At 49.5% G+C, this 288,358-nt stretch overlaps 2 protein-coding genes across 2 annotated transcripts; both read left to right on the top strand.

The window, feature by feature from the left end:
• Positions 1–8,855: 8,855 nt before the first annotated feature.
• Positions 8,856–27,682, top strand: NDUFA13 (NADH:ubiquinone oxidoreductase subunit A13). Its single transcript, XM_069217011.1, has 5 exons — positions 8,856–9,005; positions 13,143–13,221; positions 17,430–17,501; positions 19,315–19,384; positions 27,476–27,682. The coding sequence occupies exons 1-5, from the start codon at positions 8,906–8,908 to the stop codon at positions 27,593–27,595; spliced, it is 441 nt and encodes a 146-aa protein (XP_069073112.1). The 5' UTR covers positions 8,856–8,905; the 3' UTR covers positions 27,596–27,682.
• A 53,034-nt stretch (positions 27,683–80,716) lies between these two features.
• Positions 80,717–274,200, top strand: YJEFN3 (YjeF N-terminal domain containing 3). The gene is made up of 6 exons (XM_069216356.1): positions 80,717–81,600; positions 229,161–229,269; positions 240,620–240,730; positions 241,384–241,497; positions 250,013–250,163; positions 271,800–274,200. The coding sequence occupies exons 1-6, from the start codon at positions 81,545–81,547 to the stop codon at positions 271,997–271,999; spliced, it is 741 nt and encodes a 246-aa protein (XP_069072457.1). The 5' UTR covers positions 80,717–81,544; the 3' UTR covers positions 272,000–274,200.
• The last annotated feature ends 14,158 nt before the right edge of the window (positions 274,201–288,358 follow it).

Below are 288,358 nucleotides of genomic sequence, written 5' to 3'. Positions count from 1 at the left end.
CCAGTATCGCTCCTTCTCTGATTCACAGTTCAGATTAGTTGGATAGACCTCAAACTCCCCAGGTATTGTCCTACTGTGTATGCTGTTGGACATCTGAAGCTGTTTTAAACTACTGGGACCCTTCTGTAACCAGCATTAATACCCAGAGATTAAACTATAGGCACAAAGGATGACATCCTGTTGCGTTTGGCACAGATCATCTAGCGCCTACCAATATCTTGCTGACTGACTGTGAGACTGATAGACTTACAATGGTATCCTAGTGTTTGCTTTTGGTGTTAACTTTTACATGCAAGTGCATTGTATATTTAATGGTTCCTTAGTGAAGACCCTTAATAAACCCATCTTTTGATGCTCTCTACTTTGTCTCTTCTGACTCAGTCCAGCTCTGGTGTTTATTGAGACATCGTCTGGATTCCCTGAGCGAGATGTGCTCAAAATCTGAATCCAGCAAGTTGATGAGGAGTGAGTTCAGCTGTCGCATGTGTCCCCGTGGACAACTCAGTGCCTTACAATGTGCCCCTACACCATAGATTGCAAACACTGTATAAAGTAAGACGCATGCTCATATAGCGCCACTAGCCATTACTAATATGGATTGTTTGTTCTTTGCAATCTCCACATGGCGAAGTACCCCCCTTCTAGTATTGTTTGAACATCCTCTAAGGAAAGAACACAAACCAGGGAAATTACTCACAAAGAACTAATTGTATTCATTAAAGTTACAGATGTGATTTTAAAGTGGTAGACACCCTTTGGCTTTGATCAAATATTTTACATTCCACATAAATTCATACTAATATTTAAATACAAACTTTCACAACAGTTTATACATACTGGTACATAGATAAGTGTCCACACAATAAGTGTCAGTGTCCATTCGTTTTCAGCATGAAAAATCACGCTTTCACAGAAATATGTGCTTGTTCAACATAAGCGTCCAGAACAATAAGTGACCATCACATACTCATTTACATCAGTGTTCAACTGTTTAGATTACGTGCGGGGGATTTTTAGTGTCTCCACATGCTCATTCCTTTATATGTAATACAGCCCTAAGCGGATGGGGCGTAAACCTTCAGTCATTTGTCAGGCTGTTTAAGTAAAATGTCATCCAACTCATAGTCTACAGAGATAGTATTTTATTTAAATTTATTGGCCCCTATGACACATCACTGGAAAAGTTGACTTGGCACTGCTCCACTGAATGGTACTAGATTTGGAAGGAATTAGAAGAATTCTTTGGAAACTCTATCAACCCTTTTTCCAAATCCTTTGAAAATAGTCTTCGGAAGTCATGCATTACAAAGAAAGTCAACTCCAGTATCGCTCCTTCTCTGATTCACAGTTCAGATTAGTTAGACAGCGACCTCAAACTCTCCAGGTATTGTCCTACTGTGTATGCTGTTGGACGCCTGAAGCTATTTTAAACAACTGGGACCCTTCTGTAACCAGCATTCATACCCAGAGATTAAACTATAAGCACAAAGGATGACATTCTGTTGCATCTGGCACAGATCATCTAGCGCCTACCAATGTCCTGCTGACTGACTCTGAAATTGATAGATTTACAGGGGTATCCTAGTGTTTGTTTTTGGTGTTAACTTTTACATGCAAGTGCATTGTATATTTAATGGTTCTTTGACGAAGCCCCTTAAAAAAACCATCTTTTGATGCTTTCTACGTTGTCTCTTCTGACTCAGTCCAGCTCTGGTGTTTCTTGAGACTTCGTCTGGATTCCCCCTGTGAGATGTGCTCAAAATCTGAATCCAGCAAGTTGATGAGTGAGTTCAGCAGTTGCAAGTGTCTCCGTGGACTACAACACAGTGCCTTACAATGTGCCCCCTACACCATAGATTAGAAACACTGTTTAAAGTAAGACGCATGCTTACACAGTGCCACTAGCCATTATTAATATGGATAGTTTGTTCTTCGCAATCTCTACATGGCGATGTACCCCACTTCTAGCATTGTTTGAACACCCCCTAAGGAAAGGACACAAACCAGTAAAGTTAATCACAAATAACTAATTGTATTAATTAAAGTTACAGATGTGATTTTATAGTGGAAGACGCCCTTTGGGTTTGATAAAATATTTTACATACCACATAAATTCTTACTAATATTTAAATACAAACTTTCACAACAATGTATTCATACTGGTACATAGATAAGTGTCCACACAATAAGTGTCCATTAGTTTTCAACATCTTTCACAGAAATATATACTTGTACAACATAAGGGTCCACAAAATTAAGTGTCCAACACATACACATTTACATAGGTGTTCAACTGTTTAGGTTCTGTGTGAGGGATTTTAAGTGTCTCCACATGCTCATTCCTTTATTTGTAATAGGGCCCTAAGCATATGGGGCGTGAACCTTCAGTCGTTTGTCAGGCTATTTAAGTAAAACGTTATCCAACTCATAGTCCACAGAGATAGTATTGTATTTAAATTTACTGGCCCCTATAACGTATTGTAAATTACGCTGATGCGTTTCGACCTTCAGAATAGTCCTACAACTTAACAGAAGGTCTACTTCAGGGCAACACAGATGCTGGGCTGGGGAGAGCCTGCTCAGGCTCCCAGTCTGCCCAGGAGCACCCTGGCTGGGCGCTCCCAGCCAATCCTGACACTGCTCTGAGCAGCGTCAGGATTGGCCGCAGGGCAGGCTGGGAGCCTGTGCCTTCCTGCAGCCAGCAGAGGAGTGGGGCATGGCTTTCAGGGAAGTTTATGTTAGGTTTTTTTAATTTTATTAATATTTTCTCCACCCCCACTGCTTCCCCCTCATGTGCACAACCCAGCACACTTTGATACCGCGAGGCGCAATTGGGCTGTAGTATCCTAATTCACCTTTCGTTCTGTGTGAAAGCTAAAATTATTATATATAAAATTATTCCCACTCTTTCTGAGAGTCAACTGCTGATCTATTAGATGTGAGCCCTCAAATCCATGGAAGAAAATGAAGTACTGTGCCCTACTACTTTCTGGTTATAATTTATTTGATAGTCCATGTAAGTGCTACAACTTTTGCTGATGGCTGAACAAAGGAAATGCTTTGAGGAACCCGGAGATTCCTGTGTTAGATACAATTTACAAAGGTAAAACATTATTTTTTCGCACACGTTGTTGCTCTGAGATTGAATTGTAACTAAATGGCATATGATACTTTACTTAAACAAAAATGCTGCTGCAGCTTTCGTGGTAAGCTAATGTGTTTTTAAATTCCACCATGTAATCTACTTACCAAATGAAAAGGCAAATAACGACAACAACATGGAATTCAATAACTACCAGCCTCAGCAGTGGGATAAGAAGCAACGAGGAATCTGTTGGGAACTCTATATCAATGAGAAAGAAGAAAAGCAAAAGGCGTGTGATAATTCTTTAGTTACAAATTTCATGCATGCAAAATTTAGGATAATCTTTTACTGCAGGAGAATTGTTCGAGTAGAAAATGTCCTGCAGGATAAATCTTTCCTTTAAACCAGTTCTTTCTCTGGTGTCTAGTGTGCCTTTTAAACCTGAGGTAAGTCAGTCATCTTTCCGTTTTCACACGAGGTACTTAAAAATAATTATCACCAAATTTCATGAACTTTCTCCATGCACAATTTTGAAACTTTGAAATTTTACATGACTAAAAAGGAAATTATTCCTCCAGTGGATTTTTAGTCCCACTGTTTTTTCATACAAGCTACTTCAAAGCAGCATCACAGAGTAGGAGGTCTAGCCCCTTCTTGTGTGACTGTGCCTGCTCCTCTGAAATCTTATCACTGGATGCGGGAGTGTGCTAGAAACAGAAGTTCCATGGGCCTGAGAATCAGCCTGTCATGGAACACAGAAAAAACAAACTTAGCAAACCCAATAAAGGAGATCAGAAATAAAGCAAGCCTTGAAAAGGCATAAACTGTTACTAGACCTGCAGATCGAGTAACTTGAATAATCTACTCAACCTAACTATAATGTGCTTGCCCCGTAAAACAGGTCTCAAATTGTGTGATCCTAGGCAAACATTTTATTTTACAGAGTCGCCTTATTCTTCATTCTCATATATGAGTGCACCTTCAAATATGTGAGTTCAGCATTTCTGCTGTACAAAAAATACTTTTGTTTGGTTAAACAGACTAAACGTTTCCTCCATGTATAAAAAGAATCTAGCCCACATATAGGATATACATGATCCGTGACTTGCCATAGTTTACTAATAGCATCACCTTCAGAGCAGAAGTATTTCCCAGTTTATGTTTAGACACTCACTTTCGTTAAATATTTTACTAAAGCATGATGTGGTAGCACACTGTCATTTACAGACAGTAAATTTCCCAGAAATGACCACAAACCTTCCCACTAACGTGCAGCATAACTGATAAAACGATGTGGTTTACTAATAATCTGTGAAAACTGGGTTTCAGGAAATATATTTATCAATTGCGCATCACCAAGTAAAGTGTTTGTATTTGTGTTCATCCTATTAAAATATTTTTTTCATCACACTGAGGAGCAAAAAATGGTCTTTCACAGCTACTGACGTGTATTTTGAAATGTTTGTACAGCTGACTTAGTTATTTAAATGCTGTGTGTTGGTAAAACCCTGCATAGCCTTTCATTTCACAGTTTTTCCAGCAGGTCAGACAGGTCCCTTTAGAAAATCCTGGAACTATGCATTCAGAATGGAAAATGACAAACTGACTTTTGACCTGTCTCTGAACACAGAGCAAATGTAACAAGAACATGATTTAAAGGCATATTTTTCACTTTCTGACTAAACAGAACATCTGTTCTTTGTCAACTCACCAGAAGGGGCGAGTAGGTCCTAAAAATAGCTCATCTTGATAAAAAATGACTCACCATAGCGAGTGACCGAGTAGATTTTTCGAGCCCTGTAGAGAGATAGCATGGATTATTGGGCAGAAAGGCACCAGAGGGCGAGCACTAGAGAAACAGGTGGACAACCGTGAAACCAATCACAGTGGAACAGCAAAGGGCTTCTCCAATCAGTTTAGGTCACCTGGGAAGTTTGAGCCCAGAAAAGCAGTGAACACTTGCTAAACTAGGGGATGCATTTATTTTTCACTTCCTCGTCGCCTGTAAATTACAGTGGACAAAGCGGTGCTCAGTTGCCTGCTTTGCAGGTATTTGTATGCTTTGTTAAAATTCACATGACGCATGCCTTCACTTTGCTAGAAGCGTGTAAGACACACTTAAAACCAGAGTTTAACATTACCATACGTGATAATACTTTATCAATCAGGCTTGGATAGTCAGTAGTAATTTTCATTCAACACCCTGGTTAAGACACAACTACTCACAGAATCAGCTGCCTTATTTGGATCCCAAATGCTAAGGTCAAAATCAACATTTTAGAACATTCTAGAAAGTTGAAGATTCTGTAACAGAAAAATGTGAACTCATTGTGAACATTGGTAATAGGTAAGCTTCAAGTTTATATTTCATGCCTGTATTACGTGCACATAACATATTTACAAGAAGGTACAGACAACTATACAAGAGCCCAAATTTCTATTTAGTCTCAATTTTCTAAAATCTATTGCTATTAGATAGTGCTCAGAGCTTCTGTGTCATTGATTTCAAATAAGTATGTGAATATCTGGAATAGGTAAAAATGGTGAAAGTGTACAAATTCCTTGCATATTGTACTGGTTGTAAAGCAAAGTTGGCAGGCAAGCATACAATATGTGGAATTATTACCACAAAATGTTGCCAGCACAAACATATTGAAGCTCAGAACTCAAATATTCTAAACCAAAATATGTTACCAGACAATGGCAATAATGATTGAAGAAAATAAGTTTATGAATGTTTTAAAAGTAAAGTGTTAGCTACTTTCATTTAAATGTGCCTGTAAAATGATTAACTTCTAGTTGAAGATTACAGAATTACAACTGTATCGCGTGCCACGCACTCGGAGGGTAGCCTGCGCTTGAAGCTACCTAAGTGAGATGTCACCAAATCATGCTTATTGCACACTCAAAAGGTAGTCTACACCTAACCCTGCCTGTGATTTCTCCAAATCAAGTGCAGCCACACACACATGTATTGTCTGCACATTAAAAATAAAAACCTTGCATATCTATGCCTAGTGTAGGCTGTGTCTGCATCCATCTTCACAGCAAGTGCCTCCAATTAAAAAATATGGTTCCTGGAATGATCGATTCTTGACAACACAGTCTCACAAGAGCATGCAACACTGCAATGTTCCAAATACTGAGAGCCTGTGTGAAGCTGCAGAATATTCCTTGTGTATGAGAAAATTAGCTTGTTGATCATTGCCGAATGTGAACAGTGGATCTAGCAGTTGAGTAGAGGTAGCGAGCAAACCAATGAACAGGGACAGCTGAGGCAAGGATCAGCTCTAGCTCGAAGTGCCCGTGCACAAGCTGAACCCTAAATATATTTAGCATGTAAATCACGAGATGTGACAAACATGTTAGAATATGATAAGATGTCTTCAAAATTGCAAAAGTGAATTTCTTGTACATGCAGAAGGGTTTCACTTTAGTTATCAGATTATCTCTGCATTAGGAAGCATTTATTAAAAGAATGTTTAAACATGCTCTGAGAAACTTTGTTGCCCCCACCCTGATGACAATGCTATTACTGAATTAACAGGCAAATTAGTTGCAGTGTGTGCTCTGTATGTGGCTTTGATTCGTATTCAAGATGGAGACACAATATAGACAAACACAAGCCAGGTTTTTATACAGCACACATCCTGAACTTGTGTATTTGAAGATCCTCCCATCCACAATAATGAATAAAAAAAGAGACTGTGGAATAAAGTATTTTCCTAGGATTGTACAATTTGGTCAAACAGGGCAGCCAGGAGTGATCCCAGGATTTCTAGTTTTACACTCTGCAATTCAGACACTGGATTGGTATCTTGTAAACACTATGCAGTTCAGACACTAGATGGGTATGTTTTTCTGACAGCAAAGATTAATGCTTTGTCCATAATTCATAGATAATGAGATCAGTGTGTTAGGCATAATTGACGTTACATTTTTGGCAGTTTTGCTTTAAGGACATTAGAGCACTTCACAACAGATAGAGAGACTATTACGCATTTTTGCCTGGGATTCATAGGATGCTGATCAGACCTGAATCTGGTTCCCCGTGATGCATGGTTGGCAGCTGTATCCATGAGGCCACATTTCCTCCTGTGAAAGCTCTGCTCGTTTAGGGCTTGCGGTTGCCAGAGGACGTTTAGCTGAGCCACAGCCAAGAGTGTGGTATAAAAGTTTCTTTCTTCTTCCTGGTAGAAAACACCAGCTATCATTGCAACATACATCACTGAAATGCTTGTCTCTCCAAATTGCATCATCCTCAAATTCAGTTTGTGCATTCTAATGCCATATATGCCAACATTTTCGAAAAGAAAAGTGGGAGATTTTGAAAAAAAAGGAATTTGTATTTTACTCAAAAATGCCGAACCAATTTTATGCGGGAGATAGCAAGCATTAAGCCATTTCTGGCATCGAAATTGTGAGTTTTCTGTCTGAGTCATGCCTGTTGGTACGTATGTAATGCCTCTAGCACACTTTATGGTCATGGAATGTGACTAGGGTTGCCCCCGGTCGGTTTCCTACTGGCGCCATCAGTATTTACTGTCCTGGCCAGACCAAAAAAAAAAGCAACATCACCTACAGCCAGTATTTTTAGACCTTGTATGTACATAATTCAAGGAACGAATATACACAAAACGTTTTCAAATGTGGTGTAGGGCTCTATTAGCGATCCCTGACAGGCAATAAAAGTAAACAAAGGCAGAAAAAGTCATGTTACACGTGAATACATTGGATTTTGTTTAAAGTCCTATTTAGAGTCATGTCCAGGCCTCTGCAAACTCTTATAACAACAAAAGGCTGATATTTTTTTCTTGGGCAGGTAGCAACCCTAAATGTAACAAAAGAAAATACAGAGGTACCTAGGCCTACCTTGTGGTTCCAATTAAGAGATCGAAAGAAAGTGTATTTTTACCTCAGGGCAGCGGTCCTGTTAAAGTGACTTTGGAACAGCGCGTGGTGCGCGCCCAAAAGGCGTCATTTCTAGACACCAGATTTTGTTGACTAAAATAGAAATGTTTAGAGAGAGCTGTGTGTGTAAACGACCTCGTGAGACTCGCCCGGTCGCACGTGTGGCGGGAAGGCGCCCTGGGAGCGGACATGCGCAGCGCGGCCTCCCCTCAGGGAGTCACCTCAGGGACTGCGCTGCCCTCAGCCCGGAGGCGCCAAAAGCGGCGGTGAGGGGGACGTTGGGCCGTACCACCCGGTGCCAAAATTGGTGTGTTAACGAGGGGTCTTCCGTGTCACGCTTTCCTTATTTTGTACTCTGTAGCAGGTACGACAAGGACCTGTTGTCTCAAATTAACAATATAACTTGAATCGAGGTTAAGTGCGGAACATAAACACTTTTCTGACTCCCCCGCGCCAGAGAGAGTGAGTGGTATGCTCGACTGTGGACTTCCGTGCGTAAGTGCACTAGAGCCTATTCCAAGCTTAAGCTGTTGGACGTTTCTTGTATACTGGTATTACAGGGACAACGGCGGTACCCCTGGAGCTCAGAAATTCAGACAGTAAAATTATATTTTTAGAAACAAAACTCAGTTCTGCGCATTTACATTGTAAAAGTGAAGATCAATAAACAAATGTTATTTCACAGAGTAGGTCAGGTTTATTCGTATGCATTTGGAAAAAAATACGCTTCATCCAAGTACTAATACGATGACGGGGCGCTGCGTTAGTGTTGAACATTCTTTGTCGAGGTTACTGTGGAGAGCGCACTAGTCCAACATGGCCGCTGCCGGCTTCTCTCCTCCAGGTCTGTTGTCGTCTTAGCAGCTGGTAGCGTGTGACGTCACACAGCGGCTGCCTGGCAGAGCCAAGATGGCGGCGGCGGTTGCGAAGGTGAAGCAGGACATGCCGCCCCCCGGGGGCTACGGCCCCATCGACTACAAGAGGCACCTGCCGCGGAGGGGGCTCTCCGGTACGTGAGGGAGACATAGAGCGTTTTATTATACAGGAGAAGTGCAGGCTCAGGTGACCTCATCTCCTCATGTCAGGATGCTCGTTATGTCCAGTCCTGGACTTCTGTGTGAACACCTCATTTATTGTGGCTGTTATTTTTTGGGGATTGCCTCAGTTAACCTATCACACCTGTCTGCTTTTATCTGAAGGTGCAAAACCCATGTGTAACTAATGACACGGGGTGAATAACTCACTCTTGGGTCGGTGTGCGGCTAGCAGCTGTAGTCCACTTTACCTATTACATTCTCGGACTTGAGACTACAAGTCCCAGAATGCAAAGGAAAGCAATCTGGAAGGGACAGCTACTTTTTGGCCTGGTAGGCTTGGCAGAGCTGCAGCAAAATCATTCTTGTGTTATGGATGGTGGACATGGACTCCACTAATGTTATCTTTTTAAGCCACTGAAGACATGTATGTCTTGTCACAGAGTGAGGGAATGTTATTGTGCCACTTAGGTGCATTAGAGGTTTGGAAGTTTAAGCAAGAGAAAGCTAGGGTAGGTTCACTTTTTTACCATAAAAAAATAAAGAGAATATTATCTAGAGCAGTGGTCTTCAAACTGGGGGGGGCGGGCACTCCTGTGGGGCCTCAAGTGATGGAGGGGGCGCCAGGCTCTGGCCAAAAGAAGCATTACACAGATAGTGTTTTGTTCAAAACAGAAACATGTTATTGCATTTTTAAAAAGGTAACAATACTTAACTGCAATGTTTAAATACAGGGAGTGCAGAATTATTAGGCAAGTTGTATTTTTGAGGATTAATTTTATTATTGAACAACAACCATGTTCTCAATGAACCCAAAAAACTCATTAATATCAAAGCTGAATATTTTTGGAAGTAGTTTTTAGTTTGTTTTTAGTTTTAGCTATGTTAGGGGGATATCTGTGTGTGCAGGTGACTATTACTGTGCATAATTATTAGGCAACTTAACAAAAAAATATATATACCCATTTCAATTATTTATTATTACCAGTGAAACCAATATAACATCTCAACATTCACAAATATACATTTCTGACATTCAAAAACAAAACAAAAACAAATCAGTGACCAATATAGCCACCTTTCTTTGCAAGGACACTCAAAAGCCTGCCATCCATGGATTCTGTCAGTGTTTTGATCTGTTCACCATCAACATTGCGTGCAGCAGCAACCACAGCCTCCCAGACACTGTTCAGAGAGGTGTACTGTTTTCCCTCCTTGTAAATCTCACATTTGATGATGGACCCCAGGTTCTCAATGGGGTTCAGATCAGGTGAACAAGGAGGCCATGTCATTAGATTTCCTTCTTTTATACCCTTTCTTGCCAGCCACGCTGTGGAGTACTTGGACGCGTGTGATGGAGCATTGTCCTGCATGAGAATCATGTTTTTCTTGAAGGATGCAGACTTCTTCCTGTACCACTGCTTGAAGAAGGTGTCTTCCAGGAACTGGCAGTAGGACTGGGAGTTGAGCTTGACTCCATCCTCAACCCGAAAAGGCCCCACAAGCTCATCTTTGATGATACCAGCCCAAACCAGTACTCCAACTCCACCTTGCTGGCGTCTGAGTCGGACTGGAGCTCTCTGCCCTTTACCAATCCAGCCACGGGCCCATCCATCTGGCCCATCAAGACTCACTCTCATTTCATCAGTCCATAAAACCTTAGAAAAATCAGTCTTGAGATATTTCTTGGCCCAGTCTTGACGTTTCAGCTTGTGTGTCTTGTTCAGTGGTGGTCGTCTTTCAGCCTTTCTTACCTTGGCCATGTCTCTGAGTATTGCACTCCTTGTGCTTTTGGGCACTCCAGTGATGTTGCAGCTCTGAAATATGGCCAAACTGGTGGCAAGTGGCATCGTGGCAGCTGCACGCTTGACTTTTCTCAGTTCATGGGCAGTTATTTTGCGCCTTGGTTTTTCCACACGCTTCTTGCGACCCTGTTGACTATTTTGAATGAAACGCTTGATTGTTCGATGATCACGCTTCAGAAGCTTTGCAATTTTAAGAGTGCTGCATCCCTCTGCAAGATATCTCACTATTTTTGACTTTTCTGAGCCTGTCAAGTCCTTCTTTTGACCCATTTTGCCAAAGGAAAGGAAGTTGCCTAATAATTATGCACACCTGATATAGGGTGTTGATGTCATTAGACCACACCCCTTCTCATTACAGAGATGCACATCACCTAATATGCTTAATTGGTAGTAGGCTTTCGAGCCTATACAGCTTGGAGTAAGACAACATGCATAAAGAGGATGATGTGGTCAAAATACTCATTTGCCTAATAATTCTGCACTCCCTGTACATCTAGACATATTTACACATTGCCATCTTTATTAAATATTTGTGAAAAATTCTGAAGAGGGGGTCAATTATTTTTATTTTTCAACTTGTGGGGCGTGGCATTAAAACGTTTGGAGACCACTGATGTAGAGGGTTCGCCAGGAAGACGGATTGTCAGAGTAAAACAAAACTATATATATATATATATATATATATATATATATATACACAAACACAAACAAGAATGATCAGTTTTTTTTTCTGACACTGTACTCTTGGTTCTGTCTCAAAATATTTTGACTAGCCCAAGGAGGTGATAATGATCGCAAAATGCCATATGTATTATTAGCTAGTTATGTCTAATTTTTCATGACTTAGAACTTATAAAAAAAAATGTATAGTGCTAAAAACAAGACAAAGACTGCCTAAATTGCTATGTCCCTATAAGGGAAAAGTGGCAGGGCAATACGTATAAATACTAAATGGAAGTATTTGAATTCCTTACGTATGGACTAAAAAAGCTTATAGAGTCCCGTTTTTAGACTATTAGAAATGTGCAAAGAACTGTTATAAGCTATTAAGAGAACTGGAGATTGTCTAATTTAATAACATCGTTTCATTCCCCATGCTTTGATGAATCACTGGTTAGGTTCTGTTTTGACTGAGGGTCTTGTCAGACACTGATTCGCCACACTTTGAGATCGGACAATGCATTACTTGGATTAACTTTGTGAAGTGCCGGGACTCTATTTAAAAAACTATGTTGTCCGGCAAAACTATGACGTCTGGTTACCCCAGGATTGGTAAGAGTGGACCCAAGCACTGCTCACGAGTTTTGCGACTTCTTTGCCTGAATAACTCATTCATTATGTGTGTTTCTCATCTGGTGCTAGTGGCTTTATTTTTGTAATACATTTTTGCAAATTGACTACTAATGTAATTGCGTTTATATAGCATTCCATTTTGCTGACGAGATGCCAGTTTATCCCCCCCCCCCCCCCCCCCCCCCACACAGCACACGATGTGTTGCTTTGCATTGATGGAGAGGTAGCTCACAAGTATGGGAGTGTCTGGTGTTGAAGCGTGCGTTGACTTGTGATTGTGACATTAGATGAAGTGTTGTATAGGGGAAGGGATGCAGTGACTTCCATGACCAGCTGAGTGTCTTGCAGGATAAAAGTAGACTGAAGCCTCATGGGTAGTGCAGATGTTATGTAGGAGAGGCTGAGAAATGTCGATATTTTGGGTACTGCCAAAAAAGGTATTTCACAGGAGGAGGAATAACAGGAGCAGTCTAGACAAAAAGCTGTTCTTCAAGTGGAGGGCAATTGAGACTTCAGGAACGAGTGTGGGCTTTAATGAACGCCCAAGTGGTGTTTTAGACTGTTAGGATCCTGAGACATCTAAGAAAGTGCAGCAGTGTTACACATGGAGGCTGGGAAGACAACGACAGGGCAATCTATTTTCAGCTCTGTTATTTAGGAAAAACATGGGTTTTACTTCAGAGGGAAGGGAGGCTGATTCCTCGAAAACAGTCGGAGGCGCTGTACTGGAGTTGCTGGTGGGAGTAGTAGAAACTTTGTCAGACCAGAGCTACTAATCTATGCATAGTACAGAATGCTGGCTTGATGCGAATGGATACTTAGAAGATAGTGGTTAGAGGTTCATGACTGATGTAGACAGATGAATAGAATTCCTAGGCCTCCTCTTTAACTTCTGTGTTTTTTTTATTTATTTTTTTATTTTTTAGGAAGGGGTCTCTCTTGAACTTATGCTTGTTGTTTGGACTCCCTCTTAGTGATCTTTACAGAGCTTGTTTTTTTTTCCCCTTTGTGCAGGTTACTCTATGTTTGCTATTGGGATTGGCGTGAGCATTTTTGGATACTGGACTATATTCAAGTGGAACAGGGAGAGAAGGTAACCTTGTCTGGATTGATGTCTAAAGTTGCAAGACCGCTTGTGTGATGGGTTGGTGTGGTAAATTGTCTTCTAGCATTTTGTCTTTTACCACATTGTTTGGGGCGTCCAAATACTTCTTGTTCATCCGTTATTGTGTTATAAATTGAGCAGCAAAATTGCAAATGCAAAAGTATAATTTTTTCATTAAAAAAAATATTGTCCTTGTATGTAAAAAACCGTTTTCTTTATCAAATGCAAAAGCATGAGGAACTTTGCTCCGCCTTCAAACCCCTGTATGGCATCCCCTCCGTGACGATTTTCAATTTTAAAATGGGATTTGTGATCCCTTTCCCTGACTTTAGACCAGAGGTCTCCAAACTTTTAAATGCCGCGCCCCCCCAGTTGAAAAATAAAAATCAATGGGCCCCCCTCAGAATTTATCACAATTATTTTATAAACATGGCAATGTTTAAATATGTCTAAACCTATTTAAACATTGCAGTTAAGTACTGTTACCTTTTTAAAACTGCAATAACATGCTTCTGCTTAAAACAAAGGCCTGTTATCTGTATAATATTTATTTTGGCCAGAGTCTGGGGCCCCCCTGGGATCACTTCAGGCCCCCCTAGGGGGGCCCGCCCCCCAGTTTGAAGACCTCTGCTTTAGACGCAGCCCCCTCACCCAGACTTCGAACCCTTTGCCATTTTTGGGAGAAACGTTTCCAGGACAAGGGTTCAATTTCTCAATGTTTTCCCCTTTCTGGGAACCAAACATTGACAGTGCTTTCCTGTTTCTAATCATAAACCGAATTTAACAGTCAATAGTTTGTGGTAGCAAAGTTGGTTCCAGGCATTGGAGTGTTTCTGGCGGAGCGGCCCGTTGTTAGTTGTCCGACTCTAAAGTCTTCTAAAGGTGCGAACTGCAGAGGGAAAGGTAAATATGCCTTGGTTTTACGCTAAAGCTGATTAGTAATCCTTTCCGGAGATTTTCAGAGGAGAGTAGACCTCTTTACAGCCGTTGTGTTGGTGCATGCAATATGTTCTAAAGGCATAGTCCTTCCCAGGACCCCACCGACTTTGATGCCTTACTCAAGCACGGCCCTCAAAAGAGTAGTAGCTGAAGGTAGACTCCATCTTCTGCACCTCATGACAAGTTCTTACAATTTTATTAAATTGTTTAGGAATGGACGACTTAATATGCAAAAAACAGTAGTCCAACCTTTCTTGTGTTCATCTCAGATACCTTCAGGATCATCAGTGCAAAGCTGAACATAGCCAACTCGGACGGTGCAGTGTTCACACTTACCATGGAACCCGGTGGTGATCACACTCATTAACCAACATTTTGGAAGTTTAGAGCACAGTCTTTCTTCATTTCGTACCCTGTCAAATCTAGAATTTGTGTAATGGGCACTACCTGGTCCTAAACACCCATAAAGACAAGCGTAGCCCCTTCATGGGACAGTTTACCAGCAGAGCTAAAAATCTAATGGAATCTAGGTCCAGGTCTGAAGTTCTTTTCACCTGAGAGGGTTAAGCAAGCATTCAGTTTTCCTCATCCTACACAGCTTTTGACTGACTAAGAGAATGCATGAATTGTGTTGGGCCTGTGCCCCTTTCTGTGAATCTGAATGGCTGTCTTTGGAGAAAAAAATCAAATGACCCACTACTTGAATTCTGTGGGTAATTCTCACCCAACACTGGGACTGCCAGACATAACTAGGTGGTGCAGAGAAAAATCCGAGGTGGCCTATGAAGGGGATATTAAGGTTCTGCTATAAGCAGGGTTGAGGAATAGGTTACACCTATGGCTTTGGGGTCCCTAGTTTCCAAGACCAAGCTTTGCGGCCGAGATACCCTCCCGCAGACTTGTTACCCCCGGCTCACGTAACAGGTGCACCAGTGGATTCAAATGAGTAAACAAGGCAGTGGGAGCTTTAGTCAAGATGCCTACCATATACAGTTAAACAGAAGCGAGTACTTCAGCATGGAGCTTTGCAAAACCACTACTGAAAGAGGGAGCTGGGGTTGGCAGAAGAGAGGCAGCTTACCTGTGTGCAGGTTCAGTGGATGATGAGCAGGAAATGATGCAACAATATGTCTTGTAGACTGGCTCTTACAATTTTTGAACTCACTCAGTTAATCCTTACAATATATATAAGCAAATCGTCGCCCTGGCATAATGTTCTTTTTAGAATATACAAGGGAAAAAAACCTAATATTTTCTCTTGAACTTCTTTTCTATACAAACATGCATTTATGAAGAGTAAACTTCAGGCGGAAAGTGCTCAGCAAAAAAGGAATCTTGGTAAATTCGTGGTCAGATGCAATCCATATGAGATCATGAGGTGTAGGAGATCACCGCGGGAATAAGAATTCTTCATGGAGACCAGAAAGACAGTCACCCACGCACTCATCAGCAGCAGGCTTGACTACGGCAACGCCCTCTACGCCGGCACCACACTAAAACTCAAGCGCAAACTACAGCGAGTCCAGATCTCGGCAGCACGACTCATCCTCGACCTCCCCCGACATGAACACATCTCACCACACCTCAAATCCCTCCACTGGCTCCCCATAGACAAAAGGATCACCTTTAAGATCCTCCTCCACGCACACAAATCCCTCCACAACACCGGCCCAACCTACCTTAACGAAAGTGACCTTCCACACTCCGACACGCCACCTCAGCTCCGCCGACCTCTCTCACCACAGTTCCTCGCATCAAACACACCACCACTGGAGGCAGATCTTTCTCCTGTCTGGCCCCCAGATCTGGTCCCCACTCACCTCCGCAAGACCCAGGACCTCCTACTCTTCAGGAAGAGCCTTAAGACCTGGCTTTTCGAACAGTGATCTCTCTCCCAAGCACCCCCCCCCGCGCCTTGATACCATCACGGGTGAGTAGCGCGCTCTATAAGTCTCTTTGATTGATTGATTGGTTACTTACGTTGATTGACAGGGAAAACAGAGAATTGCGTTTGTCCAGCTCTCACACTCCACTGTCACTTGATGAACTATTAGCACAGAACCCCCTAACGCACCTCTTTTTAACCTGGGTTCTTCTACTCCAGCATTGTCTGCACTCACATGCCCTCATATTGGTAAAAGGGACTTTGAACAGCTAGTCCAGAACAGCAGATAACACTGCTCTTCGTTGGATGTTCTTTAGACCAAGCTACATATAAACGTGCTGTTACATGGTGCCTTCCAAGTTAGACATACGACCTATCTCTTTGACATTGGGAGCCCTCTTAGAAATTTAAATATGCTCTTTTAATTCTGCTTCTTAAAAACCAAGTCTTCAGATCCAGACCTTCTAACGAATTTTCGCATTTCGCAGCTCCCGTACATGGCAAAACTGCTGGAGAAAACTATTTGATCAAGTATTAGGTCATCTGAAGAAAAATGATCTCTTACACCGTTTGCAGATGGGTTTACCTGCTGAAAGGCGCTCCAAGAACATAGTGGCTGTAGTCAGTGTTTCTTCGCGTTCCATCTGTCTCCTCTTAAATCTTCATTTTATGCTGCTGGCCCACCTTATTCAGTCTTTTCAGACTTGTTGCTGTATGCATATGATCCAGAAATTCTTCTAAAATGTCAGCTCTCGTAGGTAATTGGACTAAAATCTGATTGCACGATTTAAAAAGTTGAACATTGGGTGTGTCACAAGCTCAAATTAAACAGATCTTTTTGTCCCTTAAACCTTATCAATCCTAGGATCTGGTGCTAATCTTCAGACTCCAAACCAGTTCCTGCATTAAGAATCTGGACAGTCCAGCTGAATCTGGTGTACTTTGTTTTTAGTAGTTCAAATGAATAAAACACGTGGTTGTAGGTAGAAAAGGGCTCCTGAGCTTGTTTGCCAGTGGCCCCTGAGCTTAAAACACAACCTCAGAGAGCCTCTCACATTTATACCCAAAGCAGGTGCACCTGGCACCCTTGCCTTCAGTACCCTTGAGTGCGGTTTTCCTTCTGAGATGGCAGCACTGTGCTCATGCATGCTACAAATAATAACTTAGCATGTTTTATTTAATGTTTACTGACAACAGACAGTGCGAAGGAGGACTTGCTGTGTGTGAATTTGTGCAAGAACCATTGTTTCAGGTATGTAAGCTTTTTTTATTTTTCTAGGATTTTAAGGTCACGACTGAGTGTGTTGTGGCAGAACCAGAGAAATGTGACTTCGAAATAATCCACTGACCCAACCATCTCTTTTGTCTTCAGGCGCCTCCTGATTGAAGATCTAGAGACGCGTGTTGCACTGCTCCCCCTCTTGCTAGCAGAAACTGACAGAAGGTGGGTTTCTCATTACTGTGGCTGGAATTCCGTTTGTTGATATACTTCTTGGTTGCATAATGCTGATTGGGTACATACAGGAACAGTCTGTCACTTTGCAAAGACTTTGTCTCGCTGTAACTACATCACTATTAAAGGTATCAATAGCACACAATGAATACCAGTACTACTGGGTGCATTATTTACCTGGTCTGGTATTACCTCGTGGGATGATTTACTAATACTGCACGCTATCCGCGATCCAAGGCTGAAACATAATCAGCTGGTTTTTCCCCATAAGATTTATGACAGATTTTTCTGTAATCTATACAGATCTTGCTAGCCCGCTTCAGAAACAAACTTGTGTTTACAGCAGAATGGGAAAAGATCGAGAGACCAAGGCTGTTAGTGAAATGCAAGGAGCTTTTAGCTGTAGTTTCATAAGAGCCTCCTTTACGTGAGGTACTGAATATGCAATCTTTTGCCCTTGGTCATCTGTTAATCTTTTTTCACAAGTGCTGCGTGGAGGTGATTTTTGGGCCACAGTGTTCCGCTAAAGATGGCCTTTTCCTCATGACCTATTTTAGTGTTCTAGGCAGAGTACAAACTGGGGCTGGGAATCTTGGCAAGGCTGTTTAAAGCCTCTACATGGACAAATAAGGAATTTAATGTAATAACTTCAGACTGCTTCCACTCTAAGTCCCATTCTGTGCAGATCCATGCAAAGCTGGCCTTTCCCTTTCAGGGGTGGTTGTTTTGTCTGAAAATATGCTGCCTTGTTAATGTAACTAAAGAAAGTGTGAGGAAGTACATGTCTCTTAACACCCAAGATTTGGACAACCTGCCATGAGATGACCTGGTGGAGTATTCTGTTCATTTGTAATAGTGAAGTTAAATAAGGCTTACAATATAGTAGTCAGATTTTGTTTGATTAGTAGGTGCTAAAGTACTTGTGATTTGATTCCTACCTCACTACGTGTTTTCTTGGGCAAATCCCTATACTCGCCTGAGCTGTCCATTTAAAGTGCTGGATGTGTTTTAAAGATGCCTTTTCTCTGGGCTCGCTGTAATGAAGTTCCCTTTCCCTGAAAAGAAGTACACTGAGAATGCCCAAATCAAAGAGGACGCAACAATAGTGTTTACTATTTTCAAGCATGTAAGGGAGAAGCTCACTGATGAGACGCAGTAAGACTGAATCCAGCCTGGGCTTGTTATTTACCTGTTTGGAAGGGGCGCGACCGGGCGCTTACGGGTGTACGGTTCCTTTTGGATCAGGACCGTGACTCCTTGCTTATCCTTTGTCCTTGTCTACAGGGGGGAATCGTTTAAAAAAAAAAAAAAAACTGCATTGGGGCCTAGAGTAATAATCAGTAAGTGAGATTAATTAAAGCACTCCACTATCACTTCTTCGCTCCTCTCTGGTCCCACAATGTTGTGAAACCTGTACGTCTGATTAAAATACATGTTTTCTATCTCTGCACCTGCTAATTTGTCATGCTTCTTTCCGAGATGCCGCTAGTAAGGAAAGTGGATCCCTTTTTCAGCAGGAAGTTATCATTTGTGCGTTTACTTACTAATTTCACTTTGGAAAAAGCTCAGTTGATTAAGACTTCTAATAAGCAAGGTGATTTCTGTCTTGCTTCGTATTGCATAGCTTTTTTTAATTGACTTGTAATTACAAATGAACCCCTTATTGGTTTTGTGTAGGAAGTGCTGTCTCTATGATCCGTTGCATGGTAGAAAGCGTTTTTGGTCATGTGGTGGAATAACCGGTGTGGCTTTGCTCTACAGATGTTCTGCTTTCGATTTACATTTCTTTTGGATTTTTTTCCAGCACTTTGCGGCAGATGCGGGAGAATCTTGAAGAGGAAGCCAAAATTATGAAAGATGTTCCTGGCTGGAAGGTTTGTGGTTTTCTTCCTTCGTACTTCTTGAGAGTGGTCATACAGATCATAGCGGTCACATAATCCTTTCTTATAGTCTAGTTGAAGTGGTGCGGGCCTGGAAATCTTCTTGCCCACTTGCTATGACGAGTCAGATTTTATCAGGACGAGCTATGTTTAGAGTCTACTGGCCAGTTCCGGTGAGTTGAATTAAAAAAAACACAAAAAAAAACAGGTGTTCTATTCACTCGGAAAGTGAATGAGGAAGAAATGTGCCTTCTTTTATTATTTTCTTTTAAAATCTTGTCACGTTTGCTGTGGGTTCAAAGACAGAGGTCAAATGTCAGCTTATGTCTTCTTACTATTTGCTGCTTATCTTAACCTGGGGGTTAGTGTTTACTTTTCTATCTCTGACTGCAAAGTCTGGCAATTGTGCTGTATTAGTCTGAAATGAAAGGCTGTGTGGTGCCAGTTTTTTTTCTTACACACATTTAAATAGCTTGTAAATGAACCGTACAAATATTTCAAAATCTATATTTGGTAGTTAGGCAAGCACATTTTGGTAGTGGGGTGGAGAATGCAAGGATCTTATTAGAGTGAAAACAAATCAGAACACTTTACTGAGTGATGTGAAAATGATTAATGTTTATGCGGAAACCCAATTTCCACACATTGTTTTACGCTATAGAGTTTTAGCAGTAAAACTGCATGTTAGTGGGAAAGTTTGTGACCATTTCAATAGAAAATGTGCTGTGTGTAAATGACAGTGAACTACCAAATCATGCTTTAGTAATATATTCACTCAGATTTTAAACATGAACTGAGAAACGTTCCTGACCCCGCCCTGATGACCGTGCAGTTAGTGAAAGGTCGTCTGTACCCTATATGTTGGCTAGGTTTTTAATATACATGGAGCAAAAGTTTAGTCTATTAAATCAAACAAGACTTTTTTGTACAGCAGAAATGCTGAACTCACATATTTGAAGGTGCTATCGTGATAATGAAGAAAAAAAAACACTAAAATAAATATCTGCCATGGATCACACAGTTGGAGAGCAGTTTATTGGTCATGAGGATTATAGTTATGTCAAGTAGACTAGACCTCTGCAGGTCTGGTAACATTGATTTTTAGCGCCTGTGGTGGTTTGTTGAAGTCCACCCCTTAAAGGTCCTGGGGAGTACGAGAAACAGCACCAGTCTCATTGGTTGAGCCCTCCCACATCAGCCATTTGAGGGGGTTTGATGCCTCCGAGTGCTCGTCGTAAGGTCCTGCTTGGCTTAGTCGATGGCTGCACATCTAAGATGTGTTGCAGTTTGTTGCCTCCCATGGGCCTCAACAGCCCCCCTAGTCATGACTATAGCATATCCGCATAAGAACGATGCACTGATGCTGCTTGGGAGGTGTCTTGACACGTAATGCCTCCTTCTGTTATGGTACTGGCAAAAGTGTTTTTTTTTTGTTTTAAAGTAAGTTATTGGTGCTTCACACAGCACCATAACTATTTTTTATGTACTATAAACGAGATGTACTAGTTTTGTTCAATTTAGTGGAACTTTATGCTGACCCCAGAAGTAGGGGAAGGCTTATTTGTCCTTGCTGAAATTTGAACGTGAGCGCTTTGAACTCACAAGGCCATCTTGTCGGATCATACACCTCTAAATCTCGAAACCTGGTGCTCTTCACACCATAACCATAACTAGCTTGTCATGCACACAGCACTCGAACGCACCTCTTTGTTCTTGGTAATTGCTGAGTAGCATTAAACCTAGAGTTCTGGTACGTCACGTGATCTCCACTCTTCAACATCTCCATGCCCTGTTGTCCATTCGCCTTTCCTTCACAAACACAGGTACACCCTGCCTCCGAGATGACCAACGAATTTACAGCAAGCGTTAGCAGTATTTTGAAGCCCTGGACGAGGATAGCGTAGTGAGTGCAGGCACCTTTTTTCTCTTTCCGGGAATGAACGTAAAAAGACTGACATTCTTAAAACTTAGGGCATTTTGATACCACAGCTTGAAGCTGGTGGTGAAAGGTGGCCCACAGAATGCAGCTCTGCAGGAAAAGGAGGCTCCAGCTAAGAGCTCTCTTGGTGCTGTTGACAAATAAAGCTTTTTTATTGTTGACCAACTTGATGATACTCCCTTTCTCGAACTTGGAAGAATGAAAGGCTGAGTGGACCTGCTGCGGTTTGAACCTGGGACCATGAGGGTGTAGCCTTTGTCACTGGAGTGGATGTATGAATCCACTGCAGTAGTAGACTTAGCTGTGAGATTGGAAAGCAGCTGAGTTATAGAAAGGTGAGAGCAGATGCTTGTGCTGATAAACTGATGAGGGTGGCATGAATAGGAGATCCTAGTAGGACCGCTTGAATTTGTGTACTCTCCACTACCACCCGGTGTGCCATCCTAGGCAAGGCAGTGCATCCCATCTTTGCACGGATCGAGGAGAGACCTTTCTTAATCACTCTAGGTAGCTATCATTATGGATGTGTGAAAACATCAGGGGCTGCGCCAGCAGTACTGAATACTAAAGGCTTTCACCTAACATGACTTATCATGCACTGCATTTAACACAATGCATCTGGGTGAACTGTGTGCTGGTATGCCAGGGAGTGTGCTCCCTTCCCTCTTATATGGCATGGAGGGGTGACAGGATGGACACTACAAGAAAACGGTAGATGCAAAGAGGCTTGTTGGTTTGTTTAGAGGTTCCTGGGTGGCCTGTCTACCCTATTGAGAGTGTATACATTGCAAAGCTTTCAGGAAGGTTTGGGGCTTCGTGTAAATGAGTGCAGTGGGAGGATTGGATGGAGAGCAGAAGGCAGCTCTGAATGCAGTGAGGATTGGGTGGAGAGCAGGAGGCATCTGGGAGTGCAGTGAAGGGATTGGTTGGAGAGCAGAAGGCGGCTCCGAGTGCAGTGAGAGGATTGGGTGGAGAGCAGAAGGCAGCTCTGGGTGCCGTGAGAGGATTGGGTGGAGAGCAGAAGGTGGCTCCGAGTGCAGTGAGAGGATTGGGTGGAGAGCAGAAGGTGGCTCCGAGTGCAGTGAGAGGATTGGGTGGAGAGCAGAAGGCGGCTCAGTGTAGTGAGTGGATTGGGTGAAGAGAAGGCGGCTGGGAGTGCAGTGAGAGGATTGACCCTGTCACCAGGCAGGTCGCTCCCCCCATCTGCCACGCAGCCCCCTGTGGGTTGATCCTCCGTTGCCGCTTTTGCCGCCTGACTACTCGCTCCCTTTTTTCTGTACCCCTGCACTTGGCTTCTGTGCCACTTCGTTTTTTCATTCTGTGCCCCTGTGTTTTGCTTTCTGTACCCCTGTGCTCTGTTGTCCCTATCCTGCTGTCTTTCCCCGGGTTTTTCCCTTGCTGCTGAGCCCCTGCTGCCCCGCCCCCTTCACTCCCATTGGCCGCCCGCTCCCACCTCCCAGCTGCTCCTCCCTCCCTCTGCCCTCATATGGAGGCCGCGAAGCGGTGGTAGAGAGCGACCTTTGACCCTGTCACCAGGCAGGTCGCTCCCCCCATCTGCCACGCAGCCCCCTGTGGGTTGAACCTCCGTTGGCGCTTTTGCTGCCTGACAACTCGCTCCCTTTTTTCTGTACCCCTGCGCTTTTCGGGGTACCCCGGGGGAAAACCCCGGGTTTTTCCCTTGCTGCTGAGCCCCTGCTGCCCCGCCCCCTTCACTCCCATTGGCCGCCCCGCTCCCACCTCCCAGCTGCTCCTCCCTCCCTCTGCCCTCAAGCGGTGGTAGAGAGCGAACTTTGACCCTGTCACCAGGCAGGTCGCTCCCCCCATCTTCGTTTTTTCATTCTGTGCCCCTGTGTTTTGTTTTCTGTACCCCTGTTGTCCCTCTCCCGCCGTCTTTTCCCGCTGTTTTTTCCCCGGGTTTTTCCCTTGCTGCTGAGCCCCTGCTGCCCCGCCCCCTTTACTCCCATTGGCCGCCCCGCTCCCACCTCCCAGCTGCTCCTCCCTCCCTAAGGCAAGCCCGTCCGCGCCTGGACTGCACCCAGCACCAGAACTCCTGGAACCCGCACCCCCCGCAATGCCAGACTGCAATACGACGCAAGCACCCTCCACGCACTCAACACCAGACGAGACCACCCCTGCTACTGGGCCACCCCGAAACGCACACAGGGGCCTTTCACCTGCCGGAACTGCAGATTCACCAGCATCCAACCCTGCACACCACCAGCCAGAGAACCCAACCACCTCCGCTGCATCCTCCTCAACACCCGCTCCGCTCGCAAGCACGCCATCGAACTTTGGGACCTCCTAGACTCCACCGCCCCGACGTCGCCTTCCTGACGGAGACCTGGCTGAACGCCACCTCAGCACCAGACATCGCCATAGCCATCCCACAGGGCTACAAGATCTCCCGCAGAGACCGCACCAACGGAGTGGGAGGAGGAATCGCCATCATCCACAAAGACTCCATCAAAATCTCAACGAACACCGATGACACCCTCACCACCGCCGAGCACATGCACTTCCAGATCCACACCGACCCCAACACCACCCTCGGAGGAACTCTCATCTACAGACCTCCCGGACCCCGCCCACAGTTCAGTGACACCATCGCCGACCTCATCAGCACCCATGCCCTCGCTTCCACGGACTACATCCTCCTCGGGGACCTGAACTTCCACCTCGAGAACAACAACGACGCCAACTCCACCGCCCTGATCGACAACCTCGCCAACCTCGGACTCAAACAGCTCGTAACGACACCCACTCACGCCGCTGGACACACGCTCGACCCCATCTTCTCCGCAAGCCCCCACGTCTCCTTCAACCACACCACCGAACCACACTGGACCGACCACAGATGCGTCCACTTCACCTTCAGAAAACCCACCACACACCACCGCACCCAACAGCTACCACGCCGCTGCTGGGGCAAGGTCACCGAGGACCAACTGACTACCGCCCTCGCCCTGAGACCACCCACTGACCCCACCGACCCAGACACCGCCGCGACCAACCTCACACAGTGGATCAACGACTGCGCCAACACCCTCGCCCCTCTCAAGACCTTTACAACCAACCATACCAACAAGAAAGCCGCCTGGTTCACCGAGGACCTCCGGATCTCCAAGCACACCTGTCGGAAGCTGGAGAAGAATTGGCTCCACGACCGAACACCAGACAACCACACAGCCCTCAAGAGCGCCACCCGCAGACATCACCAACTCATCAGGACCGCCAAGAAGACCGCCTTCAAGGACCGCCTAGACAACAATGCACACAACACCAAAGAGCTCTTCAGCATCGTGAAAGAACTCTCCAACCCCAGCTCCATCACCAACGACATCCCGCCATCTCAAGACCTGTGCGACTCCCTGGCCACCTTCTTCCACCGCAAGATCACCGACATCCACGACAGCTTCACCCCCGAACCCCCCCCGCACCCACCACCGAGTCCACCACCCCTGCGACTACCACTCGCACCAGTCGCCTGACCGTCTGGTCCAGCGTCAGCGACGAAGACACCATCAAAACCATGAACTCCATCCACTCCGGATCCCCATCGGACCCCTGCCCTCACCACGTCTTCAACAAAGCCAGCTCAGCCATCGCGCCCCACCTCCGGAAAACAATCAACTGTTCCTTCGAGACAGCAACCTTCCCAGAAAGCTGGAAGCACGCCGAGATCAACGCCCTTCTGAAGAAGCCCAAGGAGGACCCCAAGGACCTCAAGAACTTCCGGCCCATCTCCCTGCTCCCTTTCCCGGCAAAAGTGACCGAGAAGATTGTCAACAAACAGCTGACCCGCTACTTCGAAGTCAACAACATCCTGGACCCTTCCCAATCCGGTTTTCGCAGTAACCATAGCACCGAGACCGCCCTCATCGCCGCCACTGACGACATCCGGACCCTGATGGACAAAGGAGAAACAGCCGCCCTCATCCTCCTGGACCTATCAGCAGCCTTTGACACGGTCTGCCACCGCACCCTATCAGCACGCCTCCATGACGCCGGTATCCAAGAGAAGGCCCTGGCCTGGACCACATCCTTCCTCTCCGGCAGAACCCAGAGCATCCGCCTCCCACCCTTCTGCTCCAAAACCACCGAGATCATCTGCGGCGTCCCACAGGGATCCTCCCTCAGCCCGACACTGTTCAATATCTATATGGCCCCCCTTGCCCACGTCGCACGACAACACAACCTCAACATCATCTCCTACGCCGATGACACCCAGCTGATCATATCCCTCACCGAAGATCCCCACACCGCCAAAGCTAACCTCCACCGAGGAATGAAGGCCGTAGCCGACTGGATGAAGGACAGCAGACTGAAGCTGAACTCAGACAAGACGGAGGTCCTCATTCTCGGACCCGCCCCATCAGCCTGGGACGACTCTTGGTGGCCCACGTCACTAGGCACAGCCCACGCCTGCAACCTTTGGGGTCATCCTCGACTCCACTCTCTCCATGACCAGGCAAGTCAACGCCGTCTCCGCGTCCTGCTTCAACACCCTCCGTATGCTCCGCAGGATCTTCAAATGGATCCCCCTCGACACGAGAAAAACCGTTACCCAGGCCCTCATCACCAACAGACTCGACTACGGGAACGCCCTCTACTCAGGAACTACAAACAAGCTCCTGAGACGACTCCAACGCATCCAGAACGCCGCGGCCCGACTCATCCTCGATGTCCCCCGCCGCAGCCACATCACACTCCACCTGAGAGGCCTGCACTGGCTCCCCGTCAACAAAAGGATCACCTTCAAGCTCCTGATCCACGCACACAAAGCACTGCACAACACCGGACCCACCTACCTCAACAACCGACTCAGCTTCCACACCCCCACCCGAAGCCTCCGCTCAGCCAACCTTGCCCTCGTCACAGTCCCCCGCATCCGAAAAACCACCGCCGGCGGCAGATCCTTCTCCTACCTCGCCGCCAAGACCTGGAACACTCTCCCCACCATCCTACGACAGACCCAGGACCTGCTGGCCTTCAGAAGACTCCTCAAGACCTGGCTCTTCGACAAGTAGCACCCCTCCTCCCCAGCGCCTTGAGACCCTCGTGGGTATGTAGCGCGCTTTACAAATGCAGTGATTGATTGATTGGGTGGAGAGCAGAAGGCGGCTCTGAGTGGAGTGAGAGGATTGGGTGGAGAGCAGAAGGCAGCTCCGAGTGCCTTGAGAGGATTGGGTGGAGAGGGGAAGGTGGCTCCGAGTGCAGTGAGAGAATTGGGTGGAGAGCAGAAGGCGGCTCCGAGTGCAGTGAGAAGATTGGGTGGAGACCAGAAGGTGGCTCCGAAGTACAGTGAGGATTGGGTGGAGACCAGAAGGCGGCTCTGAGTGCAGTGAGAGGATTGGGTGGAGAGCAGAAGGCGGCTCAATGCAGTGAGAGGATTGGGTGGAGAGCAGAAGGTGGCTCCGAAGTACAGTGAAGATTGGGTGGAGACCAGAAGGCGGCTCCGAGTGCAGTGAGAGGATTGGGTGGAGAGCAGAAGGAGGCTCAATGCAGTGAGAGGATTGGGTGGAGACCAGAAGGCGGCTCTGAGTGCAGTGAGAGGATTGGGTGGAGAGCAGAAGGCGGCTCAATGCAGTGAGAGGATTGGGTGGAGAGCAGAAGGCGGCTCAATGCAGTGAGAGGATTGGGTGGAGAGCAGAAGGCGGCTCTGAGTGCAGTGTGAGGATTAGGTGGAGAGCAGAAGGTGGCTCCGAGTGCAGTGAGAGGATTGGGTGGAGAGCAGAATGCGGCTCAGAGAGCAGTGAGAGGATTGGGTGGAGAGGAGAAGGCGCCTCCGAGTACAGTGAGAGGATTGGGTGGAGAGCAGAAGGCGGCTCCGAGTGCGGTGAGAGGATTGGGTGGAGAGCAGAATGCGGCTCTGTGCAGTGAGAGGATTGGTTGGAGGGCAGAAGGTGGCTGGGAGTGCAGTGAAGGGATTGGTTGGAGGGCAGGTGGCGGCTCTGAGTGCATTGAGAGGAGAGCAGAAGGCGGCTCCGAGTGCTGTGAGGATTGGCTGGAGAGCAGAAGGCGGCTCAGTGCAGTGACAGGATTGGGTGGAGAGCAGAAGGCGGATCTGTGGGCGCCACTCGACTGTTACAATATTGTGTTACAGCTGCGTTCATGCGATGAGCTGGTCCCTCTTTGTTTTCCTGCAGGTTGGGGAGTCTGTCTTCCATACTGACCGCTGGGTCCCTCCGATCATCACCGAGATGTACAACCTCCGCCCCAGGGAAGAGCTTGTGCATAAACGCTTTGGTTTCCAGCGCTACGTGTAGAGCCGAAGCCCGGGGACGTCGTGGCAGGGGCATTCGCCAGATGTTGTATATGTGTAATATTATTAAAATAAACCGACTTTTCCTGTTCCTGATGTTCAACGTCTTTTCTTAATATTGGACTCAAATATCTTTTTTAAGTGAGAGTTCCTCATTCTTGGAAAAAATGCACACACAAAAAAAAAGTTACTTGAAAAACCTTGTCCCCTTAAACTTTTACTTCTCTTAATCCTGGCAGCGGACATCGTTTATTGACAACAATCAAAATACTTTTTCGGACCCCCGGGAATCCATCTTTGTCCAGTGTGCACACTTCTGGGATTGGGTTCCAGTAAATGGTGCGCAAAATGTTTTGCAGTTCGTCGTCTAGCGCCTACCGTGTCCTAGGTAGGGAAGGCATTCAGTCTTGGAAACTGAAATCGGGCATCCGATGGCAACCTGTCAAGAGTCATTAGAAGCGCCTGGCACGGTGTCTCATTGGATGAATTAAAGAATATACTGAGAAGATTCACAAGTCGAGCTATGGGTGGCCCGTTGTTGTAAGATTTGTAAAGAAAAAAAAAACCAGATAATGTCAGTGAAAAGGCCTTACAGTTGGCCTAATGGGGGGTATATGTCTTAAGACTTGGGCACGTGCGAACGACCCCAGCTGGACAATCTGTTCTTGCATTGCTGTTTCCGCTCGTGTTGTTGACACCTCCTTTGACCAGCAGAGGGCTCTCTGACTTCATAAACTCGCCGCTTTCTTTGGCACAAATAATTTCAACTTGGTGAATAAAGATGACCAAGGAAGGCGCTGGGCCGGGTACAAACACCTGAATTGGAGGTCAGATGGGAGTCGAGTACGAATTTAACCTCCTGGCAGTACAAGGGAAGGTTTCGGGGAGTTTCATACTCTTGTGAGGGGCAAAGCATTTCTGTCCGAGCTCCTGCGAAGGTTTTATTTTGAGGTTCTAGCGTCTTTCTTTACAGCCTCTTTGGTTTCTTAAACAAGTGTAAGAGTTTTGAATCGGCTAAGGAAAGTTCCCCAGCCCCAGTGCTTAATTTGTGCTTGTTGTTTCCGGTACTGAGCACCGGCACTTCTTTTTGAGGGCCGGGGCTTATTCTTCTGCCTCAAGCATTTGAGGCGAGCAAAAGACACACATGGGAAAGACGGAGGAAGGGAAAAACGAGAAAGCGTCAAAGTGGGCGAAAGCTGCAAGAGTGAGCTGAAGGGCAGGGAGTGGCTGTAAATGGATTAATGAGGCCCGAGTTGGCTTCAGGATTACGCTGCCTCAGTATTCCGTGTTCGCACATTTAATTGCAGCAGCCGCGTGTTTAAGAGGAGGGCTTTGGACACCGGCACCTTTTTATTTACAAATTAAGCACTGCCCAGCCCCCACCTACTAGAACACACATTTTTCACACAGCGTTTACATTGGTTAAACATCTTCGTGCATAATCCACATGAATCCTGTCACGCATTATCTATGCAGCATGAAATAAATGTCATATATCCCCTTACTGCCATGGGGGGGGGTGGGTAATCACCCTCTCTGCCACGCAGTTCACACCCGCCTGTCAGGGTGCTCTGTGACGATAGCGTCCAGTAATTTGGTCAACATCTCTGCCCTTCCGGTTACATTGATGTTCTGCTCGGCCGCCACAGCTCATGCCTCTGTCTTTTGTGCACTTCTGATACTCCGGGGGTCTCCGCGCCGCCCAGGGGCATTGATGTGCGTTGTTGCCAACACTGGCCCCAAAGCCTTCATTCCTATCCTCATGTAGGACCTCTCTTTGTAGGAAATGTGCCCAGTTGGCATCTCTGTACTGATGCATCTAGACAGCTCTGCTCATAAGTTTCAGGCGGCTGTCGCCAGCCGTGGGCAGCTCCAGGCCATTTGTACAAAGCCCGCTCCGTCTCCATACGTCCCACACGTGGCCTGTTTACTGGGATAAATCCAGGCCAGTCTTGAGGGGGTCGGGTATCTTTTATGTGGAACTGGATTAGTTTAAATCGGGCAAGAGTGGAATGTGCTTGCCCTGTTCACAAGCCCTTCTCCAGTCCACAACAGATGGGGGCTTAGGGGTGCCATCATCCATCTATTGTACGCCTTCTTACAGCTCCCTTGTAGTAGGATTTGTAGCACAATCGCATGCTCTGACGGGGCCACTGGGAACCGTACGCGCCACCCTGGCATGTTGTGTGCCCTGGGCCTTTTCCAAACAATTCCTGACCCTGAGCAAAGGCAGGTTTTCCCGTCCCTGCCTGGATGTTCAGCAAGCCCTGACCTTGCTTCTTGGGACGAATATATTCAGAGATCCGTTGTGTGTACATCGGATTAAAGATTGGAACTCTGCCAGCGAGCTCAACACAGCCCTTCATACATCTTTTGATGCAACAAGTTTCTACAGTTGGAATGTCACCCTGTGCAGTGTGTGCGGCCACCGGATTTGCTATTCTGGTCTTGTGACTTATCGGATCTTTTTTTTTTTTTTTTTTTCTATAGGTGCATAACATACCTTCTATCCCGCCAGTTCTACAGATGTAGGTCACTTTATAATGCCCAGGTGGCAGGAAATTACACACCTCACTTTCATAAATGTCACCCCTTTCAAACCCAGGTCAGCAAATGGCACCGAAGAGATTTTTTAGGGTTTAGCCTGCGTCGCATGCGCATGCGTTATGCTTGCGAGACGCTTCAGGAGTTAGAAAAGGGCTCAGAGCCCCGTTCACAACACGTCAGTGTCCTTCATTGGTTTGCGGGCTTGCCTTTTAAAATCTGCTTGCTTTCATTAGTGGAAGGCACGCATAGGTCATGCCTTTTCCGGTGGTTAGCCCTCCTCGAGAGCAGCGACCAAGTACTGGAAACATGTGAGGCCCGCTGTATTCCGTCCGGTTTGTGGACTACTTTTTATCTTTTGTTTGCAGCGCGATCTCGCTTGGCCGAAGTCGAGCGCTTTTCATAATATCGACCCTGTTACACAGTTAATTGCACTTTTGCCTGTTACACAGTTAATTGCACTTTTGCCGATAGGTTTCATTATAAGTGAACTGTAGCAGCGCGATCGCACTCCTTTTTTTTTTTTTTTCTTTCAATGTGGAAAGAAAAGTCCGGTTGGGAGTTTACAACTGCTAACAGCTGTAACTCGGAGGAATGCGAGACCCGTTGCATTGCAAATGCTTGTTACCACTGGGATGTATCACTGTAACCAGTAACATCTGGGCATCTCCTTTCAGCCTTCCTTGTCAGAGGGCAGGAGCCTGTACATTTACACCTACAGCAGCTCCTATGTGTCCAGTCTGCGAACCCTACTCCGTCGAGCCTTGTTCTCTGGGGCTGCTCCTTCCCTGCGTTGCCGGTGGCTCGTTAGTGAGAGCTGGGACACTGGGGTGTGCGAGGTGTCTGCAGCGTGACCCTGCTCCTGCCTGGCAGCACCAGGTGCTAAGGCCTTCGAGGCACTGCTGACGTCACTGCTGTCCCCGTCCCAGGACACGTGGAGGGGTGCTAAGCACAGGCTGTTGGGAGATGGCTGTGCTATTGACAAGAGTCAAAAGAACACGAGCATTCTGCTGTAAGAGTGGTTGACAGTTGTGTTTGGGGTGCACAGGCCGCATTAACCAGCTTGCTTACTAATGGTGGATGACAGAGAAGTCGGAGTGGAGCTGTGGTCTCTTCTCCGTCTGTGGCCACGGATATCGCTCGGGTAAGAGACTTTGGCGCTCTTCACCACGGCCTGGACCCTGCAGTACTGTCACGCACCCAGACGTGCAGGGGGGCCAGCCAATGAAAGCTTCGCTGCTCATCCTTGAGCTTTTCACGTGGGAGCTTCTTTCACTGAGATTGAGCGGGCGAGGTGGCTGAGATTTCGCGACCGTCACCACTGTGCACACATCTAAAAAACAAGCATTTGCAATGCAACGGGTCTCGCGTTTGCTCGTGTTAGAGCTAATCGCGTTGTAAACTCCTAACCCGACTTTTCACCTATTGGCAAAAGTGCATTTATGTACGTAACCCGAAAAAGTGCAATTAACTGTGTAAAGCGCTTGACTTCTGCCAAGTGAGATCGCGCTGGTAAAATAGAGAAAAAGAAGTCCACGAGCCGGACAGAAAACCGCGAGCCTCGCATGTTTTCTGTACTTGGTCGATGCGCTCGAGGAGGGCTAACCACCGGAAAAGGGATGACGTATGCGTGCCTTTGACTAATGAAAGCAAGCAGATTCTAACAGGCAAGGCCACAAGCCAATGACAGACAATGACGTGACGTGGGCAAGGCTCCGAGCCCTTTTTAATTACTAAAGCGTCTTGCTTAGCGAAACTCAAGTGCAAGTGCATGCGACGCAGGCTCGACCCTAAAAAAAAGTGTGGTGAGTGGGGGTGATTGGCGTCCTTGTTTTCAAAGGGTTGTTAGGGGGACGGATGCAATAATGCCAAAAGTGGAGGATATATTGGTGCCAGCTGAAGCAGCTCTAATTTGAGGCGCTGTACACAGAACTGTCTGCGCATGTGCAGTCTGGTTGGTGCCAGATCACACCAAGTAGGACATGACGTGGGGTACGTGTTTTCGAGTCAGTTTTGATATTGGGAGGTAGGATGCTGGCGCACTGGTGCCCGGTGGAATTAAGTGGTGGGGTGCATTCCCCAATACGGGTTGCTAATAAGGCACTCAAACCACCACAAGGAGCTGTGGAGGTGGCGTTCTCCCTGCCCACCGAAAATGTGAATAACAGTGACCCAGACCATGCACTTTAAAGAAGGGTACTTCAGAGTCCATTGCAGCTACGTGCAACTCTATGCAGAGGCATGCGTGACCCCGGTGCTGCTAGGCTGACCAGCCTCCACACAGTGCGACTCAGCACAAACTAAGCTGACTCCCAGCACAGACAATCCTTATTCCAAGTATCATTGCCCTGGAGCTCAGTACAGCCAATTTTCACACTTCTGACTCCAGCACAGCCGATACTCACTCCCAGCACAGACAGTCCTTATTCCAAGTATCATTGCCCTGGAGCTCAGTACAGCCAATTCTCACACTTCTGACTCCAGCACAGCCGATACTCACTCCCAGCACAGACGCTCCTTATTCCAAGTATCATTGCTCTGGAGCTCAGTACAGCCAATTCCAACACTTCTGACTCCAGCACAGCCGATACTCACTCCCAGCACAGACAGTCCTTATTCCAAGTATCATTGCCCTGGAGCTCAGTACAGCCAATTCTCACACTTCTGACTCCAGCACAGCAGATATTCACTCCCAGCACAGACGCTCCTTATTCCAAGTATCATTGCTCTGGAGCTCAGTACAGCCAATTCTCACACTTCTGACTCCAGCACAGCCGATACTCACTCCCAGCACAGACACTCTTGGCCCCAGAACAGCTAATCTTGCCTCCAAGCATGGACACCTAGGCCTCCAAGCGCAATCACGGCTGATTACAGTACAGATGGTTTGACCTGACTCCAAGCCCAACCACTCCTGGTTCCAAGCATCCGCACTCCTGACGCTAGTACAGCCAGGCGCTTCTGACTCCCGCACAGGTGATTGACACCCAAGCACAAGGCTTGGCACAGCTATTCCTGACTCCAAGCACAGTCGCCCTCTGGCTCCAGTACAGCTGACTCCCAAGCGTAGACACCAATGACTCCAAGTACAGTCGATCTTAATTCCTTTACAGATGGTTTGATCTGACTCCAAGCCCAATTTATTCCAAGCTCACCCTGACCCCAACTCTCTGGTGTAGGTATTCTGATGTGCATCCAGTAACGCCTAGTCCTGGCTCCCAGGATTTTCATTCCTGCGCTGGTACAGTTTATCCTTTTCTATAAGCAAAGGCCCACCTGACTGGTACAGCTGTTCTGGATTGCAGGCATGAGCCACCCTGACTTCCAGTTGGCCGGATGGATTTCAGTCCAACTGTGTAACAGGCTGAGATTGGGGAAGATCTGCAGAGTCTTCTCAGAGCTGAGCCCGATCGGCCCGAGCACCCCCAATCGAGAGGAGTGGCAGATGCAGTACTTGCATGGCGTGCACATCTGGACAACAGTTTTATATCCCTTGTGTGGTTTGGAGGATTCAGGGTCATACTGCTGGCCCTGATGGTGTTTCTTCCCCTCTATTAAAATGAGGGGGGAAGGCATATTTTGAGATAGTTTGTAAAGGGGCACGGAGGATGTAGCTCTTGGCCATGGAAAGAAAATTGAGTAGCAATAGCCCAACTTGATCCCCAAGAAAAAGCGAGTGGTAAAGATATGCATCCCAGAAGACCTGCAATGTCTTTTGGACACCCTGGGGCTCATTTGTAGCCCTTACTGAATTGGAGCCACAGTCTGGTTTTAGAGAACATGGGTATCTCCTGCACCACTTTGCAGGTGGAAGTCAAATCTAATTAAAGACCTGAAATCAAGATTTGATCAATCCTTGAGTCTTCACTTCTTGAAATACTGCGTACTTGGAAGTTGTATAATTTACGCATGCTCAATGTGCAAAAAGCTAACTTGCTTGTCACCACATCATCGGACTAAGTTTGACCTTTCAGAACCAGACCTTCTGAAGTAGTACGACTTCTCCGCTTTACTCCTCTAACATAGAATTTATAAACTTCACTCTAGATTCTGTTCTCATCCTACACCTCGCACACCAGCTGAATCTGCTAATTTCTACATCAACTCCCAGAATGAATCGCCTAATCTCCTCAAACCGGATGGAAAAGGCAGGTCAAGCTCTTGCCTGCAGTTGGTCGTTGGGAATGAGTTTCTAGGCAGATCTCCGCAGGCCTCACTCGTTGCGATTAAAGTAGTACAGAATTTTGGATTCAGGCTGGTCTCCACTCGAAGGAAGGTTGATCTCTTTACTCCCAAGCTCCACGACCGGCATTGCCTGCAGTGACACCAAAGTTATGGAGTCTTGCTTAGAAGCTGTTGCCTAGAACAGTCCCCCTTACCTGATCTACTCTCCCTGTCTCAGAGGCCTCACAAGACAAACTCTCCTTCAAATTGAGGTAGCAAGATTCAGAATATGTTGCCTAGAAACACCACATCATCCTTGAGTCTTCACTTCTTGAAATACTGCGTACTTGGAAGTTGTATAATTTACGCATGCTCAATGTGCAAAAAGCTAACTTGCTTGTCACCACATCATCGGACTAAGTTTGACCTTTCAGAACCAGACCTTCTGAAGTAGTACGACTTCTCCGCTTTACTCCTCTAACATAGAATTTATAAACTTCACTCTAGATTCTGTTCTCATCCTACACCTCGCACACCAGCTGAATCTGCTAATTTCTACATCAACTCCCAGAATGAATCGCCTAATCTCCTCAAACCGGATGGAAAAGGCAGGTCAAGCTCTTGCCTGCAGTTGGTCGTTGGGAATGAGTTTCTAGGCAGATCTCCGCAGGCCTCACTCGTTGCGATTAAAGTAGTACAGAATTTTGGATTCAGGCTGGTCTCCACTCGAAGGAAGGTTGATCTCTTTACTCCCAAGCTCCACGACCGGCATTGCCTGCAGTGACACCAAAGTTATGGAGTCTTGCTTAGAAGCTGTTGCCTAGAACAGTCCCCCTTACCTGATCTACTCTCCCTGTCTCAGAGGCCTCACAAGACAAACTCTCCTTCAAATTGAGGTAGCAAGATTCAGAATATGTTGCCTAGAAACACCACATCATCCATCACCTGGAATTCTGCCTCTTGTCATCCAATCAAAACCCAGCTATTTCCTATTCAGAAAACATCTAAAAAAGCTCAGCTTTTTTGTGTGATCTGTACAAATCACCCCTTTTCTTCTGCGGTATGCAGTACGCTCTGATGCTTCGTCTCCCTCTTATTGTAGGATAAACAATTTATCCGTACAATAAAGCTCTCTTTCTACAGAAGCACTGTGTACAAAATAATGTTTTTTTTTTTTTGTAAAACATTTTACAGTGTAAGGAGGGTATTCAATGAAATGTGCATATGAATAACCCCTGGGAGATGTGTTCAGACAGAACTGGAATTAGTCTTTTTTTTTTCTATAGTAGTTAGTGACTAAGCGGCATGCTTTAGATAAGAAGTCTATTCTTCCCAACGGTGCCAAAGTACATTAATTGGCACCTTTTGAGTTTCACCTCCACTAACCCAGTGCCCATGTGCCAAAAGCTTTATTCCTTCTGCTGCGTGTGAAACAATGTGACCCTCAGAGTTGGAAGTCTAAAACAAGTTTTTTTATTCAGCATAAAAAGCTCTGCATTTCAATTCCTGCTGCTAAAGTCAAGTGTTTCCCATGCTTCCTCCATTAGATATGGAATTCTAGTATCTGTGTCTTGCAATTAACCGATCAAGAGGTCTGAATCTTGATGGATGACCATGAAAACAGTAAGTCAGTACCCTGCAGTTCTACCATTTGTAGGAAAGTACCCTCTTTTTGGCATGGTTACCCCCACTTTTTGCCTGATGTCAGTGTGTTTTTGACTGTGTCCACTGGGATCCTGCTAACCAGGACCCGAGTGACTGTGATCTCTCTCTCCCTAAATGTAGTTATTCATGACTTACACCCCACAATTGGCATAGTGGTACCCCCATGTAAGTCCCTACTATAGGGTTCCCAGGGCATTGGGGCACCAGGAGTTCCCCATAGGCTGCAGCATCTATTATGCTACCCATGAGAGCCCATGCAAAACCTCTCTGCACGTCTGCCATTGCAGCTTGTGTGAAAGGGTGCATGTACCCTTTTCACTGCAGGTCACTGCACCAGGTCACTGTCACCCCTATGGCAGGCCCTCCTAGCCCAGAGGGCAGGGTACATGTACCTGTGCATGAGGGCATCCCTCCATGAGCAGAGATGCCCCCACAACCTCCAGCTCCATTTTCCTGGACAATGTGGGGAGGCCATTCCACCGTATACTGGACATAGGTTACTACCTATGTCCCGCTACATAATGGTAACTCCGAACCTTGGCATGTTTGGTATCGAACATGTTGGAATCATACCCCAGTACTGTTGCCAGTAATAGTTATATGATTCCATGCACTCAGGGGACTCCTTAGAGGACCCCCAGCTTTGCACCTACCAGTTTGCAGGTTTTTCCCAGGCAGCCAGCGCTGCTGCCACCCTCCAGACAGGTTTCTGCCCTCCTGCTGGTTGAGCAGCTCAAGCCCAGGAAGCCAAAACAGAGGATTTCCTTTGGGAGGACCCCCTCCCTTTGGAGGTGTTAAGTGGCTTTGGGGGGGGGAGGAGGGGGTGGGGTAGCCTCCCCAAGCCACCGGTATGCTTTGAAGGGCACATTTGGTCCCCTCCTTGCATAAACCGGTTTGCACCAGTCCAGGGAAGCCCCTGGGAGCATCTGAGTGGCCAGGTCAGGCAGGTGATGTCACAGCTCCCTCCTGATAGGTGGTCACCTTGCTAGGAGTTCAAACCCCCTTTTAGGGCTATTTACTGTCTCCCTCTTGGGTGGGTTCTCAGATTCGTTGTGCAAGATTCCAGCAGGACTCCTCTGCAATGTTTACTTTGAATTCTGGCCTTTGGAACTGCTACTGGACTCCACTGGAACCTACCTTCTGCAGCTCCAGCGACGACTTTGCCTCTGCAACATTTCTTCACTCCTTCCAGCAACTGGAACATTTTCCTGGCTGTGCATCCTCTGAGGGCGGCAAGTCTTCAGTCTGCACCAAAGAAGCAAGGAGGAATCTCCCTTGGAGTGAAGGAGTCTCACTCCTCTGCATCCGTAGGCACCAACTGCTTGATGACTGGCTGCAAGGATTCTCTCTCCTGCAACTCTGCGTGGATCCTGCAACATAGATGGTGGTCTGGAGTGGTCCCCTTGGTCCTTTCTACCAGCTGTCCAACTTTGGAGTGGGTGAGTCTTTGCCTGTCCTTGCAGGACAGTACCCCTGTTGTCCGTGAGTCTTGCAGCTACCAAGGCTTGTTGGCTCTTCACCCAAGGGATCTTTAGGCTCCGTGTAGCCCCAGCCTCCAGCACTCTTCCCTACGATGCACAGTCTTATGTCTGCTGCTCTGGCGATGTGGGACTTCATGCCAGATGTGCTGAGTGGGCCTCACTGAGACTCCTGTGCCTGTGGGGGGGCTACATCTTTGTCTCTGGACTCTTCTAGCTGCTGGGGGTTCGTTTGGGACTCTCCTTCTTTGGTTGAGTCCCCTCTGACTCTCCTGGTCTCCAGCAGCTCTGCGAACTACTCTTCAGGAACTCCTGCATTTGCCAAGACTTTGTGGGTCTTCCTCACCACTGACGAACTGCATCTCTCCTAGCGACGTGGGACATCGACTGCATCACCTCTGGAGCTCCTCTTCTGCTCCTGTGCTGCATAGCTGACTCTTGTCCTTCCTCATCGACCTGGTCCTGCATCTCCAGAAGGGTGGGTAGTGGCTCCTGCCCCAACCGGACACTCCAGCTGGAACTGGACTTGGTCCCCTTCTTTTGCAGGTCCTTTTCCTGGCAGAATCCATCTTCAGTTTCTTTCAGTCTTGCTTGCATTGTCCTTCTGCAAAGTTTCTCTGTGGGTTTGGGAAAAACTAGGTACTTCTCTTCTCCTGGTCGCTGGAGGGGGCACTCTGGTACTTAAACCGTTTGGGGTTCCTAGTTCCTCCAGCTTCCCTCTACAGATCTTACTTACGTGGGTGGGGTTCTGCCCTTCACATTCCACTTTTTTAGTATATGGTTTAGTCTTCCACTAGGGTTCCATTCCATACTGTTCTTTCACTGTTTCCTATTGCATTTGTATGCCATTTCCTAAGTACTAGTGTGTATATATAATTGTGTTTACTCACCTCCTAATAGGGTATTGCCTATGTAGTAATTTGGTAATTGTGTTGCCAAGTAAAGTACCTTTATTCTTGTAACACTAAGTGTTTTCTTTCATGTATGTAAGTGCTGTATGACTGCAGTGGTATTGCATAAGCTTTGCATGTCTCCTAGATAAGCCTTGGCTGCTCATCCACAGCTACCTCTAGAGAGCCTGACTTCTAGACACTCCCTACACCTCACGAAGAGGGGATACCTGGACCTGGTATAGGGTCTAAGTACCATAGGTACCCATCACACACCAGACCAGCTTCCTACACCATTCGCTTCATTTCCAAGGCTTTGATGGGAGTGGGTATTTTTGATATTGGCTGGTGGTTATCCGGGCTCGGCTCCCCAGGTTAGTGGGTGTTTTTTAACGAGAAGAGTCATGATCAACTTTGCGTTTTGGCGATTTATTATTACAGTCGTGATAGATGCTTTTAATGTAATGAAGGGGCAAGTTGTTTGACCCATGTATCAGAGGATCCAAGGGAATCCTGGGCCAGCCTTGGTAATACAAAGTTTTAAATTTGTGTCTCTCTTGATCCGCTTATCGCTGTCAAAATATTCCATGGTGAAGGTGCTCAAGAACGTGAGCCTGGATTAAAGTTGGGCTTTCAAATACTTTTGAAGGCAACAACATAGATCTAGGCTAAGGACCAACAGTGGGTCAAAGTCTTTCGGATCCCGTGGAGAAAATAAGATTAAAATATAGAAAAAGTTGCCTGCCCTTCTAGGGAAAGTTGCAAATCTGTTACAAACGTGGAAGGAACTCCCCCACTCCTAGAGTATATTTCGGAGACTTTGCCCCGTCCTTTGGGCCTCGGACTTGGGGTGTTTATGTGAAGGCCTGTGAGGCCCTGGGTGACTGGTGTGCTCGATCCAGACACTGTTTCCTTTACCCAGTGGCGACTGTTCGTGCAGCCCGTGAGCCAGCGGGCAGTTTCCAAGCAACAGGGCCTGGCGTGTACCCGGGCTCGTCCCTCCACCTCCTCCAGATAGAAGCTGCGCCAGACTGATGGAAATTTCCCACCGCCCTGGGAAGGAGCCGGACTCATCTCATAAGACACAGATCGCATCTCTGCCTAAAGCAATATATCTTATCTTCTGCTTCAAAGAGAGCAGCATGAAAGTAGATTCCTCTTCATAAAGAAACCTATTTAGACATATCTTTTTTTGATAACAGAAAATTATTATTTAAAAAAAAAAAAAAAAAAAAATCTAAAACTTTGTCGTCAGCTGAATATATTTCTGGAAGAGTCAATACCTTACCAAATTGACTTTCAAGGACTACGTGTACATTTTCTTTCTTAAAATTATGATGACGCAATGTAACTATTGAAGAATGTGATTTAATACTAGGTGTTAACTGTATCTATAGAAAAACAGAGGTCGAAAATGATGCTTAAAATATTAATATTACATTCATGAAACGGGTTTTGCAGGAAAATACAGTGTTGTCTCAAGTCAACTGGTTCCTAATTGTCTCATGAAAGAAGGAATATTTCAAGTCGCGCCATGTTCTCCGCCTCCATAGCCCCCGCGCTATGTGTGGTAGGGTCACCCCTTGCACGGGAGCATGTGTCCTTTCAGTGGGATGCAGGGATGGGAAAGTCATAAACTACATATAACACTTCCAATGATGCTCCCTGTTCCTAACCACATATTTTCCCTAAAATCTCTTGTCTGATCTCAGAAAGGCGGCTTCTCCCTGTTGGACGTCACATCCGCAGATGCTGTTTGTGTCCATATTACATGCATGCATCATGCGCATGGCGATAAACGCAAGGTATGTTGCATGGTGCCGTGGGTGGCGCGTTTTTGACGCTGTTGGACTCGGTGGCCTTTCGGAAGGGTGGGTGGACCACAGCCTGTGTTTATAGGAATTTTATAAAGTGCTTATGTGTCTCTCCGGCTACTTCAGACCAGTGTGGAAAGTAAAGGTGTAAGTAAAATAGAAGTAAAAAGGAGAGGAAAAGAATATAGACTGGGATGCTGTGAATATTCAGAGAGAAGAAATGGGGGACTTTGGAAGAGCTGTTGCTCAGATTATATACTAACTGGGTCTAAGAAGGGAAAATAGTGTGTGCATCTCCCAAAAGGAAGGTTTTAAAGAATTTTCTGAACTGGGCGCATTTACTTGGTTTCTTAAACTGGGGTTCAGGTTGTTCCGCGAGCGAGGGCCCAAGTAATTCAGGGTTCTTCCTTCATGTTTCAGAGCAAACCCCTGTCTTGTTCCTCACTTCGAACCAGTGTTATGCTGGTATTGTACTTGTGAAGTGCACATCCACGTGTCAAGGTCGAGCCTTTTTTAAAGGAATAGACACCAGCCCCAGTGCGCTTTAGGCCCCAGTTCTCAGCAAGGACGTGGTCCTGGTTTACGAGTTACAGAACCTAGATGAACAGCTGTTGAAGGTTTAAGTTCATAGTGCCAAGAAGTTGGAAGTGTCTATGTATAAATGACATTGTTTTGTCTGTAGAGTCAGTGTACTGTTCTTTGAGTCCTCAAAAATGTTGCTTTCCTCGAGGGAGTAGGTGATATCCTGGCCTTTTAAAACACTGTATTTTCCTCGCAGGTTGCCATCCTCGAGTATTTTTCTGCTGCCTTCCTTGTTCTTGGGGTGTATTTATTCAGCAGCAGGAACATCCTGGCTTTTAAAAATCTGCCTGGCAGCCGCTCGTCTCTCATTCTTCATCGTTTGGCAGCATCCCTGGCTGGCGCATCTTGCCATTTGGATCACTGGGCCTTCTCTCCACAGACACAGTCGGAACCCTTCTGCCCCTCTGGCTACGTTGGTGCTGTGAGCTGCCCTTATGTGTTATTCCTAATGACATTTACACTGTGTCTGTCTCTCACACCGCTAAGTGCTGCGCCCCAAGATAAGACCCACCACTCTGGTCACTCACATACAACACCAGCACTCTCCCACCCACACACTCTCCACTGTGTAGAACGATGCCCATAAGAAAAAGCGCATTGGTACTCCACAACGATGGTGTGGCAGCACTGTAATGTTTTTGTAGAAAAACACATGATTATTTTGATCATTTTCCAAAATTTCTTTTTATTGAATTTCAAACCCCCCAAAAATACAATAATAACAGGCTGTGCACCTAGCATGGACAGAAACATGCACCATCCCTGTCGCTATACAATTGCAGTTCGGGAGCTGGACACATAAGAAGCTCATACAAGAAGAAGTGGAACAAATAAAGGGCAGTAGCATATAGGTTATAGGAGGATGACATATATCATGCACTGTTTTCAATGTGAGGTCAGAGTGTCAAACATTGGTGATGTCTCTGTTCCAGATACCTGCACACCATGGGCTGCAGGGTGCTCGGGGGCAGGATCGCCCAGCATCGCCGCGTCATCCAGGGTTGACACATAGTCCCTGAAAGGCTGCCAGATGTCTTTTGGCGCGAGGTCGGAGGTTGCAGAGAGGCATATATCTTGCTGGTTGTGTCACAGTATACGAGGCTCCGGAGCCACGCCTGGACCATGGGCAGCGCCCCGAACCCCCATGAAGAGCTATCTTCCGCCTTCCAAGAGAATAACTATGGCTGTGAAGCATCGGAGAGGTTCAGCAATGTTCTAAATACATCCCATCAATGCCATCAGGGGCGAAAGCGGTACCCACCATAGATGACAATATATTATTTAAAAAAAAAATCTTCAATATTCCGCCACCCCGCCTCATGTCCATGTTGGATGAGCAAAATCTGCATTTTCTGTTTTACACTTCAGGCATGCTGAGGATCAGGAGGGGTCTATTTCCCGATGTGCTCTGCAAACGTCAGAGGACGAAATGATCCATATATGTGGCAGATTCAAGACGACTGTCCTTTTGCGAGAATATATGATCTTGCGGGAAGAGGTCACCGATAGTGGTAAGCTGGAGAGAGCAAAGAGTTTGCTGTACCAGTTTCTCCACCGTAAGGGGGGAGCCATGGATTGTTGCCTAGGGGGAGCGCCACTGAATATAGCAGTTACAGGACAAAAGGCGAGTCAAATCGATGTCCGCAGGCTCCAATGGATGGCCAAGTGGCAACAGCGATTGTGGTCGAATAGGAGAACACAGTCCTTTTCTGGTATTTTCTGGTATTGTGCATGGTTTCTAGGCATCCGGGTGGTACCCATAGTACGCGTGGTGGCATTGGGCAGCTAGATAGTGTAACTGACAATGGGGGCCCCAAAACTCCCCATCCCGCTCATACAGAAGTGTCAGTACCTCCTAACGCACACGGGCGCTTCCCAGCCCAGATCAATCGCTTCAATGAGGCCTGTAGTGTAGTGAATAATGTGTTGGTGGGGGAAACCGTATGTTAAGAAAGAGATTAAAAAAACGCAAGAGTACCACCATTTTAATAAATACAATGCAGCCGGCCATTGACAAGGGGAGGTGGATCCAGCGGTCTGTGTGTTTAGCCTTTCCATTTCTGGTCCATTGTTTAATCTGAGTATATGCTCCTTCTCCCGATGTATATGGATACCTGGATACTTAACCTGGTCCTCACGCCAGGAGAGAGGGAACTCGCAGTACACTGGAGTAGTCATCTCCGTGAGAGGGAACAGCTCAGACTTACGCCAGTTAATCCGCAAGCCGGCGAAATCACCAAACCGAGCAATCTCCGCCATCACGGAGCTCAGATTGGTAATGGGGTGGCAGAGAAACAAGAGGATATCATCCGCATACAAGGAGACCAGCAAAGGTCCGGTCTTGAACTCCAATCCTCTATGTAGGTATTTTTCCTGGAGGTGACGTACCAAAGGGTCCATCGCAATTATGAAAGGAGGGGCGAGAGAGGGCACCCCGCCAACTTCCTCTGGTGATGGGGAAGGCCTGTGACACTGTACCGTTTACCCGGATACAGGCAGTAGAAGAGGAATACAGCAGCATTATCAATGAAACGAAGCCCCGGGGCACACCGAGCTTTCGGAGAGTGGCCTCTAGAAAGGGCCACGCTAGAGAATCAAAAGCCTTCTCCGCGTCTACTAAGGCAACTGCAGCCGGTATCTTTGGGGGAAACTCTATGAAGGGACTCGAACACTGTACTCAAGTTCAACGACGTGGACCTGTGTGGCACGAATCCTGATTGAGCTGGTGAGATTATCTTGTCCAACAGTAGCGACAGCCAGTTAGCCACCATGTTTGCCAGAATTTTACTGTCAAAATTCAGGAGTGACTATGGGTGGTATGAGCCACAGAGGGAGGGGTTCTTGTCCTCCTCCATGGTCTCCTGGTACATGTCCAGAAGGTGGGGGGCCAGGATGTGCTTGTATGCCTTATAAAAGACATCTGTATATCCATCCGTGCCTGGCGCATTAAAGCCATTCAGCGAGCCAATTGCCAGTATAACCTCCTCGGACGTGAAGGGTTTGCTTAGATACTGCTGTTGTAGCTAACTCAGCCAACCATGGCCACCTCCTCCAGATACCGCTGCATCTCAAGGGAGTGATTCTGTACGCGGGTGGTGTAAAGTTGCTTATAGTAATCAAACAGTAGTGCCTGTACTTCAGAGGGCACTGAGGTCTTCGTGCCACATGGCCCCTGCAACTCAGGATACAAAAGAGTGACCTAGGGGGGTGCAGAAGGTATGCCAACGTGCGGCCAGGCTTCTCGCCCTACCGATGCACCCTAGCATATTTACCAAAGAAGTTGGCTTCGTGTTCTGACAGTTCATAAAATGTGTCTAGCAATTTAGCTCGGGTGACCAGATCCGCCACCCCACATTGCAAGGCGGCCCCGCTGTCCGCCTCTGCCAGTGCAGTTTTGATACAGCTAATAACCCGGTGGATAGTTCGCAGAATACCTGAGTGCTTGGCTATGGTGATCCCATTTATGTAGGCCTTGAACGCCTCCCATAGTGTAACTTTAGATGTGACTGAGGCCGCGTTAATGGCAAAGTATTCTATAATAGTGGTGCGGAGATCAGAATGGAACACCTCATTTAATAGGACCATAGCAGGGAAACGCTATAGTCCCTCAAAATAGTCCAGACAGGGAATGCATAGATAGAGTGAAATTGGGGAGCAGTCGGAAAGAGTCTGGAGAGATGGAAGACCGAGCAAATCCAGGACATGGTCTGTGGTGACAGAAGCCAGAAATCTATGCTGGACCAGTTGTCATGAGGTGCAGAGTAGAATGTAAAGGCTAGTGCGGCAGAGGGCGATATCTGCCAGGGGTCCCGCAAGGAGTGAGTATGGCATATATCGCGTAGCACTTTCAAAGATTGGGGCTTTTTTTGCTGGGTGCAAGAAAGTGGTGTCCAGACCTGTATCTTGGAGTAGATTAAAGTCACCTCCAAGTATCAGGTGGTCCGCAGGCTCCCTCTCTATGTGCATCTGGAGTGTGGAGGGGAAATCTGGGTTGTCTATATTGGGAGCATATATATATTAAGTAGGGCAAACCTGCGACCGGCCAGCACACCACGTACCAAAATGAATCTGCCCTGTGGGTCAGTAATACTGTGTTGATGATGGAATGGTAAAGTTTTATGGATCAATATGCAGACCCCTCGGTAGTAGGAGCTGTAGTTAGAGTTAAATCTGTTAGGGCCCCATTGTTTAGCAAATGTAGCGCTAGAAGTGGGCGCTAAATGGGTGTCTTGCAGAAATACCATCTGCGCGCCATGTCTGGTTAAATATTGTAAGACTTGCTTCCCTTTGTGCAAATTATTTAAACTCCTAATATTCCAGGACAGAAATGTGATATTTAAAATCGTCACCCTATAGACTGTGTAGGAGTCATTGATAAGAGGTAATTTGATGCACATATGTCCCTGTGGGTGCACACAGAAACACAAACTGTAGCCTAAAGGTAGCAACATTACCTATATCCCAACTGTCCCTCGTCCCCCCACCCACACCTGGCAGAAGTTGCCAAGTGTCCCCCCTTAGTGAAACACAAACAAAACAACCCCATTACAATGTAGTGAATCCTAGTTTGTTTTAATGGGATAACAGGAGTTAGCTTAGCCTCTGGCTTGCAGACTCGTGCCCCCGTCACCTAGTGACTTTTAACCTACTTAGCTTGTTCTGTCTTAGCCCATTTTATTATTTATTTCTTCTAAGATGGCTGCCTTGTTTATAGTTAGGCCACTTGTTATGGGTAACATTATCAGTGTCACCGTGCCAAGGCGTCAAGATCAAGCACCAAAGACAAACAAACAGTAGGTGTTCACACTTAGGGATTTTCCCTCTCTATACTTTCGAGGGATTGTTGATATTAATTGCCGTCCCAAGCATGCCTGTTATCTATTGTTTAGGAACACACCTACATCAGGGGACCTTGTAGATCTGTATAAATACATCACACTTTAGACAGATAATCAGAGGGATTCCGACCAGAGGGCATCACCACCACCGCTGATACCGATGCTGCAGTCATCTTGACGCTGACCCAGTCTTCGTGTCCCTGCGGAGTCTGAGATAGAGACCTCATTCCAAGGTAACGAGGGTTGGGGGCTCCTCTCATGGACACAGCATTGGCAGATTAGGTTTAACAAACCCAGCTCTCCTTTAGGTAGGAGGTTAGGCCTTTTCACATTAGGGTATTAGGGCATATTACATCTCATATATCTTTTCCATGTATTGCAAGATGGTGGGGGTCTTTGTAATAATGACTCTCGTCTTCACAATACTGTTTCTTGCTTTATTCATTATCCTAATCATTGCAGCCCATGCAACTTATCGCAAATTGCAGTTATGTTAAGTAAAAACTATTGTAACTTTACTGCATCTGTGTCATTGCCTGCGTTTGTATGAGACATAATATATCTGTGAGAAAAGGGTAATCTCCGTTTAACCACAACACTCCCTGAGATGTCCTACTCTCGAGTCCATGCGTAAACGGCTGCCACAAATCACCTTTTACTATTGTGTTTCTGGTGAGGTGCTGCTAGTGAGCCGGTAATGTTGGGACAACAGTTGCGACTTGTTGTAGGAAAGACGTAGTCGCCTACAAACAAAAGTACTGTCATCCCTAAACCAGCAGTCTTGCTCAGAGCAAGAGCCCAAACTACGACAACAACAAACAATGTGGTATCAACATGGAGGGGTGACAACACGTCCGAGGATGGACTCCCATCGCAAAGGTATGTTAAGCACTGTAAGCATTATTGAGGAGTACAAGGTTCCGGACGGTCTTCACGGCGCTCCCAGGAGGAGGGGGAGGTGGCGGTAGAGGAACTGGCATGCGCAAAGTCATAAGACACATCACATCAGCGGCCCCACCACTGTCCAAGCAGCAAAGCCTCCCAAGAGCAGACCACATTCATGTCTCGGAGAATAGGTCCTGACTGGACGCCCCAGGGTACGGTTTGAGGACCGCAGAGGCAACGAGTGAGCCGATCGTGGGTTCCTCTTGGGAGTATGTCTTACAGAATTCAAGTACCTCTGCCGGTTTATCATAGAAACGCGTCTTGCCCTGGACATCAACATGGAGTCTGGCCGGGCATAGCATCCTGTATTGGAGACCCAGACCACAAAGGGCGGTCTTACCATCATGAAACTTCTGTCTGGCCTCCTGCATCGCCATCGTGCAGTCTGGATAGATAGAAATTGTGGCTCCTTGATATTGCGGGAGAGACTTTTTGCAGGCTAAGCGGAGTGCTGTGTCACGATCTCTGTAGCTTAGAAGGCGTGCCACAGTCGGACGCAGGGGCTCCCGGCATGGGTCGCGCCAAGAGAGACCTGTGCGCCTGTTCTACCCCGAACATAGGGGTAAAGCTAGCATGATCAAACAATTCTGTAAGCAGAAGTTTGACAAACAGGCCCATGCGCCCTATATTGGTCGTTTCCACAACCCCCGAATGCGAAGATTATTGCGTCTTCCCCATGCCTCCACATCTTCATTTTTTTTATGGCGACTGTGCGTCAACGGGTCTCTAGTACTTCCAACCTCTTTGCCATTTTGGCGGTGGCATCCTCCGTCTTGGAGATTTGGTCCTCTGAATGTGCCATGCGCATGTTGTGTCGGTCAAGACGCTTCCCCTTCCGATCAAAGCGGCTGGCTATGGTGTCAAACCTAGCATCGATGGCCCTAAAGCCAGCGCGCAGCTCCATCAGTATTGCATTATTGCTGGGGGCGCATCAGAGTTCCCATCCGCGCACGCCCCCATCTCAGCCATTGTGGGCGCAGTGTGTTGAGGTGTCTGCTTTTGCTTGTCAAATGCATGCTTCTGTTGCTTGGGATCTCCTTTGCCCGTTGTCTATATAGGATTTTGGGGGACGCCAGCACTCCAGTGCCGGGCCCGTCGCCCCAGAGCCAAGTATCTCACCCCCTCTTTGCCAGTCGCAGATACAAATTTGCAGCGCCTGCAGGGCTTCCTCCTCATCAGGTCACCCCCATGGGGCCTCCAATGCACCAAATCCAGCCCAGCACTGCCCACCTCAGGCCCCATGTGTCAGCCCAAAGCAGGGAGAAAGGGCCAAACTTCCCCAGGGAGCCGCTCCAAGGGTGGGTGGTTAGGGGGTGGTGCACATCAATCGGTTCATCCCCAGGTGACCAGCGTTGGAGGGCAATGGTGGGGGGCCCAGTGATAGGTCTCAAGCCCATCCACAGCCCCTACCGCTGTGGGGCCTCCGGAGCGCAAGGCCGACGTGCAGAGCATCGCAGGCCCCGAGGTATTGTGGGCCCCAGCACTCACCTCAATGACATCCACGTCCCACAGCAGGATCCGTGGCCCAGTGGTGAGGACCAACCAGCCCCCAGTCAATCATTGCCATTGAAGAATTGGAGGGGGGTTGGCTGTTAGGCTATATTATTTGAGCCGCACCACGCAGCTCGGCTGACCTGCGCCTCAGGCCTGCCCGCAGCACCTGTTGCTGCGGGGCCTCTGAGACGCAAGGCCGGCGTGCAGTGTGTTTCAGGCACAGAGCACCGCGGGCCCCAGCACCTGCTCCAATAGTGCTGCTGTCCCCTCTGGTCCCCTCTGCTATTGCACCCGTCACACTACTGGCAGCCATCGGCTAGGAACCTCCGACTCTGCCGCTTGTGGGGTCCGGTCCATCAGAGCTCTAATACCGTGTGACCATCTTGGTCACCAGCGTAGCCACGCCCCCCATTATTTTAATCATTGATTCTAACACACAATGAACTTTAAAAACTGTCCCTTTGTGTATGAACATATGGAGTTGGCTTTTCTTCCTCTTCTTGGGTTTTGCCCCATCTCAGCACGGCTTCTTTACCAGTCTTTTGATTGGATGACTTGTATTGTTTCATGGTTTACATTCAGGTAACTACGTTTTTCTCTTTCGTTGTGCTTATCATGTTTTTTTCTTTCTGTCTCTCTCGCTCTTGTGCTACTTTTGCACACAAATCCCATGGCTCTCTCTCTGTTGCTTCCCCACCCTCCTCTCTCTCTTGCTCTCCCCTGTTGGTTTTGGCTTTTCATTTTATTTTATACACGTAACCCACCTCCCTCCATCGCTGCTCCTGCCTCTTGCCAGTTTTCTGTAAACCTTCACCCCCTTCTGCTCATCTTTTTTGTTTTCCCAAATAATTTTGGAGGGGCTGGCAGTTGCAGTTTACTACTCAGCCTCTCCTTTCCAAAACAAAGCGCGTTAGTGCATTTCATACATTTTTAGGTCTATGTAGACAACCCTTATGCTGTCTCTTCAAGACATGTTGTATATACTTTGTGGGCCTCAGCCAGCCAATAGGCTTCCCATTTACTGGCTCTATCGTCGCTCTCATATTGTTTCTCCCAATTTGTCCGCCGCATACATGCGTCATGCCTCTTCCTGTGTTTAGCCCTTCCCAAGAGTATGGACCAAGTACTATATCAATCCACTAGCCAAGTTTTAGTATCTGTTTCAGGAACTACTTTTTTCTTTGTCTAAGAGCAGTCCTCACAAGCGCTCTTATTTTCACTTGCTCCATTTCTGTAAAAATGCCTGTAAATCTTGTTCTTATCTTGTCACATTTGCTCTGCATTCAAAGACCGAGGTCAATTTTCAGACCCTGTTTTCCAAGGGTGCGTGTTTACTTTTCTTTCTTTGACTTCAGAGTTAGCCATGGAGAAGGGAACCTTGTGTCACGGGCTTACCAACCACAAGCGAAGGCCTCTGCTTCATTGCTAAGTTTGCTTCATTGCATGTGTGGAAAACTTTTTTTCATTGTTTAATTTAAGTGTGTGTTCATATTGGACTGTATGCCAGGATTGAAGTATTTTTTTAAAAATTTTTTCCCCATTTGGTTGTTGGCAAAAGCAGAAAATACAGATATAACTATAAGCAGTACATTCAAAGAGATGTTGGCCTAACGGCAGGTTAGTCAGTCTATCAATCAGGCTGGTGCCTCTGAAAGACCGTTAGGGTTCCTGTGTCAGACACATTACATATGACTGACTCTCTCTAGCCTGTTTTGCCTTTCAATAAATCGCAGATCAGTTTATGTGCCAATGTGGCCATGAGTACATCAGTGCAGACTCCTGCTGGGTTTAAGAAAGATGATGGAGCATACCACAGAAAGCTGTCTTAAAGTAATTCATCATAAAGTTTGTCGCGAGACAGTGATTTGATGGCTGTCCACAAAGAAGCCTTCATTCATCCATTTCCTTATAGCCTCCTTGTTTTAATTGTCTTCAAACACTCTACATGAGCGCTCCCAACTGCCCAGTGATGCACTTTTTTATTTTTCTTATTCTCCCTCTGGAGGAAAACAGATACAAATTGAAATTATTTTATTTATTTATTGATGACTCTGGTGTAAAAAAAAATATATATTTTTTTAAATAGGTCCGGTGTCTAAATGCAATCAATATTTTTTATGATTGTTTTGTAAATATTTTGCTTTTTTTGTTGTTGCTATTAATATAAGTTTGAAACTTAAAAAGACTTTCCTTTTCATTTTTCCAGCCTACCAAGCTCTGGGCAGAAGGAAATAAAATAATAACCAGCTTGTTTAGTCGCAGGGGCCCCATAAGAAGGCAGATCACATAAACACATGGCAGAACAAAAAACAGCTACTGACAGACACATATTTACAGAGATAAATCTGTTGCCTGATTTTTCACTTTGTTTTTATTTATAGGGATTGCCCCTACCCCCCAGACCTATAAGCCACACCCGAGTGGCAGGTATGTGGCTAGTCCACTTTTTTTAGGCCGAGCATAGCAGCACACAAGCGCTGCTTTCCAGACGTGTTGTTATGTATCTGGGCTTTTCCCTACGCCCACCACACGCCCATCACTATCTCTCGTTCGTGGGCTTGCCTTTCAAAAATCCTTTGTTTTTGTTGGTAACTGCTTTACGTTTGTCCCTCCTTGGGGCGGTTTTGTTACCGCCTTGGCCATCGACCCTGTTACATGGATAATTGCACTTTTACCAATAACTTTGACTGCAAGCAAACTTCTTTTTCCTTTTGTGTCTCTCCTTTGTGCTCAAGTTCGTGGCGCCCGTGGAGCTTTGACTCGGCTTGCTTATGCCAACTGTTTTACTTTTAATTTTCAGTTTGTGTGGCAAGAAAAGTCCAGTTAGGAATTTTCAACGCTCCTAGCTCTAACTAGAGCAAAGGTGAGACCCTTTGCATTGCAAATGCTTGTTTCTTTTTGCATAAGTCACGTCTGAACAGGGGAAACGTTTGCCTTCTAAGTGTGCGGAAGGCCCAGTGACAAACTTAACACTAGCTAGCCACGGTGGCGAGCAGAGAGCGGTCATGCGCTCTTGTGAGGGTTTACAGCTGGCCCGGAGTTAGAGGACTGTTCTGACCATCAGGTCTGCCCTGATTTTTCGATTTTTGACCTCCTGCTTTTTGACTGTTTACTGTGAGGAAGCCTCCTATGAGGTGACTCCGTCACAATAAACACATGGTAAAATGGACTGCGCGTGTTTACCGCTGGTGTCGCCGTGCTAAGGAAAGGCTGCTGTGGCGCAGCAAGGGCAGGAGGCCCCGGGCAGGTTACATGTGATCATGGGTGCGCCTGGATGTGCACCCATGTGAGGGCTGTGGGAGGAGGATTCCTAGTGTGCGCAGCCCAAGAACTGCGCTTAGGTAGTCCTGGTGCAGGAGGAACTATGCAGAGTGGGTGGTGACCTGGAGTAGGTCTCATGAGAGGGGTGTATACATGTGAGGGAGAGTCAGTGTGCTTACTGTCTTTTCACTGTAGGGACACCCAGTTCCATGCCAATGTCAGGGTGCTTGAGATATTTGCATTGGGGGGATACTCCATTGAATGTCAATGGGATAGGAGGGCCTAGGGTGCAACTCCAGTTCTCTGGGGTCCACCGAGACCAGAGTCACACCAAAGTACACTGTAACCTGTAAGAAAGGAATGAGGCAGTAGGTTACAGGAGCATAGTTGTATAACTTATGGGTCATCCAGGGATGTCATCTTTCTCTGCCTCAGCTCAGGATTAGGGCCAATTACTGCTCTGTCCAGTTGCAGAAGCAGGGCCTAGCATCAATCAGCCAGCTGTCATTCCGTGCCAGGAGCCGGCTGGAGAAGCCCTGCGAGGAATGTCAGGTAGGAGGGGCTGAGACTTTCAGAGCACATGTGGCAACTAACTCCTGGAGGATGCCATCTTGAGCTATCCCAGAAGACTGTGCAAGAATGAGGGGGCGGGAGCAAGGAAGTGATGTGGCACATCTGGATAGGCCAGAGGTGCAGACCTGCTGGACCCTTCCGCCCCCACTTAAAAGGTCCTGCACAGGGGAGAGCTCTCTCTCTTGGCTGTGCTTCACTGCTGGACACTGGGACTGCAGACGGGCATCATGGACAACTGGAAGGAAGAACCTCCTGACTGCCCTTGGGGCAGGGACTCTGCCCCTGAAGGATCCCAGGCCAGCAAGGCGAATGCCAGGGCCAGGCAAGCTGGACCCCTTCCCCCCCAGAGGACTAGTTGGGGGAAGGACTGGGCTAGCGCAAGGAGAGCGCGCTGCCCAGAAGGAAAAGAGGGAACCCAGAGGAAAGATTGGCACAGGAGTCAGTGGGACTGGCTCCCTGATGATCTGGGACCCTTCCAGGCCAGGAGGCCTAAGGAGAGTGCTCCTGGTGGCAAGGGCTTGTCACCAGGAGCGGAACGACACAAGAATGAAGAAAATCGGCCCTTGGGGGCCCGAGATATCACAGGACAAAGAATGGCGACCTTTGACCTTTAAGAAAGCAGCTGCTTGAGACTGTGCCCCCAAGGTGGGCCAGGGCCTGGGGGCTGCCCAGGAGAAAGAGGAGCAAGGGGGGTGCCGTCGCACTCCCCCTCGCAGAAGAGAATGGGACCCCCGCACCCCATCCCGGGGCCCCGTGAAGCCTGGTCCAGTGGAGGTTTAAGATGGGGGGGCTCCGTCGTGCACCCCCCCTGCCGCTGTGGAATGGGGACCCCGGACCCCATCCCGGGGCCCCCGGCGGCGAAGACAAGCCGGGGAGTGCTGTTGCGCTCCCCGTGAAGAAAGGAGTAATGGGGGGGGGGGGCGCCGTCGCGCACCCCCCAGCAGAAGGGAAGTCAGGGAGCGCCGTTGCGTTCCCCGTGAAGATGGCTCAAAGGGGGCCCCGGACCCCATCCCGGGGCCCCGAGAAGAGGAGGACTCTGGGGAGCGCCGTCGCGCTCCCCGTTGTAAGGAGGAGGGGCCCCGGACCCCATCCCAGGGCCCCGAAGATGCGAGGAGGAAGGGGGAGTGCCGCTGCACTCCCCCGCGCCGGCAGACTCCAATACAGCTGTCCGGCTCCCGTGGCAGCACCCGGAGGTGCTGGCCGTGCGGGGAGCCGGCGGGGGCGGCCAGGGGTGGGCTCCCTGGGCCGCCCTCCAACGAGGGAGCCTTGTTGTGGCGCGGGGGTGTCTGGGTGGGACCGGCACCCCCAAAAAGGAGAAACAGAAAGAACAGGGCACAGCGGCTCTCCTCAGCACAGCGGGAGAGCCGCTAATCATTTATGCAGCTGACCCAGCATGCTTTGTGGGACAAGGGCTGTTGTTTGAGTCCCTAAAACGCCTGTGGTGGTCCCAGGGAGATGGGGCCACCACCAACGGAGTATAAGGAGACAGGGGGAGCTGCAGGAGCAGCGCAGCCTCCCCCCAACATCTGTTGGTGTCCCCACCCTAGGTAGGGTGGGACACATGAGAGATAACCCCTCAAGGGTTGGATGGATGTTTTAAGCACAAGCTTCAGTGAACTTTTTGTTCCTGGTTGTGCAAGGGTGCCTACTATAGGTGTAGGTTGGTATGGCCCCGTGTATTCTACTGTTATTTCATGGTTAAGTAAGAGTAATCCAAAAGTACTCTAAAAGTAATCTAAATGTAATCCTGATAGTTATAATGCTAGAATTTGGTCTCTTATGTTCCCTGATTATGCTAATTTGAATAATGGTACTGACAGTCATGTCTTGGCAAGATGAAAGTATTTAATCACAAATGTAGGTGTCATCATTGCACTGTAGTGTTGAATACTGTCAAAATGTTCAAATGTTGCAAGGGGGGCACTGGGATAGTTTTGCCATGTGGTTTGCTGGATTATATTCTCCCTTGAGGAGACCTGAGAGATTACATAATGTTTGCTCAGAGTGATTCTATCACTTTGTATATATTTGTAGATTGTTGCATAGTATTGAGTAGTGTGTGTGAAAATAATAAATGTACTTTTACTTTATCAAAAGAAAAAGCACAGACTGGACATTGATTTATTGAGAGTCATGCTTGCGTGCTTGTGAATGGGGATTACTAGCCCACACCACCTCCCTTGAGTAAGCCTTGGACTGCTCTGCAACGTTACCCTATGAGAGTCAAGCGCTACAATGGGGTGTTTGGTTCCCAGTGGCGGTCGTGTGCGGACTCGTTACTTGTGCAGGCCACACAACTAATGACCCACCTTCCAAAACCCAGGCTGAATGAAGCGAGCAGCTATGATGAGTCTCACACACCAGGGTTTGCTCTCTGTGTCAAGAGAGTGATACAGGAGGCAGAAAGTTTGATGACCATGTTATTGAAACCGTGAAGGGACTTCTCTACAGTTTGATGCAGCTGGAGCTCTGAGCCTGTTTTTAGGTTCCCACTTTTCACGCACAAGGGACCGGAGCCGCGGGGCTTGAATGAGAGTGTCTCAGATCACACAGTTTATCCAAGTGGGGCAGCCAGGACTCTGCCTGGCAGTTTCAAAGCCCACAGTTTAGGGAGATTTAGTTCACACTAATATGCTTATATCCCTCCCCCGCCCCCCCCAAATTAAAACCCGTCCACATTGTTTCTGGTCTGTCGGACCAGGACCCGTTCGGCCACATTCATTGACCCAAGGGCCTCTGCCACTGTGGACTGTGACGGGAGCTGGACTTTCAGGCTCTCTTGAACCCTCACTGGAGACGTGGAAGGAACCAGTGAAAGTCAGATTTGGGGGTACAACCGAAGCAGGGCACCCCTCTGTAAAAGGTAGAAGATCTGTTGTTTTTGGACCGATAACTGTGGCTGGATGCAGCCCGGTTCTTTATAGCAAAGAGTTTGAAGGGACCCTTTGGTGTCCCTGTGTTAGCACAGATATTACAATTACGTGACATTGTGGACGTAACGTGCTGAGTTTGAAGTTAGCAACCGCTGTAAGCATCTTTATGTACGCACAGCACGCGTGTCTGTATGTCTGTACACCCATCTGTTTATCTGTCTGCATGTCTGCCTACCTATCTGTTTATCTGTCTGACTACCTATCTATGTATCTGTCTGTCTACCTATCTATTTACCTATCTGTTTATCTGTCTGTATGTCTGCCTACCTATCTGTTTATCTGTCTGTCTACCTATCTATGTATCTGTCTGTCTACCTATCTGTTTATCTGTCTGTATGTCTGCCTACCTATCTGTTTATCTGTCTGTCTACCTATCTATGTGTCTGTCTGTCTACCTATCTATTTACCTATCTGTTTATCTGTCTGTATGTCTGCCTACCTATCTGTTTATCTGTCTGTATGTCTGCCTACCTATCTGTATATCTGCCTACCTATCTGGTTATCGGTCTGTCTACCTATCTATGCATCTGTCGGTCTACCTATCTATTTACCTATCTGTCTGTCTAACTACCTATCTATCTGTCTGTCTACACACCCATCTGTTTATCTATCTGTATGTCTGTCTACCTACCTGTTTATCTATCTGCCTATCAATGTACCGTCTGTCTGTCCGCGCTTCTCTATCAGGCTTCAGACATGCACTGCTTGTTAACACATTTTGATTCTGCCGGCCTCGGTAGTTCACAGATCTTGCTCTTCGCGTCCCTAAAGGTGGAAACTTCTAACTTCTTCAGTACTTAGGAGAGACATTTGAAAATACCACACTGCAGACTCCCGGCGTCGGCTCAGCCTCCTGTGATTCTGGGCAAACCGTGTGATCTCCGAGCACCTGCTAAGAAATGAGCCTGTCCTTGTGCAGTGTGACTGGTGCTCGTGCAAAGCGCTCCAGTGCCTTCGGCCGAGGGCGCTTTATAAAACTGTTAAAACCTCATGAAGCCCGCCGCTGCCCCCGGTTTTCGGAGCTATGTTTATTGGTCTTCAAGCGCTCCACTGAGTGTCTGTTTCCACCCTCTCCACTCATTCGGGTTGCTTCTTCCCCTTCCCGCGCGCCCCCACGGCTCGGTGCTGATTATTGGAGTGTCATTTCTCCGCTGTGACTTGTAATCATTCCTTACTATTTTCTTTAGCACTGAATTCTGGTACGGGAATGCTGGAGCGTGCAGAACTGACTCCTGACTAGTTCTTCTATGACACCTTTTCATTCAGTGGAAGAGCGAGTCTGTTTTTTTTAAATTTTATTTGTGTATTTTTTGCAGTTTTATACAGCGCCTCCTCGCCTGGAGCGCTTTAGTTGAGCACCGGTTGCATCACACGAGGGCACGTTCATTTTTGGGTGGGCTCCGGGAGAGCCAGTGATTGGCCCAGAATCACAGGATATTGAGCCGACGCTGAGACTCGAACCCGGTTCACCAGTTCCAAAGCCGGGACCTCTGGCTGTTAGGCCACACCCCCCCCCCCAGTCTGGTGATGGCTATTCATTCAGTCTAGACTTCAGCTCCTTGCCGTCTCACTGAAAGACGAAGCATGTGGTGGGAACAGGAACGTGACGCTTTGGGACAGGCAGAGATGGCCGCTACGTGCAGTAATAGCTGTGGGCACTCCTGTCTGGTACCTGCCACATCGAAGCTTACCTTGCAAACCCCTATAGACTACTATAGAAGCCGATCTAAAGACATTCACATTGATAACGCCGATAGCTCTGGCATTGCCGACACCTACTGGCTTTGCTAATGCTTGTTTTAATTTATTGCTCCAGGATGGCACCACCATCTTGGAATGCTAAACGAAAACAAAAAACAAAATGGGTGCTACGTCATAATGCATGGCTTGCATGCATGGTGACGCTTGCGTGGTGGCACGTTCCCATTGTCATGTCATGAGGCTTGCATGCATGGTGATGCTTGCGCTCGCTTGCATGGTGGTACGTTCTCATTATTGTGTCATGAGGCTTGCATGCATGGTGACGCTTGCGCTCGCTTGCGTGGTGGCACGTTCCCATTGTCATGTCATGAGGCTTGCATGCATGGTGATGCTTGCGCTCGCTTGCGTGGTGGGACCTTCCCATTGTCATGTCATGAGGCTTGCATGCATGGTGATGTTTGCGCTCACATGCGTGGTGGCACGTTCCCATTGTCATGTCATGAGGCTTGCATGCATGGTGATGCTTGCGCTCGCTTGCGTGGTGGGACCTTCCCATTGTCATGTCATGAGGCTTGCATGCATGGTGATGCTTGCGCTCGCTTGCATGGTGGTACGTTCTCATTATTGTGTCATGAGGCTTGCATGCATGGTGATGCTTGCGCTCGCTTGCGTGGTGGCACGTTCCCATTGTCATGTCATGAGGCTTGCATGCATGGTGATGCTTGCGCTCGCTTGCATGGTGGGACCTTCCCATTGTCATGTCATGAGGCTTGCATGCATGGTGATGCTTGCGCTCGCTTGCGTGGTGGCACGTTCTCATTATTGTGTCATGAGGCTTGCATGCATGGTGACGCTTGCGCTCGCATGCGTGGTGGCACGTTGCCATTGTTATGTCATGAGGCTTGCATGCATGGTGATGCGTGCACTTGCATGTGCGGTGGCACGTTGCCATTGGTATGTCATGAGGCTTGCATGCATGGTGATGCTTGCGCTCGCTTGCGTGGTGGCACGTTGCCATTGTCATGTCATGAGGCTTGCATGCATGGTGACACTTGCGCTCGCTTGCGTGGTGGCACGTTCCCATTGTTGTGTCATGAGGCTTGCATGCATGGTGACACTTGCGCTCGCTTGCGTGGTGGCACGTTGCCATTGTTATGTCATGAGGCTTGCATGCATGGTGATGCGTGCACTTGCATGCGCGGTGGCACGTTCCCATTGTCATGTCATGAGGCTTGCATGCATGGTGATGCGTGCGCTCACATGCGTGGTGGCACGTTCCCATTGTCATGTCATGAGGCTTGCATGCATGGTGACGCTTGCGCTCGCTTGTGTGGTGGCACGTTGCCATTGGTATGTCATGAGGCTTGCATGCATGGTGATGCTTGCGCTCGCATGCGTGGTGGCATGTTCCCATTGTAATGTCATGAGGCTTGCATGTATGGTGATGTTTGCGCTCACATGCGTGGTGGCACGTTGCCATTGGTATGTCATGAGGCTTGCATGCATGGTGATGTTTGCGCTCACATGCGTGGTGGCATGTTGCCATTGGTATGTCATGAGGCTTGCATGCATGGTGATGCGTGGTGGCACGTTCCCATTGGTATGTCATGAGGCTTGCATGCATGGTGATGCGTGCACTCGCATGCGTGGTGGCACGTTCCCATTGTCATGAGGCTTGCATGCATGGTGATGCGTGCGCTCACATGCGTGGTGGCACGTTCCCATTGTCATGTCATGAGGCTTGCATGCACGGTGACGCTTGCGCTCGCTTGTGTGGTGGCACGTTGCCATTGGTATGTCATGAGGCTTGCATGCATGGTGATGCTTGCGCTCGCATGCGTGGTGGCATGTTCCCATTGTAATGTCATGAGGCTTGCATGTATGGTGATGTTTGCGCTCACATGCGTGGTGGCACGTTGCCATTGGTATGTCATGAGGCTTGCATGCATGGTGATGTTTGCGCTCACATGCGTGGTGGCATGTTGCCATTGGTATGTCATGAGGCTTGCATGCATGGTGATGCGTGCACTCGCATGCGTGGTGGCACGTTCCCATTGGTATGTCATGAGGCTTTCATGCATGGTGACGCTTGCGCTCGCATGCGTGGTGGCACGTTCCCATTGTCATGAGGCTTGCATGCATGGTGATGCGTGCGCTCACATGCGTGGTGGCACGTTCCCATTGTCATGTCATGAGGCTTGCATGCATGGTGACGCTTGCGCTCGCTTGTGTGGTGGCACGTTGCCATTGGTATGTCATGAGGCTTGCATGCATGGTGATGCTTGCGCTCGCATGCGTGGTAGCATGTTCCCATTGTAATGTCATGAGGCTTGCATGTATGGTGATGTTTGCGCTCACATGCATGGTGGCACGTTGCCATTGGTATGTCATGAGGCTTGCATGCATGGTGATGTTTGCGCTCACATGCGTGGTGGCATGTTGCCATTGGTATGTCATGAGGCTTGCATGCATGGTGATGCGTGCACTCGCATGCGTGGTGGCATGTTCCCATTGTAATGTCATGAGGCTTGCATGTTGGTGCGGGATGATGCATGCTCTTTAGCATGTTTTTGTGCTGATACTGCACAGCAGTGGCAAAGAGGATTTTTCTTCTTTCCACCGATGCTGACGAGCATTAGCACAATTATCAGCAAAGTCAACAGGTCTACAGTGGCAAAGCCAAAAGGCGAGACCTTTTGGCTTTACACGTGCTTGTTTTCAAATTACGCCGTGGACATAAAAGGATTCTGCAACAGCGCTCTCCAGAAACGAGCCAAAAAAAGAATGAATTAAGCATTTTTAGTACAAAGCTTCCAGCCCCACAGACACCATTTATTCAGTATGAGTCAGATTTAGAGGCCATAAATATTCGATTTATTTGTGCCACAGCCCGTAATCAGTTTAACACATCATCATTGACAACAAGGCGTAAATAAAACACAAAAATGTAACTCGCTGTTTCTTGGCAGGGTCTGTCCCAAGATTGCCCTTACCTTGCATGAGTGCACGTCATCGTGTCCCTCGTGTCTGAAGCTGAACCATCTGAGAGGCGAACCTTTGACCGCTCACTTGTTCACTCAATAGGTTTTAAGTGGAGAGCGACACTTAACCACAGTGGAGGGCTGCCCAGGGATGGTTATGCTTGTTTTACAGGAAAGAAGCTACAGACAATGATGCCCGCACGTAGAAATGAAAATGTGGGTATTTTCGTTGGTAAATGTTAATGCCCCACCTGAAACCTCATGCACAGCGCTCAGTTTTTCTCCTGCAAAGAACAACCTACAAACAACAAGCTTCCAATCTAGCACTCAAAGGTTGCCAAGGAAACCTTCGAAAGAGCGAGTACTTCCTTTCCCCATCAGAGCTACGAAGCGCTATGTAAATTGTATTGTTTTGCAATATTTATATAGCGCTTAATATCCCTATGTGGATATTAGAGCAGCTACTTAACCATCGAGAAAGAGCTAAAGGACCTCCAAGGGTTTAGGAAAGAGTCTGTAAATACCAGTGCAATACAGTTCAATAGCTGTGACATAGAGTGCAGCTGAAATGTGTATACTTTAGAGAGAAAAGTCCCTAAATTGATCTCTTAGTTCAGCTAATAATATATCGAAAAAGGACAACTTGAGGGTGTGGAAAAATATTATTCTTTATACAGTTCTCATATGAAATTGTCACAGGCAACTTCTTTACGCCTCTCAAAGAAGCTACACGCCTACACTGGTAGCCAACATGTTTCGCCACTTTCTGTTTTTTGGACATGTGACTTCATCAGGGCTATCAGCAGTTCTTAATTTTCAAGTATTCAGAATTTGCTTAGTAATGACGTTAAATGCATAAGGAGGTAACTGTTTTTCAAATGCATTTCATATCGGCATGGTACCCAGTGTGGAGAGTCCTGACCTTTAATGTAGATCATGTAAAGAAACTGTTCACAAAGCACAGCTGAGATTGTAACAAGGTGTAGGCAAACATTGAACTAATCACCATGCAACAGGTAGCAACTCCAGTGCCTTGAGACCCTCACGGGTGATTTGCTGTGCTTTACAAATGACTGATTGGTTGATTGAACGTCAGACTAGTGAAATCCAAAGCAAAAGGTGGCAACGCTGGCACTGTTGAACTTGCAGACAAAAAAGGAGAGCTGGGATCAGTCCAGCGAAGAATGAGACATGATAAGAATATTTTCCTTGCACCGGTATCAGTGGAGCCATCCCAGTCAATTTGTAAATGCCACTTGTGCACCCTATGCCTCCAAAATCTGTTAACGAACTGAGGCTCTCCGGATAGGATGCCCGCAGGACGTCTACTGATACAGGTAAATAACTTCTCTGTGCTCCAGACAGGGACGGCAAGGCCCAATATCACTTATGCCCTTGCAGAAGCACTACACCTGTGAGGATACAAATCTTAAGTGCAACACGTAATGTATGCAAAAGGGCAGTACTTAATTAAAGCTGGTGGTTGCAGGTGGGGCTGTCTGCACTCATTTTTGCGGGACCGGAATTTATTTCTAATCATTAAACATTGTCCAAAAACACCAGCAATAATGGCAGCAAATGGAAAGGGGCAGAAGAGAAAGAAGGAAAAAGTGCTAAAGGGGGACAGCCAGAATGGAAAGGAACCAACAAGTGAGGGATGGGAGCAGGGAGGTACCTTTGTGAATGAAAGAGGCATGAGGTGAAATAAAGACTAGAGAGCCTCGGTTTTCAGGAGCCCTGACATTCAGCAGCAGCGCTGGTGGGCTTCAAAGACAAACATGGGCACCTCACACTTTTCCTTTTACAAACCAAGCACTGACGATGGTTGCAAATGGTGGCCACTCATATGTGGAACTGAGGCCTTGTGGTACATCCTTAATTAGCCAAGGGCAAGTGAAAACAAAATCTACAAAGTGGGAAAGAAGAAGGAGGAAAAGAAAACAGTGACTAAGCGAGGAGGCAGGGATGAAAAAGAATCTGCTCAAGTAAGATAAGAGAGAGAGGCGTCCTGCCTCTTAACTTACTCGTGCAGTTCTTTTTCATCCCTGCTTTCCAGTGTAGGGAGGTGCAAGAGAGGCATGAGGTGGAATCAAGACCAGGCAGCCTCAGTATTCATGAGATAAAGAGACAGGAAGTGTAGGGGGTGGGAGAAAGAGGCATGAGGTGGAATCAAGGCCAGACAGCCTCGGTGTTCATGAGATTAAGAGACAGGGGGGTAGGGGGTGGATTAGCGGGGCATTGAAGGAATCAAGAGTAGGCAGCCTCAGTATTCATGAGATAAAGAACCAGGAAGTGTAGGTGAAGAAAGAGGCATGAAATGGAATCAAGACCAGGCAGCCTCAGTGTTCATGAGACAGAGAGACAGGAATTGTAGGGTGATTGATGAAAGAGGCATGAGATGTCATCAAGACCAGGCAGTCTTGGTATTCATGAGATAAAGAGACTGGAAGTGTAGGGGGTGGAAGAAAGAGGCATGAGATGGAATCAAGACTGGGCAGTCTCGGTATTCATGAGATAAAGAGACAGGGGTGTAGGGGGTGGAAGAAAGAGGCGTGAGATGGAATCAAGACCAGGCAGCCTCGGTGTTCATGAGATAAAGAGACAGGAAGTGTAGGGGGTGGGTGAAAGAGGCATGAGATGGAATCAAGACCAGGCAGCCTCAGTATTCATGAGATAAAGAGATAGGAAGTGTAGGGGGTGGGAGAAAGAGGCATGAGATGGAATCAAGGCCAGACCGCCTCGGTGTTCATGAGATAAAGAGACAGGGGTGTAGGGGGTGGATTAGCGGGGCATTGAAGGAATCAAGAGTAGGCAGCCTCAGTATTCATGAGATAAAGAACCAGGAAGTGTAGGTGAAGAAAGAGGCATGAAATGGAATCAAGACCAGGCAGCCTCAGTGTTCATGAGACAGAGAGACAGGAATTGTAGGGTGATTGATGAAAGAGGAATGAGATGTCATCAAGACCAGGCAGTCTTGGTATTCATGAGATAAAGAGACTGGAAGTGTAGGGGGTGGAAGAAAGAGGCATGAGATGGAATCAAGACTGAGCAGTCTCGGTATTCATGAGATAAAGAGACAGGGGTGTAGGGGGTGGAAGAAAGAGGCGTGAGATGGAATCAAGACCAGGCAGCCTCGGTGTTCATGAGATAAAGAGACAGGAGTGTAGGGGGTGGAAGAGCGAGGCATTGAAGGAATCAAGAGAAGGCAGCCTCGGTATTCATGAGATAAAGAGGCAGGGAGTTCATGGCAGTGGAAGAAAGAAGCACGGGGTGTTAGTTCCCTGACTGAATATAATGAAAGGCTTCAAGTCATTCAGTCAAAAGAATGGCAGCGAGGCTGTGCTCCAGGGTATGCGGTGACAACAGCAAGAAGAGACAGGAAAGCCATTGAATAGGAAGCACACAAATGAGATTGTCAAAAAACCCAACTAATGCTAAGCACTGGGCTGACTGTAAGTGCACTAGAAGTATTTGTATTGGTACTGTACACAACAGGTCTCAGACAACAGATAGCTAAAAGCTGCCTATAGGCAAGACCTAAAATGTACTCCCCATCTTAAAGCAGTGGCAGAGTAATTCCTCTGTGGGAAGAGCTCCGTGGGCTTATGCATTCAATCCCAACTTCATATCTCAAACTTATTGAACTAGCCTGGCATGAGATAATGTGTTTATTTGTGAAAAGCAACGTTCTCCCATTGCATCTAGGTACAGGAGGTTAGTTAGAAGCCAAAGCAGAAAAATCCCTCCCATATTGTTTTATCAGGATAATTTAAATGAAAGAAGGAATGACATTATTTATGTAGTTCTTTTTGAGCAAGGCAGGATGTTTTATAGGGGACATCTGGGGTGAAGAAAAAAATTGAATTGTCTTTCCCAAGCCCTGTATCCTGGCAATCACTGATAATAAAACATTCCACAATGTTCCTTCGTTTTATGTTGTCAGTGTGGGTTTTGAGACATATTGTGACATCATTCACTGGATGGCCCCTTTAAAATCAAATCCCTCATCGGGGTTTGAGGTACGTGGTAAACCTTATAACGTAAGTGATTTGATTAGCTGGACCCACAAGTTCCAACATACACAGAAGTCTAGTGTTATGGAAATAAGTTAATTAAGTAAGTTTGGGAATTAAATGGTGGATAATTAGAGTGACCCTACGGTTAGAGAGCTGGTCTGGGTGAACTCAAACAACCAGTGGTTTACCAGAGGTGTATGGCATCACATTATCATGGTCTGTTTCACTGGTGTTGAGTTTTTAAAAGTTCCTACCCAAACAGTGATAAATGGCCATCAAGCACCTTTGAAGACAATGGTTCTCTTGTGTCCCTCCAATCAGGTCCAAATAAAGAGATGTTGATCGTCTGGCGGGATGAATATAAAGGGGCTGGACACAGATATCGAACAGGAAGGTATCACTAAAGCAAAAAACAAAGCTTCCATCTCCCAAAGGCCCTTCTCAATGAAAGAGAGATTCAGAGCTGGCCCGATGTGAAGACACCACCTGTCAATGCTGTGGGGCGATTGCTGGTGCTACCCGTGTGTAACCTTGGTCCCATGTGTCTTTTTGCTCCCAGATCATCCCTTGGACTCCCATCACACATATGATGTCTCCTACAGCTTGCATCTGCTCCCCCATGGTCCCGGTCCATGTGACATTTCCTAGCAGAGGTCCGCTATGAGTCGAAAGACACCCCCTTTGAGGTCATTTCACCTCTTGCAGAGCTCCCTGGCCACAAGTGGACCTCCACTCACCTTGCCCTGGGTGCTACTGCGTGTGCTGAGCCCCAGAGGGCAAAAGAGACTATCTAATTGGCAGACCGCTTCATTTGCCAGTAGGTCACGTGCCCCTTTGAGTCAGAGTGATCCACCCAGTCCCCACTTAAGGTGATCTTATTTTAGGGTGCAGTCACTGGTCAGATGACTGGGGAGGCAGGGGAGGGAATCGTTTCATTTCATTGTTGGTATAAGGTGACAGGATGATTGTTGGAAACTGATATTTTTTGAAGGGTTATCCCCAAACATTTAGCTTGTGATCGCCTGTTTTTGATCCTGTGCTGAATTTTAAGACTTTAATACTCTGGGCACTTTACCACTGATGACCAGTTTTTAACTGCACGTGCTTTTTGTCTAAATAGTATTGGTGATTGGTTTAGCTATGATTGACATATTTGATTTACCAGTAAGTCCCTAGTATAGTGCACCAGGTGTGCAGAGGGCCTGTAAATCAAATGCTACTAGTGGGCCTGCAGCACCAATTGTGCCACCCACGAGTAGCCTTGTGAACATGTCTCAAACCTGCCACTGTGGTGTCTGTGTGTGCAATTTTAAATTGCCATTTCGACCTGGCAAATGCACCCATTTGCCAGGCCCAAACCTTCCCATTTACTACATGTAAGTCACCCCTAAGGTAGACTCAAGGCAGCCCCATGAAAAGGTGCAGTGTATTTAAAAAATAGGACATGTACTGGTGTGTTTTACAAGTCCTGATAGTGAAATACTGCTAAATTTGGTTTTCCCTAATGCAAGGACTATCTCTTCCATAGGGTAACATGGGGATTGTCTTGAAATATCTTTTAAGTGTAATTTCCCATTAGGGGCAGATATAGATTTGGAGTTGGGGGTCTCTGAACTCACCATTTACAAAATACATATTGTGGTGAAGTTGTTTTTTTTAATTGTAAGTTTCAAAATGCCACTTTTAGAAAGTGGGCATTTTCTTGCTTAACCATTCTCTGCCCTTCTGAGGTGTGCCCTGCATATCCTGATGGGTCTTCCTGAGCTAGAGGGGTGGGAGGAGTTGCGCCTGAATAGTGCTGTGACTGTCCTTACACAAAGCAGTCTCCAACACCCTGGATGTGCCTGGGGCCAGGGCAGGAAAGGCGGGGTCTTGTGCACTACAAAGACTTTCTTTTGAAGGTTGCCTCCTTTAAAGACAGAAATGGGTATAAGTACTGGAACTCTGACCACCCCAAATTAGAATCCTTGTGGACTGAGGACATTCTACCAGGAAGAAGAGCTGGATGCTGTAGGAGGGACTGCCACTCTGCCTGTTGCTTTGCTGTGCTGGCCTGCTTCTTCTGTCATGGGAGTGAAAGGATTGGACTTTGCTTTCTACAACCTGCTTCCAAAGGTTCTCCAAGGGCTTGGACTGAGCTTGCCTCCTGTTAAGAAGTCTCAGGGACAACAGAAATGTCATCTGCCAGCACCTGGGTTCTCTTGTTGAGAATCTCACTTGCCAGGTTCCCGGGCTCTTGGAGTGAGTTCTGGTGTAACCAAGAAGAAACAAGCACATCGACTCCAGAGCGACTTCAGAACCGGTGCTGTTGTCTGACAACATGCTGCTGCCCATACTCGAGCCGTGGTCACCGCTGAGTGAACGACTGCAACTGATGCTGCTGCCGCAGCGCCTCCGAAGTCCCGCCATAGCGTGAGTCCCAAGTGCTGTGTCACCGAGGTCCGTAACACAACTCTGCCGCAGCACCTGTGGCCCTGTGGCGTGATTGCGACACTGCGAAGTTGACGCCTCGTGTCTTGACCTGCTGGATTCATTGACCCCGCCCTGTCATAAGGAACTGATGACTAGCCACCAACAATGCATTACCTCCCCTGCAACCGTAAGGAACGATGCCTCACCTCCCCTGCCTAGCAGTAAGGAACCAATGCCTCACCTACCCAGTGGTAGAAAGGAACCAACGCTGCAGCAGCTGCAGCGACCCCTCACCTCTCCGATTCCATGCAACGTCTTTGTTTCCCCGTTTTCCAAGGTACTGTACCTGGGGTCCGTCCGACTCCGTCACCGGCCTGCATTCCCCCGCAAGTGGCATCGGAGAACGACTCCGTCAAGATGTCGCAATAGTCCCAGTCAGAGCTATTGTGTTTCTAAGCGCTATAGTAAGATGTAATGTTTCAAAATTTGTGTGTGTGTGTGAGAGAGAGAGAAAATGAACAAATACTTTACACATTGCCTCTGAGATAAGCCTGACTGCTCGTGCCAAGCTACCTAGTGAGTGAGCAGGGGTTATCTGAGTGGGTATTTCCTTATCCTGACTACAGTGAGGGTCCCTACTTGGACAGGGTGCAAACCGACTGCCAACTAAAGACCCCATTTCTAACAATGATGGGCAGGGTGTCAGAGAGAGACATTGTTCCATTTAGATCTGACATTTCAGTTACTTTGGAAAGACCTGTCTAACATAAGGTCTCAGTCCGCATTGATGATTCCATTTATATTTTTATTGTAATTTATCTAACTCGGATTGGACCCCACGTGAGTACAAATCTCTTTACATAGATTGGGTTTTATAAGAGCAATCAGAAAAACAGAACTAAGACTCTTACACAGGTTGAATATCAAACCTGAAAAAGGGCGAGTGATAACTTTTATTAATCAGAAGGGTAGAATAGCAAGGGAACCATGTTCATGGGTGCGCTCGCAGCAGTGGGCCCGGGGGGGGAGATTCAGTTCAGGACAATCTTTGACCCCCACTTAAGGGTAGAACAGCAAGGGAACCATGTTCATGGGTGCGCTCGCAGCAGTGGGCCCGGGGGGGGGGGGGGGGGAGATTCAGTTCAGGACAATCTTTGACCCCCACTTAAGGGTAGAACAGCAAGGGAACCATGTTCATGGGTGCGCTCGCAGCAGTGGGCCCGGGGGGGGGGGGGGAGATTCAGTTCAGGACAATCTTTGACCCCCACTTAAGGGTAGAACAGCAAGGGAACCATGTTCATGGGTGCGCTGGCAGCAGTGGGCACGGGGGGGGTGGGAGATTCAGTTCAGGACAATCTTTGACCCCCACTTAAGGGTAGAACAGCAAGGGAACCATGTTCATGGGTGCGCTCGCAGCAGTGGGCCCGGGGGGGGGGGGGGTGGGAGATTCAGTTCAGCACAATCTTTGACCCCCACTTAAGGGTAGAACAGCAAGGGAACCATGTTCATGGGTGCGCTCGCAGCAGTGGGCCCGGGGGGGGGGGGGGGGGGGGGGGGGAGATTCAGTTCAGGACAATCTTTGACCCCCACTTAAGGGTAGAACAGCAAGGGAACCATGTTCATGGGTGCGCTCGCAGCAGTGGGCCCGGGGGGGGGGGGGGGAGATTCAGTTCAGGACAATCTTTGACCCCCACTTAAGGGTAGAACAGCAAGGGAACCATGTTCATGGGTGCGCTGGCAGCAGTGGGCACGGGGGGGGGGTGGGAGATTCAGTTCAGGACAATCTTTGACCCCCACTTAAGGGTAGAACAGCAAGGGAACCATGTTCATGGGTGCGCTCGCAGCAGTGGGCCCGGGGGGGGGGGGTGGGAGATTCAGTTCAGCACAATCTTTGACCCCCACTTAAGGGTAGAACAGCAAGGGAACCATGTTCATGGGTGCGCTCGCAGCAGTGGGCACGGGGGGGGGGGAGATTCAGTTCAGGACAATCTTTGACCCCCACTTAAGGGTAGAACAGCAAGGGAACCATGTTCATGGGTGCGCTCGCAGCAGTGGGCACGGGGGGGGGGGGGAGAGATTCAGTTCAGGACAATCTTTGACCCCCACTTAAGGGTAGAACAGCAAGGGAACCATGTTCATGGGTGCGCTCGCAGCAGTGGGCACGGGGGGGGGGTGGGAGATTCAGTTCAGGACAATCTTTGACCCCCACTTAAGGGTAGAACAGCAAGGGAACCATGTTCATGGGTGCGCTCGCAGCAGTGGGCCCGGGGGGGGGGGGGGGAGATTCAGTTCAGGACAATCTTTGACCCCCACTTAAGGGTAGAACAGCAAGGGAACCATGTTCATGGGTGCGCTCGCAGCAGTGGGCACGGGGGGGGGGGAGATTCAGTTCAGGACAATCTTTGACCCCCACTTAAGGGCCGTTTATTGGAGTGAGGCCGTGACAGCAGGCCCTCCAGCTCGCCTCTGAAAGTTTCATAAATTGGGATTATTCCCACGGCAGTGCATGGGCTCCACACTCTGGGGTGCTCCTTGAGAAGGCTTGTTTTAGAATGCTTCTGATGAAGTGCGCCGTGTGTCTTAAAATATATATTTATGGACGGGTTGGGGGCTCCGCTGAGACAGTGGGCAGAGAGGGGCTTTCCTTTCTCCTTGATGCCCTGGAAGCTGGGCAGGCCTTGGGCACTCTCACGCTTTAAAGGGATTGGCAAATGAAAAGGCCGGACCCGGGGGTCCTCCTGGCGAGAGGGGTTCAAAGGCAGCGTAGGATGGCGCTGGATGGCTGTGAATGAGCCGCGGTGTAAGGAGGATGGAGCGGGCCAATGTGGCGCACCCAAGGGGACGTGGCTTATGTTCACGCGCGCCTCTGGATCGCCAGGAGAACTGGGGCCCTGGGCACCCACGTGCCGAGGGCTCCAAACATGACCCTATGGGGAGGCTCCCTGGATCAAGTATTTTCATCGTTCCCCAAAGGCGAAGCCACTGCCCTAGTGAGGGAAAGCCACGCACTGTGGCACCACAGGGGCCTTCTCCTTCCCCTGAGTGTGTAATAAATCCGGAAGTTCAGCTGGTCCACCACTTGGGGGCTCCACTGTGTGTGGCTCCCTCCAATGACCTCCCTTCTTAAATCCCCTCATGACCTTCTAAGGAGTTGTTTATCTCCGGCTGGAAGGCACAACACGTCCACCACAATTGCGCGGGAAGGATCTTAGACACGTTTTTGGAGTGGCCAGCGAGTGCCCTCCTTCAGACCACGCTTGTTGGGAATTGGAAGCTTGCCAGGGTCCGGTGCCCGAGCACAGTACAAAGCTGGGTCAGTGCACCTGGTTCTTAGAACCACCGATCCTTGGCATGCCCAGCTCGACTAGACTCAACCCACCAGCGGTGCTGGCCAGCGGGTACTCGGAAGGGGCTCAGTGGTTAACCAGCCCCGCCAGGCGCCCTTCTGGAATCAACCCCCCGAGAGTTCCTGCTCGTTTCACTAGTTCAAGAGCTCACGCTTGAGTGTCTGCAGAGGGCCTGGGGGTCTCCAGGGGGCAGCGTAGCTTGGCTGTGAACAGCCAGTTCATATACACAGCCTCGGACCTTAAACTAGCCAAAGATGTGGCTATCTCTGGGACCACCGAAAAATGCCCGCCGCGGCTGTTAAAAGCAGAGGTGGTCCCATTCCTTTGCCTGGGCCGCCAGGAGGGCGGAGGTGCCAGGCGCCCCTGCCTTTCCAGGGCTCCAGGAAAGCCCTAAAGCAAATTGTAGAAACATATGGGCGAGTTGTGCTGCCTAATGTCCCTTACCCAGGAGAACACGGTAGCCTGTTGGCTCATGGGCACAGGAAAATTCCTGCTTCATGGGGACCGGTTTTACAGTTTGGGGGGCTCTCAACGCCAACCCACCCACTGTGGTACCAAAATAAAACCTCAACATCGAATAGAAGAAATGAAGTATCAAGGGGTAACTATCTGTTCAGACACTGAGTGACCAGACTTTAAAATATGTACAGTGAGAACATTTGGGACTGTTAGGAAACTTGGCTCACGAGAGCCGTGAGGGTTGCGACCCTGTGAAAAATTATTTCCAGTTTTTATACAGAAGTTTCTACCCTACCTACGGGCCCCAGATTACACATTGGGCTCCCGCTTCGTGGTTTTTATTTATTTTACATTTCTGTCTGCATTTATCCATGTTTATTTTTTGCTATTTTTATCTATGTAAATCCATAGTTATTTTGAGTTTCGTGAAAAAATAAGCTGAAACTCGTATATTTTAAGATGTATTCATCTGATAAATACACGCTCGTGCTTGAATGCCTGGCAGATCTCAATGAAACGAGTACCCGGAAATGCTGTTCACGCGCCTGTGAAAACACACACAGTTTAGTATCAACTGTGCACACATCTGCAGCAGTTTAAGCCTCAATAGAATATGTCATCTTTTAATTCCCTTTCTTGTCACCCTGCAGAGGCATTGACCTTGCATCATGATGACAGATAGGAAGACAGATGGGTTTCTGTCTGCATTTATACAGGGAGTGCAGAATTATTAGGCAAATTAGTATTTTGACCACATCATCCTCTTTATGCATGTTGTCTGACTCCAAGCTGTATAGGCTCGAAAGCCTACTACCAATTAAGCATATTAGGTGATGTGCATCTCTGTAATGAGAAGGGGTGTGGTCTAATGACATCAACACCCTATATCAGGTGTGCATAATTATTAGGCAACTTCCTTTCCTTTGGCAAAATGGGTCAAAAGAAGGACTTGACAGGCTCAGAAAAGTCAAAAATAGTGAGATATCTTGCAGAGGGACGCAGCACTCTTAAAATTGCAAAGCTTCTGAAGCGTGATCATCGAACAATCAAGCGTTTCATTCAAAATAGTCAACAGGGTCGCAAGAAGCGTGTGGAAAAACCAAGGCGCAAAATAACTGCCCATGAACTGAGAAAAGTCAAGCGTGCAGCTGCCACGATGCCACTTGCCACCAGTTTGGCCATATTTCAGACCTGCAACATCACTGGAGTGCCCAAAAGCACAAGGTGTGCAATACTCAGAGACATGGCCAAGGTAAGAAAGGCTGAAAGACGACCACCACTGAACAAGACACACAAGCTGAAACGTCAAGACGGGGCCAAGAAATATCTCAAGACTGATTTTTCTAAGGTTTTATGGACTGATGAAATGAGAGTGAGTCTTGATGGGCCAGATGGATGGGCCCGTGGCTGGATTGGTAAAGGGCAGAGAGCTCCAGTCCGACTCAGACGCCAGCAAGGTGGAGGTGGAGTACTGGTTTGGGCTGGTATCATCAAAGATGAGCTTGTGGGGCCTTTTCGGGTTGAGGATGGAGTCAAGCTCAACTCCCAGTCCTACTGCCAGTTCCTGGAAGACACCTTCTTCAAGCAGTGGTACAGGAAGAAGTCTGCATCCTTCAAGAAAAACATGATTTTCATGCAGGACAATGCTCCATCACACGCGTCCAAGTACTCCACAGCGTGGCTGGCAAGAAAGGGTATAAAAGAAGGAAATCTAATGACATGGCCTCCTTGTTCACCTGATCTGAACCCCATTGAGAACCTGTGGTCCATCATCAAATGTGAGATTTACAAGGAGGGAAAACAGTACACCTCTCTGAACAGTGTCTGGGAGGCTGTGGTTGCTGCTGCACGCAATGCTGATGGTGAACAGATCAAAACACTGACAGAATCCATGGATGGCAGGCTTTTGAGTGTCCTTGCAAAGAAAGGTGGCTATATTGGTCACTGATTTGTTTTTGTTTTGTTTTTGAATGTCAGAAATGTATATTTGTGAATGTTGAGATGTTATATTGGTTTCACAGGTAATAATAAATAATTGAAATGGGTACATATTTTTTTTTGTTAAGTTGCCTAATAATTATGCACAGTAATAGTCACCTGCACACACAGATATCCCCCTAACATAGCTAAAACTAAAAACAAACTAAAAACTACTTCCAAAAATATTCAGCTTTGATATTAATGAGTTTTTTGGGTTCATTGAGAACATGGTTGTTGTTCAATAATAAAATTAATCCTCAAAAATACAACTTGCCTAATAATTCTGCACTCCCTGTATGTGAACATGAGTAAAACGCAAAACTGGGAGCCTTAGTTTAAATAACTTCATAGGAAGGTCAGCAGAGCTGTCCATGGTGCTGAACTTCCCATAGGCGATCATTGATTGCCCTTTAAAGTCCACGAGAACCTGGGGCCGAGGGGGGAGATAGGAATGAGAGAACCCTCCCGAGGCGCCCATCTTCTAAAATACAAGACCTTGGCCGTATTCGGGGTGACCTCTAGACAGCAAGTGACCCCGGGACAAGACCAGGACCTGCAAGGCTGGCAGTGTCGGGACCAGGACCTGCAAGGCTGGCAGTGTCGGGACCAGGACCTGCAAGGCTGGCAGGGTTGGGACCAGGACATGCAAGGCTGGCAGGGTTGGGAGAGGGTCAGTTACACGTGAAAGCCAGCCAGTCGTGTGGCCGACTCTGCCCCAGCCCGCTGGACACCTCCCTGTTTCCCTCCTACCGGATGCCAGCGCGGACCAGCGGACACCGCGACGCTATGTGGTCTTCAGCTCTACCCCAGCATTATCTCAGGGCGCATTTATGCACCTGGAAGCCTTTCTCCGCCCCAGCCCTTCAGCCTGACTTTTGATGTGATGTGATGGTCTCTATCCAGGCAGTGGGCATGCGTACCCCGGGCAGCCATGGAAGACTGCCCCCTCCCGTGCATTCAGTGCCACTGCAGGGGCCGAAGGCACTTCATCTCCTGCTTCTGCCTCTTGTCAGGACAGCAGTTTCATGTGTGAGCCTCGAGCTCTGCTAAGCTCGAGGCTCTGCTGAGCCCATGCATCAGCTGCCCCAGTCGTCTCACTCGTTACAGGCGCCTGTCTCTTCTCATCAGGAGACGTCTCAGAAGAGACAGTGACGCTTTGTGGCATCCTTCCAGCAGATCTAACCACACCGCATCAAAAAAGCTAATTTTAGACACAACATGATTCATTTTTGAGGTTATTCGGAGCTCTCCTGCCATTCTCATGTGCAGCACGCCGGTCATTCGAGCCTGGCACCCAGGCATAGTTCAGCCGATGTACCTCAGCCCTGGCCCGCAGCGCCCCCTGCTGCTCAAAGATGGGTACTCACACACAGTTCAGCCGATGTACCTTAGCCCTGGCCCGCAGCGCCCCCTGCTGCTCAAAGAAGGGTACTCCCACAGTTCAGCCAATGTACCTCAGCCCTGGCCCGCAGCGCCCCCTGCTGCTCAAAGAAGGGTACTCACACAGTTCAGCCGATGTACCTCAGCCCTGGCCCGCAGCGCCCCCTGCTGCTCAAAGATGGGTACTCACACACAGTTCAGCCAATGTACCTCAGCCCTGGCCCGCAGCGCCCCCTGCTGCTCAAAGAAGGGTACTCACACAGTTCAGCCAATGTACCTCAGCCCTGGCCCGCAGCGCCCCCTGCTGCTCAAAGATGGGTACTCACACACAGTTCAGCCGATGTACCTCAGCCCTGGCCCGCAGCGCCCCCTGCTGCTCAAAGATGGGTACTCACACAGTTCAGCCGATGTACCTCAGCCCTGGCCCGCAGCGCCCCCTGCTGCTCAAAGATGGGTACTCACACAGTTCAGCCAATGTACCTCAGCCCTGGCATGCAGCACCCCCTGCTGCTCAAGACAGGTACTCACACATAGTTCAGCCTATGTACCTTAGCCCTTGCCTACAGTGCCCCCTGCTGCTCAGAATGTTAAGCCAGTGTACCTCAGCCCTGACCTGCAGCATTCCCTGCAGCTCAAGACAGGTACTCACACATAGTTCAGCCAATGCACCTCAGCACTGGCCTGCAGCGCCCTCTGCTGCTCAGACGGGTACTCACACATGGCTTAACCGCTATACCTCATCCCTGACCTCCAGCACCACTCCTACTTGAAGAGGGCTGGCTGAAGGCCTTTATAAGCCAGAATATATACCTTCAGTAAAATCAAAAGGTCTTGGCTAATGACAGACATAAAAGACGTGACGGGTTGCCCGGTGTACTTTGTAAGCACCTGAAAGTTCTTCATCACCTACTCCAGTACCCACATTGTTATGTTTAAATATCTTATAAAGTAATTGTTCACCTTGGGGCGCCTTGGTACAGGAGAGAATTAGGAAACAAACACTCATTGTCAGCACACGCATGTAGGAATTATGACATAGGAAATGTTTCTGCTGTCTTCCAGGTGTCTGGGTGGGGGGAGTCTGACATGGGAAATGTTTCGGCTGTTCTCCAGGTGTCTAGGTGGGGAGAGCCTGACATGGGAAATGTTTCTGCTGTCCTCAAGGTGTCTGGGTGGGGCGAGTCTGACACAGGACATGTTTCCGCTGTCCTCCAGGTGTCTGGGTGGGGCGAGTCTGACATGGGACATATTTCTGCTGCCCTCCAGATGTCTGGGTGGGGAGAGTCTGAGTCCTCCAGGTGTCTGGGTGGGGAGAGTCTGACATGGGACATGTTTCTGCTGTCTTCAAGGTGCCTGGGTGGGGCGAGTCTGACATGGGAAATGTTTCCGCTGACCTCCAGGTATCTGGGTGGGGAGAGTGACATGGGAAATGTTTCTGCTGTCCTCCAGGGGAGTCTGACATGGGAAATGTTTGCCCTGTCCTCCAGGTGTCTGGGTGGGGAGAGTCTGACATGGGACTTGTTTCTGCTGTCCTCCAGGTGTCTGGGTGGGGAGAGTCTGAGTCCTCCAGGTATCTGGGTGGGGAGAGTGTGACATGGGACATGTTTCTGCTGTGCTCCAGGTGTCTGGGCGGGGAGAGTCTGACATGTTTCCGCTGTGCTCCAGGTGTCTGGGTGGGGAGAGTCTGACATGTTTCTGCTGTGCTCCAGGTGTCTGGGTGGGGAGAGTCTGACATGGGGCATGTTTCTGCTGTGCTCCAGGTGTCTGGGTGGGGGGAGTCTGAGTCCTCCAGGTGTCTGGGTGGGGAGAGTCTGACATGGGACATGTTTCTGCTGTGCTCCAGGTGTCTGGGTGGGGGGATTCTGAGTCCTCCAGGTGTCTGGGTGGGGAGAGTCTGAGTCCTCCAAGTCCTGGGTGGGGAGAGTCTGACATGGGACATGTTTCTGCTGTCCTCCAGGTGTCTGGGTGGGGAGAGTCTGACATGTTTCTGCTGTGCTCCAGGTGTCTGGGTGGGGAGAGTCTGACATGGGACATGTTTCTGCTGTGCTCCATGTGTCTGGGTGGGGGGGGGAGTCTGAGTCCTCCAGGTGTCTGGGTGGGGAGAGTGAGTCCTCCAGGTCCTGGGTGGGGAGAGTCTGACATGGGACATGTTTCTGCTGTACTCCAGGTGTCTGGGTGGGGAGAGTCTGACATGGGACATGTTTCTGATGTGCTCCAGGTGTCTGGGTGGGGGAGTCTGAGTCCTCCAGGTGTCTGGGTGGGGAGAGTCTGAGTCCTCCAGGTGTCTGGGTGGGGAGAGTCTGACTTGGGACATGTTTCTGCTATGCTCCAGGTGTCTGGGTGGGGAGAGCCTGACATGGGACATGTTTCTGCTGTGCTCCAGGTGTCTGGGTGGGGAGAGTCTGGCTGTGCTCCAGGTGTCTGGGTGGGGAGAGTCTGACATGGGACATGTTTCTGCTGTGCTCCAGGTGTCTGGGTGGGGAGAGTCTGACATGGGACATGTTTCTGCTGTGCTCCAGGTGTCTGGGTGGGGAGAGTCTGGTTGTGCTCCAGGTGTCTGGGTGAGGAGAGTCTGACATTGGAAATGTTTCTGCTGTGCTCCAGGTGTCTGGGTGGGGAGAGTCTGACATGGAACATGTTTCTGCTGTGCTCCAGGTGTCTGGGTGGGGAGAGTCTGACATGGGACAAGTTTCTGCTGTGCTCCAGGTGTCTGGGTGGGGAGGGTCTCCCACTCCCCAGCGGAAGTGACATCTGGAGGAGGACTCTGTGCTGAAGTAGAACTGTGCAGTGCCGGGAAGAGCTCTGTTTCTGACCCGGGGTCCACACAGGAAGTGTCCGGGGCTCCAGGGAACAACGCTTGGTGTGTAATGCACAGTCCTAGGGCCGGACCCTCAGCTGCAGCCTAAGGGGTGGCCGAGCAGACAGGGCATGCTTTGCCCATAGGGCGGTAATATTCTATAAATGTATACAGGGGTGCAGAGTCCATGCATGACCCACCAACCAGCACCCCCAAATGTCTAGGCATGAAGGGGTGAAGAACCCCCTGCATGGAACTGTTCTCATCGTACCCCTTGGTACAAAGGTGCGCTCAGCTCACTCTAGGGTGGCCACCCTCCTCTCACGTCTCCTAGGTGTGAAGGGGCCTGAGAGCTCTGGATTCCCCTACAGTCCTACTCCTAGGTATGAAAGGGTGCAGAGCCCATCTCATGGCCTCTCATCCTTAATCTTAGGCATGAAGGGTTGTGGAGCCCTCTGGAAGACACCTGCACGCTTACTCCTAGGTATGAAGGGGTGCAGAGCCTCATCCTTACTCCTGGTTATGAAGAGGCACAGATCCCATCTCATGGCCTCTCATCCTTACACCTAGGTATGAAGGGGCCAGAGTCCATCTCAGAAGCTCTCGCTTCCTTACTCATAGGTTACTGCTGAGAGATAAAGAGAGGCTGCATGGAGAGCAGTAACTGCTGAGAGAAGAAGAGAGGCTGCATGGAGAGCAGTAACTGCTGAGAGATGGAGAGGCTGCATTGAGAACATGAACTGCTGAGAGATGAAGAGAGGCTGCATGGAGAGCAGTAACTGCTGAGAGAAGAAGAGAGGCTGCATGGAGAGCAGTAACTGCTGAGAGACGGAGAGGCTGCATGGAGAACATGAACTGCTGAGAGATGGAGAGAAGCTGAATGGAGAGGAGTAACTGCTGAGAGAAGAAGAGAGGCTGCATGGAGAGCAGTAACTGCTGAGAGATGGAGAGGCTGCATTGAGAACATGAACTGCTGAGAGATGAAGAGAGGCTGCATGGGAGCAGGAACTGCTGAGAGATGGAGAGAAGCTGAATGGAGAGCAGTAACTGCTGAGAGATGGAGAGGCTGTATTGAGAACATGAACTGCTGAGAGATGGAGAGAAGCTGAATGGAGAGCAGTAACTGCTGAGAGATGGAGAGGCTGTATTGAGAACATGAACTGCTGAGAGATGGAGAGAAGCTGAATGGAGAGCAGTAACTGCTGAGAGAAGAAGAGAGGCTGCATGGAGAGCAGTAAGTGCTGAGAGATGGAGAGGCTGCATTGAGAACATGAACTGCTGAGAGATGAAGAGAGGCTGCATGGGGAGCAGGAAATGCTGAGAGATGGAGAGAAGCTGAATGGAGAGCAGTAACTGCTGAGAGATGAAGAGACGGTGCATGGCGAGGAGGAAACTGCTGAGAGATGAAGAGAAGCTGAATGGAGAGCAGGAACTGCTGGGAGATGGAGAGAAGCTGAATGGAGAGCAGGAACTGCTGGGAGATGGAGAGGCTGCATGGAGAGCAGGAACTGCTGAGAGATGGAGAGGCTGCATTGAGAGTATGAACTGCTGAGAGAAGAAGAGAAGCTGCATGGAGAGGAGGAAACTGCCGAGAGATTAAGAAAAGCTGAATGGAGAGCAGTAACTGCTGAGAGATGGAGAGAAGCTGAATGGAGAGCAGTAACTGCTGAGAGATGGGGAGGCTGCATTGAGAGTAGCAACTGCTGAGAGAAGAAGAGAAGCTGCATGGAGAGGAGGAAACTGCTGAGAGATGAAGAGAAGCTGAATGGAGAGCAGTAACTGCTGGGAGATGGAGAGAAGCTTAATGGAGAGTATGAACTGCTGAGAGATGGAGAGGCTGCATGGAGAGCAGGAACTGCTGGAAGATGGGGAGGCTGCATTGAGAGCAGTAACTGATGAGAGATGGAGAGAAGCTGCATGGAGAGGAGGAGACTGCTGAGAGATGGAGAGATGCTGCATGGAGAGCAGTAACTGCTGAGAGAAGAAGAGAGGCTGCATGGAGAGCAGTAACTGCTGAGAGATGAAGAGAGGCTGCATGGAGAGTATGAACTGCTGAGAGAAGGAGAGGCTGCATTGAGAGCAGTAATTGCTGAGAGATGGGGAGGCTGCATGGAGAGTATGAACTGCTGAGAGATGGAGAGGCTGCATTGAGAGCAGTAACTGCCAAGAGATGGGGAGGCTGCATGGAGAGTATGAACTGCTGAGAGATGGAGAGGCTGCATTGAGAGCAGTAACTGCCAAGAGATGGGGAGGCTGCATGGAGAGTATGAACTGCTGAGAGAAGGAGAGGCTGCATTGAGAGCAGTAACTGCTAAGAGATGGGGAGGCTGCATGGAGAGTATGAACTGCTGAGAGATGGAGAGGCTGCATTGATAGCAGTAACTGCTAAGAGATGGGGAGGCTGCATGGAGAGTATGAACTGCTGAGAGAAGGAGAGGCTGCATTGAGAGCAGTAACTGCTGAGAGATGAAGAGAGGCTGCATGGAGAGCAGTAACTGCTGAGAGATGAAGAGAGGCTGCATGGAGAGTATGAACTGCTGAGAGATGGAGAGGCTGCATTGAGAGCAGTAACTGCCAAGAGATGGGGAGGCTGCATGGAGAGTATGAACTGCTGAGAGATGGAGAGGCTGCATTGAGAGCAGTAACTGCCAAGAGATGGGGAGGCTGCATGGAGAGTATGAACTGCTGAGAGATGGAGAGGCTGCATTGAGAACATGAACTGCTGGGAGATGGGGGGCTGCATGGAGAGCAGAAACAGTAGAGGGGGTGATACAAAGAGAGGACGTGCAGACTGCTGTTGGGAGAAGGCGGCGACTTGGGGTGCAGGGTGAAAGAAGGAGGGTGTGTTATATGGGAAATACAGTGGAGAGGCAGGGAGAGCGCAGGGCGGCTGATGAGAGAGGGGAGTGTGGGAGTAGTGATTCGCGGGTCTACACGACTGGAAGGTCGGGGGTAGAGGGAGGGCGCGGACTGCAGAGACGTGAGAGCGGAACGGGACAAGCAGGAGCTATAGTGTAAGGGGGGAATGTAAACCGGGCAGCTATTGCCACAACAGGGCGACCCGAGTCTATGGTTACTGAAGGTGTATGAGGGATGATTGTCTGGCCCATGGACAGGGGCATCTTACGCTGAAGGATTTGGGGGGCCCGTTTGGAACCGCTTTGAATTTATGATCCAGTTTCAGCTTTGTATGTATAATTCGTGAAATATAAACAAAAAAATGTCCCTGTAAAATGTCTGTGATAGACTCTCACTCGCTTCAGTGAGCTCCACACCCCTTAAGCCCCTGCCTTGATTCTGGCCCGAAATTCCCCAGTCAAGTGTCCTTCCGCATGTTCGTGTCTGGGGCACCTTACTAGTTTCTTGTTACAGATGACGTCCGCGGCTGTGCACTCCACAACACTCCTTTCTTATTACAGGTGACGTCCGCGGCTGTGCACTCCACAACACTCCTTTCTTATTACAGGTGACGTCCGCGGCTGTGCACTCCACAACACTCCTTTCTTATTACAGGTGACGTCCGCGGCTGTGCACTCCACAACACTCCTTTCTTATTACAGGTGACGTCCACGGCTGTGCACTCCACTGGTTTCTTTTATTACAGGTGACGTCCATGGCTGTGCACTCCACTGGTTTCTTATTACAGGTGACGTCCACGGCTGTGCACTCCACAGCACCGGTTTCTTATATTACAGGTGACGTCCACGGCTGTGCACTCCACAGCACTGGTTTCTTATTACAGGTGACGTCCACGGCTGTGCACTCCACAACACTCCTTTCTTATTACAGGTGACGTCCGCGGCTGTGCACTCCACAACACTCCTTTCTTATTACAGGTGACGTCCGCGGCTGTGCACTCCACAACACTCCTTTCTTATTACAGGTGACGTCCGCGGCTGTGCACTCCACTGGTTTCTTTTATTACAGTTGACGTCCATGGCTGTGCACTCCACTGGTTTCTTATTACAGGTGACGTCCACGGCTGTGCACTCCACAGCACTGGTTTCTTATATTACAGGTGACGTCCACGGCTGTGCACTCCACAGCACTGGTTTCTTATTACAGGTGACGTCCACGGCTGTGCACTCCACAGCACTGTTTTCTTATTACAGGTGACTCCAGGTGTGCGGACAATCAAGTGTCCTTCCGCATGTTCGTGTCTGGGACATCTTTCTAGTTTCTTCTTACAGGTGACTTCCACGGCTGTGCACTCCACAGCACTGGTTTCTCATTACAGGGGACGTCCACGGCTGTACACACCACAACACTGGTTTCTTATTACTGGTGACCACGGCTGTACACACCACAACACTGGTTTCTTATTACAGGTGACGTCCACGTGTGTGGACAATCAAATGTCCTTCTGCATGTTCGTGTCTGGAGCATCTTTATTGTTTCTTATTACAGGTGATGTCCTGGGCTGTGCACTCCACAGCACTGGTTTCTTATTACAGGTGACGTCCATGGCTGTGCAAACCACAACACTGGTTTCTTATTACATTTGATGTTTACGGCTGTGCACAGCACTGGTTTCTTATTACAGGTGATGTCTAGGGATGTGCACACCACAGCACTGGTTTCCTATTACAGGTGACGTCCACGTGTGTGGACAATCAAGTGCCCTTCTGCATGTTCGTGCCTGGAGCATCTTTCTTGTTTCTTATTACAGGTGACGTCCACGGCTGTGCACACCACAACACTGGTTTCTTGTCACACTTGATGTCTACGGTTGTGCAAACCACAGCACTGGTTTCTTATTACAGGTGATGTACACAGCACAACATTGGTTTCTAATTACACTTGATGTTTATGGCTGTGCACGCCACAGCACTGTTTTTTTATTACGGCTCATATCCACCGCTGTACACAGCACTGGTTTCTTATTACAGCTGATGTGCAGGCGGTACAGATCCCTGTGTGGAGGGGGGCGCCCCCTCTCCCCGGGTCTCAGGTGGTTATTCCACGGCCCCCAGCCCTGTGAAGAATGATGCTTCTCTGCTCACCCCTCCTCTCCATCACTGAGCGCCAGAGCCGGCCCCGCCTCCTCGCTAGCTGCAGCTCCCCCTGCCATGGTGCCTGCACGGGAGAGAGGCACTCAGCGCCTCGTCTAGGCAGCGGGAGCATCCTCCGAGGGATCCGGGTCCTGGAGCGGGGGTTCTGGACTGCAGGGAGGGGACCGGCGGGCTCCATAGCACGGCTTTCAGCGCCTAGAAACACAGAGCGTGCTCCAGAGCGGAGATCAGGACCGCGGGTTCCAGTGCCCGGCTTCCAGCGCCTAGAAACACAGAGCGTGCTTCAGAGCGGAGATCAGGACCGCGGGTTCCAGTGCACGGCTTCCAGCGCCTAGAAACACAGAGCGTGCTCCAGGGCGGAGATCAGGACCGCGGGTTCCAGCGCCTAGAAACACAGTGCATGCTCCAGGGCGGAGATCAGGACCGCGGGTTCCAGTGCACGGCTTCCAGCGCCTAGAAACACAGTGCATGCTCTAGGGCGGAGATCAGGACCGTGGGTTCAAGAGCACGAGTTAAAACGCCTGGAAACAGCTGCATGCTCCAGGGCGGAGATCAGGACCGTGGATTCAAGAGCACGAATTAAAGTGCCTAGAAACAGCGTGCATGCTCCAGGGCGGAGATCCAGACTACGGGTTCTAGAGCCAGGGACCTGCAGGTTCGAGGGCAGGACACGGAGAAGCAGCGACCATGAGCTGCCCCTCGGCGTGGAACAAGGAGAGCGGCGAACCCATCACCTTCCTAAGGTAAGACCTGCGAGGCGCTATGTATCCTATGTGTGGGGGCTCGGAGTAGAAGCTTAGATGGTGCGGGCACCTGCTGTAGAGGTTTATGTGTAACCTGCACTTTTCAAGTGATGATTCTTGGGGGAGGGCACAGCAAGTTCGTCCCCTCTGACCCCTGCACATTGCCTTTTCAAATATTTTTGAATAGCTGCCAAGTTTTCTAGGTCCATGCGTGATGCGCTGCTCCAGTCCAGTTTTGTTTTTCCTTTGAATTCTGGGACTTGAAGTCCTGTTTATAATGGGATAAACAAGACCACAAGTCTCAGAATTCCGATAAAAATCCAGTTGACTAGAGCACAGATCCCGCAAGGACCTGGGAGACTTGACAGGGCTGATTTTACAAACACCTGGGGAGAAATAACCTCGTAAGTCGCTAATCACTCTCCAGAAGTTGGAACGTGATTAGCGCCGAAAGCCCTGAGCCGTGGACCCGGATGGCGCTACATAAAGCAGCTTAATGCTGACCTTCCAGAGTGAGGCACGACCCTGCTGCAGAAATCTACGTATGTCTTAAACCCAAACCTTTGATGGGGATCAGAGCAGCTAGGCTATCGCTTCCAGGCACTGCACCTCGTGGCGCTGTACCAAGAAGCGCCATCGCGTAACTGATCATTTTCTAAATATATAGGACCCTAGGAAATTGAAATTCAGTCTTTCAACATGTTTTTAAGACTGGTACATTATGTAACACTATTGCAACAAGTGGCTTTTCATTTAATAATTTCGAAATGTAAACTTAGTTGTAAAGACACGGGCCCTGATAACGTTGCCAGATGCAAAGCAAGATTTTTTTTTTCTTTATGCAGTAATATAATTAGCGTCTTACCTCTCTCGGAGTGGGAGCTGTTTTATGGCACACGCCGAATCTTAAATGTTTCCAAAATTGTCTGTTGAAAACGCAGTGAGATGAAGTGGCAGCCCAGGATCACACAATGGGTGTAAATGAGCGAGCCGGGATTCGAGCCTAGGTTTCCCAGTGACGCCGCCTGCAATGCAATAATGTAACCGCATGTTTTCTGTATTTTTGTTTACTTCAAAGGGCGTTGGTTATAGCATCGTGGCCAGGCCATGCACAAGCTGAATTGATTAATAAACAATGTTCGTGGAACCGGACCCCCCCTCCCCCCCCCGTACAGGTCACTAGTGTGGCCTCGACTAAGTCCATAGTCTTGGCTTCTTAATCGTGAAGATTTTCGGCATTTTGCTAGTAACGCCTTAGTTTGGGTCCACAGACTCTCTGCATCCGGTGCAGACTTCGTCTGGGGTCCGTGACCTTTCAACCCGACGAGAAGGGTGAGTTCAAGGCAAGCCATGTGCAAAACCTGGGTGAGTGAAAATCTGCTAAAATTAGGGCAGTTAACCGAACAAAAATGTAGACTGGAAAGGACTTTAATGAGGATCTTTTGACATGGCTGACTGCCGCATAACCAGGGCCAATGAAATACATGCACAGTAGATGACCGAATTATGTGGCAGGGTGGACTACATGATGTGGCGCTGTACTACAAATTATGCGGCACATTGCAGCACCTGTTGCGGCTGTGCTATTTCTACGTGTTGTTCTTTTTTTATTTATACGCAGTAATTCTATCCGGGTAAGTGATTTACTCCTTTGGTACCAGAGTAACATAGGAGTACAGCAATCGCCTACTGAAAGATGGCCAATGAATCTCTGCAGAGACCCTGCCACTGCGAGGTACCAAGTACAGTGCTTTTTATAACTTTTGATCCGTTTGAACTTTAGAGTAACATACACTTTTTAGTTTAAATCTGCAAGGTGTGCAACTATTGGTGGATTATGTGGTAAATCCATTATTATGCGGAAAATGCCAGGGACACAGAATCGCATAATTCCAGTGGTCTTGCCTGTAGGACAATTTCTCCTCCAGTGGGAGAAGGCCGGGTGTGTGTGTGGTGGGGGTGGGGAGGGGGGGGGGTGCTGTGCTGTACCAGGCTTCTGACACCCACCCACGTCACCCCTCACTCGGACCTGCTGTGACCCTTCACTAGCAGAAAAGACAGACGGTGTAGCGAGACCCCCCGCTGGGGGGCACACTCTTGCTGCCACCTCAGCAGAGAGGCCACGGACTGAATGGTGATCCGTGTGAGCACCCCAGCAGAATCCACAGCCGGTTCGAAGGTGAGAAAGGGTAGTGTGTGGAGCGGGCACCGGTGGGCAGTGTGGGAGTCTGGCACTGACTGGCAACACGTGTAGCCACACCAGATGGGCAGTGTGAGAACAAGACATGGTGGGCAGTAGGGCGAGTAGGCACTGGTGGGCAGTGTGGAGAGATGGCACGTGTGAGTAGTGAAGAATCATGCCCTGGTAGGCCGACTAGGAGCGCCCACTGTGGGCAGTGTAGTGCGGTGGCACAGATGGGCTGTGTGGGAAGCTGGCACTGGTGGGGAGCCGCTGCTGTAGGTAGTGTGAGGGGCTGGCACTGGTAGACGGTGAAGGGCTGGCACTGGTTGACATTAAAGGGTTGGTACTGATGACAGTGAGGGACTGGCACTGGTTGGCATTAAAGGGCTGGAAGTGGTTGGCAGTGAGGGTCTGGTGATGGTGAGTGGTGGGCGCTGGTTGGCAGTGTGGGGCTGGCCCTGGTTGACAATGTAGGGCTGGCACTGGCTGGTAGTGTGGAGCTGGCAGTGAGGAGCTGGGACTGGTTGGCATTGAATGACTGGCACTGATGACGGTGAGTGGCTGGCACTGGTTGGCAATGTGAGGCTGGCACGGGTTGGTGTTGAAGGGCTGGCGCGGGCTGGCAGTGGTTGGCATTAAAGGGCTGGTACTGGTTGGCTTATGGAACTGGTTGGCAGTGGGGGCTGGCACTGGTTGGCAGTGTGGGGCTGGTTGGCTATAAGGGGCTGCACTACCTGGCAGTGAGGGGCTGGCACTGGTTGGGAGTGTGGGGCTGGCAGTGTGGGCTGGCTCTGGTTGGCAGTATGGAGCTGGTTCCTATGAGGAGCTGGCACTGTCTGGCAGTGTATGGCTGGCACTGGTTGGCATTGAGGAGCTAGCAGTGATGGTGTTGCTCATACTGGTTTGCAGGCCGCTGGAACCGTGCCTCTATCCGCGCCTCTGTCCAGCTTCTAGGCACTTTTCTCTGGTGACCCCCGTCCCCACTTCCGTTGTAGGCAGATAGTAGCAGGCACACACACCCTTTTCCTGAAAGGTTACTGGTGCTTGAAGAACGCTAGAGTAGAGCTTGACCATTCAGTGTGCACACAACCGGCTCAATGCTCATGGGGCGTGCACAGTGCACAGAAGCAGAGTTACCCTTTTGCAGAGTCCGTCTATCTGGTAAGGTTTCACTTCCCGCCCTAGCGCCTTAGAATAAGAACGCTGAAACTTCGGCCTAGTGGCGCTAAGTACCTCAGGAGTACCCCGGCGCATTTCATGAGAGTACCCCGGCGCATTTCATGAGAGTACCCGCTGGGCCACAGAGGCAGGAAAGTGCTCCACAAAACAGTGGGGCCCAGTGGTCCCCTAGTCAAGCTTGTTTTGGGGGCACAGGCTCTGCAGCGGTGAACACCTGTTCTTGATGCCCTCATACATCGTCGTGTCAATACTCTGGGAGCAGGCGGCGGAGGTGCTTCGATGGAGCCGGCTACCTGCATGTTGTAGGCGCTACATGTTCAACCCTGGGCCCGAAGTCTGCGCTGGTACTGGGGTGTCTGCCGGCAGCCCCCCCGAGTCCAGCATCACCACAGCTGTGAGATCTGCCAGGATTTAGTTCTTACTCACAGAGTGATAACACCTTCCCTGCTCCCCCCTGAAGCGCCTCACCCGCCGGGCACAGGTTCAGATGCAGCCGATGGAGCCAGCAGCCTGTCCCGGGGGGCGCCTGCACCCCTGGAGCTGGAAGGGCCGCCTTCTGACCGGCATCACCATCATGAACCTTACTTCGGTTAAAAAACATACAATTCACACGTTTCTGAGTGCCTTATGATAGTGCCTGGATCCCAAATGCCTACAAGATGCCTTCCAATCCTCCCTCCACTTGACACAAACCGTGTGATCTGCAGCAACTGCGTCTCTTTCGTTCCTGTAAAATGAGGGCTCCAGAAACCGGCGAACCCGAGCACGCAGGCGGGGATGCTCCCTATATGTAAAGCTGAACGTCGCTGCGAGCTGCCTTTGTAGGCCTGTGCACTAGCGCCGAGAGGCAAGCGATAGTTGCACCGCTGTGCACGAGTTCGGAGCTATGTGACAAATAGCTGCGCCCACAGTATCACGGGCAGTCACCCCAGTTGTTGCCTTGGGGCAGCTGCCCACAGACAGTCGTGATTTAATTCAGCTCTTCGATTCAGTCCTCGTCAACCATCGTGCAATATGGTGCACTTTGCATTGTGTGCAGTGTATGAATGCCTAAGCTCGCTCAATAACTCATTCATTCACATCCCGAAACACCATTGTTTCCTAGTGTGTACCGTTACCTCAGCCATCTCCCTCTAGCAGTTTCTTAGTCGGTAAATGTATCTCTCCAGTTAAGGTTAGCGCCTGCTGCAGCCCACCTTGAGCTACAACAAGGCCGAAACATGTTAATTTGTGTTCCTGCTCCGAGGGGTTGTGACTCAGTTGTTAAAGGGCCAGGAGTGTTTCTTCTGTAAAGAATGTTGCAGAATGATCAGATGTGAGGCTCCTTTAAGGCTCTTCATAGTTGTTTTTACTTGAATTTTGTGTTCCAAGAGCAAAATACAAGTGAGTGATAATATCCAGGTTGACTCAAGTTAAGATTAAAACGTACAAGGCCAATAAATATAGATTTTGTAAGTGAAAGGACAACTTGGTGAGGTTCTGTTGAGAGAAGATTAACCACCTTTGGACAGAAGATAAGTAACTTCAAAGAGAGATCTAGATAAAACCTGAATATAGACACAAATCCTATTCTGTGGGAAAAGCAAGTTGGCTAAAGAGGAAATCCCAGACTTTCTGATTCTGACTGTGAGTACCTGGGCACCGTCAAAGAGTGTATATTGGCTCAATATAAACCGTGTGCTAATGTCTATTTCAATTTTCTGTTGCCCAGCCAAAGAAATCACATTTCTGGTGATATTCAGTTGCTTTTACTGCCTTGACTTAAAGAACACCAGTCCAGTACCTGCTAACTGGTACCCCTACAGAACCTTGCCCGCAGATCCCCAAGACGCTATCTCTTGACCTCCTTTACTGCTTCTTATACGGTTACCTTGACAATTACCATTACTCCATGTCATTATCTTCAGGGTTCTGGTAAAGGTAAGGGTGGGGCACAGGGGTATGGTAAAGTTTAGTATATCAGGTAGGTCTAAAGTTAGGGTTATGGTAAGAAAATGCCAATTAATTGGCAAGTAAATAAAAAAAAGCCAAGACACGTTTCGCGCCAATCTATTAAGTAGTAGCTTCTTCAGGTCATGGGAAATCTTCACAAATGTTCTTTAAAGTTTGAAAACTGTGATATAATCTTGGTGGACAATGCCCTTTAGTTTAATGATCTACTGTGGTGCTGTAAGCGTGATTTAGCAGAACATTGGGCTATTATCGTTATCAGATCTCTGCATGTCACGATAGGCATGATTATCCAAGGATCCGGCCAGCGTTCCCTTCAGCGCCCTAAACAAATATGGCTGCTCGCTCTTGATGCTAGCCCAGTGCTGCCGGAAGGGTTATCCGGCTGAGACGGTCTGATGTTGTCTCTGCAGTGGGCCAGACAAGTGATGGGTGTCGTACCCGGCTGCCTCCATGATCCATTAGGCGCCAGGATAAATAACCCTACCTGTCAAGAGGCTGCTGGCATAATTTGCGGTGTTGGCTATTTTTAGATGGCACTGAATTCATCAGGGGCGGTGGAGTGAGCCAGGCATCATCAATTGACAGTCGTGCGGTGCGTAAGGATAAATTGTAGTGCAGAATTTGTTAGTCGCTCTTGTCAATGACATAAGCCTACATTTGAACAAATGGGTCTCCTTTCAGGTGCAATCGGGGCGGATATTGAGGGTCTAATCTACGTTTCTAATTTCTGAATCATAATTGTATCCCTGTTCATTGGCAGTAGAGGATCAAAGTTTCTTGGGCGTCGTAGGTTTGTGTTGTGCGTGAGGTCAGGATGTGTTAAATGATGGATTCATTCTTTATGTCACCTTCGTTCCTTCCTCCTCATTCAGTCCATCGTCCTGCTTGTGCATGGGACCCACATCTGGACATACCCGTCCCACTGAGGGCAAGAAACTAAACTATACAAAAAGTGATGGATGGAATGCTTGAATTAATCTCAGCCACTGTTAATCACTCGACGCATCCCAATCCATTGTTATTTTGCACACCATGCCACCTCTGCCTGGACCCAATTAAACAGTGAATAGGAATGTGGCACAAGTGTGCCTGTGGCTCTCATTAATTATGGCAGTCCATCCATCACCATGTTGTTGATGCCCTAAGTACGACGGGTATGGCTAGACGTGGGTCCATTGCTCACTGTGCCACTGGAATCAGGCTATAACTGGTTGTAGAGCCCTCAATAAGGGTGAAACCAGTCCTGGGTTGCTTGCATTCTGGTAAAGGGTGGATCTGGATTGGCAGTTCGGGCTGGACTGCTCCCATGAAGGTCAAGAATGATTTGCATATGACTGGGTCCAAACTGGGGTGGCGTCGTGGGTGAAAACGATGCATTGGTGTGCAGCCCGAGCGATTGCCAGTGGCTGAGATTAATTTAAGCAATCCATCCATCACCTTGTTGACCGTCCGTCCAGGCATCTTCTGACATCCGTTGGTGTGAGATCGAAGGGAACAACATTGTAGGCATACTTTAAGTTTCTAAGAGAACACAGCCCTAGTTTTCGTGGGAAACCTGGTAGGTTGGTAACTGTTTTATAAAATTATGCGCACACAGCCAAAATGGAGTTCAGTAACAAATTTCCAAAGACCATGAGGAATTTCCAGGGCTACCGGCTTTCCCTTGAGTATGTCAACACTATCAAAAGTGGTCCAACAGGTACTGGTTCTTTCCCGAATCTTTCTAAGTGGGGTTGTACACCAGCCGTGGTGTCCAGGGTGGCGCAGGTGATTTCCAAGCCTGACTGTTCTCATGGTGCCATCGCTCAGTCACTTGCCCGACTCTGAAGGGCCACGAGGATGCTTTGGCAAAGATCTTTCCCGCCGAATCCAAGAGATATTCTTGATGATGGGTACTGGGGCCATGTCAGAGGCGCTTTTTTATACCAGGAAATATTAAACTCCCAACCCTCGATTTTAGTGCATAGGTCGATGTACGGAAGTGGTGGAACAGCGGGCGAGAACCATACCACATAGATCCGGACACTTTTTGGCCATGTTATAGGAATGTGGGGAGTACCAATGGGTCCAGGCATATCACAGCTGTGACTACGGTGCCTAGTCAAGGCAAGTGAGGAGCTCATCTTCAAATATTGTGTATGTGTGTATGTATATATATATATATATATATATCTCCAACATTCCAACGTCACTTCCATGTGGAAATAAAACACCACATAGACGACAGCCCGCGGCTCATATCCACGCAGCGTAATTTATTTCAATAGCAGCAGCATTGTGAACCCTACGCGTTTCACAGCCCTCAGTCTTTGATCATGGGTTCGGGTGGGCTGGGACATAGTGACGAGTTGTTGGTGTTTATTTATATATATATATATATATATATATTTTTTTTTTTTGCTTTTCCGCTGCATGGTTGCCTAGCAGCATATTTTTCACACCAGGGCTTCCTTCATGGTGACATTGACTTTTTGTATATTTGTGGATGTCAAACACAACGTAAAATCTGTAATGCCTTCAAACCTAGTGACAGGAATGATGTTGTTTCTCGGTAGGCATCTGCACAAATGCATTCAGTTCTCTTGACGGCTCTCTCCTCCTGAAACGTGTTCATTTCATCCCAGCAGTGCTCAGTGTCAGGCCTACATCTCCAGGTGAATAATCTTTCACCAGTGATCGCTTCAAACTAAAGATTTTTCAATCAGGGACGCGGCCAGAGTCGAAAGCCGTATAATCAATTGGGCACATAGGATTATTAGCAGATAAGACACGTTTTGTGGGTGAATCATATGATAATCGCCCAATCAATGCACAGATGTCGTTTTTCCTTACACTCGCCTTGAAGATATTAGCTCTTGTGTACGGGGCAAGGGTTGAAAATAGCCCCTGTAATGTCTGAGGGTAACCCCCTCTCCTCCTGCAGTTCGATTCCCCACCATTTTTCAATTAGTTTAGCATCAGAACCCCCTCCCGGCCCCCCGTGCAGGGACCGGGACATCTAGTGCCTCTCAGATCAGTTCCCCAGTTGAAGGCCAGGTGCTTGCATTGGACGGGGAATGCACGTGCAATTACCCCTCCACCAGCTTTTTTGTCCTTTGCATTTTTGCAAATTATTTTTTTCCTGGAGTTTGATACCTTACTAAGGTCCCGCCCCCTCCATGTAAGCTTCCAAGGCAAGCGCCTAGACATCCCTTGCGTCTCCCTCAAAGCGCACAGAACCCATGTGCGGCGGAAGCAGACCCGCGCGCGCTCCAGCGGGCCGGAAACCGCTGACAGATGTGATTGGCTGCCCGAGTCCCGCCCCAGCCCTGCCAGCGTCTGCGAAAATCTGTGACCTGGAAGGAAAAGCGCCAGGTGAGCCCCTTCTCACTGAACCCCTTCCATGCCACTGCCCCGAACACAGGGACAGGCAGAGTGCTTCGAATTATGTGGCACGGAGGGCTCAATTATGTGGCAAAAAAAACTGATTATGAGGTTTAAGACAGCAATATTACTTGACTTTATTGTCATTTTAACACACAATGTTTGGGTAAAAGTTTCACCTATTTAGAATCAGCATTACACCCGAATAGAGGATTCGGCAGTTAAGTGGCGATTTGTAAACCTTTGTAAACGGTCCTTCGCGAACGTCACCACTGGTGGTCTAAACTTAAGTAAGTTTTGGTCCATGTGAGCTAGAAACAAATCAATTTCTCTTTCAATCTGCAAATTCTGTAGTAGATGGCGGATCATGTAGCAAGTGAAGTAAAAACCTAAATATGTGGAAAATACAGAAGGCGCAGCTTAGTATAATTTCAGTTGCACTGCTTGTAGGGCTTTGTCTCCTCTCATAGAAGCCTCTTGGCATTTTTTAAACCAACTATTTTCGTTGAATATAGCTCTTCTGTCTAGAAAAGTAAGTCAGGAGTAACACAAAAAAACCTTTTATGTGGTAAAAGTGAGGGGTGATGTGTGGCACAACAAGGGACCGCCTGCTGTGGCTGGGCTACACGTGGGTCACAGCTGGCTTTGTGCACAGCTGACGTATGTACGCTTTCCACCACCAACTGCGTACCAAGGTTGTACAGTGTGTTAAAGCATAACCAGGGCCACTGGAATTATGTGGCCGGGCAGCGCCTACTTATACATCACGGCTGACTAAATTATGCGGCAAGAAAAGACAATTCATATTGCATAATACGGCACATTTTTTTGACAGTATCACATTATTTTGTCATTTATACGTTTGGTAATACTGCCTGGGCAAACATTTCCCCTCATTAGTGCAAGTTTAACAACCAAATCCATAAAACCAACTGAAAGATATTTACACTGTGCGCGAACATGTTGGCACTTTTTAGTAACTTGTGAATTGTTTGCAGATTTTATTAAAAAAAAATGTTTCCTACGCAGATTTTGCAGCAGATGATGAATTATGTGGCAAATTCAGCAAATCAATGATTATGCGATAAAAGCCCCAGCATCGTGCAATTCCAGTGGCCCTGAGAATACCTTGCTGCAAGCAAACGTTCTCCATCTCCCAAGGGCGAACCGCTCACTCCATACCACCCTTTACCAGCGAGTTCACACTGATTGGTCAACACGTGCGGTGACCCGGACATTATAAGTGCCAATTACCCGGGAACGACAGTCCAAGATAATGAATTTTCTTTTTGATGTATGGACAGTGTGTGAGGGGTCACTGCTGTGTCTGCTGAAAGCACGTGGGCGCTCACCACACTGTGATTGTCTGGGATGTGTGGAAATTGCTTGCACCAGATATCCTAGGCCTAACTTGTGGAACAGGGAGAGGCCTCCGCTGAACTGACACAGTAAAACGCACCGGATCCTTCCTAGACGTGGACTTAACTTGGCAAACCCCAATAGTGACCACATTGAAATATTTTTGCAATATGCTTAGATTCCTGGAATAGATTTCCCCGCACCTACGCTTTCATACCCTCTTGCCTAGATTATATGAAGACGCTTTGCGTAAAGAGCACCAGAGTTGTTCCTGGACAAGTTTCAATGAGTCCACAGAGTTTCCTGCTCCGTAAACCCTGAGATCACATTGCCCCAGCCCACCTGACAGTTCACTGGCTTCAGATGTCACTCCAGATTTCTCTGATTATGAGTTCGGCAGACGGTTTACACTGTCTGCCGAACTTCTGACGGGGAGGTTGCTGCCATACGGACTACCTCCCCGCCGGCCCTATTAAGAGTTTCTTGCTAGGTCAGGGGGTGGAAACCTGAGCTTACCCCTGCTGGCCTAGCGGGAAACAGCTTTCAGCATTGTCTCTAGCTCGTAATCGGTGAACATTGTGATGGTGCTGGTCAAGTGCATGGGCAGTGCCGGGGCCCCTCTTGGGCCCCCTGCACCCGTTCTCCACAAGCCTTTTCATGGCGGTGCTACCGCCATGAAATGGCTGGCGGAGAACGAGGTCGTAATCCCCAGGGCTGCACTGCTTGCAGCGTTGCTCTGGCAGATTAGGACCGCCACCTACCGCCAGACAGCTGGGATCCCTGATCATGGCGGTGCTGGTAGTCTGACCGCCAGAGGTGAAATATGGCGCTCAGACCACTTCATTGGCGGAACCAACCGCCATTCGCGAGTCTGGAGGACTAGTGACCGCCAGACTCGTAATAAGGGGCTTTGTGTTTAATGCGCCAACCATGCCAGGAATTGGGCCAAGATTGCTTCAGCAAAAAGTAAATACTCACCAACCTCGATGCATGCTCCCCTCCAATACTGTGCCACAAATCATAGCGCCACTCTTCAACCACTCGCTCTTAAGAGGCCTGTCCTTCTCTGTGCGAGGCAACACACTTTGGAAGTCCCTGCCATTCAAGACACAGAATGCCACAAATGCATGATGTCTGGAGCTTTACACCTTTGCCTCAGCCAAAGCCCTCTACGCAGCCAAAGCCCTCTATGCACCCACAACAATCAGTCGCTCAAAAACAGCAACCTACTTCCTAGTGAGTCACACCATGCAACTGTTTCCTTAAAAGAAGGACTGCTAGCGTATTCACCCAAATAGTCCCTAAGTATAATACTCAGCACCCAGGCCCTTACCTCCACAGACTACATTCTCCTCGGCGACTTGAATTTCCACCTTGAGAACGCCAACAACAGTAACTCCACCACCCTGATCGCCAACCTCTGTCTCACACAACTGGTCATGACGCCCTCCCACTCCGCCGGTCACATGCTAGACCCCGTCTTCTCCGCCAGCAGCCACGTCACTTTCAGCCATACCACTGAACTCCACTGGTACGACCACTGCTGCGTCCATTTCACCTTCCAGAAACCCACCGCTCACCACCACCCTCAACAGATCCCCTGCCACAGCTGGAACAAAATCTCAGAAGACCAACTGATCTCCACCCTCGCCCGGGCCCCGCCACCTAGCACCACCGACCCCAACACAGCCGCCCTCAACCTCAGACATTGGCTAGACGACTGCACCAACACCCTGGCTCCGCTCAGAAAATCCCCAAACAACCGCACCAGTGCCAAGGCCATCTGATTCACTGCCGACCTTCAGGCCTCCAAGCAAGAGTGCCGGAAAATCGAGAAGAAGTGGCACCACAAACCAACAGAGAGCAACCACACTGCCCTCAAGTCAGCCATCCGCAAGCACCACCAGCTCATTCGGACCACCAAAAGATCCTTCTACAAAGACCACATCGACAATAACGCCCACGGCAGAAAAGAGCTCTTCAGCATCGTCAAAGAACTCACCAACCCCAGGTCATGCTCCATCGACACCCCCGCCCCCTCCAGCGCAAGACCTCTGCAACTCCCTCACCACCTTTTTCCATCGCTTTTGGCACCGTCTGCCACCACACCCTCTGCACTCAAATCTATGACGCAGGGATCCGCCACAAAGCTCTGGACTGGATCACGTCCTTCCTCTCCGGCAGAACGCAGGGAGTCCGCCTTCCTGTCGGGGGCCACCAAAACCATCTGCGGCGTTCCCCAAGGATCTTCTCTCAGCCCAACTCTTTTTAACATCTACATGGCACCGCTCACCAACATCGTCCGATCCCTCAACATCGTCTCCTACGCTGACGATACCCAGCTGATCCTCTCACTTACCAAGGACCCCGCCACCGCCAAAACCAACCTCCACAGTGGACTACAGGCCATCGCCATCTGGATGGAGAAAAGCCGCCTAAAACTCAGCTCGGACAAGGCAGAGATCCCCATCCTCTGCTCCAAGCGCTCCGCGTGGGACGACTCCTGGTGGCCAGCCACCCTAGGAACTCTGCAACTCCCTCACCACCTTTTTCCATCACAAGATCACGGAAATCCACAACAGCTTCAACTCCTCACCCCCCATCACCACCAAGACCACCACCAACCCCGACACACCCAGCCACACCAACCTCTTGCTCTCCTGGACCCACATCAGCGACGAGGACACCATCAAAACCATGAGCTCCATCCACTCCGGCTCTCCCTCCGACCCCTGCCCCCACCAAGTCTTCAACAAAGCGAGCCCCATCATCGACCCACAACTCCGTATGATCATCAATAGCTCCTTCGAGACCGCCACCATCACAGAGACCTGGAAGCATGCCAAAGTCAACACCCTACTGAAGAAACCCAAAGCAGACCCCGAAGACCTCAAGAATTACCAACCCATTTCCCTCCTCCCCTTCCCGGCGAAGGTCATTGAGCAGATCGTCAACGGCCAACTGACCTGCTTCCTGGAAGACAACAACACGCTGGACATCTCCCAATCAGGATTCCGTAGGAACCACAGCACTGAAGCCGCCCTCATCGCTGCAACCGACAACATCAGGACCATGCTCGGCAAAGGCGAAACCGCAGCCCTCATCCTCCTGGACCTCTCGGCTGCTTTTGGCACCATCTGCCACCACACCCTCTGCACTCAAATCTATGACGCAGGGATCCGCCACAAAGCTCTGGACTGGATCACGTCCTTCCTCTCCGGCAGAACGCAGGGAGTCCGCCTTCCTGTCGTGGGCCTCCAAAACCATCTGCGGCGTTCCCCAAGGATCTTCTCTCAGCCCAACTCTTTTTAACATCTACATGGCACCGCTCACCAACATCGTACGATCCCTCAACATCGTCTCCTACGCCGACGATACCCAGCTGATCCTCTCACTTACCAAGGACCCCGCCACCACCAAAACCAACCTCCACGATGGACTACAGGCCATCGCCATCTGGATGGAGAAAAGCCGCCTAAAACTCAGCTCGGACAAGGCAGAGATCCTCATCCTCGGCTCCAAGCGCTCCGCGTGGGACGACTCCTGGTGGCCAGCCACCCTACGAACCGCACCAACACCCGCCACCCATGCATGCAACCTAGGCTTCATCCTAGACTCATCACTCACCATGACCCAGCAAGACAATGGCGTCTCCTCTTCCTGCTTCAACACCCTCTGCATGCTTTGCAAGATCTTCAGATGGATCCCCACCGAAACAAGAACAGTCACCCACGCCCTCGTCAACAGCAGATTGGACTACGGCAACGCACTCTACGCAGGAACCACAGCCAAGCTCCAGAAGAAACTACAACGTATACAGAACACCTCTGCATGCCTCATTTTTAACATCCCTCGCCGCGACCACATCTCAGCCCACCTTAAAGACCTGCACTGGCTTCCTGTCACCAAGAGGATCACCTTCAAACTCCTCATCCACACTCACAAAGCTCTTCACAACACGGGCCCTGCCTACCTCAACGAGCGACTGACCTTCCACACTCACACCCGCCAACTCCGCTCCACCAACCTCGCCCTCGCCGCTGTCCCCCGCATCCATCGAACTACAGCCAGCGGCAGATCCTTTTCCCACCTCGCCGCCAAGACCTGGAACACCCTCCCCGCCCACCTACGACAGACCCAGGACCTCCTGGCCTTCAGGAAACACCTCAAGACCTGGTTATTCGAGCAGTATCAGTCCTTCCCTCCCCCCACCCCCCTCCCCTCAGTGGCTTGAGACCCTAGCGGGTGAGTAGCACGCTTCACAAATGCTTGATTGATTGGTTGACTGAAAACAATAAATACACCCTCCATGCTTTGGTTTATCGACCAGCTACATAGAACGAATGCTGTGTGAAGTGTGCTCTGTCCCATCTCACAGACCTCTAGCACATGGACAATCCTGCTACACACAGTCAGTTTACAGCGACACTCTACATCATGGGCCGGGACAGGACCTCACATATCACCCCAACCTTCCTATATTCGACATGTTTCGAGGACACATTCTCACAACCAAACATGGAGGTCCGACTATGATCTCTCCGGAAAGTCTGCGTGCTCTGCTGCCACAATACCGCCAGTTGTGTGCTAGACAGATGGAAGGTAACTTAATTTACGATGTTAAGTTGGTACCTTCTGGCAACACCAACACAACCCTACTGCTTGAAGTAGATATATGATCCATTTTAAGAGCTGACAAGTCAAGGCTCAGGAATGCCCAGACTTGGCACTGCTATGAGCCACTTGCAGAAAGTAGTAACAAAAAGAGATTTTTGGAATCATTGAAAAAACCTCCAGTCCAATGTCATGTCTATAGCGGCCACTCAAAAGTATTCTACCTAAGTGAAGTTTTTTACTCTAAACTGACTTATCGAGGAAAATGGGTTCTTTCTGCTGATCAAGTTTTGCACACTCTAGTTCTGTTTGGACAGAATTTTAAAATCTATTGCTGAAGATCCAGTACAGTCTAATGTATTTGAAGTCCAAAGGACTCTGTATGTTTGCTATATTAGAACATTAAGGCCCTCATTACAACATTGGCGGTATGACCGCCTACCGCCACGGCGGCGGCAGCCAACATACCGCTGCCGTGGCTACCAGCCATCTACGTGTATCATGACCACCGACGGTATACCGCCAGAATGCTGGCTGAATACCGCCGACGGTCATGGCGACGGACGGCGGTAAGGCGGCGCTGCTGACAGCAGCACCGCCACGCCAGCAAAACACTGCCGACCGTATCATGAGCAATGATACGGCCTGGCGGTGTTTTGCTGGGGGACGCTGCTGCTGACAGCAGCGCCGCAGACTCTCTCCAGCTGGAGGACCCCCTGCAAGCAGGTAAGTCAGGTTCTCCGACCGGAGAGGGGGCTGGGGGGTGTTGTGTGTTTGTGGGGGGTGTGTGTGTATGTTTTGGAATGCGTGCATGCGGGTGTGAGTCGCGTAGGATGCATGTGTGAATTAGTGATTGTGAGTGTTGTGTGTTGTGAATGCATGTTTGTGACAAGGTATGTTGGTGTGTGTTGTGGTGTGTGGGTATGTATATGTGCATGCATGGGTGGTGGTGGGTATGCGTGTGTGCATGTGTGTATATGGGTGCGTGTGCGGGTGTGTATATGTGCGGGGGCAGGAGAGAGAGGTGGATGTTGGGGGAGGACTCAGGGAGGGGGGCAGGGGAGACCCCTATCAGTGCCAGGGAAGGGATTACCTGCCACTGACAGTGCCTACCGCCATGGTTTTCATGGCGGTAAATTTGGCATGAAAACCATGGCGATAGGCCGGGTCGTAATCCTGAGGGTGGGATTGTGACGGTCGCCCGGCTGGAGACCGAAGTCTCCAGCCCAGCGGCCGTTACCACCCTGGCGGTCGGTGTGTTAAAGGGGCGATCTTTGATGGCAGTTACCGCCAGGGACAAAATCCCATTTTTTTTACCGCCGGCCTGTTGGCAGTATTAACGCTGCTTTAACACCGACCACCAGGTTTGTAATGAGGGCCTAAGTATCAGTTTTCAATTATCAGATCTGTACTTTTTATTATTGAATCTTTGTCCTTCCCCCATGCTCTGTTGAAGAGGCCTCTACCTTATGTCACTGACCCAATTGCTAAAAAACCCTTTGGGTGACCCAGGAAACCTCAATTTTTTCACCCATCATAATCCTTCGGACAGTGATCAGAGTGACGGAATCGCATTTGCTGGTTCATTTAAAGTCATATTTGCGAGGCATGATCTGTTAGACGTTCTTTAATTATGGTAGTCAGTTTTTAGCACCAGTTCTTGACGTTGTGCATTTGATTCTAGGTGTCAGTGGTCTCAGGGCCCTGCCTTTACAACACTTACCAACTTCACATGACACAGCTAACCACTACATTCTGGTAGATGTCTGGTAAGAGGCATTCTCGCTGGGCCATCACTGTTCACCAGGGTATGATACCAGAACATTAAGGGGGTCATTACAACCCTGGCGGATGGCGGAGAACCGGCGGTAAGACCGCCAACAGGCTGGCGGTCTTACCTAGGTGAATTATGACCACCTAAGCGGCCGGCGGTATTTGGACCCGGCCTACTGCCGTGGATTTCCAGCAGTTTGAATCGCCATGAAATCCATGGCGGTAAGCACTATCAGTGCCAGGGAATTCCTTCCCTGGCACTGATAGGGGTCTCCCCCACCCCGACTCCCTCCCCTACACCCCCTACCACCCCTGCCAACCCCCAAAGGTGGCAGGGCCCCCCTCCCCACCCCGACCCCCAACATAACATTACGGACACACACCCGACATGCATGCAGGCACCACCAACACACACACGCACACACCCCGACATACATGCCCACAGCCACACACACAGTCAGGCACGCACACCCACATTCAAACATACACGCACACATCCATACAGACATACCCACAGCCATACACGCACTCATTCCCATACACACAACACCCCCGCAAGCATACACGCACTCACACACTCCCTCTACATACACACACGCACACCCCCATGCACGCACACAACACACAACACCCCCACACCCCCCTCCCCTAACGGACGATCGACTTACCTGGTCCGTCGATCCTCCGGGAGGGGACGGGAGCCATGGGGGCAGCTCCGCCGACACCGCCACGCCAACAGAACACCGCCACAGCGAATCACAGGACATGATTTGCTGGGCGGTGTTCTGTTGGCGTGGCGGTGGAGGTGGAGCAACCTCCAATTCCCCGCCGCCCGCAAGTATGGCTGTTGGCGGCTCTCCGTCGGAATAACGACGGAGAGCAGCCAACAGTCATAATACACCAAGCAGCAAACCGCCTGCACAGGTGGTCTTCCGCACGGCGGTCCCTCGGCGGTCTTGCAAAAAGACCGCTGAGGTCGTAATGACCCCCTAAATATTTAATGTTGTGACACCGTGATAATCTACAAAACATATTGTCGACCAAAACATGAACACGCATTTGCAATGCAGTGGGTGTTGCATTTGCTCGAGTTGGAGCTATTAGCGTTATAAACTCCTAACTGGACTTTTCTTGCCACATAAATTGAAAATGAAAAGTAAAACAGTTGACATAAGGGAGCCAATTCACAGCGCCACGGCCGCCATGACCATGAGTGCGAAGGAGAGACACAAAAGGAAAAAGAAGTTCGCTCGCAGTCAAACTTATCGGCAAAAGTGCAATTATCCATGTAACAGAGGCGGTGGCCAAGGCGTGACAAAACTGCCCCAAGGAGGGACCAATGTAAACCATTTACCAATGTCATCAAAGGATTTCTGAAGGGCAAGCCCACGAACGAGTCATAGTGATGGGCGTGCGGTGGGGATGTGGTTAAAATCCCAGATACATACCAACACGTCGGAAAAGCAGCGCTTGCACGCTGCTATGCTCGACCGAAAAAGGGAAGAATATGCAGGCTAATTCTAATTAACTCCTCAACTTGAACCTAGACAGTATGTATAACTTTAAGGTACATGGATGTGGAGTTAGGAATGGTAAATCTCTACACACCTACGTTTACGTACCTTCTCAACATGTTTGTCAGTATTTTTGCCACAAAATTGTGGTAGCATGGTATTAAAATCTTGACATTCAGAAATCTAATTGTTCATCAGTGTCTTCAGTATGTTTCATAAACCACTTGCACACATTATCTGGCGCCAAGATTCTACTATTACGCATGCACCGATGGCATTAATTTATCGGTTTGAGATGGATGGTAGCCTTACTGGGTTGGTGTCTAGATTTTTAAAATGTATTTATGGAAAGCAATCAGCTCAAGTCAGACTCAGAGAAAACTGAGTTGATTGTCGTGTGGTTGGAGAAGCGAAGAATTTCTGCAGCACAAGCTAGCTTTTCATAATCTCGGCTACAACGGGTGGACGTCTAAGGAGCCTTGGACTGAAGTTTGATCCCTCAGATCCTACTCCTCTAGTCTGCTAGTTTCTTCCCAAAGAAGAGTAACGGGAATCCTGCCATGCTTTACGCCTACACCTATAATGTCCATTCCCACCTTTGGACTAGGTTACGGCCACTCCTTATTTTTGTGGCTCACCAAAGATTCACTTTCTCCATGCAGATCAATCAAATAATTTCTTTTTTTTAAAAATATATTTATTGGTTTTATTTTTCAAAATATGATACAAATTGTTCAATTTGGAACCACAGGATAAACCAAAACATTGACTAATTATCTACGTCATGTAACAGTTACACCCCCCCCTAATATGCACTTCCCGGAATACTTCTAATCTTGCAGTATCATTTCTGGCTGTACCCTCCATGGGTTTATCCTTCATTTTTTATTTTACATAGGCATCCGCTTGAGACCAGTGTGGACCTTGCTTTGCGTGTATGGGTTCCCTAAATGTCTAAGGGAGGCCTCAACTAGATTGGTGTATGCGGGTGGCTCCCCTGGTTTTCTGCTCCCCACACATCGCTAAGGCTGTGGTGACATAGATTTAATGGGCGATTTATTATTAGACAAATGGGGGGAGGTGATGTGCCCATTCTGTGGTGCCTGGGTATCCTATGAATTTTGTTTCCGAGGTTGGGGGGTGCAAGGGAACTTGTGCTGTGTTTGTTGCGATTACGCGTGCCCCGATTCAAGGCGGCTTCTCATCGTTTTTGGCCTCCAGCTTTGTCACCATATCCTCCCATGTAGAGCATCCTGTGTGTTGTCGCCCTTCACGCACCATTCTTTTTAGTACCTGGTATTCAGTACGGGCCCAGTGTATTATTAGAGAGTGCCAGGATTTCAGATCAGGAGCCTTAGAGGCTTTCCAATGCATTGCTATTAACCTTTTGTACATTAAAAAGGCCAGATCTACGAATTTATGTAAATGTCTTTGTTTTTTTGGTCTCTTCCTTAGTCCCAGCAGACAGGACCCGGGGTCTGCAACCAGTACAAGTCCCGTTAGTCCAGATACCTCCTCTACCACCTGCGCCCAGGCCGTTTGTATATTCGGGCAATCCCATACCATATGATAGAAGGGTGCTGACGTTGATCTACATCTGGGGCATAGCGATACTGCATCAGGGAACATGCGCTTTATTCTGGCTGGGGAAAGATATGTTTGATGCGTGTAATTAAATTGGGTGTATCTAAATCTGGGATTACTTGACACACCTCTGATGTGGGATAGGGCCTTGGGCCAATCATCCAGTATGATCGGAGTGGGGAGTACTGCATTCCATCTGCCCCATGCTTTCCCCGTTTGCGTATCTGGGGTCCTGTTGAGGGTTTTATATAGATTGGAAATTATTTTTGTTTGGTCACTATATTGTAGGAGCTGGTGGAGCACAGGGGAGATCTCTGGTTCCGAGGTGCCCATTCCCCATATTTTCCTAATTTCGTGACATACGGCATGATATGTCAGGAACTGCCCCGTATTTATCTCCGTGAGGGCCTGGGGAGACTCGAACGTCATTAATTTCCCGTCTTCATAGCAATCCCCCACTGTCAGTATTCCTGCTTCATTCCACAGCTTCACAGCTTGCATCCCAGCTGCATTTCCCACCAATAGATAATTCAGCGGGACGTGTGGAGAGTATGGAAGCTTATCCGCTCTTTTTTGCACGTACCTGGCCCAGCACGCGTACGCGGCTGCGAGCAAGGGGTTGACCAATGCCCCTCTAACGGGCTTAGACGATAGCCAATTTAAAAGGGGGGTCCCGTTCCGCCGAGGCTCTAGGCTCATAGGTTCCGCTTGCTCTGGTCTGTGGATCCAATGTTGGACCCATTGAAGTTGTGCGGCTGCGTAGTATTTTTCAAAATTCGGAGTTCCTAGGCCACCATTATCCAGCGGATGTTGTAATGTGCATAGCGCCACTCGCGCTCTGCCACCACCCCAGATAAGCTGCAGCAACGCTGTGTTCAGATTACTAAAGAAGCTTTTGGGGATGATTATCGGCAGGGCCGCAAAGTAATATAATAGCCTAGGTAGAATCAACATATTAGCAATCGCCACCTTGCCGGGCGGCGAGAGGGGGAGCTTGTTCCAGAATTGCAAGGAGCCTTTTATGGAAGTTAGCGCCTTCCCCAGGTTGCCATCTCTTAAGTCTTCCGTGGCATGGTATATGTTTATCCCTAGGTATTTGAATGTTGTAGGGCACCACTTAAGGTGTCCTACCTCTGGAGGATCATGGTTGTTGGGAGCCCTTTTTACCAGGGGAAAGACACACGACTTCTCCCAGTTTACCACAAGTCCGGACAGGCCTCCAAATTCAGCCAATAAGGATATTACGGGTGGAATAGCTGCACAGCCGTTCCTGATATATATCAAAGCGTCGTCTGCATATAGTGAGATCGTGTGGTGTAACCCATGTCTGATTATTCCCCAATTGTGCTCCATGAGGCGAACTTTTGCCGCTAGCGGTTCCATTGCTATGGCAAACAATAGCGGGGATAAGGGACAACCCTGCCGTGTCCCCCTAGTGATCGGGAAACTATCAGAAATCACCCCACCTGACTTCACCCTCGCGCTCGGGCTAGAGTACAATGTCCGAACCCAGCGGATGTAATTTGGGCCTATTCCCAAGCGAGCCATCGTGGCCAGCAGGAAGTCCCACTCGAGCGTGTCGAAGGCCTTTTCTATGTCTAATGAGAGCACCATTTCCTCCTGTGCATTCTTGGGGGTATCTCCTATTATACTCAGCAACCTACGAATATTTAGGAAGGTGTTACGCTTAGGGATGAAGCCGCTTTGATCTGCATGTATCAATAAGTGCATGAGGGGGGCTAACCTGTTGGCCAGTATTTTGCCTAATATTTTGCAGTCTGTATTTAACAGCGATAGTGGTCTATAAGATTTCACATCCGTGTGGTCACGACCCTGTTTAGGGAGTACCACTATCACAGCTTCCATTTGAGATATGGGTAAGCTTTCTTTATTCCACGCCTCCTGGAACACTTCTAGCAGATGGGATTTCAGGCTGGGTAAATAGGCTTTGTAATATTCCGATGGGAGGCCATCCGCGCCAGGCGCTTTGTTCCTGGGCAGCTGTGCAAGGGCTAATTCTATTTCTGCTGCTGTTATAGGGGTTTCAATTCCATCTCTGTCTATTTGTGGTAGTTGGGGTAGGAAGGAGTCCGCCAGAAAGGCCTCTAGCTGTGTAGCTGTGCACGAAGTACGTTTAGTGTATAAGTTAGAGTAGTAATTCCTAAACGTCCCGTTTATTTCTGCTTGTGTGGTAGCCATCTCTTGCGCGCCCACCCGGATGGCCCCTATTGGAGCCTGCTGTCTATCCTCGCGGAGTAGCCACGCTAGCATTCTGCTCAACCTATCTCCTTCCGTTTGCAACCTGGTTAAGTAATATTTATAGTCGTGGCAGCGTAGCCTGCTATCTGCCTCATTGTATTTTAAGCGCTTGTCTTTAAGGACAGTGCTGGCAATTTCCCCCCGTGCTACCGCTACCTCCGCGATTCTCAGCTCCTTCTCAAGTTTGCTAATTTCCGTCTGTAAGGAGCGTCTCACCCCCCACGTAGTGGACATGCATGCTCCGCGAACCACTACCTTGTGGGCATCCCATTCTATCGCCCTGGTTGTTGCAGACATAGCGTTTATTTCCCAATATTGGTCTACAGATTTCCCCAGTGTTGCAGCGAATGCTTGATCTTGTAGAGCCTCCGTCTGGAATCTCCAAGTGGGGATTGCCTGCTGTGCCCTGCCCCAGTTCAGAGTCACCCGCAGAGGCGCATGGTCTGAGACTGTCTTTGCCAAGTATTCGGATTCGGTGGACAGCGCCCCTATTTCGCGGGTGCCCCATACTATGTCAATTCTAGTGTGAGTGTTATGTGGGACCGAGTAAAATGAATATTCTCTTTGCTCTGGATGGCCTAACCGCCAAACATCGTATAGGCCCATAACGTTTGCCCATTCTTGTAGGGGGCTTGTAAGCTTCCTGCTGGTTGATGCACTCCGGTGGGCGCTATTTCTGTCTAATGCTGCTACTGGGGTACTATTAAAATCACCTCCCCAGATGGCTAGGGGCATGGGGTGGGACAGCAGCGTTGGGGTGAGAGTGGTAAGAAAGCCTGTGATGTTACTGTTGGGGGCGTATACCCCGACCACCGCCAGTTGCCTGCCATCTAATCTGCCCTCCATTACTACGTACCTCCCTCCCTGGTCTATATTGTGTGTTGACATGAGGAATGGGATTCCCACTGCTATCCAAATCAGCACCCCTCTCGCAAAGGACGAATATGTTGTGCCTATTAGCTGGCCCCCCCATTTCACGCGCAGGTCTCGTAAATCCCCCTCTAGCATATGTGTCTCTTGCAAAATAGCAATATGCACTCCCAGTCTCTTAAGTCGAGCATGCACTCTAGCCCGTTTGCTCGGCGTCCCAAGGCCCCTGACATTCCATGTTAAAATAATATACTGGTTCCCCATATTGCTTCTAGAAGACACCATGTAGGGTGCCGGGGGGTATGTTGCTGTATTGTGGGCCTGGGTTTAATATTGGCCCACCTGGTCGCTGCCTTACTGCTGCTAATATTTAGATATAGCGAGTGCAGGTTCATCTTTTGTGCATTAAGTGATTCCGATCGCTGCATTTCTACTAAACTGTTTATCCCCACCCCCCTAGTTGATCCCCCTAAACTACTTACAATTATAGTGAAACTACAAAACTTAAAAATGTGTAACATAACTTTTATCCAGTTGGATTTGCATAGTGGGATTCTCATACCTTGCAGATGTGGCTCTTATAAGGGGCTCACATCATGCCGCAGACTGAGTCTGCCAATATCTACAGGCGCCCCCCCTTGGCATATTTCCGTTCCCTCTGGCCCCACCCACCCGTCACATGCCACCTATTCGTACCCCTGTTCACTTAGCTTAGTATTTATATCAAAGATGTATATTGGCGGAAGCACTTTATCCCCACATCTCGGCTGTGTCGTGGAGTCTCCATAAATTGTCCAGTAGCTATCGCCATCCCTAGTATACACTCCGGACCTGAGCAGATGCTTTATAGTTCATCAGCAGATCTTGGGGTGACCTTCGGCCCATCTAGTTCTCTTGTTACCGTGGATGCGGAACTGGCTGTGTCTGAGTCCGGTTCCAGCTCCACGAACCCGCCGGGAGTTATACTGCTGCTTTGCATGTGTAGCGGCGTCTCTTTAAGCACTTTTGCTCTTTCCTCTGCTGCTTGCCAGTCGTTGGGCTGACCTCTGGCACGCCGTTTGGATCGCTTCCCTGCAGTGGGTCTGCGCCATTTCTCGTCCCCTTCTGCGTCTTCCCGGGGGTGTGCAAGGCCCTTGGCATGGAGCCATGTCCAGGCATCCTCGGTGCTGGTGAATATATGGGTGCGGTCCTCCATCACTACCCTTAACTTGGCTGGGAAGAGTAGGGCATATTTTATGTTCTGTTCTCGCAAGCGTTGCTTGATTTTAACAAAAGAATTGCGCTGATTTTGCACTTCTTGCGTGAAGTCTGGGTAGGCATTAATGTTCGAGTCTTCATACTTGAACGGGCCCTTATTGCGGAATTGTTGCAGTATTGCGTCTCGATCTCTGTAATTCAAGAACCTGGCAATCAGTGGTCTGGGGGACTGGCCGGGGGCTGGAGGCCTACCCGGGACTCTATAAGCCCTTTCAATCGAGAAAAACTTGGATGGAGCCCCATTTAACACCTCCTTAATTAGCCACTGTTCTAGGGAAATTTCAGTTTCCGGTTGACGCATACTTTCCGGAAAACCCAGAAATATCACGTTGTTTCGGCGCGCCCTACTCTCCGTTTCCTCAGATCTTCTCCAGAGTATCTTCAGCTCTTCCTCCATGCGCTGGATTTGTTTTTGGTTCCCTTGCGCTATTGGAGTTAGTTCCGCTATTTCAGCTTCAGTTGTTTTTACTTTTTCGGCTAGGTTACGGTGATCCACTCGTAGAAGATTCAAGTCTTGTGCCACTGCATCAATTCTGCCCTCCAGGGACGACTTAGTGTCCAGTATTGCCTGCAATACTTTCTCGAACTGGGCAGAGTGCGCTAGAAGTGTGCTTTCCAAGGATTGTAGGGATGGGCCAGATTGTTGATCTGTAGGCGTTATCGCTTGAGTGGATCGATCTGGGTTCTTGGTTGACTTGACTCTACCGGCCATTCTGGCTGTTGTGCGATTGCCTCCCAATCTGCAAAGACTTCGCACTGGTGGGCTTGCAGTTAGGCCGCAGGGTATAGGTACAGTTAGTCTTAGTTTGGCTTGTTGTGGCCTGTATGTTCAGTGACTAATACTGCAGTCCTTGATGAATTCTTTGATCCGACTATACGTTCAAGTGGGGCTGCCCACCGAGCTCACTGAGGTGTGCAGAGGGTGCAATCGTTAGGGAAGAACACTTGTTTCTTCTTGTGCGGCGGCAGGGCTTGGTGCCAGGGGTTTCCCTCGGGTAGAGGGGAGAAGTGCTGGACGGTCGGGCGAGGCGCCGTGGCGCGGGAGAAATCACAGGCTGAGGCGCTCGCAAGGCGCCGCGGATATGACCTGCGCCGCCAACAACATTTGTGGCAGGGACCCACCTCCAGGGAGCCCGGGACAGGCCTCACATCCACAGTCCAGCCCAGCCATCCATTCTGCGTTTATTGAATATGCTGTGTTCCCAGGAGCATATGATCCGCTTCTAACTTGCCCAATTGCGAAGACGGAACTGTGGGGTGAAGAGGTGGGGCGTTTGCCTCTCCCAAGGTTTAGTTTTGGTGTTCCGCTCCACATAATCGCCCTCTTCACCTCATTCTTTAATTTTCTTTTCCTTTTTTTAAAATTTTTTTTATTTTTTATTTTTTTTAATTTTTTTATTCAAGGTCAAAATCTGTCTGCGCCTGGAATCTCCGCTGCCCGCTGGGCCGCCGCCGCTACACGCCTGCTCTACCGGGCCTTTTCACTGACCCTCTGCTGTTTTCCCCGTGCCGGTCGCCGAGATCCAAAATGGCGCCCCAGTCCTTCGATTCAGTGGGTCGGGGCGCCTCGCAGGATAAACCGCCCGATTCACAGCTGGCCGTGTCTCTCCTGTTCTCCCGGCCGCAGGCTGACGGGGAGGCAGGAGGCGGCCGGGGCCGGCGAGAGCGCGACCCGGAATGCGGCTGCAGCTCCCCTCGCTCCGCGATGCCCACGTCACAGACCGGTGAGTCCCAGCCTCGCTCCGTGCGCAGCCCTAGGAGCGCTCGCGGCGTCCGTCGGGCGCTCCGGTCCTCCCCGGCCAAGACGCCGTCCCGGCCGTCGCTGCCAGGCCGCTGGGGGGGCGCCTAACAGGATGTCTCGAAGTGGCCGGAGACGGAGCGCTCAAATCAAGCGACCGTCCCGGCCGCCATCTTGGCTCCTCCCCCCAATCAAATCATTTCTTAAGCGCACTACTCACCCGGTAGGGTCTCAAGGCACTTGGGGGGTGGTTTACTGCTCGAAAAGGCATGTTTTTAGGTGCTTTCTGAAGGTGCAGAACTTTACAGCTGGTTCTTGGTGGATCCATACCCATGTCCTCCAGCCGGCCCCAGCTGAGAGTTCACACTGGCTCCCTGACCCAGCATGCACTGTCCACTGGACCCCATGTGGCAAGGCGGACACTGCCCGGGTAGAAGGACTCGAGCTTTTCACTAATCTGCTGGAACCACTCGAGGACCCCGAAAATTAAAAGGAAACGCAGGGGTGGCCGGACCTTCTCCGTCCTGGCTCTACCTAAGTGGAATAGGTCAGTTCACCAGGGGACCACCTTAAGGCACCTGGTTCTAAAAATCTGAGTAACGTGCCCCTCCCCCACCCTTCTTCGACATGTCTCTGGCTTTTCTTTCCTACAGCAGGAGCGGATGACAAGGAACCTCTCGTGACCTATGCGCGCTGGACAGAGACAGAAATAAAACATGTTACCCAGTAGTGCAGGTGTTAAGAGCGCACAGCGCGTAATTTTAGTGTGGTTAAGAAAATCCTTTGAGCTTGGGTACAGCCTGACTGCCAAAATGCAGAGCACCTGCCAAAGTTTCAGGGTACCCCCTTACTGCCAACACCCCCTTCCCCCGTCATGCTAGGGCATTTTTGCACAGGAGCTGTTTTCGACAAAAATACCAATGCCAACATTTTCTCTGTGTCAAGGCAGAAAGACGGGCCAGTTAGCAATTTTTAATAAATTCAAATGCCTAAATCTGTTTTTTTTTGTGAGGAAACAAAAAGGCAATATCCCTGAAGCACATTGAGTCTTCATCTCCGTACGCCAGCGACATTTTTAATTTACTCCTGCCGAGCGCCATCCTGAGTGGCTCGTCAGTCGCAGACAGGAACGGGCAGCGCCCAGGGCCCATCCGGAACTGGGCCGGCACTCTTCAGCCCTAAAACCCCCGGGTCTCTGTTTCCCGCCTCAGATTTACGGAGTAGTTCTCATTACAGCCTCACACGAGTAAGACTTTGTGTTTCACATGAGGTGAATAGATGGGGCCACATTCATAGAGGTAAACTCGGTTGTAAAAATATAGCACTGAATTTACTTTATGTATGTCTGCAGGTATTCACAGAGAAATTCTTGGCAGATACACGCCCATTTCTGGTCTGGCGATCTCCACTGCTAGTGTGCCATTCTTTGCACCTGTACATTAGAGGTGCGCGAAGTTCGCGTAATTTTCTTTTGCGTAGTTAGGCAATATTTTTAGCAAATTGCGAAAAATTACATGTAATTATGCAAAATTGAAATGTCATTTTCTGCTGCATTTTAGTTTGAAATAGGTCCTTGTGTCAAAAATGACGTGGGATGCTTTTAAACAAAGCACTGTGAACAACAGCTGCTTCCTTTCTGTTTGCTGTAAATTTTTACTGTGAATCGTTCGTTTTGAAGTAAATCTTTACCTCGACCAGCACATAATTATGCAAAGTGGCGCAATGACATCATTTTTTAATTTTGTGTAAAAAGCGTAGCTCGAAATTCCTGAAATTATGTGAATAACACCAGTTTAATTTAAATTTTGACCAGCCCTCCTGTAAATCCCACTTCGCTGGTGGGCATTGCGGGGCGCGAAATCATTCGGAAGGCTTTGGGGACTCGCAAATTCCTCTCGGTCTCTCTTGTACCCTGCAAAGGGTGGGAGATTGACTTCAGCCAAACGCTAGCATAATTCCACTTCCAGGGAGGAAACTGCTCGCCCTCAGATTTTTTGGGGGTGCAAGGTTGGATTTCTTTGCAGGGGCAAATAATTTTACCATGGATCTTAAAAAGCCAAACAGAAAAAATTGCAGAACGTCCCCGGAACCTGCACCCGGTGCAGCCTTCGGTGTATATTCATGGCAAGGGGTGTGATTTCCAGTAAGTTGTAAATTTACCCTTAAATGTAGGTGTAAATCGGGGAGTGCAGTTTTACTCTTTTGTTAAGGTGTAGTAGTAGATTCAGCGGCACATTTTGGCTTCAGAACAACGAGGCGCACCGGCCTAATTCACAGGAACTGACCTTAACAATGCATATGTTTAAAATATCAGACATGGTATGGATAATGGTGTGGTGTTACCGCCGCCATGTCTTATGAATACCACCAGTGGTATTTCTCCACTTCTTGTGGTTCACATCCCCTGACCTGGTGCATCGCACAAACCCGCTAAATACTGCATGTCCATCATACGCTATTTATGGTCTGGTTTGACAGCGCAGCTGTCGCCAGACAATTATGTGAGCATCACTAGAAAGTCGCTTTGGCTCCGCCCACATGTTGAAAGCCAGGAGTACATGTTTTGATTGGGCAGACGTTGTGTGCTTCCACAAAGAAAGTGCTTGCCCTCCACCGCATGTGATCATTTTGTTTATCTCGCTGGCTGAACTTAAACTTTGAGGGGCACACACAGGACATTGCAATGTTGTAATAGTGTCTTAGATAACTAAATCATTTATTGTGTGTGTCTTTCTCTGGCAGCAGCACAGATGGGAGGAGGGCAGTCAATAACCTGCATGGATTTTTAGGTCTGGCTTGGCAGTGTAGCTGCCACATGACCTTTTAACCTACACCAATGTTATTCTACAGTTCTTTGCTTCCACACAAATACATTAACTATTTACTTGTAATTCTTCACATTACCAAACAACATTCCTTCAAAGCCAGACCTACCGGCATTGCCAATGCTTGTTTGTGAATGTTCGTTGGATCTGCGTGGAACACTGGTCTCTAACACTGATTCCTGGCTGTTACACCGGGACAACAGTAGCCACGATTTCAGAGGCTACCCAATTTTCACAAATTAACCACCTGATTTTCTTTTAGGTTCATATGGATTTACCACCATGACCTTTGCACTAGTTAAATACAAATACCACTGGGGCGGTATTTCCCTGGGTAAAACCCAGCAGAATTCCAGCTCGGTGTGTATGGAGTGTGCCATACCTCGCAGTGTTGGATTGTGCAGATTGCCGTATCTTCTCACTCTTTGAGCGATGTGGATTTCACTTTGTTCTTCTTAGCAAAATCTGCAAATGGAAAATTATCATCTGGGTGGTGCAACTGAGCAACTTGGAGTTTCGGTTCAGCTGCATACCCCCACATGCGCACAAACCGTAATTAACACTGTTATTTTGCGAAACAAGCATTTGCAATGCAACGGGTCTCGCGTGTGCTCGAGTTAGAGCTATTAGCGTTGTAAACTCCTAACCCGACTTTTCTTGCCACATTAAATAAAAAAAAAAAAAAAAATGAGTGCGATCATGCTACGTAAAACCCAGCGAGATCGCTCTGTGAAATAAAGAGAAAAAGTAGTCCAGAAACTATATGGAAAACATGGAGCCTCGTATGTTTTCAGTAGTTTACCGGTGCTCTCAAGGAGGGCTAAACACCGTAAAAGGCCTGACGTATGCATGCCTTTCACTAATGAAAACAAGCGGATTTTAAAAGGCAAGCCCACGAGCCAATGAAAGTGACTGGCGTGAAATGGGCGTGGTTAAAATCCCCCTAAAGAGAGATTAGAAGAGGGACGGAGCACTTTGCGCTCGCCCCTAAAAATAGCTGGTGGTTCGTGGAAGGGCAACCGTGAGTGAGCGCACTTTCTGTTCAGCCCTCAAGTGCTTCACACCTTGTTTTACTTTTCATTCCCCATTTAGAAACAGTCCAGACACTAGTTTTAAGCACTATGTTAAAAATAAGAACAATCAAAAGTTCTGCCTAGCCTGGAAGCAACGCACTGTGCAGAGCTCACTCATGTTTTCAAGATGGCGTGGTTTGTAAATCCTCAATTTTTTCTGATTTGTGTAAGTGCGGTGACATACATTTGTCAGAGGCTTGTACTTCCTTAGACTAATAAATAATGAGAGCATTCTACTAAGTGCCGCAGGATATTACTTTTTAAAATACACCCTTCCTTTTTTATATCATCTGCAAACTCCATCTGCACAAACCATGTCTTTCAGTATTGTCTTGGTTAGCATTGTGGAATTGGTTTCCTAAACTTGCACTGTCTCTGAAGGCGATGCCCTGTCGGTGCCCATTTAATCCGCAGCCTACCCGCTGAGACTGACATCAAGCAATGCCAATTAGTGCCCGTATTGTGCCATCGATGCCTGTCCTGCACTTTGCATCACACACAGCAATTACTGGAGATAGATGATTGGCTGTCACTGAGCCAACTCACCCCGAGCCCCAGTCTCCTTCGTGAAAGCTTCTTCCTTGTTTTCCCCACCCCCTGTGGTGAACACCCCGGATGACAAAATAGAACTGCCACCATCATTCTTGTCAGGCAAGAGAATGGGGAAATGTGGGTGCTGTCAATTACTGGTGAGCAGGGCATGCGAAAGCCAGCTGCGAATCTCGGGGAGAGAGCAGAGACAGCACCAATGGAAGAAATCAATCATCTTAACGAAGATCCCAAGAGACAGTGCCAGGAATGCTGAGTTCAACCAGGCAGTAGAGCATTCTGATTCAACAAACAACCCTGGCGAGCCTCCGAGAGATGCTGGACGCTGTACTCCAGCCGTAATTCTCCAAGAGACTGCAGAACCCTCAGTAGATGTTAGTATCACCCCAGCTGACAACATACATTCTGTAGCTGCTAGCATTACTCCAAGAAACACTCTGCTCCTCTGACCATTACCCCAAGGACTGACATCTCCCTGTACTCAGTGCCTGTGGAGCCCTCTCTAGCCAGCAGCTCAGACTGGAGATCCTCTGCTCCTATCGGTAGTAGTCCTAAACCTCACAGACCCCCTGATCCTACCTGCATCATCCCAAGAGACCACAGACCCTCTACTCGCAGTGCGTGAAGTGGCAGGTTACATTGTGATCTACTGTGGAAGTGATCTCCAAAATGCACTCTGTCCGGACACCCTGGCGCTGTACGTTGTGTGCCAGGGAGGGGACTGCTTTGCACCTGCCTGTCACAGAGGGAAATGATTCGCCTCCATGCAACTGTTCCTCACTCCATCTTTTCATGCCCTTTCTTTTAACCTCTTTCCTCCCTCTGTCTTCGTCTCTGCAATTTCGTTCTTTCGCTCCTTCCCGGCTTTGTCCATTCCTCTTTGTGTTCCCTGCAGTATCTGTCCCTCCTCATTTCCCTCCACCTTTCTCTCTGTTTCCCCTTGTGCAGCACAGAAGATGGTGAGAGGGGAAGCCGAGCAGATTGATAGTTGTAGACCCTTTGATTTTGATTTTGAAAAGCAGAGCACAGGGACACCAGCAGCAAGAGACAAGAAGCAAGAGCAGAGGCCCAAGGACAGAACTGGACTTTACACAGCCCACTTGTGCATGTTTTGTGAATTACCGCTCTGCTTTTTTACAAGCATCACCAGTTATGGGAAGGCACTCAGTGACATCATAAGCTTCTCCATGCACATTCTGCACAGCTTTCAGCAGGTGGAAAATGTGAGGTCAAACAGCCCAGAATTCAGGAATCGCATGCAGCGTCTTCTTTACGATTTGGCGCCCAGGGCAAGATATATTGTGGGCCCCTATTTAAAGCGAACCTGAATTTTATTGGCCATTTTGTGCTATTTCAAGCCCTCTGTTGGCTAACAATGTTGAAGGACTAGTTAAATGTTAAGATACAAAAATACACAGGAGTAAGATAGAAAGTTCACCGTTCCAGGGGGCTTCAGAGGGTGGGCGCCCTGTGCACTTGCCCACCTTGCCTTAAAACTCCTCTGATCACATATAGAAATGGGCCTGGAAATTCCAGAACTCACATATTCCTCATTCTCCACCGAAACTCTCAGAGGTTGGTTACTAGTTCGGTGATACCAGGCCGGTATTTCCTCTCCGTGAAATCAGCCACCTCCCAATGAGGGGCAATAGGACGGCTAATTAAAATGTCTGCCTGTTATTACCCATTGACTGCAAAACTTGGAAATCACACGTGCAGAAGTTATTTGCACTGAGGAGTTGGAGCACTTAAATCTTATTGGCCCTGGCGATGCCTTTCTTTGTCAACTATGTGCGCTGAGATACAATGCGCTTGAATTTTTTGCACCACTAGACGTATTTTGCGTTGTACTGATCTGTTGCAGCACAAAATGGATGTCAGGTCGCCAGTGCTTAATTTGTTAAAAAATAAGTGCCTGGGTCCTCGGCAGGAGGTTTCTGCAGCTTGCACCATCCACTTCCGGTGCCAGTTCTGCCCATGACACCACAAACACAACTACTAACCATCAAACTCCTGCAATTCAGACTATTCCAGGCCTCCAAAGCTGTTAGAATGGCTTGGGCAGCAAGTACTAGTCAGTTTTAATGTATATTGCAATAATAAACAACTGCTGTTGAGCTTGTCTCTAAATTAGACAACAGTGCCACCTTGTGGCAGACTCTGTAGGTACCTGTGTTGACAAATAAATACTGATGCTGAGCACCGGAAACCACTGGCTCAAATTAAGCACCACAGGTGGCATTCACAGAATCGCGTCCAATTTATGAGAATGGGCAAGGATTCTATTTGTAAATCCTACTGGATAAAGCCAGGAATGCAGGCACGGAGGCCTACAAGGGACAGCTGAAAAAATCCCTGCTTTCAAAATCACAACATGACATTTTTTAATACAGCCCGCTTAAAGGGACAGTTAGAAAACAATTGCCTCTCTGCAAAGGGGTTTTTGGGAGAAGGAGCTGTGCCCTGGACCACTGTACCCCCCCCCCCCCCAAAGCAGAATCTGCGCCTCACGGACAACTTCGCTTTCCAAGCTGATGTCACCCCTGACCGGTGACGAAAAGCCACCAGTGGCTTGCAGCAGAAATTGTGGTCTCAAAGGATCTTTTACATTCTACTGCAAATCAGAAGGCTGGTGAGATGAAGGAAGATGGGGTGCCCGTTTCATGCCCCGGTTTTCTACTGATTCATGATGGGGTTCAAGTCTGTGTCAAGAGTTATCAGGAAACAATAATGAGGAACTCCAAAATGAAGACTCTCTCTGACTGGTACCCTAGTTCTAACTTCAATGACTGCCCTTCAACTCAGGGTTGGCAGACACTAACCACCCGGCTAACCCTAAACCCCACCATAATCTTAAACCTGCATTTTCTTAATCTTCTTCCAGTAGCTCTAGCTGCTTCTTGGATCCCCTTTTTCCTGAATCCCCAGAACAGAGCTCCCTTCCCTGGATCCCCCGACAGATCTGCAGTCCCTGCATGCTCTAACAGACCCTTGTTCCATGGATCTCCCAAGAGATCTCCAGTCCTTGGATCCAGACAAAAGCTCTATGCTCACCAGATCCCCTAACGGAGCTCTAGTTCGCCGACCCAATGGATGATCCCTGCTCCCTGGATCTCCTAACAGATCTGAGCTCTAGTCCCTGATTGACTCTCCCAGTATATCTGTCTCCTGTGTTCCTCAAAAGATCCCTAATATCCGGATCCATCTACAGATTCATTGTCCCAGGACATGCAGTGATGTATAAACGCTGGATCCCAACAGCATAGCTTCGGTCCCTGAATCCCAACAACAGATCTTCAGTCCCTGGATCCCAGCAACAGATCTCTAGTCCCGGGATCCCAACATCATAGCTTCAGTCTCTGGATCCCAATAACAGATCTCTAGTCCCTGGCCCCCAACAAAAGATCTCTAGCCCCTGGATCCCAACAACAGATCTCCAGTCCCTGGACCCCAGCAACAGGTGTCTGTTCCCTGGATCCCAAAAACAAATCTCTTGTCCCTGGATCCCAACAACAGATATCTAGTCATGGGATCCCAAATAAATCTCTATCCCCTGAATGCAAACAACAGATCTCTAGCCCTAACACTGCCCCACAGATCTCTAGTGCTAGCATCCCTCCAAAGACCTCCAGTGTCTGGACCCCTCCCCCCATCTCTGGTTTGTGGATCCCACAACATGCCTCTGGATAATAACAAAAGCCTTCTGGTCCCTGGATCCAAACAACAGATCTTTAGCCGTGAGGCTCCCCACAAAGGATCTCTATTTGTTGATCCCAACAGCAGCTCTCTAGTCCCTGGATCCTAGCAACAAATGGCTAGGCATATGATTTTAAGAACAGCTCTCTTTCCAGCCAGATCCCCTTCCATTGGCCCATCTTCTTCGGTTCGTGACCCTTTGAAGAGAGGGCTCTCCGCGCCTCCATTGGCCAATGTTACTGTCCCCATAAGGAGCTTTGCTTCTCTGGTGGTAATATGAAATCTTCTCTACTGTCCGCCTCCCCTTCATTTTTAGTCCTTTTGTAGGATGCTGATGGGTTTCCATGGAAACAGGATGCTGTAGTTTGTCTCAGGTAAGTGCAACCCAGCTCTATTTGCAGCTGTGAATCCCTCCCGGCGCCACGTGTCCCACCAGGGACCCCAGGTCTGTGGTCTTCTTCCTTTTGTTCCCCTGTGGACAGCTATAACTGCAAATTCAGTACTGCTCCTTTGTGGAGACACCATGTAATCAACGGTTTGCAACCACAATTGCAGTCGCATTGACACACGTCACTGGGCCTCGTAAAGAGGGGGGTCACTTTCACGTTCCCTGGTCCTGCCGAATTCAGTGTTATGCAAAGTGCTCATTGATAGACGGAAAGACATTCCTAGCTCACGAGGTGCCTTTGGTACATTGTGAATTGTGATTTGCATCTGGAAAACCTGTGTTTGCAAATCACAGGCTGTGTGACTGCAAAACCTTTTAGTGGATCCGACTCCGAGACACGCACGTGCACAAGAGCGACCCTTCTGCGCCATCTTGTAGAGTTCAACGAGGACTGCCATACGCATGGCACCCACAAACCCCGAATCCTGCGGCACATAGCGCCTTGAAGCAGCTGTAAGGCAACATGTTTGCGCTACGTTTCCTCTCCCACTCGGACAGTGGGTTTGGGAAAGGGCGCACTTGACCGCTCAGAGTCCACAGTTCATTCCTTCAGCATCTGCATTAATCCCTTTATTTTATGCCTGAAAGTTACCTTTATTTTTTTATGACTTTTTAAAGTGGATCTCCAGGGCAGCAACCCTAGTGCTTTATCAGAGGACTAGGCTATTCCTGGGAAAAGGGGGCCAAAAACAATCTCTTGTGTAAATAGACTGCATTTCAGCCACCCCTTCTCTCACACAGGTCCGCAGGAATGAATAAATCCTCAATAGGGGGGGGGGGGGGGGGGTCTAGCACTGAAATGTTTGAATATTGTAAAGCATGTGACTGGTAGTTGGATACACCACCCGGCTAAGAGCATGGGAATATGAACCAGAGGGGTGAACTCCTCTGAGTAGCAGGGATTCCCGCCTCGTGGAATGTTCCCCTGCACCACAAACCGACCCTTCTTGTTAAAGTTGGGTCTTTCTTCTAAGGATTGTGTCTACTGAACGTGGTGCAGCTTTGACTCTTGCCATTTCTAGCCAGTGTGCCCCTGAGTCGCAGAAGTACCCCCCGACCCATAAGGCTGGACAGAAATCCAGCACCCCGCGGGTCACTGCACCCCTGAATCAGACTCATTGACTGGTACCAAGAGATGCACTCTGCTCAGTCCGGCTGTGATTAAATCGTGTTTGCCTGTGGTTGGAACCAGAATTGGATTGACCAATACGCAGGGCCACCATAATTATGTGGCAAGAGAGGGTCAAATATGTGGTAGGTTTGCGTAAATTACGCGGCATGAATAGGCAAATTATCTGGCATAATGCGGCACATTTTGTGATAATATTACTCCATTGTTTTGCAATTTGTACTGCCTGGGCATTCGTTTACCACTCAAGTATAGCAATAAGCAAGTGAAAGGTGACCACTCAACCTTTACAAAGGGCCTTTCAGTACGTGGCAACACGTCGCTGCGTTTTTGGTAACTTTTGAACCGATTGTGCTCCAATCAAATTTTTTTTTTTGTTAAAACCAACAGATTGCGCAGCAGATGATGGATTATGTGGCAAACGCGGCATATCTCTAATACTGCGCTGATCGCTGCGATGCACAATCAATCACCTGTGCATCTGTCTTTACAAGTTCAGAACCGCCCAGTTTGGGGCACTGGTTTATCTATGTGGTTCGCTGGTGGGGCCACTTGTGTTTTGGTGCCCGGGTCTATTTTCTGTCCCAGTCGGACCCTGCTTGGAACCTGTCCAAGCCCCAGTGTCCCCACAAAGACCCCTTGAGCTCGGGGCTATTGCCTGATATGAGTGGGATCCCTGAGGGTGGGGGGGCCGAGGTGCGTTTCCTAGTGGGGTGTGCTGAGAAGGTGCCGTATGGTGGGTGGAATAATTCCAGGAACATCACTTCACCAAAAGTGACATCACACCCCATTTGACCTGTACATACACTCACCCACAGATGCTTACAAATTAACACACACACACACACACTTACTTTCCCACATAAACACCTGCAAGAGCTGCCAGGGAGGGTTATATTCCAGCTAATTGTACTCCATTTTTTATTACTCTAATAGTGAATAATATAGCGCTGTTCGCTATTAGAACAATACAAAATGACAAACAGTGAGATTGGCGCACCAACCGATGTCCGCCATTTTACCACATCTGATTTTAGGGGTCGTAAATGCAGTGCCAGGGGTCGCAAGGGGCAAGCTAGGGGTCGCAGCTGCGACCCCCAAGTGACGCCCATGAGCAGGCACCCTCACCCCCTCTCTTTCACCAGTCTCTCTGCCCCCCCCTTGCCAGGCTCCAGCCCTTGTGCCCGAGGCCGTCGTGAGAGGGGAGACCTTGGCCATGTCCCACCCGCGCTCGTTACCCATCATCCATCTCGCGTCCTTCCCGCCCTCCACGTCACACTCGAGGCGCTATCATCACCGCGAGTTACAGAGGACCAGAGGGCAGAGGAGGAAGTGAAAGGGGACCTGGAGGGCCAGGAGCGGAGGGAGTCAGTGAGGTCAGGGGACAGTGGGAGGATAGAGAGGGGCCCTGGAGTGCCAGGAGTGGAGGGAGGTAGAGAGAGGAGGGACTCAGAGGGGACCCTGAGTGCCAGGAGTGGAGGGAGCCAGAGGGGACCCGAGGGCCAGGAGTGAGGGAGTCAGATGGGACCTGAGGGCCAGGCGTGGAGGGAGTCAGAGGGGACCTGGAGGACCAGGAGTGGAGGGAGTCCGAGGGGACCCTGAGGGCCAGGAGTGGAGAGAGAGGAGGGAGTCAGAGGTGACCTGAGGGCCAGGAGTGGAGGGAGCCAGAGGGGACCTGGAGGGCCAGGAGTAGAGGAGGCAGAGAGGAGGGAGTCAGAGGGGACCTGAGGGTCAGGAGAGGAGGGAGTAGAGTGGAGGGAGTCAGAGGGGACCCTGAGTACCAGGAGTGGAGGAAGTGAGAGGGGCCCTGGAGGGCCAGGAGTGGAGGGAGGGAGAGAGGAGGGAGTCAGAGAGGGCCCTGAGGGCCAGGAATGGAGGGAGTCAGAGGGGACCCTGAGGGCCAGGAGCGGAGGGAGCCAGAGGGGACCCTGAGGACCAGGCATGGAGGGAGTCAGAGGGGACCCTGAGGGCCAGGAGTGGAGGGAGCCAGAGGGGACCCTGAGGACCAGGCATGGAGGGAGTCAGAGGGGACCCTGAGGGCCAGGAGCGGAGGGAGTCAGAGGGGACCCTGAAGGCCAGGAGTGGAGGGAGTCAGAGAAGATCTGGAGGGCCTGGAGTGGAGGGAGTCAGAGGGGACCCTGAGGGCCAGGAGCGGAGGGAGCCAGAGGGACCTGGAGGGCCAGGAGTGGAGGGAGTCAGAGGGGACCTGGAGGGCCAGGAGTAGAGGGAGTCAGAGGGGACCTGGAGGGCCAGGAGTGAGGGAGTCAGAGGGGACCCTGAGGACCAGGAGTGGAGGGAGTCTGAGGGGAGGTGGAGGGCTAGAAGTGGAGGGAACCGAGGGGACCCGAGGGCCAGGAGTGAGGGAGTCAGAGAGGACCTAGAGGGCCAGGATTGGAAGAAGCCAGAGGGGACATGGAGGACCAGGAGCAGAGGGACTCTGAAAGGACCCTGAGGGCCGGGACTGGAGGGAGAAGAGGGAACCCTGAGGGCCAGGAGTGGAGGGTGCCAGAGGGGACCCTGAGGACCAGGCATGGAGGGAGTCAGAGGGGACCCTGAGGGCCAGGAGCGGAGGGAGTCAGAGGGGACCTGGAGGGCCAGGAGTAGAGGGGGCAGAGAGGAGGGAGTCCGAGGGGACCCTGAGGGCAGGGACTGGAGGGAGCAGAGGGAACCCTGAGGACCAGGCATGGAGGGAGCCAGAGGGGACCCTGAGGGCCAGGAGCGTAGGGAGTCAGAGGGGGCCTGGAGGGCCAGGAGTAGAGGGGGGCAGAGAGGAGCGAGTCAGAAGGGTCCCTGAGGGCCAGTAGTGGAGGGACTCAGGGGGGACCCTGAGGGCCGGGACTGGAGGGAGCAGAGGGGACCCTGAGGGCCAGGAGTGGAGGGAGCCAGAGGGGACCCTGAGGGCCAGGAGCGGAGGGAGTCAGAGGGGACCTGGAGGGCCAGGAGTAGAGGGGGCAGAGAGGAGGGAGTCAGAAGGGACCCTGAGGGCCAGTAGTGGAGGGACTCAGAGGGGACCCTGAGGGCCGGGACTGGCGGGAGCAGAGGGGACCCTGAGGGCCAGGAGTGGAGGGAGCCTGAGGGCCAGGAGTGGAGGGACTCAGAGGGGACCCTGAGGGCCAGGAGTGGAGGGACCCAGAGGGCACTCTGAGGACCGGGACTGGAGGGAGCAGAGGGGACCCTGAGGGCCAGAAGCGGAGGGAGCCAGAGGGGAACCTGAGGGCCAGGAGCGGAGGGACTCAGAGGGGACCCTGAGGGCCAGGAGCGGAGGGACTCAGAGGGGACCCTGAGGGCCAGGAGTGGAGGGACTCAGAGGGGACTCTGAGGACCGGGACTGGAGGGAGCAGAGGGGACCCTGAGGGCCAGAAGCGGAGGAAGCCAGAGGGGAACCTGAGGGCCAGGAGCGGAGGGACTCAGAGGGGACCCTGAGGGCCAGGAGTGGAGGGACTCAGAGGGGACTCTGAGGACCGGGACTGGAGGGAGCAGAGGGGACCCTGAGGGCCAGAAGCGGAGGGAGCCAGAGGGGAACCTGAGGGCCAGGAGCGGAGGGACTCAGAGGGGACTCTGAGGACCGGGACTGGAGGGAGACAGAGGGGACCCCGAGGAACAGGAGCGGAAGGACGCAGTGGGCCGGACAGTGGGCCACATGAGATGCCCTGGAGGGGCCCCGTGGCTATAGATTGTTCTTGTAGCCCTGCAGCACCAGGCCCACAGGCTGCGCGTCATCCCTGGAGGATGCGTTAAAGAGAGCCCTGGCGAGTCGCCTGTGAGGGTGATGCCTGCCTCCCCGTGCCAGGGGCCGCGCTCTGTAAGGAGGGACCTCCACCAGGTCTCTATAGGTGCCACCTCTACCGTGATACAACCTATTCTTTCTAGGCCCATTCCTCGGAGTGGAGCTGAATCCTTAGTTCCTACATCTGTAGGCATGGACGGCGGGGTCGATGGAAGCCTTTTACAGGTTACTTCTGGGCGCCACCTGTAGACTGCTTGCGCCGAGCCTCGCAGGCCCCCTGATATCCTGTAGGAGCAGTGACCCTGAATTGTAAGTGGACGCAGCACTGCTTTGCCGGAGGGCTGCGTGTGCCTCGACTCCAGAGCTAATGGCCAGATTTCAGCAGGCTGCAGAGAAGAGGAAATGCCTGCATCACAGGTGTAGCATTATGTGGGCGCTCCATCAGGTGCCAGTTGTGTGTCTAGATTTTGGTGTGAGGTGCCCACCGGTGGTGGACACAAAGTCCTGCACCAACCTTGCATTTCTCTTGTAAAGCTTCCCAGTGGCTCCCGCTCGGTGGCTTAGAGAATGCCAACCCCTCGCTTCAAAGGTGAGCCTTGCTTTGATGTCTCTGGGAGTGGATGACACCAGGACTTCAAAGGCACAAAGGAAATGTCTGTCTTGGGAGAGGCCAAGCCTGAATTTCAGAAGACGGGGACTGCTTTGATGCCCCTTGAGAAGAGCTGACAATGGACATAAGAGGGACAGGGAAAGGTCCTTCTGAAGCCCAGATGAAAGGAACTAACATTTAATTTCCTGTCATAAATACCTGACTTAGAAGTTGCCACTGATGATGCAAGGCATGCGTCTGTATATACAGATAATTACCTGCAGTCGTCCAGCCACCTGTCCTTTGCACCAAGTGAGTAATCTACATCAGTGCTCATCAGTTCTAGCTAAAGTGACAATTATCAACCCAAAATCCAACAATCCTTGCCCTACTTAAGGAGCCTTTCCAAGTAAACTACTCATGAGCCCTGCCCCTCCAAGCACCCACCAGTACAAGGTAACCTGGCTTCTAGCAGATAATGTAAAACAAACACACCTGACTCACAGCCATATGAGGGGAATCTGGTCCCGATCCAGTCCCAATAAAAACACCTACAGCATGTGTCAGGATTTATCCATCAAAGAGGTACTATCCTGAAGTATTTTCTGTTCTGTCATTAATGGCAGGGGCTCCTCTCCATCACACGTCAGACTTACCATGTGCTTAGCTTTCATTAACAGACAAGTGCAGCAGCCCATGGTCTTTCTTTGAGGCCTGGTGCTGCCTAGTGTCATGACTGCTGAATATCTAGGTTGTCTAGTCCTCTCTCCACCACATGCCCTTGCCAATCCCTACACTTCCTGTTTTTAGTCGCATGATTACCACAGCAGCCTAGTCTTGATTCCCCCTTATGCCTTTTAATCTCATGAATACCCAGGCTGCCGGGTCTTCATTCCATCTCATGCCCCTTTATTCCACCACCCCATACTTCCAAACTCTTTATCTCATGAATACTGAGGCTGCCTGGTCTTGATTCCACCTCATGCCTCTTTCGTACACCTCCTACACTTCCTGTCTCTTTATATCATGAATACCGAGGCTGCCTGGTCTTGATTCCACCTCATGCCTCTTTCTTTCACCTCCCTACACTTCCTGTCTCTTTATCTCATGAACACCAAGGCTGCCTGGTCTTGATTCCACCTCATGCCTCTTTCTTCCACCTCCCTGCACTTCCTGTCTCTTTATCTCATAAATACCAAGGTTGCTTGGTCTTGGCCACCTCATGCCTTTTTATCTCATGAATACCCAGGCTGTCGGGTCTTGATTCCTTCTCGTGCCTCTTTCTTCCACCTCCCTACACTTCCTGTCTCTGTATCCCATGAATACTGTAGCTGCTTGGTCTTCATTCCATCTCATGCCTCTTTCTTCCACCACCCTACACTTCCTTTCTCTTTATCTCATGAATACAGAGGCTGCTTGGTCTTGATTCCACCTCAGCCTCTTTATTTCATGAATCCAGAGGCTGCCTAGTCTTGATTCCACCTCATGCCACTTTATCTCATGAATACTGAGGCTGCCTGGTCTTGATCCCACCTCATGCCCCTTTCTTCCACCTCCTACACTTCCGGTCTCTTTATCTCATGAATACAGAGGCTGCCTGGTCCTGATTCCATCTCATGCCTCTTTCTTCCACCTCCTACACTTCCGGTCTCTTTATCTCATGAATACAGAGGCTGCCTGGTCCTGATTACATCTCATGCCTCTTTCATCCACCACCCCACGCTTCCTGCCTCTATCTCATGAATACCAATGCTGCATGGTCTTGATTCCATCTCATGGCTTTTTCTTCCACCTCCTACACTTCCTGTCTCTTTATCTCACTTTTGCAGGTTTTTTTCATCCATGTTTTCCTCTTTGTCACTGTTTTCCTCTCTTCCTCTGTGTTCCTCTTTTGCTCGGGTCAAAGCCCGATGAGTAAACATAAGCCACAGGCTCAAAGCAATGAGTGAAGGCTGACTCCTCAAGCTCACCTCACTTCCATTTTACGAGTTCGCCTGTTATTTTTCTGCCTCTTTAACCACAAATTCTATTATTGGGCTCAGTCACTCAGCTAATTGTATCCAATTTTAGTTAATAATTTGTGAAGAGAGTCAGTCAGCACCTTTGTGTCTGGTCTGCACTAAATGGACTCATTACTGAAGCAGAAAATCACTTTAAGTTCTGTTTTTTTGTGACTATGCATCTTTGTATCTGTAATTTACAAACATGGCACATGTATGCGGCTATGTACCTTTCGTAGGATGATAAGGTAGGGACATAATATGCCTTGTAGCTGAAGGGCACCCAACAACGCTCTTGAAAGCTAAAATGCCATCCTGGCGTAGGTAGGACTGTCTTTGAAGAGGGTGGCCTTTCATTACACCTTGACAGGTAATTTCTCGCCCCGGCGGCCAGCTCATTTTTTGTCATCAAAGCCTTTTTTCCTTTGATAACATATCTGTGGCGTGATAAGCAGACTTTTCTTGGTAAATTGGAAGGCGACTTCGGCGGGTGTGGGAAGCGGATATTGGATCCAATTTACAGTCTGTGAAAGAAGCTAATTTGTGTCGTGTGGCCAGGATCTCCGCACAGGCTGAGGCAGCCATTTTACTTGAAGTTCTTGCGGCATCGTTGCACTCACCTATTAGACCAACAATATTCACAGAAGGCCCTTCCCCCTCTGCGGCTTCTAAAAAAACACACGATAGCCAACTTTACACCAACTCAGCCATAGGGGGATACAAGTTATTTCCTTACACGCAAGTGCTTCTGAAAGTCATAGGGCGCCACCCTTTGGAGCTAAGGTGGGAAAATGTAAATTTAAGTTTGGCACAACCATTAAGACTTGCTTACATGGGTAAGAGTTGGATCTTCAGAGCACTACACTTTAGCAATTAATCAATTTTAAATTTAGTAGGGGGTGGTCCATAACATCTGTGACAGAATAGAGAATTCCAAGCCACCAGGATGCACTTTGTGGACTTAAGCTATGCCATTAAAGCCTAGACCATAAAACCAAGGTTTCTTTATGGCTGGTAACAAATTATTTCTGTTGAATAAAGGAGGAGCGGTCGAGTGGATGGCCTGATAGAGCACGTAAAGGGATGTTAGGTGGACCATGGCCATGTAGGGACAACCACTTGGGTGAACTAGCGACAGGTGGTTTCAAGACCTTAGATGCAACAGTAAATGCATTGCTGCATTGTGATGATGCCAAGGAGATACCTTAGGTTACAGGCAAAGCCTTGGTAGGGGCTTATTGCAGAATCACACCTTGATAATACCAATGTCATCCTATCATGGATCCCACAGGAAAAGCTGAGCATCACAAATATTTTTCCAGTTGTCCCTTAACGAAAAATATAAATTGTTTGGACCACAATTTTAATGAAAAATGTAAATTGTTTTGACCACAATCGAGATTGGCGGTACAACTTTGACGCTGGAATACTTTCAAAATCTGAAGTTCTTAACGTGGCCTGCTAGGGCCTAAGAATAAGTGGCCATTGTTAGAGAGCCAGAAGCCTCATGATGCTGCAGTCACCAATTTTAATTTTTGTATATTTTTTGTGACTGGTCCAACTAACCACTACGAGTAGACGGGGGAGATGGTTCAGTGGGCTGAGACAGAGTTGCTTGCTTGGCAAGCCTAGAGCTGACCTTTGGTCATGTTGGACTACGTGTGAGCTTACGTGCTGTGCTCGGAAGTGCTGGGCCTCGCTCTGCCACTGAGAAACCACCTGCATATGTGGTGGAGGGGGGCTAGCCATGTTTTTTTAAAAGGTAGCAATTCCTTTTGGGGACATGCCATCATTTTGTGGTGAGCCGTGCACAATTGCATAGGGAAACAAAGAAATCCAATATGTTGTATTTCCAAATGAGAAGTCTTTCTTGGAGACCTAAATGCCTCCCTGTGTCCTGAAAGGACCAGAAGGACGGAGTAGATGTCAGTCATGGAGCCATCAAGTGAAAAGTCTGGTATGTGGAACAAAATGGCTAATGTTGTATGTGCACATGCCCTCCTCAAACATCTCTTGCTCCAGCAGCCCACCGGCTACCAGGCGGTACCACGTGCCCCTTCTTCAGCTGGGCAGGAATGCCACAGTCTTGCTGTTTTTGGGGTGTAGGCCTAGCGCCTCGGTGAGAAGAGGTATTTAGCTGTATTTAGAAAATTAAAATGCAATCCGGAGGATCAATTTTTAAAGAGAACCTCTAAAATTGAACTAGAGGAGGGCCATTTATAGACTTGGCGTGGTCTGACACGGCTGTCGCGGGCTTGGTGAGGTGACGCATGTGATAATTCCGCACATGCGCTGATTCCAGCTCTAGAAGTGTGTTTCTTCTTGATTAGCAGCGTATTCTCTGAGGGGAAGAAATCCCCACTTGCATTGAGCAGCTGAGCGCTTTCTTGGCTGAGCACATGGCCAAAACTGCGGCCAGCTCATGGTCCGCCCCATGGTGACCGCTCATGGAGGACATGAGGGTGGGAGGCAGCAGAAAGGACCTTAGATGACCTCTGCAGAGGTAGACATGGTGTATTGAGGGGAGTGTCTTGGTTCCATCAGAGTTCACCCTGAATATCGACACCAGAATATCAATGGGACACAATATTTAGCACAGAATATAGTTAGAAAACTATATATATATATTGAGAATTAAGTAACTCTAGATTTTCTATACCTGGCTTCACATATATGGACCTACGGGGTACATATATCTTCAAAGTATGTAAATGTCGAGTTAGGGATAGTATATGCAGACTTCCCTATATTCACTTACCTTTTGATATTTTGTCCTTCGATAAGCTGTCCTCGATATTCTTGTGCCACGATATTCTTAGGATCGATGTTCATTAGTACAGTTGTTCAGTCTATACGTGGTCATGTGGGAGAGGCCTGATGTTTAAGGTGCTGTGTGTCGATGGAGGATCTCTGTGGTGTATGTAGTGTAACGAGGTAAAGCAGACCTCTGATAAATGTATAGGAGGTGAAGCAACTTGTTGAGGTGCTCCTGGAGGTGGGAGCAGGCGGATTCAATGTACAGATGTAGATGCCCATTGAAGATATCCGAGGTGCACACGGGCAGAGAGGTGATGGATCTCCCTGTTCCAATGTACAGATGTAGACTCCCTGTTCCAATGTACAGATGTAGATGCCCATTGAAGATATCCAAGGTGTACACGGGCAGAGAGGTGATGGATATCCCTGTTCCAATGTACAGAATGTAGATGACCATTGAAGATATCCGAGGTGTACACGGGCAGAGAGGTGATGGATCTCCCTGTTCCAATGTACAGATGTAGATGCCCATTGAAGATATCCGAGGTGCACACAAGCAGAGAGGTGATGGATCTCCCTGTTCCAATGTACAGATGTAGACTCCCTGTTCCAATGTACAGATGTAGATGCCCATTGAAGATATCCAAGGTGCACACGGGCAGAGAGGTGATGGATCTCCCTGTTCCAATGTACAGATGTAGATGCCCATTGAAGATATCCGAGGTGTACACGGGCAGAGAGGTGATGGATCTCCCTGTTCCAATGTACAGATGTAGATGCCCATTGAAGATATCCGAGGTGCACACAAGCAGAGAGGTGATGGATCTCCCTGTTCCAATGTACAGATGTAGACTCCCTGTTCCAATGTACAGATGTAGATGCCCATTGAAGATATCCGAGGTGCACACGGGCAGAGAGGTGATGGATATCCCTGTTCCAATGTACAGAATGTAGATGACCATTGAAGATATCCGAGGTGTACACGGGCAGAGAGGTGATGGATATCCCTGTTCCAATGTACAGATGTAGATGCCCATTGAAGATATCCGAGGTGTACACGGGCAGAGAGGTGATGGATCTCCCTGTTCCAATGTACAGATGTAGATGCCCATTGAAGATATCCGAGGTGCACACAAGCAGAGAGGTGATGGATCTCCCTGTTCCAATGTACAGATGTAGACTCCCTGTTCCAATGTACAGATGTAGATGCCCATTGAAGATATCCGAGGTGCACACGGGCAGAGAGGTGATGGATATCCCTGTTCCAATGTACAGAATGTAGATGACCATTGAAGATATCCGAGGTGTACACGGGCAGAGAGGTGATGGATATCCCTGTTCCAATGTACAGAATGTAGATGACCATTGAAGATATCCGAGGTGTACACGGGCAGAGAGGTACGAGAGATTTTGACTCTCTGTATATGGTGTGAGATGGCAGATATCTGAGGTATCCAAGGGGGAGACCAGTAAGGGAGATCTCCGGTTCTACGCACTTGACGTGAAATGACAGATCTCTGAGGTGTACACGGTGCAGGCAGGTGAGGGGTTCAATGTAAAGGTTGTGGTGAAAAAAGCAGATATCTGAAGCATACCCCATGGAGGGAGGTGAGGGAGATGCCGTATTCAGTATACAGGGGGCTCTGTGACAGAGGAGTGTGGACGACATGTGCTCCGCCTCCCTGGAGTCTCCTGGTGAGAGAGGAAGAGGAGGTGGACCTGGATGAGAAGCTGCGAGACGGGAATGATATGGGCAGGTTCTGCAGTTGTAATGTAATGCTCAGATTGTGGAGTGAGGGTGAGGGAACGCTGAGGGCTACAGTCGCGGAATGGTGATAGGAATGCACTCCGCGTTTGTTTCCTTCTTCCATGTATGTAGCATTTCGTAGCCCTGATGAAGATGTGAAGTGCTCTGATTCACATCGTGTTTCAGGGTGGACCTTATAAAGTGTGTGTTTGCAATGTTGTTAGTTGTAGTTTCGCCTGGCTGTGTGACGCTGGGCGAGATGGTTGAGGATTAGCGACCTGCACGGTGAGCTGGTAGCTGCGTATAAACACGAGGTGCAGAAGAGTAGGCGCCCTCGTGTGTGCAAACACGTACATATTATTCCCATGGTCTCTGGGTTGTGTGAGTGGGAAGATTCAGGCTTTTGGTGCTCCAAGGAACTTAAGCTGGTTGAGAGTGACTCTTCGTTCCAGAGTGTACCCATCTGAACTGAGGAGGATCTCCCGCTGACGCAAGTCTTTGTGAAGGAAGCGATGTTAACAAGCGAGTGAAGTGTTGTGGTTGGGCGGTGGGTATGGCGCTCTCTGATTGAATCCATTGGCATTGGAATGGGATGACAATCTTTGATTGGCTGTGCAATGTTCCAGGAGGTCATTTATATCTCTGGTTGGATTTTTAGGGTGTGGAGAAATGATAGCTGATTGGATGTCTAGAAGAGTGAGCGGGATATTGAGCCTCAATTGGCCGTATAGGGTGTCAGGAGGTTAGTTATGTCTCTGGATCCATAAGGTTATATGATTGAGATCTCTAGCTGGATCTGTGTACCCAGGGTATACAAGGTGTGGTGAGGTAATGGGGTTTCCTATGTGGACTTGTAATATCTGACATGTCTTGGAGGCCTCTGATTGAATGTTAGTAGCGGGAAAGTGATGGACGTCTCTCAAAAGCTTGTGTTGACTCTCTGTAGGAGATGGGTCTATTGAGGGTCTCGGTATAAGATGGAGGTCTCCGATTGGAAGTATATACTGTGGGTATTGAACCCTGATCGGTGAAAGTATGTGTAGGTGTTCGGTGAGAAGGAAGATCTGGCCTTAGAGATCAGGAGCTAAACAGGGTACGCCCCCCACACAAAAGGGCTAAGCCTCCAGCTCCATGGGGTGGCTGTCAGTGGGAGGAAGCAGATTGCAAAATGACCAGATCTAATTGAAGGCGGTTGTTGCCCTGCGGGTTAGGGCTGGTTGCAGACGGAGGAAGAGAAGGACAGAAGACTTGTAGAACCAGGGGATGCAGGAATTGCCTGCTTGTGGCAGCAGAGCCCTCAGTAGGAGGAGAGAGGGGGGATGAGAGGATCGCTCTAACCATTAATTGGTGGATCGAGTTACAAAGGGACATCTTTTGCCAAGACCTGCTTGATATCTGTAGAAGGTCTGCCCAGGCATGGTGTTGGTTTCTAAGGCAGCGATGCCCAGTTCCCACTCGCTGTACTGTGTCTGCTCTGGCCTCGATAGCCTTCTTTGTCCGACAAGGCCTCCTTACCACTGTCTGCACCCTGCTTCCAACTCTCGGCATCCATACGGTATATATGTGGTATCCAATTAAGTGGTTGAATAAACATTTTAAATGTTCCCTATACTTTACCTTGGGGAGATCTCTATCCTGACCCTACAGTCTCCCCTCATGGTAAAATATAGGAAAAAGTAAAACAGTTTATTTAACTAAAAAAAAAATTAAAAATACTTTTGTGATTAAATATTGATGTATATGGAAAAGTAAAACAGTTTATTTAACTAAAAAAAATTGTAAAAATACTTTTGTGGTTAAATATTGATGTATATATTTATTTTAAATGTATTAAAAAAAAATGCTACAGCACTGTTAATCCAATTTTGAATTAAATCGCCATTCCTTTTAACTATATTAATTTAAATAAACATTATTTTCTGAAGTTTAAATTAAAATATATATTCTCAACTAAAGTAAAAAATATTTTATTGTGCATTTATAATACTTAATAGTGATATACAAGGTTAATTAAAATTAGTTCAGTTCAATTTTCTTTTAATATTACTATAATTTTAGAAATTCTAAAAAGGTTTTTAAAATATCTTATAATTAAATACATGTAATTTTAGATATTTTAACATTAACTTTTATTTATTTAACTTTTAAATATTTTAATTTAATTTGACTTCATTTGCTATGAGATTTTATTTTAGGTTTTATACCTTTGTTATTTTCTATCAGAGGGTGATGTAGTACCAGTGGTTGGCCACGTGGGGTGCTGAACTTACTCCAGCTCTGTGCTAGACAGTATATTTCCTAATGTTTTGGGGATATTTTTGGCTGTGGTAACTTTAGAAGTACAGTGTGTGAATAGCAATGAGCTTACTCTTGTGGGTGGGTGAACGCCTGTTCCTAAACCCCTCCCTAGTCCCCCCTACCTACGCTGCAGTAGGAATGCCCCTTTCTATAGCGATCCCTCCTGGTCCCTCCCACTTCTCCTACTAAGCAGTAAAGGTACATGTGTGAGGATCTCTCCCTAGAAAAGATAGCAGAGGTGGCGATGGAAATTCACACTCGGGCTTGTGGATTGTATAGGTAAATACCTTAGTAGGGCCATTGTGGTACCACTTACCCTGATTTAAATGCAGTTTATGAATAGGCCTGCGGTGTTTCTAGTGCTTTCTTTATCCGATGAACTGTAGCCTCACAAGTTGGAAATTGAAGCCCCAATACAGCCGAAGGCCATCAACAACTTGATGTCACTGTGTAAAGCACTAATTACACAATAAACTGTGCTTTTTTTCGGTGAAGTAATTGGCCATAGCAAATACCCCATTTATTTTCCAAGCTTCGGCTACATCCCTCTTTAGGGCGTGTCTGGTTTCCAAAGATTAGCAAAGTTTGAAAGTTGAGCTCCATTACACTGGGTAATCGTAAAACTCGGTTATTTACAGAGCTTAGACTCGCAGAAGTGCCGCATTAAGCACTATACGAAAGACAAGGTGCTGGCTGGACACGTCTGATTGAACTAGGCCTCTGGTCTAGTGATGCTCACCTGAGGTCGGTGGCGATGACGCCATCAGGTGTGACGCTGATCGGTGTCCCTCCCACACTATGGGAATCCCCGTCTTCATAGCCCCGTTGCCTGGTGACGGGGCTTCCATGTATTCCTCCTGCGCGCCTGCTTCATGAGTCACGAGCCCCTCTCAGACTTCAGAAGTTGTCGAACTCATCCAAGGCAGTCGCCTTTTCGGGGAGGGAGGCTGCTGATCATCAGAGTGAGACATTTATTTTCTCCATCTTTTGCAGTGTAATTTAATGTAAATAAACCCAGGTTACCTCCTTCCCTGTTACACGTAGCGCCAAGGGGGCACCCATTTTAGCCATCACCACATGGCAGTGAGAAGAAAAGCGGTCCTTACCTTATGTGCAGCAGATGCCGTATAGTACAGCCCTCACCTGTAAGAAGATGCAACAGGGAGAGGAATTCAGCCCTCACCTGTAGGAAGATGCAACAAGGCAAGGATTCCAGCACTCACCTGCAAGAAGATGCAACAAGGCGAGGAATCCAGCCCTCACCTGTAAGAAGATGCAACATGGCAAGGATTCCAGCCCTCACCTGTACGAAGATGGAACAAAGCAAGGATTCCAGCCCTCACCTGTACGAAGATGCAACAGGGAGAGGAATTCAGCCCTCACCTGTAGGAAGATGCAACAAGGCAAGGATTCCAGCCCTCACCTGTAACAAGATGCAACATGGCAAGGATTCCAGCCCTCACCTGTACTAAGATGGAACAAAGCAAGGATTCCAGCCCTCACCTGTACGAAGATGGAACAAGGCAAGGATTCCAGCCTTCAAGTGTAAGAAGATGCAACAAGGCAAGGATTCCAGCCCTCAAGTGTAAGAAGATGCAACAAGGCAAGGATTCCAGCCTTCACCTGTAAGAAGATGAAAGGAGGCAAGGATTCCAGCCCTCACCTGTACGAAGATGCAACAAGGCAAGGATTCCAGCCCTCACCTGTACGAAGATGCAACAAGGCAAGGATTCCAGCTCTCACTTGTAAGAAGATGGAACAAAGCAAGGATTCCAGCCTTCACCTGTACGAAGATGCAACAAGGCAAGGATTCCAGCCCTCACCTGTAAGAAGATGAAACAAGGCATGTATTCCAGCCCCTCACCTGTAACAAGTTGCAACAAGACGAGGAATCCAGCCCTCACCTGTACAAAGATGCAACATGGCGAGGAATCCAGCCCTCACCTGCAGGAAGATGCAACAAGGCAAGGATTCCAGCCCTCACCTGTAAGAAGATACACCAAGGTGAGGAATCCAGCCATCACCTGTAAGAAGATGCAACAAGGTGAGGATTTCAGCCCTCACCTTAGAAAATGCAACAAGGCAAGAATTCCAGCTCTCACCTGTAAGAAGATGCAACAAGGCGAGGAATCCAGCCCTCACCTGTAAGAAGAAGCAACAAGAAGAGGAATCCAGCCCTCACCTGTACGAAGATGGAACAAGTCAAGGATTCCAGCCCTCACCTGTAAGAAGATAAAAGGAGGCATGGAATTCAACCCTCACCTGTACGAAGATGGAACAAGGCAAGGATTCCAGCCCTCACCTGTAAGCAGATGCAACAAGGTGAGGAATCCAGCCCTCACCTGTACGAAGATGGAACAAGGCAAGGATTCCAGCCCTCACCTGTAAGAAGATGGAACAAGGCAGCCCTCACCTGTACGGAGATGGAACAAGGCAAGGATTCCAGCCCTTACCTGTAAGAAGATGCAACAAGGTGAGGATTCCAGCCCTCTCCTGTAAGAAAATGCAACAAGGCAAGGATTCCAGCCCTCACATGTACAAAGATGGAACAAGGCAAGGTTTCCAGCCCTCACCTGTAAGAAGATGCAACAAGGCGAGGATTCCAGCCCTCACCTGTAAGAAGATGGAACAAGGCAAGGATTCCAGCCCTCACCTGTAAGAAGATGCATCAAGGCGAGGAATCCAGCCCTCACCTGTAAGAAGATGGAACAAGGCGAGGAATCCAGCCCTCACCTGTAAGAAGATGGAACAAGGCAAGGATTCCAGCCCTCACCTGTAAGAAGATGGAACAAGGCAAGGATTCCAGTCCTCACCTGTAAGAAGACAAAAAGGAGGCAAGGAATCCAGCCCTCACCTGTACAAAGATGGAAAAAGGCAAGGATTCCAGCCCTAACCTGTAAGAAGATGGAACAAAGCAAGGATTTCAGCCCTCACCAGTAAAAAGATGCAACGAGGCATGGAATCCAGCCCTCGCCTGTAAGAAGATACAACACAGCATGGAATCCAGCCCTCACCTGTAAGAAGATGGAACAAGGCATGGATTCCAGCCCTCATCTGTAAGAAGAGGCAACAAGACGAGGAATCCAGCCCTCACCTGTACAAAGATGCAAAAAGGCGAGGAATCCAGCCCTCACCTGTAAGAAGATGGAACAAGGCAAGGATTCCAGCCCTCACCTGTAAGAAGATGAAAGGAGGCAAGGAATCCAGCCCTCACCTGTACGAAGATGGAACAAGTCAAGGATTGTATCCCTCACCTGTAAGAAGATGGAACAAGGCAAGGATTCAAGCTGTCACCTGTAAGAAGATGCAACAATGCATACATTCCAGCCCTCACCTGTAGGAAGGTGCAACAAGGCATGGAATCCAGCCCTCCTCTGTAAGAAGATGCATCAAGGCATGGAATCCAGCCCTCGCCTGTAAGAAGATGCAACAAGGCAAGGATTCCAGCCCTCACCTGTAAGAAGATGAAACAAGGCATGGAACCCAGCCCTTACCCGTAAGAAGATGGAAGGAGGCATGGATTCCAGCCCTCACCTGTAAGAAGATGCACCAAGGCATGGAATCCAGCCCTCACCTGCACAAATATGCAAAAAGGGGAGGAATGCAGCCCTTACCTGTAAGAAGATGAAAGGAGGCAAGGATCCCCCTCACCTGTAAGAAGATGAAAGGAGGCAAGGATCCCCCCTCACCTGTAAGAAGATTAAAAAAGGCGAGAATTCCAGCCCTCACCTGTACAAAGAGGCAACAAGGGAAGGACTCAGCCCTCACCTGTAAGAAGATGGAACAAGGCATGGAATCCAGCCCTCACCTGTAAGAATATGGAACAAGGTATGGAATCCAGCCCTCACGTGCAAGAAGATGGAACAAGGCAAGGATTCCAGCCCTCACCTGTAAGAAGATGGAACAAAGCAAGGATTCCAGCCCTCACCAGTAAAAAGATGCAACAAGGCGAGAATTCCAGCCCTCACCTGTACAAAGATGCAACAAGGGAAGGACTCGGTCCTCACCTGTAAGAAGATGGAACAAGGCATGGAATCCAGCCCTCGCCTGTAAGAAGATGGAATAAGGAAAGGATTCCAGCCCTCACCTGTAAGAAGATAAAAAGGAGGCAAGGAATCCAGCCCTCACCTGTAAAAAGATAGAACAAGGCAAGGATTCCAGCCCTAACCTGTAAGAAGATGGAAAAAGGCATGAATTCTAGCCCTCACCAGTAAAAAGATACAACAAGGCATGAATTCTAGCCCTCAGGTGTAAGAAGATGGAACAAGGCATGGAATCCAGCCCTCACCTGTAAGAAGATGCAACAAGGCATGGAATCCAGCCCTCACCTGTACGAAGATGCAACAAAGCAAGGATTCCAGCCCTCACCTGTAAGAAGATGCAACAAGACGAGGAATCCAGCCCTCACCTGTACAAAGATGCAACAAGGCGAGGAATCCAGCCCTCACCTGTAAGAAAATGGAACAAGGCAAGGATTCCAGTCCTCATCTGTAAGAAGATGAAAGGAGGCAAGGAATCCAGCCCTCACCTGTACTAAGATGGAACAAGGCAAGGATTGTATCCCTCACCTGTAAGAAGATGGAACAAGGCAAGGATTGAATCCCTCACCTGTAAGAAGATGCATCAAGGCATGGAATCCAGCCCTCACCTGTAAGAAGATGCAAGAAGGCAAGGATTCCAGCCCTCACCTATAAGAAGATGAAACAAGGCATGGAACCCAGCCCTTACCTGTAAGAAGATGAAAGGAGACATGGATTCCAGCCTCACCTGTAAGAAGATGCAACAAGGCAAGGAGTCCAGCCCTCAGGTGTAAGAAGATGGAACAAGGCATAGAATCCAGCCCTCGCCTGTAAGAAGATGCAACAAGGCATGGAATCAAGCCCTCACCTGTAAGAAGATGCAACAAGGCATGGAATCCAGCCCTCATCTGCAGAAATATGCAAAAAGGGGAGGAATGCAGCCCTCACCTGTAAGAAGATGAAAGGAGGCAAGGATCCCCCCCTCACCTGTAAGAAGATGAAAGGAGGCAAGGATCCCCCCTCACCTGTAAGAAGATGAAAGGAGGCAAGGATCCCCCCTCACCTGTAAGAAGATGAAACAAGGCAAGAATTCCAGCCCTTACCTGTACGAAGATGCAACAAGGCAAGGATTCCAGCTGTCTCCTGTAAAAAGATAGAACAAAGTAAGGATTCCAGCCCTCACCTGTAAGAAGATGCAACAAGGGAATGACTCAGCCCTCACCTGTAAGATGGAACAAGGCATGGAATCCAGCCCTCACCTGTACGAAGTTGCAGCAGTGCATGGATTATAGCCCTCGCCTGTAAAAAGATTGAACAAGGCATGGATTCCAGTCCTCACCTGTACGAAGTTGCAGTAGGGCATGAATTATAGCCCTCACCTGTAAGAAGATGAAAGGAGGCAAGGATTCCCCCTCCCCTCATCTGTAAGAAGATGCAACAAGGCAAGGATTCCAGCCCTCACCTGTAAGAAGATGTAACAAGGCATGGAATCCAGCCCTCACCTGTACGAAGTTGCAACAAGGCAAGAATTCCAGCCCTCACTTGTAATAGGACCCAATACCCCCATTAGGCCCCGCCCCAAAAGTTCCACCAAACGCCAACTGACAGAGTACCAGTGTCTTTGCACTGGGAGAATTTTTATTAAGAATACACGCCTTTAGTACACACTGTGCAAGATTAGTTGAATCACATAAAAAACTCATAAACAATAGATCACCAAAAAAGCACACCCTGTAAATCAAAGTCATTACTCAAAATTGGAACCAAGGACCCCGTCGTGACTTGAACCACCGTTGGACCACACAGCTGAACCATACTTCACCTGTATCCCTGGGGGGGTGGCTCCAAAAACCTCACTGTACCTTGTCCTCGTTCTCCAGGTTCCGCCCCCCCCCCAAACACCAATCTACTGTGGGGGCGCAACAGGGTGTTCAGGAGCGGGAGCCCCATGCCCACCCCAACGACCTTGGCACCCTAGTCCCCAAGCTGGTGTGTACATCCGTCAGTTGGTTCAGACATGCAGGATCCTACCCTCGTTGTTATCTCTGTTGTTGTCCTAGGTACCCTGCTTTGAGTATCCCTCAGTTGTTTAAGGTGCATTTAGTATCTCCTGTCCCGCCAAACTACGCTCAGCCTACAGCCTATATCTAAAGGATGGGAGGGTGGGTGAATGCACCAGTCCGCACCCTATCGCCCCCGCCGCATCCACCAGAAAGGAGGAATCCAAATCCACTCTGGGGGGGGGGTACATAAATACCCCCCAGGAATGCGGCGCAGGCCAGAAGTGATGCGCTCCGTGTGCGCCAACCCCCGATACCTGGGACAACTGCTCCCACCCTGCCCGTCTCGCGAAATGGGTGGGTGGAAGTCACTCCACAGCAATGCCGGATGGGCGTATGAGGCTGGGTGCCACGGTGGCCCTGGGTCCTAAACGCCACGCCTCCCCAACTGGGGAGGCGCTCTGTCATAGAACCCGAATGTCCCCGGTAGGCCCGCCCCAAAAGTCCCACCAAACGCCAACAGACATAGTACGAGTGTCTTTGCATTGGGAGACTTTTTATTAAAAATACAGGCCTTTAGTACACACTGTGCAAGATTAGTTGAATCACATCAAAAATTCATAAACAATAGATCACCAAAAAAGCACCCCTTGTAAATCAAAGTCATTACTCAAAATTTTAACCAAGGACCTGGCCGCGACCTAAACCACCGTTGGACCACACAGGTGAACCATACTTCACCTGTATCCCGGGAAGGGGGCTCCAAAAACCTCACTTTACCTTGTCCTCGTGCTACAGGTTCTGCCCCCCCCAACCCCCAACACCAAATTCTCCTTGGAGGCGCAATGGGGTGGTCAGGAGTGGGAGCCCCATGCCCACCCCAACGACCTGGGCACCCTAGCCCCCAAGCTGGTGTGTACATCCGTCAGTTGGTTCAGGCCTGCAGGATCCTACCCTCGTTGTTATCTATGTTGTTATTCTAGGTACCCTGCTTTGAGTACCCCTCGGTTGTGTAAGGTGCATTTAGTATCTCCTGTCAAGCCACGAGGGTGATCAAGGGCCCAAAGGTCCTTCGCCCTCCCCACCCCTAAACAAACAGTGAGCAATGTCCTCGATGAATCGATCCGTGCCCACATCTGATAAATGCACCCCATCTTTGTGGAACATATCTGAGCCTCTAAGCAGTTTATGCAGGATATTCCACAAGTGCCCAGGTCCCGGGCACAATCTTGAGAGTTCTGAATTCAAACGTCTTACAGACACGTTGATAGTCCTCGATGTTATCCCATGTCCAGTTACACCGAGGTACCATGTGCGACAATGCGATGGCAGTTTGTGGAAATTCCTTGGACAGTTGAGATATTTCTTTTAAGATAGCTTCCCTGAGTGCCTTACGCCCAAGATGGACCAGGTCATTCCATCTAATATATAGCACGATGAGGTCTGGAAACTGCAGTCCTCGCACCCCTTCGCCATTCTTACAAGCTGTTGTAGTTGGTCGACTCTCAAACCCCAGATCCCACACCAGAAGGAGACTTTGTGAATCGATTTCAGCTTAGGTCTACGGAGCAGTTGCAACCTGAAGGCCGCTCGCCTGATAAAGGAGTGCCCGAGCACCCACACCACATGTGAGGCCATGCTACTAAAACAAGAAAAAACAGCGTGAGTAACAACAAGATATAATGATCAATCACAATGAATGTCATAGGTACTACTGCAAATCTGGCCAAATGTACCACTTCAAGCAGCTGGAGGACCATCGACCGATTGTTTTAACTTCTTCTGCAGACATGCCAGCCCCGGCCCCACTGTGGCCGCCCCTATGCGAAAGGAGTGTGGTGAGTAGCCTGAGGGGTCAAACCCAGCTGCCCCCAGAGCGGCAGTCATTACCACTGAAAATGTATATCTAGACAGGCATTCACCATTTTTCGTGAATGAACAGTGCTGGGGCACCCGTGCTTGGGCGAACCATTAACTAGGACCGTAAGCGATTGAATGGACATAAGGGGGAGCCCGGTGCGGCCTTTAGCTTAATGGTCGCCCTTTTTCCTTTCTGGTCGGTTTTGGATCTGCGCAACCAAATCATCAGGCATCCTGACTCAATGCGTACGTCAGCAAGCTGCAGCACTCTTGCGACGTCAGTCTTGGATGAAACCACCAACTCTCCCACCTGAAGTGCACCCTAGAAAGCTATTGTAAATGCTGCAGCAAATAGCAACCTCAAATGAGGAATTGCAGAATTTGTCAAGGTAGGACAAGAGGGTGCATAACATGGAGGGCGATAGGGGGCGTCTGCTGTCCTTCCGTGGGCCCTCCAATCAGGACCAACCTGCCAATGCTCTTTTAATGACATAGGAGTTTCATTGTGCATTCCTACCCTGTAATCTTGTGAAAAAAATGGATAGCAGGGAGGTGTGCCCTTGCACAGGATACCAGTTTGCCTAACTCCCTCAGCTTCTCCAAAAAGAGACAAATGGCCTCTGTTGATAACCAGGTGGGTACTTGCGTCGAGTGTAAGAATGCCCTATACTCATAAAAAGATTTCTCATATGCTCTCCTAGTCCGATTCGCTAACGATGCTGCCATTAGTTCTGCAAGTGCGGGACACCAATCTGCCACAGAAATGCAGGGAACTCCGTCGTCTTCTCTGCCGCCTGCTGATGGACCCTCCGAAAATCCTGCATCAATGAGCGAGACAAGGCATCAGCTGCATTGTTGTGAACACCGGGTACATGTCGTGCCCGGAATGTAATGTTGAACTTCAGGCACCCTAAGACCAAATGTTTTAACAACCTAAGGACAAACCTACAAGAAGCACTCTGCCTATTGATAGCCTCAACTACAGCCATATTGTCAGACCAGAGATTACTGTTCTGTTTCTGAAATCAAGAGCCCAAATCGTGATTGCAACAACAATGGGGAACAATTCTAGAAAAACCACATTCTGTGTGATGCCTTGGGCATGCCACTCCTTTGGCTAGTCACCCCTGCACCATTCGGTGCCAAGTATTGCCCCAAATCCCACACTTCCGGCAGCGTCGATGAACAGACCCAAAGCTTCACTGGATACGGCTGTGCGGGCCACATGACCGTGTCGTTAAAATGTGCCTGGAAAGAAGCCCATATGTGTAAATCTCCCTTTTCCTCAGCAGTCAGCCTAGTGAAGTGATGTTTTTCCTTCAACCCAGACATAACCCTAGCTATGGACCGAGAGAAAGAGGGCAAGCCATGGGGATGATTCTCAAGGCAAAATTGAGCTGACCCACCAAAATCTGAAGTTGATGAAGCGTGACTTTCTTCTGTGCTAGGACTGTGGCAATGGATTGTCTGAACACCTGAATCTTCTCTAATGGGAGGCGACACTCGCCCGCTACTGTGTCTATCTCAATGCCTAAAAAGGTGAGGCAGGTGGAAGGGCCAGCGTTTTTTTCGGGAGCAATGGGGACCCCCACTTCCTCAAAGAAAGTTGTCAAAGCTCGTAGGGCCAACTGGCACTTCCCAGAGTTAGGAGGACCCAAGACCAAAAAATCATCCAGGTAATGGATGATGTACTTGTGGCCTGTGCGCATAGTGAAACTCCACTGCAGCAACGAGCTAATTACAGGACACACTACAGCCCATGGGCATACACGTATCATAGTAATATGACCCGTCAAACTGGAATCCCAATAAATGATAATCGTCTGGGTGAACAGGCAAAAGGGGGGGAAGGCAGATTCTATGTCTGTTTTTGTTAAGAGTACCCCTTTGCCCAATCTGTGCAACCTATCCAGAGCATGATCAACTGTTGCACAACATACTGAACACAGTTGAGGGTGTAAAGAAATGGCTCCCTGTTGCAGTTACCCCCCACTTTTTGCCTGATACTGATGCTGACTTGACTGAGAAGAGTGCTGGGACCCTGCTAACCAGGCCCCAGCACCAGTGTTCCTTCACCTAAAATGTACTTTTGTATCCACAATTGGCAGACCCTGGCACCCAGATAAGTCCCTTGTAACTGGTACTTCTAGTACCAAGGGCCCTGATGCCAAGGAAGGTCTCTAAGGGCTGCAGCATGTCTTATGCCACCCTGGAGACCTCTCACTCAGCACAGACACACTGCTTGCCAGCTTGTGTGTGCTAGTGAGGACAAAACGAGTAAGTCGACATGGCACTCCCCTCAGGGTGCCATGCCAGCCTCTCACTGCCTATGCAGTATAGGTAAGACCCCCCTCTAGCAGGCCTTACAGCCCTAAGGCAGGGTGCACTATACCATAGGTGAGGGTACCAGTGCATGAGCATGGTACCCCTACAGTGTCTAAACAAAACCTTAGACATTGTAAGTACAGGGTAGCCATAAGAGTATATGGTCTGGGAGTCTGTCAAACACGAACTCCACAGCACCATAATGGCTATACTGAAAACTGGGAAGTTTGGTATCAAACTTCTCAGCACAATAAATGCACACTGATGCCAGTGTACATTTTATTGTAAAATACACCCCCGAGGGCACCTTAGAGGTGCCCCCTGAAACTTAACCGACTGTCTGTGTAGGCTGACTAGTTTTAGCAGCCTGCCACAAACCGAGACATGTTGCTGGCCCCATGGGGAGAGTGCCTTTGTCACTCTGAGGCCAGTAACAAAGCCTGCACTGGGTGGAGATGCTAACACCTCCCCCAGGCAGGAATTGTCACACCTGGCGGTGAGCCTCAAAGGCTCACCTCCTTTGTGCCAACCCAGCAGGACACTCCAGCTAGTGGAGTTGCCCGCCCCCTCCGGCCCGGCCCCCACTTTTGGCGGCAAGGCCGGAGAAAATAATGAGAATAACAAGGAGGAGTCACTGGCCAGTCAGGACAGCCCCTAAGGTGTCCTGAGCTGAGGTGACTCTAACTTTTAGAAATCCTCCATCTTGCAGATGGAGGATTCCCCCAATAGGGTTAGGATTGTGACCCCCTCCCCTTGGGAGGAGGCACAAAGAGGGTGTACCCACCCTCAGGGCTAGTAGCCATTGGCTACTAACCCCCCAGACCTAAACACGCCCTTAAATTTAGTATTTAAGGGCTACCCTGAACCCTAGAAAATTAGATTCCTGCAACTACAAGAAGAAGGACTGCCTAGCTGAAAACCCCTGCAGAGGAAGACCAGAAGACGACAACTGCCTTGGCTCCAGAAACTCACCGGCCTGTCTCCTGCCTTCCAAAGATCCTGCTCCAGCGACGCCTTCCAAAGGGACCAGCGACCTCGACATCCTCTGAGGACTGCCCCTGCTTCGAAAAGACAAGAAACTCCCGAGGACAGTGGACCTGCTCCAAGAAAAGCTGCAACTTTGTTTCCAGCAGCTTTAAAGAACCCTGCAAGCTCCCCGCAAGAAGCGTGAGACTTGCAACACTGCACCCGGCGACCCCGACTCGGCTGGTGGCGATCCAACACCTCAGGAGGGACCCCAGGACTACTCTGATACTGTGAGTACCAAAACCTGTCCCCCCTGAGCCCCCACAGCGCCGCCTGCAGAGGGAATCCCGAGGCTTCCCCTGACCGCGACTCTTTGAACCTAAAGTCCCGACGCCTGGGAGAGACCCTGCACCCGCAGCCCCCAGGACCTGAAGGACCGGACTTTCACTGGAGAAGTGACCCCCAGGAGTCCCTCTCCCTTGCCCAAGTGGAGGTTTCCCCGAGGAATCCCCCCCTTGCCTGCCTGCAGCGCTGAAGAGATCCCGAGATCTCTCATAGACTAACATTGCAAACCAGACGCTTGTTCCTACACTGCACCCGGCCGCCCCCGCGCTGCTGAGGGTGAAATTTCTGTGTGGACTTGTGTCCCCCCCCGGTGCCCTACAAAACCCCCCTGGTCTGCCCTCCGAAGACGCGGGTACTTACCTGCAAGCAGACCGGAACCGGGGCACCCCCTTCTCTCCATTCTAGCCTATGTGTTTTGGGCACCACTTTGAACTCTGCACCTGACCGGCCCTGAGCTGCTGGTGTGGTGACTTTGGGGTTGCTCTGAACCCCCAACGGTGGGCTACCTTGGACCAAGAACTAAGCCCTGTAAGTGTCTTACTTACCTGGTTAACCTAACAAATACTTACCTCCCCTAGGAACTGTGAAAATTGCACTAAGTGTCCACTTTCAAAACAGCTATTTGTCAATAACTTGAAAAGTATACATGCAATTTTGATGATTTGAAGTTCCTAAAGTACTTACCTGCAATACCTTTCGAATGGGATATTACATGTAGAATTTGAACCTGTGGTTCTTAAAATAAACTAAGAAAATATATTTTTCTATATAAAAACCTATTGGCTGGATTTGTCTCTGAGTGTGTGTACCTCATTTATTGTCTATGTGTATGTACAACAAATGCTTAACACTACTCCTTGGATAAGCCTACTGCTCGACCACACTACCACAAAATAGAGCATTAGTATTATCTCTTTTTACCACTATTTTACCTCTAAGGGGAACCCTTGGACTCTGTGCATGCTATTCCTTACTTTGAAATAGCACATACAGAGCCAACTTCCTACAGAGGGTCAATGGCTTTGTTGACAAAGGATCCCCGAGGAGCCGAGAGGTTATGAATGAGCCTGAACTGACATGGCTCTTTTTTGGGGACAACTCCCAAGAGGGAACATACGAAACTGCCAGGGGAGTTGTGGGGGGGAGGAATGGAAGGGTCCTGCTATGCGACCCCGCCTGTCTCGCGAGAAGGGCGGGCGGAAGTCACTCCACAGCAACACTGGATGGGCGTATGAGGCCAGGGGCCGCGGTGGCCCCGGGTCCTAAACGCTGCGCCTCAACTAGGGAGGTGCTCTGTCAGAAGAGGAAAGGAGGCATGGATTATAGCGCACACCTGTAAGAAGATGCACCATGGCATTGATTCTAACCTTCACCTGTAAAAGGTCACAATATGGCCTGCACAGCAGGAATCTGAGCCTGTCCATGACCGCAGGTCAGGAACTCAAACCTGTACGCGAATCACAGAGCAGGAACCCGTGCCAGTCTATGAACCACAGAGTAGGAACCCGAGCATGTCCATGAACCACAGAGCAGGAACCCGAGCCTGTCCATGAACCACAGAGCAGGAACCCGAGCCTGTCCATGAACCACAGAGCAGGAACCTGAGCCTGTCCATTAACCACAGAGCAGGAACCTGTGAATATCTATTAACCACAGAGCAGGAACCCCTGCCTGTCCATGAACCACAGAGCGGGAACCTGAGCCTGTCCATGAACCGCAGAGCGGGAACCTGAGCCTGTCCATGAACCACATAGCAGGAACCCAAGCCTGTCCACGAACAACAGAGCAGGACCCTGAGCCTGCCCATTAAACACAGAGCAGGATCCCATGCCTGTCCATGAACCGCAGAGCAGGAACCCGTGCCAGTCTATGAACCACAGAGCAGGAACCCGAGCCTGTCCATGAACCACAGAGCAGGAACCCGAGCCTGTCCATGAACCACAGAGCAGGAACCCGAGCCTGTCCATGAACCACAGAGCAGGAACCTGAGCCTGTCCATTAACCACAGAGCAGGAACCTGTGAATATCTATTAACCACAGAGCAGGAACCCCTGCCTGTCCATGAACCACAGAGCGGGAACCTGAGCCTGTCCATGAACCGCAGAGCGGGAACCTGAGCCTGTCCATGAACCACATAGCAGGAACCCAAGCCTGTCCACGAACAACAGAGCAGGACCCTGAGCCTGCCCATTAAACACAGAGCAGGATCCCATGCCTGTCTATGAACCACAGAGCAGGATCCCAAGCCTGTCCATGAACCATAGAGCAGGAACCCAGTGACTACCCATTAACCACAGAGCAGAAACCTGTGCCTGTCCATAAACCACAGAGCGGGACCCTGAGCCTGTCCATGAGCCACAGAGCGGGACCCTGAGCCTGTCCATGAACCACAGAGCAGAAACCTGTGCCTGTCCATGAACCACAGAGCGGGACCCTGAGCCTGTCCATGAACCACAGAGCAGGACCCTGAGCCTGTCCATTAACCACAGAGCAGGAATCCGAGCCTTTCCATGAACCACAGAGCAGGACCCTGAGCCTGTCCACGAACCACAGAGCAGGAACCCGAGCATGTCCGTGAAACATAGAGCAGGAACTTGAGCCTGTCCATGAACCACAGAGCGGGAACCCACGCCTGTCGAACCAAAGAACTGGAACCCGAGCCGGTCCACAAACCACAGAGCAGGACCCTGAGCATGTCCATGAACCACAGAGCAGGACCCTGAGCATGTCCACGAACCACAGAGCAGGACCCTGAGCCTGTCCGTGAACCACAGAGCAGGAACCTGTGCTTGTCCATGAACCACAGAGCGGGAACCCGAGCCTATCCACGAACCACCGAGCAGGACCTTGAGCCTGTCCATGATCCACAGAGCAGGACCCTGAGCCTGTCCACAAACCACAGAGCAGGAGCCGGTCCTTATCCATGAACCAGAGCTGGAACCCGAGCATGTGCATGAACAACAGAGCGGGAACCCGAGCCTATCCATGAACCACTGAGGGGGAATCTGAGCCTGTCCATGAACCACAAAGCAGGACCCTGAGCCTGTCCATGAACCACAGAGCAGGAACCCAAGCCTTTCCATGAACCACAGAGCAGGACCCTGTCCACGAACCACAGAGCAGGAACCCGAGCATGTCCGTGAACCATAGAGCAGGAACTTGAGCCTGTCCATGAACCACAGAGCGGGAACCCACGCCTGTTGAACCATAGAGCGGGAACCCGAGCCGGTCCACAAACCACAGAGCAGGACCCTGAGCCTGTCCATGAACCACAGAGCAGGACCCTGAGCCTGTCCGCGAACCACAGAGCAGGAACCTGTGCTTGTCCATGAACCACAGAGTGGGAACCCGAGCCTGTGTATGAACCACAGAGCGGGACCTTGAGCCTGTCCATGATCCACAGAGCATGACCTTGAGCCTGTCCACGAACCACAGAGCAGGAACCAGTGCTTATCCATGAACCAGAGCTGGAACCTGAGCATGTCCATGAACCACAGAGCAGAAACCTCAGCCTGTCCACGAGCCACAGAGCAGGACCCTGAGCCTGTCCACAAGCCACAGAGCAGGACCCCGAGCCTATCCACGAACCTCAGAGCAGGACTCCGATCCTGTCCACGAACCACAGAGCAGGACCCTAAGCCTGTCCACGAACCACAGAGTGGGAACCCGTGCCTGTCCATGAGCCACAGAACAGGACCCTGAGAATATCCATTAACCACAGAGCAGGACCCTGAGCCTGTCCACAAACCACAAAGCAGGACCATGAGCCTGTCCACGAACCACAGAACAGGACCCTGAGCCTGTCCACGATCCACAGGACAGGAATCCGAGCCTGCCCACGATCCACAGAGCTGGACTCTGAGCCTGTCCACGAACCACAGAGCAGGATCCTAAGCCTGTCCATGAACCACAGAGCAGGACCCTGAGAATATCCATTAACCACAGAGCGGGACCACGAACCACAGAGCAGGACCCTGAGCCTGTTTACGAACCACAGAGCAGGACCCTGAGCCTGTCCACGAACCACAGAGCAGGACCCTGAGCCTGTCCATGAACCACAGAGCAGGACCCTGAGCCTGTCCACGAACCACAGAGCAGGAATCTGAGCCTGTCCACGAACCACAGAGCAGGACCCTGAGCCTGTCCACGAACCACAGAGCAGGACCCTGAGCCTGTCTACGAACCACAGAGCAGGACCCTGAGCCTGTCCACGAACCACAGAGCAGGACCCTGAGCCTGTCCACGAACCACAGAGCAGGTCCCTGAGCCTGTCTACGAACCACAGAGCAGGAATCTGAGCCTGTCCACGAACCACAGAGCTGGTCCCTGAGCCTGTCCATGAACCACAGAGCTGGTCCCTGAGCCTGTCCACGAACCACAGAGCAGGAGCCTGATCCTGTTCATGAACCACAGAGCAGGAACCCGAGAATATCCGTTAACCACAGAGCAGAAACTCAGTCCCATCTATGAACAATGGAACATGTATTGAAACCTGTCCACGAACCACAGAAGAGTAACTTTAGCCTGTCCATTAACCCAGGAACAGACCCATATCTCCAAAGTCACCTTCGGCGCTGTCCGCTCAAGGGCCCGCGCGAGCCCCTCACCGCTGTGTTCGTGTGATCTGTGTGTAAATGCCACCCCGGCTACATGTTCATAGTGTGTGCCCTGAGCAAACACCTGTACGAGCAGGAACTGCGGTTACACACGATCCAGAGCTCATCACGCCTGGTAATCACAGGGTGCGAAGAAGTTCACTCCCTTCCTGCCATTTCAGCAGCTCAGACCTTCCGGAATTTAATGGGGAAAAGGTCTAACCTTTACTCGACACTAAGATTCTGTTATTCCCCATTCAAGGGCCACCACTTTGAACCAGTTCTATTTATCTCACCTGGCACATTCCGAAGCCGGGGCTGTTGCATTTTATCGGAAGAGTGAAGTACCACCTACCCCCTTGAAGGCACTCGTCATCAGATGCTCATTGTGTCATGTTGTATTGACAATCAACCTTCACACCACCTTCCATGAGCTAGGCCTCCAGTGCCCCTCCGAGATCCCCCAGTGTGTCCAGGGGTTACAAAGGACACTCTCTACATCACAGGCCAGCCTTCTGCAACCTGACGAGTGCTGAACACAATCAAGCCGTAAGCCGGGCCCTACATCTATGGGGTCTGGAAAGAAGGCTGACAAGTGGCCGTCAAAGGCACGGACTGGGAGTGCCCTCCACCACCGCCAGCCCCATTCACAGCCGCACACTTTCCTCGAGAAGGATACCCTCCCCTTTCAGTTCTTGATTTTCACGAGGCAGCTCTTAACATCCCATCCAGTGAACAAAGAACTTCTCGAGAAGGAAGCCTGCATCCCGTTGCCATGGAGACCGCATCCCTGTGCCAGGCAAAATGGATGGCTCTGCCCGCTGTTGATTCTATGCTTACCTTGAGAAATGGGCAGGAGTAGGGAGGGGGTAGGACAGAAGAAGAGACATATGCGTGAATGCGCAACCCCGACGGACCCAATTACTTGGTTACACGAAGAAGTAAAGAAACATTGCACCTGTGTGTGCGTGTGTATGTCTGCGAAGATCTTTGGGCATCACGTGGCAAGTTTTGTATGTATGGGTGACAATGTATGCTGTGTGTTTAGTGTCAATGTGTTTGGCTGAGTGTATAGGCACTGGTCTGTGTGTGTGGGAGTGCAGAGGTGAGTGCGCACTTCTGTGTGTTGTGCGCCTAACTGTTTGTGTGTGAGTCCAAGATTCGTAAAGTACGTCAAATCACCCGCGCGGTTCTCAAGGCGCTGAATTGCAGGCACGGGGAGATTAAATGATTTGCCCAGAGTCACAGGATGTTGAGCCGACGCCGAGACTCGAACCCGGTTCCCCCCAAGTCCTGACAGTTCTGGCTGTCAGGCCACATCCTCTGTGTGTGTGTGTGTGTGGTGTTTGTGTATATGGGGTTTATAGGTGGGCGTGGATGTGTTTCTGTGCACGTGTGTGAACGGAAGCATGTGTTTTTGAGTTTGTGCGTGTCTCTGTGTGGATACATGGCTGCACACACCTCTTTCTGTGCTATTTGCCGTGTCTGTTTCAGAGTGTGATGAGGCATTGATGCATATTTGCTTGCGTGTGTGCTCATGGTTGCATGTGTGTCAGCGTGGTTGTATTGCTGGTTTGTGTGTGTGAATGCATCTATGTGTATCGTGTGTTGTAGGAAAGTACCATCTTGCCTGGCATGTTACCCCCATATTTCACTGTATATATGTTGTTTTAGTGTATGTGTCACTGGGACCCTGCCAGCCAGGGCCCCAGTGCTCATAAGTGTGCCTTGTATGTGTTCCCTGTGTGATGACTAATTGTCTCACTGAGGCTCTGCTAACCAGAACCTCAGTGGTTATGCTCTCTCTGCTTTCTAAATTGTCACTAACAGGCTAGTGACCAATTTCACCAATTCACATTGGCATACTGGAACACCCTTATAATTCCCTAGTATATGGTACTGAGGTACCCAGGGTATTGGGGTTCCAGGAGATCCCTATGGGCTGCAGCATTTCTTTTGCCACCCATAGGGAGCTCTGACAATTCTTACACAGGCCTGCCACTGCAGCCTGAGTGAAATAACGTCCACGTTATTTCACAGCCATTTACCACTGCACTTTAGTAACTTATAAGTCACCTATATGTCTAACCTTCACCTGGTGAAGGTTGGGTGCTAAGTTACTTAGTGTGTGGGTACCCTGGCACTAGCCAAGGTGCCCCCACATCGTTCAGGGCAAATTCCCCAGACTTTGTGAGTGCGGGGACACCATTACACGCGTGCACTATACATAGGTAACTACCTATGTATAGCGTCACAATGGTAACTCCGAACATGGCCATGTAACATGTCTAAGATCATGGAATTGTCAGACAATTCCATGATCCCCCAAGTCTCTAGCACAGACCCGGGTACTGCCAAACTGCCTTTCCCGGGGTTTCACTGCAGCTGCTGCTGCCAACCCCTCAGACAGGTTTCTGCCCTCCTGGGGTCCAGCCAGGCCTGGCCCAGGAAGGCAGAACAAAGGACTTCCTCAGAGAGAGGATGTTACACCCTCTCCCTTTGGAAAAAGGTGTCAGGGCTGGGGAGGAGTAGCCTCCCCCAGCCTCTGGAAATGCTTTGATGGGCACAGATGGTGCCCATCTCTGCATAAGCCAGTCTACACCGGTTCAGGGATCCCCCAGCCCTGCTCTGGCTCGAAACTGGACAAAGGAAAGCGGAGTGCCCAGAGCTCCTCCAGTGTGCTCCAGACCTCTGCCATCTTGGAAACAGAGGTGCTGCTGGCACACCGGACTGCTCTGAGTGGCCAGTGCCAGCAGGTGACGTCAGAGACTCCTTCTGATAGGCTCTTACCTGTGTTACTAGCCTATCCTCCTTCCTAGGTAGCCAAACCTCCTTTTCTGGCTATTTAGGGTCTCTGCTTTGGGGAATTTTTTAGATAACGAATGCAAGTGCTCATCACTCTGCATCTCTCTCTTCACCTTCTGCCAAAGGATCGACCGCTGACTGCTCAGGACACCTGCAAAACCGCAGCAAAGTAGCAAAGACGACTACTGCAACCTTGTATCGCTGATCCTGCCGCCTTCTCGACTGTTTCCTGGTGGTGCATGCTCTGGGGGTAGCCTGCCTCCTCTCTGCACCAGGAGCTCTGAAGAATTCTCCCGTGGAATGACGGAATCCTCCCCCTGCAACCGCAGGCAACAAAAGACTGCATCACCGGTCCTCTGGGTCCCCTCTCAGCACAACGAGCGTGGTCCCTGGAACTCAGCAACTCTGTCCAAGTGACTCCCACAGTCCAGTGACTCTTCAGTCCAAGTTTGGTGGAGGTAAGTCTTTGCCTCCCCACGCTAGACTGCATTGCTGGGTACCGCGTGATTTGCAGCTGCTCCGGCTCCTGTGCACTCTTCCAGGATTTTCTTCGTGCACAGCCAAGCCTGGGTCCCCCACACTCTAACCTGCAGTGCACAACCTTCTGAGTTGTCCTTCGGCATCGTGGGACTCCCTTTTGTGTCTTCGGGTGAGCTCCGGTTCACTCCTCTTCCACGTGCCTGTTCCGGTACTTCTGCGGATGCTGCCTGCTTCTGTGAGAGCTCCCTGACTTGCTGGGCGCCCCCTCTGTCTCCTCATCCAAGTGGCGACATCCTGGTCCCTCCTGGGCCACAGCAGCATCCAAAAACCCTAACCACGACCCTTGCAGCTAGCAAGGCTTGTTTGCGGTCTTTCTGCATGGGAACACCTCTGCAAGCTTCTTCACGACGTGGGACATCCATCCTCCAAAGGGGAAGTTCCTAGTCCCCTTCGTTCTTGCAGAATCCACAGCTTCTACCATCCGGTGGCAGCTTCTTTGCACCCTCAGTTGGCATTTCCTGGGCATCTGCCCACTCTCGACTTTGTCGCGACTCTTGGACTTGGTCCCCTTGTTCCACAGGTACTCTCGTCCGGAAATCCACTTTGGTTGCATTGCTGGTGTTGGTCTTCCTTGCAGAATTCCCCTATCACGACTTCTGTGCTCTCTGGGGAATATAGGTGCACTTTAAACCTACTTTTCAGGGTCTTGGGGTGGGCTATTTTTCGAACCCTCACTGTTTTCTTACAGTCCCAGCGACCCTCTACAAGCTCACATAGGTTTGGGGTCCATTCGTGGTTCGCATTCCACTTTTGGAGTATATGGTTTGTGTTGGCCCTATACCTATGTGCTCCTATTGCAATCTACTGTAACTTTACATTGCTTGCATTACTTCCTTTTGCTATTACTGCATATTTCTGGTATTGTGTACATATATCTTGTGTATATTTGGCATCTTTATACTGAGGGTACTCACTGAGATACTTTTGGCATATTGTCGTAAAAATAAAGTACCTTTATTTTTAGTATATCTGTGTATTGTGTTTTATTATGATATTGTGCATATGACACCAGTGGTATAGTAGGAGCTTTGCATGTCTCCTAGTTCAGCCTAAGCTGCTCTGCTATAGCTACCTTCTATCAGCCTAAGCTGCTAGAAACACCTCTTCTACACTAATAAGGGATAACTGGACCTGGTACAGAGTGTAGGTGCCCCTTGGTACCCACTACAAGCCAGGCCAGCCTCCTACATGTGTGTTGTTGTGTTTCTGTATGTAGAGGCGTGCCCAAGCAAGCATACACGTGTGCATGTCTGCGCATGCTTGTCGACGTGTGCGTGCTTTCGCACCAAATCTCAGATCCCCAATAATTGGTCACTCTTTGCTTTAAAGTTATTTCGTTTTTCTGTTTCCTTTATGAGTCACTGGGACCGATTTACAAACCATTGGCCTGTGTTCGCCTGTCTTAGTAACTGGCTGCATTTAGAAGGGCACGTGCACTTTTTTATACTCGCTTTTTACGAATTTGCACTGGCAAATAGATTTAGTCATGCATAATATCAACAAATCTATGGTTTAAGGATCCACGAAAGGAAATCTCCTCCCAGGGTCCAGAGGTGGGCCTTAAAAGGGGTGAGGAGAAACCCCGCCACCACCCAGTCCACCCAAAGACCCAGCTGGGCATTTCCGCCTCTCAGTAGGAGTACATCTTTTTTAGGTTTGGATAGAAAGGAAACGCCCCCAGGAATCGCGGTGTGTTGAGGGAATTTAAAACAGTCTATTAAGTTAAAGTGCAGTTGCATTAAAGTGAAGGGATTTTCGCGCGCTCACTTACACACTAAGTGAAAAATACACTCTGCGGCAAAAGCTAGACTTTGCCCTATTGAGGTGTGTGGAGTCCGGGTGCCTTCCTGTTGTGGTGTCTGGGCGCTAGGTCTTAGCTCGCGCTCTCTGGTCCCTTATACTTTACCCTTCCTCACTGACGCCAGGCGAGTCCTCAGATGTCTACCACCTACTGCGCTCACCTCCCCGCAGCATCAGCGCCTACCAGCAAGGGCTGAGGGTGCATAGAGACCGGCCAGTGACAGGGTCCTTAGGTTCTGCTGTCAGATTACAGCAACAATCACTCTTCAGGAAGACTCCACTCTGCCTGTCACTAACATGGATGCCACGTAGGACTCCACAGATATAAGCTGTATGCCTGACCCCAATTGGAGGTCTTCAGGGGCTGTTCAATATCTTCCCTGTCTGCTCATGGGAAACGCAAAACAAACTTCGAAGCAGATTTTTAACCAGAAGTTTGTAATATTAATCTAAATCATAGGAGACAGGAGATGTCAGCAAATATTATTTTAAAATATCACTTACGGTCATTTTGAAATGGATTATTGTAGATCTGCAAATGTGGGCACATATTAACTGGTGAATCTTCCTAATATAATGCACACATTCTCTATTGTTCATCTCACAAATAGGAATGTCTGACAGCCTCTGGCCTGACTAGGTGCTGGACGTGCCAGAAGCAGAACACATTTCTCTTGAGTTGCTGTTCTGTGTATCAGAGTGAAGCTTTCACTGCTGCACATATTCTGTACCTGTGTGTGTGCTATGAAGCAACCACTGCTGCTACTTTACCTGTACCTACTCTGTGTGAGGGAAGCTTGCACTGCTGTGGTATATCCTGTATCTCTGTGTGCGAGGAAGCCTGCACTGCTGCTACTCTAGTTGTACCTACCCTGTGTGAGGGAAGCTAGCACTGCTATGGTATATTTTGTATGTGTGTGCAAGGAAGCATGATCTGCTGCTACTTTAGTTGTACCTACTCTGTGTGAGGGAAGCTTGCACTGCTGCACATATTCTGTACCTGTGTGTGCGAGGAAGCATGGACTGCTGCTACTTTAGTTGTATCTACTCTGTGTGAGGGAAGCTTGCACTGCTGTGGTATATTCTGTACGTGTGTGCTAGGGAGCATGATCTGCTGCTACTTTAGTTGTACCTACTCGGTGTGAGGGAAGCTTGCACTGCTGTGGTATATCCTGTATCTGTGTGTGTGAGGAAGCATGATCTGCTGCTACTTTAGTTGTACCTACTCTGTGTGAGGGAAGCTTGCACTGCTGCACATATTCTGTTCCTGTGTGTGCGAGGAAGCATGGACTGCTGCTACTTTAGTTGTACCTACTCTGTGTGAGAGAAGCTTGCTCTGCTATGGTAAATTCTGTACGTGTGTGAGAGAGGAAGCTTGCACTGCTGCTACTTCAGCTGTGCCTACTCTATGTGCAAGGAAGCTAGCACTGCTGTGGTATATTCTGTACCTGTGTATGCGAGGAAGCTTGCACAGCTGCTCTTTAGTTGTACCTACTCTGTGTGAGGGAAGCTTGCACTGCTGCATATATTCTGTACTTGTGTGTGTGCAAGGAAGCATGCACTGCTGCTACTTTAGTTGTACCTACTCTGTGTGAGGGAAGCTTGCACTGCTGCACATATGCTGTACCTGTGTGTGCAAGGAAGCATGCACTGCTGCTACTTTAGTTGTGCCTACTCTGTGCGAGGAAGCTAGCACTGCTGTGGTATATTCTGTACATGTGTGTGAGGAAGCATGGACTGCTTCTACTTTAGTTGTACCTACTCTGTGTGATGGAAGCTTGCATTGTCTGGTATATCCTGGACCTGTGTATGACAGGAAGCTCGTACATATTCTGTACCTGTGTGTGCAGGGAAGTGTGCACTGCTGCTACTTTACTTGTGCCTACTGTATGCGCGGGAAGCTTTCACTGCCTGGTATATTCTGTACCTGTGTGTGCAAGAAAGCAGGCTCTGATGCTACTTTAGTTGCACCTACTCTGTGTGAGGGAAGCTTGCACTGCTGCACATATTCTGTACCTGTGTGTGCAAGGAAGCATGGACTGCTGCTACTTTAGTTGTACCTACTCTGTGTGAGAGAAGCTTGCTCTGCTCTGGTAAATTCTGTACATGTGTGTGAGAGAGGAAGCTTGCACTGCTGCTACTTCAGCTGTGCCTACTCTCTGCGCAAGGAAGCTAGCACTGCTGTGGTATATTCTGTACCTGTGTATGCGAGGAAGCTTGCACTGCTGCTCTTTAGTTGTACCTACTCTGTGTGAGGGAAGCTTGCACTGCTGCATATATTCTGTACTTGTGTGTGTGCAAGGAAGCATGCACTGCTGCTCTTTAGTTGTACCTACTCTGTGTGAGGGAAGCTTGCACTGCTGCATATATTCTGTACTTGTGTGTGTGCAAGGAAGCATGCACTGCTGCTACTTTAGTTGTACCTACTCTGTGTGAGGGAAGCTTGCACTGCAGTGGTATATTCTGTACCTGGGTATGCGAGGAAGCTTGCACTGCTGCTCTTTAGTTGTACCTACTCCGTGTGAGGGAAGCTTGCACTGCTGCATATATTCTGTACTTGTGTGTGTGCAAGGAAGCATGCACTGCTGCTACTTTAGTTGTACCTACTCTGTGTGAGGGAAGCTTGCACTGCTGCACATATTCTGTACCTGTGTGTGCAAAGAAGCATGCACTGCTGCTACTTTAGTTGTATCTACTCTGTGTGAGGGAAGCTTACACTGCTGCACATATTCAGTATGTGTGTGTGTGCGAGGAAGCGACCACTGCAGCTACTTTAATTGTACCTACTCTGTGTGAGAGGAAGCTTGCACAGTCCGGTATATTCTGTACCTGTGTCTGTGTAGGAAGAAGCGTTCATTGCTACTTCTTTTGTGCCGACTCTGTGTGAGGGACGCTTCCACTGCTGCTGTCATCTGATTCAGACCTATTCTTGTGTTTGGGAAGCTTGAACTGCAGCTGCCCATGTTGTGTGTTTGTGAAGCTTAGTAAAAACCTTGGCACTATTCAAAAGGCACAACAATTGACAATGGCAATGTTAATTTGTATTGTGTCCACCACCTCAGATGTTCAAGAAGATGGGTCCTGAAGAGGGGAGGTTTAGACTCCTCTCCTCAGTAAATGAGGCGCATTAATAAACCTGCCCTCCTCACTGATGGCACCAGCGTTTCCTCCCTGCCTCTCAAGCACGTCTCTACAGAGCTCTCTTCCTCGCCAGGGTGGGTACAGAACAGCCCCCCAGGCTGCCCTCTCACAAGCTCCATTGTGCACATCCTGTGACATTTTGTTCACTGCCTCTGGAGACAAAGGCTCATTAACCTCACAGATTCTTGGAAGGGGGGTTCCTTGAATGCATTGTGCGGGCTGGATGCTGACAATGATGTAGCTGAGCATTAACCGCCCAGGAAGGCCCCCCCTGCTGCTCCTCCTCTCACCACCTGATAGAGAAGACTCTCTCTTGCCATTGTGTCCCCAGGCCAGGACATCCCTCCTCAGGTGGTGTGATGGGGGCGAGGTGTGCCCCCTGAGTTAGAGGCCTTGCTTCTGCATCCTCTGCTTTTGTGAACAGATGTTAATTTCACACCTTTACTCCAACCTCCCCCGCCTTTCCCCAGGCCCCCCCGCCTTCCCTTGGCAGGCCGAATGAAAAGGCTCTTTAAACATTTATGGCTGGCACAGTGGGTGACGTGCTCTGTGGAAAGGGCAGGGGACTGTTCTGAAAGATGTGGCACGCTGCCAATGTTGGCACCACAGGTATGTCCAAAGCTTCGCTGATGCTCTCTCTAACATAGTGGGGGGTGTATGAGTTTGGGTATTCTGAGGGTCTCATGGTGAAGATGGGGATGAAGAACTTTCCAGGTGCTAGAGCTTGTTGGCTGGGCTGAGACCAGCTGTCCTGTCCCTTGGAAAGTGGAGATCTGTTGGTGAAATATATTTGTTTTTTACCCAGTGGTGGTTGCCAGTAGGTAGTAATAGTTAGGACCATGTTTCCAAAAGCATTTTTTTTACTTGCCTGTGTCTTTGGAGCTGTTTGAGGAATCTTCACAAAATTTTCCACACAAAAAAACACACCCCGGTGATTCTTGTTGCGCACAGAACATTTTGGGGTGATCCATCAAGTGGGGGCCTAGAAAAAGGGGGAGTAAAAAAAGTTGTGTTTCCCATGTCAATTCCCATAGGACCTTTAGACACAACTACAACCCGAACCATAGGACAGAATTACACCAAATTTGGCAGAAAGCTAGCTTTCAGTATGCAGGTCACGCTTTCACTTATTTGGTTTAAATCCGTTCAGTAGTTTACAAGAAATTGAAGAAAATCCAAATTTGTACATCTAGGCTCGCAAATATTCACAAAATTTTGCAAATACGCGGGTGAAATTTAGATTTTTAATGACGTTATGGAACTTGTCATGAGTGCTGTGATATCTGTGGTAATTAGCAGTGCGTGGCAAGGGCGCGAGTTATAGTTACTTGAAAGAACTCTAACTGCTGAATTTCTATCATCTGCTTGCACATCCAGGATGGTGTCTGCCCCGGTGGAGCCATCATCTGTACTGACTTAACTTTCTTCACTTTCAAAGTGAACTGCTCCCTGCCATGCATTACTCCCAAGAAGATGGGTGCACGTTGTCCCAATATCTTGTAATTTGGAATCCAAAGATGTTTCCCACTTTTGACCCTTCGCCCAACTCTTTCCTATGTGGATTGCAAATCTGTGGTTAGGACTGTGTCCCTTAGACCCCTCTGCACTGATGACACCATACCCTGATGTGAACCTTCTTAGACTGGAGACATTGTGAGTCAAACTCGTGTCACATACCATAAGATGTCTGAAGGTTTTCTTTCAATACTGTGCTGTGAAAAACTGCTGAAGGTCTATTTGTCCCATCTTTGAAGAATCTGTGAAGGCCTCTTCGCGGAGGAAGCATTTACCAAGTCACTCCCAGAGGGTTCGAAAATGTAGAAACTGACTTTGGAAATGTTGGTAGGAAGGTGATCGTGGGGGGGATAGGGTAGCTTCGTTTAGGTTGGATATGAAGGTTTTCCATGTGTTTGTGTGTTATTTTGTTGGTTTCCTAGAGCAGTGGTTCCCAACCTTTTGATTTATGTGGACCCCCACTTTAACATTAATGGAACCCAGGGACCCCCACTGAATCATCATGGGAATCCGGGGAACCCCCGCCTGAGTCATTACTGGAAGCTGGGGACCTAATTTGTCAATATTTGTTAATATTTTTTAATTTTCTAGGCTCTTGCGGACCCCCTGAGAAGGCTTTGCGAACCCCCAGGTGTCCCCGGACCACAGGTTGGGAACCACTGTCCTAGAGAGTTTGGTTTGATTATTCTTTCAATGGAGGGTATTTTGCCACTCAAGAGTGCAGGAATTCCTCACATTTGAATTTGCAGGGAATAGCTAGGTTGTCTGAGCTGGGCAGGGTGCTGGCTTGGCTGCAAAGATTGTTTGTATTATTTCCTCTTCGTCTTTAGTTTGCTGAGCAAAGAGGGCGTTTTTTGCTGAACAACGAGGGAGGTTTTTACTTAACAATGAGGGAGGTTTTTGCTTAACAATGAGGGAGGTTTTTGCTTAGCAATGAGGGAGGTTTTTGCTTAGCAATGAGGGAGGTTTTTGCTTAGCAATGAGGGAGGTTTTTGCTTTTCCCCAGTTGTTTTCTGTGCTTCTCATCAAGCTCCTTTAGACAGAAGTTGATTTTGGGGGACCTAGCATGGCTAGGCTCTTTTTATTTTCCTTCATTTTGAGGGAGCATTTGGTCATTGGTTCCTGTCTGGATAAAGATGCTGTAATTGTTCACCAGGTGAGTGATACCAGCTTCACAAACCTGGGAGGAAGGTTGTCCTGAAGTATGACTGTTCTAAGATCCACAGCTGAGCTCTGCCTGGTTGAGATGTTCTGCTGTGTAGTAGAAGTGAAAATAATGTGAAAAGGGGCGTAAATGATGGCACCACTCAATGGAAATAGGCACCTGACAATGTTGGTCTGGCAAAAAATGAGATCCTGTATTTTGCTTTTGTGGTACCAGGCCTTTAGGGAGAATCCGAGTCGGCTGTGAAATAGGGTGAGGTTCCTAAGGATGGCGTACGCTCTGCTTTTGGGGTTCCTTCAGTTGATATTGAATTTTTCTAGGAAGATGTGCTTGGTGGGTGACATGAGGCTGGATCTCATTTAGTCACTGAAGTCAGCTTTCAGTCTAAGTGCGTGACAGGTTGCGAGAAAATGGAGGTGTTCGTGGGGACTAACGTAACGGCAAACGTGAGGAATTCGAAAGAGACGTAATCCGTGATAGGTAGAGCTTTGCACCCAAGTGTGGCTTTATAAATATCTGCAAAACCATCCCCTAATCTGTGTTGTCTGACAATACTAATTATGTTGTAGCCTTGAGAGATTGGCAGGTCCATGATGACTGTAAATGAGTGTAGCCGGGATTATGTGAGGCTGGCAGAGGGGTTCAAGCCTGTAATAAGATTGTGCACGTCAGGTGGCGGGTTGACAGGTCTAGCACTTACAGGCAAGCTCTAAAGACAGAAGTAGTGGGTTGGGGCTGTGAGCGGGAGAAGTTAGAACATGTGATGCTTAAAAGCTCATTATGGTCTTGCAGGTTACGCTGGGTGATTTGGGATGTGGCTAGGAAGGTAAGACGATAAGAACGGGTGAGTTGGTTGGATGAAGACATGTTTTGTAAGTGTTGGCTTGAGGAATCTACGGGGTGAGATATAGATACTCACAGGGGGAGTCGAGGCGCGTGTGTCCTGGCTGGTTGAATGAAGTGGGTACTGGTTCCCTCCTGCTTGTACTAGAAGTTCTAGGTGGATGTAAATGACCAGGAAGACTATAGAGAATGTTTGAGTGATCAATGTACGCTAGAAGTCTGGTTGTCCAAGTAAGAGGCCTAGGGACGCAGTCCTTATCCAGAGATGTGCTGTCTCCAGGGCCCATGGGCTACCTCCAGTAACCCGATGTACATATAACAGGTCGTCCGGAGTGCAGGTGGGTAGAGTTGAGTTCTATAAGAATTCTGCATATCGTCTGATATTTAGATTCAAGTCATTGAGCAGGCGGTTGTTAATCCTTGTGATTATGCCAGTTCCTTATATCTGAGTGCACAGGATCAAACAGCCTGTTACAATGCCTCATGGATTAAAAAATGGGACCCTTAAAGTTACCAGACAAGGAAATGGAAGTTCTCAAAAGTTAGAACAAAAGGAGGCAAGTGCCAGATTCGGACAATGTTGAGACTAATGCGTCCTGGATGAGATGAAAGAACATACCCATTCAGACAGATTAGAATTCGATAATGGCCACCGTAACAAGCGCGTCATAAGAAACAGAGAAAAGCAATGGTACTTCTGTTACAGGTTTTAAGCAAAATAGCATTTCCAATATGGTTGCCGCCTTGGCAGTGTAGCACTTCCTGGAGCTGTTGTAACAGAGACAAGCGATGTTACTTCTGTTACAAGTTTTAAGCAAAATAGCATTTCCAAGATGACTGCCGCCTTGGCGGTGTAGCCCTTCCTGGAGCTGTTGTAACAGAGACAAGCGATGTTACTTCTGTTACAAGTTTTAAGCAAAATAGCATTTCCAAGATCACTGCCGCCTTGGCGGTGTAGCCCTTCCTGGAGCTGTTGTAACAGAGACAAGCGATGTTACTTCTGTTACAAGTTTTAAGCAAAATAGCATTTCCAAGATGACTGCCGCCTTGGCGGTGTAGCCCTTCCTGGAGCTGTTGTAACAGAGACAAGCGATGTTACTTCTGTTACAAGTTTTAAGCAAAATAGCATTTCCAAGATGGCTGCCGCCTTGGCGGTGTAACACTTCCTGGAGCTCTTGCAGGTTTGGACTTCAGCTTGGTGTGAGAAGCAGTTGAAGATATTTGTATGCAGACTTTGAACCACTATCAAATGAACAATTAAAGATTGAGTAATAACACTTACATACTGTTCTTTGTGGTAGATAGCACTCTACGTAAGGCAACATTCTGCAATTACATGCTGTTTTATTTTTATACGAGACTCTTTAACAATAAAACACACTGTACTTTTCTAGTACTCTGAACTTATATAGCGCTGTTCTTATAGGACTCTTCTTTGAGAACACATATATAGTACTCTGTACTTACATAGTGCTTAATATTTATGCAACAATCTAATGGTATACTGCTCTGTACATAAAAAGAACAGAGTACTTATATAGCTTTCTGTACGTATAGGCCTCTACTTATGTACAGCTCAGTATTGAACAGTTCTCTGCTAACATAGTTCTCTGTACCGATAGAACACTGTGCACTTCTATAGTACTTGTGGCCTCATTACGACTTTGGTGGTCCAAGGACTGCCAATGCCGCGGTGGTGCTTGGACTGCCGCACTCCAGGCAGTCCGACTACCACATTACTATCCTGGCGGTTGGACTGCCAGTGGATTGCTGTCCCCACCAGGAACATGGTTCCTGACGGGCTGACAGTGCTGAGTTCAGCACCACCTTGCTGATCACGAGTCCAGTTTCTGCCTTCCTTTTCATGGCAGGGACCCCGCCATGAAAAGGCTTGCGGAAACACAGTGCAGGATGGGGCCACAGGACGGGCCCAGCACTTCCACGGCCACGTCGTGAGTAGTGCAGCGGCCCCCCACCCAGCACATTCAGAGGGTGCTGGTGTGATATTGTATTGGCCTTGGCTCCCTCAAGGGAGTTGAGGCCTATACTGTAGCACTGTTCCCACCGGGCTGACCGGGCGGAATGTCCAGCCCGGTGGGTACATCGTAATACGACGGGGGTGAGGCAGCAGGTTAACGCCTGCCTCATTCACGCAAGTTTGGTGGTCGCCTCGTCAGACTGCCAAACTCGTAATGAGCCCCTCTGTCCTAGTTATAATCTGTGCTTAGATAGTACTGTCCCAGGCGTCCCGGTCTTTCAGCAGCTGTTCCAGAAGATTGCAGCAAATTTAGTTCATGTCCTGGTTTTTAGAGAGGGTCAGCTGAAAACTGAGCAAGGCACACTTTTATATGTTTCAAATCAGGACTAGTTAGCCGTGGTTCTCAGAAAGCAATTTAATTAACCGGTGTGATAGTGGGTTTAAAAATTGCACTTTTATTTATTCCCTCAATGCTCGCTCTGCTCTTCTAGGTTGATGCGCGCTATCTTTCTGTGCCCTTTGGCTGATCAAAAATTGGAGTCCTTCTTCTATTTTAGTGAAATGTCCTGGTTTTTGTTTTTTATATGTGGTTACCCTAGTATTTAACCCTTCGCATGTATATGCTGCTCTGTGCCAGCAGGGCATGAGAAGGACTCCATCATGTGTGCTTTCTATACGTTAAAGCCTCCCGGAGTCACTTGTGGATGCTCAGTTTTGGTGTCCTCTATCTGTGTGGCACATGAAGAGTTCCCTCTGCGCCCAGGGACACCAGACAGGCACCTCTAACCGAGCTTCATGTGACCACAGCACCCACACGGGTTCACCCTAGGCATAAAGGGGATGGCCGCAAGCATGCTGCCCACTGCTGGAGATCCTGCACCCAGGAATGGACCTCGGATCAGTACAGGAAATGCATTTACCACCAACTCCAAATGTCTCCAAGTTGGAAGTTTGTTTTTGTAAAACAAAAATGTTTCTGAGCTGCTGCATGAATCATGGCACTGCGCAGCAAACATTCAGGCCCGTATTGATACTTTTATTGCGCCGCATTTGCGTCATTTTTTGATACAAAAGTGGTGCAAACTTACAAATTACAATTATTTTTTGTAAGTTTGTGCTGCTTGTGTGTCAAAAAATGACGCAAATGCGGTGCAAAAAATGTGTAAATATGGGCCTCAGGGCCTTCTGCAGAGCTGCCAGACAGTGAGTCCTATGAAGGCACAGAGGTCTCTGCCAGGCAGTGCGTCCTCTGAAGGCACAGAGGTCTCTGCCAGGCAGAGCGTCCTCTGAAGGCACAGAGGTCTCTGCCAGGCAGTGCGTCCTATGAAGGCACAGAGGTCTCTGCCAGGCAGTGCGTCCTATGAAGGCACAGAGGTCTCAGCCAGGCAGTGCGTCCTATGAAGGCACAGAGGTCTCAGCCAGGCAGTGCGTCCTATGAAGGCACAGAGATCTCTGCCAGGCAGTGGGTCTTCTGAAGGCACAGAGGTCTCTGCCAGGCAGTGCGTCCTATGAAGGCACAGAGGTCTCTGCCAGGCAGTGCGTCCTATGAAGGCACAGAGGTCTCAGCCAGGCAGTGCGTCCTATGAAGGCACAGAGGTCTCTGCCAGGCAGTGGGTTCTCTGAAGGCACAGAGGTCTCTGCCAGGCAGTGGGTCTTCTGAAGGCACAGAGGTCTCTGCCAGGCAGTGCGTCCTCTGAAGGCACAGAGGTCTCTGCCAGGCAGTGCGTCCTCTGAAGGCACAGAGGTCTCTGCCAGGCAGTGCGTCCTATGAAGGCACAGAGGTCTCTGCCAGGCAGTGCGTCCTCTGAAGGCACAGAGGTCTCTGCCAGGCAGTGGGATCTCTGAAGGCACAGAGGTCTCTGCCAGGCAGTGCGTCCTCTGATGGCACAGAGGTCTCTGCCAGGCAGTGAGTCCTCTGAAGGCACAGAGGTCTCTGCCAGGCAGTGCGTCCTCTGAAGGCACAGAGGTCTCGGCCAGGCAGTGCGTCCTCTGAAGGCACAGAGGTGTCTGCCAGGCAGTGCGTCCTATGAAGGCACAGAGGTCTCTGCCAGGCAGTGCGTCCTCTGAAGGCACAGAGGTCTCTGCCAGGCAGTGCGTCCTCTGAAGGCACAGAGGTCTCTGCCAGGCAGTGCGTCCTATGAAGGCACAGAGGTCTCTGCCAGGCAGTGAGTCCTCTGAAGGCACAGAGGACTCTGCCAGGCAGTGCGTCCTCTGAAGGCACAGAGGTCTCTGCCAGGCAGTGCGTCCTCTGAAGGCACAGAGGTCTCTGCCAGGCAGTGCGTCCTCTGAAGGCACAGAGGTCTCTGCCAGGCAGTGGGATCTCTGAAGGCACAGAGGTCTCTGCCAGGCAGTGGGATCTCTGAAGGCACAGAGGTCTCTGCCAGGCAGTGCGTCCTCTGAAGGCACAGAGGTCTCTGCCAGGCAGTGGGATCTCTGAAGGCACACAGGTCTGTGCCAGGCAGTGCGTCCTCTGAAGGCACGGAGGTCTCTGCCAGGCAGTGCGTCCTCTGAAGGCACAGAGGTCTCTGCCAGGCAGTGCGTCCTCTGAAGGCACAGAGGTCTCTGCCAGGCAGTGCGTCCTCTGAAGGCACAGAGGTCTCTGCCAAGCAGTGGGTTCTCTGAAGGCACAGAGGTCTCTGCCAGGCAGTGGGTTCTCTGAAGGCAGGGGGTCCTCTGAAGGCACAGAGGTCTCTGCCAGGCAGTGGGTTCTCTGAAGGCACAGAGGTCTCTGCCAAGCAGTGGGTTCTCTGAAGGCACAGAGGTCTCTGCCAGGCAGTGGGTCCTCTGAAGGCACAGAGGTCTCTGCCAGGCAGTGGGTCCTCTGAAGGCACAGAGGTCTCTGCCAGGCAGTGGGTCCTCTGAAGGCACAGAGGTCTCTGCCAGGCAGTGGGTCCTCTGAAGGCACAGAGGTCTCTGCCAAGCAGTGGGTTCTCTGAAGGCACAGAGGTCTCTGCCAGGCAGTGGGATCTCTGAAGGCACAGAGGTCTCTGCCAGGCAGTGGGTTCTCTGAAGGCAGGGGGTTCTCTGAAGGCACAGAGGTCTCTGCCAGGCAGTGGGTCTTCTGAAGGCACAGAGGTCTCTGCCAGGCAGGGGGTCCTCTGATGGCACAGAGGTCTCTGCCAGGCAGTGCGTCCTCTGAAGGCACAGAGGTCTCTGCCAGGCAGTGGGTTCTCTGAAGGCACAGAGGTCTCTGCCAGGCAGTGGGTTCTCTGAAGGCAGGGGGTCCTCTGAAGGCACAGAGGTCTCTGCCAGGCAGTGGGTTCTCTGAAGGCACGGAGGTCTCTGCCAGGCAGTGGGTTCTCTGAAGGCACAGAGGTCTCTGCCAGGCAGTGGGATCTCTGAAGGCACAGAGGTCTCTGCCAGGCAGTGCGTCCTCTGAAGGCACAGAGGTCTCTGCCAGGCAGTGGGTTCTCTGAAGGCACAGAGGTCTCTGCCAAGCAGTGGGTTCTCTGAAGGCACAGGGGTCTCTGCCAGGCAGTGGGTCCTCTGATGGCACAGAGGTCTCTGCCAGGCAGTGGGTTCTCTGAAGGCACAGAGGTCTCTGCCAGGCAGGGGGTCCTCTGAAGGCACAGAGGTCTCTGCCAGGCAGGGGGTCTTCTGAAGGCACAGAGGTCTCTGCCAGGCAGTGCGTCCTCTGAAGTCACAGAGGTCTCTGCCAGGCAGTGGGATCTCTGAAGGCACAGAGGTCTCTGCCAGGCAGTGCGTCCTCTGAAGGCACAGAGGTCTCTGCCAGGCAGTGGGATCTCTGATGGCACAGAGGTCTCTGCCAGGCAGTGCGTCCTCTGAAGGCACAGAGGTCTCTGCCAGGCAGTGGGATATCTGATGGCACAGAGGTCTCTGCCAGGCAGTGGGTTCTCTGAAGGCACAGAGGTCTCTGCCAGGCAGGGGGTCCTCTGAAGGCACAGAGGTCTCTGCCAGGCAGTGGGATCTCTGAAGGCACAGAGATCTCTGCCAGGCAGTGCGTCCTCTGAAGGCACAGAGGTCTCTGCCAGGCAGTGCGTCCTCTGAAGGCACAGAGGTCTCTGCCAGGCAGTGGGTTCTCTGAAGGCACAGAGGTCTCTGCCAGGCAGTGGGTCTTCTGAAGGCAGGGGGTCCTCTGATGGCACAGAGGTCTCTGCCAGACAGTGGGTTCTCTGAAGGCACAGAGGTCTCTGCCAGGCAGTGGGATCTCTGAAGGCACAGAGGTCTCTGCCAGGCAGTGGGATCTCTGAAGGCACAGAGGTCTCTGCCAAGCAGTGGGTCTTCTGAAGGCACAGAGGTCTCTACCAGGCAGGGGGTTCTCTGAAGGCACAGAGGTCTCTCCAAGGCAGTGGGTTCTCTGAAGGCAGGGGGTCCTCTGATGGCACAGAGGTCTCTGCCAGACAGTGGGTTCTCTGAAGGCACAGAGGTCTCTGCCAGGCAGTGGGTTCTCTGAAGGCAGGGGGTCCTCTGATGGCACAGAGGTCTCTGCCAGACAGTGGGTTCTCTGAAGGCACAGAGGTCTCTGCCAGGCAGTGAGTCCTCTGAAGGCACAGAGGACTCTGCCAGGCAGTGCGTCCTCTGAAGGCACAGAGGTCTCTGCCAGGCAGTGGGATCTCTGAAGGCACAGAGATCTCTGCCAGGCAGTGCGTCCTCTGAAGGCACAGAGGTCTCTGCCAGGCAGTGCGTCCTCTGAAGGCACAGAGGTCTCTGCCAGGCAGTGGGTTCTCTGAAGGCACAGAGGTCTCTGCCAGGCAGTGGGTCTTCTGAAGGCAGGGGGTCCTCTGATGGCACAGAGGTCTCTGCCAGACAGTGGGTTCTCTGAAGGCACAGAGGTCTCTGCCAGGCAGTGGGATCTCTGAAGGCACAGAGGTCTCTGCCAGGCAGTGGGATCTCTGAAGGCACAGAGGTCTCTGCCAAGCAGTGGGTCTTCTGAAGGCACAGAGGTCTCTACCAGGCAGGGGGTTCTCTGAAGGCACAGAGGTCTCTCCAAGGCAGTGGGTTCTCTGAAGGCAGGGGGTCCTCTGATGGCACAGAGGTCTCTGCCAGACAGTGGGTTCTCTGAAGGCACAGAGGTCTCTGCCAGGCAGTGGGTTCTCTGAAGGCAGGGGGTCCTCTGATGGCACAGAGGTCTCTGCCAGACAGTGGGTTCTCTGAAGGCACAGAGGTCTCTGCCAGGCAGTGAGTCCTCTGAAGGCACAGAGGACTCTGCCAGGCAGTGCGTCCTCTGAAGGCACAGAGGTCTCTGCCAGGCAGTGCGTCCTCTGAAGGCACAGAGGTCTCTGCCAGGCAGTGCGTCCTCTGAAGGCACAGAGGTCTCTGCCAGGCAGTGGGATCTCTGAAGGCACAGAGGTCTCTGCCAGGCAGTGGGATCTCTGAAGGCACAGAGATCTCTGCCAGGCAGTGCGTCCTCTGAAGGCACAGAGGTCTCTGCCAGGCAGTGCGTCCTCTGAAGGCACAGAGGTCTCTGCCAGGCAGTGGGTTCTCTGAAGGCACAGAGGTCTCTGCCAGGCAGTGGGTCTTCTGAAGGCAGGGGGTCCTCTGATGGCACAGAGGTCTCTGCCAGACAGTGGGTTCTCTGAAGGCACAGAGGTCTCTGCCAGGCAGTGGGATCTCTGAAGGCACAGAGGTCTCTGCCAGGCAGTGGGATATCTGAAGGCACAGAGGTCTCTGCCAAGCAGTGGGTCTTCTGAAGGCACAGAGGTCTCTACCAGGCAGGGGGTTCTCTGAAGGCACAGAGGTCTCTCCAAGGCAGTGGGTTCTCTGAAGGCAGGGGGTCCTCTGATGGCACAGAGGTCTCTGCCAGACAGTGGGTTCTCTGAAGGCACAGAGGTCTCTGCCAGGCAGTGGGTTCTCTGAAGGCAGGGGGTCCTCTGATGGCACAGAGGTCTCTGCCAGACAGTGGGTTCTCTGAAGGCACAGAGGTCTCTGCCAGGCAGTGGTTTCTCTGAAGGCACAGAGGTATCTGCCAGGCAGTGCGTCCTCTAAAGGCACAGAGGTCTCTGCCAGGCAGTGGGTTCTCTGAAGGCACAGAGGTCTCTGCCAGGCAGTGGTCTTCTGAAGGCACAGAGATCTCTGCCAGGCAGTGGGTCTTCTGAAGGCAGGGGGTCCTCTGAAGTCACAGAGGTCTCTGCCATGCAGTGGGTTCTCTGAAGGCACAGAGATCTCTGCCAGGCAGTGGGTCTTCTAAAGGCACAGAGATCTCTGCCAGGCAGTGCGTCCTCTGAAGGCACAGAGGTCTCTGCCAGGCAGTGGGTCTTCTGAAGGCACAGAGGTCTCTGCCAGGCAGTGCGTCCTCTGAAGGCACAGAGGTCTCTGCCAGGCAGTGGGTCTTCTGAAGGCAGGGGGTCATCTGAAGGCACAGAGATCTCTGCCAGGCAGTGCGTCCTCTGAAGGCACAGAGGTCTCTGCCAGGCAGTGCGTCCTCTGAAGGCACAGAGGTCTCTGCCAGGCAGTGCGTCCTCTGAAGGCACAGAGATCTCTGCCAGGCAGGCGGAGGCCTCTAAATATGATGGGCAGGAATTTGCAAGGGCATTGGATATCATTACCCCCGCCTGCCCTGGTGGGGGGCACATCCCCGCGAAAGCAGGCGTTAGTTGTGCCGCCACCCAGCACTACTCCGCCGCAGTATTAACCGCCCCCTGTCACACCCCAAGGCTCTCAACCCCTGACCAGCCCACCGGTGCGGACACTGTTAACTGCAGGGCGTTATTGTGTTCTTATCGCTTTCTGCAGACGCCCAGTGTGACCTGGGGCAGGTCAACGGCAGGCGCTTAGGATGGGTTTACAATGCCCATTACATCTGAGAGAGGCCGGGCGGAGCATGGAGATGACGGGCGCATCTGAGAAGAAAAACGCCTTTATTAGGGGTTTCTAAAGATAGCTGCAGCCCTTGGGAGATAATGATGGTGTGTGGGGTCGCCAGGTACAAGGGCCCGGGAGGGAGGGGTGTCTCTCCAGCTCCGATGATGCAAGCACCTCTGATTCATATATGGAGCCCAATGCTGACATTTAGCCAAGTTGAAGTGTTTCCAAGCAGCTGAGCGGACTCGAGCACCGGGTAAATGAACATTAACTCAGTCTCACTCATCCTCTGGGGACTCAGTGAGTGCCCTGTTACTCCCTTCGCCGGATGCCCACGGTGTGCGTGCAGATTTGTAGAGCGCGGCCCATCACCCACCAGGAGCTGGTGATGTGTCCAGAATCACAGGGCGCTGCGCTGAGGTCGAGGCGCGAGCCTGGGTCCCCAGCTCCCGAGTCGGGGTCTGGCCCCCGGGCTACATCCACCCCCCCTCCTGAGTGCAGCTGCAAGTTCAAAGTGACATGTTTGCAGCACCCCTGTGAACATGGGCATCAAAACTTTCCATGCCAGCTCTCCCTGGTCCATGTGTGATGTGCTGCTCCAGGCCTGTTTTGTACTTTGAATTCTGTACCTGTTGTCTTGTTCATTCCATCATAAAACAAGACCACAAGTCCCAGAATTCAACGGAAAAAGCACAGGAGAGGAGCAGCATCTCACACATGAACCTGGTACCTATGCAAAACCACAACCTGTATGGGGCCACTCTCTAAACCCACTCTCTTCCAACCAGAAAACACAGGCGGTAGTCCATTAGTCCTCCCAGAAGCCCCTCATCCACCACCACTGCTACGAGGCACTATACAAATGCTATAAGGAGACTTGAACAAGTACTTTTAAAAATGCACAGATTATTTCAACAAATTCACACCCAAACATCTCCTGGGAGAAGGACCGTGGGACACCCTAGGTGGTCGCCTAGGGTGTTTAATGTGACAGGAGTACGTAGGGCGACCACCCGTCTGTAATTTTCACACACTGCCCTAATTTCGCCCTACCTCCATTGTCCGTGATGAAAGGCTTAACAGACAGCATTTGCCCATAATGTTATCCTTTCAGCTAAAGGACAAATTAAATTAGGACAAGTCAGTTTTCCCAGCAGGACTGAAAGGCAGGGGGTCTCCTGCGCTCTGAGGTAGGGAGGGGCGGACAGATAAGAAACAGGCCTTCTTGCCAGGGTGTCTCCTTCCCTAAAGAAATGCAAATGTGCACAGCTGGTAAATCTGCAAATATAAAGGGGCTTGTATTAGCTTTACTCTAAGGAGTCACTTGAAGCTTTCTGATGGCAAAGATATTTACTTTTAGAAATGTACTCTAAGGGTGTTCCAGTGTGAGCAGTGCAGTTTTAATGGACTGTTATGAAAAATATTAGTACTAGGTATAATCTGTATATGATTGAAATCTGTATTTTAGAAGGGCTTTCTTTAATTTAACCTAAATGTATTTGCAAATTTTGTGGAAGCCTATATTATGCTGTGTGTAATGCATCTTTAAAATAAGGACTTGCACATCCCCAGTGCTTTCAGTGACCTCAGCACCTCACAGTACTAACAAACATTGCCAAAGCCAATAGATCTTGTCTGCGCAAGAGTTATTGGTTTTGTCACTCTGTTTTAGCCGTGGTATACACCAGAGTGGCCGCTGTTCAGCCTGGCTAAAAGTTAGTGCATAGAGGAGCGTGTCGCAGAGTGGAATGGCGAAGAGTCGAGAAGCAGAGAGTGTTGTGTTTCGGAGTGGCATGCTGTGGAGTTGTATAGAGTGGTATATAGTGGGGTGGTATGCTGTAGATTTGACTGGTGTAGCGTGCATTGGTGTAGCGTGTTGCAGAATACAGTGGTGTAGAGTGAAGTGGCACTGCATTCAGCAGCATAGAATTCAGCAGCGTACAGTGCAGTGTCATAGAATGCGGAGGCTTAGATTAGAGTGGTGATTAGTAAAGTGGTGCAGAGTGGAGTGGCGTACAACATAGTGTGCAGTTGTGTAGATTGGTGTATAGTGCAGTGGTGTAGATTGCAGAGTAGACTTGAGTGGCACAGAGTGCAGTGGTGCAGAGTAGCGTAGAGCGGTGCAGTGCAGAGTATAGTGCTGTGGAGTGCATTGGCGTAGAGTGGAGGGATGCAGAGTAGCGTGCCGTAGAGTGCAGTGGCATAAGAGTGCAGTGGAATAGAGTAGATTGTGTCAGAGTAGAGTTCAGTGGCACAGAGTGGAGGGGTGCACGGTAGAGTGCAGTGGCATAAAATGCAGTGGCACGGAGTGCAGTGGCGTAAAGTAGATTGTTTCGCAGTAGAGTGAAGTGGCCTAGAGTGGAGAGGTGCAGGGTAGAATGCAGTTGCATAGAGTGGCATAGAGTAAAGTGGTGTAGAGTGCCGTGGCATAGAGTGCAGAGGTGCAGAGTAGACTAGAGTGATGTACAGCGTATTGATGTAGAGTGCAGGGGCATAAAGTTGGGTGTTACAGAGTAAAGTGCACTAGCATAGAGTGTATTAGCATAGGGTGCAGTGGCGTACAGTGCAGTGTTGTAGAGTGGCATAGGGTGGAGTTGTGTGGACTAGATTAGTGTGGCCTAGACTGGAGTGGTGTAGTGCAGAGAGCAGTGGCGAACAGTGGTGTAGAGGAAAGAAGTGTAGCATGCAGTGGAGTGGAGTAGAGTGCCGTGTTCCAGAGTGCAGTGGCATGGAGTTGTGTGAGAGGTGCAGAGTAGGGTGCAGTGGTGTGGAGTGGTGCAGAGTAGAGTGCCGTGTTCCAGAGTGCAGTGGTGTGGACTGGTGCAGGGTAGGGTTCAGTGGTGTGGAGTGGTGCAGAGTAGAGTGCCATGTTTCAGAGTGCAGTGGCATGGAATGGTGTGGAGTGGGGCAGAGTAGGGTTTAGTGGTGTGGAGTGGTGCAGAGTAGAGTGCCGTATTGCAGAGTGCAGTGGAATGGAGTGGTCCAGAATAGGGTTCAGTGGTGTGGAGTGGTGCAGAGTAGAGTGCCGTGTCCCGCAGTGGTATGGAGTGGTGCAAAGTAGGGTTCAGTGGTGTGGAATGGTGCAGAGTAGAGTGCTGTGTTCCAGAGTGCAGTGGCAAGGAATAGTGTGGAGTGGTGCAGAGTAGGGTTCAGTGGTGTGGTGTGGAGTGGTGCAGAGTAGAGTGCCGTGTCCCAGAGTGCAGTGGCATGGAGTGGTGTGGAGTGGTGCAGAGTAGGGTTCAGTGGTGTGGAGTGGTGTAGAGTAGAGTGCTGTGTCCCACAGTGCAGTGGCATGGAGTGGTGTGGAGTGGTGCAGAGTAGGGTTCAGTAGTGTGGAGTGGTGCAGAGTAGAGTGCTGTGTCCCACAGTGCAGTGGCATGGAGTGGTGTGGAGTGGTGCAGAGTAGGGTTCAGTGGTGTGGAGTGGTGCAGAGTAGAGTGCCGTGTCCCACAGTGCAGTGGCATGGAGTGGAGCAGAGTAGGGTTCAGTGGTGTGGAGTGGTGCAGAGTAGAGTGCCGTATTGCAGAGTGCAGTGGAATGGAGTGGTCCAGAATAGGGTTCAGTGGTGTGGAGTGGTGCAGAGTAGAGTGCCTTGTCCCGCAGTGGTATGGAGTGGTGCAAAGTAGGGTTCAGTGGTGTGGAATGGTGCAGAGTAGAGTGCTGTGTTCCAGAGTGCAGTGGCAAGGAATAGTGTGGAGTGGTGCAGAGTAGGGTTCAGTGGTGTGGAGTGGTGCAGAGTAGAGTGCCGTGTCCCACAGTGCAGTGGCATGGAGTGGTGTGGAGTGGTGCAGAGTAGGGTTCAGTGGTGTGGAGTGGTGCAGAGTAGGGTTCAGTGGTGTGGAGTGGTGCAGAGTAGAGTGCTGTGTCCCACAGTGCAGTGGCATGGAGTGGAGCACAGTAGGGTTCAGTGGTGTGGAGTGGTGCAGAGTAGAGTGCCGTATTGCAGAGTGCAGTGGAATGGAGTGGTCCAGAATAGGGTTCAGTGGTGTGGAGTGGTGCAGAGTAGAGTGCCGTGTCCCGCAGTGGTATGGAGTGGTGCAAAGTAGGGTTCAGTGGTGTGGAATGGTGCAGAGTAGAGTGCTGTGTTCCAGAGTGCAGTGGCAAGGAATAGTGTGGAGTGGTGCAGAGTAGGGTTCAGTGGTGTGGAGTGGTGCAGAGTAGGGTGCCGTGTCCCACAGTGCAGTGGCATGGAGTGGTGTGGAGTGGTGCAGAGTAGGGTTCAGTGGTGTGGAGTGGTGCAGAGAAGAGTGCTGTGTCCCACAGTGCAGTGGCATGGAGTGGTGCAGAGTAGGGTTCAGTGGTGTGGAGTGGTGCAGAGTAGAGTGCCGTGTTCCAGAGTGCAGTGGCATGGAGTGGTGTGGAGTGGTGCAGAGTAGGGTTCAGTGGTGTGGAGTGGTGCAGAGTAGAGTGCCGTGTCCCACAGTGCAGTGGCATGGAGTGGTGTGGAGTGGTGCAGAGTAGGGTTCAGTGGTGTGGAATGGTGCAGAGTAGAGTGCCGTGTCCCACAGTGCAGTGGCATGGAATGGTGTGGAGTGGTGCAGAGTAGGGTTCAGTGGTGTGGAGTGGTGCAGAGTAGAGTGCCGTGTTCCAGAGTGCAGTGGTGTGGAGTGGTGCAGAGTAGGGTTCAGTGGTGTGGAGTGGTGCAGAGTAGAGTGCCGTGTCCCACAGTGCAGTGGCATGGAATGGTGTGGAGTGGTGCAGAGTAGGGTTCAGTGGTGTGGAGTGGTGCAGAGTAGAGTGCCGTGTTCCAGAGTGCAGTGGTGTGGAGTGGTGCAGGGTAGGGTTCAGTGGTGTGGAGTGGTGCAGAGTAGAGTGCTGTGTCCCACAGTGCAGTGGCATGGAATGGTGTGGAGTGGTGCAGAGTAGGGTTCAGTGGTGTGGAGTGGTGCAGAGTAGAGTGCCGTGTCCCACAGTGCAGTGGCATTGTGTGGTGTAAAGTGGAGTGGTGCAGAGTAGGGTTCAGTGGTGTGGAGTTGTGCAGTGCCGTGTCCCACAGTGCAGTGGCATGGAGTGGTGCCGAGTGGGGTTCAGTGGTGTGGACAGAATTATACGGAATAAGGTACACTCTGCTGCAAGTGGGCGATGTCGGCTTACACGACAGTCTGCCGGCACTTGTTCAGTGGTTACTGTGGGGGGTTTGGCCAGGACTCTACGTAATTATCCACTGAGCTGTTTTAACTCAATCGCCAGCTTAGATTATTCCAATTCTGCTTGAAATGACCACAACCCAATGAATCACTCAATGCTGCCGACCTCAGCGCATTCATGCCTACGGAATTTGGCAGCCGTAGAGGAGTACTCTCTTACATACACTCACATGCCTTTGTAAACTGGACCAGAAACATCCAACCCCCCCACTATTAAAAGTGCAAAAAGGGCACAGTCCCTTCTACTCAAACAGTTCATGAATATTCCTGAATATTCCCAATTTACTCACATTTTAGAGGCTGTGGAGCAAATTCTCACAGGCATGTCAGAGTACGTAAAAGAGTACTCCAAAATGCCTTTGTGAATTGGTTGGTATATGTAAGAGGCCTTGTGTGGTGCGTAGTTTGCTGTGGAGGGACCTGTTCCTCTTCCCACAGCCCTGTGAGCTCTGCAAGCCTTGTGAGTTCAGGAGATGACATCCCATCCTACTCATTCACAGCATGAAATCCTGAGATCTGTTTCAGTAATGTGGCCCTTCTGCTTGGAAACCCCCCAAATGCATTAAAGAGACCCTGGCCACCTGTGGCTGAGTCCACCTTATGGGCTGGAGGCTGTCTGAGGTGCAGGGAAAGAGCTCTAGGAACAGCGAGCAGCCTCAGAGACTGCAGAGGAGTTTCAGGGAATGTGGGTCTGATGTTTAAAGGGCTTTGGGGTTGTAAAGGATGCGATTCACCAACTCAGTCTTGGCAACTGCAAACGCCTGGGACTTGGGCCTAAGCAACTTCTATGATTTGAGTCTCAAAAAATGACACACAACTATAAAAATCAAACAAACACACACATTATTAAATATATATTTTTAATGTGCATACAAAACATAAAAGTAATTTTATTGAGAAGGTTGGAGCTTTTCAAAATGTGATTTATTTATAAAAGTAAAGAAACATGCTAGACTCCAGCACATAAATGTGTCTTTTGGGCTCCTATATATGGTCTCATACCAGTGATTGAACTGACGCACCAGTCACCCCTAGGAGAGTAGATTTACCAGACTCCCACTGCTCCCACCAATGAGGATAAGCCCATCAGTTTACTTTTTCATAAGAAATTCCTTCACCTTTACAACCTTTTATAATGTTCAGTTTTACATTTTGCTTTTTTATATGCATATACTTTACTAATCTAGTATCATAATTTAGTTTGCAAACGGTCGTGGAGCCCTGAAAGGGAGTCACGGACCACAGGTTAAGACCCACTGGTGAAGGGTCCACTGCATCACAGAGTGACGGGCCACTGAGTGGTCAGTTTGGAGAAGGGATGGGCCCGCGGTGCAGATGACCCATTGCCTCATTTCATTGGGGATCATGGACTGGAAACAGAACAAACATCTGAGATGTCGCCACTGGGAATAAAAGCTACTGGGAAGTCACAAGTGAGACAAGGTTGTCACTTAGAGAGACCATGTGAGTGCATCTCCTATGGCTGCCCTTAGAGTCTCACACAACTCGTGAGGGCTAACGTTGGACGCCGCTGGTTTCCTGCACAGTCCAGTGTTCTGGTACCCGAGCCTGGACCCGGATCGTGAATCCCTCTCTGGTTCCCTGGTCCGGACTTCCCAGTATCCCCTTCCTAGATGTTTATCCAGTTACTCCAGGACTTGGTGGAGTGTTGGACGCACTGCAAGTAAAGCGCCTAGAAGGTGCAGTCCTCAAGCTTTGCAGACTTCGCTTCTAAAGTGGCCTCAGCGACACGTAGTGCTTCAAAAAATGTGCTGTGAATAGAGAAATGTGGGACAATGTTAGCGCTAGTTCATAGATCTTGGAGGCCACCAGCTGGCCCTCACCCCAACACCGGTCATACTCAGACCGACAAATGAATTTTGTTGGAAGAAGTTTTTTATTTAATTTACTTGTTAATAACATAACACACGTTTTTAATCATAAATCACTAAGAAACTTTTCAAAACAAATTTACAATAGCATAACTGTATTAGTACATTTCTATCTGTAACCATAAATCAATTGTGACAGGATCCCTTCCTGTCCTGAACCTCCTTTGGACCACACAGGTGGACTGTACCTCACCTGTATCCATAGGGTCGCGGCACCCCTGACTTCACCGTTCCTTGCCCACATGCCCAGGAGCGGGAGCCCCGTGGCCACCCCAGTGATCTGGGCTCCTTACCCCCTAATCTGGTGTGTACATCCGCAGGTTGGTCCAGGACTTCAGGATCTTATCTCTGGTGTTATCCCGGGGCCCCAGCCTTGGGGACCCCTCTGTTGCTTCTGGTTACTCTAGTACGTCTTCTCCCGCCACGAGGGCGACCAGGGTCCCAAAGGTCCTTCGCCCTCCCCACCCACAAACAAACTGCGAGAGAAGAACCACATAGCAGACATAAATTGGTCTGTACCCGCATCTGACAAGTGTACCATATCCTTATGGAACATCTCAGGACCCTTCAAAAGTTTATGAAGAATGTTCCATAATCGACCAGGACCTAGGCATAGTTTGGCCATCTCCGCGTTGAGTCTCCGAACTGATACGTTGATTGTTCGTGATTTAATGCCTGGGCCCCATTTTCGGCGAGGCACCATATGAGACCAAGCAATGGCCGCGTTCGGGAATTGTTTATACAGTTTAATAGTTTCCAAAAAGATAGTTTCCCTGAGTGCCTTCCGTCCCATGCGCACCAAGTCATTGCCACCAAGGTGAATAATAATGAGATCCGGGAACTGGAGTCCCACGTATCTTCTAGCCAATGAGACGAGTTGCTGAAGCTGTGTGATTCCCATTCCGCCAACCCCACACCATCGAAAGGCCACGCCTTGGCTTGCTGCCGGATTAGGCTTACAGAGCTGATGCAACCTGTAGGCCGCCCGCCAAACAAACAAATGTCCCAAGACCCAAACCACATGTGAAGCCATTGACTGCAATGAAAGAAAATTGTGTGAGAAATCAATACTGAAATAGCAGACGTAGCGAAAGGACCACTGATCATACCAATTCAGGTCTAGTGTAACGCTTATAACAGTTAGATGCCCACCTCCCAATGGATTTTACATCCGCTACTGGCAACCCCGCACCGGCTGCTAACGTAGCTGCACCAATCCTGAATTAATGGGGCGAGTAGCCCAGCGGGTCAACCCCCGCTGCCCTTAGTGTAACTTTTAGTACCTCGGCGAATTGGTAGCACGATAGGCAGTCCCCATTTGCATGTAAGGAAAGCGCAGGGGACTTTACAAGCGGGCGGACTGACAAGTAAGTTGTTGAGTGACCCACTGGGCATAAAGGCGATCTGTGAGCCATGCGGAGTCTAATGCGAGCCCCCTTACTGAGCTGATCCGTTTTTGACTTACGCAGCTGTATTGTTACAAAATCTATACTGAGTTGCACATCGGCCCGCTGGAGACCACCTAAATGGTCACCCTTGGAAGCGCCGATTAGTTAGCTAATGCGCAAAGCCCCATAAACAGCCACAGAGAAAGCTGCTGCGAATAGTGCAGCCTTAAAGGGCGAGGACGCCACCGTGGCGATTGTGTTCAATAACTTCTCCAGTAAGGGGGCCGTTATGGGACGCCTAGTGTCTGACTTGAGACATTCTACTCTAGTCCACCCAGCCACCGCCTGCTTAATAACAAAGGTGTTTAACTGGGATTCTTGATTCCGGAGTTTCACGAAAAACCGAATGGCGGCCAGGTTAGCTTTGGCGCAAGAAACTGGTCTACCACTGTCCCTCAAATGTTGTAAGAATGCACAGATTCCATCAGCAGAAAACCAATCTGAAATATTCTGAGACTTTAAGTAATGTCTATAATGCTGGAAAGCCCTCTCGCATGCCCCCCTCGTACAGGATGTTAAGGATGTTGCTACAAGAGCTGAGAGAGCGGGACACCAATCTTCCACAGAGATGCTGGGAACTCCATCTTCTCTGCCGCCTGTGGGTGGAACCTCAGAAAATCCTGCATTAATGATTGAGATAGAGCGTCAGGAGCATTGTTATGAACCCCCGGCACATGTTTCGCACAGAAGGTAATGTTTAGCTTTAAGCAAGTCAACACCAGGTGTTTAAGGAGGCGGAGAACCATTCTACAAGTAGCCTTCTGTCTATTGATCGCCTCCACCACAGCCATGTTGTCGGACCAGAAGACCACTGACCTGTCCTTAAATTTTTGGTCCCAAACGGTGACGATAATGGGGAACAGTTCAAGGAAAGCTATATTCTTAGTTACTCCCATGCTGACCCACTCAGCTGGCCAGGCAGCTCCCCACCAGGAGGGACCCAGGATTGTGCCAAAGCCTGCGCTGCCTGATGCATCTGTGAATAATCTCAGGGTGGGGCTAGGAACCGGAGGATGAGGCCAAATAACTGCCCCATTAAAGTCCTGTAAAAATACATCCCAAACCCTTAAGTCCTCTCTCACCTCCAGGGACAGTCTAGTGAGATGGTGTTTCTCGGTCAAACTAGCCATGGACCAAGCAACGGACCTGGAGAAAGGGCGAGCCATGGGGATAATCCTCAGAGCGAAATTCAGCTGACCCACCAGGACCTGTAACTGGTGGAGGGTGACTTTACTCTGTGACAACAAAACTCTGATGGACTCTTTAAAAACATGTAGTTTGTCTGTGGGTAGGCGACACTCCCCAGCTACTGAATCAATCTCAATCCATAGGAAGGTAATGCAAGTGGAAGGGCCTTCGGTCTTCTCCGGGGCCAAAGGGACCCCAAACTCCCTAAACATAGCTGTCAAGGCCTGAAGGGCCCATAAGCACCTCGCAGACCGCCGGGGGCCTAGTACTAAAAAATCGTCCAGATAATGTATCACATCCTTGTGGCCGGAACGTCTGGTAAAGATCCACTGCAATGCGGAGCTGAACTGTTCAAAATAACTGCAGGACACACTGCAGCCCATGGGCATACACTTATCGTAGACGTAACCCCCCTTTAAATTGGAATCCTAGTAAATGGTAGTCATCAGGGTGCACTGGGAGAAGCCTAAAAGCCGATTCAATATCCGTTTTTGCTAACAAGGCACCGCGCCCTAAAACCCTCAATTTCGACAAGGCACGGTCAACAGTGGCATAGCGGACTGAACAGAGTAGCGGGTCGATAGCCTCATTCACAGAGGAATCCCGAAGAGCAGACAGATTATGAATTACCCTGAACTGGCCTGGCCCCTTTTTGGAGACCACTCCCAAAGGAGAACAGACAAAATCTGGCGTAGGGGGAAAAGGGCCCGCTAACCTACCCAGAGCCCGCTATTTGTCAATCTTTTTAGCCACCACTCCAGAGTTCCTTAAAGCAGACACAAGGTTCCTGCAATGTCCTAAAGGGGGGACACTGGCGGCAGGTATCCTAAAACCCTGCGAGAAGCCCTTTACTAGTAATTCAGCAGATTCTTTTTCTGGATAATCCTACAACCATGGGAATAGTGTGCCAATCTTTATGGGGGAAGGCAAAGATAAACTAATTACTGGGATTACTCCCAACCTTGACTTTTTCCCTTGATTTCTTAAGGCACTTGATTTCGGGGTGGGAGGGATGTCCACAAAAGGAGCAGGTGTGCCTGAATTTGCACGACCCGGGGGGCGCGAGCATATTTTTCTATTAAATGCCCAACATGACCCTTTTTTATCATTAGAATATTGCGAACGAGAGGGCTGCTTCCCAGGTAACTTGTTATTCACACATTCCAACCTAACATTCACTTCAGTCTGATCCCACCCAATTGTTGCGTCTTCCACCTTTGCCCACCTGAAATCCCTCTCATACTCCAACCAGGAGTTCCCCCCATACATGTGGTGTGCTCCTAATATTTTGTTTGCATAACAAATCATAGAAATACCTAATTCTGGTTTCTTCTCAAGCATGACAGATATAAATACATTGAAACCAAACAACCAATTAGTAATACTCTCTTCCACCTTGGGTTTTTTGTCACCAGATGAAGAAGACTTTGTCTCCTTATCTTTGGTTGCTGAGCGTCTGCAACCTGCCTTTTACTTCTCCGCTTCACTGGGGGAAACGCAGCGCGCGGAGTTACATCTGTCCGCCGCGGGCGGTTAGGACCCACGCCATTGTCCTCAATCTCAGATGCTACGTCCCCGCTATCTGAATCCCCATCGCCTAGCTTCACCAAAACCATTTTTAATAGCTGAGTCAATTCTGGGTCGCTCCCTTTCCTCTTACCTACCCTTACACGGTTGGATCCCATTACTTTATGACTTTTACAAAACTCAATAAACTGCACTAGTTAAAATTTATTACTCCCCACAACTAATTCTCCCTCCGTTAAGAATTCCTACTTTAACTGTAAATGGTTCTGCGCAACAATTATAATTAATCAAAAATCAAACTGTGATCTTAACAGTGCCTCAACACCGCATTCACTGTAACCAGGTTAACACAATCATTAACATCAGCCTGCCTGTATATATATATATATTTTTTTTAATAAAAATTCCCAAGAGACACTGCAACAGTTCACATACACATTAAAAGTAATATGACCGTAACCTCGACGTTGGTGCAAAACACAGGAGAAAACACGTACTCAAAGATATAAATTAATATTGACACGCTAATGACTTTCACACAACAGTCCTGTGGAGAAAAAGAACGACATGGCAAAGAGCGAGTACATCGATTGCCCAAGCCGACCCCACAAACAAACTGCCTGTGCGTGTAGTAATTAAACCGGTGCGCGATGCTCCCCCTGGGATACTTATTTCAACCGGCTAACTGAAGTGCGAGCCGCCGAACAATGCGTGCGCGCTAATGAAATTAAAGATCACCAGGCGTGGAGAAGGTGCGGTCACAACTATGAAAGGGCGCGGCAGCAAAAGCCCATCTGTTGACTACCGGTTGAAACGTCCACTTTACGGACGACGAGGAGCGCACTGCGTTACTGCCCCGAAAATATTGAATCGCCCGCCGACCCGCGTGACCGCATGCTCAGTGGGGTTAGGAGGAAAGGGGCAACAATTCAACACTCTGCTTTTGTTTCCTGGGCCTAATACATCTCAACACAGGCCCTGGAGCCAGGGATAAGGAGAGAGAATTCACTTCAAAGTGGGGATTTTAAGCGGCAAAGCAACCTCAGAAAACATCCCTACAAAGTCAGCCTTAAACCCACAGATCTTGTGTTGCAGCCACAAAACCAATTAGATTGAGAAAGCATTTCTGTAGCCCCCTGATCTGTTACATTTACATAGAGGAGTAGCGCTGAGACTTGGTTTTATGAAGTACACATCCTAAGGCAGGTGACTTATAGTTCAGAAGAAATGATGTAGAATTTCATACCCTCTTTGGCACTCTCCCAGAATATCCAGGTTTTTATATTGTCTCTCCAAAAATGTGATATATATATATATATATATACATATCTACACACATATATATATATATATATATATATATATACACACACACACACACACATATATATAAATATATATTTTTATATATATAATAATAATATATATTCAAGGTATGTAGATGTGCCGTTACGAATAGCAAATCTTTACTTAACAGTGCTTAATTTGAGCAAGTCATTGCAGGTGTGCCCCCCCCTGCACTCATTTTTGGCACCGGCTAATTCTCCCTCATCAGAGATTGACCCAGATAAAGAGTACACGAAAGTGGAAAAGAAGGACGAAGAGACATACGGATAGACCATAGAGAAAGCAGGAACATGGAAGAGTGAGACAAAGGGACAGAGAGTGCCTGGTGGTGGATTACAGAGACCTGAGGTGGAACCAAGACTAGCAAGGAGACAAAGGGACAGAGAGTGCCTGGTGGTGGATTACAGAGGCGTGAGGTGGAATCAAGACTAACAGCCTTGGAATTTGGCTCCCCAACCTTTCATAGAGCTGGTCGCAGGTTTTCGAGCAAATCTTTCAACCCTGAAACTCTTACAAACTAGGCACTGCTTACCTGTAGATACCTTCACGATATTGTCGTAGTCGATTTATATTGACTGCAATATTTTGGAAGGACGATTTGTTTCCTAAATATCTGGTATAAAACCCAAAGTACACTATGCATGGAACCGCTGGACTGCGGTACAGGCATCCATATAATTTTTTGTACTCTTGTTTGAAACAATGATTTTCGATAGCTCAGTAGGAGAAGTCCATCTGAGATTTGAGCCCAGGTGAGGCGTGGCCGATGATGGAGCATACCACCTAGTGTGGGTGAGGGTTTTGCATTCTTTTTAATTGGCACAACACAAACCTGTCAGCTGGATTTTGGAATGTAGTAAAGAATTCAGGATATGAGTGATAGAAAGATTTTGTTTTTTTTGTTTGGTGGATAAGTTCAGTACAGGAAGGGAGAACCTCAACATCTTCAGATTTTGGAACCCCTTTCCTCACCCTTGTGTTTTTATCTGCTTCCACATGTGTCCGCGTGTACCGTACACATCACAAGCAGAGCACAGAATTAAAAAAAAATCAAAAAACTGAAAAAGTGGGATGTTTGTATTCTCAACAGAAGGCAACTGAGAACCACGCTTCACAAATGTGAGTTTCCAATCTTGAGTGTCCTCCTTTTGGGTACTTTTAGCCTCCTCGGAGTTCTTCCGCGAGCTGTAGTCCACACCGGGTCCTCCGCCAGCTTCAGTAGTGACCCTCACTCCGCTCCCTCTGCCAGGTACAAGCGGAGGGTGTCGGGCTCGTGTCAGCTGGGCGCCATTTTGTTTAGTTTTGCATCAATGCTAAAACAGCAGCTGGAAGGTTGGGATGTCAGAAATGTGTCATGAAAAGGTGCCCTTCGCCTTCTGCTATTCTGATCACACTCTTAAAGTATGCTTGGCAGATGTGCTTCCTCCGTCGTCAGTCCTGGCGCGACCAACGCCAGATGGTACAGCGCGAACGGCCTGCTGAACACGAGTGCGCTGTCAGTCGATGGGCACAACTTTGGACAGCATCTCCCATGGCACCCTCAAACCACATGGCTTCCCACTTTACTAATGGGGTATGGTGTACTAACCGAATGTTGGTACTAGCGTATCGTCTGACATGAATAATGCATAAATGTCCTTTACAAAAATAACGCCTCATTGAGTGAGTCATAGGAAACCTAAACCCAACTGGATGATATATTTTTACAATAGTTACTTTAGACAATTTTCTGTAGATGATATTCTGACTTGCACATATGGGGTACATGCAGATGTGCTGATTATGTGGGAATAGATATATACATTTACTGAAAAGACAAAGTTTAAAGTATATTATAGTTAGGTGTTAAAATGAGATAACAAGTAATGTTTAAAAATAAAAATAAAACACTTCAAGTCACAAGTTGTAGTTTACAGTGCTACAAAATAAATTGTGTCCAAGCCAAGCATTGCTTATGACCTCACATATTACATTACTCATGACATGCTCAGATACATCACCGATGACATCATCCAGCTACTGCGACATCACCCAACAAGGTTTGTGGACTTGATGCAATTCAATGCACTTCATCTGTGCCCAATTTTCTGTCACCAGTCAAGTGACAATGGACATAATCCTTGACCACATGCTGCACACTTTCCAAACTTATCAAGTTACCCACAATTAGTGGACTTAAACCTTTTTCTTTACTCATTTTCACCCAGGTTGTATGCCGTGAGACTTATCTCAGGAATGTGTGTGGTGTATTTTAGCAAACTACATAAGGCTGTCGATAGGGACTGGCAGAGGATGTCTTATCAGTGGTAAATGATCCTCTGCTGAGGACGCCCAACTGGTTCTCTCCTTCACTGACGACTCCCTCCACCACACGCTCCATCAACCAAAACACAATGACCGACATCACAGAGTGATGAAGACCAGCTGCCTCGAGCTAAACTCAGACAAAACAGAGATCTTAATCTTTAGAAACAAGCCTCCCCCCTGGGATGACTCCTTGTAACCTGCCTCCCTCAGCCCCCCTCTCACACCCTCCAACCACGTGTGCAACCTCGGAATCATCCTGGACACTCAACTCACCATGAAGCAACAAATCAACACCGTGTTCTCTTCCTGCTTCCACACCCTTCGCATGCTCTGCAAGATTTTCCATTGGATACCACTCTCCACCAGAAAAAAACAGTCACCCAGGCCCTCAGCGCAAGCCACTTTGACTACGGCAACACACTCTACACCAGAACCATGGAACAGCTCAATAACCACCTCCAGACCATTCAGCACAGCGCAGGAAGACTCATCCTCAACCTCCTCAGAAGAACCAGCATCACTTTCGGCCTCAGAGCCCTCCACTGGCTCCACCTACAGCAAAGATGTCTCTTCAAACTCCTCATCTACAAAGCCCTCCACAATCCAGGACCTGCATATCTCATCAACTGCCTCTCCTTCCACCGACCGACCAGGGAACTCCAATCAGCCGCCCTAGCCCACGTCCAGTGCATCTGCCGCAAGCGACTCTGAGGTCGATCCTTCTCTTACTTTGCCGCCAAGTCCTGAAGCGATCTCCACCTACGCACACCCCCCTCACTGGAGACCTTCAGAAAGCAGCTCAAGACATGGCTCTTTGACCACCACCTACCAACCGGCCAGAAATGCAGCGCCTGGAGACCCCCCGGGGTGACAAGCTTGCACTCTACAAGAACCTCCTGATTGAAATGAAACCTTTTGACTTAAAAATACTGGGCATGTGAAGTCTTTAAGAGGGAGATCACATTAAAGTGAACATAATGCAAACTGTTTTTGGAGGATATTCAAGGTTTAAAAAGGGTGTGACCACATTAAAGTCTATGAAAGCATTTTGGGCCAGATGTACAAAGGCCTTTTGCATTTCTTAATGGTGCGAATCGGTATTTCGGGCTGTTAAGAAATGAAAAACAGCCTTTTCTCATATAGAAAGGCCCTCAAGGAACCACAAATTGCAACATCTACCTTGTAGAAATCGCAACTTGCGACTCCTAGAATAGGAAACGCAAATAGGGATTCCCTATTTGCGATTCCTATTCTGATGTACGAAGCATTTCCTAAATATGACTTGGGCATGTAGGAGATGCAATTACCACCAACTTTAAGTTGGTGGTAACCAGGTGCAAATAAAAAATAAAAAAAACACCCAAAAGTGTTTTCTTAAAAATTGCAATAGAGCCCACACTTGCCCCTTGGGCATATATGTGCTCTACAGGTGCACCCCTATTTTTGGGGTGCACCATGGGGGGGCTTTTTTCATCCATGGTTTTGCATTTCCTAAACAGCTATTGCTTAATAAGAAATCGCTATTTAGGAAACAAAACCGGCCCACTGACTTAAACGCAATGGGATTTTGTAAGCAGCAGGGTTTAAGGCTCAGTAAACTTTTCTGGATCTCATTGCGCAAGATCTCTGTACACCATGTACCACGGAAAGTCTGGCTTGTAACAATTTACCAGCTAAACCACGAGGCTATTTCAAGTCCAAGGCTTCATCAATAAGGCGGCCCTGTTTATAAGCAAGCAGAACACCAAGGGCAACCAATTCTGACTTTTTTATGTATGTATCTCACACAATTAAGGCATGTAGCCCGAATTAAAACGCCCTTCAAAGGCAGCAGAAATGTTTTGGACTAGAGTGTGGCTTACCGTGGTTAGTTGGGTTGTAACCTATCAGGGTGATGCATTTGTGTTTGAATGTGTGTCATATCTATAGTATGTGTCAAAAAGTTCAGAACATAAGACCTGTAATGATGGTCTTGCTGTTACTGCTGCATTAGCGTGGAAAGCTATTCAACTAGCCAGACCCAAAAAATGATATGAAAGTTGTCCAGCGCGCACAGATTCTTCATTAGCTGCAAATTAAGAGCTAGGAGTTAGTATTTTATTTTAATGAGACATTTTTTTGGTGGCGGGTGTCCTTGCCTTTTATTACTCTTTTCTCCACTATGTCTCCTTTTGGGCTTCCCAGTCTCCTCTCACTGTCTAGTCCCTCAACGCTGCTAGTCCTCAGTGTAGCGTCTTGTGTGTTAGCGATGAAGGGACCCTCTTGGTTCCTGACGGACTCCGTAGAACTGTGATGTAAGTGTTTGGGTGTGGGGAATAGATTTCAGAGGAGAATGCGGAGTTCACAGTTACACGCAGAGCAATAAAGACATGTAAGGCCAGTCTCCATGTTTGGTATGGTCATTTCTGGGTACCCAGGCTGGGAAGGACCATACACCCAGTTCATCATCACCTCCTCTCCCTCCACTGTTCTGGATATTTTTTTTCTGTTTTCCATAAATGAGCAGTTCCATCTCCCAAAAGTGGAATCTTAGGCTATTCATGTTTCTCACCTTTCGGCTCCCGTGGGAGTCTTGGGCAGTGGTTATTCGCGCTTTTGACGCTTGCAGATCGAGGACCAGAACCAGCCACGACCTCGTTGTTTAATCCCCTCCTGGCTCCTGACTCAGGCTTGCGGGTAAGCAGTTGATCCTTTAAAGAGGAGGATTTGAGGGAGTTGAGCAGTTAGGTTTTGTGCATCGATCTCATTACCGCCCCTCCCCCCCCCTCGGTGTAAATAGGGACAATTGCGTCAGCTCTTCCTGTAGTAAGCATCCTTACTTCTATTTAAAAAAGATTACAATCTTGACAGATAACAGGTGTCTGGAGTGCATGTGTTTGACATAGAGAGATCAACAACTGGTTACCCTGCTGACTAGTGAGCTGTGTGGTGTTTTAAAAAGCTTTAACCAATAATACTGAAAGGGGGACTATAAAAATGGGAAATAAGTGGTAAATGCATATGTTTATAAGGAAGTGTCTTACCAACAAATTATGCCTTGAAGGTAATAGATTTATGCAGTGGAACAAACTATCTGCTCAAAAGGGTTCAATGTTCAAGAGAAGTTTAAAAGCAGTTTCTAACCTCTCCTCTCAAAGCAGTGTGTCTCTTAGTTTCAAAATGGTATATCTTAAGTCTTTTATGGGTTTCAATCTGGGTATATTTTGTATCTTTTTTTAATTTGTTTTTTTCCTCTTGGTTTATTTTAGAATTGCACAGATTGTGATTCTTTGAGATGTGTTTTCTTGTTTGTTTTACCCCTTAATATATCTCCTCTCAAAGCGGTGTCTTAATATCAAAAGTATTTAGGTAATGTCTTTTTTTTTCTTGTTTTCTTGTTTTTTTACCCCTTAATATACCACTCAACCTTTTTAAGTGACTTTTAAAGCGCCTTGCTGGCTGACAAGCGATTTTGGTCCAAAAGTACTGATTTGTTTTTAACCTTATTATTACATTCTTTTATGTTTCAGATGAGTATGTTTAAATCACACCGTACAAACTTTGATTCAAGTGTGATGGTTGATTTAACAAAGCTTATTATATACTTAGGGGTGTGTGAAATTCACATAAATTGTTTTGGTGTGATTACATAAAATATTAAGAAAAATATGTGAAATTACACATAGTTATATGAAATGCGAATACGGCATTTGGAAGCAAAAATACAAGTTCAGCGAACAACAGCCGATCGTGTTCTGATCAATCATGTTGTTCCTGCACCGTAATTTTGCAAATGTACATAATTATATGATCTGGTGTAATGGCATAATTTCTGAGATTTTGCATAAAAAGTGTAACAAAAATCCCAGAAATATGAAAATTACACAAGTGGAATCGAAATTTCACCCAGGCCTAATATACATGTGATCAGTTGTGTTCAAGGAGTTAAATATTTATCACAATAAACAAGGTGGTGATCGACAGGTTTTGGATCGAGCCCCGGCAGGCTGGCTAAGTTGAGCACCATAAATTGGGATAAATGGTTATCTACAACGCATCAGTAGGTTGAGGGGGGCCGTCACTGTTACTTGGCACTAATTACATCTAATCAGTAACATAAACAGCTCATGATAGTTTATACTTTGTACAGATTGCCTGGAGACTTCATTCCTGAATGAGAGAGAGATATGGGAGAGGGATAAAGCTCCCTCTAGAGGATGAAAAATGAAACTACAGAAAGCGGGGGATAGAACTGGGGAATCTTTGCAGTCCATGGGTAGCAAAAGAAACACATTCTACCGCCTTATGTCAAGTCTCCTTGTGAATATCGGACAATTTCAACAGAGAGACCAGGACCTCCACAGATCTCCTGCAGACCTATGTCGGAGGGTTTCACACCTAAGAATTATGACTAAACCCGGCCCTGAATTTGGGGATTAAAATGCAGGTATAGTAATGATGAAGGAGGATATATAGCTAACCATGGAGAAAGTTGATTGTCTACCTCAGAACCAGGGTGACAGATTTTCAGAAAATGTAAACATGCATTGTTTTCAATTGCTTTTATATAGTGCTTCGTACCCCTAACAGGTGCCAAAGCACTTTTGGTAGGCGGCCGCCTTTTGGTCATGAGTGAGAACTTAGGCCTGTATTTATACTTTTTTAGCGCCGCATTTGCGCCGCTTTTTGACGCAAAAGCGGCACAAACTTACAAAATACAATTGAATTTTGCAGAGGTGCGCCGCTTTTGTGTCAAAAAATGACGCAAATGCAGCGCTAAAAAGTATAAATATGGGCCTTAGTGGAATGAATGTTTCTTGGGGCACACTCACACCAATGCATTCACATAAAGTAACAACGTATTGCATGTCTCTTTTCTATTTGAAATTGTAATTATATTTATGTAGTGCTTACTACCCCTGACAAAGTGTCGAAGCACTTTTCGGCGAGTAGCACATTACTCCAGAACCTAAAAAGGATCAGTGGTGGATTAGTATACGGAAATGTGTTCCAGAATAGCAAAAATATGGCAGTTGCCTATGGAAAAAGTGACAGAAGTTACATTGGAAATAAGCAAAATGATTGGCTGATTCTGAGATCTTGTCCAGTTGGCTGCTGAACATGCAATATAAACCTTCCCTTTAAATCCCTGAAAAATGTGATTCAGGCAGTACAGTTTTGAGATCCAGGCATCTGTAGCACAGCTCCATCATTTATTTAGAACTTATCAGAATTCATACCTGTGGATAAAGTAATCAGAAATGCTATTTCCTTTCCCTGTGCAGAGAAATTGCATTATTGTGCTTGTTGCTAATGGGATTTGTAGACACCCTGACCCGCCGCCTTGCAGCTATCCTTTCCAGGAGGCGTGCAATAATGAATTTTACAAAATTAAATTATCATGCCAATTTCAATCAAACAACACCATTTTTATACTTTTGCTTGGATGACAGGAAAGAAAGGACTGAGTGCAGGAATTTTCAGGCAAAAAGAAGCTGCAGCCCTGAGCCCCTACAATGAAGCAGAAACTGAATTAACTTGTGCTCACCTTCTGTGCATTCAACTCAGAAAAAAATAAATTGAGGAGAGAAAAGGCCAATGGGTCAGGGGCGGAGTGACTGCTGAGGAAGGAAGTGTACTTGGGCTAACATGCAATTCAGGGAATTGTTTCAAAGACATCCTTACACCAGCAAGAAACAAAGGAAATGCATTCTGGACCATACTGACTGTTAAGGCGTGGCCTGTGGCCCACAGGACCTTAACTCCAAGTGGGTTCCACGGAACTCCCCACGAGTGACCCATTGCATACTGCGTTTTCTCCTATTGACTGCCATAACAGCTCTGTAAAGTACTGATTTGTTTAATGCTTTAAAATTGATTCCTCCAGTTATCCTTTATGTATCAACTTTGTTTTGGTGTCTAAAGTAGATTAAAAAACAGTTTTATTTGTATAAATTGGTGTCGGATTTCTCTCGAGCAGTGTCAATTACTTATCGTCGGTGTTGGTGATGTGAAATGCTTAGCACATGTTCCTCTAAGTAGCCTGGCTGCTCTATGCCACTTTTACAGGACTGAGCTAAAGTTTACTAGTGTGAATCCGAGGATCACTTATGGTTACTGTGCTAGTATTGCATGGTAAGACTCCCCAGTCCTAAGACACATAACACTTCCACCTTGCTGCACACTCTGTCCATCTCTTGTCACAACTGCCTCGCTCTCTCCATCTCTCTTTTGTCTTTCACACTCTGTTCATCTCTCACCGCATCTGCCTCTTTCCATCTCTTTTTCTGTCGTTCACACTGAGTACATCTCTCACCATATCTGCCTCTCTCCCACACTCTCATCTCTTGCAACACCTGCCTCTCTCTCCGTCTTCTCTCTTTCACACTCTATCCATCTCTCGACACACCTGCCTCTATCTCCATCTCTTATGTCTCTTTCACAGTCTTTCCATCTCTTGCCACACCTGCCTCTTTCCCCATCCCTCACTCTTCTCCCTTTCAAACTCTGTCCATCTCTTGCAACGCCTGCCTCTCTCTCCTGTCTCTTTCACACTGTCCATCTCTCGCCACACCTGCCTCTGTCTCCATCTTTTCTTCCGGTCTCTTTCATACTTTGTCCATATCTAGCCACACCTGACTCTCTTTCCATCTGTCTATCTCTTTCACACTCTATCCATCTCTTGCCACACATGCCTCTCACCCTACACCTCTCGCCACTCCTGCCTCTCTCCCTCCATCTCTCACCACACTTGGCTCTCTCTCCTTCTGTCGGTTTCACACTCTGTCCATCTCTCTCCACACCTGCCTCTCTTTTTCTGTCTCTTTCACACTCCCATCTCCCGCCACACACGACTCTTTCCATCTGTTGTCTGTCTCTTTCACACTCTATCCATCTCTTGCCACACATGCCTATCCCCCTCCATCCCTCACCACACTTGCCTATCTCTCCTTCTGTCACTTTCACACTCTGTTCATATCTTCCCACACCTGCATCTCTCTCATCTCTCTTTTTCTGTCTTTCACACTCGGTCCATCTCTCATCACACCTGCCTCTCTCCCTCCATCTCTCTTGTCTCTTTCACACTCTGTCCATCTCTCGCCGCAGCTGTGCCTCTCTCGTCTCTTTCACACTCTGTTCATCTCTCGCCACACCTGCCTCTCTCCATCCCTTTTTCTCTTTCACACTCTGTCCATCTCTCGCCACGCCTCCCTGTCTCCCTCCCTCTTCTGTCCCTTCCTCACTCTCCATCTATAGCCACATCTGCCTCTCAGCATCTTTCTTTGTCGTTCACACTCTGTCCATCACTCGCCACACATGCGTCTCTTCTCTCCCCATCACTTTTTGTCTCTTTCACAGTCTCATCTGTCGCAACACCTGCCTCTCTATCTCCAGCTCTTTTTCTGTCTCTCACTCTCTCCATCTCTCGCCACATGTGCCTCTCTCCATCGCTCTCTTGTCTGTCACACTCTGTCCATCCCTTGCCCCACCTGCCTCTCTTTGCATGTCTTTCACATTCTGCGTATATCTCGCCACAGCTGCCTCTCTCCCTCGTCTCCTTTTTTCTCTTTCATGCTCTCTCCATCTCCCTTCTCTCTTTCCAACTCTGTCCATCTCTCGCCACACCTGCCTCTCTCTCCATTGCTCTCGTCTTTCACATTCTGTCCATCTCTCACCACACCTGCCTCTCTCTCTTCTGCCTTTCACATTCTCTCCATCTCTCGCCACATCTGCCTTCCTCCTTCCATCTCTCTTCTGTCTCTTTCCAACTCTGTCCATCTCTCGCCACACCTGCCTCTTTCTCCATTGCTGTCGTCTTTCACATTCTGCCCATCTCTCACCACACCTGCCTCTCTCTCTTCTGTCTCTTTCACACTCTCATCTCTCGCCACATCTGCCTCTCTCTCTTCTGCCTCTTTCATACTCTCTCCATCACTTGCCACACCTGTGCCTCTCTCCAGCCCTCTCTTCTGTCTCTTTCACACGCTGTCCATCTCTCACCACACCTTCCTCTCTCTCTTTTGTCTTTCACACTCTGTCCATCTCTCGCAACACCTGCCCCTCTCTATATTGCTCTCTTCTCTTTCACATTCTGTCCATCTCTCACCACACCTGCCTCACACCATCTTTTTCTTTCTCTTTCACACTGTCCATCTCTCACGACACCAGCATCTCTCTTCATCTCTATTTTTCTGTCTTTCACACTCTGTCCATCTCTTGCCACAACTTCCCCTCTCCATCACTCTTGTCTCTTTCACATTCTGTCCGTCTCTCGCCACACCTGCCTCTCAACATCGCTCTTCTGTCTTTCTCACTCTGTCCATCTCTCGACACATCTGACTCTCTCTCCCTCTCTTTTTTGTCTCCTTCACACTCTCTCTCCAGCTCTCTTCTGTCTCCTTCACACTCTGTCCATCTTCGCAACACCTGCCTCCATCTCTCATCTCTTTCACACTCTCGCCACACCTGCCTCTCTCTCCATCTCTCTTTTTCTGTCTCATTCACACTCTTTTTATCTCTCGCCGCACTTGCCTCTCTCTCCATCTTTCTCTTCTGTCTCTTTCGCACTCTCTCTCTCACCACAACCGCCACTCTCTCCATCTCTTTTTCTGTTTTTCACTCTCATCTGTCTCCACACCTGCCTCTCTTTCCATCTCTTTTTCTGTCTCTTTCACACTCGGTCCATCCCTCCCCACACCTCTCTTCTGTCTCCATGTCTCGCCACACCTGCCTCTCTCTCTCCACCTCTTTTTCTGTCTTTCACACTCTCTCCATCTCTCGCCATCCCTCTCTTCTGTCTCTCACACTCCGTCCATCTCTCGCCACACCTGTTCTCTCCTTCTGTCTCTCTCACACTCTGTCCATCTCTTGCCACACCTGCCTCTTTCTCCATCTTTCTTTTGTCTTTCACACTCTGTCCTCTCTTTTTGTCTTTCACATTCTCTCACCTGTTGCCATACCTGTCTCTCACTCCATCTCTCTCTCCTGTCTCTTTCACACTCTGCCCATCTCTTGAGCTCTCTTTCTCTCCTTCACATTCTGTCCATCTTTCGCCACACCTACCGCTCTCTTTTTTTTGGTCTTTCACACACTGTCCAACACTCGCCACACCTGCCCCTCTCCATCTCTCTTTTCCTGTCTTTCACATTCTGTCCATCTTCTGTCACACCTGCCTCTGTCTCCATCTCTTTTCTTTTTTTCACACTTTATCCATCTCTTGTAACCCTTTCTTTCTCCTTCACCCTCTGTCCATCACTTGCCTCTCTCTCTGAATCTTTCTCTCTTTCACACTCTGTCCATCTCTCGCCATACCTGCTTCTCTCTCCATCTCCTTTTCTGTCTTTAACACTCTGTCCATCTCTCGCCACACCTGCTTCTCTCTCATCTCCTTTTCTGTCTCTAACACTCTGTCAATCTCTCGCCACACCTGCCTATCTCTCCATCTCTTCTCTTTCACACTCTGTTCAACTATTGCCCCACCTGCCTCTCTCATCTCTCCTTTCCTCTATCACACTCTGTCCATCTCACCAGACCTGCTTCTCTCCCTCCATGTCTCTACCTCGCTCTCTCTTCCGTCTTTCCCCTCTTCCCTCTGCCTCCGACACTGTCTCCGTCTTTCTCCTAGTCTGTCTTATCTCGCTCACCTTCTCTCTCCCTCTCTCCATTTCTTTACACTCTCTTCTGTCTCTGTCTGTCCCTAGCCTTCTCTCCTTGGGCTAAGCTAAACTAACAGCAGGAGGCGAGATAGGCCAAGAATCTGGGTCTCCATGGGGCCCTGTGTGAGGGTGCGTGAGCCTATGTGAGGGTGCATGAGGCTATGTGAGAGTGCAGTGTGAGCTTTCATAGGATCTGGTGGGGCTTGTTGAGACTGGGGGATTATGACAAGTTCTGGTGCGGCTGTAGCCGGGGGATCTAATTTTTAGGTCGAGCGCACAAGGTATTTGACCTGTTGTAAGTATTGTGGCTTTTAACCACGCCCACCACTTTCATTCGTTTGTGGGCTTGCCTTTAAAAAATCACTTGATGTCATTGGTAAATGCTTTACGTTTGTTCCGCATTGGGGCAGTTTGGTTACTGCCTTGGACACTGACCCTGTTTACAGGGATGATTGCCGATATACTTCAGTTTGAACAAACTACCTATTTCTTTTGTCTGTGCTCCATGGCTGCCATAGCGCTCACAACACTCAGAGTGCGAACTTCATCAACATTATATGCACTATGATCTGCTTAGTACACGTTCTTTGCAGCAGGCATATTAACCCTGTGCGCTACCTTACAATGAGTTCAAGTTTCCACTAGACAAAAGTACGTTCTCTCTCCAGAAAGAACATAAATAGCCAGAGTTATTTTTACATTTTGACATTACAAGCACTCTGCTTAGTACACCTTCTTTGCAGCTCACATATTCATTCTGGGACTTGTAGTTTTATTTTTATAACATGATACAAGCTGGAAACCAGCTCTTGAAGTAGTATTCGAAAGGTTGTCCAGCTCCCTAGTTCGATGCGTGATTTGCTCATTTAGTTTATGTTTCTGATTTGCATTCTGGGACTTGAAGTTTTATTTTTATAATGTGATACAAGCTGTGAATACAAAGCAGAAACCTGACTAGATGAACTACACATCTTTGGGTCTGTGAAACCAGAGCTGTGTGTGCGTGTATTTATAAAACTAACCGCGAGGACAGCTTACTGTTGATTATGCAGAACAGTGGTCAATATTTCATAAGTAATATTTCAGTTCAAGGCTGACTGAGGAACATTAATATCATGTGAGTTGGCTCTCCTCAAGCGTGTGAAAGATCATGGGTGTTTTGTTAGACTCCCCAGACTGCAGTAAAGGGACAGTGATCCAGTAAGCACGCATTCTTGGAGTACAATTATTAATTCACATTGCCTGTACCAACTACAAAGTACATATGTTTTGCACCTGGGAGTGGTTTTTGTTTTAAGGGCCTTGTTTATATAAATATTCCAGGAGGCCTACAAGCCCTTTAGTTAAGTGCAGGGTCACTGGAATAAAGTGGCAGAAAGGACCAAAATATGCGGCAGGGTTGACCAATTAATGTGGCAAAAAAGTCCAGTTATGCATTTACAATGCCAATAGCTGCAACTCAAGAAAATGTGAGACCTATTGCATTGCAAATGCTGATTTGGTCTGTTGGTGCTGTGACATGAACTTTATGAAGAAGCTATTTGCATGTTATGTGGGAGTCTGTTCGGGGCTATTTTAGGGTCCACTGTTGGCTGTGTGAGGGTCTGTGCTTTCATTGGGTCTCTTGCAGTGTGATATGGACTCTGTAAGAAATCGACATGAGGGTCTATAGGGGTTTTGAAATCATCTGTAGGGGGCTGTATGAGGGTCTGACGGTGGCTGTGTGAGGGTCTTTAGGGGTACTTTGGTCTTAGGGGGCTGCATGGGGTCTGTAGGGGCTGTGTGAGCGACTGTATTGGGCTGTGTGAGGAACTGGGGGGACTGTGAGGTCTGTAGGGGCTGTGTGGGGGTCTGTAGGGCCTGTTTGGGTCTGTGTGATGGTCTTAGGGGGCTGTGTGAGGGTCTATAGGGGGCTGTGTGAGGTCTGTAGGGGTTGTGTATGGTCTGTAGGGGCTGTGGAAGGTCTGTGTGAGACTCTGTAGGGGACTCTGAGGTTTGTAGGTGGTTGCGTGAGGGTCTGCAGGGGGCTGTGTGAAGTCTGCAGAGGGCTGTGTGAAGTCTGTAGGGGGTTGTGTGAGGATCTCTAGGGGCTGTGTGGGGGTCTGTGTGTTGGTCTGTAGGGGGCTGTGTGAGGGTCTCTGCGAGGGTCTGTAGGGGGCTGTGTGAAGGTCTGTTGGGGCTCTTTGATGGTCTTAGGGGGCTTTGTGAGGTCTGTAGGGGCTGTGGAGGGTCTGTGAGGTCTGTAGGGGGAGGTGTGAGGGTCTGTAGGGGGCTGTGTGAGGTCAGTAGGAGTTGTGTATGGTCTGTAGGGGCTGTAGAGGGTGTGTGAGAGACTGTAGGGGGCTGTGTGAGGTCTGTAGGGGCTCAGTGAGGTCTGTGGGATCTGTTGGCTAGGTAAGGATCTGTTGGGAGTAGGTGGTGATTTGTTGTGACTACTTCGGGGTCTGTTGTGGCTTGTGATTGTGTTTTGGGAGCCACGCTGAGTGTCTAAGATGGTAATTTGGGGGTCTGCTGGAGGACTGTAAGATTATCTTGGGGGACATTTCAGTGTCGGGGGCTCTGTGATTGTGGGCTGGGGGCTTTGTGTGAGTCTGTGTGCTACGTTTTGTCCAGCTGTTGCCGTCGTGCGTTTTATGAATATAAATTTTTTAAACACAGGTGAATTGCACGATCTTTAGTACTGAAAATGCTCACATAGCTCCTAAAAAACGATGAAGGCTTTTGTAAAACAGAGCGCTTTAGCGCGTTTTTGTCGGCTCCTCTTTTGATAATGTATGCTCGTGTTTCTTCGTGTTGTGAACGTGGCTCCTTTAAATCGGGATGCAATATTCCATCTTCGGTCCATGTTGCGCCCCCTCCCGCGCAGCACCATCTGGTCTGCAGAAGTCCACGCAGCGCCTCGAATGACTGGACAGGTGGGTAGCCCTGAGAGGCGCTCTGACTCCCTGGCATGAGGCCGGGTACGTAGCGCTGCAGAGCCTGGCACCGTGCCAGCACCGGGCAGCATCTCATCTGTGTGCCACGAGAAGTATGGAGAGGCCGGAAGTAGAGTGCCTGGGGGCGGTGTTTTGTGACACCCTTGTCGAGCCTGGCTTGTACTTTCACAACACCGCAGTGTTGAGCCGCGTGAGCCCTTGTTTATATTTAGAAAAGATGTATTACACACACTGAGGGGGAAGCCGGGCATGACTGAAACTTTCACACCTAACCGGGCTTCTTGGCGCTGTGCCCCCGCCGCCCTGGTATGAAGAGGTTAGAAGTGTGGAGTGCCCCTTCCTCTAAGTGGCAGGCTGAGTGAAGGGTGACGCATTCCTGCTGTATGTCCTGCCAGCGAGAGTGCCTCACTCTGGCTTGGACACCTGGGGGCGCTGTGCCAAAGGAAGGGGCTAGAACAGATGGAGACGTATCTGGAACAAGAGGCCATATAGCGACGAGGAATTATTCCCAAGAGGGGCTGGAGAGGGGTGTATGTGGGGGCGGGGATGGGTGTGGTGGGTGGCAGTAAGGAACAGTCATGTATTCCAGTCTATGCCACCCATGTGGATAGAGAACTGGGGCTTCTTGGGGGCTCATTCTACTCTGGGACATCTGTCTGTGCCTTTTGTGGTCACCAACCGATCCCTGCTCCCCCCACCCCTTTTTTGCTCTGCATTTCCCCCCCCCAGCCCCCTAAATGGCAGACACTTGGTCCCCGCTCCTCCACAATTCGGTCCAGGAAGCAGCAGGCGAAGCAATGAATTTAGGGGCAGCTGTGCAGAGCCCCGGAAGTGATCTTTGATGGTGCAGGGGAAGAGAGAGAAGGTGCACTTTGGTCTCGCCTGACACAAGTGTGCACACACAAACAGAAACCAGCAACTTTCAGCTGAAGATATAGAACGAAACCACAAAAGTAAAGATGATGTTAGCCCTGTCAGCTCTTGGCCTGGCTTCCCCTGTCTTGGCTTCTGACCTCCTGTTTTTAGGTCGAACGTTAGCATTCGGCCTGCTGCACACTAAAGTATACAATAGAGTGAGTTCCAGCGTTTTGATTTGTTGGTTGCAGTGTCCTTCAAAAATCCTTGCTTGCTAGTGGTCAGTTCTGCCTCTTTGTCCTGCCGTTTTTCACTTTGGGAGCAGCACAAAGTCCTGTGTAATTACGCTATGTCCTGTTTATCTCTTCTGGAGGGGACTTTTTCTTTCAGTATTTGCCTGTTTGCCTTGCACTGTGGGTGTGTGTTCAGTCCCTCCTCCCCACCAGCTCCCTCTGTAAACATAAACCAACATCAGAGGGGGGCTTTTCCAGGGCCAGCTCGCCCCGCTCTCTTCCTCTTGTTATTTTCAGTCTGTGTGGCAATAAAAGTCCAGTCAGTAATTTACAACGCTATGAGCTCTAACTCGAGCTAACACGAGACTATTGCATTCCAAATGCTTGTTGATCCTGTGCTGCATTTCGTTTTTGTTGGCTTTAGGACTCTGGGCACTATACCACTGCTGACCAGTGCTAAAGTGCACGTGCTCTTTGTCTAAATAGTATTGGTGATTGGTCTATCCATGATTGGCATATCTGATTTACTAGTAAGTCCCTAGTAAAGTGCACTAGAGGTCCCCAGGGCCTGTAAATCAAATGCTACGAGTGGGCCTGCAGCACAGGTTGTGCCACCCACATTAGTAGCCCTGTAAACATGGCTCAGACCCGCCGCTGCAGTGTCTGTGTGTGCAGTTCTAAACTGCCGTGATGACCTGGCAAGTGTACCCACTTGCCAGACACAAACCTTCCCTTTTACTACATGTCATGCACCATTAAGGTAGGCCCAAGGCAGCCCCATGGGCAAGATGCACTGCATTTAAAAGGTAGGGCGTGTAGTGATGTGTTTCACATGTCCTGATAGTGAAATACTTCTAAATTTGTTTTTCACTATTGCAAGGGCTATCTCTCCCATAGGGTAACATGGGGATTGCCTTGAAATATCTTTTATGTGTAATTTCCCATTGGGAGCAGACAGAGATATGGAGTTTGAGGTCTCTGACCTCACAATTTAAAAATGCATCTTTTAGTGAAGTTGATTTTTGAATTGTAAGTTTGAAAATGCCACTTTTAAAAAGTGGGCTTTTTCTTGCAGAACCATTCTGTGCCTCTGCCCGTCTGTGGAATACACGTCTGGGTAAGGGTGACACAGTTGGGCGACAGTCACATAAAGGGAGCTGAGGTGTGTCCTGCATATCCTGATGGGTCTTCCTGCTTCAAAGGCAGAAATGGTTATAAGTAGTGAACCTCAGACTCCACAAAGTTAGAGTCCTTCTGGACTCGGAACATTCTGCCAGGAAAAAGATTTGGATGCTGTGGGAGGGACTGCCCTCTGCTTGTTGCTTTGCTGTGCTGGCCTGCTGCTTCTGTCATGAGAGTGAAAGGACTGGACTTGGCTTTCTACATCCTGCTTCCAAAGGTTCTCCAAGGGCTTGGATTGAGCTTGCTTCCTGTTACGAAGTCTCAGGGACATCAAAGACTTCATCTGCCAGCACCAGGCCCTTTTTCTTAGAGTCCTGACTCACCAAGTGGTGCCAAATTCGTTCATGGACCCTTGGGAGTGAGTCCTGGTGTAACGAAGAAGAAACAAGCACATCAACTCCAGAGCGACTTCAGAACCTGTGCCGCTGTCCGACTCCGCGCCGCTGCCTGCACCGGAGCCGTGGTCCTCGCTGAGTGCAATGACCACGACCAACACTGCAGGCCCGACAGTACAGCCACATTGTGAATCCTGAGTGCCATTTCACCGACGTCCGACCTCTGTCTCTGCCGCAGCACCTGTGGCCCCGTGGTGTGATCGCGACACAGCAAAGTCAACGCCTCAAGTCTTGACCTGCTGGATTCATCGACCCTGTCTTGTCGTAAGGAAGAGACACCTCGCCACCGATGCCGCATCACTTCCCCTGCAACCGTAAGGAACCGGCGCCTCGCCTCACCTCCCCTACCTAGCAGTGAGGAACAGATGACTCACCTCCCCGGTAGCAGTAAGGAACCAACGCTGCACTGGCTCCTGCAACGACTCACCTCCCCGACTCTGTGCAACGTCTTTGTTTCTTTGTTTTTCAAGGTACTGTACCTAGGGTCCGTGTGACTCTGTAACTAGCCTGCAGCTGGTGTGTTTCTAAGCGCTATACTAAGATTTAATCTTTACAAATGTGTATATTTACTTGTGTATGTTGGATTTTTGTTGTATTGGTCTTGCTTTACTCAAATAAATATTGGCTATTTTCTAAATTGGTGTGGAGTACTTTTGTGGTGTTTTCACTGTGTTACAGTGTGTGTTTGCACAAATACTTTACATATTGCTTGGGAGATAAGCCTGACTGCTTGTGCCAAGCTACCAAGGGGGTGAGCAAGGGTTATCTGAGCGCGTATCTCCCTTACCCTGACTAGAGTAAGGGTCCCTACTTGGGCAGGGTGAAAACTACTGCCAACTAGCAATGAGATATTAATAACTATTACTTGAAGTGAGTCACAGAGAAGAAGTGTTGTCAGCTGTGTCAGATTGCAGGAGCTGGGATTCCTGAAGTGTTGGTACGGCTGGAATGTTCATTGCAAACTAGCTGAATGAGCGGGGAGACAGGAATAGATTATCTTAGCTGAATTTGTAATTAAATTCAAGATTCGGCTACTGATGTATTTTTCACTCCCTCCTGTGCAAAATGGAGAATTCTCAACAGAGAAGAGCCGAGATGTGCACTGCTTTTTGAACTTGAATCGTGATGTGTGGTAACCAAAAATAGTGTTCGTAACACATGTAGAAGGCGCTATAATTGACAAATGTACATTTTGAGGGTTGCAGATAGGGTTTAATCAAGAGAGAAAATGCAGTTTGTACTGATCGCGAGCACTACTATCCCTGCAGCAGGCACATTTCCCCACTGAGGGCAGAAGCACAACATGCAGGGGATCTTCTTTTGCTTTGGAGAAATAAGGTTGGAGTGCACGAGTGTTCAGGGGTGGCCGTCTGCTCTGTGCCCTCTTCAATGAATGGCCTCCTTGAATTGTATGTTCGATAGTGTTTGTATAGCACCTCAAACCCCTGACAAGGCCTTGCAGCACTTTAAGGTGGTCAGTCACAGGCTACTCTGTTTGTTGAGCGTGGTGTTAGAGTGCGGGATCACACAGGGGTCTGTTTGGGAGGGGTCTGTGTGTGTGAGGTTCAGAGGGGTGCCCCAACACGTGCTGCTGTGCATCCATGGGTGTCCTTGCGCATGCAGTTAAGGCTAGAGGGGTTGAGTTGTGTTTATTTTTACCTAACGCCTTGAGATGCTTGGGAAAGAAGCATCTCTGTTCAGGGTCCGACTGCCCGTAGAGCAATCAGGCAGCGCCTGTGGGGCTGGTCTGAGAGGCAGGGCTTAAAGTGTGCCGGGTCCTGCAGGTGCTCAGCATCAGCAGCTTTAAAAACCAGGTACTGAGACGGGTCCATATCGGGTTCTCCATTTTTGCCCTCAACCACAGAGAGAAAAGCAAAATCTTAACTCAGCAACTGTACCATAACACATTGGGCTTTGATTTCAACTTTAACAGGAGACTTGTTATAGTTATTTCACAGTCTCACCATTTCATAACTGAAGCATTTTCAATATTATATACAACAAAGTTGTAGTAGTTACTTACTTATCATATGCAACAACCACTGACAAAGCCAACAGTCCTGGCTTGTTTTAGGACTAATGCCAGTTGTTGTATCATATAGCTGGATGCATTGACAGAAAGACCAGCAAAACACCAGTCGGGCATCAAAGTATTCTAAGCAGAGATTTTTAGCCTATGTCTTTAAGCCACGCTCTTTGAGAAACCTGAACCCCCACCCCCTGTTTTTTTCATCCCACTTAAAACCCTGCTTAGAGGTCGGTGTGTCGGCCATTTTCAGGGTTGAGCGTGCGAGAGCTCTGGGCTGTTGTAATCTCTCTGTGGGCCTTTAACCACGCCCACTACTGCTATTCATTCTTTGCTGTGCTTGTCTTAAATGCTTCATTTTTATTGGTGCATTTTGTGAAATGTCCCAGTCTGATGCAGTCTCTGTTACTGCTTGGTTGGCCGGGTCAGGGGTGTAGCTTCAGTGGGAAGGGTTTGGGGTGTTACACCCCCCTAATAAATGTATTCTCACATACAAAGTTGGGTAGAGGTGCTTTCAGCGGGTATGTTGAGGTGTGTGTCAGATTTCACCTGTGATTTTTATACACACATACAAAAGCACACACACCCTATCCCTCGCCCTTGAACCATGTTGGTAAATTTACAAAATGATGAGTTTTAAGTACCCTTAACAATCCACATTCTGTCCCTTTTCACTACCCCGTAACCCCCCCACCTCATGCGTGTTTCTCATATAATGCATTTTAGCGTGATATGGCAGCGTGATTGTTGGAAAATCAAAAGCACCCCGCACCCCCTTCTCACTAAGCAAGCTACGCCCCTGGGCATGGAGTGGGTTTGTAGTCTCGGCTCAGGGAGGCTGGTCTAAGACGAAGCGCTTGTTTTCAGTCTAGCGCTGAGAAGTGGGCACATCTGGTGCTGTGAACAGGGCTTGGGCGAGCAGCAGGGTCTTGGCTTGAACACTCCTTATTGTGCGGTTCCTGGAGCTCCATTAATAATCCAGAAGGTTCCAGATGAGGAGCTAATGTGATTTATCTGTTCCCGTGGAGAAGGGAGCACCTGAGGCCCCTGGACACCAACCACTGCACCCACAGTCTCCTGTACAGGCAGCACACACATAGAAACAAACAAACCCAGACACACAGGCGCACAGGCACACACACCACCATGCATAGTCAAGCAGAGGACAACTTGCACAACATACATGATGCACAAGGTGCAGGCACACACAGGTCAGCACACTCAGGAGAGCCGCAGCACAGCACGTCCAGAGGCACAGCTCCCATCGGTGCAGCAGCACCGGGGCCCGCACCCCTGGGGTGCCCATTCTACCCTGATCATTGCTGGATTTTACTGCCCCAATTGCAACCTATGTGGGGCTACCCAGTAACCCTGGGACCGGGGTAAGGTACACAATGACACACAAAGTGGTCCTGAAGGGGGAAGTATAATCCTAGAGCTCCGCAGCAATAAATGCAATTTATCGCACAATAGTTCAAATACTGCCTACAAATTGTTTTTTGTAGAAAATCTTATTGAAAACAGAGATCTAACTTGTATTGTATGCAAAACATGGCAGCTCCTAAAAAGTGATACCGCGCAGTGAAAGTGATTGAGTGAGATAAAAGTGCGCACGTGCTGTACAAATATACACAATGGCACAATAAACCATCTTGTGTGCAGTAACAATTTACAGTCAGAGGCCACTTTCCTTGCTTGCACCAGGGCCCATGGAATCCTTGCGACACTGATAAGCGCATAAAGAGCAACGCACATTGGTAGAAAAACACACGCACAGTACAAACGAACACACAGATCTGCAGTCAGTGCGTTCCCTTAAGTAGAAAGGCTGACACACAACACCATCAAAGACAGTGAATAAAGCAGATCAATACATGCCCCCGCAAACAAAGTTACTGAGACCCAGGCAAAAATGCAGTACTTAAAAAACAAGCATTTGCAATGCAACGGGTCTCGCATTTGCTCGAGTTAGACCTATTAGCGTTGTAAACTCCGAACCGGACTTTTCTTGCCACATAAATTGAAAATGAAAAGTAATACAGTTTCACATAAGCGAGTTGTTTCAAAGCGCCACGCTATGAGCAAAAGGAAACAGAAGCTTGCTCGCAGTCAAACGTATGGGCAAAAGTGCAATTAGCCATGTAACAGGGTCGATGTCCAAGGTAGTAACTAAACCAACCCAAGGAGGAACAAACGTAAAGCATTTACCAATCAAAATAAAGGATTTTTGAAAGGCAAGCCCATGAATGAGTGTTAGTGATGGGCGTGCGGTGGCGTGGTTAAAAGCCCAGATACACACCAAGTCAAAAGCAGCGCTTGTGCGCAGCTATGCTCAGCCTAAAAACCTTAGACAAAAACACACGTGAGCAGGCGACACTCAGACACACAAAAGGTCTCAGGCCCTGATTTATACTTTTTTTGCACCGCATTAATGTCATTTTTTGACACAAAAGCTGCGCAAACTTACAAAATACAGCTGTATTTAAAAACCTCTCGCTCCTTTGCATTTTGAGTCCACAGTACCCAACCGCACCTGCTGTCTGGGACCTGCGCACCCCGGATCCGGTCCGTCACGGACTCGTGAATCCCTCCTCCTTCGCTGCCATTGGCCAGTCCCAGCGCACTGCCAACGCGGCAGCGGGTCTCTTATTGGACGCAAGAGGTCACGTTGGTGCTTTGGTGCCTTCACAGACTCCCAGTTCGTGTACAAATCTTCATCCTCTGTTCCTTGCGCCCTTCTCGTGGTCCTGGCACGTCTTTTATTGCAAACAAATTCCCACCACTTGGTGTGTTTGTATATGGTGCAAACTGGGCAAACGCTCACAGAGTCGAAGACGGGCACACAATCAGAGAGTGTGGCTGGTTGGTGGCCGGTTATCACATTGTTTTAGGGTGTTCTCTAAAGAGGGGTGTCTTGGACTCTCCTAAGTTGGAGTAGTCCTGATGGGTACAGGGATGTGTTTCCACATCCCCGGTGCAGAGATGCAAAAGGCTTGCCGTCTAGTTTGATGAAGCGCATCTTATCAGCGGCTGCTCACCCCAGACTGAGGATTCCTAACCCTGGGCGCCTCAGAACCAGAGGGACGCGGTTTATGTTCCAGCCCCAGGACTGTGGACCTGCCCACCCTCGCTCTGGGCCCGACCACGAGTTATGAAATGCCACGAAACGTGAAGGCAGAGGCGTAACTGGGATTCTGTGGTCCCTACACTGAGTGAAACTGGACCCACCATCACTTGGGTTAGTAGTGAAAAAACCGCAAGTAACTGGGGTGAGGTGGGCACCTCACATCTCTGGGCCCCCGTGAAACTGCACCTGCTGCACTATTGGTAACTAGATTGGCCTTCTCGTGCAAGAGATACTCTGGGGTGCACCTCAGTTCCGGACACAGAAAGCGGACCTCAGAGAGGCCACGATCCAAGGAGTTCATCCATCCCACAATGCACCTCGCTGCATCCGTGGTATTTGAGCCTTTCACCCTGGACGGGACACGGATGCTGTTATTTCAGGGACTCTGAAGGCCAGAAGCCGAACGGGGAAGACGCCCCAGACCGCCCCCGACTGCGCACCGCTGTGAGCAGCGGCGGCCTCTGCATTATTAACGGAGCCCTTGAGCCGGACACGTGTGCATCGTGTTAGGACGTGGGACATTAGCTGCCTTTGCTTGGGTACCAGTATCATCAGCGCGGTTACCATGGCAACCCCTGGCGGGAGGCAGCGTCGCGCTCATCACTGATACATGGCGCTGCTAACGCCGTGCCTGCGTGAACAGCAGCCCTCCTGGAGCCAGGCTCTGCCTGTGCTTAACACTCGTGCCCGAGGCCAGTTCTGTCAAACAGACCCCTCTCTACAGACCCATGGCTCATGCATTACACCCCACCCGCCTGGCACAATCAGAGCCTGTCCATGGATTACTGCAAATCCCCACCGTGGGTTTATACAGACCATCTACCCATGGCTGATACAGACTGTGTTTTAAAAAAACCACCCTAGGTTCATACCGACCCCCTCACTGATTTGATGCTGACCCCCGAGCCATGACTTTTACAGACGACCCTGCCCTGGGTTCATATAGGCCTCAACCTGGGTTCAAACAGACCTTATCCCATGGCTTGCACAGACCGCCTACTCTAGGTTCATAGAGACCCCTCTCTCAGAGTTCACACAGAGTCACCCCACACCCCTGGTTCATGCATGCCTCCACCCTAGCTCAAAGACACCCCAAGCTTGCCATGAACCCTGGCGCACACAGACCCCCTCCCGGCCTGGGCTAATACAGACCTCCACACAGGGTTCACACAGACCCCTGTCCTGGGTTTATTCCTAATACACCCCCCCCCCCCCCCCGCCCCGGATTCATACAGACCCCCAGGGTGGACAGGGTATGTCTCTTGCCCGCCCATCCTTACATCACGCCCCACGTCATACACTTTGGACCCACCCTTGAAAGATGTAATATACGTTACTGTGCACATTCCATGATGGACCGAAATTAGCACAAGCGCCCCTGCTCTCTAGCCGTAGAACAGGGCATCTGCAGACCTCACAGACCACCCTGTACCAAGCACACTGTCCCTGCGGCAGCCGCCTCGCGGCGCTAGTCTCAGCGAGTACCATGGTTTATTCTGCGAGCACCCGAGGGACACATGCAGCATGACGTTTTTTAAGGGCCGTGCACCGAATTTCACTATTTTTCCCAGCAGTGTGACAGCGCCAAGTTTGTCGAACAGGTGTGTCCAATTTGGTGACAATTGGGGCCGTCGTTTTCATCAATCGGTCCTTGGTATGCGGTTAGAAATTCACAAAACTAGGGTATGAAACCTGCATTATGTATGACATACAGGATGCTTTTCTGGGACCATCTCTTCAAAGGATTCCCTTGGCTCTTGGAAAACAGGCCCGACAGATATGTGTAAATTTATTTTTTGTTAACAGGCCCCATTTGAGAAAATGACACCTGATTCAATTACCCCGACGCCAATTATCTGCAATCAGCCTGCGCCAGGCTCTGGGCATTAATGAGGCGGCTGCCTGAACTTGGGCGATACCATTCAGTGGGGTGGGGGGGAGCGTGTAATGTACTGCTGAAGGTGAAGACGATGGCTGCTGTGTGCTTTGACAAGAGAAGGGTCCGGGAGCCTCTGTGTACACGTCCTCGGGTGTATGCAAGTGTAAGGGCCTGGTAAGGAGAGGCCGGAAGTGAGGGGGTTACAGGATGGCACAGAAGGCATCCCTTTGTCGGGCTCGAGGTAAGGAGCTGGTTTCCATGCAACTAAACCACGCTGCAATAATTCACTTTTCACCTCTAACAGCCCCCCGTGTGTGCTTTCCATTAGGCGGCCGGGGTACTTAACACTGCATTTATAGCGCCTAATACCCACGTCGAGGCACTGATGCATGTTAGATACAGGTCGCATGCTATTCCACTGGATTCCAGTGTTAGTGTTTTAGGCAGGACCACATAATTTAGTGGCATGGGAGGACAAAATTATGTGGCAGGTTTGAGTAAATTATGCAGCAACAGAGGGTAAATTATGTGGCATAACACGCCACATTCTGTGATAGTATTACTTCCATATTGTGTCGTTTTGGCCCATGTTAACGCTGTCTGGGCAGAGGTTTCACCTGATTAGTACCAAGTTAACTCCTGAATACATCAATAAGCAGCAGAAGGGTGACCGGGCGGCCTCCCACTGCGCGGCAGCAAGGGTTGCTGTGGTTTTAGGAACTTTTGATCTGGCTGAGCTAGAAACAATTTTCCTTGTTAAAATCTGAAGATTATGAGTAGATTATGTAGCAAATGAATAATTATGTGGAAAACGCTGCAGCTCCAAAAATTCATGTTTCCAGTGGACCTGATTTTAGTCACGGCCTGAGTACCCCTTACGCTCAAGAACAGAGGTTAGTCAGTCGTGCGGATTCTATTCAGTGTTGTACATCTTGTAGCATCTTTGCAGTGTCCAGTGTGGATTCTGGTTTTGTGTACCGGTTACCTAGATGGGTCACAATACTAGTAGCATTGTCACGCACAAATGCCAACCGAGTTCTAGCGCTGCTATTGGAGGGGGCTGCACGTTTGGTGCAGTGCTTAATTTGTAAAATGATAGGTGCCGGGGCCCTATTCAGGAGGGCACTGTAGCTTGAACCACCAATTGCCCCTGCCATCGCTGCCGATTACGTGGCAAAACAACTACTGACCATCACACTCCTACAGGTGTGATCATTCAGACTGTTCCAGGCCCCCAAAGCTATAAGAATGGCTTGGGTAGCAGGTGTTAGTCATTAATGTATGTTGAATTAATATACAACTCTTGTGGTGCTTAGCTCTAAATTAGATTAAAAGTGCCACCATGTGGCAGCTGTCATAAGGACCAGAGCTGGCAATAAAGTGATGGTGCTGAGCACTGGAAACCACTGGCTCAAATTAAGCACTGGTTTGGTGGCATTCAGCCAGTTGGCGGAGTGCAACCATTGGCTCCCCCAGGGCCTTGTTGAAAATCCAAAGTGTTCCCTAATGAAGCACCATTGCCCCTGACTTTGTGGTGAGTACTAGGTGACTAATGATGCACGACGCCCCGCTTTGAGAGAGGGTGGAGTGTGGTATTCACATTCCACATAGGCGGACCACCTCCGTGAACCTGACCTTCTTTCACCCGGACTCCCTACAGTCATCCGGAATGATCATATATGGAATTATTTCTGTGATGTCAGGCTTGGGCCTGGAATACACATTCTGTCAGCAGAACCAGGTTTTCACTAGTTTGCTTATTAACCACAAGGGAGGTGGAGAGGATGTGGCGTTAGGGCCAGAGCTGCCAACTTTGGCACTAGCAAACCGGTTTAGTGTCTCAGGGGCATAGTTAAGACCCCCTCGGCCTGCCATTGTGTCACTTACTGTGGCTCAACAGCGGCGCATTCCTTGCAACCGTACCTAGGACGCCACGCAATGCCACTTTCCATGACTTTGAAAGGCCTCATAGATACGGAGTAAGGCAAAACAGTGCAAATCTCTTCACCGCCTCACTCAGCGCCAGGGAGGCGTTACCTAGGCGCTGCGGTGGGGTTTCCCAAGCTACACCCACAGATTTTGAAGCATCCCCAGATTTTCCAATCCTGGTAAATCTGCGGCTGCGGTAAAACCTTGCACCCCCCCCCCCCCGGGGAGGCGCAACGAGGACAAATAGCACATTTCCCTTAGTTTTGTCCTCTATTTGTGCTGCATTCTGCAGCACGCATACAAAGAGGAAAAAGCCTCCCAGGGATGCCCCTTCTTGCACAAAGACACTCCTGCATGCATCGCAGGTACCTTTGTACCATGGTGCAAGCGTGCCTGTGTTGGCGCAGGGCTGCCACAATGACGACAGCACAGGGGAAAAGAGCAGGAATGCACCATACGCCATAGATACGGTGCATTTGTGCCATTTCAGTTTGACGCATGACTGCGCAGCAAGGTGACTTGCTGTGCTGCCCTGCACCAAATCCACATAAATCTGGGCCTCAGTGTCAGCTAAGCACCCTGTGATTGAAGACAAATCACTCAATCTCCAACTGATGCTCATGTGAAGCACTTTAACACCTTTGTGTCAAGTTTGTGCTCTATAAAACTGAGGAGGACTGTCAGGCTGGGCTGTTCCCATGGGGAGCAAGGTCAAGACAGATTTGCATGTGGCTGGGTCCAGACTGGAATGGCATAGGTAGCAAAACAATTGATGGATTTAGGCCCAGATCTCTGTACTGGGAGGGGGGGAGAAGTAAATGTTTGGCATTCTTCAGCATTGGAGAAACAGCAAGTCCCCGGAAGACCTCACAGCCTTCAAATCCACCATCCAATCACACCATCACCTCATCTGACCCACCAGGAAAGCCGCCCTGCAGGATTGGATCAGTGCCACCGCACACAACACCAAAGAGCTTTTCGCTGTGGTCAAAGAGTTTGCCAAACCCCAATCAGATGCGGCAAACATCCCTCCAGCTCAGGACCTCCTTCCACTGGAAAATCAAAGACATCTATGATAGCTTTGGACCCCAATATCTCCCCCCGAGCCCACCAACAACCCTCCAGCTCGGACATTACGAAACTTCACAGATCCTGCACCGCTGGACCACCCTCACCATGAATAAGACCCATCATGAATGCCATCCACTCCGGAGCCCCTACTGACCCCTGTTCTCACCACATTTTCAACAAAGCCCACATCTCCATCATGCCCGGCTCCGCCACACTTTCAACTGCTCCATGGAAACGGGTACCTTCCCCGAGGACTGGAAGCACACTGAGATCCACCCGCTCCTGAAGAAACACACGGCGGACCCCCTGAACCTCAAGAACTACCGCCCCATCTCTCTGTTGCCTTTCCCAGCTAAGGTCATAGAAAAGGCCATCAACGCTCCGCTCCGTAAGCACATCGAAGACAACAGCATCCTGGACACTTCCCAATCAGGTTTCAGGAGCAACCACAGCATGGAGACTGCCCTCCTCGCCGCCACAGATGACATCTTCTCGCTCCTCGGCTGTGGCCAAACAGCAGCCCTCATCCTTCTGGACCTATCGGCCGCCTTCGACATGGTCTCGCATCAAACCCTCTGCTCCAGACTCCATGCAGCTGGCATCTGCGGAAAAGCCTTACAGTAGATATACTCCTTCCTGACCGGCAGAACACGGAGAGTAAGACTCCCACCTTACCTGTTAGAACCTACGGAGATCAGCTACAGAGTTCTACAGGGCTCCTTTCTGAGCCCCACACTCTTCAACATTTACATGGCCCAACTCGTATCCATCGTCAAGAACCATGGCCTAACCATCGTCTTCTCTGCCGATGACACCCAGCTTATCATCTCAGTGACCGAAAAACCCTAAAACTGCCAAGAAGAATTTCCACAACGGGATAGAAGCCGTCGCCGCCTGGATGAAGGAGAGCTGCCTCAAGCTCAACTCTGACAAGACTGAGATCCTCATCCTGGGACGACTCCTGTGGCCTGCTACCCTTAGCACTCCTCTAACCCAACTAACCACGCACGCAACCTTGGCTTTATCCTGGATTCATCTATCACTCACCATGACCCGCCAAGTCAACTTGGTTGCATCCTCCTGTTTCGGTACACTCTGACTTCTCTGGAAGATCTTCAAATAGATTCCAAACCACTGCCGCAAAACTGTAACCCATGCACCAGCAGACTCAACTATGGCAACGCCCTCTACGCTGGCACCACCCAGAAGAACCTGAAGAAACTACAGTACGTCCAGAACACCTCTGCCAGACTCATCCTGGACATCCCCGTCGAGAAAAGGATCAACTTCAAACTCCTTGTCCACGCTTACAAGGCCCTCCACAACCTAGGACCCGCCTACCTTAATCACTGCATCACCTTCTAGTCCCCCACCAGACCTCTCCGCTCAACAGGCACCAGCCGCCGTACTCCGCATACGGAAGACCTCAGCTGGAGGAAGATCCCTCGCCTACTTCGCGGCAAAGACCTGGACCACCCTGCCCCTGTACCTCAGGCAGTCACCATTGCTACCTCAATTCAGGAAGGACCTTCAGACCTCGTTCTTCCACTGAAACACAGAGGACCGACCCCCTCAGCGCCTTCAGATCTTTGCGCATGAGTAGTTGCACTCTACAAATTATGACTGATTGATTGCATTCCGTCCATCACTGGGAGATGTAAGCTTTGAAACTAATTCCTGCTGGGTATTAACATAGCTGTGGTTGATTGTAGATGTGAGGTTATATAATAAGGGGTCAGGAGACCTTTCCAGCTAGCTCAAGAGCAACAAACGGGTGTGTCATGGTGAGCAAAAGAACAATGGATTTAATCCAGATCTGTGAGAGGGGGTGAGTGAAAAGTTTCAACACTCCGTCCATCATCTTATTGTGTTGCTATGTTCACCCTAAGTGCGCCGGGTATGCCCAGATGTGGGTCCCTTGCTCACTGTGCCACTGGATCCAGCCTGGCTGATGATGGGTGATACCCCGAAACCAGTCCCAGGATGCTTGTTTCCAGTCCAGGGAGGACCTGGCCTGGCAGTTCAGGCTGGACTGTTCCCATGAGGAGCAGGGTCAAGACAGATTTGCATGTGGCTGGGTCCAAACTGGAATGGCATAGGTAGCAAAACACATGATGGAATTAGGCCCAGATCTCTGTATTGGGACTGAATGTTTGACATTGTTCAGCATCTGTCCATCACTTGTTCTTTTTGCATATAAAACTGTGGGGTAGTTTCCCTAGGATACAATGCAGTCCATAAGTTGATGTTCCTAGGATGACGCGTGGTGGGGCAGTGCCCCTGGGATACCAAGCTGTGTAAGCGTTTAAGGTCACAGTAGTATTTTAATAATCTTCCTAAATTAAGATTACAAGATTGTAAATTAGATTAGTGGGTTGATCACCTGCTGCAGAGATCTGTGGTTAAATTGTAGGGCTTAAAATTCTACCAGGGCTGATTCAGCATTTCATCTGTCTGAGGTCAATAAAACAAGAGCCTGTGAGTTGGATTAGAGAACGGCCCTCATTACAGACAGTAGGGTACATGCTCAAACATATTTCTCGCCAATTTAGAATTTGACGTTTTGTCAGAAAAGTGGGGGAAACACCTGAGTAATTTATTTCCCAGTGCAAATTTTGTCAGGAAAAACCTGTGAAATCTATGGGGGGAATAGGCTGGGATCGGAGGAAAATCAGTGGATCACTGGTGCGTAAACAGAGGATCCTTCTGATTATTCCTCATTCACAAGTGTGAAACTTTTAATTCTCAGGTAACCCTGGGTGCTGGAGTTACTCGCCCTAAAATGAGCATTTGCAATGCAATGGGTCTCGCATTCGCTCGAGTTGGAGCTATTAGCATTGTAAACTTCTAACCGGACTTTTCTTGCCACATAAATTGAAAAGTAAAAGTAAAACAGTTTCATTTAAGCGAGCCAATTCAAAGCGCCACGGCTGCCATGAGCGTGAAGGAGACACAAAAATGAAAAAGAAGTTTGCTTGCAGTCTAACGTATCAGCAGTCGTGCAATTATCCATGTAACAGGGTCGATTGCCAAGGTGGCAACAAAACTGCCCCAAGGAGGGACAAACGTAAAGCATTTACCAATGATAACAAGGGATTTTTGAAAGGCAAGCCCACGAACGAATGATAGTGATGGGCCTGAGGTGGGCGGAGTTAAAAGCCCACAGATGGATTACAACAGGTCAGAGCGCTTGCGTGCTCGACCTAAAAAAATCGGTAATTCGGAGAGCGGACCAGCGCTATTCATAATTAAATCTGTTGCTTTACTATGGCCACGCTTTAATACATGCCTAGCACATACTGCCCCTTAATCCTTTTCTCTTTTTTTTCTCTCTCTTATCTTTCTTCATTTCTTTTTTTTTTTAATGATATTTCATTCATTAGTATATGTAATCTTTTTACACTTTTAAACGTTGCTTGATACATGAAACATTATTTATATCTCCTAATTATTAAGCGCAGTGTGCACGTGGATGATTTGTTTGTATCGTCTTCTATTTTAACCTCAATAAGATCGTAATAAACTGAAAAATAAATTCTGGGACTCGTGGCATTTACAGGCCACCAGGCCTGGCTGTGAGAGAGCGCCCCGTACACGGCACATTTACTCTCATTATTTCATTTACAATGCACGCGGCCTCGGCTTGCTTTACAGGCCCCGCGGGGGTGATCGGGGTAACCGGGCCGGACAGGAGGGAAGCGCCGTGCGCCTAGTAATGAGTGCCCTCGGGCCAGGCGCTTCACGGCGCGATGACCCGTCAGCTGACTAGGGGAGGGGGCGTCCAATCCAGCGCTGTTCTCTCGACGCTGCCCCTCTTCTGCCTCCCAATGAAACGATAGAACTCGCTTTATTTTCATTTTAGAGACATTCGGTTCACTACATAAACATAATGGACCAGGCTTCGAATCCAGATGAGTGGATTTACCCTTTCGCTCTTCCAAATGAGTTACACCGAGTTGGTTCTTTTTATGTACAGTGCCACGAAACGGCCAAATAGGCAGCCCCGAGCGCTGTATGAAATCACGCTCCGGCACTGCCGTTGTATTATATACACAGTTTTGGAAAGAAACTTTTTTAAAACTCTTAAAAGTACAGTATCGATCATTTAAATGTTTAAAGGCGGTAATTTACACTGAGCACATATCACCTGCATCCATCACAAAAATGCTACTGTTGTTTTTCTGGCGCGCACGTCACTTTAATCTTACACACACATTTGTGGGATATTTTCAGTTGTCCCCTATTTAATGATATAGCACTCATGCCAGCCTCCTCTCCCCTCCGTGCCCTGGCCCACAGGCTGCCTGCCTCTCCGATTTGTTCTAAGTTGAAAGCGCCCTGAAGCTCCACCCGGGCGGCATGAAACACCCTGTTTACATCACCGCGTGCGTACACGTGACTGGCATACATGTTCACACACATGTGCTGCCAGTGAACACCACTGATCTGCTCAGACGCGGTACCAGTTTGTGCCCAACCCCCCCCCCCCCCACCCCACAGAAATTACTCACTTGTGATACTGGACTAAGAATTGTGAGCTGCCAAAGGTCACTACTGCCGAGCATTAAAGGCCCGCCTAGCCAGACCCAGAAGTGACAGGGGGTGTGTGTGTGTGGTGGGGGCAGGGATGGGTTAGCACTAGACTCGGGGACGTCACCCCCCACCTCCCCCTCTTGTTATCTGGGGTGCTCATGAGATGGACAGCTCCCGCGGCGGCTGTGACCCCCCTGTAATTTGCGCTGTCTCTTCTGCCGTCACTGGCTGTCACACGGGCTCCAGGCGGCTGTCCCTGCTGTGAAGATGCGCATCTCAGGCAGGTGGCATCTCAGCCTCCTGTCAGTCAAAGGAGAGACACCCTCCCTCCCAGACTCTCACCGGGGCCCGGAGACATGGGAGCTTCCTGGTAGCATGTCTCATGGGGGAGAGGGGGGCCGGGGCCTTAGTGGCCGCGTGTCCCATCAGGCACAGGAGACATCTCCCATCAGACACAGGAGACAGGTCCCATCAGACACAGGCCTCCACCTTAGTGCTAGCATGTCCCATCAGCCACAGGAGGGCGCTCCCATCACACGCAGGCTGGTGTCTTAGTGGCAGCATCTCTCCTCAGACACAGAGAGGCATCTCTCAGACACAGAGAAGCATCTCTCCTCAGACACGGGGAAGCATATCTTCCCAGACACAGGGAAGCATCTGTCCTCAGACACAGGGAAGCATCTCTCCTCAGACACAGGGAAGCATATCTTCTCAGAAAGGGAAGCATCTCGGCTCAGACACGGGGAAGCATCGCTCCTCAGACATGGGGAAGTATCTCTTCCCAGAAACGGGGAAGCATCTCTTCCCAGACACGGTGAAGCATCTCTCCTCAGACACAGGGAAGCATATCTTTCCAGAAAGGGAAGTATCGCTCCTCAGACACGGGGAAGCATATCCTCCCAGACACAGGGAAGCATCTCTCCTCAGACACAGAGAAGCATCTCATCTCTCCTCAGACACGGGGAAGCATCTCTCCTCAGACACGGGGAAGCATATCTTCCCAGACACAGGGAAGCATCTCTCCACAGACACAGTGTAGCATCTCTCCTCAGACACTGGGAAGCATATCTTCCCAGAAAAGGAAGTATCTCTCCTCAGACACGGGGAATCATCTCTCCTCAGACATGGGGAAGCATATCTTCCCACACACAGGGAAGCATCTCTTCTCAGACACGGGGAAGCATCTCATCTCTCCTCAGACACAGAGAAGCATCTCTTCCCAGACACAGGGAAGCATATCTTCCTAGAAAGGGAAGCATCTCTCCTCAGACACAGGGAAGCATCTCTCCTCAGACACAGGGAAGCATATTTTCTCAGAAAGGGAAGCATCTGTCCTCAGACATGGGGAAGCATCTCTTCCCAGAAACAGGGAAGCATCTCTCCTCAGACACAGGGAAGCATCTCTCCTCAGACACAGGGAAGCATCTCTCCTCAGACACAGGGAAGCATATCTTCCCAGAAAGGGAAGTATTTCTCCTCAGACACGGGGAAGAATCTCTCCTCAGACACGGGGAAGCATATATTCCCAGACACAGGGAAGCATCTCTCCTCAGACACAGAGAAGCATCTCATCTCTCCTCAGACACAGAGAAGCATCTCTCCTCAGACACGGGGAAGCATCTCTCCTCAGACACGGGGAAGCATCTCTCCTCAGACACGGGGAAGCATATATTCCCAGACACAGGAAAGCATCTCTCCTCAGACAAAGAGAAGCATCTCTCCTCAGACACAGAGAAGCATCTCATCTCTCCTCAGACACGGGGAAGCATCTCTCCTCAAACACGGGGAAGCATCTCTCCTCAAACACGGGGAAGCATCTCTCCTCAGACACAGGAAAGCATATCTTCCCAGGAAGGGAAGCATCTCTCCTCAGACACTGGGAAGCATCTCTCCTCAGACACGGGGAAGCATCTCTCCTCAGACACGGGGAAGCATCTCTCCTCAGACACAGGGAAGCATCACTTCTCAGAAACAGGGGAGCATCTGTCCTCAGACACAGGGAAGCATCTCTCCTCAGACATGGGGAAGCATCTCTCCTCAGACATGGGGAAGCATCTCGCCTCAGACACAGTGAAGCATCTTTCCTCAGACACAGGGAAGCATCTTTCCTCAGACACAGGGAAGCATCTCTTCCCAGACGCGGGGAAGCATCTCTTCCCAGACTCGGGAAATCATCTCTCCTCAGACATGAGGAAGCATCTCTCCTCAGACACAGGGAAGCATATCTTCTCAGACACAGGGGAGCTTCTCTCCTCAGACACAGTGAAGCATCTCTCCTCAGACACAGGGAAGCATCTCTCCTCAGACACGGGAAAGCATCTCTCCTCAGACACAGGGAAGCATATCTTCTCAGACACAGGGGACCATCTCTCCTCAGACACAGGGGACCATCTCTCCTCAGACACAGGGGACCATCTCTCCTCAGACACAGGGGACCATCTCTCCTCAGACACAGGGAAGCATCTCTCCTCAGACACAGGGAAGCATCTCTCCTCAGACACAGGGGACCATCTCTCCTCAGACACAGGGAAATATCTCTCCTCAGACATGGGGAAGCATCTCTGCTCAGACACAGGGAAAATATCTTCCCAGAAAGGGAAGCATCTCTCCTCAGACACGGTGAAGCATCTCTCCTCAGACACTCGGAAGCATCTCTCCTCAGACACGGGGAAGTATCTCTCCTCAGACACGGGGAAGCATATCTTCCCAGAAAGGGAAGCATCTCTCCTCAGACACAGGGAAGCATCTCTCCATCTCCCCTCAGACACAGGGAAGCATCTCTCCCCAGACACAGGGAAGCATCTCTCCTCAGAGACTGGGAAGCATCTCTCCTCAGAGACTGGGAAGCATCAGGCCTCAGACACTGGGAAGCATCAGGCCTCAGACACAGGGAAGAATCTCTTCCTAGGCACGGGGATGGATATCTTCCCAGAAAGGGAAGCATCTCAGCATTTTCACCTCAGACACGGGGAAACATCTCTCCTCAGACACAGGGAAGCATATCTTCCCAGAAAGGGAAGCATCTGTCCTCAGACACAGGGAAGCATCTCTCCTCAGACACAGGGAAGCAACTCTCCTCAGACACTGGGAAGCATCTCTTCCCAGGCACGGGGATGCATATCTTCCCAGAAAGGGTGTCAGCAGGTAAAGTTTGCCAAAGTCTCTGAACTTCAACACTTATTGTAAATTTAAGAGCACTGCAGAAGGCAGCAAGGCGCAGGAGTAAGCTCACTGTGGTAGTGCACAGTGTGAATGTGGTGCTTTCCCTGTGGTAGTGCACAGTGTGAGTGTTGGAGCTCTCCCTGTGGTAGTGCACAGTGTGAGTGTGGACTCCCTGTGGTGGTGCACAGTGTGAGTGTTGGAGCTCTCCCTGTGCTAGTGCACAGTGTGAATGTGGAGTTCTCCCTGTGGTAGTGCACAGTGTGAGTGTTGGAGCTCTCCCTCTGGTAGTGCACAGTGTGAGTGTGGACTCCCTGTGGTAGTGCGCAGTGTGAGCGTGGAGCTCTCCCTGTGGTAGTGAACAGTGTGAGTGGTGGACTCCCTCTGGTAGTGCACAGTGTGAGTGTTGGAGCTCTCCCTGTGGTAGTGCACAGTGTGAATGTGGAGTTCTCCCTGTGGTAGTGCACAGTGTGAGTGTTGGAGCTCTCCCTGTGGTAGTGCACAGTGTGAGTGTGGACTCCCTGTGGTAGTGCGCAGTGTGAATGTGAAACTCTCCCTGTGGTAGTGCACAGTGTGAATGTGGAGTGGTAGTGCACAGTGTGAGCGTGGACTCCCTGTGGTAGTGCACAGTGTGAGTGTTGGAGCTCTCCCTATGGTAGTGCACAGTGTGAGTGTGGAGCTTTCCCTGTGGTAGCGCACAGTGTGAATGTGGAGCTCTCCCTGTGGTAGTGCAGTGTGAGTGTGGAGCTCTCCCTGTGGTAGTGCACAGTGTGAGTGTGAAGCTGTACTTGTGGTAGTGCAGTGTGATTGTGGAGCTCTTCCTGTGGTAGTGTGAGTGTGGAGCTGTACCTGTGGTAGTACAGTGTGAGTGTGGAGCTCTCCCTGTGGTAGTGCACAGTGTGAATGTGGAGTTCTCCCTGTGGTAGTGCACAGTGTGAGTGTTGGAGCTCTCCCTGTGGTAGTGCACAGTGTGAGTGTGGACTCCCTGTGGTAGTGCACAGTGTGAATGTGGAACTCTCCCTGTGGTAGTGCACAGTGTGAGTGGTGGACTCCCTGTGGTAGTGCACAGTGTGAGTGTTGGAGCTCTCCCCGTGGTAGTGCACAGTGTGAATGTGGAGTGGTAGTGCACAGTGTGAGCGTGGACTCCCTGTTGTAGTGCACAGTGTGAGTGTTGGAGCTCTCCCTATGGTAGTGCACAGTGTGAGTGTGGAGCTTTCCCTGTGGTAGCGCACAGTGTGAATGTGGAGCTCTCCCTGTGGTAGTGCAGTGTGAGTGTGGAGCTCTCCCTGTGGTAGTGCACAGTGTGAGTGTGGAGCGGTACTTGTGGTAGTGCAGTGTGATTGTGGAGCTCTTCCTGTGGTAGTGTGAGTGTGGAGCTGTGCCTGTGGTATTGCAGTGTGAGTGTGGAGCTCTCCCTGTGGTAGTGCACAGTGTGAGTGTGGAGCTCTCCCTGTGGTAGTGCACAGTGTGAATGTGGAGCTCTCCCTGTGGTAGTGCGCAGTGTGAGTGTGGAGCTCTCCCTGTGGTAGTGCGCAGTGTGAATGTGGAGCTCTCCCTGTGGTAGTGCACAGTGTGAATGTGGAGCTCTCCCTGTGGTAGTGCACAGTGTGAGTGTGGAGCGCTCCCTGTGGAGCTGCACAGTGTGAGTGTGGAGCTCTCACTGTGGTAGGGCACAGTGTGAGTGTGGAGCTCTCCCTGTGGTAGTGCACAGTCTGAATGTGGAGCTCTCCCTGTGGTAGTGCACAGTGTGAGCGTGGAGCTCTCCCTGTGGTAGTGCACAGTGTGAATGTGGAGCTCTCCCTTTGGTAGTGCACAGTGTGAGTGTGGACTCCATGTGGTAGTGCACAGTGTGAGTGCGGAGTCCCTGTGGTAGTGCACAGTGTGAGTGTGGAGTCCCTGTGGTAGTGCACAGTGTGAGTGTGGAGCTCTCCCTGTGGTAGTGCACAGTGTGAGTGTGGACTCCCTGTGGTAGTGCGCAGTGTGAATGTGGAGCTCTCCCCGTGGTAGTGCACAGCGTGAGTGTTGGAGCTCTCCCCTTGGTAGTGCACAGTGTGAGTGTGGACTCCCTGTGGTAGTGCACAGTGTGAATGTGGAGCTCTCTCTGTGGTAGTGCACGTGATTGTGGATCTCTCCCTGTGGTAGTGCACAGTGTGAGTGTGGACTCCCTGTGGTAGTGCACAGTGTGAGTGTGGAGCTGTCCCTGTGGTAGTGCACATTGTGAGTGTGGACTCCCTGTGGTAGTGCACAGTGTGAAGGTGGAGCTCTCACTGTGGTAGTGCACAGTGTGAATGTGGAGTACTCCCTGTGGTAGTGCACAGTGTGAATGTGGAGCTCTCCCTGTGGTAGTGCACAGTGTGAATGTGGAGTACTCCCTGTGGTAGTGCACAGTGTGAATGTGGAGCTCTCCCTGTGGTAGTGCATGTGAATGTGGAGCTCTCCCTGTAGTAGTGCACAGTGTGAGTGTGGCCTCCCTGTGGTAGTGCACAGTGTGAGTGTGGAGCTGTCCCTGTGGTAGTGCACATTGTGAGTGTGGACTCCCTGTGGTAGTGCACAGTGTGAAGGTGGAGCTCTCACTGTGGTAGTGCACAGTGTGAGCGTGGAGGTCTCCCTGTGGTAGTGCACAGTGTGAGCGTGGAGCTGTCCCTGTGGTAGTGCACAGTGAGTGTGTGGAGCTGTCCCTGTGGTAGTGCACATTGTGAGTGTGGACTCCCTGTGGTAGTGCACAGTGTGAATGTGGAGCTCTCCCTGTGGTAGTGCACAGTGTGAACGTGGAGCTCTCCCTGTGGTAGTGCACAGTGTGGAGCTGTCCCCCTGGTAGTGCACAGTGTCAATGTGGACTCCCTGTGGTAGTGCACAGTATACATGTGGAGCTCTCCCTGTGCTAGTGCACAGTGTGAGTGTGGAGCTCTCCCTGTGGTAGTGTGCAGTGTGAGTGTGGACTCCCTGTGGTAGTGCACAGTGTGAATGTGGAGTACTCCCTGTGGTAGTGCACAGTGTGAATGTGGAGTTCTCCTTGTGGAGCTGCACATTGTGAATGTGGAGCTCTCCCTCTGGTAGTGCACAGTGTGAGTGTGGATCTCTCCCTGTGGTATTGCACAGTGTGAGCGTGGAGCTCTCCCTGTGGTAGTGCACAGTGTGAGCGTGGAGCTCTCCCTGTGGTAGTGCACAGTGTGAGCGTGGAGCTGTCCCTGTGGTAGTGCACAGTGTGAACGTGGAGCTGTGCACAGTGTGAATGTGGAGCTCTCCCTGTGGTAGTGCACAGTGTGAGTGTGGACTCCCTGTGGTAGTGCACAGTGTGAGTGTGGGGCTCTCCCTGTGGTAGTGCACAGTGTGAGTGTGGACTCCATGTGGTAGTGCACAGTGTGAGTGTGGAGCTCTCCCTGTGGTAGTGCACAGTGTGAGTGTGGAGCTCTCCCTGTGGTAGTGCACAGTGTGAGTGCACAGTGTGAATTTGGAGCTCTCCCTGTGGTAGTGCACAGTGTGAATGTGGAGTACTCCCTGTGGTAGTGCAGTGTGAGTGCACAGTGTGAATGTGGAGCTCTCCCTGTGGTAGTGCACAGTATGACTGTGGAGCTGTCCCTCTGGTAGTGCACAGTGTGAATGTGGAGCTCTCCCTGTGGAGCTGCACAGTGTGAATGTGGAGCTCTCCCTGTGGTAGTGCACAGTGTGAGTGTGGAGCTCTCCCTGTGGTAGTGCACAGTGTGAGTGTGGACTCCCTGTGGTAGTGCACAGTGTGAGTGTGGAGCTGTCCCTGTGGTAGTGCACATTGTGAGTGTGGACTCCCTGTGGTAGTGCACAGTATAAATGGGGAGCTCTCCCTGTGCTAGTGCACAGTGTGAGTGTGGAGCTCTCCCTGTGGTAGTCTGCAGTGTGAGTGTGGACTCCCTGTGGTAGTGCACAGTGTGAATGTGGAGTACTCCCTGTGGTAGTGCACAGTGTGAATGTGGAGTTCTTCCTGTGGAGCTGCACATTGTGAATGTGGAGCTCTCCCTCTGGTAGTGCACAGTGTGAATGTGGAGTTCTCCCTGTGGTAGTGCACAGTGTGAATGTGGAGCTCTCCCTGTGGTAGTGCACAGTGTGAATGTGGAGCTCTCCCTGTGGTAGTGCACAGTATGAATGTGGAGCTGTCCCTCTGGTAGTGCACAGTGTGAATGTGGAGCTCTCCCTGTGGTAGTGCACAGTGTGAATGTGGAGCTCTCAGTGTGTGAAAATTACATCAAACAGAAACACACAGGAGTCAGAGAACAGGCACAATCACTAGGGCACCATAGAAGGAAGATGCTCATTTTTACAGAAAACTGGATTTGTGAAAGTTAACTGTGGCTCAGTGTTTGGGTACATTTGGAGATCAGATTCATATTTTATTCATGATGTTTTGGCTGCGGGCAGATGCTTCCCAAGCTGTTGTCACTGCCTCCCATAAGCAATTCTGACTGGTGCAATGAATTTACTACAATCTATACGTGTCTTACTGCCTGTCTCACGAGAGGCCACCTCCAAGCTGATAGCACTTAATAGTAGCACCCCCCCAAAAGCAGATGACGGGTCCTCAGTGTAGGAGGATAGTTGCAGAAAAGAGAATTATACCTGGCATCCAAACTCAGTGATTATATGGAACTGACGTGACCTGAAGTGTAACCTACATGTGATCGTTCCAGAGAGGCCTGGGATTGAATGGTCATGGTTAAGTGCCCCTGATGTTATCTACCTGACATAAGTTCTGTGACTACAATGACAGAATGGGGATGCAGGCTGAACTTTCTTCTTGGGTAAAGAAATGAGTTTTCAAGGTGAACAAGTTACCTTCAGTCATGCTTTATCTGGTAGAGACACTATGGCCCTCATTATAACACTGGCAGTATTGACCGCCTACTGCCGTAGCAATGGCTGCCAAAACACCGTTGCCTCGGCTACCTATCGTCCGCCATATTATGACCGTGGCTGGAATTCCGCCAGAAGGATGGCGGAATTCTGGCTGCAGTCATGGTGGCGGACGGCGGTAAGGTGGCGCTACTGCCAGCAGCATCACCACCCCAATAGATTTCCGCAGACCGTATCATGACCCATGATACGGCCTGTCGGTGTTCTGCTGACGGATGCTGCTGCTGGCAGCAGCGCCCCATCCCGTCTCCTGCCGGAGGACCCCCTCACAAAAGGTATGTCGGGTGCTCCGACAAGGGAGGGGGGTGTTGTATGTGTGTGTGGTGGTGTGGGTTTATGTTTCTGTGTGCATGCATGCATGTGTGTGGCATGTAGAATGCATGTGTGCATGCATGGTTGTGAGTGTGCATGTATGTTGTGTTGTGTGAATCCGTGTATGTATGTAAGTGTGTGTGGATGTGTGTGAATGGATGTATGCATGCGTGGGTGAATGTGGGTATGTATGTGTGTATGCATGTGTATGATGGTGCGTGAATGTGCGTGTATGTCATGGGGGGATCTGGAGTGGGAGAAGGAGGACTCTCAGGAGGGAGGCAGGGGAGACCCCTATCAGTGACAGGGAATGAATTCCCTGTCACTGATAGTGCCTACCGCCATGGTTTTCGTGGCCATAAGGAAGCCACGAAAACCATGGCGGTAGACGGAGTCATAATCCTGCGGGTGGGACAGTGACGGCCACCTGGCTGGAGACTGAAGTCACCAGCCCGGCGGCTGTTATCATCCTGGCAGACGAAGTGGTACATTGGCGGTTTGGCTTGAGCAAAACCTCCTATGTCATATTTTGGGGGAGAGTACTGCCAGCCAGTTGGCAGTACTCTTCTCCAAAATACCGCCGTCCGCCAGGGTCATAATGAGGGCCTATATCTAGCAGCAAATTCCCTATCTTTGATTTTTCACCGCGTCAGACTGAATCCAGAGATTTTCGTGAGCAGCGCCACTGCATGCCGGTAGGGGACGTTGATTGCATCAGAATTTGTTGTCGGCGTTGTCTGCGCCGGATATGATATTGCAGTTCCAATATAGGCGCCACCCCGGCGAGCTGACATTGTTTATTTCACGACATTCTGAGTGAGAAGGCAGACCCATAAAGAAACTGACAACTAGTGCATCAAAAGTAAGGCCCTGAAAGGGGCGTCCCTGCCCCTAGAAATCAGTTCACAGAGTGGGGAGTATGGGTGGGTCAGTAAGGAATCTGTCAACTAGATATTGTCTCGACCAGATAATTTGTTACTGAAGGTAGGCAACTTGTTCATCTCATTGATACCTCTAGTTGCAGATTCCTTACCTTTGAACAGATACCCAACCAGTACCAAGGTGGATCTGTGAACCAAGTTCATACTAGAAAGTCCTCCAGGACCAAACAAGCTAAGAGCTCGTCCCTACGGGCCTTGCTCTCCAGGCAATAGTGTTTGGTGAATGTGTGCAGGAATTCCCATATTGCCACCTGACAGATGTCAAGGACTGGAACTCTGTGTGGTAAAGCTGAGGTCACCACTGTAGCTCGGTAGAATGAGCATGCAAACCCTCACAGAGTTGTTTTTTGGCCACTGTGTAGCAGATCTTAATGCAGAGTTCAACCCATCTGGAGATGGTCCACTTCTGCACTGCCTGACCTTTCTTCACACTCACATAACCGACAAAGAGTTGATCATCTACCCAGAACTATTTTGTACGATCACAGTAGAACACTAATGCTCTTTTTGCATCCAAGCAGTCTAATCTCTCCTCTTCCTTAGAAGGATGTGGAGGTGGGTGAGAAGTAGGCAAGGTGATGGATTGGCCTACATGAAAGGGTGGAACCACTTTTGGACAAAGGTAGCCCTAGTGCGAAGCACTACTTTGTCAGGATAGATGTTAGGGTAGGGTAGATTGGATGACAATGCCTGCAGCTCACTCACCCTGCGGGCAGGTGTAATGGCCACAAGGAAGGCCGTTTTCAAAGTGAGAAGCCTGAGAGGGCAAATGTGGAAACACCTGAAAGGAGCACACATCAAAAATGTCAAAACCAAATTCAGATCCCATGGGAGCAGAATAAATGGAGTTGGAGGAAAAAGACGTGTAAGACCTTTGAGGAACTTATGTGCAATAGGGGACTTAAACAAAGAAGGTTGATTGGACAACCTTTAAAAAAGCAGAAACAGCAGACAAAAAGCAGTAGGAGAACCCTGCTGGGCCAGGAAAAGGACAACAGGACCTCAGAGAAAGAGGCAAAAAGGGGTCAACAGACTTATCTGTGCACCATGCCACAAATTTCTTCCAACTATAGGTGTATACCGTTTTGGTGGAAGGACACCTGGCTGCCAAGATTATGTTACAGACTTTGGGTGGAAGGTCGAAAGCTGCCAACTGTTGCTGCTTAATCTCCCTGTAAGATGGTGTAGAGTGGACAGGTTCGGGTGCCGAACCCTTCTCTGCTGCTGTGACAGAAGATCCTCCCGAAGAGACAGTCTGGCCAGAGGATCGCGGGACATATTCAGCAGCTCGGGATACCAGACTCTCCATGCCCAGTCCGGAGCCACAAGGATTCCTTGGGCCCTACCCTTCTTGATCTTCTTGAGAACTCTGGGCAGAAGTGGTATGGGCGGAAAGGCATACAGGAGGCCTGAGTTCTACTTGAGACAAAAAGCGATGCTGAGCGATTGCCGCCTTGGAAACTCCAGTGCACACAACTGTTGACACTTTGCTTTCTTTGTGGATGTAAACATCATCTAACCAAAGCTGTCCCCACTGCTGAAAGGGACCATGAGCCACCTCTGGATGGGGACCCCAGTCATGATCCGCTAGACATTTTAGGCTGAATTTGTGTGCCCTGGCGTTCAGAGATCCCACCAGATGTTGCACCCCCTGGCATATGCCCTGCTGTTCCAGCCATGTTCAGAGGTGCAAAGCCTCTTGACAAAGGGTTCACACCCAACCCTGTTGTGCTTAGTGCTGTTCCAGCTGGGGGTGGTATTGTCTGTGAACACCTACATCATCTTTGCCTTGATCGAGGGAAGAAATGCTTTTAATGCTAGCTGGATGGCATGAAGCCCAACAGATTGATGTGAAGTCCGGACTCCACCAGAGACCAGATGCCTCTGATCTTCACCGCTCCCAGACGGCCGTCCGACCCCAGGAGTGATGCATCTGTCACTACTGTCTGATCTAGTTAGGGAAGGGAGAGGGAGCTGCCTTTGACACAATTGCGATTTGTTAACCACCACTGCAGATCTTTCGCAGTTCCCTCCGAGATCGGGAGCACGTCGGAGAGATTCCCCATATGCTGCACCCACTGGAAATTCAGGTCTTACTGCAGAGCCTGCATATGCCATCTGGAATGTGTCACCAGCAGGATGCAATTAGGCCCAGTAGTTTCAGAGTCATTCTCACAGAATGAGACATCAGTATCATAGCCTGAATATGCTGGACTCGCCACAAGGGAAGGTAGGCCCGAAACTGCACTGTGTCCAGAGCAGAGCATCTGAGAGGGAGTCAGGTGTGACTTTGGCACATTTATAGTGAATGCCAGCAAATGCAGGAGATCCGCTGTGGTCTGGAGGTGAGAGACCCCAGCCTAGGGTGAGCCTGCCTTCAATAGCCAGTCATTGAGAGAGGGGAAGACTGAAACCCTTGATCACAGCAGATGAGCTGCGACCACCGCCATTATCTTGGTGAACACCTGAGGGTCGCTGGTACGGCCAAAGGAGAGGACAGTGAACTGAAAGTGCTTGTGACCTACCATGAGCTACAAGTAAAGTCTGTGAGCAGGCAGGATGGGGATATGGAAAGAAGCGTGCTGCAAGTCCAACACTACCATCTAGTCTTCTGGGTCCAGAGCAATTAAGCTCTGCACCAGAGAGAGCATCTTGAACTTTTCCTTCCTGAGGAAGAGATTGAGGGACCAAAGATCTAGGATAGGGCGGAGGCCCTTGTCCTTTTTGGGTACCTAAAAGTAGCGGGAATAACAACCATGACCTACTTCTGGCACATGAACTCTCTCTATGGATCCCTTGGCCTATAGAGCTGTAACTTCCTTGTGCAGAAAGGGCAAATGATCCTCCATCATCCGATCATAGGATGGTGGCATGGATAGAGGGGAAGTCTCGGAGGCGAGGGAGTACCCCCCTTCAGACTATCTGCAAAACCCACCTGTCTGATGTGATGGACTGCCAGTGGAGCAGGTGATGGCAAATCCTGCTGCTAACTAGCCCTTAGTGGGGGGGAAGAGTCATACTAGGAAGGTTTAGTGGCTGCTGCGGGGGGAGGGGCAGGCTGTCCAGACTGCTGGTCACCTGATCCACAAGGTTGGTAGATCCCATGCCCTCAGCCATGCAGAGGCTGGGCAGCATGGGAGGCTGGCCTGGAGTGGATGCAGTTGGAGGTCCCTTCCGTAGCCATGAAAGGGCTAAAGGCAGACTGGGAGGGAAGTGGGGGGCACTATGAGGCCCAAGGAACGGGCCGTACCCCGAGAGTCCCTGAAGCGCTTGGGTGCTGAGTCTGCCTTGTCTCTGAAGAGACAGGTGCCATCAAAGGGCTTGTCCATCAAGGATTCTTGGACATCCCCTGAAAACCAGATGTACTCAGCCAGATGTGGTGCCTCAGGGCCACTGTTGATGAAACAGTTTTGCCTAGTGAGTCAGTCGTGTCCGGTCTGCAACAGATTGTGAACTTTGCTGCTTCTTTCCTATTGGCAACAGCCTGAGAGGGTACAGCCCGGGTCTTTTCCGGGACCTGTGGCAGCACTTGTGCAAACCTATCCCACAGCATATGGGAATAATGGCCCAAAACGCATTCGGTGTTCACAGACCCCTATGCAAGGCTGGCAGAAGAAAACATCCTTTTTTCCAAGTGAGTCCAACCTTTTGGATTTCCTATCTGGAGGAGCAGAAGGGGATGCACCTTGGAGGTAGAGGCTTGGATAAACAAGCTCTCAAGGCTGGGGTGTTGCCTTCGAAAACTTGGGTCCCCTGGGGTGGGTCGATGGTGGTGGGCAACTGTGCTGTGTATCGGGGCCCCTGTTCTGGGTTTGGACCAGGTACCCAGTAGGACGTCCGTGAGGGCCTCATTAAACGGAAGCCGGGGTGCTGAGGTAGAAAATTCCAGCTGTGGCACCTCTGTCAGAAGATTAGTCCTGACGGCCACTGAGAACAACTCAAGGTCCAGGACCTCAGCCGCCCTCCTCACCACCATAGAGTAATAAGATCCCTCCTCCGTAGTCACACTAGGGGGAGAAAACATGCCAGTATCTGGAGAAGTATCCAGTCTGCTGGCTTCACTCAATTCTTTGCGCCAGTCCATAGGTTGTTCTTCACAGAGCTAATATCCTAAAGGGTCCAGCGACCCCTCTCATTCACCTCCAAACCCTAACCCTTAAGAAAAGGGCACAAGATCCGACCTAAGTGGCAAGGCTCCTGCCGGTGTTGGATGACTCCCATCCGGCTCTATGTTGGAGTTGGGGATTACAATGGGGATGGCACCACCCGTGGGCGTGGACAGCGTGGGGAGCATCAGGACCAAGGTCATGGAAGGTCGGGTGGCACAACCAATGCCGGTCCGGATCCAGGATGGGATCTTTGAGTGGCCCTCTGTACGGAGGCCAAAGCCGTTGGCGTGAAACCCGAAAGGGACCCTCCTGACTCTGTGGGGCCCAAAGGTGCTCCAGTGTTGATGGACTGCCCAAAAATCAGGTACATGGCCTCGTAAAACTCAGAGTTGGGCAGGGGTTGCATCGGCTGCAGAAAACTTGGGAAGGCGGAGACAGCCCAGGCACAGGCTCTGCAGAGCGAGGCCCAGAACATTGATGCTCCCTCGTCTTGTCGGCCAACAGACATGGAGAAGTCGAAGAACACTTTGATCTCTTAGATTTCGTCTTGTGCCTTGACTTACCTGATCATCCCAAGTACTTAAGAGAAGGGTAGTGGAGGACTCCACGACCGATCCTTGGACCTTCCTCTCGACTGAGATCTCGACTTGCATGGAGTCTAGAGTCGGGCCACTATCAGCTTTGAGGACTGCCCACTCAAAGCCTTCAGATGCATGGCCCGACACTCGGAGCATGACTTTGGGTCATGGTCGCGCTCCAGGCATCAAAGACCAAAGACACATGAGATGCAGATCCAATACGGACATCACCCTATGACAAGATCCACAGCGCTTGAAGCTGGTCTTTCTGGAAGACATCCTTGATGCACCATGAGTAGAACGCTCAAAAAAATCTTGGACAAAAAGTTTTAAAAAAACAGTCAAAAAATGAGTGAGAGGTAACTCTCTTTGGATCAGCGCTTGCTGGTACGTAAAGAAAAAAACTGACATTAGCACTCCGGGTTTGCACCTATCTTGGAACAGCGACCTCGTATCCAGTGCAGATGATGCTAATGATGGACGTGGAGCCGATCGACGCCACCTAACGGCTAACAGGGGTACAGCTCACAAAAATCTGCAGATCTAGTCTGACGGCTGGGGAAATTAAAAGGTAAGGAATCTTCAACTAGAAGTCTCTAACTGATATAATAATTCCCCAAGATGTGACTCAGCTAGTTCCCAGAAATACAATTTCCTCCCTAGAGAGTTGAAGGATTGGATGGGCGTGAGGCAGAAACCACCCTATCACCCGTTTAAGTGATTCCGTGTTGCAGCATCGAAAGAGTTAATGGACTCCCCCCCTTTCTACTACCCTTAAAGGTGATTTCTATCAATGGACAGTAAACTCAAGCCTTCATTGGACCCGATACTTGTATTGCCCTTGTACCATCAATAGATCCATCACTGCTACAGGGAAAGGCCATGTTCTGGCTCAGTCAGAATCGTGGAACACAAATCTGGCTTCTCAGATTTCCATTATGTATAGTGTAGTTGCGGCTCGCGGGGCTTGGTGGGTGGTGGGGCGTAATAATTAACATTTTTTCAAAATAACATAACAAAACTTACCTTCGCCTCCCATGTCGCTCCTGTGCAGGCACAGACTCCCAGCCTGCCCTGTGGTCAATCCTGACGCTGCTCAAAGCAGCATCAGGATTGGCTGGGAGTGCCCAGCCAGGGCGCTCACAGGCCGACTGAGCCTGTGCAGGCTCTCTCCAGCCTAGCAACAAAGTTGAGACGGCTGGCCAAACACACATGGCTCTGAGGGGAGTGCACAGTGCACTCCCCTCTGCTCGTCATCCCCAATGCCCGCCCCTTTCACAAGGAAGGGATAATAAACACAGTTTATTATCCCTTCCTTGTGAAAGGAATTGCAGCTGTTGCTGCTGGCAAGGGGGCGATGGTCCTCCGCCCTTATGGAGGACCCACCCTGGTCTAGTGCCTGAAAATCAGCCCAATTAGTGCCAATACAACTGACTGTCAGTAGATGTCATTTCTGCATCATTATAGGTCTGTTGGCCCCATCGTTTCAGCCAATAACATACTCTGACCTGTCAATTGGAGTCATAGCTGAGCCATTTTTGAGCAGCCCCCTGTATAAATGAAATTAGATCCGTACTTGAACACTAGGTGGAACTGTTGTCCTATAACAGGGATGCTACCTCCATCACTTCAGTCGGTGCCATAGTTTGACTGGCCGCTAAGCGCCCCTGATGCACAACTGAAGCGAATACCTGAGTGACCACAGCCAATGTCGTAATCCCAGTGGCCTCTGGGTGGCGGTGCTGCTCCATTGAATGTAAACTCCCAGTTAAGTCCTGTAAAAAGTTCTGCAGAAACTGTCTCAAGCAGAGGGGGGGGGGGGGGGAGGAGGAGGGGAGGGGGCTTTCACTCATGTCAACAACGCACAGCAGTAATCGTCATGGCCTGAAAGCTGGACCGGAGACGACGTTGCTCACTCAGAAAGTATTTGTTAATAATTGCACTCTGTTTTCAAGCACTACAAATACGTCAGTTTAAGCATTTTTCTGTGTCCGCACTGAATCTGTCTTTTTGTAACGCGATTGGTGCTCGTGTAAAGCGCTCCAATACCTTCGGGTCGAGTTTGCGCTACATAAAACTGCAAAGCAAACTTTACGATTAGTGCCCTGCCAGTGGAAGTGTATATAGCTACCTGTCTATTCTTTTCTGGCCCTCTCTGACAGGTAGCTCGGGGTGTTAACGCACCTGCAGCAGAGGTCTGTTTGCAGCCACCAGGCCGCGCGCTCCCCTTCGGACACTGCCCATAGATGTCCATCATCCAGGTTATTTTACACAGAAGCTGTAGACTGAGTTTCCAAATGTACAGCACTCAAGTGTATTTCCAAAGTTTCTCATAACTCTGTTACCGCTGTGGTGTGTCTGTGAGATACGTGTATTGCTACATAAACTTGTTTTTTTTTTTACTTTGCCCCTCCTGGATTACCTGCCTGAGCCGTGCCCCTCCCCCCCACCAGGTAACGTGCTCCCCTTCGGACACTGCCCATAGATGTCCATCATCCATGTTATTTTACACAGAAGCTGTAGACTGAGTTTCCTAATGTACATCACGGAAGTGTATTTCCAAAGTTTCTCATAACCCCGTTACCCCTGTGGTCCGTCTATGGGACCAGGCATCTGTCTGTACATTTCAATCTGTTTTACATAAACTGTTTTTTTTTTATTTTGCTCCTCCTGGATTACCCCCCTGAGCCGTGCCCACCCCTCGAGCTGCACTTTAACCTCCCGGTGTGTATCACCGGGTCCTGAGTATTACACCTCGGGTGTCTATGTAACCAAACGTTGTCGGCGATGTGCTTATCCGCACTTTGTGACCCACTCCTTGTGTAACCCCATGTGCATTACATTATACCTTCCAGATGTACGTAGCAGAGCGTTGTCTGTAATGTACTTGTCTGTGTTTTGTTTTCTGCACTTTGTAACTCCTTCGCTGTAATGTACGTCTCTCTGCTATGCGTTCCCCTATATGGCATGTCACCTTGCCTCGCGCGTAATTTATGTATCTGAGCGACATTTCTGCCTCACGGAGTGGCACTTTGTAACCCGCCCTGGTGATGCGCACAGCGTTCACGTTGTGTGGTAACCTCTTCCCCCGAGACGTGTCTCCGTGTCTAACGTGGAGGGACAGGGTCCGGACTGTGTAACCAGGAGCACGTGGCGCCCTGCAGGCGAAGCGCTTGAGCAGCTGTGGGACCCAAGGCACGTGTGTGTGCCCGAGTGTGCCCCGTGGTCCTTGGTTGTCAAATTCGAAAACAACCTTGAGGCCATTCTGTTTAGAAGGCGCCTTACACATAAACCTCAAACAGATTTTGGTTACTGAACTACAGTGTTGCTCTGGACACAAGAAATACTCTGGCTATGCGTATAAATTACATATACTGACTCGACTCTTTGCTCACTCATGGCTACGTTGTCGGGACATTAGGTGGGGGAATTCTTTAATGTGTCTAACTTCATGTTTTCTCGCCTCGCCCTATTAATTTGCTGACTTTCACATCTCTGCCGCCCTCCCCAGTGTTGTAGCTCTTGAAATGGGAAAATAGAAGTGCAGGCACTCTGTGCCAGAGTACCTGCTTGCTTCTGAGAAGTGCCGGTACTCTCCAATTAAAAGCATCACGTGTTTCTTGAGAAGTGCAGGTGCTCTCCCTCTCAAAATAAAAAAGTGCCGGTACTCAGTGCCGGACAGTACCTGCCCATTCAAAGCACTGGGCCTACAACATTAACCGGGGGCGTTCTTTTTTTTTTCCTAGCACTTTAACGCCGTCTTCTTTGCGCTTTCTTACAGTAAACGCGAGGCGGAGGCCATGGAGCGAGAGCTGCTCGAGGATTACAGGTTTGGCCGACAGCAGCTGATCGAGATCCTAGGACACGCGTGCGCCATGGCTGTGACCAAGGTGAGACTATGTCCTTGTCATTAACCTTCCCATCAACCACTTCATCCATTCTGCAGCCACCTCTGCCCCGGGTGCGCCCCCGTGTCCTTCTCTGCGCTTCAGGTGCCCCCTGTCCTTTCATCTACCTCTAAAGCAGCATTTCCCCTTCCGAGTTTTCACTGTTTTCTATTCAGTCAGCAGCCATTTTAGAATGGGGGTTCCCATTCGTTATTATTAATAAAGTGTATCGATACCGTTCAAAGATGGCTCCCTGCACCTGTTCACACACCGGTGGACATCTTTGAATAATTTTGAATTACTTCATTATAGCGAATATGGTGCTTTAAATTTGAATGTGTTTTGACATAGTTTAGTAATTATTAAGAATGAGAAACTACATTCTAAAATGGGTGCCACAAATACATAAACACTGGAAAAGCAAATAGCTCTAGGAGCGTCCATTAAAGGTGAGAAATATTGTCTTTTCAATGCTTGTTTTGTTTTGCTCCTGTGTACCTTTATAGGGCCGAACACTCAAAGCGCTCTGTCCCTGGTGTAATCTCTCTGTGGGCTTGTAACCATGCCCATGTCACTCCCATGAGTTTGGTTGGTTCGTGTGCTTGCCTTTTAAAATTCGCGTCATTTCATTAGTGAGGGGCATCCATATGTCATGCCTTTTCCGGTGTTTAGCCCTCCTCCAGCGCACTGACCAACTACTGAAAACATACGAAGCTCGATGTTTTGGACTACTTTTTATTTCGTAGGCAGCGCGATCTCACTGGGCAGTAATTGAGCGCTTTGCATGACATCGATCCTGTTGCATGGATAATTGCACTTTTGCTGATATGTTTGTCTGGGAGCAGACTTCTGTTTCCTTTTTGTGTGTTTGCTTCATGCTTATGGCGGGCGTCGGCTTGCTTAAGTGAAACTGTTTTAATTTTCAGTTTATGTGGGAAGAAAAGTACAGTTAGGAGTTTAAAACGTTAATAGCTCTAACTCGAGCAAATGCGAGACGCTTTGCATTGCAAATGCTTGTTTTCTTTGTTGTTTTCAGACTTTTGTAGCCCAGCGCTCCGCGTATGCACTTAAGCGCTCAGTTTCTGAACCCAAGCACTCGCTGACTGAACTTCGGTATCCAGCAACTGTACCCCAGCACTCATTAACTCTGCTTCAAGATTCAATGACTGCACCCCAGCCTTCCATAACTGACCATCAGCGGTCATTAACTGTACCCGAACCTCCCATAACTGAATGTCAGCAGTCATTAACTGTACCCCAGCACTCATTAACTCTGCTTCAAGATCCAATGACTGCACCCCAGCCTTCCATAACTGACCATCACCAGTCAATAACTGTACCCAAACCCTCCATAACTGACCATCTACAGTCATTAAGTGTACTCAAGCCCCCCATAACTGAACGTCAGCGGTCATTAACTGTACCCCAGCACTCATTAACTATGCTTCAAGATTCAATGACTGCATCCCAGCCTTCCATAACTGAGCGTAGGGCAATCATTAACTGTACCCCAAACCTCCATAACTGAACGTCAGCAGTCAGTAACTGTACCCCAGCACTCATTAACTATGCTTCAAGATTCAATGACTGCATCCCAGCCCTCCATAACTGAACGTCAGCAGCCAATAACTGTACCCCACTCCTCTATAACTGAGCGTCAGGGGTCAGTAACTGTACCCCAGCACTCATTAACTGAATGTCAGCGGTCAGCAACTGTACCCCAGCACTCATTAAGTCTGCCCCAAGAGCCATTGTTAATTGAACCCTAGATCAGTAAGTGTAACATCCCCCAGAATCCCTTGCCGTGGACCAGCATCACGCAAACTCCCTCGCAGCCTTGAACTGCACCCCAGAAGATATCAACTGTAGCTCATTGTTCTACAGCAAGCATTAAATGCATTCCATAGTTATTAACTTTCCAGTCCTTAACTGCACCCCTGCAGTGGAAACTGTACCCCCATAATCAGGCGCACTTCCCCTGACATCTGCGCTTAAGCCACAGACCCCCCTGTTCCTGCTTCGTCCATCCCCCACACTCCTCACGATCGATGGACCACTCACATCATGCACCCCATGACATCACCGAGCTGACTGCATGGACCCCATTCACCCCTCAGCAGACTTCTCTAGGTGGGTGGGGGAGGGGCACGAAGCGAGCCCCAAAGTTAGTGAGATGCGCATGCCAGGGGAAGGCGGCGATAACAGGTGCTCACACCTGCCAACTTACAAATAAACCAATCACAGTGTGAGGAGTGGGCATGGCCTTGGAGGACCCCACCCCCCACCAAACCCTCTCCTACAAACACAAGCTTACTTTGGCTGCTGCTAATATCCTGGGTGTTTTCAAACTTCTAAGTGGACCTGGCTTTTAAAAGACCCCCAAAGACGAACTGGAAACCCACTCTTTGCACTGGGATCCAGCTTGTTTCTCTTGCCACCGTGTGATATCGGCTTCTCACTGGGTGACCATGTTGGCAGGTCTGGGGTTACCCCAGCTACACGCACTTGGTGTGCATGAGCCTACCCGTCACCCCACAGTCAGTACATATGCTCCAAGGGAATATTGTTTCAGATTCATTAATATCACCTTGACTCCAACCAAGGTCACAAGCGAGCTGCACCTCGGAGTTCTTGCCATTTTCACAAGTCTGTGTTTGAGAAGGGAGTTGTAAAGTGCTGAATAGAAGATCAGCGCTGCACACAGGGGCATGTCCTACAGACACTCGGAAATGTATATTGTTGGATCAAACACCCAGAATGCCTGGGACAAGAAAAAAAGCGTATTCTAGACTCGGAAACGGAGAACCTCATATCATTGATGTCTTTAAGGAGACCTGTTAACTCAAACGGTGCCAAGGCGTGTCACACGATATTGGTTCCCTTCACACAGTCACCTCGTGAGGAGATGCTATCACACGGTGGCAAGGAAGGCGAGCTGGAAACCCCTGCAGAGAGTGAATTTCCATCTTCTCTAGAGGCTGTCAGCTGCGGATGTCCATTAAGGGGTGTGAAAACCCCACAGGACAGGGCAGCAGCCTCATCAACCCATTTTTTTGGGAGTGAAGTAGAGAGATTTGGATGGGGGACAGAGTGCCTCTTAGGTAGTTCTGGGCATGAAGACCCCTCTCCTCCCCAACGACCGGTCTACCACTCACACAGTGAAATATATTTATAAGTTGGCAGGTAAAGCTTACGGAGGAAGATGAGCCCAGAATAGGCGGCTAACAGTCGAGTCACGGAGACCCTGAGCCGGACCCGGCACAAAGAGACCAGCGCCCTCTATACTTAGCAGCAATTACTTTCAACGTGAGCCATGCACTCCTGAGAGCTGAGCGTTGAGTGGAGCAAGGGGCTGAGTGGCCCCGCTTTGCAATACCCTGATGGGTGCTATTTGAGGCACACTATTTTTGTACCCCAGAATTAGTGTCTATTTATCAGGCGGAAGCTGGCGACAGAAGACTGAGTTCCTGAAGAGACCCCAAAGGCGGGGAGGAGATGGCGAGAGAGAAGTCCTTCGCTGTAACACGTGCTTGAGCAGTAAAGCAGCGCTCATTATTTCACTGAAGCGCTTTTGTTCAGGCACAGATTTTGAGTTAGGCCTCGCCTGTGTCGGGGACCGTGGCAGCCATGACAGGAGGCGGGCCTAAATTTTGATGACCTTTAAAGCGCTTCAAGTGCTGTTGAAAGAATTGCTGATACTATCCAATTTCCCCCTAAATATCTAAAACATGAAATATTCAAGGAGCTTTCATTTACAATTCATACAAACAGAAAGCACTGTGTCCTCCTTGCACTTTTACTAATAGAGAGGTGGACGTTTTGAGACCGACTCACAAAGGCGTGTAAGAGTATGTAAAAGCGTACTCCTGTTTATGTATGCGCTATCTATAGAGTAGCTTCTCAGCGCTGGTCAGACCCTCACGTCACTTCCAGAAAGCACAAACATTTTCATTCCTTTTTCAATCCAATCAAGGAAGGTTAAGTACAGAGTTTTGTTGGAAGTCAATTCTCGGGTCCTTAAGATTACTTTTGTGAATCTGAAAAGTGTTTTGATGTATTTATACTTCCAACAAATGATCTTTCAAGGCCCTTAAAACATTATTATTATTATTTTTTTATTCTGCCCCTTTCCTTCTCGCCTCGTCTTTAAATACCTCTATATCCTCATCGGCTGTGTTGCATCATAATGTTTAACTGTATTTTGCGAAAACATATCTTGATGTAGCGCCATCGCACTCGCCTCTTGAGTGAATAAAACAAGGTGCTGTGTGCCTGTTTGCAGTGGATCAAATAGGCAGGTGAGTTGGTTGCACATCGCTCTCTAGGAAGGAATACATTCAGTACTTAATTTGAGGAGGTGGTTTCCGGTGCAGGGCACTGTCACTTATGTTTTAGGGCCAGCATGTATTTTTTTACATCAAGCATTTACTGCGAGCAAAAGACACATATGGGGAAAGGCAGGGGAAGAGCAGAACGAAAAAATTTCAGAAAGGGAGAAAGTAGAAAGCTGCAAGAGTGAGCTGAAGGGGCAGGAAGTGGCTGTAAATGGATTCAAGAGGCCCGAGATGGCTTCAGGATTGCGCCTCAGTATTCTGTGCTCGCACATTTAATTGCAGCAGCCGCATGTTTAAGAGGAGAGCTTTGGGCACAGGCACCTTTTTAGTTACAAATTAAGCACTGAATACATTGTTATTAACACAAGAAGGTAATTCTTAAGTGTGTCTGGCAACTGATGGCCAATGGTTTGGGCAGAGTTAGGCAGACCTGAAACTGAAAAAGTCCAGGGAGGACCTGGTTTAGCAGTTCAGGCTGGACTGCTCCCCGGGGGAGCAGAGTCAAGACTGATTTGCATATGGCAGGTTTCAAACTGGAATGGCATGGCAGGCAAAAAAAAAAAACAACAATGTATTACATCCAAATCTGTGATTAGGGGTGAGTTCAATTTGTTCCACAATCCATCCATCATCTGTTCTTTTTTTTGCATTCATTCAGTATAGGCCAACCTGCCCCTGTCAACATTAATCCACAATCCCTCATATTCCCGTTGCCTTCATATGTGCATTCCCAGCTGTTAGAAACTTAAAATGCAAGCTGTTCCTAGGAGTCGAATAAAAACCCTTCCAGACAAGCAGCCCGCGTGCTGGCATCTTCGACTCACAGCCCCCCCCCCCCCCCCACCCACCCTCTGTGGTGTGTATTGTAGCTGAAGCCCCTGCGTCCTCAGCAGTACATTCTGGGCCTGGTCACAGCCCAATTACTTCAAAATCTGGCCAGGACACTGCGCCCTTTAATGTAGGCCTGGGTTTTGTTTCCATAATGGGCCTGCGGTTTCAAAATATTATGAAAACTAATTCATCAATACGTGCGCCTCGGAAAAATGAATGTTCTTTATAGAGCGGCTGTTGGCACCTTATGAACAAAGATGAAAAATCTAATAACTTGGGCCTCTAGACCCGCAGGCCACACACACTGAATGTATCTTGGTGTTGTGACAAACAGACATTGCTATTACCCAGGGGTACTCGGTGTATCAAACTCTGAGGTGTCGCCTTTTGCCAGTTCCACATCAGTACAGACAGTGGTTTGCAAGTTACAGACAGATCTATGCAGCAGGCGCTCATCCCACCGAGCTGGCTGTGCCTTAGTTATCAAACACATGAATACACTGTTGTTTAGCCAACTCCACCCCTGTCTGTCACCCCCCCCCCCCAGGGGGCTGTCGCTTCTTGTTCCCCATTCCTTCTACTTGGCAACTGGGAATTCAGTTTTATATGACTTAGGGGGTCATTCCTACCCTGGCGGTCCGAGACCGCCAGGGTAGGGGACCGCGGATGCACCGCCAACAGGCTGGCGGTGCATCCAGGCCCATTCTGACCGCGGCGGTAAAGCCGCGGTCAGAAAAGGGAAACCAGCGGTTTCCCGCCGGTTTTCCCCCGGGCTGCAGAATCCTCCATGGCGGCGCTGCAGGCAGCGCCGCCATGGGGATTCCGACCCCCTTACCGCCAGCCTGGTTCTGGCGGTTTTGACCGCCAGAACCAGGCTGGCGGGAACGGGTGTCGTGGGGCCCCTGTGGGCCCCTGCAGTGCCCATGCCAATGGCATGGGCACTGCAGGGGGGCCCTGTTGTCTGCATAGCAGACACTGGAAATCGCGACGGGTGCAACTGCACCCGTCGCACAAAAGCAACTCCGCTGGCTCCATTCGGAGCAGGCTTCATCGTTGCTGTGGCTTTCCCGCTGGGCGGGTGGGCGGCCTTTTGGCGGTCGCCCGCCCGCCCAGCGGGAAAGCCAGAATGACCGCCGCGGTCTTTTGACCACGGTACGGTCTTCTGGCGGTTCCCGCTTGGCGGGCGGCGACCGCCGCCCGCCAAACTAGGAATCACCCCCTTAATGTGTCACAGATCGTGCGGTGTGACTTGCCCTGAATCACACATTTTTCCGCATAATTTTCCTTTTCTGTGCCTCGAAGACTGCAGTGTGTGTAAGAACGGAGCGTGCTCTCGGCAGCTTACCTTCCTGGAATGTGGCAGCAAACTTCTGCAAACATTGGGAGGAAATTGTAAGAATGCGATGAATACATTCCAATAACAATGCAATGCAGTTCCTGGAACGGCCGTGGAAATCCCGGAATAGAGTGGCGGTATTCCAGCCGTGCGGCACGCAGCTCGCTGGAATGTTACGTTACAATTTGGGGAATGTAACGCTGAGTTCCAAGTAGTGTAATCAGGCAGGCCTGCGAAGGCTGTCGTACAACACAGGACTGATACACTCAATGCTAGAACCCATGGGTGCTTCTGAAATGAAACGTCTTTATTGATTACAAATACAATATTTACATCAATTTATTAGCCAAGAAAACCAATGCGCGCAGGAACTCACAAAGTAATTCAAAGTAGAGATGCACCTAGTCCTGCCGAATAGCAACTGTAGAGATAGTGTGTGGATGCATGTCAATCCAGATGGAAATTACAATTTATATTGATGATTTTCACCTTTAGTGAACTACAAATGCAATGAAAGTGCAAGGAAAGGAGGTTGTTTTGAAAAGCGTAAGCTGAAAGTGTGAAAGAAAAGACAAAATCAACCTGTGTGGAAAGGGAGATATAGGAGAGGAGCTGCAGGGAGAGAGGGAGACACAGCATTTATTAAAGCAAACGTAGGCCTCCGGGACACAGAGGTAACCAAGAAAAGGGCTAATGTGGAGGCCGAGGAGAGATGGACTTTATGGGGGTGAAAACAGGAAAAAGAAAGTCAAAATAGGTCACCACTGTCTATTGGTAGTCGGTGCCCCAGCTCCTGCATGAGGAGCCGTTGGTACCTTGGGCGGCCATCTTGGAGTGGTAAGTTCTCCATCCATGGACCACTCTTGTGTAGGGTTGTAGCAGCCAGAGGATCTTTATGGCTGCTATGGACCACTTCTGCACCTGTGCCATGCTCAGGGATGTGACAACGGGCAATTATTGCAGAGCTTTTACCAGGAATCTCTTGTGTTTTCCTTTGGTGGGATCAATTTTGCCTCTCAGGTGGCTGAACTGACAAACCCTCACTGTTTGCAATCATCTTTGTGTTGCACAACATCCATGCCCCTTCAAAGAGCTAAGCTGTCCTCGGGTTGGTTTCCTGACCATGCTCTAGGATGTTAGCCGTCATCGGCTTAGGCGGCCTTCTGCTTGATCCATGAGTCGTTGCCCAGATTTTACTTTCATGATGAGTTGTTGGTTGGGCGTAGCAGGAAGAAACGGGGTAACAGGTAGTAGTGGTAGGTACAACAAAATTAACTAGGAAAAGCTTGTAGATGTGTTGCCCAGAGCATTAATAATTCATCAACTCCAGAGAGAAGCTGTCTGTGACTCAACAATCGTATTACAAAGAGGTACTGGAGGCCTGGACGAGCCATCTCTCGCGTTGAAGGGACGAAGCCTCTGTGATGTCCAGATGTCCAGAGTGGAGTAACTGATCCCTAGCAAGAAGACCCCAGGTGTCCACTTAAGAGGCTGCAGCTTGGACAGTGAGTCGAAGACTAGTACTGGAGGCCTGGGCGAGCAATCTCTCGCGGTGGAGGGACGAAGCCTCTGTGATGTCCAGAGTGGAGTAACTGATCCCTGGGAAGAAGACCCCAGGTGTCCACCGCAGAGGCTGCAGCTTGGACAGCCGGTGAGTCGAAGACTGGTACTGGAGGCCTGGGCGAGCCATCTCTCACGGTGGAGGGACAAAGCCTCTGTGATGTCCAGAGTGGGCAATTAGACACGTGATGATTTCTGGTCAGATTGTGTTACATTTCATTGGATGAGTGTAGGAAGTTGACCCTGTATATACTATCTCAAAGTAAGAGATAGTGTGCACAGAGTCCAAGGGTTCCCCTTAGAGGTAAGATAGTGGCAAAATTAGATCATTCTAATGCTCTATTCTTTGGTAGTGTGGTCGAGCAGTAGGCTTATCAGAGGGTAGTGTTAACCATTTGTTGTTCACACACAGGCAATAAATGAGGACTACACACTCAAAGACTTAACTCCAGGCCAATAGTTTTTATATAGAAAAATATATTTTCTTGATTTATTTTTAGAACCACAAGTTCAAGATTTGAAGTAAATACATAAAATGCAAGGTACACCACACAGGTAAGTTAGGAACTTTGAATTAGAGCAATAACATATACAGTTTTTGTTAAAATGGCAATAAGCTATTTTAAAAGTAGACACTGCACAAATCAACAGTTCCTGGGGGAGGTAAGTATTGGTTAGGTTGTGAGGTAAGTAAGACAATTACAAGTCTCAGTTCCTGGGCATAGGCAGCCCACCGTTGGGGGCTCAAGGCAACCCCAAAGTTACCACACCAGCAGCTCAGGGCCGGTCAGGTGCAGAGGTCAAAGAGGTGCTCAAAACACATAGGCGCCTAGGAGGAACAGGGGTGCTCCGGTTCCAGTCTGCCAGCAGGTAAGTACCTGTGTTCTCGGGGGCAGACCAGGGGGGGTTTGTAGAGCACTGGGGGGGGACACAAGTAGGCACACAAAACACACCCTCAGCGGTACAGGGGCGGATGGGTGCAGTGTGCAAAGAAGGCGTCGGTTTTGGATTGGTTTCAATGGAGGGACCTGGGGGTCACTCTAGCGGTGCAGGCAGGGCACAGGGGGTCTTCTCGGGCCAGCCACCACCTGGGCTAGGCAGAGGGTCGCCTGGGGGTCACTCCTGCACTGAGGTTCGGTTCCTTCTGGTCCTAGGGGCTGCGGGTGCAGTGCTTGGTCCAGGAGTCAGGTCCCTTGTTACGGGCAGTCGCGGTCAGGGGGAGCCTCTGGATTCTCTCTGCAGGCGTCGCTGTGAGGGTCCGGGGGGTCGTCTCTGGCTACTCACGGGTCGCAGTCACCTGGGAGTCCTCCCTGTGGTGTTGGTCCTCTGGATCTCGAGCCGGGGGCATCGGGTGCAGAGTGTGAAGTCTCACGCTTCTGGCGGGAAGAGTGAAGTCTTTAAAAGTTGTAGAAAAGTTTTGAAGATTGTTGCTGTTTGTTGAGCAAAGTCGCTGCTCACATGAGTTTCTTGGTCCTGGGGTTCAGGGCAGTCCTCTGAGGCTCCAGAGGTCGCTGGTCCCTGTTGGATGCGTCGTTGTTGCAGTTTTTCGAGGCAGGAGACAGGCTGGTAGGGCTGGGGCCAAAGCAGTTGTCTTCTTCCGTCATCTCTGTGGGGCTTGCAGGTCAGCAGTCCTTCTTCTTAGTTCAGGTTGCAGGAATCTGATTTCCTGGGTTCTGGGGTGTTTAGGTCTGGGAGGGCAGCTACACCCTCTTTGTGCCTCCTCCCTGTGGGGAGGGGGACACATCCCTAATCCTATAGGGGAATCCTCCAAAACTAAGATGGAGGATTTCTAAAGGCAGGGGGCACCTCAGCTCAGGGCAACTTAGGGGCTGTCCTGACTGGTAGGTGACTCCTACTTGTTTTTCTAATTATCTCCTCCAGCCTTGCCGCCAAAAGTGGGGGCAGTGGCTGGAGGGACGGGCATCTCCACTAACTGGGATGCCCTGGGGCGCTGTAACAAAAGGGGTGAGCCTTTGAGGCTCACTCCCAGGTGTTACATTTCCTGCAGGGGGAGGTGAGAAGCACCTCCACCAAGTACAGGCTTTGTTCCTGGCCACAGAGTGACAAAGGCACTCTCCCCATGTGGCCACCAACATGTCTGGTGTGTGGCAGGCTGGCAGGAACTGGTCAGCCTACACTAGAAGTCAGATTGGTATTCAGGGGGCATCTCTAAGATGCCCTCTGGGTGCATGTTACAATAAATTGCACACTGGCATCAGTGTGCGTTTATTGTGCTGAGAAGTTTCATACCAAACTTCCCAGATTTCAGTGTAGCCATTATGGAACTGTGGAGTTCGTGTTTGACAAACTCCCAGACCATATACTCTTATGGCTACCCTGCACTTACAATGTCTAAGGTTTTGCTTAGACACTGTAGGGGCATAGTGCTCATGCACATATGACCTCACCTGTGGTATAGTGCACCCTGCCTTAGGGCTGTAAGGCCTGCTAGAGGGGTGACTCACCTATGCCACAGGCAGTGTGAGGTTGGCATGGTACTCTGAGGGGAGTGCCATGTCGTCTTAGTCTTTCTCCTCACCAGCACACACAAGCTGTGAGGCAGTGTGCATGTGCTGAGTGAGGGGTCCTCAGGGTGGCATAAGACATGCTGCAGCCCTTAGAGACCTTCCCTGGCATCAGGGCCCTTGGTACCAGGGGTACCAGTTACAAGGGACTTACCTGGATGCCAGGGTGTGCCAATTGTGGAGACAAAGGTACAGTTTTAGGGAAAGAACACTGGTGCTGGGGCCTGGTTAGCATGCCTCAGCACACTTTCAATCATAACTTGGCATCAGCAAAGGCAAAAAGCCAGGGGGTAACCATGCCAAGGAGGCATTTCCTTACAATGAGTCTTTCATGTGGATGCCGCAACTAAAGCAGATGAAAAGGACTTTCACAATTATGAGTTATACATCTGGGGGTGGGGGCGGATGTACAACCTATTGGAATGAAGTTATAGGAATGTACTAGGGGAGTAACTTAAATTCATCTATTCATTCCAAGATTGTAACCAGGTAATTCAAGGAAAGCGGTCGCAGATTAACAGTATTCCAGAATTGCATGGTTGTAATTGCACTGATGGTGAGGGACGAGCGCCGAGATACACCCTTGGTGTGATTCGTCGCGCTATACTAAGTAGAAATAACCTAACATAGCAGGGCTAAGAGCAATGGACTCCCATGGTGGGTAAGTCTTTCCTTCAGCCAGATATGAAAGGTGGGTGCGCCAGGTGGCATCGGGCACCTCAAGAAGGGATGCGCCTCTAAGCACTGTGTTTGTGTCCCCTCCTCAGGCTTTTCCTCTCAGCTCTTTGCCAAAGAAGCAGCCGACGGTGCTGGTGATCTGTGGGCCGGAGCAGAATGGCGCCATCGGGCTGGTCTGCGCCCGACACCTGCGCGTCTACGTGAGTACACGCCCGAGGGAGTATTTACCTCCTCGTTGGTGCGCCGCGCCCCTCGCCGGCGAGGGCATGATGCCTGGCATGGGTGCCTTAGAGGGGGGCTGGTTTCTAACCACAGGAGGAGGGAGGGATTCTTTACTCTTTCATAGAGTCAATGAGTGAGTGCATCGGTGAATGAGTGGGTTAATGCCCGGGGAGAGGAAAGAGTGGATGGCCTGGAGCAGAAAATGAAAACTATTAGAGCAAAATGAATGTTTTATAACCTTGAGATAATCATTGGCTGTGATGATGCCGACACTGTGGGGTCACTTTACGGAGCCGGGGTCCCAGGGCTGCTGTGAGCAGAAACTTCGAGCACATCTCCTGCTAGAGAAACAACTTTTTAATAAAAACACGCAGTTCATGGCCTGGGACAGGCTGTACACCATGCGCGGGCTTCCGCAGGGATCTGGGCTTTTAGCATCAAAAGACATGAATTGTAAAGTGCGTAAATGTCCCAGTGCGGGGGGGATTGGCCCTTTTCCAACGCTTCAGAACAGACCAGGTGCCCCGCCCTGTATCCACACCACGGTCCGTGACAGTGAGCGCACAATAGACCTGTACTCTAGGCACATTCCACCACCGACCACCCTACAGACCGGTGTCTTCTCTTACAGAACTACGAGCCGACCATCTTCTACCCCAAGCGGTCCCAGAACTCCCTGTACCAGGACTTCACCACCCAGTGCGAGAAGATGGACATCCCCTACCTGTCCTACCTGCCGACGGAGGTAAGTCTGCAGGGCGGGGGTCCCGGGAGGTGGTTTCTGGGCAGTTCTTGGTTTCAGACCCCCGCCCCTCCGCGCGCACCTCCTCGCCTCTGCGGTTAGGGGTACCCGCACATTAATCCCGACATCCTCACTTGGCCAAACTGTGTGAGCCTGGGCATGGCACTTCAGCTCACAGCGCCAGAGGCCACTTACGTGCAAACACTGGGAGTGCTTAGAAATGGGCTAAAACACTGCTAGGTGCTATAGCAGGGGACATGCCCAGCTGGCATGGCGCATGCGGAGGTAACTGTGCAAGATGGACACTCGTACCTCCTGCATTAGAGAGGTTTACATCTACCCTGGCAGCGCCCCCTCATGCCCAAGTCTGCCAGCCTGCGTGTGCCCGGCGGGGACAGCCTCGGGTTTCACTTCGGCTCAGGGGCCCCTGCCTGGCACGGATTGAGCCTGCTTGGGCAGAGTGTGACGCGGCCTGGCACTGAACACGGCTGTGCTGTCTGGGGCGGAAGAAATCTCAGTGCCACAACCCCCTGGCATCCCCTGGTGCCTTCTGGGGACAAGTCTGGGCACAGCAGTGTCTGCAGGAGGAGCCTGTCCATCCAAGCACACTGGGCGCAGAGTCGGTCTGTCCCAAGGAGCCTGTCCCTCAGTGCACACTGGGCACTGTCTATCCCAAGGAGCCTGTCCATCCATATACACTGGCCACTGTGTCTATCCCAAGGAGCCTGTCCATCCATATACACTGGGCACTGTGTCTATCCTAAGGAGCCTGTCCCTCCGTGCACACTGGGCTCTTAGGCTCTCTCAAGGAGCCTGTCCATCCGTTCACACTGGGCACTGTGTCTGCCCTAGGGTGCCTGTCCTACCGTGCATACTGAGCACCGTCTATTCTAAGGAGCCTGTTCCCCCCCGCCCCCCCGTGCACTATAGTCACTATGCCTATCCCAATGAGCCTGTCTCCCCGTGCACGCTGGGCACTGTGCCTATCCCAAGGAACCTGCCCCTCCGTGCACACTGGGCACTGTCTATCCCAACGAGCCTTTTTCCCGTGTACACTGGGCACTAATGCTGTCTGAAGGAGCCTGTCCCTCCGTGCACACTGAGCACTGTCTATCCCAAGGAGCCTGTCCCTCTCTGCACGCTGGGCACAGAGTGTGTCTCAAGGAGCCTGTCCCTCCGTCCACACTGAGCACTGTCTATCCCAAGGAGTCTATCCCTCCGTGCACACTGAGCACCATCTATCCTAAGGAGCCTGCCCCTCCGTGCACGCTGGCACTGTGTCTATCCGAAGGAGCCTGTCCCTCCGTGCACGCTGGGCACAGAGTGTGTCTCAAAGAGCCTGTCCCTCTCTGCACGCTGGGCACAGCGTGTGTCTCAAGGAGCCTGTCCCTCTCTGCACGCTGGGCACTGTCTATCCCAAGGAGTCTATCCCTCCGTGCACACTGAGCACCATCTATCCTGAGGAGCCTGCCCCTCCGTGCACGCTGGCACTGTGTCTATCCGAAGGAGCCTGTCCCTCCGTGCACGCTGGGCACAGAGTATGTCTCAAAGAGCCTGACCCTCTCTGCACGCTGGGAACAGAGTGTGTCTCAAGGAGCCTGTCCCTCCGTTCACACTGAGCACTGTCTATCCCAAGGAGTCTATCCCTCCGTGCACACTGAGCACCATCTATCCTAAGGAGCCTGCTCCTCCGTGCACGCTGGCACTGTGTCTATCCGAAGGAGCCTGTCCCTCCGTGCACGCTGGGCACAGAGTATGTCTCAAGGAGCTTGTCCCTCCGTGCACGCTGGGCCCAGAGTGTGTCTCAAAGAGCCTGTCCCTCTCTGCACGCTGGGCCCAGAGTGTGTCTCAAGGAGCCTGTCCCTCTCTGCACGCTGGGCACAGAGTGTGTCTCAAGGAGCCTGTCCTTCCGTGACAGCACTCCCGTCTCCATATAGGTAACGATCTATGTGGGTCATACAAGTTATATAACCACAGTGTGAGAAAAGAGGTGCGTGTATTTACATTTTAATTCAGTTCTAGGAGTAGGCACGAAAATACAGAACCTGGCCTCCTAGCCTGCACCCTATCCAGCTCTCAAAGCAGCCCCCCTAGCCTGCACCCCCTAGCCTGCACCCTATCACAGCTCCGAAAACACACCCTAGCCTGCACCCTATCACAGCTCTGAAAGCAGTCCCTAGCCTGCACCCTATCACAGCTCTGAAAACACACCCTAGCCTGCACCCTATCACAGCTCTGAAAGCACACCCTAGCCTGCACCCTATCACAGCTCTGAAAGCAGTCCCTAGCCTGCACCCTATCACAGCTCTGAAAACACACCCTAGCCTGCACCCTATCACAGCTCTGAAAGCACACCCTAGCCTGCACCCTATCACAGCTCTGAAAGCAGTCCCTAGCCTGCACCCTATCACAGCTCTGAAAGCAGTCCCTAGCCTGCACCCTATCACAGCTCTAAAAGCCTGCACCCTATCACAGCTCTGAAAGCACACCCTAGCCCGCACCCTATCCAGTTCTGAAAGCAGTCCCTAGACTGCACTCTATCCAACTCTGAAAGCAGTCCCTAGCCCGTACCCTATCCAGCTCTGAAAGCACCCCCTACCCCGCACTCTATCACAGCTCTGAAAGCATCCCCTAGCCTGCACCATATCCAGCTCTAAAAGCAACCCCCAGCCAGCACCCTATCACAGCTCTGAAAACAGCCCCTACCCTGCACCCTATCACAGCTCTAAAAGCAGCCTCCTAGCCCGCACCCTATCCAGCTCTGAAAGCAGCCCCTAGCCCGCACCCTATCACAGCTCTAAAAGCAGCCTCCTAGCCCGCACCCTATCCAGCTCTGACAGCAGCCCCTAGCCCGCACCCTATCACAGCTCTAAAAGCAGCCTCCTAGCCCGCACCCTATCCAGCTCTGAAAGCAGCCCCTAGCCTGCATCCTATCACAGCTCTAAAAGCAGCCTCCTAGCCCGCACCCTATCCAGCTCTGACAGCAGCCCCTAGCCCGCACCCTATCACAGCTCTGAAAGCAACCCCTAGCCTGCACCCTATCACAGCTCTAAAAGCAGCCTCCTAGCCCGCACCCTATCCAGCTCTGAAAGCATCCCCTAGCCTGCACCCTATCCAGCTCTAAAAGCAACCCCCAGCCTGCACCCTATCACAGCTCTGAAAACAGCCCCTACCCTGCACCCTATCCACCTCTGATAGCAGACCCTAGCCTGCACCCTATCCAGCTCTGAAAGCATCCCCCTAGCCTGCACCCTATCCAGCTCTAAAAGCAACCCCTAGCCTGCACCCTATCCAGCTCTGAAAGCATCCCCCTAGCCTGCACCCTATCCAGCTCTGAAAGCAGCCCCTAGCCCGCACCCTATCACAGCTCTAAAAGCAGCCTCCTAGCCCGCACCCTATCCAGCTCTGAAATCATCCCCTAGCCTGCACCCTATCCAGCACTGAAAGCAGCCCCACTAGCCTGCACCCTATCACAGCTCTGAAAGCACCCCCTAGCCTGTACCCTATCACAGCTCTGAAAGTAGCCTCCTGGCCTGCACCCTATCACAGCTGTGAAATCAGCTCCTAGCCTGCACCCTATACAGCTCTGAAAGCAGCCCCTAGCCCTCACCCTATCACAGCTCTGAAAGCAGCCCCCCTAGCCTGCACCCTATCCAGCTCTGAAAGCAGCCCCTATCCCGCACCCTATCCAGCTCTGAAAGCAGCATCCTAGCCTGCACCCTATCACAGCTCTGAAAGCATCCCCTAGCATCATAGCTCTGAGAGCAGCCTCCTAGCCTTCACCCTATCACAGCTCTGAAAGCATCCCCTAGCCTGCACCCTATCACAGCTTTGAAAGCAGCCTCCTAGCCTGCACCCTATCCAGCACCATATCCAGCTCTGAAAGCAGCCCCTAGCCTGTACCCTATCCAGCTCTGAAAGCATCCCCTAGCATTATAGCTCTGAGAGCAGCCTCCTAGCCTTCACCCTATCACAGCTCTGAAAGCAGCCCCTAGCCTGTACCCTATCCAGCTCTGAAAGCAGCATCCTAGCCTGCACCCTATCACAGCTCTGAAAGCATCCCCTAGCATTATAGCTCTGAGAGCAGCCTCCTAGCCTTCACCCTATCACAGCTCTGAAAGCATCCCCTAGCCTGCACCCTATCACAGCTCTGAAAGCACCCCCTAGCCCGCACCCTATCACAGCTCTGAAAGCAGCCTCCTAGCCTGCACCCTATCCAGCACCCTATCCAGCTCTGGAAGCAGCCCCTAGCCTGCACCCTATCCAGCTCTGAAAGTAGCCTCCTAGCCTGCAGCTGATCACAGCTCTGAAAGTAGCCCCTAGCCCGCACCCTATCCAGCTCTGAAAACACCCCCTAGCCCGCACCCTATCCAGCTCTGAAAGTAGCCCCTAGCCCGCACCCTATCACAGCTCTGAAAACACTCCCTAGCCTTTACTCTATCCAGCTCTGAAAGCACCCCCTAGCCCGCACTCTATCCAGCTCTAAAAGCACCCCCTAGCCTGCACCCTGTCCAGCTCTGAAAGCAGCCCCTAGCCCGCACCCTATCACAGCTCTAAAAGCAGCCTCCTAGCCCGCACCCTATCCAGCTGTGACAGCAGCCCCTAGCCCGCACCCTATCACAGCTCTGAAAGCAACCCCTAGCATCATAGCTCTGAGAGCAGCCTCCTAGCCTTCACCCTATCACAGCTCTGAAAGCATCCCCTAGCCTGCACCCTACCACAGCTCTGAAAGCAGCCTCCTAGCCTGCACCCTATCCAGCACCCTATCCAGCTCTGAAAGCAGCCCCTAGCCTGTACCCTTTCCAGCTCTGAAAGCAGCATCCTAGCCTGCACCCTATCACAGCTCTGAAAGCATCCCCTAGCATTATCGCTCTGAGAGCAGCCGCCTAGCCTTCACCCTATCACAGCTCTGAAAGCATCCCCTAGCCTGCACCCTATCAAAGCTCTGAAAGCACCCCCTAGCCTGCACCCTATCAAAGCTCTGAAAGCAGCCTCCTAGCCTGCACCCTATCACAGCTCTGAGAGCAGCCTCCTAGCCTTCACCCTATCACAGCTCTGAAAGCACCCCCTAGCCCGCACCCTATCACAGCTCTGAAAGCAGCCTCCTAGCCTGCACCCTATCCTGCTCTGAAAGCAGCCCCTAGCCTGCACCCTATCCAGCTCTGAAAGTAGCCTCCTAGCCTGCAGCCGATCACAGCTCTGAAAGTAGCCCCTAGCCTGCACCCTATCCAGCTCTGAAAACACCCCCTAGCCCGCACCCTATCCAGCTCTGAAAGTAGCCCCTAGCCCGCACTCGATCACAGCTCTGAAAACACCCCCTAGCCCGCACCCTATCCAGCTCTGAAAACACCCCCTAGCCCGCACCCTATCCAGCACTGAAAGCAGCCTCCTAGCCTGGAGCCGATCACAGCTCTGAAAGTAGCCCCTAGCCTGCACCCTATCCAGCTCTGAAAACACCCCCTAGCCCGCACCCTATCCAGCTCTGAAAACACCCCCTAGCCCGCACCCTATCCAGCACTGAAAGCAGCCTCCTAGCCCGCACCCTATCACAGCTCTAAAAGCAGCCTCCTAGCCTGTACCCAAAGAGTTTCTTAGGAGCCTGCTGCTGGCACTGCCAGAAGCAGGGCCTGTAGAATACCGAGGCTACCTGGTCTTGATTCCCCCTCATACCTCTCTCTTCCACCTCCTACACTTCCTGTCTCTTTATCTCCTGAACACTGAGGCTGCCTGGTCTTGATTCCACCTCATACCTCTCTCTCCCACCTCCTACACTTGCTGTCTCTTTATCTCATGAATACCGAGGCTGCCTGGTCTTGATTCCACCTCACGCCTCTTTCTTCCACCTCCTGCACTTCCTGTCTCTTTATCTCATGAATACCGAGGCGGCCTGGTCTTGATTCCATCTCATGCCTCTTCCACTACCCTACACTTCCTGTCTTTATCTCATGAATACCAAGGCTGCCCAGTCTGGTCTTGGTTCCATCTCATGCCTCTTAGTCCCACCTCCCTACACTTCCTGTCTCTTTATCTCCTGAATACCGAGGCTGCCTGGTCTTGATTCCACCTCACGCCTCTTTCTCCCTGAATAAGGGACAGGATGGCGCAGCCACTGTGCAGAAGGTCACCCTGTCAGTTACTCTTTCTGCCCGCCTCCTGCACAAAAACGCTAACCCAGAGCGCCTTGTGCATGAAGTAACTTCCTCAGCTATTAACAATTACAATCAGGTTGAACAGTTTTTTTAACTATAAAAAAAATTCAAGCTCCAGGCCTCAAAATCAAAAGTCTAAAAATAAAACAGGTGTTTGATTGTGTCAATTAAATGTCTGCTTCCAATTAATGAGCATGTTCCAACTGATTATAATTGCCCTGAAAGGTTCTTCCTCAGAGGAAGTTAACTCATTCCAAATACAAACCGTGCACCCTCAGCTGCATCTAAGATGCCACCATTCAGTCTCACTAGTCAGCAAGGGTCACATACATGACCCAAAGGTAAAGCAAATGATGAACACATGTGGGCAAAAATCACACGCAGTAGAGGGCCAGGTGTATGAAACTCTGTTTTTGCATTTCCTAAATAGCAAATCCTGACCAATTGCTGTTTAGGGTATGAAAAATGGATATTTCCTAACAGGGATTCCTACAGAGCAGGAATTGCTATTAGGAAATTCTACACCATTCGTTTGTATGGGCCAATGGTTTTGCATTTTGAAAAGGAAATCGCAAATTAGGAAATGCAAAACCAAGGGTGCCTATGTGCCTACGGCCTATCTTGATGTACCCCCAAAAAAGTGGTGCACATCTAAAGTGCACAAATGTCCTAGGGGCATGTGCCCTCTACATGGCACTTGCTTCCGAGTTTTGATTCCACCTCTTGCCTCTTTGTCCCACCACCCTACACTTCATGTCTCTCTATCTCATGAATATGAGGCCGTCTGGTCTTGATTCCACCTCATGCCTCTTTCTTCCACCCCCTACACTTCATGTCTCTCTATCTCATGAATATGAGGCCGTCTGGTCTTGATTCCACCTCATGCCTCTTTGTCCCACCACCCTACACTTCATGTCTCTCTATCTCATGAATACGAGGCCGCCTGGTCTTGATTCCACCTCATGCCTCTTTCTTCCACCCCCTACACTTCATGTCTCTCTATCTCATGAATACGAGGCCGCCTGGTCTTGATTCCACCTCATGCCTCTTTCTTCCACCCCCTACACTTCATGTCTCTCTATCTCATGAATACGAGGCCGCCTGGTCTTGATTCCATCTCATGCCTTTTTCATCCACCACTCTGCACTTTCTGTCTTTTTATCTCATGACTACTGGGCCCAGACAAAATTGAAATAACCCTGGATCTGTTGGCCTCTCTGCTCCCCTCTGGACCTGAGCTGGTACCCTGAATGGCCACTGGGCCGCTCCTGAAACAATGTCTGCTCCTTCCGCAGGGGCTGCTGCCCATGTTGGCAGTATTACCCATGCCACCCATGTGATTTTACGATCCGCTGTGCTGTCCATTCACATAATGTGCTTTTGTAATGTTGTGAATGCACAACTACATATCCTTGAAGCCCGGGCTGCCCCTAAAAGTAGTCCCTGCATAAAACCTGTGCTAAAGTAACTGATTACTTGTAACGTGGCTACTCCTCAGAGTACTTTTAAAGAATGATTCTTGGAAAAGTAATCTAAGCAAGCAGCTGAATGAGCTTGCTAGGCATGTGTAAATTGTATCAATTTCCAAATTTTTCTTCTGAAAGGTAAAGAACAAAACCCGCCCCTCGCCAAGGGCTGCGCCATGAGGGCGCGACAAACCGTTTCGCTTTAAGTGCACGAACACAAATCTGTGGGTGTAAATGCACAGATCCCAATTAACAGGAGGAGACTCTGCGGACATTTACTCCCACACAGAGGACAACCCACCAGCGCTGTATATTTTCCGCTGTTGGTCATTTAGGATAAGGGGCAATAAAAGGGGTACTTGCCATCGCTGTCCCTGGCGGGCCCATCCTTTTAACGTGTACATGTGCTGCAGAGCAAGCTGGAGTAAGAGGGGGTTCGAGGCTGCAGAGGGCAGGAGACCCCACCCCCCCCCTCCTCACACAGCGCCGGGCAACTGTTTAAGTAAGTTTATGCACCTTTCAGGAACACTTCACTCCAGGAGAATATCCGAGCAACACACCTGGAAATGTCCAACTTCCACGGGTTATCATGACTGCTACTAAGGGGGTTTGTGTACTCCGAGAGGTTGGAAATCTACCTAAATCATTGGAGTGAGCCAACCCTGGGAACATTTCTGGTCTTTTAAAGAAAGTTTTGTAAATCCGCCCCAAAGGACACAACTGTTGTTTTTTCTTACTCTTGCAAGTGGCTAGTGTGCACAACTGAGGTAAGAGTCCAGCAAGTACTATCGGTAGTATCTGTTACTCATGAGTCTAGATTTCACCTGATATTGGGCCATTATTGTTGAGTTCCTTTTATTCCGGACACCCTACAGTCTCCCTCCGCTCTGTGTCCTTCCGCAGGTGCAACTCATCAACGATGCCTACAACATGGTGGTCGACGCGATTCTAGGGCTGGAGAGCGTGGCCGGGGAGGTGAAGGAGCCTTACTCCAGCATCCTGACCACCTTGAAACTCATCCGCATCCCCATCATCAGTCTGGACGTGCCGTCAGGTGAGTCACGTAATACCCATCGAGGACTAGGAGCCGCTGTGTAACAGTGCGCAGGGGTAAGCTGCACGTGGCTGAGAGAACCAGGTCCCATCCATCAACAGGTACCACAGGTAACCCAACGTGTCACGCACCAATGGCTCCGAACCGTGAGTAGCTCAGGGAACACCCGGTAATGTATGAGAATCACATTGTTACTGACAGCACGAGGTACCACCAACCATCAGCTGACACCCACATAGTCACTAAGTGGCCTAGGTACCACCAACAGACATCTGAAAGCCATGTGCACTCAGCAACCGAGGTCCCACCAACCATTAGCTGGGACCTACATAGTCACTAAGGGGGTCATTCTGACTTTGGCGGGCGGCGGAGGCCGCCCGCCAAAGTACCGGCATCAGAATACCGCTGCGCGGTCAAAAGACCGCCACGGTAATTCTGAGTTTCCCGCTGGGCTGGAGGGCGACCGCCAGAAGGCCGCCCGCCAGCCCAGCGGGAAACCCCCTTCCATGAGGATGCCGGCTCCGAATGGAGCCGGCGGAGTGGAAGGGGTGCGACGGGTGCAGTTGCACCCGTCGCGATTTTCAGTGTCTGCTTGGCAGACACTGAAAATCTTGGTGGGGCCCTGTTAGGGGGCCCCTGCAGTGCCCATGCCATTGGCATGGGCACTGCAGGGGCCTCCAGGGGCCCCACGACACCCTTTACCGCCAGCCAGGTTCTGGCGGTCAAAACCGCCAGAGCCAGGCTGGCGGTAAGGGGGTCGGAATCCCCATGGCGGCGCTGCCTGCAGCGCCGCCATGGAGGATTCCCCAGGGCAGCGGGAAACCAGCGGGACAGAATGCCCATGGATGCACCGCCAGCCTGTTGGCGGTGCATCCGCGGTCCCCGGCACTGGCGGTAGTGAACCGCCAGGGTCGGAATGACCCCCTAAGTGGCCTCGTACCACTTACAGACCACTGAGAGTCACCTGAACTCAGCAGCAGAGGTTCCACTAACCATTAGCTGAGAGCCACACAGTCACTGAGTGGCCTAGGTACCACCAACAGACATCTGAGAGATGCGTGCACTGAGCAACCAAGGTCCATCAACCATAAGTTGAGAGCCACATAGTCATTAAGTGGCCTAGGTACCACCAACAGACATCTGAAAGCCATGTCCACTCAGCAAATGAGGTACCACCAGCTATCAGCTGAGAGCCACATGGTCATTAAGTGGCCGAGGTACCACCAACAGACCACTGAGAGTCACGTGCACTCAGCAACTGAGATACCACCAACCATAAGCTGAGAGCCACATGGTCATTAAGTGGCCTAGGTACCACCAACAGACCACTGAGAGTCACATGCACTCAGCAGCTGAGATACCACCAACCATCAGCTGAGAGCCACATGGTCATTAAGTTTTTTTTTTTTTTTTTTTTTTTTTACAGTTTATTAAGTAGCCTAGGTACCACCAGACATTTGACAATGACTGATCCTCTTGAGCCCACTGCCCTCTCAGAGCCATACAGTATTATATGTGTGACCCCTAAGGACCTGTGCCACACAGTACGTGTATGTGTGTGTCACCACCTGAGGACCTGTGCCACACAGCATATATGTATGTATGTATTTGTGCCCACCTGAGGACCTCTGCCACACAGTAAATATGTATGTGTGTGTGTCACCACCTGAGGACCTGTGCCACACAGGATATATGTATGGATGTGTGACCACCTGAGGAACTGCAGCACACACTTTCTATGTGTGACTGCCTGAGGACCTGTGCCATACAGCATATATGTGTGACCTCCTAAGGACCTGTGCCACACACTATGTATATGTGACCACCTGAGGACCTGTGTCACACAGGATATATGTATATATATATATATATATATATATATATATATATATATATATATGTGTGACCACCTAAGGACCTGTGCCACACAGTATATTTGTATGACCGCCTGAGGACATGTGCCGCACAACATATATGTGTGACCGCCTAAGGACCTGTGCCACACAGTATGTATATGTGACCACCTGAGGACCTGTGCCACACAGGATTTATGTATGTATATATATATATATGTGTGACCACCTAAGGACCTGTGCCACACAGTATATTTGTATGTGTGTATGACCACCTGATGACCTGCGCCACATAGTATGTATGTCTGCCTGAGGACCTCTGCCACACAGCATATATGTATGTAAGTGTGACCACCTGAGGACCTGCGCCACACGGTATGTATGCATGACCGCCTGAGGACCGACGCCACACAGTATGTATGTATGTGTGACCGCTTGAGGACCGGCGCCACAAGGTATGTATGTCTGATGGCCTAAGCAACTGTGCTACACAATATGTATGTGTGTAACTGCCTGAGGACCTGTGCCATACAGTATGTGTGTGTGTATGTATGTGACCGCCTGAGGACCTTTGCTACAGTATGCATGTGTGACCTCCTGAGGACCTGTGCTACCCAGTATGTATGTGTGTGACCGCCTGAGTACCTGTACTACATAGTATGTATTTATGTGTGTATGTGTGTGTGTGACCTCCTAAGGACCTGTGCCACACAGTGTGTATGTGTGATCTCCTAAGGACCTATGCCACACAGTATGTATGTATGCCCCTCTAAGGTTCTGTCCTGTGCACTATGTATGTGTGACCACCTGAGAACCTGTGCCACACAGTACGTATGTGCGACCGCCTCAGGACCGGTGCAGCACACTATGTATGTGTGTATGTGTGACCACCTGAGGACCTGTGCAACACAGTAGGTATGTACGTATGTGTGTGACCGCCTGCGGAACTGTGCTGCAGTATGTATGTATGTATGTGTGTGACCGCCTGAGGACCTGTGCTGCAGTATGTATGTGTTTGACTGCCTGCGGACCTGTGCTGCAGTATGTATGTATGTATGTGTGTGACCGCCTGAGGACCTGTGCCACACAGTATGTATGTATGTATGTATGTGTGTGACCGCCTCCGGACCTGCGCCGCAGTATGTATGTATGTGTGTGACCACCTGCGGACCTGCGCCGCAGTATGTATGTATGTATGTGTGTGTGTGTGTGACCGCCTGCGGACCTGTGCCGCAATATGTATGTGTGTATCCGCCTGCGGACCTGTGCTGCAGTATGTATGTATGTATGTATGTATGTGTGTGTGTGTCACCGCCTGAGGACCTGCGCTGCAGTATGTATGTAAGAATGTATGTGTGTGTGTGACCGCCTGCGGACCTACGCTGCAGTATGTATGTATGTGTGTGACCGCCTGCGGACCTGCGCTGCAGTATGTATGTATGTATGTATGTGTGTGACCGCCTGAGGACCTGTGGCACACAGTATGTATGTATGTGTGTATGTGACCACCAGCGGACCTGCGTCGCAGTATGTATGTATGTGTGCGTGTGACCGCCTGAGGACCTGTGCCACACAGTATGTATGTGTGTGACCGCCTGCGGACATGCGCCGCAGTATGTATGTATGTATGTGTGTGACCGCCTGAGGACCTGTGCCACACAGTATGCATGTATGTGTGTGTGTGACCGCCTGCGGACCGGCGTCGCAGTATGTATATATGTATGTGTGTGTGGGACCGCCTGCGGACCTGCGCCGCAGTATGTATGTGTGTGTGTGTGTGTGACCGTCTTCGGACCTGTGCCGCAGTATGTATGTGTGTGTGTGTGTGTGTGTGTGTGTGTGTGTCCGCCTGCGGACCTGCGCCGCAGTATGTATGTATGTGTGCGTGTGTGTGTGTCCGCCTGCGGACCTATGCCACAGTATGTATGTATGTGTGTGTGTGTGTGTGTGTGTGTGTATTTGCGTGCGTGCGTGTGTGTGTTTGACCGCCTGCGGACCTGCGCCGCAATATGTATGTATGTATGTATGTGTGTGTGTGTGTCCGCCTGCGGACCTGCGCCGCAGTATGTATGTATGTATGTGTGCGTGTGTGTGTCCGCCTGCGGACCTGTGCCACAGTATGTATGTGTGTGTGCGTGTGTGTGACCGCCTGCGGACCTGTGCAGCAGCAGTATGTATGTATGTATGTGTGTGTGTGTGTGCGTGTGTGTGACCGCCTGCGGACCTGCGCAGCAGTATGTATGTGGCCCCCACAGCTCCCTCGCCGCACGTGCCACAGGCAGCCATATACACATCTACAATCGCACACATTCCAAGCTCGCGCCAACTCAAACACCATAAACGCCGCCATGCAGCTATGAAAATCCCATGTCTGCAATGAAGGGTAAGCGAGGGCCCAGCCGGAGATTTATGGCCTGTGTGCGGCTACTGTGTGAAGCATGAAGGGGGCAGTGGTGGCCCCCACCCGGCGGCAGACTCCTCTCAGGGTTACAAGCAACCCCCCCCATGCCCTTCCAAGCCCCCCACCCTCCTCAAAGCCCGTCAGCCCCCTCCCCAGGCCCCTGACCCCATCCAATGCCCGCCAGGTCCTCAAGGGCCATTAGCGTCATTCTTGGCCAATGAGCTCCGGACTCTCCCACCAGCTCCCCTCAAGGCTCATTGGCCCCCTCCGTAGCCCACCAGCTCCCCTCAAGGCCCATTAGCCCGCTCCGTAGCCTGCCAGGTCCCTTTCATGCCTGGCAGCTCCCCCTTAGCCGTCAGGCCCTTTCTAAGTCCACTAGCCCCCTCTCTGACCCTCAAGACCATAATCAGGCCCCTCCAAAGCCCATCAGCCCCGATCTAGGCCCATCAGCCCTCTCCAAAGCCCACCAGCCCCGATCTAGGCCCATCAGCCAGGTCCCTGGCCCACCAGCTCCAGTCGAGGCGCATTATCTTCCTTCCTATCTCCCCAGCGCCGTCTAGGCCTGCTAGCCTCTCTGTAGCCCATCAGCCCCAGTCTAGGCCTGCTAGCCTCTCTGTAGCCCATCAGCCCCAGTCTAGGCCTGCTAGCCTCTCTGTAGCCATCAGCCCCAGTTTAGGCCTGCTAGCCTCTCTGTAGCCCATCAGCCCCGTCTAGGCCTGCTAGCCTCTCTGTAGCCCATCAGCCCCAGTCTAGGCCTGCTAGCCTCTCTGTAGCCCATCAGCCCCGTCTAGGCCTGCTAGCCTCTCTGTAGCCCATCAGCCCCAGTCTAGGCCTGCTAGCCTCTCTGTAGCCCATCAGTCTAGGCCTGCTAGCCTCTCTGTAGCCATCAGCCCCGTCTAGGCCTGCTAGCCTCTCTGTAGCCCATCAGCCCCAGTCTAGGCCTGCTAGCCTCTCTGTAGCCCATCAGCCCCGTCTAGGCCTGCTAGCCTCTCTGTAGCCCATCAGCCCCAGTCTAGGCCTGCTAGCCTCTCTGTAGCCATCAGCCCCAGTCTAGGCCTGCTAGCCTCTCTGTAGCCCATCAGTCTAGGCCTGCTAGCCTCTCTGTAGCCCATCAGCCCCAGTCTAGGCCTGCTAGCCTCTCTGTAGCCATCAGCCCCGTCTAGGCCTGCTAGCCTCTCTGTAGCCCATCAGCCCCAGTCTAGACCTGCTAGCCTCTCTGTAGCCCATCAGCCCCAGTCTAGGCCTGCTAGCCTCTCTGTAGCCATCAGCCCCAGTCTAGGCCTGCTAGCCTCTCTGTAGCCATCAGCCCCGTCTAGGCCTGTTAGCCTCTCTGTAGCCATCAGCTCCGTCTAGGCCTGCTAGCCTCTCTGTAGCCCATCAGCCCCAGTCTAGACCTGCTAGCCTCTCTGTAGCCCATCAGCCCCAGTCTAGGCCTGCTAGCCTCTCTGTAGCCCATCAGCCCCAGTCTAGGCCTGCTAGCCTCTCTGTAGCCATCAGCCCCAGTCTAGGCCTGCTAGCCTCTCTGTAGCCCATCAGTCTAGGCCTGCTAGCCTCTCTGTAGCCCATCAGCCCCAGTCTAGGCCTGCTAGCCTCTCTGTAGCCCATCAGCCCCAGTCTAGGCCTGCTAGCCTCTCTGTAGCCCATCAGCCCCAGTCTAGGCCTGCTAGCCTCTCTGTAACCCATCAGCCCCGTCTAGGCCTGCTAGCCTCTCTGTAGCCCATCAGCCCCCTCTAGGCCTGCTAGCCTCTCTGTAGCCATCAGCCCCGTCTAGGCCTGCTAGCCTCTCTGTAGCCCATCAGCCCCGTCTAGGCCTGCTAGCCTCTCTGTAGCCCATCAGCACCGTCTAGGCCTGCTAGCCTCTCTGTAGCCCATCAGCCCCGTCTAGGCCTGCTAGCCTCTCTGTAGCCCATCAGCACCGTCTAGGCCTGCTAGCCTCTCTGTAGCCCATCAGCCCCAGTCTAGGCCTGCTAGCCTCTCTGTAGCCATCAGCCCCAGTCTAGACCTGCTAGCCTCTCTGTAGCCCATCAGCCCCAGTCTAGGCCTGCTAGCCTCTCTGTAGCCATCAGCCCCGTCTAGGCCTGCTAGCCTCTCTGTAGCCCATCAGCCCCAGTCTAGGCCTGCTAGCCTCTCTGTAGCCCATCAGCCCCAGTCTAGGCCTGCTAGCCTCTCTGTAGCCCATCAGCCCCGTCTAGGCCTGCTAGCCTCTCTGTAGCCCATCAGCCCCGTCTAGGCCTGCTAGCCTCTCTGTAGCCCATCAGCCCCAGTCTAGGCCTGCTAGCCTCTCTGTAGCCCATCAGCCCCGTCTAGGCCTGCTAGCCTCTCTGTAGCCCATCAGCCCCGTCTAGGCCTGCTAGCCTCTCTGTAGCCCATCAGCCCCGTCTAGGCCTGCTAGCCTCTCTGTAGCCATCAGCCCCGTCTAGGCCTGCTAGCCTCTCTGTAGCCCATCAGCCCCAGTCTAGACCTGCTAGCCTCTCTGTAGCCCATCAGTCTAGGCCTGCTAGCCTCTCTGTAGCCCATCAGCCCCAGTCTAGGCCTGCTAGCCTCTCTGTAGCCCATCAGCCCCAGTCTAGGCCTGCTAGCCTCTCTGTAGCCCATCAGCCCCGTCTAGGCCTGCTAGCCTCTCTGTAGCCCATCAGCCCCCTCTAGGCCTGCTAGCCTCTCTGTAGCCATCAGCCCCGTCTAGGCCTGCTAGCCTCTCTGTAGCCCATCAGCCCCGTCTAGGCCTGCTAGCCTCTCTGTAGCCCATCAGCACCGTCTAGGCCTGCTAGCCTCTCTGTAGCCCATCAGCCCCAGTCTAGGCCTGCTAGCCTCTCTGTAGCCATCAGCCCCAGTCTAGACCTGCTAGCCTCTCTGTAGCCCATCAGCCCCAGTCTAGGCCTGCTAGCCTCTCTGTAGCCATCAGCCCCGTCTAGGCCTGCTAGCCTCTCTGTAGCCCATCAGCCCCAGTCTAGGCCTGCTAGCCTCTCTGTAGCCCATCAGGCCTGTCTAGGCCTGCTAGCCTCTCTGTAGCCATCAGCCCCGTCTAGGCCTGCTAGCCTCTCTGTAGCCCATCAGCCCCAGTCTAGGCCTGCTAGCCTCTCTGTAGCCCATCAGCACCGTCTAGGCCTGCTAGCCTCTCTGTAGCCCATCAGCCCCAGTCTAGGCCTGCTAGCCTCTCTGTAGCCATCAGCCCCGTCTAGGCTCAGTGGCAACTCCCGGGTCCCCAGCCCCGTCTAGGTTGCACAAGCCTAGGGCTGGAAAGCTAGCTCCATTAGCCCGTTTGTAGCCTTCCAACCCCCCTGCCTGGTCCCCAGCGCCAATCTAGGCCACTAGCCCACTCGCTGGTGTGCAAGCCCCCTTCTACGCCCATTAGCCGCTCCAACCCTGCCAGACCCCTCCCTGTTCCGCCAGGCAGTCTAGGCCCACCAGCCCCTCTGTAGCCCCGTCTAGCTCTCTCAGGCCCGCTCATGAATGGCTGGAGGGCTCCCCAGAAGGCGCAGACGTGAGGTCATGGGCACCGGGCGCGCTCTGCCGGCCCCGTCTGCTGCGCCGTTTGGCCGCATCTGCAAGGAAGGAGAGTCCACCAGGAGCAGGAAACAGACCAGGGCCCCGAGAGCGCAACGCGAGTGGACGGAGGCCCCTGACCCAGCGGCCAGAAACTTTTAGAAAGTTATCTGGAGCCCCGGTCACGTTACAAAGCCCAGGTGACCAACTGCAAATGGCGGCCACTGGGCCCAGCTCAGGGCTTGGACATCAGCTGAAGCCTCATAGCGAACATTCCAGCTGCTTCCAGTTGCGTCTTGGAACTGGTTTCTGGCGCCTGAGGACGTCTATTGGTTCACAGCAGTCGATCGTGTGATGTCTGAAAAGCCATCTGTCCAGCAGAAAGAAACTGCGACTGGGCAGCCCTGGAGACGCTTCTCGGAGGTGTCCAGGGGCCCCTGTGCGGGTCTGGTTTCGGGGGGCACCCACCTGTCCTGCCCGCTCCCGTGGGTGGCTGTGCGTTCTTTTAAGATGTGGTCAGGTTTGGTGTTATCAGGGTCCCAAGGTTTCTGATTCACAGCCCCCCCCATCCTCAACAGATCCATGTGAGATATATAAAGTTTTCCAACACACCAGGACGTTCAGCTACTTTCGCAGACTGGGGCTGAACCAGGAACTCCAGGATTACTTTACTCAGCTGAGGTAAGAAACTGAAGCCAGGAGGTCTGGTGAAAGCGATGACGTAACACGCAGGGATGCATGTCACAATTTCGAGTGAGAATACTGACCGGCAATACTGTCAGCCCAACAATACCAACTACAGCTATATCGTCAAGGTACGTAGGTACTGAGTAATGAATAGGTAGATACTGAGTAACAAATAGTAACAAATAGGGAGACACTGAGTAATGAATAAGGAGACACTGAGTAACGAATAGCTAGACACTGAGTAACGAATAGGGGGACACCAAGTAACGAATAGGGGGACACCAAGTAACGAATAGGGGGACACCAAGTAACGAATAGGGGGACACCAAGTAACTAATATAGATATATTGAGTAATAGGTAAATACTGTGTAACGAATAGTTAAACATTGAGTAATGAATAGGTAGATATTGAGTAATTAATAGGTAGATATTGAGTAATTAATAGGTAGATACTGAGCAACAGATAGTAACAAATAGTAAGACACAGAGTAACAAATAGGGAGACACCAAGTAACAAATAGGTAGACTCTGAGTAACGGATAGGTAGATACTGAGTAATTAATAGATAGATACTGAGTAACAAATAGTAACGAATAGGGAGACACTGAGTAACGAATGGGTAGGTACCGATTAACGAACAGGGAGACATCGAGTAATGGAGAGGTAAATATTGAGTAACATATAGGTAGATACTGAATAACGATACTGAATAACAAATAGGTAAATACTGAGTAATGAATAGGTAGATACTGAGTAACAAATTGGTAGATATTGAGTATTTACTACGTAGCTACTGAGTAATTAATAGGTAGATAATGACTAACAAATAGGCGCACTCCTAGTAACGAATAGGTAGATACCCAGTAACAAATGTGAAAATACTGTGTAATGAATAGGTAGATACTGAGTAACGAATAGGTAGACATTGAGTAATTAATAGGTACGTACTGAGTAACAAATATGTAGGTACTGAGTAACAAATAGTAACAAATAGTGAGACACCAAGTAATAAATAGGGATACACCAAGTATCGAACACGTAGATACCGAGTAACAATTAGGTAGATAATGAGTCATTAATAGATAGATACTGAGTAACAAATAGTAACGAATAGGGAGACACCGAGTAACAAATAGGGAGACACTGAGTAATGAATAGGTAGGTACCAAGTAAAGAATAGAGAGACATCGAGTAATGAAGAGGTAAATATTGAGTAACGAATAGGTAGATACTGAGTGACGAATAGGTAGATACTGAATAACAAATAGGTAAATACTGAGTAATGAACAGGTAGATACTGAGTAACAAATAGGTAGGTACTGAGTAATTACTAGGTAGATACTGAGTAATTAATAGGTAGATACTGAGTAACAAATGGGGGATTCCTAGTAACGAATAGGTAGATACTCAGTAACAAACAGGAAAATACTGTGTAATGAATAGGTAGATACTGAGTAACAAATAGGTAGACATTGAGTAACAAATAGGTAGATACTGAGTAATTAATAGGTAGATACTGAGTAACAAATAGTAACGAATAGCGAGACACCAAGGAACGAATAGGGAGACACCAAGTAATGAATAGGGAGACACTGAGTAACGAATGGGTAGATACCGAGTAACGAATGGAGACAGAATAATGAATAGGTAAATGCTGAGTAACGAATAGGTAGATACTGAGTAACAAATAGGTAGATACTGAGTAATGAATAGGTAGATACTGAATAACAAATAGGTAAATACTGAGTAATGAATAGGTAGATACTGAGTAACAAATAGGTAGATACTGAGGAATTACTAGGTAGATACTGAGTAATAGGTAGATACTGAGTAACAAATCGGTGGATTCCTAGTAACGAATAGGTAGATACTCAGTAACAAATAGGAAAATACTGTGTAATGAATAGGTAGATACTGGGTAACAAATAGGTAGACACTGAGTAACGAATAGGTAGATACTCAGTAACAAATAGGAAAATACTGTGTAATAAATAGGTAGATACCGAGTAACGAATGGAGAGAGACAGAGTAACGAATAGGTAAATACTGAGTAACGAATAGGTAGACACCTAGTAACGAATAGGTAGATATGGAGTAACAAATAGGTAGATAGAGAGTAACAAATAGGTAGATACGGAGTAACAAATAGGTAAATACTGAGTAATCAATAAGTAGATACTGAGTTACAAATAGGTAGATACTGAGTAATTCATAGGTATATACTGAGTAACAAATAGTAACAAATAGGGAGACACCAAGTAATGATTAGGGAGACACAGAGTAATGAATAGGTAGATACCGAGTAACAAATAGGTAGATACAGAGTAATTAATAGGTTAATACTGAGTAACAAATAGTAACAAATAGGGAGACACCGGGTAACGAATAGGGAGACACTGAGTAACGAATAGGTAGATACCAAGTAAAGAATAGAGAGACATTGAGTAATGAATAGGTAAATAATGAGTAAAGAATAGGTAGAAACTGAGTAACGAATAGCTAGATACTGAGTAACAAATAGGTAAAAACTGAGTAATGAAAAGGTAGATACTGAGTAATAAATAGTAATGAATAGGGAGACACTGAGTAATGAATAGGTAAATACAGAGTAACAAATAGGTAGATACTGAGTAAGGAATGGGGAGACACTGAGTAACAAATAGGGAGACATTTAGTAATGAATAAGTAGATACCGAGTAACAAATGAGGAAAATACTGAGTAACAAATAGGGCGATACAGAGTAATGAATACGTAAATACAGAGTTATGAATATGGGAGACACCGAGTAACGATTAGGGAGACACCGATTAATGAATAGGTAAATAGTGAGTAACAAATAGGTAGATACTGAGCAAGGAATAGGGAGACACAGAGTAACGAATAGGACGATACACAGTATCAAATACGTGAATACCGAATAATGAATAGGTCAATACAGAGTAATAAATATGGGAGACACTGAGTAATGAATAGGGAGACACTGAGTAATGAATAGGGAGACACCGAGTAATGAATAGGTAGCTACTGGGTAACGAATAGGTAGATACCAAATAACGAATAGGTAAATACAGAATAATAAATATGGGAGACACAGAGTAACGAATAGGGAGACACTGAGTAACGAATAGTAAGTCTATACTTCCCTGTGTATGCGTACCTTGGTGCAATATGTGACCAGAAGTCTCTTCGGTGAATGAATCACAATGTTGTGGACACAGACGAGAGCTTGTTGCTTTTGCTTAGGATCAGGGCACACATTAGACCTCACAATGGTGAACATGTTACTTCCTACCTCGTAAGGGGCGGCATGAAAGTGCGTCGGGCGCATCCCTACTCAGTGGCCTGCAGCCTAGTACCACATGGTCATGTCTTTCTCACCCACGACTGGGGAGTGGGACTCCACTGAACCTTTCCTGCCAGGTGTGTGCGTCAACTAGACGCCAGCACTGAGGCAGCCAATCGTTTTGAAAAGTTTTTTTACTAAACTTTGCTAAGAGACAACACAGGTTCATCATGGAAAGCAGCAGTGCAAGCTTCCTTCGCTCATGGACCATATACAGGACAATAGTGGCCATACAGTCGGCGCTCAGACATAGAACAGATTTAACACAGAAGCAAAGGATCGTCTGGCACAGAAGAGTTACAGCACAATCACAGGAATGCAAACTTCCTCCTCTCACAGAACAAGAAAAGCATGACAGTGGTGCAAGCTTCCTTTGCTGATAGAACAGATTCAGGACAATAGTAGCCATACAGTCGGCTCTCAGATAGAAGAGGTTCAACACAGAAGCAAAGGATTGTCTGACATAGAAGAGTTACAGCACAGTCCCAGTAATGCAAACTTCCTCCTCTCACAGAACAAGCAAAGCATGACAGTGGTGAAAGCTTCCTTTGCTGACAGAACAGATACAGGACAATAGTAGCCATACAGTCGGCGCTCAGATAGAACAAGTTCAACACAGAAGCAAAGGATCATCTGACATAGGAGAGTTACAGCACAGCCACAGGAATGCAAACTTCCTCCTCTCACAGAACAAGTAAAGCATGGCAGTGCCGCAAGCTTCCTTTTCTGACAGAACAGATACAGGACAATAGTGGCCATACAGTCGGCGCTCAGACATAGAACAGATTTAACACAGAAGCAAATGATCGTCTGGCACAGAAGAGTTACAGCACAGTCACAGGAATGCAAGCTTCCTCCTCTCACAGAACAAGTATAGCATGGCAGTGCCGCAAGCTTCCTTTACTGACAGAACAGATACAGAACAATAGCAGCCATACAGTCGGCGCTCAGATAGAACAGGTTCAACACAAGCAAAGGATCCATCTGACACAGAAGAGGTACAGCACAGTCACAGGAAAGCAAGTTTCATCCTCTCATAGAACAAGTAAAGCATGGCTGGGGTGCAAGCTTCCTTCGCTCATGGAACAGATACATGACAATAGGAGCTGTACAGTCAGCGCACAGACTTAGAACAGGTTCAACACAGAAGCAAAAGATCATCTGACACAGAAAAGGTGCAGCGCAGACACAGGAATGCGAGCTTCTTCCTCTCACAGAACAAGTAAAGCAAGGTAACGATACAAGCTTCCCTCCCTCACAGATCAGGCACAGCTGTTCAGCGTACAGTGCCAGCTTTCTACCCTGGTAGGTTGGGTATAAAACTCCATCAGTGGTGCAAGCCTCCCTCCCTCACAGATCAGGCACAGCTGTTCAGCATACAGTGCCAGCTTTCTACTCTGGTAGGTTGGGTATAAAACTCAATCAGTGTTGCAAGCTTCCCTCCCTCCCAGATCAGGCACAGCTGTTCAGCATACAGTGCCAGCTTTCTACTCTGGTAGGTTGGGTATGAAACTCCAATAGTGGTGCAAGCTTCCCTTCCTCACAGATCAGGCACAGCTGTTCAGCATACAGTGCCAGCTTTCTACTCTGGTAGGTTGGGTATAAAACTCAATCAGTGTTGCAAGCTTCCCTCCCTCCCAGATCAGGCACAGCTGTTCAGCGTACAGTGCCAGCTTTTTACCCTGGTAGGTTGGGTATAAAACTCCATCAGTGGTGCAAGCCTCCCTCCCTCACAGATCAGGCACAGCTGTTCAGCGTACAGTGCCAGCTTTCTACTCTGGTAGGTTGGGTATAAAACTCCATCAGTGGTGCAAGCCTCCCTCCCTCACAGATCAGGCACAGCTGTTCATTGTACAGTGCCAGCTTTCTACTCTGGCAGGATGGGTTCAAAACTCCATCAGTGGTGCAAGCCTCCCTCCCTCACAGATCAGGCACAGCTGTTCAGCGTACAGTGCCAGCTTTCTACTCTGGTAGGTTGGGTATAAAACTCCATCAGTGGTGCAAGCCTCCCTCCCTCACAGCTCAGGCACAGCTGTTCATTGCACAGTGCCAGCTTTCTACTCTGGCAGGATGGGTACAAAACTCCATCAGTGGCGCAAGCTTCCCACACCACAGAACAGATGTAGCATTCGCGTGAGCAGTGCAAGCGTCCTTCACCCAGAGAACAGTTGCAGAATGGGAACAAGTAGACTCATATTTCTTCACTCATAGAACAGGAGCAACACAACAGCAGCACTGTGAGTTTTCTTTAGAAGTAGAACACGTAAAACACAGAAGATCGGTTCTGAAGGGCAGGAGGAATGCAAACTTCTCTTTCCAGCAGAACAGGAGCAGCAGGCCAGAAGTACTGCAAGCTTCCCACCTCAAAGGATGCTGTGAGAGGCTGTGGGGAGGAGTCAGTGACAGGCAATGTCTGCAAAGCTGAACAGTGCACAGTAAGGAGCTATTTGGCGCACAGATGGCCAACTGGACAGAGAGAAAGGACTAAGCACAATAGGGATGGCATAGGACAGAGGCAGTGGGCACGGGTGAGGCACAATTACATAGGAGCATTGCCTAATTTGAGCCAGTGGTTGCTGGTGGGGGCCACCGGCACTAATCTTTGGGGACAGGTACTTATATTGCGCTTCAGACTTTTACACAGAGACAAAAAACACAAAGCGGAAAGACACAGTAAGAGAAAGATGGAAGAAATGTATCAAAGGGAGAGCAGGGACCTGCAAGAGTGAGATGGAGGGGCAGGGAGTGTCTGGCAGTGGATGAAAGAGGCGTGAAGCGAAATCCAGACTATCCTTGGTATTTGTTGCACTGACATTCAGTTGCACGGGTCACATGCTTCTAAGCAGAGCTCTGGGCACCGGCACTGTTTCTTTTACAAATTAAGCACTGCAAAAGAGTGGAGCCAGGAGGTCACCAGCAGTACAATCTTTCACCTCATCAAGAAAAGATGGAATACAACAGCAAAAACAATGCAATCTTCTCTCCTTCAGAGTAGCAGAGCAAGACAGAAGCAATTCAAGAGTCCATCCCTCTCAGGGTAGGTATGGCTTTGGCAGCAGTGCAAGCTTCCCACACAGGACAGGAATAGCTTGTAAAGCAGCACTGCAAGCTTCCCACACAGGACAGGAATAGCTTGTAAAGCAGCAGTGCAAGCTTCCATCACAGGACAGGAATAGCTTGTGCAGCAGCAGTGCAAGCTTCCATCACAGGACATGTATAGCTTGTGCAGCAGCAGTGCAAGCTTCCATACCAGGACAGGAATAGCTTGTAAAGCAGCAGTGCAAGCTTCTCTAACAGAACATGCATAGCTTGTGCGGCATCCATGCAAACTTCCGTCACAGGACAGGAATAGCTTGTACAGCAGCAGTGCAGACTTCATCACAGGCCAGGAATAGCTTGTAGAACAGCAGTGTAAGCTTTCATCAGAGGCCTGGTATAGCTTTGGCAGCAGCAGTGCAAGTTTCCACCACAGGCCAGGAATAGCTTACACAGCAGCAGTGCAAGCTTCCATCACAGTGGCAGGAATAGCTTGTACAGCAGCAGTGCAAGCTTCCCTTACAGTGGCAGGAATAGCAGTGCAAGCTTCCCTTACAGTGGCAGGAATAGCTTGTACAGCAGCAGTACAAGCTTCCCTCACAGTGGCAGGAATAGCTTGTGCAGCAGCAGCAGTGCAAGCTTCCCTCACAGTGGCAGGAATAGCTTGTACAGCAGCAATGCAAGCTTCCCTCACAGTGACAGGACATGTATAGCTTGTACAGCAGCAGTGCAAGCTTCCATACCAGGACAGGAATAGCTTGGGCTGCAGCAGTGCAAGCTTCCAGGAAAGGAATAGTTTGTACAGTAGCAGTGCAGGCTTCCCTCACACTGACAGGACATGTACACATTGGGCAGCAGCAGTGCAAGCTTTCATCACAGGACAGGAATAGCTTGTGCAGCAGAAGTGCAAGCTTCCCTTACAGTGACAGGTCGTGTATAGCCTGGGCAGCAGCACTGCAAGCTTCCCTCAGAGGACAGGAATAGCATGTAGAGCAGCAGTGCATGCTTCCATGACAGGCCAGGAATAGCTTGTGCAGAGGCAGTGCAAGCTTCCATCACAGGCCAGGAATAGCTTGTAGAACAGCAGTGCAAGCTTCCATCACAGGCCAGGAATAGCTTGTAGAACAGCAGTGCAAGCTTCCATCACAGGCCAGGAATAGAATGTGCAGCAGGAGTTCAAGCTTCCGTCACAGGCCAGGAACAGCTGTAGAGCAGAGGTGCAAGGTTCCCTCACAGGACAGGAATAGCTTATACAGCACCAGTGCACACTTCCATCACAGGCCAGGAATAGCTTGTAGAACAGCAGTGCAAGCTTCCCTCACAGGACAGGAATAGCTTATACAGCACCAGTGCACGCTTCCATCACAGGACAGGAATAGCTTGTACACCAGCAGTGCAATCTTCCCTCACAGGCCAGGAATAGCTTGTACAGCAGCAGTACATGCTTCCATCACAGGACAGGAATAGCTTGTACAGCAGCAGTGCAAGCTTCCCTTACAGGACAGGAACAGCTTATACAGCACCAGTACATGCTTCCATCACAGGCCAGGAATAGCTTGTACACCAGCAGTGCAAGCTTCCCTCACAGGCCAGGAATAGCTTGTACACCAGCAGTGCAAGCTTCCCTCTTAGGACAGGAATAGCTTGTGCAGCAGCAGTGCAAGCTTCCTTACCAGGACAGGAATAGCTTGTACAGCAGCAGTGCAAGCTTCCATCACAGTGACAGGACATGTATAGCTTGTACAGCAGCAGTGCAAGCTTCCATCACAGGCCAGGAATAGCTTGTAAAGCAGCAGTGCAAGCTTCTCAAACAGAACATGTATAGCTTGCGCGGCATCCGTGCAAACTTCCGTCACAGGACAGGAATAGCTTGTACAGCAGCAGTGCAGACTTCATCACAGGACATGTATAGGGAGTGCAGCAACAGTGCAAGCTTCCATCACAGGACATGTATAGCGAGTGCAGCAACAGTGCAAGCTTCTGGCACAGGACAGGAATAGCTTGTGCAGCAGGAGTGCAAGCGTGCATCACAGGACAGGAATAGCTTGCACAGCAGCAGTGCAGGCTTCCCTCACAGTGACAGGACATGTATACCTTGGGCAGCAGCAGTGCAAGCTTTCATCACAGGACAGGAATACCTTGTGCAGCAGAAGTGCAAGCTTCCCTCACAGTGACAGGTCGTGTATAGGTTGGGCAGCAGCACTGCAGGCTTCCCTCAGAGGACAGGAATAGCTTGTAGAGCCAGCAGTGCACGCTTCCATCACAGGCCAGGAATAGCTTGTAAGCAGCAGTGCACACTTCCATCAGAGGCCAGGAATAGCTTGTGCAGCAGTGCACACTTCCATCACAGGCTAGGAATAGCTTGTAAGCAGCAGTGCACACTTCCATCAGAGGCCAGGAATAGCTTGTAAGCAGCAGTGCACACTTCCATCACAGGCCAGGAATAGCTTGTGCAGCAGTGCACACTTCCATCACAGGACAGGAATAGCTTGTGCAGCAGCAGTGCAAGCTTCCATCACAGGCCAGGAATAGCTTGTGCAGCAGCAGTGCAAGCTTCCATCACAGCGACAGGTCGTGTATAGCTTGGGCAGCAGCACTGCAGGCTTCCCTCAGAGGACAGGAATAGCTTGTAGGGCAGCAGTGCAAGCTTCCCTCCCAGGACAGGAATGGCTTATACAGCACTAGTGCATGCTTCCATCACAGGACAGGAATAGCTTGTACACCAGCAGTGCAAGCTTCCCTCACAGGCCAGGAATAGCTTGTAAGCAGCAGTGCAAGCTTCCATCACAGGCCAGGAATAGCTTGTGCAGCAGGAGTGCAAGCTTCCGTCACTGGCCAGGAACAGCATGTAGAGCAGCAGTGTAGGCTTCCCACACCATACAGGAATAGCTTGTAAGCAGCAGTGCACACTTCCATCACAGGACAGGAATAGCTTGTAAGCAGCAGTGCACACTTCCATCACAGGCCAGGAATAATTTGTAGAGCAGCAGTGCACACTTCCATCACAGGACAGGAATAGCTTGTAAGCAGCAGTGCACACTTCCATCACAGGACAGGAATAGCTTGTAAGCAGCAGTGCACACTTTCATCACAGGCCAGGAATAATTTGTAGAGCAGCAGTGCAATCTTCCATCCCTCTCAGGACGGGAATAGCTTGTTGAACAGCAGGACAAGCTTCCAGCACAGCACAGGACAGGTACAGCTTGTGCAGCAGCAGTGCAAGCTTCCATCACAGGACAGACGTAGCTGGTGCAGCAGCAGTGCAAGCGTCCAACCCCCTCAGGACAGGAATAGCTTGTGCATCAGCAGTGCAGACTTTCATCACAGGACATGTTTAGCTTGTGCAGCAGCAGTGCAAGCTTCCACCACAAGACAGGAATACCTTGTGCAGCAGGAGTGCAAGCTTCCACTACTGGCAAGGAATAGCTTGTGCAGCAGGAGTGCAAGCTTCCATCCCTCTCAGGAGGGGAATAGCTTGTGCAGCAGGAGTGCAAGCTTCCACTACTGGCAAGGAATAGCTTGTGCAGCAGGAGTGCAAGCTTCCACCACAGGCAAGGAATAGCTTGTGCAGCAGGACTGCAAGCTTCCATCCCTCTCAGGAGGGGAATAGCTTGTTGAGCAGCAGGGCATGCTTCCACCACAGGACAGGTGCAGCTTGTGCAGCAGAAGTGCAAGCTTCCATCTCAGGCCAGGAATAGCTTGTGCAACAGGAGTGCAAGCTTCTATAACAGGACGGGAATAGCTTGTGCATCAGCAGTGCAAGCTCCCAACACAGGACATGTATAGCTTGTGCAGCAGGAGTTCAAGCTTCCATTTCTGGCCAGGAATAGCTTGTGCTCTAGCAGTGCAAGCTTCCACCACAGGACAGGAATTGATTTGCAGCAGCAGTGCAAGCTTCCACCACAGACAAGGAATAGCTTGTGCAGCAGGAGTGCAAGCTTTCATCACAGGACATGTATCGCTTGTTGAGCAGCAGGGCAAGCTTCCACCACAGGACAGGTGCAGCTTGTGCAGCAGGAGTGCGAGCTTCCATCACAGGACAGGAATAGCTTGTGTGCAGCAGTGCACGCTTCCATCACAGGCCAGGAACAGCTTGTAGAGCAGCAGTGCAAGCTTCTCTCACAGTGACAGGAACAGCTTGTGCAGCAGCAGTGCAAGCTTCCCCCACAGGCCAGGAATAGCTTGTGCAGTAGCAGTGCAAGCTTCCATCCTAGGACAGGAATAGCTTGTGCAGCAGCAGTGTAAGCTTCCATCAGAGGACAGGATTCGCTTGCACAGCAGCAGTGCAAGCTTCCCTCACAGTGATAGGACATGTATAGCTTGGGCAATAGCAGTGCAAGCTTCAACCACAGGACAGAAATAGCTTGTACAGCAGCAGTGCAAGCTTCCCTCACAGTGATAGGATATATAAAGCCTGTGCAACAGCAGTGCAAGCTTCCCTCACAGTGGCAGGAATCGCTTGTTCAGCAGCAATGCAAGCTTCCCTCACAGTGGCAGGAATCGCTTGTTCAGCAGCAGTGCAAGCTTCCCTCACAGTGGCAGGAATCGCTTGTTCAGCAGCAGTGCAAGCTTCCCTCACAGTGGCAGGAATCGCTTGTTCAGCAGCAGTGCAAGCTTCCCTCACAGTGGCAGGAATCGCTTGTTCAGCAGCAGTGCAAGCTTCCGTCACAGTGACAGAAATAGCTTGTGGAGAATCAGTGCAAGGTTCCCTCACAGGAGTGGAATAACTTGGGCAGCAGCAGAATCGAGACCAGGCAGCCTTGGGTGTCAAGAAATAAAGAGACGGGAAATGTAGGGGATCGGAGAAAGAGGTACAAGGTGGAATCAAGACCAGGCAGCCTCGGTATTCATGAGATAAAGAAAGAGAAAGGAAGCGTAGGGGCGGAGGAAAGAGGCATGAGATGGTTCCAAGACCAGGCAGCCTCAGTATTCATGAGATAAAGAGACAGGAAGTGTAGGAGGTGGAAGAAAGAGGTGGAAAATATTATAAGTAAAGGTAAGGTAAAGAACCGGTAGGGTGGTGAAAGAAACAGCCATTAGGTGGAACTAAGACTCCTTAGCCTTTGTATTCAGCAACACTAGCATCCGGCAGGGTCAGAGGTCGGTTTCTTAAACAAAATAAACCCTCTGAGTTCCTGCGCTAATTACTATTACTATTTTTTACAAATTAAGCACCGTGTACAATTTCTGTTCTTCCCACATTAGAACCAGGGCACCTCACGCCTGATCTACACCAGGACTAGGACTCCGATCCTCGATACGAGTGGGCGCGATGGGCTGCCCCCCCCCCCCTTTCCAATGTAATTGGTACAGCCGGTGAGGTTTATGAAGCCCACCATCAGACAGGAGTATGGTTGAAATCAAACGAGGGCCACATACAAGAGACACGACTGAAAGATGCTTGGGTCAGATGGTCTTTTTATCCTAAGGAGACCCACTGTATCAAACATGTGGGTCGAAACGTCGACAGTGGCGTGGGGATTATTCACCGAATTTTGGCATTCTGGATCAGTATTTATTCTGGACTGTTCTGTTTTGAATCATGGATGCTAATGATGGCGTACGTGTGTATCATATATGAATCATTGCGCTTTCGCGCCTATGAGCACCACGCTGCCTGCGCCTTATTATTGAGATATCATTTAGCAGCTTTTGCATACAACAATAAAGTTGTAATAGTGTGATGATCAAATATTGATAGGTGTTTTTTACCTCATGATGATTTTTAAGTGAAACCCACAGAACTGTTTGTTCTTTACGTTGATCTACACCATACATGCCAACATTTTAGAAAAAGAAAGTGGGAGACGTAAAAAAAAAAAAAAAAAACGAATTGGGAGAATGTATTTCTCCTACTGACTTCTATTGAAGGAGGGGCAATTTCAGGCGGGAGGCAACCAAAATTAAGGGCCTGATTGAGATATTGGCGGACGAGTTACTCCACCACAACAGTGACAGATATCCTGTCCACCGAAATCTAAACCCCATTATATCCTATGGGATCTAGATTTCGTCAGACAGGACATCCGTCACCGCTGTGACAGAGTAACTCATCCGCCAAGATCTCAATCACGCCTAAAACCATTTTTGGTTAGAAAAATCGGGCGTCTCCCACCTGAACCGGTTGTATTGGCATGTATGCTACCTCACTGTCAGTTATTGTATTCTGTGACCATAACTAGCTCTTACAAGGTGCCAAAATCCTGCCTGACACAGCCCTTTGAGTTGTCAGGCCTGGCCCTTTCCAAGGGCATATAGCTGATCCAGGTTTAGGGCCGATCGCGCAAAGGCTCTGGCCTGCTGTAATCTCTCTGTGGGCTTTTAACCACACCCACCGCACACCCATCAGTTTCGTTGGTTTGTGGGCTTGCCTTTTAAAAATCGTTTGATTTTATTTGTGAATGGAATGCATACGTCATGCCTTTTCCAGTGTTTAGCCCTTCTGGAGCCCACTGACCAACTACTGAAAACATATGAGGCTCCTTGTTTTCAGCATGGTTTCTGGACTACTTTTTCTTTTTATTTCCTACGCTGCACGATCTCGCTGCACATTTGCTGATACATTTGTCTGCGAACAAACTTCTGTTTCATTGTGTGCGCTCCTTCACGCTCATGGTGTGGCGCTTTAAATCGGGTCACTTTGGTAAAACTGTATTACTTTTCATTTTCATTTTATAACGCAATAAAAGTCCGGTTAGGACTTTACAACGCTAATAGCTATAAGTCGAGCAAATGCGAGACCCATTGCATTGCAAATGCTTGTTATATTTTGGTGTAGGGAAGTGAGCACACACATTACTTATCCCAACCCACTTTTCTTCATCACTACAGGGTGGGATGCGGAAGCTGGAAACTCAGATGGCATCAACCCGGAAGTTCTCATCTCCTTGGCCGCCCCAAAGAAGTGCGCCACGCGTTTCCAGGGCAAACACCATTTCCTGGCGGGCCGCTTCCTCCCCTATGACCTGCAGAAGAAGTTTGAGCTGAACCTTCCAGAGTACCCGGGGGCAGAGTGTGTAATACCGCTCTAAGACGAGGGGTTGAGAAATCAAAATATACAGACGTGAAACATAAGAAGTCTTTTTTCAACAACATAAAAAAGACTAAATTTAAGCATTTTGTAGTTTTTTCAAATGGGAAGCGAAACGTGTACTACTGCGGACAAGGGAGCACTTAAGAATATTCAGCTGCTTTGCATGGAAACATGAGGCACGTGCAGATGGAGATTGTTTTTTGAGGTCGAAATCTTCCGTACCTTAAACAATAACAAGATTAATCCCACAATTTCAAAAATTGTGTACACACAATACTTCCAAAGTTTAAAAAAAGTACAAAAAATTCCAAAATTGAAGGAAGAAAACCTCCTCACCCAAACATGTTGGGAAAAAATGTTCCCCGTCGAAAATCGGAGCAGTAAAAAAATCTCCCCTAGCAAATAAATACTCTGAAAGTAAAAAATCTACATCACCCAAAATTGTGAAGGAAATTCCCATGTCAGCTTAAAGTATTCAATTTCCTTGAAAATATTGAAGAAATAGAACTGCCCAGGTGGTGTGTGATAATCTAGTTGCTTTAAAGTGAAGTGAACACCCTGAACTCCAAATGTTATAAGTGAAAAACACCCCGGATAAGAATATTCATATATATTTTTTTAATTCTGAGCCCGAAATCTTGAAATAAAAATTTATCCAAAGTTCAAAATGCAGAAATATAACTACTACCCTGGCACAAAACTGGCAATGCGTATATTCAATTGCACTAAACTTTCAAAGTAAATATACTTTAGTTGTCTTATATTCAAAATTTGGAAGCAAAATTATTTCTTAGCCTAAAATAACGGAAACTAAACTATCTAACACGTTCACATTGATGAAATTAAAATACTTTACACCTCCTAAAATTAATGATATAAAAAATGCTTTAGGAACCAAAAGTAGAGGTGTTTGATATCATATTTGCAGTGACTTAGCTTTACAAAAGTAGCAAACTTGGAAACGCTTTATTGTTGAGAATTTTGCCACTTTTGGATAATGTAAAACACGTTTAACACAAAAAAAAGAAATCCTGTAAAAACGTTTTCTCCTATTAAAAATGTATTTTCTGCTCTTATTTTTTTTTAAATCATTCTTTTGGAGAATGTTATATCCACCATGTTTTTACTCAAAACAACAGAAACTGTGATGAATTTAAGAGGTTGTAAAATTAAAAAACCTTTAGTAGGAATACGTTTGCAATGCACATTAACTAAAAGTGCTCAGAAATCTGAAAACATTTCAGTGCATACCTATACAGCCTAATTACGCGTGCTGCTGTACCTCTGTGTGTTTGTGAGGTATTTCCTATTATAGGTTCAACACAAATTACATTCAAACTTTAACAAAAAAATGGCTGGAGGAATAAAATTAACAAGTGGTAGCAGTATTTCCCTGCGCGACTTTTGCACATGATTTTAACGCCCATCTCGTATTACGGCTGATACTGGTATAAATATTCGAGAGCTGAAAGTTTTGGAAGTGAAAACAAAAACAAGGGATTTCTCTTTACTTGTCAAGAAGCATGGTTTCTCAGTTCTTTGGTAAATCAAAAGGTCTTACCTCTGATTTCTTTTAGGGACAGTCTTATGTTTTTGTCAACTTTCTAACCATTTTAGCGTAGCTGCCCACAGAGATTTATAAGATCCCGCAGAATGCAATAATAATTTAAATTTGGTGTTGGAGGTTTTCACATTTGACCACAAAAGATCCACCAACCTAAATATTATTTAAGTATTAAGATTGGTTAAGAGGCCTGAAGTCATTCTTTTTAGTTCAGTTTGAAAGTGTATTTCTGGGAGACCAAGCTTTATAGAGATTATTATTTAGTTCCCCGATGTATCCATCTCTGGTATTGGAAATTTGTTTCCTTTTGTGGGAGATCTGATAACATTGCATTCATTTTGTGGAGGTTTGAAGACTCATTTTTCAGGATGAATAGAGGATTTGGTGATCAATCGCAGGATCTGGGAGGATGAGGGAGACTTTTGGAGCTCAGAGACACGTGGGCCGGCTGAGTGACACGTCCTATGTCTGTGCCAAGGGTTTCCTGATCTGTGTCGGAGGGCAACTGGACATTCCCAGTGGTAGTACAAGAAGCTTATTTTATTTGTAACAAATGTGTCAATTATATATGAATCGTGTTGTAGATAAGAAAAACCAAAAAACAAATTAAAAAACATGTAGCATTTTGTAACAAATATATGAAGACTGTATGAGGGGGCAAGAGGTTTCCCACTTGGCTGATATGTGTAATCAAAACTTTACTCTCCTAGATTGTGACTTAGAATCATGTGACCATGAAGGGATGGTGCAGAAATGGAAGTAGAGATCATATCTATGGAGATGACTAATTTCATTGGTCGATTCCATCTTACTTCTGTTGAGGTAAGCGGATACAGGCAGTACACACCATAACATCTAAGTTAGTGCTTTTGTACCCATGAAATACCTCCCCGTAGGAAGATCTCCCAAACCCACTCTTACCGTGTGCTCCAGCAAACTATATTCCTCCAAGTGAAAGTCATCGTTTTACATAGTGACAAAGTGTGGGAATTGAGAGGTTTGGGAGACACATACCCCTAAACCTCTCTGATGTAGTTCCGATTGGGGCCAGAATGTCTCTGATGTTTGTCTGAGATGATGATTCTGCCTTAAATAAAATAAATTTTTGTGGATTATTTATTTACATTTGGAGCGTGTTGTGAGGTTTGTTGAAGAGGTAGACACTGGAAGACAATGTAGGCGCGACTGAGCAACTTAGCCTGGTAGAGTTGTTCAAATACTCTATACGTGAGGCACTCTCTCCTCCCCAGTATGACACTGTGATAGATGAGAAAGCTCTCAACACAGACCTAAAGGAGGGCACCACAACAAGAGGAGACAACAACTCTCGTACAAACACATTCAGAGAAGATAGCCCTCCGGCCGTCCCTCCCCGCAGAGTACACTGCAGGTGCCACCTCACTCAGTGGTCCAACCACCCTACCCTTCCCTCATCCCATAGATGAGGAACACCTCAGGCCTCCCTCCTTTACTATTCAAGGATGGTCCCTCCTCCAGCACGTACATAATCGGGGTCACCACCACAATGCAATGAGGAGACAACTAATGCACTCCCTCCACATCACTCAGGCCAAAGCCTGGTTGTAGCCACACAACGCAAAACAGAGGAGAAAACCACTCAACACCAACAACCAATCTCTACATTCACTGCACACCCACTGCAGCACGCTTGCGTCGCTGAGAGAAGACACCCACTACAGCCTTCTCATGCCACCAAGCGGGAATATTAAATTCAGCTGTCTCGCGTCATTCAGAACTGCCATCCACACCAGCCACCCCATGGACCAATAGATCTGCATATGCCAGAGCTATTGACTTTGGCAATGTGTTTTAGTCATTATGTACATCAGTGTGCTGCTGTTCAGCAAGACTAAACGTTAGTGGCGTGCAGCGGGGTGTTGGGTAGAGTGGAATGGAGTAGAATGGAGTAGAATGGAGTGTGGTGGACTGGGGTAGATTGGAGTTGGGAAGATTGGAGGGGGAGAGTTGGGTAAATTATCATGGTAGATTGAATTGAAGTAGACTGAGGTGGAGTGGGGTACACTGGAGTGGAGAAGATTGTGGTAGATTAGAGTGAGTTAATATGGAATGGGGTAGATTGGGGAATAGTGGGGTTGATTGGGGTAGAGTGGAGTAAGGTAGACTGGATTGGATTGGGGTAGCTTAGATTAGAGTGTGGTAGATTGGGTGGATTATAGTAGGGTGGAACGAAATAGAGTGGGTGCAGATTGGGGTAGGTTGAAGTGGGGTAGATAGGGGTAGAGTTGAGTGGGGTAAATTGGGGAAGTGGGGCAGATGGGGTGGGGTAGACTGGAGTATGGTAGAGTGGGGTAGATCGGAGTTGAGTAGATTGGGGTAAATTAGAGCGGGGAGATTGAATTGGGGTTGGCTGGGGTGAAGTGGAATTGATTGGGGTGGAGTTGGTAGATTGGAGTGGACTGGGGTGGAGTAGATCTCACTGGGGTAAATTGGACTGGGATAGATCGGACTGGGGTAGACCTGGGTGGAGTGAAGTAGGATATGTTGGGGTAGATTGGGGAATAGTGGAGTGGGGTTGGGTAGATTAGGATGAAGTGGGGTAGATTGAGTGGATTATGGTAGCGTAGACTGGTGTGAAGTGGGGTAGATTGGAGTGTGATTGGGTAGATTATGGTGGGGTAGACTGGAGTGAAGGGGGGGTATACTAAAGTGGAGTGGGGTACGCTGAAGTGGGTAGATTGGAGTGGAGTTGGCTACAGTAGTGTGGGGTAGATTGGCTGAAGTGTGGTAGATTGTAGTGGGATAGACTGGGTTAGGGTGGGATAGATTGGAGAGGAGTAAACTGGGTAGATTGGATGGGGTAGATTGGAGTAGGGTAGTTTGGGGTGGAGTGGGGTAGGGTAGATTAGAGTGGGATGGAGAAGGAAGGATTGGGGTGGACTGGGTTAGATCGGACTGGAGTGGGGTAGATTTGGGTGGCATATAGCAGAGTGGAATGGACTGTGGTGGAGTGGGGTAGGTTGGGTGGATTAGAGCGCGGTAGACTGGATTAGAGTGGGGTAGCCTGGAGTGCGGTAGAGTTGGATAGATAGGAGTGGAGTTAAGACTGGAGTGAGCTAGATTGGGGAAGAGTGGAGTGGGGTAGAGTGGAATGTAGTGGGGTAGATTAGGGTGGAGTGGGGTACAATGGGTGGATTAGAATAGGGTATATCGGAATGGAGTGAGGTAGATTAGGGTGGAGTGGGGTACAATGGGTGGATTAGAGTGGGATAGACTGGAGTGCAGTGGAGTTGGATAGATTGGAGAGGAGTAAACTGGGGTAGATTGGAGTAGGGTAGTTTGGGGTGGAGTCGGGTGGAGTGGGGTAGGGTAGATTGGAGTGGGATGGAGAAGGAAGGATTGGGGTGGACTGGGTTAGATTGGACTGGAGTGGGGTAGATTAGGGTGGAGTGGGGTACAATGGGTGGATAAGAGTGGGATAGACTGGAGTGCAGTGGAGTTAGATAGATTGGAGAGGAGTAAACTGGGGTAGATTGGACTGGACGGGGTTGATTGGAGTAGGGTAGTTTGGGGTGTAGTGGGGTAGGGTAGATTGGAGTGGGATGGAGAAGGAAGGATTGGGGTGGACTGGGTTAGATTGGACTGGAGTGGGGTAGATTTGGGTGGCATATGGCAGAGTGGAATGGACTGGATTAGAGTGGGGTAGCCTGGAGTGCAGTGGAGTTGGATAGATTGGAATGGAGTCGAGAGTGGAGTGAGCTAGATTGGGGAAGAGTGAAGTGAGGTAGAGTGGAATGTAGTGAGGTAGATTAGGGTGGAGTGGAGTACAGTGGGTGGATTAGAGTAGGGTATATTGGAATGGAGTGGGATAGATTATGGTGGAATGGAGTACAGTGGGTGGATTAGAGTAGAGTATATTGGAATGGAGTGGGGTAGATTAGGGTGGAGTGGGGTACAAGGGTGGATTAGAGTAGGGTATATCGGAATGGAGTGGGGTAGATTAGGGTGGAGTGGAGTACAGTGGGTGGATTAGAGTAGGGTATATCAGAATGGAGTGGGGTAGGTTGGGTGGATTAGAGTGGGGTAGCCTGGAGTGCAGTGGAGTTGGATAGATTGAAGTGGAGTCGAGAGTGGAGTGAGCTAGATTGGGGAAGAGTGAGGTAGAGTGGAATGTAGTGGGGTAGATTAGAGTGGAGTGGGGTACAAGGGGTGGATTAGAGTAGGGTATTCGGAATGGAGTGGGGTAGGTTGAAGAGCGAGTGGCATAGTGTGGAGTATACATGGTGTGATAGCACACTGCAATTACAGTCAATACATTTTCAATTGAAATGACCCTTACATTTGCACTGAAATACGGTTTTACTGCAGACAAACGATAATGTGTGCAACAGCCATCACCTAGAGTATTGATGAGTTTTGATCTTATTCAAATATTTGTTTCCACCACACTTCGGAATTACAAAAAAAGTGCTTCATTTGTACTCATTCTGAAACATCAGCATAGTTATTTTTTTTGTGTGTGCTAGAAAAAAAACATCCTACACACTCTCCTATCACAAGGGTTCTCAGCAGGATTGTCACATAAATTCTCACATTGAAGCAAGAGAAAGAAAATTAAAGCCAAGCTCCCTCAGAAGACAGGGCCTGCTGACACTGGACACCTCTCTTTGAATGCACAGCAAATGCAACAAAAAAAACAGGATTTAAAGGATTGTTTGCAGAAAGCGAGTTTGTGGTAGAATACAGTAATGAAGGTTTGGGCAACAAGAGGGACAAGCTCAAGCTGGACAGCCTTAAGAAAATAAAGCCAGCAAATAGAAAGCTACACGTTACATGGTAATGTGAAATATTACACGTAAATAGCAGGGGAATGGGATATGTATTTGTGTGGAAGTTAAGAGCTGTAGAATAATATTGATGTAGGTTAAAATGTCAGGTGACAGTTGCACTGTCAAGCCAGACCTAAAAATCCTTATAGGTTATTGACTGCCCTCCTCCCATCTGTGCTGCCGCCAGAGAAAAACAACATCAATTATTTAGTTATCTAAGACACTTTTACAGCGTTTCACTATTATGTGTGTGCCCTCAAATTCCAACCTCAGGCAGCTGGATAAATAAACAAAATGATCACAGCTGTGTGGAGGGCAAGTACTTTTTTGTGTGGAAGCACACAACTCCTGCCCAATCAAAACATGTACTCCTGGCTCTTAACATATGGGTGAAGCCAAAGCCCCTCTCTAATGATGCTCACATAATTTTCTGGCCACAGCTGCCCTGTCAAGCCACACCATAACTATATAATGGGCCTTACCCATCACATTATCGCATCATTTTTGTGCTGCATCAGTTCTGATGTCATGGCCACGCAACGTGTGACACAAAATGTGTCAGTTTATGCAATAAAGCTGTTTAAGGTACTCAAAATTACTAATCCCTGAAAGCAGAATAATGATGTTAAAAAGCTAAATCTGTTGGAAGGTACCACAGACCACGCGGGCTTCCTGGTAGGTATCAACACAAATGCAACAGACTGGTGGTGAAGTGCTGGAACTGTCACTTTGTGACAGAAAAAGATGCAAGCAGTGATTAATTGAAAAAAAAAAAAAAAAAGTGCCAGGGACCTCATGAATGGGTCACTGCAGAGTGCACAACCCATTGCCCCTGCCAGTACTGCCAATGTCATACCAACACAGCCACTAACCATCACAGTCTAAGTGTGATCATTTAGAATATTCCTTCCCCCCAAAGCTACAAGAATGGCTTAGGCAGCGGGTTTTAGTCATTTTAATGCACATTTAGTTAATAAACAACTATTGTTGTGGTCATCTTTAACTTAGCAGACAGCGCCACCAATAGGCAGACTATCATAAGTGCAGGTGTTGACAATTACGTTCTGGTGCTGAGCACCGAAAACCACTGCTCAAATTAAGCACTGGGTACAAGTACTGAAGTGTAGATATTACTTATTCGTAATAACAACTAATATGGAAGATATAGTTATGTTTGTTTTGTAGAGCACGTCTATCATCCCACTCCGGTATCATGGCACTAAAAACAAGTTGTAAACCTGCTCGTAGATGCTGTATCAATTTTCATTCAATCTGAAGGAAGAGCCATAGCTTAATATTTCTCCTAAAGCGCGGATGATCTGGCTCTCCTTTGATTGCATCCGGAAGCAGATCCCACTTTTCAGTTCCAACTACCGAAAATACTCTGAGTACGTGTGGGAACACCTAAAGCATGATCTGAGAGGAGAAAGACTTGGTTAATGAACCACTTAATGCAAAGTTATTTAAACAAAATTCTCTCATTTATTGGCTCCCACTGTAGTTCTGCCCTCACTGGAGAGATATGAAAGCTGTGTTGTACCCTGTAGACAAACTTGCTGCAAAGTTCTGACTCAGCTGTAGTTTGTTAAGGAGACAGGCTGGTAGGCTCAGATAGACGCAATTACAATATTCTAGGTGAGATGACACAAATGCATTTAGAAGAGTGATGTTTTGAAATAGAGTAAATATCAATCAATCAATCAGAAATGTGTAGAGCGAGCTACTCACCCATGAGGGTCTCAAGGCACTGAGGTTGGGTGGGGGGTGGGGGGTGCTGCTACTGCTTGAACAGCCAGGTCTTGAGAAGTTTTCTGAAGGTAAGGAAATCTGTGGTCTGAGCAGGTGGGTGGGAAGAGTGTTCCACATCTTGGCGGTGAGGTGTGAGAATGATCTGGCCCCGGTTGTAGTTCTACAGATGCGTGGGACAGTTGCGAGGTCAGCGGAGCGGAGATGCCTGGTCGGGGTGTAGAAGGAGAGCCGTCTGTTGAGGTATTCTGGCCCGTTGTTGTCCAGTGCTTTGTGAGCGTGGGTGAAGAGTTTGAAGGTGATTCTCTTGTTGATGGGAAGCCAGTGCAGGCCTCTCAGATATGGCCTGTGATGTGGCAGTGGCAGAGGATGTCCAGGATGAGGTGTGTGGAGGCGTACTGGATGTGTTCCAGCCTTCTGGAGTTTGACCGTGGTTCCTGCGTAGAGGGCATTGCCGTAGTTCACTTTGCTGTTTACGAGGGCTTGGGTGACTGTTCTTCTGGTTTCGGTGGGGATCCATTTGTAGATCTTTTGGAGGGTGTTGAAGCAGGAGGAGGATGTGGCGTTGACTTGCTGGGTCATGGATAATGAGGAACCCAAGATGAATCCTAGGCTGCGTACGTGGTCGGTGGAGCCCTTGTTTAAGTGAGCACCATTGAAATAGGCAGGCCTAAGCCACAGTTGATGCTTGATCTGTAAGAGAATGCAGAATCAGTCTCGACACCCGGGCTCTTGACTGTTGGTACAAATGAAGGTGAGGCCCCTAAACTATGTGCCCATCGTGTAGATGTCGGTGCTGCCATAGGTTTCAACTGACCTAGGATCTATGCTGCAGACAGGGATGCCTAAAATCCTGGCATTCTTGCCACTTTCAAACACTCTAAAGGTGGCACCTCATACGGTGAAGGGGTGATGAGGTGCTGGCAGGGGGCGTGTATAGGCCCCGGGTGGAATTTCAATTACGCTGGAGTAATTGGAGTAATTTCCATTGTTCTGCATTTCTTGTTGACATGGAATTCCCGAAAATAACACAATTACTCCTGCGAGTACTCCTGCTCTCATAATTAAGAGTAATTTGTGGGAAACAAAACCGAGCGCCAGGGCACATTTAGCGAGTGTGAGCTCAAGCTCTTTGTTCAAGTTCTGCTGCATTTAGCACTATGGGCCTGATTCTCGCGGGAACCGCCATATGGCCGCTCCGCGGTCGAAAGACCGCGGAGGCCATTCAGGCTTTCCCGCTGGGCTGGCGGGCGACCGTCAGTAGGCCGCCCGCCAGCCCAGCGGGAAACCCCTCCCCACGAGGAAGCCGGCTCCGAGTGGAGCCGGCGGAGTGGGTATGTGCGACGGGTGCAGTGGCACCCGTCGCGTATTTCAGTGTCTGCATAGCAGACACTGAAATACATAGTGGGGCCCTCTTACGGGGGCCCCTGCAGTGCCCATGCCATTGGCATGGGCACTGCAGGGGCCCCCAGGGGCCCCGCGGCACCCCCTACCGCCATCCTGTTCCTGGCGGGAGACCCGCCAGGAACAGGATGGCGGTAGGGGGTGTCAGAATCCCCATGGCGGCGGAGCGCGCTCCGCCGCCATGGGGGATTCACACGGGCAGCGGAAAACCGGCGGGAGACCGCCGGTTTTCCGCATCTGACCGCGGCCGAACCGCCGCGGTCAGAATGCCCTGCGGGGCACCGCCGGCCTGTCGGCGGTGCTCCCGCCGACCCTGGCCCCGGCGGTCAGAGACCGCCGGGGTCAGAATGACCCCCTATTTCTTTGCACAAAATGCAACCTCGTGCCCATTTTGGATGCGAAGGGGCATTTTTCTGGTAAGAAATGGCGCAAAATGCAGAATATTTTTCTGGGGTAGTTATGCATTCTTGCAGAATTCTTAGGTAATTCCATCTGACTACACTACGCTGAATTACGTACCTTACGCCCACCCCACGCTTGTGCCCGCTTGAGAGAGGGGGGAGTTGTTCGGAGTTCTCTGCATGGTCTAGAACTCTTCTCTGCTCATTAAATACTCCCCAGGGCCCTGGGAAGTCCCGGTCCAGAACTTCAGGGCCTTAAAGGTATGTGTTTCCTCTTCATCTGTCTCTCCTAGCAGGACGGTGAATCCAACCTGACAGCTGTTTGTTACAGAAACATACTTGTGGTTTTACTGTGTTCTCTGGCAGTAGATGAGATGTGTTCAGTGTGTCACTCCATCCGATAAACAGATGTTTTCCCACATCTGCATTTGGGCCTGTCTGCGGCCCAGGATCTGCTCAGTCACTTAGTGAATCATTGTGGCAGACTGAATTTGTTTGTCTGTCACACCCCTGGGATGGCTGGGGCACATACCTTCCACCTGAAACAAGCATTTACATATGCAGTAGATTTTCTCTTGCTCAACCCTACCCTGGAAACCCAGGCCTTGGCAGAGATGCATCTGTCCTGCCCTTTGGAGAAAGGGTTGTCTCAGCTTGAACACCAGCTTACAACTTACATATGTTCCTATATTTGTTCACTCTGCTTCAACTTTAACTAAAATATATTTAAAACTATTTACCTGCAAGCCTTTCCACTACCAGAGCAGGACACCCTCTTTCCTTCATCTCGGCATGAGGAACGGTGCCTCCTTCAAACCCAGGGAGCAAAGTTCTCAACTTGGGAGTAGTCTTTCATAGTGAGGTACAACTTAGCCACCCCTCAAAAAAAGGATCTTCCAGAACAGCATTCTGCCATCCACATCTGCTGAAAGGGGTTCTGCTGTTGTCCCATGCTTACAGATGTGTCTTCAATCCTTGTGGTGGCCAAGTCACACCCAGAAGTCCGCAGCTGCAATACACTGACATCCTTGTGGTTCTCTGTCACAACAACAGAGTTCAGGACCGTGCAGCTCCCTGCTGATGTGTTTGAAACAATATCACCACTTCCCACCATGTCTAAAATCCCTCCACTGGCTCCAGGAGCAGCAAGAACAAACTCAAGACCCCCACTGCTGACCACACAAGTACCTGAGAAAACTCCTCGCCTACCAGCCAACAACCTCAGGCCTCACAACAGGGGCTGCATTAAACATAGGGTGCATCGACAACCCTTCACCAAATGCCACTTGACTGCTTGCCCAACTAAATTCAAGAGATTTGGTGGTCAAACTTGTCAAGTTCATGGCACCTCCTTGTGGAATTCCAAACCATCACATCTGAGATTTCAAATATAACTTTGCATAACTCATACAATCTCATGTATTCTCCAAACCTATTCAAGCCACGTATGCTCATTTTGTCCTCAGATCTGGCTGGTCAGATGACTGATAACAGCACAGTTTCTGCACCCCCAGCCTTGCCATCTTTTCTGAACATTTCTAATGATGGGCACGACCTGTCCCTCCAGCACTGTCCTCTGAGCCGCCTATCAATATATGGACCCTAGCCTAAGGCCTGTTCTAAGGCCACTGGACAGCTGTTAGTAACGCTTCACAAAGATCCTACATAATAATAGTAATCATGCTATACCAGGAGTTACCACCATCCCATGAGAGGGCTATTTAAATAGGACACAACATAACACAACAATCTGTCAGGAATTATCAACATTGTGCAATGAATGCCCACAATGTGCAAGAATTCCCATTGTGCTGCTGGAATCACTGTTCTGCCAAGGATGCAGGGGCGTCTCCTCCGCAATGCCGGAGGAGCGTCGCCCCCCTAGCTAAGAGCCAGCAGCTGAAAAATAAAACGATATTTCATTATCATTTTTTACGGTTGAGCGTGCAAAGCGCTCTGTCCCTGGTGTAATCTCTTTATGGGCTTTTAACCATGCCCAGCAGTTTGGTTGGTTTGTGGGCTTGCCTTTCAAAATTGGCTTGATTTTATTAGTGAAAGGCATGCATACGTCATGCCTTTTCCGGTGTTTCGCCCTCCTCGAGCGCACTGGCCAGCTACTGAAAACATACGAGGTTGGATGTTTTCCGTTTGGTTTCTGGACTACATTTTCTTTTTATTTCGTAGGCAGCGTGATCTCCCTGGACAGTAATCGAGTGCTTTGCATGACATCAACTCAGTTACATGGATAATTGCACTTTTGCCGATATGTTTCACTGCGAGCGAACTTCTGTTTCCTTTTGTGTGTCTGCATTGCGCTCATGGTGGCCGTCGGCCCGCTTATGTGAAACTGTTTTACTTTTTAGTTTATGTGGCAAGAAAAGTCCGGTTAGGAGTGAACATAACCAGCATATGCTCAGTAGTGGAAGCTTCCTATACCTAACACTGAAAGGTACAGTCTGGGTGGCAGCAGTGCAAGCTGCACACCGAACACTGGAAGATGCAGCCTGAGCGACAGCAGTGCAAGCTTCACACCTAACACTGGAAGGTACAGTCTGGGTGGCAGCAGTGCAAGCTGCACACCGAACACTGGAAGATGCAGCCTGAGCGACAGCAGTGCAAGCTTCACACCTAACACTGGAAGGTACAGTCTGGGTGGCAGCAGTGCAAGCTGCACACCGAACACTGGAAGGTGCAGCCTGGGCGGCAGCAGTGCAAGCTTCACACCTAACACTGGAAGGTACAGTCTGGGTGGCAGCAGTGCAAGCTGCACACCGAACACTGGAAGGTGCAGCCTGGGCGGCAGCAGTGCAAGCTGCACACCGAACACTGGAAGATGCAGCCTGAGCGACAGCAGTGCAAGCTTCACACCTAACACTGGAAGGTACAGTCTGGGTGGCAGCAGTGCAAGCTGCACACCGAACACTGGAAGATGCAGCCTGAGCGACAGCAGTGCAAGCTTCACACCTAACACTGGAAGGTACAGTCTGGGTGGCAGCAGTGCAAGCTTCACACCTAACACTGGAAGGTACAGTCTGGGTGGCAGCAGTGCAAGCTGCACACCGAACACTGGAAGGTGCAGCCTGGGCAGCAGCAGTGCAAGCTGCACACCGAACACTGGAGGGTGCAGCCTGGGCAGCAGCAGTGCAAGCTTCACACCTAACACTGGAAGATGCAGCCTGAGCGACAGCAGTGCAAGCTGCACACCGAACACTGGAAGGTGCAGCCTGGGCAGCAGCAGTGCAAGCTGCACACCGAACACTGGAAGGTGCAGCCTGGGCGGCAGCAGTGCAAGCTTCACACCTAACACTGGAAGATGCAGCCTGAGCGACAGCAGTGCAAGCTTCACACCTAACACTGGAAGGTACAGTCTGGGTGGCAGCAGTGCAAGCTGCACACCGAACACTGGAAGGTGCAGCCTGGGCAGCAGCAGTGCAAGCTGCACACCGAACACTGGAAGGTGCAGCCTGGGCAGCAGCAGTGCAAGCTGCACACCGAACACTGGAAGATGCAGCCTGAGCAACAGCAGTGCAAGCTTCACACCTAACACTGGAAGGTACAGTCTGGGTGGCAGCAGTGCAAGCTGCACACCGAACACTGGAAGATGCAGCCTGAGCGACAGCAGTGCAAGCTTCACACCTAACACTGGAAGGTACAGTCTGGGTGGCAGCAGTGCAAGCTTCACACCTAACACTGGAAGGTACAGTCTGGGCGGCAGCAGTGCAAGCTGCACACCGAACACTGGAAGGTGCAGCCTGGGCAGCAGCAGTACAAGCTGCACACCGAACACTGGAAGGTGCAGCCTGGGCAGCAGCAGTGCAAGCTTCACACCTAACACTGGAAGATGCAGCCTGAGCGACAGCAGTGCAAGCTGCACACCGAACACTGGAAGGTGCAGCCTGGGCAGCAGCAGTGCAAGCTGCACACCGAACACTGGAAGGTGCAGCCTGGGCAGCAGCAGTTCAAGCTTCACACCTAACACTGGAAGATGCAGCCTGAGCGACAGCAGTGCAAGCTTCACACCTAACACTGGAAGGTACAGTCTGGGTGGCAGCAGTGCAAGCTGCACACCGAACACTGGAAGGTGCAGCCTGGGCAGCAGCAGTGCAAGCTGCACACCGAACACTGGAAGGTGCAGCCTGGGCAGCAGCAGTGCAAGCTGCACACCGAACACTGGAAGGTGTAGTCTTGGCAATAGCAGTGCAAGCTTCCCACCTAACACTGGAAGGTTCAGCCTGGGTGGTAGCAGTGCCAGCTTCACACCCAACACTGACCGGTGCAGCCTGGTGGTAGCAGTGCAAACTTACCACCAGAGACTGAAAGGTGCAGCCTGGATGGCAGCAGTGCAACCTTCACACCCAGCACTGAGCGGTGCAGCCTGGGCGGCAGCAGTGCAAGCTTCACCCCCAACACTGGAAGGTAAAGCCTGGGCGGCAGTGCAAGCTTCACACCCAACACTGTATGGTTCAGCCTGGGCGGCAGCAGTGCAAGCTTCCACCGTAACACTGACCGGTGCAGCCTGGGCAGCCGCAGTGGAAGTTTTCCACCTAACACTGGAAGGTGCAGCCTGGGTAGCAGCAGTGCAAGCTTCACCCCCAACACTGAGCGGTGCAGCCTGGGAGGCAGCAGTGCAAGCTTCTAGCCTAACACTGAATGGAGCAGCCTGGGCGGCAGCAGTGCCTCCTTCACCCCAACACTGAGCGGTGCAGTCTGGGCAGCAGCAGTGCCAGCTTCACACCTAACACTGGAAGGTGCAGCCTGGGTGGTAGCAGTGCCAGCTTCACACACAACACTGAGCGATGCAACCTGAGCGGCAGCAGGTCAAGCTTCCAGCCTAACACTGACCGGTGCAGCCTGGGCGGCCGCAGTGCATGCTTCACACACACATCACTGAGCGATGCAGCCTGAGCGGCAGCAGTGCAAGCTTTACACCCAACACTGAGCTATGCAGCTTGGGTAGCAGCAGTGCCAGCTTCACACCCAACACTGAGCGGTGCAGCCAGTGCAAGCTTCACACCCAACACTGAGCTATGCAGCCTGGGTAGCAGCAGTGCAAGCTTCCCACCTAACACTGGAAGGTGCAGTCTGGGCAACAGCAGTGCAAGCTTCACCCCCAACACTGAGCGGTGCAGCCGGGAGGCAGCAGTGCAAGCTTCTAGCCTAACACTGAACGGAACAGCCTGGGCAGTAGCAGTGCCAGCTTCACCCCCAACGCTGAGCAGTGCAGCCTGAGCGACAGCAGTGCAAGCTTCACACCTAACACTGGAAGATGCAGCCTGGGTAACAGCAGTGCAAGCTTCACACCTAACACTGGAAGGTGCAGCCTGGGCAGCAGCAGTGCAAGCTTCACACCTAACACTGGAAGATGCAGCCTGGGCAACAGCAGTGCAAGCTTCACACCTAACACTGGAAGATGCAGCCTGGGTAACAGCAGTGCAAGCTTCACACCTAACACTGGAAGGTGCAGCCTGGGCGGCAGCAGTGCAAGCTTCACACCTAACACTGGAAGATGCAGTCTGGGTAACAGCAGTGCAAGCTTCACACTGAACACTGAACACTGAGCGTTGCAGCCTGAGCGACAGCAGTGCAAGCTTCACACCTAACACTGGAAGATGCAGTCTGGGTAACAGCAGTGCAAGCTTCACAAGTAACAATGGAAGGTGCAGCCTGAGCGACAGCAGTGCAAGCTTCACACCTAACACTGAAAGATGCAGCCTGGGTAACAGCAGTGCAAGCTTCACACCTAACACTGGAAGATGCAGCCTGGTTAACAGCAGTGCAAGCTTCACACCTAACACTGGAAGGTGCAGCCTGGGCAGCAGCAGTGCAAGCTACACACCGAACACTGGAAGGTGCAGCCTGGGCGGCAGCAGTGCCAGCTTCACACACAATACTGAGTGATCCAGCCTAGGTGGCAGCAGTGCCAGCTTCCCTACTGCACAGAGCACGTACAGCAGGAGCAGCAGCAGGAAGTCGAGATTCCCCTCACACAGAAGATGCAGGAAAGCAACAGAGCACAGATCCTCGTACATATAGAACGAAAAGCCAAGCTAGCAACGGTGCAAAACTTCGAAACACAAAGAACAGGTGAAGCACAGCAGCAGCCGTGCAAGCTTCCCTTCCTCTGTGCAAGCTCCCATCACACATTAGTGATTGGATAAATTAAATGGTGTGAAATTAAGCAGTAAAAAGACTGTTACCCTGGTCGGAGCTTATTTTTGCTCATCAGGCTTTGATCCAGAGCAAAAAAGAGCAAAGAAGCGTAAGAGGAAAGGGGAAGAGAAAGACACAAAAACTGCGGCAAATGGAGCAACAGGAACCTGCAAGAGTGAGGTTAAGAGATAGGAAGTGTAAAGTGGTGGACAAAAAGCCCCCAGATGGAAAGAAGACCAGGCAGCCTTCGTATCAATGAAATAAAAGAGACAGGGAATGTAAGG

This window comes from Pleurodeles waltl, chromosome 12 (genome assembly GCF_031143425.1).
Source record: "Pleurodeles waltl isolate 20211129_DDA chromosome 12, aPleWal1.hap1.20221129, whole genome shotgun sequence".
NCBI classification, from domain to species: domain Eukaryota; kingdom Metazoa; phylum Chordata; class Amphibia; order Caudata; family Salamandridae; genus Pleurodeles; species Pleurodeles waltl.
The sequence above is the reverse complement of the archived record's forward strand: the minus strand, read 5'-3'. Positions and strand labels throughout refer to the sequence as shown.

What these genes read in the sequence shown, in the direction of transcription:
- YJEFN3 (XM_069216356.1), top strand. Translation starts at nt 81,545, where the DNA reads ATGAGCTGCCCCTCGGCGTGGAACAAGGAGAGCGGCGAACCCATCACC. An exon ending in GCGCCATGGCTGTGACCAAG is followed by an intron (nt 229,270 to 240,619) that starts GTGAGACTATGT and finishes TCCCCTCCTCAG; the next exon opens with GCTTTTCCTCTCAGCTCTTT. An exon ending in CCCGACACCTGCGCGTCTAC is followed by an intron (nt 240,731 to 241,383) that starts GTGAGTACACGC and finishes CTTCTCTTACAG; the next exon opens with AACTACGAGCCGACCATCTT.
- NDUFA13 (XM_069217011.1), top strand. Translation starts at nt 8,906, where the DNA reads ATGGCGGCGGCGGTTGCGAAGGTGAAGCAGGACATGCCGCCCCCCGGG. An exon ending in AAGTGGAACAGGGAGAGAAG is followed by an intron (nt 13,222 to 17,429) that starts GTAACCTTGTCT and finishes TTTTGTCTTCAG; the next exon opens with GCGCCTCCTGATTGAAGATC. An exon ending in AAGATGTTCCTGGCTGGAAG is followed by an intron (nt 19,385 to 27,475) that starts GTTTGTGGTTTT and finishes GTTTTCCTGCAG; the next exon opens with GTTGGGGAGTCTGTCTTCCA.